The sequence below is a fragment of the Equus caballus genome, chromosome 1 (assembly GCF_041296265.1).
Source record: "Equus caballus isolate H_3958 breed thoroughbred chromosome 1, TB-T2T, whole genome shotgun sequence".
Classification (NCBI taxonomy): Eukaryota; Metazoa; Chordata; class Mammalia; order Perissodactyla; family Equidae; genus Equus; species Equus caballus.
Window position 1 is genome coordinate 41,516,644 of NC_091684.1, and position 265,101 is coordinate 41,781,744.

Genomic DNA, 265,101 nt, shown 5'->3' on the forward strand with positions numbered 1-265,101 from the left:
GAGAGAGAGAGAGAGTTCCCTCGTCACCTTTCCAACCTCCACCCAATGCCTTGTCCCAAGGCCAGTGCCACAAGTTTTAGATTTTTGTTATGCCAGCACCCAACTTTCAGACATCAATTTCTGTTATCTATTGTTCATAATAGATACCCCTAATTTCATTTTTAAATAAATGAGCATTTTTAAAAATGTAGCAGTTTAAAACAGCAACAACCATTTTCTTGCTTACCATTCTGCAATATGGACAGGATGCAGTGGTGGCAGCTTGTCTCTCCTTCATGTAGTGTTGATTGGAGTAACTTGACTTGGGCTGGAGAATCCAAGATGGCTTCAATCACATGTCTAGTGCCTCAGTTGGAATGGCTGGAATAGCTAGGGGCTGGCTGGACCTATGTCCCTCCTTAGTCTCTTATCCTCCAGAGGCACACTGCCTCCATTAGGCCTTTGTTTTCAGTAAGGTAGTCAGACTTCTTTACGTGGTGATTATTTTCCAAGAGAGCAAAAACTAAAGTTGCCAAGTCTAGGCCCAGAACTGTAATAGCATCATTTTGCCTCATTCCACTGACCAAAGCAAGTAACAGAGCCCATCAAGATTCAAGGGAGGGGAAACAGACTCCACCCTTTGGCAGCAAGCATGTAGAAAGATGGAGGAATTGTTGGTGGTCATCTACCACAATGACCCTAGCTCTCTCCCCCATAAATGACTCCTCAGAACAGTTTTCCATGGTCTATTCTGCCTAGACTCTCTAATATTCAAGAATCATCACTATCAGTTGACAATTTGATTAGCAACTGAATGTTTTCAGTTTATTTGTTTTATTCCTTAATCCTGTAATTTCTTCATTGGCTCACTCATCTATTTTATATGCAGAATTCTATTCTAGGATTAATATATTTCACAAAAACGTTCGTTAAAATCCAGTGAAATAAAACAGAAGTGATAATAAATATATACATATGTGTATTTGCATAAATACATGGAAAATATCTGGAAGAATAAACAAGAGAGAAGATAACACTGGTTATCTCTGAGGTTAGGATGGGGAGAAAGGGCTTCAGAGGGAGAGGAATTGCTCTTTTCATTTATTGCTTTCTGTATTGAAGATTTTTTACAATGATTATTTATTATTTTCATAAAGTAAAGAAGTGATTTCATCCAAAAGGATTAACACTAAAAATAAACAAATGCCTATTTTCAAAAGAACATCAAATAAATTAGGGAGAGAGCTCAACTCTAATTTCATTTTTAAATAAGTGAGCTCGCTAAGGAATTTCCAGCATGTAAGCCTGAAGGTCTGTTTGGTGTCTGCTGCACCATAGAAAGACACGATAATATCTGTAATAAGTGCTGCTCATAGAGATGCTGTGTAGTAGACAGGTTGTATCTTACCCTGAGCACCCTCTCTCCCTGGAACAATTGTCTCTACTAGATCTACTCTGCACTCTTTGTACAATTTAATGACTTTTGCTGCTCGAAGAAAATATCCTCCAGAAATAATCACTTCATTACACAGTACTACCAACATTCAAGGCAGTTATATTACTGTCCAAGAAATCTCAAAGATTCCTTAGATCACAATCCCATTTTACAAATGAAGAAACTGAAGCCTAACGGGTTTAGATGCCCAGTTTATAAACTGACTTGACGAAGGATCCTGGATTGGAGCCTGGGAAATTGCCTGATATCCCATCAGTGAATAAAGACGGAAAGAAAACCTCGCTTTTATAGAAAGCTAAATAAGTTAATTAGAGAGAAATTTGATTAGAGATGGCTTTGAATGGTATTTTCATGCCTTGGACAGGGGTGAATGAAGGGAACAAGAAGACTGCCTAGGACAATAAATAGGGTCTAGAATAGGGAAAGACAGGGATAGGTAAACAATACAATTACTGATGTTCACTCTCTGTCCTTAAGTGTCCTGAAATTAAACCATGCGAGTTAGGGTCTTAAAGATCAAACATGAAAACATGAATTGCTGCATGTTACAAATTTGCTTTTCCTCCTCAGTTCCTAAGATCATTGGGAGAATATCTTCCAAACAAGGATGGAAAGGAGGCAGCCGTCATATGTGGACAGAAAAAAAGAAAACGCACTATGCTCTTTTGAAAGGAAAGAAATGCCAAAAGCCTTGGGGAATAGAAGGGAACACTGCCACCTGCTGAAGAGTTGGAGTCAATGCAAATGGTGCCGCACATGGTTACAGGTAGCATCTTCGGCAGGGCTCAAAGTCAGTTGACTCTTCTATTTGTAGTCTAGCAGGTCAGGGCAGAGAGAAGGTTTAATTCTGGATTTCATCAGACCAATTTGTGCTGGAGAAAGGTCAGTTTGTCTCTGAAATGCAGGTGATAGAGGCTTGCATCCCTGCTTCCCCTTCTTCCATGAATATTTATACCTACTGGCTCTGAATTTTTTCCCCAAACCTAAATCTCACAATAATAAAATATACTTGGTTGAGACAAGCTAAGTGATATGAGAGGAAAAAGCAATACAAAGAAGTTTATTCATGTAGTACGTGCATGTGGTTAAAAATTCCAGGTGGCTCATCACTACCTTTGCCCAGATAAAGGTCTTTTTTTTCCCTTTTCCTTTTCCCATTTCTTCCTCTTGTATTCATATACAAATACATACACACACAGAAAAATTTCGAGAGACCGCTGGGAGAAAGTTTCTGATAATTTGTATAAAGCCTAGTCTTTCCCCTCTGCTATGGTCTGCATGTTTGTGTCCTACCCAAATTCTTATGTTGAAACCCAACTCCCAAGGTGACGGTATTAGGAGATGGGGGCTTTGGGAGGTGATTAGGTCATGAGGGCAGAGCCCTCACCAATGGGATTTGTACCCTTATCAAAGACGTCCTACAGCGCTCCCTTCCTCTTCTGCCATGCCACATGAGGCTACATCTAGAAGATAGCTATTTACGAACTGGGGAGCAGGCCCTCACTAGACACAGAACTTGATCATGCAAGCACCTTAATCTCGGACTTTCAGCCTCCAAACCGAGAAATAAATTTCCATTGTTTATAAGCCACCCAGTCTGAGTTATTTTGTTATAGCAACCTGAACAGACTAAGACATGCTCTTCCTCCCACCCTTCCACTCTCTTTTCTTGAAACATTCTCCTTATTCATATACAAGAAATGGATAAGCTAGGATACCAAGCGGGAAGGTGACATTTACAGGACTACCAAGTGACACAACTCCAAGGGCCACAATTCACATTGTTTGTGTTGCTGCTGTTTCGTGATTTTTTATTTTTCAACCACATGAATGTAGTATCTTTAATTTATATTTATTTTTTTTAAACCTAACCTTAGTGGCCCAATGGTGAGCCACTGTTTAATTCTATGGTTCCACTTAATAACAAAATTAAGCAGTTCTAGACCCTACCCAGTTATAAGTTTCTTATTAACAATGTCTTAAGATTAATAAAATAAGTTCAAAAGGTGATTTAGGTGATCTCATTGTGATTTAGGTTTCTCTATCTTACAGGAACATCAGAAAGAATACCATAAAAAAACCTAGCTGTTTTTCTAGGTTATCAGACCCAGTGTTGATGGGATATTTTATCTCTTCTTAATACAATAGATGAACAGTTCTTTTTTTGTGCATTTTTCCTACTTAATTGTAGTTAAATATGTTGCATTTCCTAAAATAAGTATAGGTTTTACATTTCAGGAAATCACAGAGGAAAAGGAGGTCTGTAGGCAACGATCATGGTACTTAAAAATTAATTTGGGCATATTTCAAATCTTTAACATAAATTGCATGAAGCCAGGAGACTGGGAAAAAGCTGTGGATAGAAAGTCTATTTTCTGAGGAAGAGAAAAAAAAACCCTCATTTATCTAGCACTGAGCTATACGTCTTATCTGAAATTTCTTTCCTCGACATAGTACGTTTGTCTTGGCTGCCTCCCAGAGTGTAGCCCCAGGCCACTGGCTACTAGAGCTCATGGGACCAACCTCTTCCTATATCACCTGTTGAAGCCTTAATTAAGATATGCCTTATTATTAATATGTTCTTCTGGACTTGCTAACTGTAAAATATTATATTTTATGAATGTCTTTATAATGATTTTTAAAAATAAGTTGTAACTATAAAATAGGATTATCTGCATGTCAAATCCTGCTTATTTTATAATGGTAAGGTGTATGTCCTATTAACTGGTCAACTTTTCCTTATGATTTGAATTTGGCACATTAAATCTTCTTAGTCTTTAAAGCCGAATTAAACTGGGTCCTGCCTGAAATAGTCATTATTCTGTTTTTGAAATGTACTGCCCTTTTCAACTACATCCAGAAATCTGCAAACAAGAAAGTTTTTGCCCTATGAATTGCCCTAAAATTGCCCTAATTTTTGTAAGCTATCTTGGTAGCACACCTACCTTGGTGGCTTACTTGGCTTGGGTTTGCTATCAGAAGACAGGTCAAGCAATCCTGACCTCTAGTTCTCCCAAACTGCACAAAATATTTCTAATAACCTTCTTCTTTAGATATCTGTTTATTTTGCAATTAACAGAGGGTAAAGGAGGGCTTAAAGGCATTTCTCCTTCAGGCCACAGAAGGTAAACCAAGTACGTGCTGTCTTTGTACCATCTTTGTTGATGTAGACTAAGGATGCCTTTTAAAGGAAAATCATGAATAAAAATGCTTCCAGAGGTTGTCACAAAGCAAATTATAGAAAGAAATTAAGTGTCTCATAGAACTCTGGTGGGTTACAACACATTGGTCACCAGTTATTTAAATAAAGTGACCATGGGATTTTCCCAAAGTTAGAAAATTCTTATGACTCACATATAGAGACCTTCAGAGGGACTTCTTCTAAGTCCTTAAGAGGCATAGCAATGTCCTTAGTGATGTGGGTTCCATGAAACAGTCATACAGCTTAGGAGATTCCAACACTAGCAATTCTAACTTTCTTTTGTTTCCCACTGAGGAAGATTCACCCTGAGCTAACATCTATAGCCAGTCTTCCTCCTTTTGCTTGAGGAAGATTCACCCTGAGCTGACATCTGTGTCAATCTTCCTCTGTTTTTGTATGTGGGTTGCCACCACAGCATGGCTGCCGACAGGTGGTGTAGGTCTGTGCCTGGGAACCAAACTCGGGCCACCATAGAGGAGCATGCTGAACTTAACCACTAGGCTGTGGGGCTGACTCTGCAATTCTACTTCTGAGTAAACCTCAGAGTATTGGTCTTCAAACTAGAGAACTGAGACACTCAGTGTAAAGGGATCAATTCCAGATCTTTAACTTCTGTATATATTCCTTCTTCAAGCCAATCTACCTGAGAATCAGTGTAGTCAAGTGGCCCTTGTGGTTCCCAGTCCCCACCTCCCCTTTCACGGGGTCCCTCTCTGCCAATTTAAAAGAGAAAGGTATACCTCTATCTGAACGCTAAAATGATGTACTGCCCCACAGTGTAAAAAGTTGCAAGGAGCTAAAGAGACAATCTGAAATAATGATATTGGTGTTAAGAAGCTGAATAATTTTACTGATGAACAAAGACTTTTGAAAGTCAGATTATTTAACATTACTTGTTTTCTAGTAAATTGATGAAGACCTATTCAAATTGTCCACTGATAAATCATTAAAAATAAGATCACTAAGTGATATGTGGCATGTAATTTGGAAAGCTTTCAAATAGATGAGTGATATCACTAAAACAATTTCCTCCAATTGCCGTCTACTTATTTATGTGAACAACATTCCTCAGTGTTTACAATATAAAAGCAAAAACTAGGGATAAACTGACGCTGAACCTGTCTCCTTCTAGAAATAAGTAAAATTCATTTATGATACACAAGCCAATTTTTTAAAAGTTCCATTGATTTCTTTTTTATGTTTAAGAATTATAACATTTAAAATATTTAATTGATCAATTATGAACTAAAAATAATTAAGGATAATTCAGAAGAATTTTTAACACTTAGGAATAGTATGCTCAAAGGAATTATTTAACATAATTTATTTAACATAAATTACTTAACATAATTTAAATTTACATATAAAATTTGTTGCAGAAAAATATGATAGAGTGATCAACAAAGGTATTCACATATAATGTATATTACATTCAGATGAAAATCTGTGGCAGAAGTGGAAACAAAATTCAAGTGCAAAGAGAAAAAGGAGTGATATAAAATTTCCCACTGTAAAAGAAGAGCTTGCTCGTTAATGTTTTGATGCATTATAGTAAATATCAATTCACTATGGTATTTATATTCTATTGGATACATTTAAGAATTCTACTTTTATATGTTAATGTTAGTATTACAAGGAAATTACTTCTTTTGCAACTACTTAAACTTACGATGAAAAGTTTAATTTCAATTCTAAAATGTGTAAGAAGGAAAAGATTTTCCAAATTGTTTGTGGGATAAGCTAACAAAAAAATTTAAAGACCTGTACTCTAGAGAAACCTTCATACATGTGCACAAGAAAACATACATAGGGATGTTCATGGCAATATTGTTTAAAATAGCAAAAAGAAAGAACCTAAATGTCCATCAATATGGATAAATAAAATGTAATATTTTCATGTGACAGAATATTATACATCAAGTTAAAAAGAATAACTTAGATCAATTTGTCAACATGGAAATATCTCAAGATTTACCAGACCCTAATTAAATCTGATCCTCAGAATTACAGTGGGTCGTCCTTCTCTCATTTCCTATTCTTCTCACAACAGAAACACCAGTCCAGGAAGCAGGAAGTCCACAGGCTGTGTGACATCACCCAAACCTTGGCCCTAAAGCAGGGGACTTTCAATGGGTGTGTAACATGATCATATCACAGTTATGATCATGAAGTCTCTGCAGCTGTCTGAAGCATTTTAATAATTACCCCCAGCTGGGAGAAGAGGTGAGATTAAAAGGCCAAAGAACCAATTAGAAGGAAAAGGATCTCCTCATCATCTTTTTTGAAATCTCTACTTGCCTGGAAACAGGAAGTAAAGTATTTATTTACTTATATAGGAAGGATAGACAGAAGAAATACTAGTGATCTAGCAAATATCCAATGGTGAGATAAGCAGAAAATGACTCAGCAAGAAATTAATTCTATGATAATAAAATCATAGTTTAGGAGTTCATTTCTGTAGGAAAGCAAAATCAACATGCTCAGCAGTGACAATTAAGTTCCTTGCCTATACATATGAATTTCATTCCTCTCTTTTTGTTTAGAGAGACTTACTTAATATTTGAATATTTTGAAAATTAAACCCTATTTTCTCAACAACCCTAATATAAGATTAGTGATACCATGAGGACATAATAAGAGCAAAAACGATGACTACCAACATTTATTATTACAGTTGTTGATAACATTTAGAAATGTATAGGGTCACTAAGGGCATACATAAGATCTGACATGTTTACCTTTGTTTTCCTAGGTCTCTGCAAATATGTTTCTATAAGGACATCCTGAGGTGAACACTGTGATACAACTAACAACGAAAATTTATTGATTACACACTGCTACTAAATGATCTACAGGTATCATCTACAGAAATGCCTCTCATGTTTTTCTTACAATTTGACCCCTCTACTGCTTCTCCACCACAAGGACTGAAATCATCCCTCTCTTATAACAGCTGAGGCTTTTTTTATCATTTCTACAATTTTCCACCTTCAGGAATTTTCTCCCTAAGGTTCCCACTATTCTGCAAGTACTCTCCCAACAGACCCATCCCATCAGTTCACCAGACATGCCCAGACAGGCCCAAACCTCCACAGTGAAGCAGCCTTCACACAATCACCTCTGTCAAAGGAGAGAGAAAGGGAGAAAAGAAATGTTATCGGATTGATTGTATTCATTAACCCTCGTAATGCATATGAGAAAGGAAGATGCAGGGTTGTACCCCTGAACATAAAATTAAACTGAATTGCCATCTGTTGGTAAATATTTCCAACTTTTTGCTGCATTTAATACTTTCCTGTTACTCCATTCTTCTCTTTGGAGTACAGACTGAAGCATTTCATGAGTTAGACACTCTTGGTGTTAGTTTACAGAAAACACTTAACCTGAGTCACTTTTTGCTCCCCTATACATCATTCCCCACGGCCTTACCCTGAAAGGATAATGATACTCAGATCACAAGTTCCTTGAGAAGCTAGTTAGCATAGAGGCTAAAAGCACCATTTCTGGAGCCTGATTGCTTTCAAAATTTGCCCTGCCACTTACCAGTTGTGAGATCTTTAGCAAGTTACTTAATCTTTCTGTTAACCTAGTGGCCTCACCTGTAAATGGGGATAATAATAGTATCTACCTCATAGGGTTGTTATGAGGATTAAGTGAGGAGATATATATATATATATATATATCTCCTAGAACAAGCCTGGCACATTGTAAACACTGTATAAGTGCTCACTGTTAGGTGTCATTATTCTTGAGTGCAGATAGTATATCTCATTCAATTGTATTCTCCTTGCTGCCATCTCTGACACCTTGCATATTGCTTGACATATGGTAAGCTTTCAGTAAATGCTGAATGAATGACAAACAACTATCAACAAGTGCAAAATGGGAAAAGATGAGAAAATAAGGATTCCCCAGTCCTTCAAGATGTCCCCAATAAACAGTAATTTTACACCTTCTATTGATATAATCTCATGTCATGTCAATGTTTCAGTTAAGAGTTTAAATAAGCTGCATTTGCCTCTGAGTCACTCTAGAGTCACAGCGTGGTAATGAAATAGTCTACTCACATTGACTTGCCACATGCTTCTCTTAAGTCACATGTCAAACATTGTGACATGAGCAAGAATGCACACAACCTCGTTTTTCCACCCAAAGTTTTCTGTAGGGGCCAAGTTCAGGAGACGTCACCTCCCCTATGGACTAGATAGCTTTCTGAATAATGTCTCCTACAAACTAAAAGGATGCTAGTCCCAGCTGAACTGTGCAAAGAGCAAACCAGCACAGGCTTCCCAAGAACCAGCCTCATTCACAGTTGTCAGAAGGTACAGTAATACTTGGAATCAAAAGTTCACCTAGACTCTCTAGCTTAAGGCCTGACAACTCCGAACTATATCTCAGTCTTCACTTCAGTGAAGCTATTCCCACTTCCCACTGAAGTTTCTTAGAGGTTAAAAAATTCTTGTGTAAACCTTTGTACTTCTCACAATGCCTAGCACGGTTTTTAACATATCAGATAGACACTCAGTTAAGTAGTTATAAACTCAATGACTAAAAGACTAAACAGTTGTTCAAATATATACCTAAACATACAAATACAACATCAGCTGGATATAATATAATCCTTAGACAATAATATCATCCATGTATTACATTATGCTACCACATCATTATATAAAATTTTTCTTTCTATACTTTGGTATGGGATCTTATCTGGAAAGACCTTAACAACTATTTTCATCTTTTGTTTCCCAAAGGAAACATCAACAGGCTTAGTTAGTCTGTGCCCTGAAGGGGGACCAAAGGTCTATGAGGCCTTTTTAATCATAAAGCAAACAGAGTAACGTAGGTTTTCCTCAGTTTCAGCAAAAATAACCAAAATTCCCCAGAATATGGACTAATTTTATTCAAGAAGCTAACTTCTCTCTTTCAAACAAGTTCCGATGAAATTATCATTTTCTAATATTCCTCTCTTAATTTTCTCTAAGATGGAAGTGGCCAAATCACAACTGAGGTTTGATTTCACGAATTACCTTTATTAACTCTGGAACAATGTAATGCTTTAATAAAAGCATTCCCCTCTAGTGTGTGTGGGGAAACTACAGTATTCTTAGTCCAGAATAAGTATTAACCTTTTTATTCTCAAGTGAGCCAAGCAGAGTTAAGCCGTGTCTTCTGGCCAACAATGGCAGAGCCAAAGCTTGGCCCTGGGGAGAAGGACAATCTGGAAAGCAGAATAGGAATGGAATGGAGCAAGCACGAAGGAAAAGATGGGAGATGGAAGTGGAAAGGAAAGGCACTCCTCTCAAGGCTCAGCAGCTTCTTTAAATTCTGCTCTACGATTAATGGAAGTTCATAGATGTAAAAATTGTGAAGAAAGGAAAAAGAAAAGGGAACAGATGAGATGGAAAGATTAGTTCGGGGAAAAAGAAAAGAAAGAAGGCCATCTGGTAGAGAGCAATAGAGCATAACATGAAATTGCCTTAGGTCCCAAAGCTCACTGATCTATTCTAGAGTCTTCAGGCTACTTGAGACAATAGCCTAGTTCTAGCCTAATTCCACTCCAATTATGAGGACTTGTCCTTCCTTTTCGATGGACATGAGTGTTTTATTTTCACATATGAATTTATTTCGTGTTTTGTTTATTTTCATGTATGAATTTCTTTAAAACTATTATCTGCAAAAGATAAGCAAACTCCTTTATCTTCCTTCTACTCAGTTATATTTATGCAATATTACTCTCATTTATTATAGTTTACCATGCTGCAAGTGAAATAAATTGACAGTGGGCTTCTAACCACATGTTCTTTGAAGTAAGCTTCTCAAAGACATAAAAAATAAAAAGAATTGGCCCAAACAGGACCTGGCCACTTAGCCTTGAGATTATATGCAGTAAAACATTAGGCAAATATAGTCAAGGGGACCAGAGGCCAAATAACCAAGTAGTAAGTTAATTCAAAAGATAGACATATCAACACATATATTTGAGGTGTTATAACTAAACAATAAAAAATTATTTGGATCACTGAAGCTACAATCTAGTTTTGGGGAATTGTCTCTTTTTCTGTCTGGATATTCAGCTAAGTATAAATTGTTAACAAATCTTGCACAAAATATGTTCAGGTAGAACTATGGGGAAAAGTGGTGGTTGAATTGGGAAGAGTAACACAATATGTTGTGCCATGAATTTTTTCATGAATATTTTCATAACTGTATTAGTCAGCTCAAGCTGCCGAAACAAAATACCATAGACTGGGTGGCTTAAACAACAGAAATTTATTTTCTCACAGTTCTGGAGTCTCTGAAGTCCAAGATCAATTCAGCCAATTCAATTCCTGGTGAGAGCTCTCTTACTGCCTTGTAGATGGCCACCTTCTCATTGTGTCCTCACAAGGCAGAGAGGGAGGGAAGAAAAGAAGGAAGGAGGAAGAAGAGAGAGAGAGAGCAAGCTCTGGTATCTCTTCTAATAAGTGTACTAATCCCATGATGAGGGCCCCATCTTTATGACCTCATCTAACCCTAATTACCTCCCTAATGCCCCATCTCCAAACACCATCATACTTGGGAGTTAGGGCTTCAATATGTGAATCTTGGAGGGACACTGCCATTCAGTCGATAATAGCAATTTTAATATGATATATTATTGCAGTTCTGGGTAAGCTGGAGTAAGCACACTCCATCTTGTTTTTCTCACTGAACGTAACTATAAAACCTGGATGGAACACATGAACAGCTATTTGAGGACTCTGGAAGGTAAATAGTAGCAGGTGAACTGGGGAAGAGCAGAATTCAAAGCACCACTGAATCAGCAGTGAGTTTTCTGTTTTGTTTTTCCCCCCACCAGAATCCCCTGGTCTAGACTTAAGGCAGCGTGAATCTCAGAATGGGCCCCAGGACACTGACAGAGAAAGGTCCAGGAGAAGCCTCCAGTTCTGGCTAAAGGAGTAGGAAACGCATCTCCTAATGCTCAGAGAGCATGAGGGAAATCTGGATGGTTTTTGTGCTCTTCTCTTGTTCTCTAGTGCCCCAGACCTCAGGAAATCCTGGTAGCCAAGCAGTGGTAATGACTGCAATAGCAGTGGGGACCCATTGGCACCAAAATCTCTAAGGGAAGGAAACTTTCCTCTATGGAGAAGCTGTGGTTCCAAGAGGGTGGGCACAATGCCAACTGTGTTCTTTCTCTCTGTCCTTCAACTGCTTGGCCTTGGACATGGCACAGTCCCAGAAAGTATGCAGCAGAGAAGGATAACTAAACACTAGCATTTTGGCTGTAGGCCCAAAAAAGGAAGTCCAGGGAACTAGAAAGTACCAGAGATCATGAAGAGGGGGACCTCAGGAAAGTAACAGATAAGTTGATTATAAACTCCTAGGCTCACCCTCAAGATACACAAGGATAGATCTTATCCTAAACAGCATACCAAAGACTTTGAGACTGAACTAAAGGACCACCATACATGTCCTAGACTGATCACTGAGTGGTGGCACACACAGGAGATAGATACAAATAGTACTGCAAATGCTCTGAAAACAGAACGGACATTGAAACCATAACATACAGGTCTGTTGGAATTTGTGGCCTGAACTCAACCAGCCCTATTGCCTGCGAAAAGAAAAATATCAATATCCTTCATAGGATTGAAACAAAACCTAGAGTCTTATAACATTTTAAATGGCTGGGATACAATTAAAAATTATTCAGCATACAAAGAACCAGGAAAATCACTTCTCACATGGGAAAAGACAGTAAACAGAGATCAATGATGAGATGACAAAAACACTGGAATTAGCTAATCAAGGCTTTAAAGCATTTATTATAAAAGTACACCAGGAAGTAAGGGAAAAATACTTTTAAAAAAGAATGTAATGAAAGAGAAGATATAAAGAACTAAATTGAAATTTTAGACATGAAAGATACAGTAACCAAAATAATGAACTCATTGAATGGGCTCAATCACAGAAGGGAGATGACACAGGAAAGAGTCAATGAACTTGAAAATAACTCAACAGAAATTACTCAATCTGAACAACAAAGAGAAAAAACATTGGGAAAAAAATGAATAGCACCTCACTGACTAGTGGGACATAACCAAAACATCTAATATTCATGTCAGCGGAGGTCCAGAAGAAGAAGAGAATGAATACAATGCACTAAAAAACATTTGAAAAAAAAATGACTGAAAATTTCCAAATTTGGTGAAAAACATACACTTACAGATTTAAGAAGCTCAGTGAATTATAAACAGGATAAACCCAAAGACATCCATGCCCAAACACATAATAATCAAACTGCTGAAAATCGAAGACAAAAAGAAATCTTGAAAGCAGGAAGAAAAAAACCCACAACACATTATTTATAAGGGAACAACAATTCAAATGATTGGAGATTTCTCCTAAGAAATCATAGAGGGTGGAATGAAGCAGAACAACTTGAAGTCCTGCAAAAAAAAGAAAAAAACCAAAAACCCTATCAATCCAGAGTTCTAAATCCAGCAAAAATATCCTTCATGCATGAAGTTGAAATAAACACATTCTCAAGGAAGGAAAACAAAGAGAATTCATTGCCAACAGACCTGCTCTAAAGAATTACTAAAGGAAGTTCTTTAGACAGAAGGAAATTATACCATAAGGAAACTTGGAACATCAGGAAAAAAGGAGGAACAACAAAAATGGTAAATATTTAGGTAAATATAATAGAGTATTCTCCTCTTGAATTCCTTAAAATATATTTCACATTTGAAAGCAAAAATGATAACATTGTCTGATGGGGTTTCCAGTGTATGTAAATGTAATACATAAGACAACTACAACATAAAGAGGATAGGATAACAGGATCTAAATGATGAGAAGATGTCTACATTCCACTTGAAATAGTTAGATATATTGATTCTAAGTAGATTTTGGAAAATTAAATATTTATATTTTAATCCCAAGAGCAACCAGTAAAAATTATTTTACAAAGATATATAGCCAAAAAGACAATAGATAAAATTGAAAACTAAAAAATGCTCAAATGTTCCAAAAGAAGGCAGGAAAAAGAAAATGGAAAAAGGACAGAAAAAAAGGAAACCAACAGAAAACAAATAAAGAGGTAGACCTATATCCAAATATATCGATAATTACATTAAATGGAAATAGTCTAAACATTCCAATCAAAACACAAGTATTGGCAGAATGGATACAAGGAACATGACCTAGTTATGCATTGTCTACAAAAAACTGATCTCAAATATATTGAAATATGTGTGTTAAAAACAAAAGGATGAAAGAATATATGTCATGTGAACACTAATCAAAACAAAGCAGAAATAGCTATATTAGTATCAGACAAAGTAGACTTCTGAGGAAAGAAAACTACCAGAGATTAAGAAAGACATCACAAAATGCAAGAATCCAAACCTAACGGAACTGAAAGGAGAAACAGACAAATCTATAATTATATTTGGAAACTTCAACACTCTCCTCTCAGCAACAGATAGAACCAGTAAACAGCAAGGATATAGAAGAACTGAACAATACCATCAACCCAACAGATATTTACAGATCCAGTAGATATTTAAAGATTACTCCACCCAAAAATAGCAGAACACACATTATTTTAAATGTACACGGAGCATTCATCAAGACAAACAATATACGGATCATAATACCAGCCTAAAATAAAGTGAAAGAATTGAAATCATAATGGAATTAAACTAGGATTAACAAAATTTTTTTTAAATCTCCAAACATTTGTAAACAGTACACTTCTAAATAATCCATGGATTATGGAGGAAGTCAAAAAGGAAATGTAAAAAAAAATTCTGAACTGAATAAAAATGAAAACACAACATATTAAAATTTGTGGGATTCAGTTAAAGCAGTGCTTAAAGGGAAATTTACAGCATTAAATGCTTACATCGAAAAAGAAGAAAGGTCTCAAATCACTGATCTTTAAAAAACTAAGGGAAAAAAAGGAGCAAAATAAAACCAAATCAAACAGAAGGAAGGAAATTTAAAAAATTAAGAGCAGAAATGAATGAAATTAGAATCAGAAAATTAATAGAGAAAAATCAATGAAATAAACTGGTTTTTTGAGATCAATGAAATTCATAAATCTTAACAAAGAAAAGATACAAATTATCAATATCAGGAATGAAAGAGAACATCACCATAGACCCTTTAGACACTAAAAGGATAATAAGGGAATACTATGAACAACTCTACATGCATAAATATGACACCTTCGGTGAAACGGACTAATTCCTTGGAAAAAAAAACTACCAAAACTCATCACAGAGAAAACAGATAACCTGATGGATCCTGTAACTATAAAGAAATTGAATTCATAGTTAAAATTCTTTTCAAAAAATTTTCCAGGCCTAGATGGTTACTCCGTAAAATTCTATTAAACATTTAAAGACGAAATGATACATTTCTACATAAACTCTTCCAGAAAATAGAGGAGGAGGGGATATTTCCCAACTCATTTTTATAAAACCAGCATTGCTCTGATACCAAAGCCAGACAAAGACAGTATAAGAAAAGAAAACTATAGGTTAATATCTCTCATAAACATTGATACAAAAATTTAAAAAATCTTAGGAAATTGAACCCAGAGGTATTTAAAAAAATATATATATATATACATCTCAACTAAGTGAGGCTTGTCCTGAAAAGGCAAGGCTGCTTGAATATTTGAAAAATCAATTAATGTAATCCACTATATTAATGGACTAAAGAAAAATTACATAATCATATCAATTGATGCAGAAATAGCATTTGAAAAAATTCAACATCCTTTCAAAAAAAAAATTCTCAGCTAACTAAGATGGGAATTTCCTCAACCTCATAAAGGTCATGTACAAAAAGCCAACATCTAATAACATACTTAGTGGTGAAAGACTAAATGCTTTCACCCTAATATCAGGAACAAGGAAAGGATGTCCTCTCTCTCCATTGCTATTTGGCGATATACTAGAATTCCTAGCCAGTATAAGAAGGCAAGAATAAGAGATAAAAGGCATACAGATTGGAAAGAAAGAAATACAAATGTCCCTACTTGCATTTGACATGATTGAAACCAAAAGTTGAAATCGATTGAAACCAAACACCTCCTAAAACTGAATTAAGTAAGGTCACAAGATATACAGTAAAAATACAAAAATAATTTCATATCTGTATACCAGCAATGAACAACTGAAACTGATATTTTAAAAACAATACCATTTACAATAGCTCCAAAAAATATTGAAATACTTAGAAATAAATTTAGCAAAACATGAATAGGGTCTATATGCTGAAAACTACAAAACACTAATGAAAGAAATCAAAGAAGAGAAATAAACAGGAAGACATACCGTGTTCTATACATCAACTCCCTAAATTGATGTATAGATTTAACTCAATTCCATTAAATATTCCAGCAGAATTTTTGTAGAAATAGGCAAGCTAATTCTAAAATTAATATAAAAATTGAAAGGAACTGGAAAAGTCAAAATAAGTTTGAAAAAGAAGAATAAATTTGGAAGAATCACATTACCAGATTTTATATTGCACTAGATTAACCAAGACTGTGGTATTGGTCAAGGGATAGTCACTTAGATCAGCAGAACAGAACAAACAGGCCAGAAGCAGATCCACGCAAATACGGCCAATTGATTTTTGACAAAGGTCCAAACGATAGACTTTTCAAAAAATGGTGTTGGACCAATTGGACATTCGTAAACATAAAAGTGAACCTCAGCCTAAAACTCACACCTTATACAAAAATTAATTCAAAATGTATCATAGATCTAAGTGTAAAATGTAAAACTATAACATTTTTAGGAAAAACTCAGAGAAAGTCTTCATAGTCTGGGATTAGGCAAACAGCTCTTACACACGACACCAAAAACACTATCCATGAAAGAAAAAAATTGACAAATTGGATTTGATCAAAATTTAAAACTTTACAAAAGACACTGATAAGAGAATAAAAAGGTAGGTTACAGACTAGAAGAAAATATTTCCAAATCACATACTGGTAAAGGCCTTATATCCAGAATATATAAAGAATTCTCAAACTCAACAGTATAAGAACAATGAACCCCATTTTAAAATGAGCAGAAGACTTGACCAGACACTTCACCACAGTGAATAAACAGATGGCAAATAGATGGCAAAGCTCATGAAAAGATGTTAATATCTTTACCATTAGGGAAATGCCAATTAAAACCACAATGAGACACCTATAAGAATAGCTAAAATTAAAAATATTGATAATATCAAGTTCTGGTGAGGATGCAGAACAAATGGAATGCTCATACATTCTCATGGAAATTAAAAAATGGTACAGCCATTGTGGAAAACAGTTTGGCAGTTTCTCATAAAGTTAAAAATATTCTTATTGTATGACCTAGCAATACCAATCCTGGGTGTTTACTCCAAGGAAATAAAAACTTTTGTTCCCACAAAAACCTACACACAAATGTTTATAGCAGTTCTACGCATAATTGCTAAAAACTAGAAACAACCTAAATGCCCTTCAATGAGTGAACAAACTGTGGTATCTCTCTACAACGGAATACTACTCAGCAATAAAAATGAATGAACTATTGACATATGCAACATCTGGGATGAATCTCACAGACATGCTAAGTAAAAGATGCCAGTCTCAAAAGGTTATATACTATATGCTTTAATTTATATGACATTTTCATAAAGACAAAGCTACAGCGATAGAGAACAGATCTGTGGTTACCAGGGGATGAGGAAGTAAATACAAAGGGGTAAAACTAGGGAGTTTTTAGGATAATGGAACTGTTATGTACCTTCATTTCGGTGGTGGTTATATGAATCTACTGTATGAGAACTCCTAGAACTGTACACACATGCATATACACACACAATTTTACCATATGTTAATTCAAAGATAAAACTCAAATATGATGTATTGCTGTTTTAATATTCAAAGACAATTTTTATCAGAATAAGTACATATTAGAAGATCAAAATTCAGGGGCATTCATCAATTCCTTCTCAATTATATAGTTGAAATATAAAATGAAACATTATTAGAAACCTAGTCTTGCTGAGAATGGAGCTAAATATCGCTTCCAGTCAACATTTTGTATTATCGTAAATCAAATCCAAAGCAACTCAAAAGATATTCTCTAATAGTGCTTTTATAAAGTTTAGAGGTTGTGGATCCAAGAGTACTAATTCATCATGCTTTTCTTGCTTTTAAGGAGCCCTAATAGCCCATGTAACAGAATTTTTTTTTTTATTTGGAGGAAGATTAGCCCTGAGCTAACTGCTGCCAATCCTCCTCTTTTTGCTGAGGAAGACTAGCCCTGAGCTAACATCTGTGCCCATCTTCCTCTACTTTATACATGGGATGCCTACCACAGCATGGCTTGTCAAGTGGTGCCGTGTCCGCACCCGGGATCCGAACTGGCAAACCCCGGGCTTCCAAAGCGGAATGTGCGCACTTAACCGCTGCGCCACTGGGCCAGCCCCCAGAATTTTTTTTAATTTTGACAAGTTTGAGAACAGGACATAATGAGTATGAACACAGGCTCTGGAACTAGACAGCTTGGTTCAAATCCTAGCTCTGCCACTTACTAGCCATTTTTTTTTTTTTTTTTTAAGATTTTATTTTTTCCTTTTTCTCCCCAAAGCCCCCCAGTACATAGTTGTGTATTCTTCGTTGTGGGTTCTTCTAGTTGTGGCATGTGGGACGCTGCCTCAGCGTGGTCTGATGAGCAGTGCTGTGTCCGCGCCCAGGATTCGAACTAAGGAAACACTGGGCCGCCTGCAGCAGAGCGCACGAACTTAACCACTCGGCCACGGGGCCAGCCCCCACTTACTAGCCATTTGACCTCAGACAAATTACTTACCCTCTCTGTGCCTCAGTTTCCTTATCTGAGGATAATAATAGTACTTCTACATAGGGTTATTATGAGTGAGAATTAAATGAGTTAATATATGTAAAGCAATTAGAACAGTGCCTGGCACATATTAAAAGCTATACAAGTGTTTGTTGAACAAAATGCAGTTAAGTTCTTGTCCATTTGTCAGTTACATTACCTTACAGGTATGCCACATGACATCATAGCTAATTAAATACTCAAATTGTATTTGCATGAATCAGATGGAATTTTATCAGTTTATTAACCAATATGATAAAGATTTAATTGTAAGTTTCTGTACCTGAGTCTCTCCCTCAAAACTATGACAGGCACAGCACGCGGGACTCAAGCTTTGGCTACAACTCTAGTGAAGAAGATGAACAGGCTTTAATTAACAGCAAATTCAATAGGTATCAAAAGGGTAGGTGCCAGGAAAAGGAAGTTATTTTGACCCTAAATTGTGTTGATAAATCTATAGTATCCACATTGGTCACACCACCCTTAAAGCGTATATTCCATTCTAGATTACACGCTTAATCAAGTTACACAGACTTAATCTGTGTAGTTCCACTGGCGAGAATGAGAACAGTGTATAAAAGTTATAGGGGAAAAGACTTAGGCTCAGTAAAAGGAAGAACTAACACTGAAGAGCTCTCCAAATGTGAGATGGGCTTCCTGAACAGTTACTAATTCCATGTCACTGGGAATGGTCACTTTAATGACCAGTTGGTAGGACAGTTATGATCACAACTACCACAATTATTTACTAAATACTTATGATGGCTGTTCCAGATCCTTTACATACATTATCTTCAATCCTCTCACCAACCCTATAATGGAGTCACTATCTCCACTGCATAGGTGAGGAAACTCAGGCCCAGAGAGGTTAAATAAATTGCCCAAGAGCCAGCCCCAGTAGCCTAGTAGTTAAGTTCGGGGCACTCCACTTCGGTGGCCTGGGTTCAGTTCCCAGGTGTGAACCTACACTGCTCTGTTAGTGACCATGCTGTGCTGGAGGCCCATATACTAAACAATAGAGGAAGACTGGCACGGATCTTAGCTCAGGGTGAATCTTCCTCAGAAATAAATAAATAAATAGCCCAAAACACACAGCTAGTAAGCAGCAAAGCTATGATTTGATCCAGGTCCTCTAATTCCATAGCACACATTCTTTCTACAATTCCACACTGCCTTTGGTTGAAGATTCAATGATATTTAATATTCCTTTCAATTCTGAAAGAGTGTGATTCCTTGAAATTAGATCTTCCTAGATATATATCTAGATCTTCCATAACCAATTCTCTAACACCGGAGCAGGTGTCTTTATCAAGGAAAAAGATGCATGTATCTTACCTTTCTTAATGTTGGTTTGTTACCTCTGTGAGACAGATGTGTTCCAAAATAACAAACCACCCAGTGTGTCAATAGACAATGAAATTAACAATAAATTGGACTATGCAGAACACGTATGGAGTTTCTGACTCCTGAATTTACTTCCTAGAGAGTGAGATTTAAAAAAAGAGGTAAAATGTTTTTTTCTCTTAATAAAAGTAGCTCTACATAAGTAGAGATAAATCTATGTCCCAACCTCGCCACTCTTCCTCTTTGGCTAACTCTCAATTAAAACATGATTCATGAGAATCTGTGTGAGCATTTTTAGAATTTGTTACAGTAATCTCTCACCAACTGGGGGTGGTGATGGTTATATTCCTGAAAAGTGCCACGTTAGATAAAACCTTCATTGGCAATTTCAAGGTTTCACAGAAAATAGGGAATTTACAAGAGAATAAAACAATAAAATTGATAATAAAGCAGAAAAGAATCTTTTCCCTCAGTTGTTCATGAGCTCACATTCTGAAAGCCATGATCTGCTCGAGAAGATGGGGTTTATTTTATATTAACCACACTTCTTTTTTTAAAGTTCTTGATGCACCCTTACTGAATTGATATTTAATGCTTTCTTGTATTTGCTTTCTCACTGCTATCATTTTTGCAAGCCTTCACAACATTCTCAGTGGCCATTTGGTCTTTCCAGAAAAGAAGGGCATGACTTTTCTAGGCCCAGTCTCCTACTGTCATCCTCCACTCATCATATATCCAGAGGGTAGAGAATAGCAGATCTCCTCTTTCTCCACCCTCTGACTACAAGGTTGGGAAAGGGGTGGAGAGGAGGGCAGAGATAACCGTAGGTAAGTTCTTTGATTTAAAGGAACTAAATTCAACCATACATACATACACAGAGATCACAGATTTTAAAATTTAGGCATACAAATATGAAACCACATTGTGACAAAACCATGACTGGCCAAGTAGCAGTTGAAGAGTACACCACAAATCTTAGAAATCTTCATAAGTTAATGTTTTAAGCTATACTACCAAACCTAGAGTTCAAATTTAGTATTCATTTGTTGGTTCCAAAGAGGGAGAAAATTCAAACAAAAGTTCTCCCACATTCAGGTCAGAATGAATCACAGAATCATCAAATTATAAAGTTGGTAGAACTATCCCAATTTCAGAGGAGGAAACTCAGAAAGGCTAACTGACATGTGACAGGTCACAGAGCCCGCCCTCTCATTTAGGTCTTTAATAATTTAGAATTTCTCAAATACTCAATAATCTGCATCTTGCATGCTTCAAACTATTTTGACAGAGGCTGTGTTTGTTCCTCACCTACCCAACACTTTGTACTTGGCAATAATTTCTTGTATTGGGTACAGAAACAGAATTTGGGGATGAACATTAAATTGGCGTGTCATGAACACCATCTTCCTATGGAATGAGGAGGAAATGTCCCCCCATAGAGGTTTTTTTTTTTAAGATTTTATTTTTTTACTTTTTCTCCCCAAAGCCCCTTGGTACATAGTTGTATATTCTTCATTGTGGGTCCTTCTAGTTGTGGCATGTGGGACGCTGCCTCAGCATGGCTTGATGAGCAGTGCCACGTCCGCACCCAGGATTCGAACCAACGAAACATTGGGCCGCCTGCAGTGGAGCGCCTGAACTTAACCACTTGGCCACGGGGCCAGCCCCATCCCTGCAGATGATTTTTAGTTATCTTCTGCTTTTGGCTTATGAGTGTGAGTTCGTGTGCTGGAAATCCTTGATTCACTCAAGTGAAGAAATATGATTATTCATTCTCCCTTCTCAAAAACCCCTCAAACACTTACTGTATTTCATGGCTTTAGACATCATTCACTTAAATTGTTTTCCTGTTTACTTCCAGGAGTCCCAAGGAAGGGATGGGGGAGGCTCCTTACTAGCCTACGAGGACAGCATGATAATAAACTATGGAAAGCCAGTTTATCTAGCATAAGAAGGACTGAATGAAAGATGGATCAGAATGTGGAAGGAACACTGTCCAGCCAGAGGTTCAAGAATAACTAGACAGAATTCTAATGCTTTCAGCTGGTTAAGAATCGTTATGGGCTCTGGCCCTGTGCCTGAGTGATTAAGTTTGCATGCTCTGCTTCAGTGGCCCTGGGTTTACCGGTTCGGATCTTGGGCACAAACCTCCACACTACTCACCAAGCCATGCTTTGGTGGCATCCCACATAGAAAAGTTAGAATGACCTACAACTAGGATATACAACTATGTACTGAGGCTTTGGGGAGAAAAAAAAAGAGGAAGATTGGCAACAGATGTTAGCCCAGGGCCAATCTTCCTCACCAAAAAAAGCATACTAAAAAAAAAGAATCTTTTCAGCTTTTTGCAAAACACCATGAAGAAGAAAACACTGTTGAGGAGTCAACCTCTTTGACTCCTTTCCTTTACTATCCCTTTTTCTGATCCCTTGTTTACCTGCGAACTCAGAAGACATAAAGAAATGGGTGTGTGGCATACCTCTGGCACTGGGCCTTATTCAGGCATTCAAAGCTCTTAGAATGTTCTAGTATTTAAACTTGATAAACAGAGACTAGAAAGTAGAAAGTAAAAGTAGAAAAGGTTTGTGAAACTATCAGGTATACTATTTTGAAGTTGAATGGGACTTTGAGCACTGATAGTATACTTGTTTCCTGCACTTTTGTAACTCAAGTTACAGACTTTGCTTTCTTTTTCTTACCCTTCTGTTTTTGTTTTTCTGGTTCCAAAACACTGACAATAAAAAGGCAGAGGGATCAATTTTTTTTTTTTTAGGAAGATTAGCCCTGAGCTAACATCTGCTGCCAATCTTTCTCTTTTTGCTGAGGAAGACTGGCCCTGAGCTAACATCCTCCTCCACCCCATATGTGGGATGCCTACTACAGCATGGCTTGCCAAGCGGCACCACGTCCACAGCTGGGATCCGAACTGGGGAACTCCGGGCTGGGCCGGCAAAGCAGAACGTGTGAACTTAACTGCTGCGCCACCAGGCCAGCCGCAGGGAGAGCAATTTTAACGTTAGCTTGCCAGGGCACTACTGTTGGGCCTCTCTGTAGTGAAAGAAGGTCTAGTAGATAGCCCACTCTTAACATCTAAAATCAGCAAGTTTTGCCTTTGGAAGCTATGCATTCAGTTTCTGAACAGAATATATCATTTCTTTTGCTCAGTAAAATTCCCTCAATTTCAGGAGCATTTCCGTGAGTTGCACATAGTAAATATTTTTAACAACATGATGTGCTCAACTGAATTAAATTTTATATGAAGAATAGCAGCTCTGATATTATGATAGTCCCCAGGGATAATAAGAAGGTTGTAGTTGGCAAAGAAAAGATAAGACAGGCAAAGTATCGACCTCTAAAATCTCTAATCTGTTTCAGCATCTCACTTTTATCCATTGAATTAATTTCTTTTCCTTGCAAAAAGCCCACTCAGCAATCTGAGTAAGGAAGTTTTCCCTACAAAAATAATGAATGCGGATGAAATATAGGATAAACCTCTAGCTTTAAAAAATATATATCAATAGCTCTATGAGGACGTGCATTTTTATAAGATGTGTTAGTCTTTAGAACTCCATGAGAGCAAGGACCATAGGCTCAATAAATGGCTCATATTAGACAGATGGGAACTACAGCCAATATTAATGATGGTCTTTAGTGAACTGAGAAATATCCAGAGAGTTATTTTCATGGATTGATCAATATTTTAAACTCAATTGTCTAGGGGTCACAAAGATGGAATCTTATAGGTTTTATAGAACTAACCTAAATGATTTATAGACTGCTAATCAGTAACACTCGGCCAGAGGTGCATATTAAGATTAAGAATGAAGGAACCAAGAGGTCAAAGAGACAAAGAGGCATGGCCTCTTCACAAGTCAGAGAAGATAAACATTCTCAGACAAGATGCCATGGTGGAAAACTTGAGAGGTGGAGTCTTCATGCAGACACTAAGGAGATATGAAGGAATCTTTGTCCTTACAGCCTTCTGTAAATGCGAGAAGATCACTTCATAGTATAATGAAACTATCATCCCAGGTAGTAGAAGAGCATGTTTATTGAGCACTTGCTAAGTGCCAGGCATAGAGCTCACCACTTTACTCACATTGTCTTATTTAATTCTCACTGCACCTCCACGGTATGTGTACTGTTATTGTGCCCACACTAAAGATAAGAAAATTGAGTCTAGGGAGCTTAATTACTTGCCCAAAGTCATAGAACTACTAAGTAACAGATCTCACATTCAAACCCAGGTCTGTTGGGCTACAATGTCCATGTTCTCAAACCTTATGGATAGCAAGACTCACTTTGATGGGACTGGTCTCTGGACACATCAGGAACAGACCTGTTAAGACAGGAGAATAATATAATTATGGTCAGTAAAATGGTTTGATTCCACGAGTCCTGTCTTTAAATCTTTTGTCTTTCCTTCCTCTCCCCCCACCCTCCCCACCCCAGTCAGGTTAAATCTACAGGAATGGAGCCTGAAGAGTCCCATTAGATATGTCAGATTTGGGGGGGAAAGTCAATTAATTAAAATATTTGTTGAGCTCCTCCTATGTCCTGGGCATTCTCTTTCCAAGAGAAGTTCACATCTGATAGGAGAACACAGAAACTTAAACTCCAATTCTAATTCTGTGAGATGAGTACTACACCATTGCTAAGCACAGTAAATTATGGGAGCTAACAGAACAGATTCAAATTTCAGTGCATTTGTGCTTAGAAAATAAAAGATCTCAAATTCTTGTCCATTTTAGTTTTACATATGCTTCAAGGTTACAAGTTATTCTGGGTAATAGAGAAACAGAGGGGGGAAAAGGGTTTATGTAATCTTAATTTTTAAAATATTAAGCACCAGCACACATTATTTTCCAAATACTTTCAAGGGCATTTTCCTAGAATCAGGTAAATGAGAGCAAGCAAGTGACCTACTTACAGCAAAAAATGCTCCAGGTTATAAAGGACGGGAAGCCAAGTGCATCCTGAAAACCACAGCATCTGGTCTGGTTTCATGCTTCATCTATCAATCTGCTGTCACAGGAATTGAGAATTAATGTTTTAACTACTGTTTCTCCTATTTTGGCTGATAATTCATATCTTTGTTATTCTTAGCTTATGCCTCCCATCTCCTTTCTCATTTAAAAAACCACACAGAAGAGCATTTAAGAAGCTCCCAAATGAATCCTAGGAAGATTACTCTTTCATCTATTCCTCAACACTTTTGATAATGAGGCTACAGTGTTAGACATCTTCCCAAACAATTCCTTGTTTTAACCAATCCTGGTTATTCACATATAGTATCACTTGAACAGTATATTTTCAGTACTATATTAAAGCTAAACAACAAAATAGCGTGGGTTTAAAATAAATTTCTAAGTTCTAGAAAACATTTGATAGCATAAACTGCAAAAAAAATGCACAGTTGGCAGTAGTGCTCGAGAAAAAGGATTATGTAGCAATTGAAGATTATTTGTGGATTAGTGCTACTCTGATAACATGAGGAAATTACATATACACTCAATTTTATATATACTCATTTTAAATAATGTGTAAAGTTTAAAAACATATAAACATGAAAATTAGATTTACAACAAAATGTTCTTTGAACTTCACAGTTGTGTATTTTAGCTCTCTGTGCTTTTTATAGAATGGAGCTATCAATTCATCTTTCCACTCCTCCAATCTGTTGAAATTTTAATTTTCCATTACTTTTGCCTTGGTTCCATCTTATCTTTCTATTGGAGCTTCAAGCACTTAATCTTGGTCTTTCTCAGTGCTTTCATGGCTTCAGGTACAACTTCATATTCTTGCTTTACTTTTCTTTCTCCACCCATTCTATTTAACTTAACTTGTCAAAATAATAATTAACGTTATTCTTTTCTGACGAAATATTTTAAAAAGAACCAAGGTTACTAAGTGACTATTATACTAGCATAATTACTGCTATATAATTTTATCTATTTGTTGGAGTTCTGCTCTTTAAATCACTGTCAAGTGAATCATTTCTAATAAGCAATGAATAGGATCAGGTTTATTGTGTTTACTTATCCAAAGATTTCAGATTTGTTTTTCCTTCCAAAGAGATTTTATTCTAAATTTCATCATGGGGCTTCCTTGCTTTGATTTCTTGATATATGCCAGCTGGCTTAATGGTTCAGCTGATCAGATCGGCTTTTTTGGACTGGGGCATTAGAGACTTTTGCAAAAATACATCTAAAATCATCACTGAGTGAAGCAGAGTTTCTCAAAGTGTGGCCCAAAACTGCCTATATCCGAATCATCTCAAAATGCAAATCCCTGGGCCAAAACCTAGAGCCATTAAGTGGGAGCTTCTAAGGCTGGGACTTGAGAATCTGCATTTTGCCAAGTTGTCCAACAGAATAGACGCACAACGAAATTTGAGAACCCTAATCTAAGGAATCCCTTCCCTTCAGGGTCTGGTGCATTGACTGACCTTGGCTGCAGAGGAAACTAACCACACCCCCCAACTCTAACAAAAACAAAACAAAATTCAGTTCCATGTGGGGAGAACTGCCATAAACTGTTTTATAAGGTATTGGTTAGAAAAAACCTTTCTATAATAAATACAATAAGTATTTTTAATATCTTGATTCTAACAATCACAGAGGGAAGGCCTAGAAAGTCTATTTTTAAAAATCTGTTATTATAATTTCCTGATTAATATTACACATAATGAATTATTTATTGAGCCCCTACTGTGGGCCAAATATGGTGTTTTGTGCTGCCAGGGATTATATAAAGCTATCCTGGGATGAAAAGCATATGTTCACTCGGCTCTATTCTGGAAGAACCTAGTTGATTTAGTGATTGCTGGAAATGAGCGAGCATGACATGTGGGAAGGCAGTAATTTGATGTCTTCAGGCCTGGACATAGGAGGCTTCCTAAGGATTTGCTAAATGAAAATTAGGTTCAAAAGGTATAAATATAGGCACTTGGTTTATAGTAAAACCATTCAAAAAAGGATGAGCAAGCCACATTTATTTGGGGGCATGTAGACTCTTTACGGTCAGTCTTGATTACCGTATCCAACAATTTCCTTTCCTGTGCAGTCATTCCTCAGGTATTAGGCAGACGAATTGAGACTAGATGCAACCATATGGAGAGCTCTACCTCATTCTAGAGTTCACTTAGAAGGTCCCTAGTAGAGTGACCTACTCCTCATGGTTTGCCTGAGACTTTCCCTCTTTTAGCATTGAAAATCCTATGTCCCCAATATCCCCTTAATGTCAGACAAACTGGGTCGGTTGGTCACCCTGGTACTTAGAGTAAGGCAGGTGAGGTTCTTAAGTGACCCAGTTTCACTCAGTGAATGATGGAAATCCATTGCCATCTTGCATTCCTCAGCTCATTTTCCATATCAGTAGATGTGATTACCCTAGTGGGCCCCAAAACCTAAAGTTCTTTCCTTCAGTAACCTCCACCTTTTACCTCTGCCAAGGTATGTTCCAATGAGCATCCTAAGCAATGACTCAGATTGAGGATCATCCTGAGGGACCCTGTGGAGAATCTTCTAAGACTGCTAAGACTTGTGTTTTTTTGTAAACATTGTCCTGGTCTCATAACCATCCTGTTCTTCTCAAAGTTTTATCTCTTTCTCTAAATAATCAGTCTAGTATTCCCAAAGCTAGCTTCATAACAACTTTTTTAAAAATTATATTATGAATGTACACATATACATAGCCAGAAAGACATGGATGTAAAACATGAGCCACTTACAGTATTAAATTCCATTTTGATTCTTGTCAATGAACCCAATCATAGTTTTTAAACATTCATGCATCTCGTCATCCCATCCTTACCCTTTAAAGCCTTATGATTTTGTCATTTCATGGCCTTACCTCCATCAAGTAGATTTTTAAATTTAACTGGAATGAAATTACTGTTTCAAAGAGAAAATGTAAAGTGCACGTTTTGAAGTAGATTTAGGTTCCAATGAAATTTTGCACTTATCAGGTATATGAATTTAGGAAAGTTTCTTTTTCTAGGCTTTAAGATTTGCTTATCTATAAAAAGGGAGAAAATAATGGCTATTTTAGAGAACTGGGGGGGGGTGGGGGGGTTTGAGGAATTTAGATTTTAAATTTGAACCACATAGAAACACATTGCTTGACACCTAGTAGACATTCAATTAACCATAGCTATTACCCTCACTACAATATCATAAGTTTCTAACAACGGTAGCATTCACTAAATCCAACAGTCAGGCTGCAAACTTTTACCCATCAAAGATGATGCCTAAAGCAGAAAGGCACAAACTGCCTTCCCAAGGACGGTGGGGAGAGGAACTGTCTCATTACTTCATAGTCTCACAGCCTCTATCTGAAGGAAGTGATGCTTCTTATATCTGGGGACAGTGTCTAATGTCATCTCGCCCCCTGGCAGTCTGTGTGCTCAGGAGGCACTGGCTTTCAAGTGTGGCCCCTTGGGACTTCTTGTGTCACGTCTCTCATTCTGGAAAGGGGAAGAGGTAAAAGAAAAAGGGAAGTCACCGAAATGCAAAACCTGTTACCAGATGTCCTATTCCGTCCTGACTACCGGGCCTGCCTGGGTGGGCTGCAGAGTCGTTTCGCTTAAGGATTTTCAGGCGCCACCCCCAGGTGTTTGTCAGAGCAGAGATGGGGGAGGAGGGTAAGCTCACCCCAGAAACTGAAAGGCAGATGGTGAAGGGTGGGGGGTGCCCATGCGCGTCAGCGCTTTGGCTAAAGGACAGACAGAACAGCAGCGTGCGGGTTCGCACCGGGAGCCTGAGGGGGTGAGAGGCGGGAGTAGAGATCAAGCAAAGAGTCAAGAGAGAACGTCTTTGCGGGGGACACAGAGCATTTCTTTGCGCTCTCAAAAAGGCTCCCCGACTTGTCAGTGTTGCACCCGGAGCCCGCAAGCACGGCAGGTACTTTATAGAGAGAGGCCTGCCCTATTTCCATCTCCGAGATTCAGTAGCTAAACTCAGAGCCCTGGCGAAAGCTGCGGGCAAACAGCGGCTTCGCGGAAAGCCTCAGTCCGGCACACAGCAGGTGAAGCATCCGGCGCGCAGCCTCGCTCCCGCCCACTCCCCGAATCTGTCCTAAGACCCGGAAATGCGCCCTCTGCGCGCCCACGGCCGCGGGCCGCGCACGCTGGCTGCGAGGGGGCGGGCCGCGGCTCCTCCGGAAGCGATCTCCCCAGGCAGCGTTTGCTTCCTGTGTGAGGCTGGCTAGGAGCTCCTGCTGCCGCTCTTTCTGCTCCCAGGTGAGTTGCAAGTTCTTGCTGGTCCCTGTGGCATGGTTGTCGGGTCCCGCTGAGCTTCTTTAGGGACCAGCTTGGATTTGGAAAGCTGAGCAGGAAAGGTCACCTCTCTTTCCTCCCACGCTCTGCCTCCGTGCTGCCCCTCAGCTTCCCGCAGCCCTTGCTATACAGCGGATTAATCTCCAAGGGCGTCCCGGGCCTCGCCTTGGCTTCCGGCCCGGCCCGGCCTAGTCCCTTCGGTCACCGTTGGCTCTGCCTTCATGAGTTATGCCGTTTCCGAGGGAATCTGTAGAGGCAGCCAGGTCACTGCGGGGGTTTGTGGTCGCCCCAGGCGACCCCAGAACCAGGGTCCTAGGCGAAGGGGTCTGTATTGAACCGGGTCTGACTGTCGCACAGGCCCTGCTACCGCTTAGTGCAAAAGCTGAGCTTGTTCTTCAGGCCTGGGCACGCTTTCGCAAGGATAGTGATGTTAATAATAACCTGTCCTTTATGTGAAGGTTGGGAGGCCTGTTATAGGCTGTGTTCATAGGGCCTTAATGTCTGCGAAACTGGGACTTTGGGATTGAGAAAAACTTTGCAAAACATTGCAGTGAATTAAGAGAGAAATACTATATATGAACACTGTACTCTCTGCGCTTAACCTGTCAGTAAATTGCTCATTGAGTAGTACGAGTTCAAAGTTTTCTACCCTGAAATGGACATCTCTTTAAAATGAAACTAGCTGGTATCATGTTTGCCTGACAGATAACGCTGAATTACAGTGTTTCGCGATATTTCTTAGTTGTACGTAGCACCATCTATGTTTATGTACATATGTATATTTATTTTGTTGATCCTAATGTTTATGCAGAATTAAAATACGTTCCCTACTATTGTATGCACATGCAGCCTTTATTGCATATTCTGCTCTAATGGTATTGTTACTCTAACGGCCTTACATGGTGGGTGTATCAATGTCAAATGAATGACAGATGAGTGTACAATAAAGTATATACAATTACAACCTACAAGTAGAAGTTTCAGTTTCATTTCAGGATTTTGAAGTCAATTTAAAAGATGGACTACTGTTTTAGAAGTGGCGACAGGTCTGGAGTACTGTATTACGGTTAATAATTTAAGTATAGAAAAATATATAGTCAACAGAGGTTTTGTGTCTTGGTATTTTTATAGGCTTAAAAATTATTGTCTTGTTTACTGGGATGTACAGATAGTTATCAGCCCTAGTTGTTCAGGTAGTTCAGTGAGCATCCAGTAGATGGCAGTTTTATCACTACTAACTCAAACTTTCAATCAATGAAAACGTTTTATTCGAATATCACTAGTTTTCACAGACTAAATAAGACCCTTATTTTGCTTATTGGTTTATTTTCATCTATGAATAATAGATACCACATGATAATACCACATATCCCAACTGCATTTCCAAATTCGCTCTGTTGGAATAAAGGCTAAAGTCAATTTTTAACTTCCTATAAGAGGTTCCAATATTGTTAACCCATCTTTAGGAATTCACGCTGATGGAAGAAAGCACACCTTGCTTTGTTGCATGAGGAGAGATTTTAATTAGGTGGCTTCTCCCTATATGTTAAAAATATAATTAGTATAATAACCAAACTGTGCATTCCTTGACTAAAGTAATTGTATCTTAGCCATTATTGTTTGCTTAGTATATGATAGACATTATATGCACATGTTCAGCAAGTGCTTTTTTGTATGAATTCGATCACTTAATGTCCCTAGGCCAAAGTTTCTGAAATGAAGTGAAGGCTTACTATTATTTAATTGTTAAGTTTAAGTTAAATAATGTACTGTTGTGAAGTGAATGGCCCCTAGCAGTGGAGAAGTGTGGAACCCTTGACTTTTCTTTTGGAAGTCATTCAGAAGTCTGCCATCAGTTCTGCTGGAATGATTGAATGGAAGGTTTTCTGCAGTTGCAGTTTATCTGTTGAACACCTCATTATTGAATAGCCTGTCTTTTGTATGACAGTTATAAAGATGGGTAAGATATAAATTCTGTTTATAAGGATTTAAACTCTAGTTGAGTAGAATTCATATCACATAAGTTCAATAATAGGGCCAAATGAATAATATAGAGGATTTGTATGATTTAAAGCCTTCATGGAGCAGGTAAAGTTGGTTTTTGAAGTTTGGGTAGAATTTGATTAATCCTAGATGAATGGGGAGAAATGGCCCATCCAGGGTACCACACAACTTTGCTGGAGGGGAAATACACATGGCATTTTCAGATGCCAGTGACTCCAGCTATTGAGAGTTCCTATTGAGAAGTTGTGAGAAGTAAAATGCTTAGAAGTTACTCTTTGGGGCTAGATTGGGATAGTCATTGCTTGGAAATTCTGTAAATAAAGGGAAAGCTTTGGGGTCTTTTTGTTAGGGAGGAGTATATACTCTTGAGTGGAGGGGAGATATCTAAGAGGAATTTAAAAATTGTTGGAGCTATTCCAGTGAGAGGAAATTGAAGAGGATCTCTGAGTAGTAGTAGTGAGAAGAGAAACGATTTTAGAGCTGGAAGGACCAGGGATGTTAATATGCAGAACCTGATTTTTACCTGTTACAGAGCTATCTGTACCAATTCTGATTTATTTCTTTTCACATGAGTGCAACATAGATACTCTCTTTTCTTCATATTGCGTAGCACTCAGCACAGTTCTGTGCTGAGAGTATAATGGCATTATTTGAAGCTGAGATCCTGTCTCCCAAAATGTGATAAGCACATCATCTCTCACAAGCTTATTCTTCTGGGTAGTTATTGTCTTTGACAGGGGTCTGCATGCCTCCTGCAAGCGTAGCTGTGATCAGTGTAGCTGCTCACAGATATATCTAAAATAGGCACTTTCCCTCCTTTTTTTCTTCTTTATCTTGGGTGAGTACTGTATTGTGGTTCAAAAATTTTTGAAGATTCTATTGCTTCATATTTAGCTGGGTTGGAAACAATAGGATGTTGTAAAAAAATTTTAATGTTACTTGTTAATTGGGAAAATGTTATGTTAAAATTTAAACAGGCCTTGAAAACCTTTAAAAGTAAGTATGAGGAAAAAGCAAGTCAGTTCACAGTTTGAATTTCACTCAAAAATTGCCTGGTATACATTACACTTAATAGAAGAAATTCTTACCATCACATTAGTAAAGTATTTCATTGTTGGGCTACCTTTCTTCCATTGGATTGGTGTTATTGTCATTGTTTTTCTAGATTCTCTGAAATAGTTACTTAAAAGCTGTTTAAATGAGTAAATACCTTAAGGTGTATACTGCGTTTTTCAAATAGAATTATTCTCTACTTAAATTATATGAGCTTTTAGAAAAGTTCATTAAGAATTCCCATAAATAAACGGTTTCTGATTTGTTTCTTCAGTTTCCAAGGGGAGCTTAAAATGTGTTTGTTTATTTAACATTTAAAAATCTATTTCTCCTTAGACTAAAGCACTTTTTTAAGGTAGGTCATGTTGAATTTGACTAGAAGTTAGTTTTTCGTGCTTAGTTTAAGCTAATTATCAATCTCTCAGTTTTAATGAATCTAGTTATTACCTTGTGACATTTCTGTTTGTTTTTTAAGGTTAACAATCAACATGGTACATGCTGAAGCCTTTTCTCGTCCCTTGAGTCGGAATGAAGTTGTTGGTTTGATTTTTCGTTTGACACTATTTGGTGCAGTAACATACTTTACAATCAAATGGATGGTAGATGCAATTGATCCAACCAGAAAGCAAAAAGTAGAAGCTCAGAAACAGGTATGGTTAAAATATTTGAGGATCATTTTTCTTGTAGCCAGCAAATATTTTTCTATAAAACTAAGGATATAGTAGAATTATAAATTAGTGAGAAGTTCTATAAGACCCACATGAAGATGTATTTTTGTCATATTTCATTATTCCTAAAAGAGTATTTGTTTCTCAAATCCTTTTTGACTATGTAAGCAACTTATCAGAAGAAAAAATGAAGAATAAAAATATTACAGTATTTTTTTGTAAACATCCTCATTAGAATATTTTTGTCAGCTTATAAATGAAGGAATCTAGGTAAAGTTTTTCGAGAGACTGTAAACCAAAAAATGTGTCTTCAGTAAAGGTATTTTGCTTTGTATGACATTTGAAATGTGGATAATACTGACAATCTGTCAGTTTTAGACTTGCAAACTACACTAATTTCTAATTAAAGAATTGCTAAAAGATGTTATTATTAATATAAGTTTTAGTTTTTATTTTTTCAGCTACTTCCCTTTGTGATCATTTCCTTATTAGGATGATGTATTTTTTTTGGTTTTTATTCTTTCTCAAAAAAATATAAGCCTTATAGGAATCCTTCAGATTTTTCTTGCTGTTTGAGGACAAGATGTTCATATTCATGGAATTTTGGATTTCTTCTGTGAGTTGTGACATTGATGCATTTAGTAAACATTTATTGAGCTCCTAGCAAATGCTTGGTGCTAAGGATGAAAGATGAATAAATTTTGTTCTTTCAGAATGCTGTAGGCTAGTTTGGGAAATTGGGATATAAATAAGTGACTGTTTTACAGTGTTATGCATAGCTCTTAAATCAGTGAAAACCACAGTTTCATAAATACTGCTTTCTGTATATATATGAAAAGCAATTTGGAATTGTGAGTTTGTTCTTTGATTTTGATTGTAAAATAGTTGACTCAAGGTCTAAATTATGTCATCATATCAATCAATTCATAATATCAAATCAGTTTACTCTCAGGAATTATGACTGGTTTGGTTTTTAAAAAATTAGAGTATATCCGTGTGTCCCCCGAAGTGCAGCTTTCCCCCCCACCTGAATCATGAGAGTCAGTCTGAGGTCAAAATATTGATAAGTAAGATTTTCAGAATTTTTAAAAGCAGAGATATGACTTTTAAACAGGGAATTTTTGTCATTTATTTTCTTGGCATTTACGAGCCCCTAGAACACACATACAGAAGACATGGAGAAAGCCAAATATAGATATTTAAGTAATGTTTTAATGGATTGTTATCATTAACCTTTTACTGAAAACTCTGTGTATTGTATTGTTCTAAATATCAGGTCTATGAAGTATTAGGCACCCTGTCTGTCCTCATAGTGCCCATGGTAGGGAGAAAAGACTTGTCCGTGATAATATAAATTATAATAGTAAGTACCATATCCTAATTGCCTAATGAGTTGTATAGATAGAAACTATGGCATTTAGGGGAAACATTCACTAATAATTGAGGCAGTTGAGGATGGCTTCATGAAAAAGCTTGGCCTCTAGAATAGGCAAGGACAATTTTAAGTAGAAAGAAAATCATAAACAGAGTCATGGTGGGTGTAGGAATAATAAGACCTGTTAAAGGAACCGTAAATAGACTAGTCATGTTGGGATAGAGAGTTTATGCAACTAACTAGGAGAACCTGGAAGGAGGGGAGGTAAAGGACTAAATGGACCCAGAGTATAAAGTTAAAGAACAGAGCTCTACTTTTTTCCTTACTCAGTCCTTTTAATGTTTTGGTCAGTGGATAGAGGCTGATAAGAAATGCTCAGCATTTGAGAAGTCCATCATCAACTGAGAAGGAGGCATGCTTTTTGCTTGGCCCCAGGGCTATAGCTTCTCTGTTTTTCTGCCTCTTTTCCTTCCTTGCTTCCCTGGCCAACTATTGAAATATGCTATTGGCCAGTTGACGTCTTCTGTATAGGGAGTGGTAAACCATTAAAGATTTTTAAGTAGGTGGGTGCTGTGCAAAGCAATGTTTTAAGGATAATTTCCCTACAGTAATATATAGCAGGAATTGCAGTCAGTTAGACTGAAAGCAAGATCCCTTGATTATCGACTGCTATAGTCCTGGCAAAGACCTAGAATAAGTCCTTTGACAAAAGGAGTGGAAAGGGGGAAATAGACTAATAAGAATGAATACTGGAAGGACTGTGTGATGAGATGGGAAAAGAAAAAGGACGTCTTACGAATGAATCCAAAATTTGTCTGGAGTCCTCAAAGACTCATAGTGTCTGTTATAGAGGTTTAGGAACTGGTAGATAGAGCAGGGTTATGGAAAAGATGACATTTGATTTGGGCATATTGAGTTTGTGTTGATGGTAGGAATCTAGAGGCAAATGTTCAACCAGCAGTTGAAATTGTGAATCTAAATCTCAGAAAAAAAGTCAGTCTTTAGAGGTTCTTCATCAGATGCTCATAAGTAGTTGGACTCATTAGAGTAGTGAGTCTCACTGGGCTGCCCCAGGGTTATTCCCGTGTAGATATGTATCATTTGTGGAGTTGTCTCCAAACCACTCCTCCACTTTCCTCTTACAACCATCAAGATATATACATTCAGATATTTACTGAGAGCTTCTTATGTAATTGTCACTTGATAGATGGACTGTGTTGACAGTAATGAGGTCTGTAAAGGAGATCTTACAAAACATCATAAATAGTAGGCTGAAGAGTAAGCCTTCATTTAGCGACTGGGAAGATGATGTGAAGCCAGTGGAGAATGTATAGGTCAGTATGGGTAATTAGTTACCCGGACTGACCTTCCTGCTGAAAACAACTAAACAATCTAGATAAAATATTTTTTCAAATCTTCTTAAAGGCATTCATGAGCGAGTAAGAAATTCAGATTAAAAACTTACAGCAAATATTCAGAAAGATGAGCTTGATGGCCAGCTTTCACATTGGGAGAATTTGCTGAACCTAAAGACCCAAAAGAGCTTAGGATACAAAGCACAGGACCAATCCAAGGTAGAAAGTTTCAGACTGTACTCCCATAAATCTTTGACCCCAAAAGAGTACGCCCTGTGTAAGTAATTCAGCTAAAGACAAAGCTATATGAATGGTTTAAAAAGAGAAATTTAAGCCATATACTAGTTGAAGTGACGCATATAAAGTGTAGATAACAGAAAGTTTGAAAATAAAAGGATGATAAATGCATATACAGTACAAATACAAAGAGAAAGCTGGTTGAACAAAAGTAAACTTTAAGGCAACAATATTATTAGAGGAAATGAGGTTCATTACAGAATGATTAAAGATTCAATTCACCAGGAAATACAACATTTCTGTATTTATGTGCATCTATTAATGTAGCCTCAAAAATATATAAAGCAAAAAATTGATAGAACTACAGGGAGAAATAACATATCCATCATGATGGTGGGAGATTTTTAACGTTTCTTTCAATAATTGGTAGATGAAACATTTTTTAAAAATCAGTAAGGATGTGGAAGATTTAAACAAATAACAAGCTTTATCTAGTGGCCTTGTATAGTATATTGTACCCAAAACAAATGCAGAGTACATATCTCAAGCACACATGTAAGATTTGTGAAATTGAATCAAATGCTAGATATAAAGCAAATCTCAAGTTTCACAGTACTGGCAGCATATTTATTACCTTCCCTGGCTATAGTGCAGTACAGAGGGGATCATTAGAAACATCCAGTAAGTTTGGAAAATAGGAAACGTTTCTAAATAACTCCTAGGTAAAAGAAAACACAATGGAAATTAGAAAATATTTGTAATTGAGTTAAAGCTAAAATATTAGGTAGTATTTCGAGAGAAATTGATAGTCTTAAGTCTACATTAGAAAAGAAGGTAGAAATTTAGTAAAATAAGTATCCAATTTAAGCTGGATGAAAGATTTTTAACAATAAACCCATAGATAATGAAAGAATGAACATAATAAAGATAAGATAAATTCATAGAAAACAATGTACAATAGAGAAGAGAAATATAGGAAATGAATACACAATAGAGAAAATCAGTAAAACTAAAAGTTGGGTATTTGAAAAAGCTAAGAAAATTGACACTTTTGTAAAACCAATCAAGAAAAAAATGAAGCTGCCAATAAATATTACCAGGAAAGATAAATGAGACGTTAAAAGTAAGGACAGTTAGGGCTGGCCCCGTGGCCAAGTGGTTACGTTCGCGCGCTCCACTGCAGGCGGCCCAGTGTTTCGTTAGTTCGAATCCTGGGCGCGGACATGACACTGCTCATCAGACCACGCTGAGGCAGCATCCCACAAGCCACAACTAGAAGAACCCACAACGAAGAATACACAACTATGTACCGGGGGGCTTTGGGGAGAAAAAGGAAAAAATAAAAGAAAAATCTTTAAAAAAAAAAAAAAGTAAGGACAATAATTATGTCAATAAATTTGAAAACCTAGATGATATGGACAAACTCTTAGAAAAATATGAATTAGTGTAGCTGATCTAAGAATTAGAATACATGCATAATTAGTCCCATACTATGAAATAAATTAATATTGGAAATATACTTCCATAAAGAAAATTTTAGGCCCATGGAATTTTACTGGCAAATTCTAGCAACATTAAGTCAGAGTGTAGAAAAAGAGGTAACACTCACCAAACCATTTTATGAGGGTAGCATAACAACAATTCCAAAATTTGTAATGGGCTGTAATTTATCTCATGTGTAAATGAATGTAAAATCTTAAACAAAATATTAGCAAGCTGAATTCAGCAGCGTATTAAAAAAATAAGATATGACCAGTTGGATTTATCCCGCGAATTAAAGACTGGCTTCATTTGCGGGTAAAAAATAAATATAATGTTCTGTATTGACAGATTAAAGGACAAAACTATGATTATCTCAATAAATGCGGAAAAAGCTTTTGTTAAAATTAAACATTCATTCTTGGTTTTTAGAAGAGCTCTTAGTAAAATAGGAATAGAAGATAATGTCTTTAACCTAGTAAAATGATTTTATTACAGGAAACATACTTCATGGTAAAAAATTGAAAGCATTTCATTTATGATTGGGAGCAAGTCAAAGGAGCCTGTTGTTGTCACTTCTTTTAACCTTTTTTTGTCCTTTAAAAATTTTTTTTTATTGTGGTAGCATATATATAACATAAAATTTGCCATTTTAAACATTTCAAGTGTACAATTCAGTGGCATTAATTACATTTACAGTGTTGTGCAACCATTACCATTATCTTTTTTATAAATTGAGATATAATTGATGTATAACATTCTATAAGTTTAACGTGTACAATGTGTTAGTTTGATACACTTAACATATTGTAGTGTGATTACTGCAGTACTATTAGCTAACACCATTATCATGTCACATATATATCATTTCTGGGGGGTTTTTTGAGTTCATAAAAGTTTACATCATTGTGAAATTTCAGTTGTACATTATTTCTTGATTGTCACCATATAAGTGCTCCTCTTCACCCTCTGTGCCCACCCCACTCCCCCTGGTAACCACTGAGCTGTTTTCTTTGTCCATGTGTGTGTTTATATTCCACATAGGAGTGAAATCACCTGGTGTTTGTCTTTCTCAGCCTGGCTAATTCCCTCCAGGTCCATCCATGTTGTTGCAAATGGGATGGTTTTGTCTTTTTTTATGGCTGAGTAGTATTCCATTGTATATATATACCACATCTTCTTTATCCACTCATCAGTAAATGGGCACTTGGATTGTTTCCATGTCTTGGCTATTGTGTATAGTGCTGCAATGAACACAGGGCTCCATATGTTACTTTGGATTGTTGATTTCAAGTTGTTTGGGTAGACACTCATTAGTGGGATAGCTGGGTCATATGGTAGTTCTATTTTTAGTCTTTTGAGGAATCTCCATACTGTTTTCCGTAGTGGCTGCACTAGTTTGCATTCCCACCAGCAGTGGGTGAGGGTTCCCTTTTCTCTACGCCCTCTCCAACATTTTTTTAACAGGGGTAAGGTGGTATCTTAGTGTAATTTTGATTTGCTTTTCCCTGATGCTTAGTGATGTTGAACATCTTTTCATATGTTTATTGGCCATCTGTATATCTTCTTTGGAAAAATGTTCATATCCTCTGCCCGTTTTTTGATCGGGCTGTTTGGTTTTTTATTGTTCAGTTGTGTGAGTTCCATATATATTATGGAGATTAACCCCATGTCACATAAATGATTTGCAAATATTTTCTCCCAGTTGGTGGGTTGTCTCTTTGTTTTGGTTCTGGTTTCTTTTGCCTTGCAGAAGCTCTTCAGTCTGATGAACTCCCACTTGTTTATTTTGTCTTTCGTTTCCCTTATCTGAGAAGACATGGTATTTGAAAAGATCCTTTTTAGTTTGATGTCAAAGAGTGTACTACCTATATTATCTTCCATGAGTTTTATGGTTTCAGGACTTATCTTCAAGTCTTTGATCCATTTTGAGTTTATTTTTGTGTATGTGTGAGATAATGGTCTACCTTCATTCTTTTGCATGGCTGTCCAGTTTTCCCAACACCGTTTATTGAAGAGATGGTCTTTTCTCCATTGTGTGTTCCTGGCACCTTTGTGGAAGATTAGCTGTCCGTAGATGTACAGTTTTATTTCTGGGCTTTCAGTTCTGTTCCATTGATCTGTGTGCCTGTTTTTGTACCAGTACCATGCCGTTTTGATCACTATGGCTTTGTAGTACCTTTTGAAGTCAGGGATTGTGATACCTCCAAGCTTTGTTCTTTTTTCTCAGGATTGCCTTAACAATTCGGGGTCTTTGGTTGCCCATATGAATTTTAGGATTGTTTGTTGTATTTCCTTGAAGAATGTCATTGGGATTCTGATTGGGATTGCATTCATTGAATCTGTAGATTGCTTTGGTAATACAGACATTTTAGCTGTGTTTCTTCTTCCAATCCATGTGCGTGGAATCTCTTTCCATCTCTCTATGTCATTGTCAATTTCTTTCAGTAATGTCTTACAGTATTCATTGTATAAGTCCTTCACCTCCTTGGTGAAATTTATTCCTAGGTACTTTATTCTTTTAGTTGCAATTGTAAATGGAATTTTATTCTTGAGTTCTCTTTCTGTAGGTTCGTCATTAGAGTATAGAAAAGCAACTGATTTTTGTAAGTTGATTTTGTACTCTGCAACTTTACTGTAGTTGTTAGTTATTTCTATTAGTTTTCCGATGGATTCTTTGGGGTTTTCTATATATAAGATCATGTCGTCTGCAAACAGCGAGAGTTCCACTTCTTCACTCGTTACTTGGATTCCTTTTATTCCTTTCTCTTGCCTAATTGCTCTGGCCAAAACCTCCAGTACTATGTTGAATAAGAGTGGTGATAGTGGGTATCCTTGTCTCGTTCCTGTTCTCAGGGGGATGGCATTCAGTTTTTCCCCATTGAGTATGATGTTGGCTGCAGGTTTGTCGTATATGGCCTTTATTATGTTGAGGTAATTTCCTTTTATCCCCGTTTTGTTGAGTTTTTATCATAAATGGCTGTTGGATCTTGTCAAATGCTTTTTCTGCATCTATTGCGATGATCGTGGTTTTTATTCCTCATTTTGTTAATGTGGTGTATCACATTGATTGATTTGCAGATGTTGAACCATCCCTGTCTCCCTGGTATAAATCCCACTTGATCATGATGTATGATCTTTTTGATGTATTGCTATACTCAGGTTGCCAATATTTTGTTGAGGATTTTTGTATCTTTGTTCATCAGTGATACTGGCCTGTAGTTTTCCCTTTTTGTGTTGTCCTTGTCAGGCTTTGGTATCAGTGATATTGGCTTTATAGAATGTATTAGGAAGCGTTCCATCGTCCCTAATTTTTTGAAATAGTTTGAGAGGGATAGATATTAAATCCTCTCTAAAAGTTTAGTGGAATTCCCCTTGGAAGCCATCTAGTCCTGGGATTTTATTCTTTGGGATGCTTTTGATTACTGTTTCAATCTCTTTCCTTGTGATTGATCTGTTGAGATTATTTGTTTCTTCTTGATTCAGCTTTCGGAGATTGTAAGAGTCTAAGAATTTATCTGTTTCCTCTAGAATATCCATTTTATTGGCATTTGGTTTTTCCTAGTATTCTCTTATAATGCATTATATTTCTGTGATGTCTATCGTTATTTCTCCTCTTTCATTTCTAATTTTCTTTATCTGAGCTGTCTCTCTTTTTTTGTCAGTCAGGCCAGGGGTTTGTCAATTTTATTTATCTTCTCAAAGAACTGGGTCTGTTTCATTGACCCTTTCTACTGCCTCTTTTGTTTCAACAGCATTTATTTCTGCTCTGATTTTTATTATTTCTCTCCTGCTGACTTTGGGCTTTGTTTGTTCTTTTTCTTATTCAGTTAGGTGTAATTTGAGATTGTTCATTTGGGATTTTTGTTGTTTGTTAAGGTATGCCTGTATTGCGATGAATTTCCCTCTTAACACAGCTTTTGCTGTATCCCATATGAGTTGGTATGGTATATTTTCATTTGTCTCCAGATACTTTTTGATTTCTCCTTTAATTTCTTCAGTGATCCCTAGCTTGTTCAATAGCATGTTGTTTAACCTCCGCATCTTAGTCCCTTTCTCAGCTTTTTTCTTGTAATTAATTTCTAGCTTCATAGTATTGTGATTGAAAAAGATGCTTGTTATTATTTCAGTCTTCTTAAATTCATTGAGGCTTGCCTTGTTTCCCAACATATGGTCTATCCTTGAGAATGTTCCGTGTGCACTTGAGAAGAATGTATATTCTGCTGTTTTTGGATGGAGTGTTCTATATATGTCTCTTAAGTCTAACTGGTTTAGCTTTTCATTTAATTCCACTGTTTCCTTGTTGATTTTCTGCCTGGATGAGCTATCCATTGATGTGAGTGGACTGTTGAGGTCCCCTACTATTATTGTGTTATTATTAATATCTTCTTTTAGTTTTGTTATTAGTTGCTTTATGAACTTTGCTGCTGCTGTGTTGGGTGCATAGATATTCATAAGTATTATTTCTTCTTGATGGAATGTCCTTTTGATCATTACATACTGCCCCTCTTTGTCTCTCTTTTAACTTTCTTATCTTGAAGTCTACTTTGTCTGATATAAGTATTGTGACACCTGCTTTCTTTTGTTTGCCGTTAGCTTGGAGTATCGTCTTCCATCCCTTCACTCTGAGCCTGTGTTTGTCATTGGAGCTGAGCTGTGTTTCCTGGAGGCAGCATATTGTTGGGTCTGGTTCTTTAATCCGTCTCACCACTGTGTCTTTTTATTGGAGAATTCAATCCATTTATGCTTAGGGTGATTATTGATGTATGAGAGCTTAATGCTGTCATTTTATCACTCATTTTCCAGTTTTCCTGCATTTCCTTTGTTTCTCGTCCTGTTTGTTTTGGTCTAGCCATTGAATTATGTAGTTTTTTATGATGTGTTTCTTTGTTTTCTCCTTATTTATTATTTGTGTCTCTGTTCTGCTTTTTTGTTTAGTGGTTACCCTGAGATTTGTATTCAGAATCTCGTGGATAAGACAGTCCATTTTCTGATGGCCTCTTATTTCCTTAGTCTAAACCAATTCAGTCCCTTTCCTCTTCCCCTCCTAATTTGTTTTTCTCACATCTGATTCCATCTTGTGTTTTGAATTTGTGGTTAAAATGACAGGATTATCTTCGTTTTTGCTGTTTTCCTTCCCTTTAGCTTAATGCTATACGTGAGTATTTATTTCCTATACTGATTCTGTTTACCTGTTTATCTCCTTACTCTGTGTTTTGTGACCCCTCTGTCCCTTTTTCTTTTTTCAGGTATGAGGGTCTTCTTGAGGATGTCTTGGGAGGAGTAAGAGGGTCTCGTGGCTCTGAACTCCCTTAGCTTATGCTTGTCTGGGGAAGTTTTTATTTCTCCCTCATATCTGAGGGATATTTTTGCTGGATAGAGTATTTTTGCTGGATAGAGTATTCTTGGCTGAAGATTTTTGTCTTTTAAAGATTTGAATATGTCATTCCATTCTCTCCTAGCTTGTAAGGTTTCTGCTGAGAACCCTTACACTGAAAGCCTGATAGGGGTTCCTTTGTAGGTTATTTTCTTCTGCCTTGCTGCCCTTAGTATTCTTTCTTTGTCATTCATTTTTGCCAGTTTTACTATTATATGCCTTGCAGTAGGTCTTTTTATGTTGACATATCTAGCAGATCTGGAAGCCTCTTCCACACAGATAGATTTCCCCTTCTTTCCCTAGGTTTGGGAAGTTCTCTGCTGTTATTTCTTTGAACAAGCTTTCTGCTCCATTCTTCTGTTCTCCTTGAATACCTATAATTCTTGTGTTGCATGTCCTCATTGAATTGGATAGTTTTCGGAGATTTTCTTCATTTCGTTTTAGTCTTAGTTCTCCCTCCCGCTCTATCTGAAGCATTTCTATATGTCTATTTTCGATGCTGATATGCTCCTCTGTGATGTCTGCTCAAGTGTTCAGTTTCACCGGCCTGGTGAAATGTGGGATAATAAATAATGAGAGAGAGGATGGTTTCAGCAGAGTGTTACACAGGGACAGGGATTTTCTAGGCACATGGTGATGCTTGGATTGTATTTTAGATGTAATAGAGGAGTTTTGATAGGTATATCTGTGATGAAAGGGTGGGTTGGCTTAACTGGGATGTAGAAAAACAGGGAATATCTAGGTTTACTCTTAAGAGCTTTCAAGTATGGGATGAATAGCAGTGCTTGACCTGTTCTGGGCATTTATGAATACAGTATTTTGTTTAGCATCTTAATTAAGCTATATAATATTCCTGAGATTGTAGTTTAGTTGTCAAAGACCAGAAAAGATTTACTACTGAGAATTCTTCATATACGTGAAGGTCATATACTGTGGCCTTAGTTGTTTAACTTAATGTCTTCCTATTTTTAGTCCTATCATTATGCTGTGGTCTTCAAAACTTCTTTTCAGTTATTTTGAGAGAAGTCATAGCTGAAATATTTTGTGAAGAGATGATACACTGAAACCTTAAAAATAATTGGAACTCTCACCTGCCAGGTATTTTTAAGAGCAGCCATCATAGAATGCCAGTTACCGTTTGGCAGAGCTAACGTTTGTTGATGCCAGGAAGGCATTGTGAACTGCATTATCAGTCAAGTGGGTTTTAAAACTATTGTTCACTGAACCTTCATCTTAGAAGAATGAGAAGTTGAAGTAAATAAGGAAATTTAAATAGGAAATCAGTAAGGAATAAGCAGTTGGTGTTGCTTCAGTGGCCAAGAGAAATGGTTGATGAGGAAAGAAAAGCAACAATGGAGGGAAACTCGAGGAGAAAAAGTCAGTGCAGTATTGTGTTTTCTACGCAAGTGTAGTAGAAGAGCACTGTAGTGGAAAGCCATCTTACCTAGTAACTTTCAGAATACGTGCAGTAAAATTGGAAAGAAGAAATTTAAGTGCACCAACCCTAAAAGAGAAGATGACCGTCTCTGCATGTCTAGAAAACAATGTTTTCTAGAATTTTAATGTAAATTTGTGATAAGGGCTTATACCCAGTATATAAAGATAATTACTCAAATTCTTTGCTGTTTCCTATTTAAATGCATTTTTAAAAGCTTTAAATCAGTGATTTCATCTGTGTACACTTAAATTGGAGTCCTTTAGCTACGACCTCAGTAAAAGGTTTTTGACTTAAGTTTAATTAGGTCTTCTGCATATTTTCACTCTTAACTTGTTAATTCCATCTCTAACTTTTCTAAAATTATTCTTCCAAAAGAACAATCAATTTTTTGAATCTTTTAGAATCTGCATGAAATGAGTGTTTCTTTTCTGCTGCTCCTTTTCTCCATTTCCTCCTTCCCCATTCTAGGTAAACATATTAGTTTACTATTTTCTACCTCACATGGCTAAAAAGTGAAATACCATGAAAGGATAAAAACTATTATGAAACAGTTCAAAAGATAGTTATACGGTAAAAAGTAAGTTTCCCTCCTACTTCTGACTCCCTTCTTCCTTCCACAGAGACAGCTACTACTTGAAGAAACCCACTTTAAATTAAAAACCAAGCAAATGTTGGTGACTAGAAAATATAATTGTCATTAAGCTGTAAATGATAAAGCAGTGCATGAATATAAGCCATTTTTGGAGTAGTCCAATCATAATTTTGTATTTCTAGATAAAACATTTTAGCAATAGGGGCTGAATTAAAGGTATCAAAGCTAGATAATTGGATAACTTATTCCTGGAAGACAGTTTGGTCTTGGTATAATGTGTTTTAGAGTGCTTTCTTTTCATTCATTTATTTGCTAACCATATTCTGCTCTCCCACATGAGGAATATTAGTGTTTCAACAGAACATGGGCTTTGAAATTAGGCAAATAAGGGTTTGAGCTCTGGTAATGCCAGTTCTAGCTGTGTAATCTTGGCAGTTCTTTTAATTTCTCTGACCCTTGAGTTCCTCATCTGAAAAATGAGAATAATTGTAGCAAGCTCTCAGAATGGTTTTGAGGGTTGACAATAAAGTAGCCAGCACAGTGCCAGGTATGTGGTAGGTGCTCAATAAATGTTCATTTCGTTTCTGTTAGTGTTATTTTTTTTCATTTTATTTATTTATTTATTTTTGAGGAAGATTAGCCCTGAGCTAACATCCACCGCCAATCCTCCTCCCTTTGCTGAGGAAGACTGGCCCTGAGCTAACCTCTGTGCCCATCTTCCTCTACTTTATATGTGGGACGCCTGCCACAGCGTGGCTTGACAAGCGGTGCATAGGTCTGTACCTGGGATCCAAACCAGCAAACCCCAGGCTGCTGAAGCAGAACGTGTAAACTTAACCATTGTGCCACCGGGCCAGCCCCTCTGTCAGTGTTATTAATGCCACCTGAAGACGTTGTTCAATGTCTGTTGTGGGGGAAAAGATTCTAGGTAAACTTGACTACAGCATTTTCTATCTCTATAAACGTAAACAACATAGTTGATAATTTTTATTTAGGAAATCCCAGATATAAAAAAAGGTTGTTGTTATTTAAAACAAGAGGCAGTTGTGGCCTAGATATTTTAAGGGGGACTAGTTAGTGGGGGATAAAGCAGGATTTCTCAGCTCAGGACTGTTGATATTTTGGGCTAGATAATTTGGGAGTGGAGACAGTAGGGGACAGGTTATCCTGTGCCTTCTAGAATGTTTAGCAGCATCCCTATCTCTGCTGACTAGATTCCAGTAGCAGCCTCCCCACTACCCAAGTTGTGACAACCAGAAGTATTTGCAGACATTGCCAAATGTCCCATGGGGAGCAAAATCACCCCTGGTTGAGAACTATTGTTTTAGATCATGGCCTAAAAAGAACACATGTGGGATGACTTCACATGTATAGAAGCATAATGAAAAAGAAGAGTAAATTAATGTTATTATAGATACTAAAATAGGATACCTTTCATAGCTGACATATAAAAAGATTTAAAGTCAGTGAAAGAGAACTTATTTACAAGAAAGGGATAAAAGAACGTGGAAAAGGCTACTTTATCCATTGATTCAGTAATTTTACGAGGAGGGTAGCTAAATAGGAAAAATGATGTGGTTTATAGCACATATGAAAAACTGCTATATTGCTAGGATATGATCAACACACATTTTTCCTAATCCTCTAACTAATCCATAATGCTGTGTGATGTAAATTTCCTTTCAGAGCAGCAGTACCCCTGATGAACAGCAAGATCTCATATAATCAAAAGTATTTTAGGAAAATGTAACAACAAAAATTTAGGTAAATATGATTTACCAGAACACCTTCATTCCTAAAAATGTTCACTTAATTGAAATTTGAATATGTTATCTATAGATTTTTAAAGACTCATTAGTGGTCACAAATTCCCATCTTATAATTGGGGAAACCAAAGTAATCTGTGTACCGGTGAGAGTATGGGCTGTAGAGTTGGGCTGCCTGGATTCGTATGTTGCCTCTTCCATTTGCTAACTTTTAACCTAAGGCAAATTATGTAATCCAAGGTGAACTTCAGTTTCTCTTACTGTCATGGGGAAAAATTGTACCTCCCTCATAGGATCACGCTGAAGATTCAATGAGTTGATTCATTTACAGTATTTTGGCATAATATTTGGCACACTCAGTGATTATTTATCATTATCATCATTATTTTAATCAAAAGCTTTGTTGCATTGCTGGAACTCATAGATTTAAGGCTAGTTTTGCTCTGCTCTAAAGTATATGGAAATGTACTTCTAATTCAGAATTATTTTTATTATCACTCATTGCCTAGCCCCAGGAATTGACTTTAACTAAAAGGGACAGCAATCTCAGAATAATTTGAAATTAGATAGATATGGACATTCATTCTAGATACCTGGGTAATTTGAAGGAAGTTTGGCACCTGTTTTCAGATACTCTGTTAATTTAAAGAAAGAAACTCCATTTGTCCATTTCTTAATATCCTTAACTCCTCAGTCTTTCATTTTGAAGTTTTATCTGCACCTGTCATGGTAGTCCTACTAGGAAAGAGGACTCAGGTTGGACCCTAGAGTCTTATTGGAGCAATTCAAGGCCTTATATATGTCTCTACCATCATGTACCCTATTTTCTTATTTCCCAAAAGCTGATTTAAATTGCCCTGGTTTCTGTGGAGTAGACCCTCAGATCTTTTCTTTACCCAGGAAAGGCTTACGATTGAGAAGGATAAGCTCAAGGAGCCTAGAATATCTCTGGATAACTCTATATATCCATTGCTTTTTAGACTTCACAGATATCTGTTTTGAAGTCCTAGTATCTAAATATCAAACTAAAAGAGGTTGCTTGTTTCTTCTTTCTAGGCAGAAAAATTGATGAAGCAAATTGGTGTGAAAAATGTGAAGCTTTCAGAATATGAAATGAGTATTGCTGCTCATCTGGTAGATCCTCTTAACATGCATGTATGTATCTTTAATCTTTTAAGATTTTTTTTGTCTGTCATTTTGTGTCGGGTCCCGAAGACCGTGACCAAGTGTGATGATTCTCTAGGAAGAATCACAGGATTCAGCGTAGTCATACGCAGGAATATGATTTATTACAGCAGAAGGATACAAGGCAAAATCAGCAGGGAAAGAGGGACATGAGATGAGGTCTGGAGGAAATCATGTACAAGCTTCCTAGAGTCTTCTCTCACTGAAGTCACCCAGGATGCACTTAATTGCTCCAACAGTGAGTTGTGAGAACACGTGTAAAATGCTATCCATCAGGGAAACTCTTCAGAGACTTAATGCCCAGGGTTTTAACTGGGACTGGTCATGTAGACTCCATCTTCCTAGCATCTACCAAAATTCTAGACTCCCAGAAGAAAAACAGGTATTCATCATAAACCATATTGTTTGCACAGTTTAGATACAGTGAGCTGTTTTTATAAGGGAATAGTGTGAACTCTCTCGAAATTGAAGTTCCCATACTGCAGCCAGAGGCCAGCCTTGCAAGCAGGTCTTTCTAAGGATAATAGTCTCAGGCTTGCTATGTTAACTTTTTACACGTTTGTTTAGTTAATCTTATACTTTTATATATTTACCTTTGTGGCATATAAAATGTACTGTTTTAAGTCATGTGGATATTTGATTTGGAGTTTAAATGTAGATTTTACTGATAAAATATGATAGACAACACAAGATTCTGAATCGCAGTTTTTCCATGCATGGCCTTGACAGATTATTTCCTCTTTGAGTTTTAGTTCCCTCCTGTATAATCCAGGGGCAGTGTAATACCTCCTCTACTTAGTTCAAAGGATTATTTTGAGGATCAGAGTAATGTAATTTATAAACTCTAAAGTCCTATGTGAATATTTTGTAACAGCAGATATAAATAAATTTTGTAACAATAGGTATAAATAAGTGAGTAGAATGAAATAAGATATCCTTTTCTCCAAATCTAGGAAATAAAAATCTACGTCTTTTAATATCTATGTGCACAGAGACATACATGCTCCCAGAATTAATCCTCTGAATTTGATTTATAAATTTACAATGGTACTTTCTTACCTATATTTCTGCCTACATTTGTGTCTGACTAAGGCTGTACCCAGTTTTTTTCATAGCTCTAGTGAAACTGTGTGATGATTTTTTTCAGATTCGGCTGTTGGTTTTCACCTTTTTTATTTTAGATGGTAAAGAAAGTAAATCTGTTGTAAATATTACTTCTGATGGCCCCACCTCCACCCCTTTTGCTCTATCAGATTAGAGCTAGATTGTCGAAGATTTTTTTTAGGTCGTTTTAGGTTAGTTTATTTCCAAAAAAATTTTTTTAACTTGAGTCAGAAGGCTTTAAAGTACACAAGCTGTGTCTGTTTTGGAAGTATGTAGTATCTCCTATTTACTGTTTATTAAGACATAAGTTTTGACACAATTTTGATTAATAAAATTCAGAAATCCAGTTTGATGGATATAGACCTTATTTCAAAAATTCATGACTGTTGTATTTGGCAGCATCGTATATGAATTAGGCACACTCCTGATGAGTTCTTCCCCCTCGGCCAGTGCTGAATTATCTGTCTGAGCTGGTTCTCAGTCTTCTTGGCAGAGTATTTCTCCCTCTTAAATGGAGTGAATTCAGTTATTAAATCCCTGTGGAATTTTGAGTGCTGGCCCTAGTACTTTTTTTTAATAGTAAGTTGTTGACTATTAAATTCCTTTTTACAGTTTCATAACAATTTAATAATCTCATTGTTGCTGTGAAAAGTCTTTACTCGCATTAATACAACATTTTAATCTTTTGTTATGTGTAATTATCAGATTAATGTTTGCCAGTTGAGGGGGATTTTTTAATTTCAGTGAGTATACATTACTTGTGAAACTCATGTTGATTTTACCTTTTACCAGGTTACATGGAGTGATATAGCAGGTTTAGATGATGTCATTACAGATCTGAAAGACACAGTCATCTTGCCTATCAAAAAGAAGCATTTGTTTGAAAATTCCAGGCTTCTGCAGCCTCCAAAAGGTATGGTAAAAGTTTATATTTGCTAAAGCATTAAAAACTTAGAAAACATTGGAACTTTCTGCCATTATAGAACTTGATGGATTTTCAAGAGAATGCTGAGATCGTGTGAACTGTTTTATAAATAATAGTTTTAACATAACTGCTCATTCTTTAGCTTCCCAAATTTAGATAAATTTTTTTCCCTGTAGTTACATGTCAAAATAATCCCTTTATTTTAAACTCATTTTTATTACTTCCAAGTAAATGAGATTTGGGAAATCAAAGTTAAAAAATAATCCAAAATCACAATATAAGTTTTTTTGTTTTCAAGATAAGACTTCTTTTTGGTGTTTCACAATTCTAGTGATTTTTTTTCTTTTTAGTAATCTTAATTATTTTTAGATTTCAGTGATTTTTTTGGGGAAATACTGAACTGCAAATGAACTAGAAGTTAAATACTACTTTTTTTTTTTTTGAGGAAGATTATCCCTGAGTTAACATCTGCTGCCAATCCTCCTCTTTTTGCTGGGGAAGACTGGCCCTGAGCTAACATCCATGCCCAACTTCCTCTACTTTATATGTGGGACGCCTGCCACAGCTTGTTTTGACAAGCCATGCCGTGTCCACACCTGGGATCCGAACCGGCGAACCTCGGGCCGCTGAAGTGGAATGTGCAAACCTAACTCCCGCACCACCGGGCTGGCCCCTAAATACTACTTATTTTTAATAAAGGGAAACTTCTCCTATTCCTGGATAGCCATCACTTTGAAAACCTTAGAACTCAAGAAGTGAGAGTACTTATGACTGCATCCTTAAATGTAGTACTTTTATTCTTGTTCATTCAAATATTAATCATATTTAAGGGTTAAAGGTGATTGAAATGGAGCTTACATGATAATTGACAGTGGGAGCTAAATAGAGGTGTGTTACCGTGGCTTTCAGATACAAATGCTATAGGGTAGCTTATTTTTTTCCATTTAGTGGAAGCTTCTCTTCCACTAACTAGACAGGTTTCCAAAACTAGACAGGTTTGATTTATGTTACTAGTCAAGACTGAACTCAAATTATTAGACACAAGGATTTTTCAAAAAAAGTGGGATTTTTAGAAATATCAAAATAGCGCTATGTGTAAGTTGTAGTTGCTTATAATCATACTGATTTTGAAGCTGTATCATAAGTGCATTAATTTATATTTCAAACGTAATTGAAGCCAATACCTGTACATTTTTATAAAGTAGATGATTTTTGTTTGTGAGAGAGAATGACAGTTATTACCAAAAGTGACATGTTCTTTTCGTTAACTAAAACAAAACTGTTTATTATGTATTTTTTTTATTTTCTGAAACAGCAGAGCTGCTTTTTTCTTTCTAACAAAAAGCATTTAGTTTATTTGGGTTTTTTCCCCCAAAGAAAATTTCTAATTATTTATTTGAGCCCAGATCAAAAAAGTAAGGTAAAAGTTGGATTATTTAATTATGTTCTTGACTAACCTCTTCCAGGTTGTTTGAGTCTGAACAAAAAAGAAATTTTGTGAATTTCATGTCTGGGTTTCACAATGTTAGTGAATTTAGGAAAGTAAAATGTTTTTTATATACTCTTAGAGAAAGCTCCTTTTCTCATCAGCGACGTCTCAGTCCAGGTAATTGGGTGACTCCACCAGTTAGACTTGGTTTAAAGCCCTGATTAGCATAAAAGATACAAAATTATGAGGAGATACTTGTTCTGGTTAAATCTGCTGCTTATTTGAAAGCATTATCCAAAACTGGAGGTGGCTCCTGTGTGTATTTAAAATTTTTCTAAGTTACGTGAGTATCTCCTGATACGTAATCTAAAGTTTTACTTTTTGAGCTTTTCCAGGTTTGCATTTTTGGAAAATTTTTTATCAAGAACAAAAGCTTGAAAAGTCATTGATTTACTTGTTGACACTCAACATAAATTGGATATTAGTGTACAGAAGCAGAGTATAAGATCAGTTGCATACCATCCTTGTTCCATTTTTGGACTGGAAGTAGGTTACCTAGGTTAGAGTCATTGCTTTACTTCAATTTTATGTTATCCCTGGGGAGTTGATTGCTTTCTAAGCTGAAAGTGACTGCCTCACAGTCTACAAAAAGAAAATTTGAGAATACCTTGTTATGTACTATCCATGCAACACGTGAAATCATACTTAACTAATAGGATCACATAGAGCTGTTATGCCTCTAATTGGTTATAAGAAGATGCCATAAAATATTGATGGTTGTATTAAAAAAGTAACCCTTTTTTTCCTCCAAACATTTAAAAATTTAAAACAGTTAAAAAATGCTATTTAAATACTCCATGGCTCTGTCTGTAAACTCTGAATTCAGTAATCATTTTGGTGCATAAGTTTTATGTGAATGTCATCATATTCCATGTGTTGATGCATTCTTAAAAATGTTAATCACCTAAGAAAAATATATTTTGAAAAATTGATTTTCTGAACCTATAAAGGCCTACATTCCCCTTCCTGAGTACTTTATATTAAAATAGATTTAATTTTTAAAGATATTTATTTTTCCAACATTTGGACAAAATTTTTATTGAAGTTTGAAAGTCACTAAACTAGTCCAAAAAAGAAAGAAAAATTGTTCGCTAATAAGGTAATATATTTGTTACTAATGAGGATTATCTCTAATTTGGATCTGTTTGCCCTAATACTTCTTTTCTTCATCCTAAATCTTTTATTTGCATGCAGTACTTATAAAGCAAAGCCCTTACCAAAAACATCCATCTTAAAAAGGGATTTAAATTTTTAAGCCTTACAAAGCTCCAGATAAACAGTTATTTTGTTGAAAACAGTTATAGAAGTATCAGACTAAACTCAAAAAAACTAATTAAAAGGTTTCAAAACTAATAAAGCCTAATGCCCCACATTCCTTTGTGGAACCACTCATTTACCACCCTTCATAAATATTAACAGTGTGGAGTCTACTTCAACAAAGGGTATCAAGAAGGTGCCACTTTCAAATGACATTATTGCTAGACTCACTGATAACATGTTAAATGAGACAATATGAATCTTAGTGAAACTTAACATGGAGAGAAATGGTGATAAAACAGTTGAATGAATAATTATAAAGCTGACACTAATGTAACTAGCACCTGGGTCAGGAAGTGAACTTTGCTCCTCATATGCATCTTATCTATCACGGCGCCATCCTCTAGAACACTATGAAATCCAGAAGCTTTCATTGCATGTTGAATCTTTAGACATTAGTAAATAACTGCTCGATTACCAACACTAATTATAATCCCTGAAGAGTAATATTGGGAAAACTTAATTCTGCTAAGAAGTACCAAAACTAAACTATTAGGAATGAAATAATCAAAGGGATAAGTGAATACTTCAAAACAATTATAACATTCTAAGCGTACTGCATAAGTTTATGAAGTGATGGTGTGGCTACAAAACCAACAAAATATGAAGACTTTTTGCATCAGTACTTCTAAAAATCCTGAGATTCAAGTAATATGTATATAAATGTTTGCTGGTGGATCTGCATTCCATATTAAATTATGCTCAGAATGATAAATGTAATAATAATTACAAGCTTCTGCAGTCATCCCATATGTTTTCAGCTTTATTTAAATTAAATTCTGTTAGACCAGTTTTATGTTGTTCACATGAGCCATCCAAAAGAAAAGTGTCAGTAGAAGATTTAAATTATAGCTGACTTAACTAAATTTGTAGCACTTACATGAACTTAATGAAAAATTGCAAAGACTGCTTGAAAATATTAACATGTACTGGCGAAGTTTATGGTTTTAAATTTTAAAATCAGCTTTAGAAAAGTTTAGTTTAAAATGATTAAACTTGGGTTAGTTTTGAGTCTTAAGAATTACTAAGCCCACTAGAAAAATCTGTGTATGCTTGAGGAAAAGTTTGAACATTAGTTTGAAGTGCTTGATGTGAAAAAAATTTATTAGGTTTATGGAATCAAGCTCAAGTTTCTTATTTTTTAAAAAAATGAAAATTTTTGTGAGGGAAATTTTATATAAAATATTTACAGTCATGCACTGCATAACAGCATTTCAGTCTCAATGACAGAGTGCATATACAACAGTGGTCCCATGAGATTAGTACCATGGAGCCTAGGTGTGTAGTAGGCTATACCGTTTCGGTTTGTGTAAGTACACTCTGTGATGTTCACACAATGACAAAATCGCCCAACAACACATTTCTCAGAATGTATCCCTGTTGTGAAGCAATGCATGACTATATTTTTCTTCCCTTATATTTTGTATTTTATTTATGTTACATAGTAATATTTTGGATACTTCCAAATCCTCTCCATTTTACCCAGCGTGCCTCCTATAGATATTGTTGTTCTTTAGGTGCTATATTACATGAGAAAAGTTGAGAAGCTCTGAATTAAGCAAATATTTAAAGAGGTCTACAGGTTACAGTTTTTGTCAGGCCTGTCTGTGGATGATCTATAGATAGAGCCATAATTTTAGTATTATATGAACTTAGAACTACTATAGGGAATGAACTATACCTCATTTTAGTTGAAAAACAGTTGGTGATGATTCCCAGAGTACTCAAGACCCAAACCTGTTTAGATCCCTTATATGTTAAAGAATTACCTTAAAACTTAAGTCTCCCAGCAACAGCAAAACAGTGTTTGCTGCATTCTGTTTTGAAGTTGTCAGTTTTCTCTGGGCTGTTGTCACTGTGCTATAGTGCTCCATTAGGTTGTGAAGGTAGAGGGTGTTAGATGAGTTTATTTGCCAACCATTGACTGAGTGATGTGAGTTTGGATGTCAAGATGATTGTCTTTAGTATCCTAAACTGAACCTTTTCATGAAGGGAGGAGGCACAAGGGTACTGTAATCCCAAGGACATGTCACCCCTGACACTGAGCTGAGAATATGGTGCCTTCCTTTTCTACTATAAAAAATGATTAGTAAACACAAGTGAATATTGGGAAAAATGTTAGTGTGGGCAGAATTATTATGTTGATTATCACTTAAACTGAAGCAAATGGCTCGTTCTCTTAAAGGAAATAATAAAATAACATGTTGCTTTCCAGGTGTTCTTCTCTATGGGCCTCCAGGCTGTGGCAAAACGTTGATTGCCAAGGCTACAGCCAAAGAAGCTGGCTGTCGATTTATTAACCTTCAGCCTTCTACACTGACAGATAAGTGGTATGGAGAATCTCAGAAATTGGCTGCCGCTGTTTTCTCTCTTGCCATAAAGCTACAGCCTTCCATCATCTTTATAGATGAAATAGGTATGCTATGTTTTCTATGTGAGCATTTTAAAACAGCATTTTTAAGGGTGATATTAAATGACCAGATAGAGTTTTTAACATTTATTAGGCCAAATTAATAGAACAAAAGAGATAACCAACATCTTAATATGCTATGTATAATTTTTGTGTTATGGAGTAAACCATAGTCTATTTATTCCCCTGCTTGATAAGTTTTTTCATTCTTTTCCCTATTTCAAACAGTATGCAGTGAACTTCCATGTACATGTTTCCTCAGGCACTTGTATTTCCAGGGTAGATACCTAGAAGTTGAACCGTTAGGTTGTATGATGTCTCCATCTTCAACCTCACTAGGATTCCACGTGTTGAAAATGGTTATACGTGTTTTCACTGTCTCCAGTGTATAGGTTGTTTCCCTTCATAACTCCCTAAAATTAATTTTTTCACACATTGTTAATTTTTGCCAATTTAAGAACATGAATTATCTCATCATTGTTTTAATTTGTATTTCCCTGCTTATTAGTAAATTTGGACATCTTTTAACATGTTGCTTAGTGATTTGGGTTTCCTTACTTGTAAATTACCACATTTCTTTGGAGTTATTTGCATTTTTCATGGTAATTCTTTGTTCATATTATCATTGCAAATATTTTCTAGACTGGCTTGTCTTTTCACTTTATGATGGTTTCTTATACAGAGACTTAAATTTAAATGTGTGTAGTTACATTTATCAGTCTTTTTTCTTTATGATTTATACTTTCTGTGTCTGGTTTACTTCATTATGCCCATATTCTCCTTATTTTTTAAATATATAGTTTGAAGTAGAAATCTAATTTTATTCTTTTTTCTTTTCTTTTTTTTTTTTGGTGAGGATGATTGTCCCTGAGTTAACATCTGTGCCAATCTTCCTCTATTTTGTGTGTGGGACACCACTACAGCATGGCTTAATGAGCACTGTGTAAGTCCACACCTGGGATCCAACCCTGTGAAGCCCAGGCTGCCAAAGCAGAGCACGAGAAATTAACCACTACATCACTGGGCTAGCTAATAATTTTATTCTTTTTCATATGGACTGCCAACTTATAAGATCATCTTTCTTTGTATGTCATGACTTTTTACGTTAGTGGACTTTTCTATATTTTATAGATCATCGATATTTTTGTTCTGTTCCTGGTACAGTAAGTTATGTATATATGATAAAGCTATAGTAATTAAAACTATAGCTTTGAATTAATTATGCTATTATAGTTATATGTAATATAGGCTACATAGAAATAGAGAGAAAGATAGGTTTAGATATATAGTACTTTGGTTACTTGTTGCCTTCTGCATCTTTCTTGTCAATGTACTCCAACTGTTTTAGATTTTTGTTGTCCATTTTGTACAAAAGAGCATATATCTGGATTTTTAAAAAGTTTGATCTAAGACTTTTAACCAGGTAGTGTGGTTAGTTTGCCTTCATTTTGATAGCTGATATATTTAGATTTATTTCTACCACATTACTGTGTGCTTTCTATTTACCAATCTAGTGGACTTTTTTGCTTTTTTTATTTCCTTTTCCCTGATACAAGTTTATAAGTTATATATTCTTTTTCTTTTAGTGAAATATTTAGCATACCTACTTGTCTTAAAAGTCTAGGCTAATCATTTCTGCTTTCCTTCCTCCCAAATAATACAGGGACCTTGGAACTCTTGAACAGTAATTGTTCCCTTCATCTCTTACGTGTTGTTGTTAATGTTTTCTCTTATTTTCTACCCTCCATATTTTTATTTTTATACTGGCAGTGCTTGTTTAGAGACCCACATTTGTCTTTTTTTTTTTTTTTGCTCACTGTTGCTTCTTGTACCTGCCTTTTCTGGATTTAATTACCTTCTTACTGAAATCTGTTGATGTTCTTTCAGCAAAGATCATGAATATAGTGAATTCTGTCTGTTTTGTGTGAAAAAGTGTTAATTCTACCTTTACTCTTAAATGATACAGAATTATTTTCCTTCAGCATTTTGAAACTACAAATCCATTGTCTTCCAGTCTTTCTTGTTGATTTTGAGAATTCTACTTATAAGCTAATATTTCTTTGTAAGTAGTCCATTTTTTCTCTCTAATTGCTGTTATATTTTTATATTGTTCTTCTATTTGATTATGGTTTTCTACGTCTGTATTTATTTTTATTTATCCTGCTAAGACTTACTGTGATTTTTAATCTGAGGATTCATGGCTTTCGTTAATTCTGGAAAATTTCTCAGCCACTATATATTTTTGAATGCTGCATGGCTTTCATTTTATTAAAAAACAAAACATATTCTTCAACTCTCTACTTAATTTTTAGTCATTTTCACAGTTTCATCATCTGTCTCTCTACCATACTTCATCAGTTCTAAAACATACTGTTGTACTTTTTTTTTTTTTTTTAACGTTTTAACATCCCTGGAATTGGGATAGCATGTTATAACTTAATTGGCAATGTTTTTTCTTCTAGTATTATAATTTAATTGGCAGCATTTTAAATTTTTTGTTGATACAAAATAGTGCAACTCAAAAATCAATCAGTAAGTTGTAAAAAGCAATTGTGTTGCTTGTCTGTCTAATCTCAACAATCATTGAGTTTGTATTTTGTTGATTCTATTTGAACTTTAGAAGTTTTATTTGGTTCTTTTTCAAATTTATCTTTTTTCACTGTACCTTGCTCTTTTGTTAGAATTTCAGCCCCTTTTATGTCTTCAGAATTTTAAACATACTGTTTTTATATAGTTTTTTTGGATTGTTCTATTGTCTGAAATTCTCCTTCTCTTTTATATTATGAAGTCTTTCATAGTAATTTGTTTCCTTATGTCATATCTAACATTAGTTGGCTTACGGTTTGTTTTTGTATCAGAATTCTGTGTTGCCTAAGAAGATCCAGAGTAGTTTTTCCATCTTCAACTTAGAACCTCTGGGGTCTGATCGCTGAGGACCAATTTCTATGATAATTTCTCAACTTGGACGTTCCTGGGTTGAATGGCAGTACAAGTTTAGACTTCAAGCCTGAGACAGAGCCCCTCTGGTCCTGGTTTTTTATTTTTCAGGATGGACATATTTCCCCCCAGAGCCCAGGCCAAGACAGACAAGCTTCCTTAACTGTCTATAGTGGTGAGCAGAATTTGTTTCTTGTCTGCACTTTCTGTGAGTGTACATCCTTTTGAGAATCTTGGCTTTAGCATGAATATTAACATCAAAGCAGAACCTTCTGATGCTACAGATGCATACCTGTTATGTACACAAACACACACACAAACAGCAGTGTAATCACTTCAAGTTCTTACCACTCTTATTTTCATTTCACTTTTATCCTGAACTCTCGGATTTGTTTCCTTGCTTTCTTGCAATCTCAGATATTCATTAACCTTTCTTTTTTTAATTACTAGACTTCTTTTGAACAGTTTCGAGGTTACAAAAAATCGAACAGAAAGTACAGAGTTCTCATATACTACTCCCCTCATACACAGTTTCCCCTATTGCCAATACTTTGCATTAGTGTGGTACATTTGTTACAGTTATGAACCAGTATTGGTACATTATTAATAACTAAAGTCCGTGTTTATATTAAGGTTCATTCTTGGTGTTGTGAAGTGCTGTGGCCTTTGACAAATCTACCATTATAGTATCATACAGAATAGTTTCACCACCCTAAAAATCCCCTGTGTTCCACCTATTCATCCTTCCTTCCCTCCCAAACTCCTGGCAGCCACGGATCTTTTTACTGTCTCTATGATTTTGCCTTTTACGGAATGTCATATGGTCTTCTGTAGCTTTTTCAGACTGGCTTCTGTCACTTAGCAATATGCATTTAAGGTTCTTCCATGCGTTTTGTGGCTCGGTAGCTCATTTTGTTTTATTACTGAATAAGTTCCATTGTATCTTTTTACCACAATTTGTTTATCAATTCTTCTATTGAAAGACCGTATTGGTTGTTTCCAGTTTTGGGTGATTATGACTAAAGCTGCTAACGACAGTGATATGCAAGATTTTGTGTGGACATGTTTTCACCTCAATTGGGTAAAAATCTAGCAGCACTATGCTGGATCGTGTGGTAAAACAATAATTAGCTTTTCAAGGAACTGCCAAAATGTCTTCCAAAGTGGCTGTACCATTTTGCAGTTCCACCAGAAATAAATGAGAGGTCCTGTTGCTCTGCATTCTCTCTAGCACTTGGTATTATCAGTTTTTTGGATTTTAGCTATTCTAATAAGTAAGTATGTGGTGGTATCTCATTATTGTTTTAATTTGCAGTTCCCTAACATATTATGGAGCGTTTATTTGCCATCTGTATATCTTCTTTGGTGAGGTGTCTGTTCAGATCTTTTGCCCATTTTTTAATTGGGTTCTTTCTTATTGTTCAATTCTAAGAGTTCTTTATATGTTTTGGATACAAGTTCTTTATGAGGTATGTGTTTTGTAAGTGTATTTTCCCAGTCTGTGGTTTGTCTTTTCTCTTAACACTGTCTTCCACAGGGTAGGATTTTTAATTTTAATAAAATCCAACTTAGCTGTTTTTTTCTGTGATGGATTATGCTTTTGGTGTTGTATGTAAAAACTCATTACCTAGCCCAAGGTCACCTAGATTTTTTCCTATATTATCTTCTAGAAGTTTTATAGTTTTGTCTTTTACATTTAGATCTGTAATCCATTTTGAGTTAATTTTTGTGAAAGGCATAAGGTATGTGTCTTGCTCTGTTTTTTTGCGTATGGATGTCCAGTTGTTCCAGCAGTATTTATCAGATGATGTGATTTATAAGAAATATACATTTGGTCGTTCACATGACCTGGGCTTGCTGCTGGGCTCTGAAGTGGAAGGCTGGGGATGGTGGGTAGTCTTGTAGGACTGAACCCTTAACCTGTTAGAATTTGATGCTGTCTCCAGGCAAATATTGTCAGAATTGCGTTGAATTCTCAGACAGCCTGTTGGTATCTGAGAATTGCTTGTTGGTATAGGAAACGCCCCCGTCCCCACATTGGAATTGCTCTCAGAACACCAGAGGAGATATACATTAACTTTTTAAAAAAAATGCTTTATCTAGCTTTTTTGTTAGTGTTTACATACGTCTTTTTCCATCCTTTTCAGCATTCTGAGCCCTTATTTTAAAAGTATGTCTCTTGTAAGCAGCACACAGTTGTTTTTTTTTTTTTCTTTTTACATCCAGTTTAGTATCTTAATTGTGTTCTCGGAGACTCTAGACCATTTACATTTAGTTAATTACTGATATAATTAGGGTATTTATACTTATTCAGCATTTTAAGTTTTTCATATTATTTTAAGCAGCCATCTTGTCAGAACCACTTCTTAGTAATGAAGATAATTTAGGAATAATTAATAGCAGAATTACAGTGGTTAAGTAGGCAGCTGAACTTAGACAATTTGTCTTTAAAAAAAATAAGCAATTTAAAAATGACTGGATTTTCTACATCTGTAATAGATGGGTTAGTTTGATGCATAGTCTGACAGTAGGACAGATTGTACAAAATTGGAACTATATAAGAAAATCGAAGGTATATGTTTGCCATCACAAGACTGTCATGTCATGGTAACATATTTTTGCTATAATTACTTTTTTAAAAAGGGTTTTTCTTGAAGCTTGGACCTAGCACATTACAAAGCATTTTTGTGCCGCTTACATGTATGACAGACAGAATTGAAGTTGCAGTTTTAATGCTGAAATATGAAAGCTACTCAGAAATGCCAGTGATTTGAAGGAATATAAGACAAAACATTTGAAACAGGATTGTACTAGAAAATCTAGGATTTATGTTTGCTGTCTTTTTTTCATTCTTAGGATGTGTACCACCTTTCACTCTTTTCATTCTAGAAGGAAAATGTTTTTCCCCCTTTTAAAAGCGTTTCATGTTCATTATAGATAATTTGGAAGACAAAGAATAATTCAAGAGAAAATTTAAATTGTCCTTAAGTCTGTCACTGAGAGAGAATCAAAGTTAATAGCATTTTGGTGTATTTCCTTAAAGGCTTTTTTATCCTGTATAACCTATGTACATGCATGCTAACATGTGTGTTTTAAACCATTTTCTGTCCTACATTTTCCCACTTAATAATGCTTTGACGTTTTCCAATGTCATCTTTATTTGTTACCAGGAAAAGTGTGTGAGGAAAAAGGATGTGACCCCATAATTAAGAATACATAGGATGCAGATAACCTGGAAAGTTAGAGCCAGAGCACACACACTTTCCTCCCAGATACTACTTGATCCTTTTCCAGCCTTTCAGTACCATATCCTTCACTTCTTTTATATATGTTGGCATGAATGTGTTTTTAGGAAAGAAATGAAGGTTGTGAATTGATTATGTATTAATTTGACCAATAATTTGCCAAAATTGTTATACCAGAACAGTGTGTAAAAAGGCATAGTTGAACCCTTTTCTTTGTAATCCTTTCATAAAGTTGTTGACTTTTGATTAATGCTTTGAAATTATATAAATAGTAAATAATTCATTATTAATTTCTAAGGTTAAGGATTTTTTCCTTCTAGACTCCTTTCTACGAAACCGCTCAAGTTCTGACCATGAAGCTACAGCCATGATGAAAGCTCAGTTTATGAGTCTCTGGGATGGATTGGATACTGATCACAGCTGCCAGGTATTTGAAGGAAATCTGCCTTAAACTTGTGGTGGTGGTAGTAGTGTTGATAGAAAATTTGTTGGGCTACTTGTTAGGCTTTTTTACAAAAGTCTTTTTAGTAATTATTTATACTTATCATTAAGTGATGGGGATCTGAAAGAATATGGTTTGTATACATTTTCATCAATTTTGAAGGCTTCATAATGAAGAAAATGTTATTAGATTGCTTAAATGCCTGAAACAAATGCAATAGAAGAGAGAAAAGAGGATAAAAGCCTCTCCTTGGAATTTTCAGAGCCATTATGCCAAAGAAGAGGAAATGACTAGTGGTTGTGGGTATTCTGTACGTGTTCTTTTAACTCTTCTCAGTTCTTATGTTACCTACCTCATTTCCATTTTACCATTTTTGTTAGTTGCTAAAACTTACACACTGCCCACTTCCTATCACATGTACCTTCCTTTCGAATCTCAATTTTATGCCAGACAGTCTTCTATCCTAGGCTTTGTCTCTTCCCCTGGCAAGGCTGTGAAACCAAAACTAAGGTCCCTTGGCATTGCACCCAAAGAGAAAGCCAGCTGTGGTGTTCAGTTTACCTCTTTGGGTTCCCATTTTCACTTAGTTTGTCTGCTCTGAAGAGGAGAAAGAAAAAAAAATTTATCCAGCATGTTTGTTTTTCTGCCGTATTACTGGAAATGGAAGTTCCGTAACCATTTTTCTGTTTTTTATTTTTTTCATGAATCACCTATTTATATCTCATGGAAGAATTTTGGAAAAGTTAACAGTGTTCTTTTGTTATTTTAACTTTAGTAGGTATTTTCTATTTTGTAATCTGTTTTTGCCTTTTTAAGAATATCGTATATTTAGTGTTACATCTTTTATCTCTTTAAAAAATTCAACCATTATTTCTTCAGTTGTTGTTTCTTCTCCATCCCCCCCATGTGATCTCCTTATGGATTGCCAGTTGGATGTACCTTATTTATATTCCATGTGTTTTAACTTCTCTTTCATATTTTCTCTCTTTGTGCTGCATTCTGAGTAATTTCTTTGCCTCTTTCTTTCAATTTGATAATTCTGGGTTCAGTTGAATCTCTTCTGCTATTTAACCCTTTCATTGAGCTTATTTTTTCAGTTATTATATTTTCAGTTCTGGAAATTGTTTTAAGTTCTTTTTCAAGTCTGCTAGGTCAATTTTGATGGGCTCTTGCCCATCAGCTCGTGTTTCCAGTTGGATTAGAAAACAAGAGCCTTGGCATCGACTAGCTGTGGGAACTTGGCCAAATTATATAACCGCTCTGTATCTGTATAGAGGGAGTAATATCTATAAAAAGTGAAGGATGGTGTCTACCTCGGAATTACCGTACAGTTTTAAAGAATTAATCTGAATAAAGTGCTTATATTAGTGCTTGGTATATGTTTACTACATAAGAATTTGCTGTATGATTTTTTTTATTATTTATTCCTTTAAATATGTTAACATACTAATTTTATGGTTTGTATTAAATAATTCTAACTTATGACTCTTTGTAATCTGGTTCTGTCATTTGTTTGAGTTTATGGTGGCTATTTTCCTCTGTGTTTTTTGATTTCATGGGAAAAATCATGTTTGGTAGCATTTTGTGAACTTTTGGAATCTATGTTGAAGATCTATTGCTCTAAGAAGATTTTCTGTTTATCTTCTGCCAGATTTTTTTTTCCCAACACAAATAGGTAAATTCAGGTCTAAGATCCGTGTTAGCTGGCTGTGAACAATGAAATCTGAGGGATTTCATGTGCGTTTATGAGTTTATATGTCTATCCAAGAACCAGTGCTTGCCTCTGCTGAATGGATTTTCTCATATTTCACCATGTTTCTCTGGCTGCAGTACTTAATGAGTGCTGGCTTTATGTAGGGTGGTTTCTCATCGGGCTTTCTGGCCTGTATGGTGTCCAGTGCACACCCTACTCTCTAAGACCTGTGTCTGTCCCTATGGTATGTGGGCAACTTCTACCCTTGCTTACCTCCTTTATGCATAAGCTTCACTGCTGGCTTCAGCTTAATTCATTTATCTTTTTTGCAGATTTGTCAATTATTTTAATTCTTTTATACTTCATTATTTTTATATGTTCTGTAGCCAGAGGGTTTAAGTATCATCTATGTCCACCACATTACTGTAAACCAAAAGTCTGAACTGCTTCATTCTCAAGAAGAAAATTAAGCCATGTCCTTCTACATCCCCTTTATGAAAGTATAATTTCATCATAAGGGAAAGTTGCCTTTAGTATTTGTTGGATGATTAGAGAAAAAAGCACAACATAGATGAATTTAGGTGACATTAATAGAAACAATTTTTATTAATAATTGGTTCTGATAAATCTATTCAATGGAAGTAGTTTACAGCTTTCCAAAAGCTAATTCTTGTCCTAAGCAATAATATTTTAAAGCACTTAGACAATTGAATAGTTAGCTCATGTAAGAGAAAATAGTTTAATATTATATTACATCCTGTTAGAGTATAACATTCAACTGTTTAAAGCCAAAGAGAGACAATTGGGTGAAGTATACTCCAGAGCCTCTTCATCCAGAGCCCCACAGCATAGCTCTGATACAGCATGGTTTAAAACTGAGTTTTCAGAACCATAGTTCCTTATTAGACTTATAGTATTTACAGTTTTCATTATGACAAGTTTTTATTTGAGGGAGCAAATAAAGGTGTTGCTTTTTTAGTAAACTCCATTAACAATTGTTTTAATGTTTTTTTGTGTTGAGCGGGTTACAATGGATATTACTAATTCGAATAAAAGTTTTAGATATATTCTTCTTTCATACGAACCAGTTAGCTTTTTTCTAAAGTTGTCTCTTCTATGTCTAGGGATGAAGCCCAGTATCCGGGCTAGCTTTCTTGTGTGTACGATACAGCTACAAAGGAAACAGAAATAGTTGAATGGCCCACTTAAACCCATTACCATTGCTGGAAATCCATATTCTTCACCTTGAGATGAAGACATGAGACATAAAAGCTAACACTGTTTTTAGGCTATTCATTGACATAGTTCAAGTTATGAGGCCTAAAATTAGATCTGATTATTTAAAATGTAACATGATAGTTTCCTCATATTTTGTTTAAAAAATTTAAAAGTCTTAACTAATACTTAAAAGGTGTGTTAATTTTGCTGCTTAAGTACTAAAAAATTACTGTTGCTTCCCATTTTGAATTTTAGCTCATTTGCACTAAATAGAATTAATGTATGTATAAAGGTTATCTGTTTTTACCTTAAATCACTCCTTAACATTTGCTTCTTTAAGTGAAACTGTAAGTGATTTCAATCACTCTTGCTTTTTTGTCAGGAATATCTGTTATTATCCTGTACGCATTTGTATTTGGATTCCTTGATCCTAATTTTTAGCATTCCATCTTCCATACTGGGTTTTTGTATTTTGTTTGTTTTGTTTTAGGCTGTTTGTTTACCTAGAATGTTTCTCAAAATGCAGCCTATTTTTCAGGTTTTTTCAGGTATTGCCTCAACTACAATGCCTTTTGTGATTCTCTGCAACCTAATATGGTCAGTCTGCAGCAAGCTTCATGTCGCTTAGAATCTCTCTTTTAGCAGTTAATATACTCTGTCTCAAAATATACTTATACTCATCCTTTGTCTTACACAATTCATTTGATCACTTTTAAGACTTTGTTTTACATTTGGTAGAAATTTTTCCTTTCTTATTAATTTTGTAGAGTTGTAGAAAGTAGAAAAAAAAAACAGGTAAGAGCATTTAATATTTTGATTTTAGGACCACTTAACCCAAATAAAAAATTGCATTATATTGTGGAACTAACATTTCTCAAATTTATATTTGTATTTATATTTGTTTCCTCTAGGTGGCAACCTCTCACAGTTAATCGAAAGTAATTTGGCTGTTGAATATAAAGAGTAGAAGCAGAATATAAGATTGAGTGGATCTTTCAAAATGTTCTGGAGTTAGATTTTAGATTATTTCAAAGATCTGAGACTTCTTAGGCTGAAATAAAATAATGTTAAAGAAATAAAAGTTTCCATAGAATACTGATACGTTTCATTATGGGTAGCATTATTATTACAGTAATGGTAACATTGAAGCCCTTCAGAAATTAACTTGTTTTGTATATCTTTGTCTTTGTTCATGTTGATTTTTCATCTCTGCGTCCTTTATAAATAAGTAACATAGACCCAGAAATTGGCAGGGCCACCAGCATTTTTTTTTTTAAAGATTAGCACCTGAGCTAACAACTGTTGCCAATCTTCTTCTTTTTTTTTTTTTCCTGCTTTATCTCCCCAAATCTCCCCAGTACATAGTTGTATATCTTAGTTGCAGGTCCTTCTAGTTGTGGCATTTGGGATGCTACCTCAACGTGGCCTGACAAGCAGTGCCATGTCCCTGCCCAGGATCTGAACCGGCGAAACCCTGGGCTGCTGCAGTGGAGGACGCAAACTTAACCACTCGGCTATGGGGCCAGCCCTTTCTTTTTTAATTCTACCCAGCATTTTGCTGTTTGTTTTTGTTCTCTTGCTCTTGTTTAGAGTTGGATTGCTTAAGTTTTTATTAGCATTGAGAAGATATCACCCACAGTGCTGATAGTGTCATGGGATGCTGATGGGAAATCTAGAGGAAAAAATACGTTATATCTATTCCTAGTACCAGAATCTTCAGCCTTAAGGGAAGTGTTTCCTTACTATTATTATTAAAGGACTTGAAGATTCCCGTCATATGTATTCCCAAGCTGTAACATAAACGACCATGTAGCCAATTAAACAACTGTATTTTGCAAAATATAGTAGTTTTAAAATTTTCTATAATTCTTCAGTAACTGAATAATAATTATTTTACTTACTAACCATTGCAATGCTTCAGTTTTACCAGCTTTGCTGTCATTTCATCTATTTACGATTAACTTCAATTTGTATCTATAAATATTTGAGTAATACTGGATTAAAATCAGATTTCTTATAGAAGATTTAAATGCCATTGCTTTTTTATACCTTCTAAGCCTTAGTAATAGCAACCTAAAAGGAGTATTATTGGTAGATTTAATGCCTTGTATTTTCTTTGTATATTTAGGTTATAGTGATGGGGGCTACTAATCGTCCTCAGGATCTTGACTCAGCTATAATGAGAAGAATGCCTACGAGATTTCATATCAACCAGCCTGTAGGTGTTTTTGAATGTTATTATAAAGTTAAATATTCACTTTTTTACAAGTCTTTACCTATGATTTTAAGAAGAGAATGATTTTTTTAACAGAACTTAATTATGACAAGTAGAGAAGGAATGGAGCAAGAATCTCCATGATTGTTTCTTTATCCTTTCCACTCTCTTCCTCACTTTTTTAATTTCTTTTTTTTCTAAGATCAATGCTGTTTGCTTCTCTTCAAAGTATATGATTACCTCGTTTGCCTAGCCACTTTAGTGCTTTTCTTTAGAATGTAGCAAGTTATCTATGGAAGCCACATAAGAAAATCTAAATTATAGCTCTGGTTTAGCATAGGACAAAATTAAGGAGATTGAGGTTAAAGAATTGTTGTGTTCAAAAGGCCTGACAGGAAGAACAACTGGGATTTATTTGATTAATTATTGATGGTTGTAATCAGTGTTTTCCTCTGACAGAATTAATGGTTAACCAGTAGCTAAAAGATTACACTTTAAGAACTCGAATGAGAGAGTGATATTAAACAAGTACTATTTTTTTCCTAAGTCTTTTTTATTACTTAAGAAAAATCCTCAAGTAGATGATTATAACTTATTAGTACTCTATAACTTTTGCACAAAACCCTTAAATCTTGAATTTTGTCTGCCTTTAGATTGGAGAAGAAAGGGAAATAAAACATGGTTGGTAGTAGAAGGTATGCTCCATACAATCAGCATGTTACATGTATAGCCACGTAGAGGAACTTTTAGTGTCATGCCTTTTAAATTTTGAAATAAAAATATGATCATGCCATTTATAATCTCTGGCTAAAAATCATTTGTCCCATTTTATATTCTACAATTTATCAGATTAGTTTGTGGCAGTAAACCTGGTTTTCTAAAATTGATGAGTGTGGCCTCTATAAAATTACTCTGATCACCTGTTTGCTACAGCTACAACATCTGGTTCATCTGAGGGGATGGATGCACATGCTTAACCACTCTCTTAGAAAATTTACCTGATAAATCAATGGGGAGATTTTTTAACTTGATGTAAGAGTGTGTAAAATTTATTTAGTATGACTAATATTTAGTAAGCATTAATATGTGTCAGACACACGCTAGGCTCTGGTGAATGGGATGTGGCCCCTGTCCTCAAAGAATTATGTTGCTGGGAGGCCAGACACATAAATAATGTAAAATGTACTTTACAAGGGCATTTTTAAAGAATTGTGAGAACCTGAGGTGATAATGAAAACTAATAGTTCTATCTGAGGAGGTAGTGAAATTTATAGAATCCAGGTAGGCCTTGAAGGATGGTGGGAATCTGATAGTCAAATGAGATAAGGAAGAGTTTTCCTGCCAGAATGAACAAAGATGTGGAAGCACACATTTATTTGTGATTTCTGGGGGTAGTTCAGTTAGGGCATCTGGAAAATAGATGGAGACGAGGCGTGGAAGGTGGACTGCTGCCAGGTTTAGATGAACTTTGTATGCTTTGCATAAGAATTGCCGTTTTGTTAGCAAGACATCTGAACATTTGTTTTTAAAATTAATTTACCTCAGTGGTTCTGAAGGTGGAGATTACCTTGATAGAATCTCTGCCTGTAGTCCAATAGGAAACAGATTTTTGATGTACAGTGGAATAGAACATAGGATACAACAGCATGGAAAGTAGCCTTTACTAAAGTTGTGAGTTTAATATGTTAATTGTGTGAGTTATCAAAATGGGTTGTAACAGATTTTATCAAATTTGTTATAAATTTGTATACTGTTAATGTGAAACTGAGATTTTTATCCCCTTTTCATTCTGTTTTGAGCAAATATAAATACACACGCACACACACTGGGCTATTATTTTTCTTGTTGCATAACTATGACATCAAAGTCTATGATTAACCTTACCTTAAAATGTCTCTCCAAGTTAGATGTTTATTACCAAAAAGTAGTTATTGGTGATCACATAACATACCAAATTAACTTTCATACGTAACACACTTGAATTACAGAAACAGCGGGGTTTGGTTTTGTTTTTCAGGTCCTTTGATTTGTAACCAGATCTGTTTTTTGAATAGTTGTGGGAAAAGAGATGCGTTCAGCCACAATAATTTTTAAAAGCATTTATATTTACTGTATATGTAAGGGATTCTATACAAGTTTCTATTCTCTGGTGTAATAATAAGGCATCACTGGGGGGAAGACCATACAAGCATATAAACAATATATTATCAGGGCTAAATTAAAGTTCACTAATGTAAATTAGTGAACATGGAAGTTACATGTTGAAATGGAGGAACTGAAGGGGTATCGTGGCCATCTCTTCCACTTACTGGTAAAATTTTATGGCAGTGGTGAGTTTTTAGAAGTTTCCTAAATGAAGAAAAGGAGATTTGCAGAGCTGCAGATGAAAGACCCTGGTAGTCACAGGTGTTCATTTACTCACTCAAGAAACATTTAAGGGCGTGTTATTTCCCAGACATTCCGCTAGGCACTGGGGATTCAGAATAAGATCGTTCAGTAGGACAGCCACAAATGATTACTGTAGAGTCTAGAATCTAGACCATACTTTAGCCAATAGTTTCCATGACGTCTGTCAGAGTTTCATTTCCTGTAGGTATTGTCAGGTAGCTAAGAGGAAAGGAAGAAATATTAGGAAAACTAGTTGAACTTGTTTTTTAAAAAATGCTAACTGGAAATTATCCTTTTTTAGGCTCTAAAACAAAGAGAAGCAATCCTGAAACTCATCTTGAAAAATGAAAATGTAAGTAGAAAAATGCAGTTTTTCCCTATCCTATAAATGTGATGTTTATGTTCATAAAATCATTTTAGAGAGACATGAAAAAGGAACCTGAGAATAATGTAGCTTTGAATCTGACGTAAATTATTGTAACACTCTTGGCTGCTCATGTAGCTCAATAACTGTGGTGTATTTGAACTAATTAAAGATAATCTGCTTTTTAAAAAGCCGTGTGTTTTATATCATCACAGTAAAATCTTCTTTAATATTTTTCAGACTGTTTTCCAGTTATGTAAGATATGCTTATTTTTGTACGGAGGTTGTGGGGGTTTTTTGGGTTTTATTTTTTTATTTTGTTTTAAGATTGGCACCTGGGCTAACGACTGTTGCCAATCTTCTTTTCTGCTTTTTCTTCCCAAGTCCCCCCAAAACATAGTTGTTTATTTTAGTTGTGGCTCCTTCTAGTTGTGGCATGTGGGACGTCGCCTCTGCATGGCCTGATGAGCAGTGCCATGTCCTCGCCCAGGATCTGAACCAGCAAAACCCTGGGCTACCCCAGTGGAGCACGTGAACTTAACCACTCAGCCACGGGACGGACCCTGGTTTTTATTTAATTGCACTATTTTTTGAAGTTGGAATTTAGATTTTAAAAAGTATGGCAATCAAAATCTTAAATAGCTTTTGTGTTTAAGTTTTTAAAAATATGTAATATAGTCATTTCAAAAATTTAAAAATATATATTAAATAGTATGCAGGAAAGAGTCTCATTCCTTCCCCTATATTTCTTCTGTGTCCTTTCGGATGGTGTTATGCCAATACAAGCAAATTAAAATAAACTGTTATTCATCTCCCCTTTTCTACATAAATCATATTAAACTGTGTACGGTGTTGGTGCATTGCTGTTTTCACTTATCTTTGAGATCTTTCCATATTAGCTTATAGTTTCCTTATTCTCTTCTCTCTCCTTTTTTTTTTTTTTTTTACAAGGCATAAGATTCCTTTGTGTGGATATACCCTAATTTATTTAATCAGTCCCATATTGAAGGACATCTGGGTTGATTCCAGTCTTTCACTATTATAAAATGCTGCAGTGAATAACCTTGTACATATGTCATTTCACACTTGTGCAGGAATATTAGTAGGGTGAATTTTGCAGAAGAGGGATTGCTAGATATTTATAATTTTGGTAGCTATTGCCAAATTGTGTCAGTTTACTCTTATACCAGCAGTATTAGTGTGCCTCTTTCCCTATAGCCTTGTCAACATGATGGGTAGAAAGTGGTATCTCATTGTAGTTTTAATTTGCATTCTTTAGGGATGAAGTGATCATTGTATGCTTAAGAACTTGAATTTTTTTCTGTGAAGTAACTGTTCGTAATCTTTGCCCATTTTTCTAATGCAATGTTCTTTTTCTTACACATTTTTAGGAACTCTGATGTATTAGGGAGATTTGCCCTTTGTCTATATGATTTGAAAATATTTTTCCGAGTTTGGCTTTTGATTTTACGAGGGTGTTTTTTTTTTCTTTATAGCTTCTGGGTTTTGAATCTAAGTTTAACAAGGCTTTTCCACTTCCACATTTATAAAGGAATTTTGCAACTCTTGGCTGTTCTTTTTCCCAAAACTCTATAACCAAGTATATTTTAATAACATGGTATTCATCACTTTCCTAAACTTCATACCTAAACTCACTATTTGAGCTTGCTCTCCAGACTGAGAAACCAAATGGATTCCCATGGTGAGGGATACTTGTAATTCAATGATTTTGCTCCTCCTCTGCATCACCATCAATCCCATGGCTAATTCTGCTCCATCCATACTCTATCTGCTTCACCACCTCCCGTGTTTTCCTATCATATCTCATCTGTAAATATTTTAGTTTTATCTCTAAAAGACAGAATTCTTTTCTTTTTTTAACCTAACCTCATTACCATTATTATACCTAACAAAAAATTGACAATATTTCATTATTATCATTGAATTTCTAGTCTGTTCAAATTTCCAGTTGACTCCTAAATGTCTTTTTTTAACCAAGTATTTGACTTGAGATCCATATAAAGTTCATAATTTGCAATTATTTGATAGTTTTTAAATCTCTTTTAATCTACAAGCTATAGATTCTTCCTTTATCTCTCTCTCTTCCTTCCTCCCACTCCCTTTCAATTTATTTGTTGAAAAAACCAGATTGAGTTTGTCCAGATTTTTCTATAGTCTGAATTTTGCTCATTGCACTTAAATTGTTCCTCTAAAATTGGTGGTTGGATCAAGAGATTGGATGAGATTCAAATTCACGTTGTCAGGGAGGGGAAACAGGACTACTACTTAAGTAAAATTATATTCTTCCATTAGGAGATACATACTATCTGGATGTCCTTTATGGTTTTATGTTATACATTTAAATCTTTGCTATATTTGGTATATATCCAGATACTCGTGTGAAATTAAATGAAACTTTGCTTTTGATTTTCCAGATGGATACCTAGTTTTCCCAATACCAATTGTTGAATAGTCGTTTTTCTCATTAGTGATGCCACCTTTATTGTATACTCAATTCTCATATGTACGGGCTGTTTCTGGACTTTGAATTCAGATGATTGGTCTTTTATGTCTTTATGCACCAGTACCACACTATTTTGATTATTGAGGCTTTATAAGTTTTAATAGCAAGTAGGGCTAGGCACTCCTTGTTGTCCCCAACACAAAGTTTCTTGGTGATTTTTGCTCATTTTTCTGTATGAATTTTAGAATTAACTTGTTTTATTCAAGAAAAAACAAACACTAGTGTTTTTGGTGGATCATAATTCAGGAGAATTAAGATCTTTTTGATGTTGAATCTTTCTACCCAAAAGCATTTATGTCTTTCTGGTTGTTCAGGTCTTCTCTTGTATCTTTCAGTAGTGTTCTGTTCATGTATTTCTTTAAAAAATATCAATATAACATATATGCTATTTTGCAGAAGTTTAAAGAACCTGGCAAATTACAGAGATTGATCATTGGCTACTAACCATTTTGGGGATCATAGAGCCCTTTAATAAAGAGATAAAAGCTGTGTAGTCCTTCCTCTAAAAACTGTATGTATACATGAAATGTTTTGTATAATTTCAGAGAAATTCCTAAAACCCTCCATGTAGTCTAGGCAAGGAACTCCTGTCTTAGATGAGTGAGAAATCAACAAATTATTTTTGGCCTTTTAATTGAATATTTGTTAACTGCTTTCAAAAAGATATGATTTATAGTACTGTTTACATAAAACACACTTAAAAAACATTGTTATATTTTCTAACACAAAAAACTCCACCTTTAATTGGTAAACCTTTAACAAAGATAGGCATTAGTGTACAGTTCAGAGAAGAAAACAAAGTGGATAAAATAATGTCACAAGTTCTTTTGAATTAGGGTGGCTATGATGAGGCTGGGAATTATTAGAAGGTAGTTGATGACGGTTTTGCAGAGACAAGTTAACTAGTACATTTATTTAATTAAAAAACTTTTAATGAAGGATGGTATTACATGACTGGAAGTTAACATTTTTGAACCACACATATGTGGTCTAATGAAGATCTAGATGATTTACATACAGATGATGAATATAAATGATGAGATTTAAGCTCTGTCTCATAGTAGCCTGTGTAAAGTATGGCTATCTTAAGTTTTCACATTTAAACTTAAGAAACTACTCATTATGTCTAGTTTAAACTTTGGTGTCAGTATTCTGCTTTTTTAAACAGTAGTATTTTTGGAAATTCTTTGAGAATTACATTTGTCATGGGTACAGGGAATTTTTAGCATTCTGTTTCTTGTTCATGAAAGCACAAAGGATTAGTCTCTAATCAGTTTTATGATGCAAAATATGAATGCTCTCTGGGTAATTGCTGACATGGGAACGGCTGATTTCCCACTATTTGTATTTGTACGCGCAAGACATATTGTTACTTCAATAGAATCTGAAAGAAATTAATGTAATTTGGTTAAAAGATGCCTTGAGTCAGTAGCACCACACATTAATTTAATGAATTGAGCACCGTCATGCTTATATATTGCTGATCAGAATTAGGGTTTTTGATGCAAATAGACTACCAGGCTTTTATATTTTATGAGTCTTTCTTCTCTGAAGAAAAGAATAAAGCTTTTGAAATGATACTGTTTTCCAGTCTTTCACAATTCTTTATTGATAGGTCCTTTACGCAGCTCGCTCATAGAAGACAGTATAGGGGTTTTGGCTTAAAGTTTCAAGTATAAAAAGAATTAGAACTAAAAAAATTTATACCTCATACAAGCATTATGTTTGACACTACAGTAAGGAAATAGGATTTTTTCCCTATACAAACTAACTTCAGTTTATGGATTTTCTGTAACATAGCAGGAATGGTTAATAAGTATGGCCTTTGGAGACAGACCTGAGGGTTCCACATTCTGGCTTGACCATTCCCTGCTGTATGACCTTGGGCGAATATTGTTTAGCATCTGTATTCCTCTTTTTTCTCACTTGGAAATTGGAGATAATGTCAACAATCTCATAGAATCATTTTGAGAATGTAAATTAAGTGATACATGAAAATACTTATAGTACCGTGCAAGTACAGAGTGTACATAAAATAACTGCACACAAGTAAATGTTCTTCTTTCAACAAGCTATTTTGTGTCTCTTAATTTAGTGCAGTATTGCTCCCAATACTCAAAACCTTTTTTAAGTTGCAAGTTGCCTAATGAAAATAATTCTCATTACTTCATGGTTTATCTAATAGCTATTATCGTATAAAAAGGGCTACTTTTAGAGTACTTGCTATGTCCCAAGCATTGTGGTGAGATATACATTATTTTATTTAATCATCAGTTCATCTAAAGAGTACATGTTAGTATGCTTTTACAGTTGAGGAAACTGAAGCCCGGAGAAGTTATGTACTAAGTTGTCCGAGCTCACATAGCAAAGTAGTGATGGAGCCTTTCTCTTAACCATTATGGTGTGCAAATATTATGGTGTGAGGTAATCTTGCTCCCCTAGTGACTGGAATCTTCTCCTTTTTCTCCTTTTCTCATACTTGTTTTATTCATCTTTGGAATTTTATCACCTGTCATGCACAAGATTTGTGAGTGGTTAGAACATGGTGTAGCCCAACAAAGGAGTGGTCACAGGATAGGGTGGAGGTGTTGGTTATTTTAGGGAGGAGAAGTGATTTTTAAATCTCCAAGTAGAATTTGGAAGGTCTTTTTAAGTAACTTTTTAAATTTATGAAATATTTGAAACATATACACAAATAACCTTATATCCACCACCCAGATTTAAGAGATGATCTTAATATATTTGTCTTCGTATCTCCCCCCTGGTTACCATCATTGGTAGCCTGCTGTCCTGAAGTTGGTAGTGTGATCAGTTCCATGAATACATGTGGATAGAAACATAATACACGTGTAGGTGTAGGTTATTTTTACTCTTTCATTATTACAAACAGTAGGAAAATTGGATCCTTGTATGTGTTTGATTTTTTATGTACATGTGTAAGAAGAGTTTCTCAGACACAAAAAATAAAGTACAAAGGAAAGAAAAGTCTGACTATAATCAGCCTTAAGGCTTCTAGAAGTATGGCAAGATAACATGAACAAAGTGAAAGAACAAGCCACTGGGAAAACATTTGCAACCCTGTAACCAACAAAGGACTAATATTCAAATTATACAAAATTCCTATAAGCAGTTAGTTAAGTTTTATGTGTGTACATTATTAATTAGATCATAGGTGCTAACTTTAACTAACCGTAGGAACTTATTTTCTGATGTATCAGTATATGAGACATAAGTTTAAAATCTCCCAGGGGCCAGCCCCGTGGCCGAGTGGTTAAGTTTGCATGCTCCACTTCAGTGGCATAGGGTTTCGCTGGTTCAGATCCTGGGCGCAGACATGGCACTGCTCATCAGGCCACAGTGAGGCAGCGTGAGGCACATAGCAGAATCAGAGGCACTCACAACTAGAATCTACAACTATGTACTTGGGGGACTTTGGGGAGAAGAATAAAAAGGCAAAAAAGAAAAAGAAAAGATTGGCAACAGTTGTTAGCTCAGGTGCCAATCTTTAAAAAAAGTAAGTAAATAAAATCTCCCAGTATTGTGGACTTCTCCATTTCTCTATGAATTTATGTTAATTTTTTCTGTTATATTTTGAGGCCGTGTTATTAGGGATATGCCAGTGCAGAATTGTTCAGTTTTTCTGATGAATTATTTTTTATCATTATGTAATGATTTCTATTCCAAGTTATGCATTTCAACTAAAAATCTGTTGATCTGATGTAAATAGAAGCTACATTCACTTTCTTTTGGTTAATATTTGCCTTGTGTACCTTTTTCAATCTTTTACTTGCAACTTTTGGGGTTTTTCCTTTCAAATGTCGCACCCAGCCTGTTTTATTTTCCCTTTCAACAGAGTGTGACTATTATAAATTTCAAATAACTACGTTTTGGTTTTTTATACAGTCTAATCTTGTCTTTCACCGGCCTAGTCTTTACATGGTTTTTCTACCCCAAATTAAATGATTATTTTACTGCTTACATATTAAAGCTTATTTCAGTTTATTTATTTGTTTATAATTGCTGCTTGTTCCACACCTACTTTATGGGTTCACTTCTCTTTTTATCGAAGAATATGATTTTTCTTTATTGAACTCCCATATTTAGGAATGAGAACACTATCATGTGAGGTCCCAGTTTCAAAGCTGACAGTAGACCCCATGTCTTCTCACCTCCCAGTTTTGTGTCCTTGTGCAGAGTTGCTGTTCTTACTTAAACACTGGGTTTCCACACTTCCACAAAAACAAATGGGAATTTAGTAACTAATAAAGTTGGTATTTTAAATCAATGGCATAAGGTAAATGTTAAAACAAGTGCTTAGCTATATGGGGGAAAAATACAGCTGGACCTCTACTGCATTGTATTCAAATCCTGGCTCTGGCAGTGGTGTGACCTTGGACAATTTATTTAACCTTTCCAGGTCTCACTATTATCTGAAAATGAAAATGAGAATACTTACCTGACAAGATTAAATGAGAATAATACATGTAAGGTGCTTAGCACAGTGAATGACATAAAGGAATCATTTAATAGATGGTAATTATTATAAGTACCTTTTTTTCTTACTCATTTTCTCTTAATCTACAGTAAGTTTAGTATGATGATATTATCCCAAGTTTGTTATGTGCCCAGGACAATCACTTAATTGGCTTGACTGTTATGCTTAGGTTGGGGAGCAAGACTATAGGTGCTGAATTAGTGTTGAGATGGTAAAATGTCAAAACTTTACAGCTAACTGAATGTTAGAATATTTCAGTGGAATATGTTTTCTGTTACAGATTTGGGACTTAATGATGTAGGCTATGTGCCAAGTACATTGAGCATATTGTAGAAAAGAGGACCTTCCTAAGAGGTACTGAAGTGAATCTAGCAGTGTTTAAATGCCTCTTCTTCCTCTTCACTCCATGAGATATGTAGTGAAACTTATTTAACTCTTTTGGTCATAACGACAATTAATGAAAATTAGATTTCAAATTTTAAGCTTTATGGCTAAAAAAAAAAACCCTCCCAGAAACTGAAAATACTTTTTAGTGATTCTCCACCCCTGCTAGTTCAATATGCTTAATGTTCTTTAATTCTAAAAAGAGTGTTTGGGGGCTGGCCCCGTGGCCGAGTGGTTAAGTTTGCGCGCTCCACTGCAGGTGGCCCAGTGTTTCGTTGGTTAGAATCCTGGGCGCGGACATGGCACTGCTCATCAAACCACGCTGAGGCAGCGTCCCACATGCCACAACTAGAGGACCCACAACGAAGAGTATACAACTGTGTACCGGGGGACTTTGGGGAGAAAAAGGAAAAAATAAAATCTTTTAAAAAGAGTGTTTGGATATACCATTTGCAGTATATTTTATTTTATTTTATTTTTTAAATTAACGTTGAACAGTAGTACTTTTTTTTTTTTTTTTTTTAAGATTGGCCCTGAGCTAACATCTGTTGCCAGTCTTTTTTTCTTTTTCTTCTTTCCCCAATAGCCCCCCAGAACATAGTTGTATATTCTAGTTGTAGTTCCTTCTACTTGCGTCACCTCAGCATGGCTTGATGAGCGGTGCTAGGTCCTTGCCCAGGATCCAAACCGGCAAAACTCTGGGCCACTGAAGCGGAGCACACGAACTTAACCACTTGGCCATGGGGCCTGCCCCTGCAGTATATTTTGTATTTGTTTTTTAAGCCTGTTTTCTATGTGTTTAAGGTGGATAGGCATGTGGACCTGCTAGAAGTTGCCCAGGAAACTGATGGGTTTTCAGGAAGTGACCTAAAAGAGATGTGTCGAGATGCTGCCCTCCTCTGTGTCAGGGAATATGTTAATTCTACATCAGAAGAAAGGTATGTGTATTTAGAGTTGATCTCTAATGTTAGTCAAACCCTTTTAGAGCTTTTAGGTTAGTTTCTTTTATTTTGCTTTACAATACCAGTTTTGCTTATGGAATGAAAGTTAAATTGGAATTAACACCCTGCCCCTCAACTTTATTTATTGCGTTTTTTCTAAAAGGAAGTTCTGAAAATGAATTAGGGTTAGGGGACTGTGGGGAGGGTCTGGAATGAAGAGGAAGAAATAAAAGCTGAATTTCTACTAGAAGTCCATGAGCTGGATCACAGAAACTGGCAGAAACGTAGGCTTGCCCATCTCTGCTAGGAAAACGGTTCTCGAGTACCCTAGGATTGCTTTTGTATATTAAATTCTTAAGTTTCATTTCTTATGGAAATGAGTACCTGGTCTTCCAGAAATTTCACACGTAAATGGGAGGACGTTGCTGGGGACTAAATTTCAATTTGTTAACAGTAATGTATTTACTAAACAAAGAAACCATTTGTCACTGCAAAAAAAGTTCACGTAAAACCAGTTTCAAAGTACCGTGAGCTTTCAAAACCAATTTTGGACCACCCTTATTCCAGCAAAGATACTAGTGAACTGGAGTAACTCAGCTCTGAGGAACCATGTCCCTTAAGGAAGTTTCCCAAAAGGCCACTTGCCCTGAACCCATGTACTACTGCATTTCTAAACCCCTGTTCAAAATACCGACCTGCCAATGAAGAATTTCTGACACAGCAAACCAGTGTAGTTTTGACGGCTTCTGTTGAATGAGTTTTCCACCTCTTGTCCCTTTGTTTCTAAGTCTCCCTTTCTCATCCCCCTGAGGCTTTCACTCCAAGTGACCTGGGTTTGCTTGTTTTATTCATATGTTTAGTTACAGTGCATCGCCATAGCAAGCTTCCCCAAAAGTTTCCTTTGGTATAGGAAGGTTTGCATGAAAGCTACCCTGTTAATTAGTAGCCATGTATGCACTAGTTCAGGACCTGTCTTGAGTGCTCCTTGGGCCTCTTCATGGAGAGGGTCACTCGATTTATTTGTTGCCAGATTGATCCAGCTACTCTAGCACTAAAGTTGGGAATACTTTTGATCTCTGTAGCCAAGAATCTGCCCTCCAAAGGTTTTTATTCTTTATGTAAGATTCAGAGGAGGGAAAAAACAACCTATGAATAAATTTTTCTTAAATAAATTACCTTAATAATGAAAGTACTGTTTTCTGCTGTCCCCAAAGTCCAGAAAATGTTGTATTTCAGTATGAAAGATTTGACTAATAGACTTAGGTTATCATAACTTTTTCCCTGAATGTTTTCTCCTGTTTGTAAATTGCAAGGGAGGTATACTCTATTTTGTTTTTCTCATTATTGGCTTGGGGAGGACTTAGCTTAGTTGTGTTTTAATACTAGCAAAGGATTTTATTTGCAGTTCATCAGAAGCTAAACATGTACATGAACGTATACCTAGGAATGCTGCTTTTTAATTCCAGTTTTCATGGAAATAACTTTAGAGTCTTTGACTTGAATTATATTCCCATTTAGGTAAACTGACACTCCTTTATATAACATTTTCACCTTATGATAATCTTTACTTATATTCTTATGTGATGTATTTGATTTTAGTTGCCATAGGTATAATGTTGATAGCCAGCCATTTTAGCTTCATACCTCTTAGTAGTCAGAGCTTTTTAAAAAGCTCTTAAGATTTGTATATGCATAGATCATTCCTGAAAGTCTTCACATGAGGCTCTTAATTCTGGTTGTCTTTGGGGTCTTGGATGGGAAAGAGATTTTTAATCTTAGTAAAATATTTTAGGGATGTGTATTCTAAAGCTATTTGAATATTTGGTGGTTTTGTTTGCATTTTAGCCATGATGAAGATGAAATTCGGCCTGTGCAACAACAAGATCTGCATCGGGCAATAGAAAAGATGAAGAAATCAAAGGATGCAGCATTTCAGAATGTGTTAACACATGTTTGTTTGGATTAAGAGTACAGATGGTTTGTACAGTTCAATGTGACCTAGTTTGGTGTGCTCTCTTACCGTTATTGGAAATAGAATGGAAGGAGGAGCGTTCTGTAAACAGTGAGAGTTAAATGTTTATGACACTGGTTTTATACTCTGAATTCTAAGTTATTAAGACATAGTTGTTATATAAACGGTATTACTACTTGTCAGAAATCATGAGGAGGAACAATTTAATCCAGCTTGAATGTGGGTGCTTGTGTTTGACCTCTTTAGCCATATGTTGCAGCCTTATAGCATCTAAGCTGGTCTGAAAGTAACAAATGATTCATTGAGTCATTAGTGAGAAATAGGGATGTGGTTAAGTGCTGGTTTCGTGAGTGTGTGCGTGTGTGTGTGTGTGTGTGTATTAAATGTATATATTCACACATTTTATATTGACATTCTGTAGATACGTTTGAATACAGCAACTTTTTTTTACCCCAACTACTGAATCCAAAAGTACCACATAGTATATAGCAAAACTGAGATTTAAGGTTGTGTCTAAAAGGTACAGTGATTCAGCCATTTCCAGTTGTTGCTTGTTTCACTTTTTTTTAAGTTGAGCGTTTCTCTGCAGTTGAATAGTTGGACAGGCACATCTGAATATTTAGATGTGGCTCAATTATTACAGTTGTCAGGATAATCAAATAAAAATACTTGTTCACTGATCAGCATTGAATGGTTGTCAGGCAGTTGTGTGATCAACAGTGATTTCACCTCTTTATGCAAACACACTGAGTAGAGACATTTGTTAAATTGATATATGTAAAGGTGGATTGAAAGCCTTTCAAAAGAATGGCTTTGAAAAACCTCAGTGCCATTCAATACATGTGTGTGACTTTCCTTTCTTCATTTAATGTAACATAGTTCTGTTGTAACTGTGGTTTTTTAAATGTTATTTTAAAGTTGTATGTTCTTTAATTATGGTCAAATATAATTTCATCATCAAAAATGAAATGATAGTTTAAAACAAGTAGCTATTACTAAATGTGCTAAAAATACTCATTTTATAATTTTAATTTTTACAGTTTTCTTAGCATATTATAAATTACGCCCTAGTTAGTGCAAATGTACACATCAAAATTCCCATATTGTAATTGTAGTCATTTGATGCTATGTGCAGTGCATATGAAACATTTTTTTGTTCAAAATTTCACTAACCAGAATTCTGTTAGAAGCACTTAAACACACAGCATGAGGAAAATGGCGCAATATGATCTTCAGGTGCCTTCTGAATAATCAGAAAGATTAAATTATGCTTCATATTGTTTAATTGTATTTCTTTGAAAACAGTCTTTATTCATGAGTTATTGGATTAATTTCTTTGATAATAAGTCTTTCACTAGAACCTGTTGGATAGTTTATTCAGTTGTGCTTTGAGTGGGGTAGAGGTTGCAGGAGAACACTTTGGATAACAAAAAGCAAGTTTTGAAAAATTGTGAAGATCGAAATATTGAATGCAAAACATGAGATAACCAAAAATAAAAAATTTCGTCTCCATTTTTAATAACTATATTATACTATTATTTTATAAATATGTAATAAAAAGGTCCCTCTTTATTGATTTTTCTCTACTTACTCCTTGGTCTTTTCAGTTATGTAAAGTTTTCTGGGGTTGTTTTGGTTTCTAAAACTTAGACTCTTTTTATCTTGCCATGCTGCTTTCACTCTTGCATACATTCTAGTATCTAATCATTATTTTGTTTTAGTATGAATTTTAGTAATCCTTTAATTTTAAGCTGAGGATTTATTGGTCAAAAATAAGGGGTGATATATTCCTCCTTATGTCCTTTCTTGTTATCTTCTCTTAAATTCAGAATATCTTACAGTAGAAGTTATTAAATTTATCATGATTTTAATCATCAATGAAGTTAGAGAAATACACTAATCCCAGCAATCATGACTCATCTAGGCATCTTAATGCCTTAAAGTAATTGAGGAAACTATTATATGATTTTAAAGAGCATTTAGTGTTAGATAATCTATTCTTCTGTTCCATGCATTTGACATATGTTGGATTCTAGGTTCTAAGGTATTTCACTGTGGGTAAGTTAAGAGTACTGGATCTAGAGTTAGACTGCCTGAGTTTAAATCCCGGCTCTCCATTAATTAACCATGTGTCCTTGGACTAGTTACTTAACTTCTTTAAGCCTCAGTTTCTCATTTATAAAATGGAGCGACAGTGGCACCCACCTTAGAGGGTTGTGTAATGAAATGATGCATGTAAGACACTCAGCACAGTGCCTGGCACAATTACTGCTCAAATATTAGCTACCATGTTATTTTATTACTTTTTCACACTGATGTACGTAGCTGTTGACCAGGCTCAATTTTAGAGAATTCTCTATACTCAAAGCATTTCCATGATCCCTAGGCCTGTACTCTAGGGATTGTGATTGAAATGATGACCTGTGTGATGTTTCTCTAAAAGCCTCATCATTGGGCAACTTCTGATAAGTTGATGTGTTTCAAACTATACCAGGCCCTTTTTAAAATAGAACTTAGTTGGGGCCGGTCCTGTGGTGTAGCGGTTAAGTTCGCACGTTCCGCTTCTCGGCGGGCCGGGGTTTGCCAGTTCGGATCCTGGGTGCGGACGTGGCACCGCTTGGTAAAAGCCATGCTGAGGCAGGCATCCCACGTATAAAGTAGAGGAAGATGGGCATGGATGTTAGCTCAGGGCCAGGCTTCCATAGCAAAAAGAGGAGGATTGGCAGCAGTTAGCTCAGGGCTAATCTTCCTCAAATAAATAAATAGATAAATAGAACTTAGTAGCTCAATATTTGAATCGATTCAGTATCTCTTTTACGATTTCTCTCCTTTCTATCTCATTCAAACCCCAACCTGTAGGGTGACCCAGAACTCACCATCTTATCAAAACTGGGTTGGGATAATCTAAATATTCTATATGGACCATAATAACCTAACGGTTAGTAGCTATAACTTACAGAGTCAGTGTTAGATGAGGCTGTCTCAAGCTTTGAGTACCTGTGTAAAAATGGCAGCATCCCTCCTTGGTAGGAATTTTTTATTTACTAGAATTGTGCTGTTTGTGGACAAATGTTACAACTTTCTTCTGGATAAAGAAAATAAATTGGATGATGTATATTTTTATAATTCTCTTTTTAGCTTCTCATAAAGTCAGTGTCAGAATATTGAATAGAATTCTGATATGCTGAGCATATATCCTGCATGACTAAAACCGCAGCACCGATTGGAAGCCTCAACTAAAGTCAGAATCATTCCATTTAGAGGTGACAGAAATCTTTAGAGAGCCTTCATTATTAGATTTATTGTAGATTTAGTCATCAAAGATGGAGTTCCCTAATCATCTCACAAGTTAAAGCTTTCTTTACAAGTATAGGTGAAAATTCTGTCCAAGTCATCATGTTCATGAAATTGCATTGAGGAGAAGACGTATAGCATAGATGCCAGATACAAATGAAATCAAACTTAAAAAACCAGTTAGTAATGTGAATAACAACAAAACATCCTCAGTAACACTGGTTAATACTAACAGTGCATAAGGGTCTTATTACTAAAACACTGAACTGGAAGTACATTTTTGTGATTGTCTAATATTTGCAGTTATCAATCAACTTAAAAACACTTTTAGATGTAAGCTTTTATGCTTTGAAATATAGTGCCAGTGAATGTTAATGCTGGTATGGAATGCGTCAAGAATACAGGTTTGATTCATGACAGCTCGGTTTTAAAACAAGAGCCAAACATTGAAATAATTACTGACATGAAAAACTTGGGACTGAGAACAGAACACAATGGTATATGCCCCACTGTTCTGAAGATGCATAGCTTCCAGAACTTCTAAGAATGGCAGAGATACTCAAATAGGGGATGGTACTGCATCCAGTAAAGTCCTCTGCAGACATGTCTGAGGGAGGTGAGCAGTATCTACTGGGCCGTAGTCATAGTCTTAGAAAGAGTGCCAGTTAGGGTTCTATTGCATGCAACCCACTCTAGCCGACCTAAGCAATAATATAGAAGTTACTTGAAGTGTATGGGGAGCTCATGAGATCAAAGGGAAGCCATAGAACTGGCCTTAAAGGATAGAAACTCAAAGCTCTAGAAGGTTTTTTAGTAGGAATTGCTTAAGAATCTTGCTTTTATTCCTCCAGTGGATTAAACAAACTCCAACTGTTTATCTTTAAATTGCCACATTCAGGATTCAAAGTCCTGGAAATCAGCGTGCAAACCCAGGTCAGAAATCAGCCCTGGCAGTCCGCAGCTTTGAAAGAATGGCCCTCCAGGAACTCCTTTGGTTTAAATGGTCTGAGAGCAAGTATCTGGATTTACTGACTCGTCAAGACTAAATGCAAAAGGAGAGCGGTATTTCATCCACAGGAACTTGAGTTTGTGAGGAAGGTGTCTGGACAAACAATGACAACCAGCTGGTCACATGAAGCCATAATGCTAAATGAAGGCAGTGTTATAACTCAAGTGGGCACGCTACAAGTATGAGCAACATACAGTACAGTTTGTGTGCAAGGCCTTCAGGGACTGCTTGGTCCAATCCCATAAGCTCTACTTCACTTGATGATGGAGTGCTTCCAGGCATGCCCAACTCTTTAGCGAGGTGACCACTTTTTAATTTGTAATTTGTTTTGTTCCAGATAATGGGTATGAAAAAACAGTGGAGACTGAAGTGTAACATTGATTTTTGTTTTATTTTCTGGGAGTGCAAGCCCTTTCCTCTTACAGGCAGTTAGGACCAAGGGTGATCATTCCCATTCCTCCTAGAGTTTAGTTAGGTTGGGTCTGGCCTGTAGCTTTTTTTTTTTTGGTGAGGAAGATTGGCCCCGAGCTAACATCTGTTGTCAGTTACCAATCTTCCTCTTTTTGCTTGAGGAAGATTGTCACTGAGCTAACATCTGTGCCAATCTTCCTCTATTTTGTACGTGGGATGTCGCCACAGCATGGCTTGATGAGCAGTGTGCAGGTCCACTCCCACGATCTGAATCCATGAACCCCAGGCTGCCAAAGCTGAGCACGCAAAGCCAACCACCATGCCACCAGCCAGGCCCCATGGCCTGTTGCTTTAATAAGATTGTGTTGACGGGGCTTAGCCCAGCCCCTGCTCTCCTGTGCAGCAGCCTTTTGATCTCAGCAGTATTTGACCTGGGAGGAGTTTGGGTTGCAGGTCAGATGTTTGTGATTCCTTGTATTCAGTTCTGACAGAGTTCTGGCCTCCAGTCACTGAGAGAATGCACAGGACTCCCAGCTCCTCTTCTGCCACTTTCTCTGCAGAATGCAGGGAAAGGGGATGGTCTAGTCTAGCAGTTTGTTTTTGAATATGTTTCCAGGTTGCAGTCACCGTTGTCTGAGGGTTGACTGAATTCTCATCCCTGCAAAGTCTCTCCATCTAAGGCAGGCCTGCCTGCTCTTCCATACCCTACATCCAGAATCAGGAGTCTGCCCCTGGAATAAACAAGTCCCAAGGCTCTGTGCTCACCTCTGAAGGGCTTATTTCTCCCCAGAAGTCAGTTCATGAAGAATTTTTTGCATCCACCATTCTTTGCCAGCCTCGTAGAAAGGTATTATTTTTTATTTTGTCTCGGTTTCTCGTTACTGTGGGAGTGAAGGTCTTTCACATCCTTGTACATTCTAGCAGAAGAAATTGTGCAGAGGCTTATTACAAGTCATTTTCAACTTTATAGGTTTCAATCCCACGTGTGGAACTTTTATAATATATATAATATAATATGTATATATGAAGCAAAGTTGCCTTAGGCAAATCTCTTTACTTCTGTTGGCATCTGTTCCCTTATCTGTAAATAGGAATCTTAACATGTATGTTCTGGGATTGTTCTAAGAAGCCTGTGAAAATGCTTTGGAAGTTGGGAAGTGAAATGGCTGTAGGTTATGTCCTTAGGCAAATCTCACATTTATGGGCCTCCGTTTCCTTATCTGTACAATAATGGAGATGCTGAAATAGATGCATTTTAAGTTCCCATCCCAGTTTTCACTAAACAGCACACTGTGGCAACAGTGGCCAAACTGACAGACATAGGGCCCTTCGCAATACTGACCTGATCATCAGGAATTCTAAACTGGGTGGCTTTCTTAGCGTCTGATTTGTGTCAGCCTTGGTAAATGGATTTGTTTTAATAGGCACAAATTCTGAGACATGCTGTGAGGTAGACAAGTCACAGACACTTCCATGTACCTGGTGTTTCTGTTTATTAAACTTACTTCCTTCACTCTGTTGGAGCTGTAAGCTTTTTCTTTGGTGGTTTACCTTGAATATCCAAAGACCTGGTACTTTATATAATTCTTTTTATGATCGGAGAATAGGATGGGGTAATACAACCTCTTTAGTGGTTGATGGAATTCATTTCTTCCATAACTAGGTTCTCCTTAGCAGATATATTTATAGGGGCAATCTTAACTAGTTTAAAATACCAGATCAGTATTGGAGTTCTTTACGTGAAAGCAGTCCATTATTATGAGAACCTGTGCTCAACTGAACTGTACCTCTGAGCTATTTATGGAAAGCAGGCTTATGCAATAAACATAAATCAAGATTTTTCTTTACCTGGAAGTTTGTGTAATATATTACACTTTATAAGAAATTTCACTTACATGATTTTAGTAAAATAGGTGCAGAGCAAGTTTAAGCTTCTGAAACAAACCAACTATATTTAGGAACTTTACCAAATGAAGTGTGTATTAGTGATGCCAGCAATTACAAACATATATTATGACATTAAAAGAGCTGTGCCCATCAGTTGTTGCTTATTTATTTGAAGGTGATAAAACTGTATTACTTTTTAAAACATTCTATAATTTAGATTTCTTACTCCTTTAGACAGGTGTTCCCTCCAATAAATCCAAATCAGAAGGTCTGTGAAAAGGGTAATAGGCTTGGGGGCTGGGGGGAAGCACCTCGATTACAAAAGATAAGCCATTGAAAACCTACCAGGGCTCACCTCTGAAAGGCTTCTTTCTGAGTTCAAGACTTCCTTGCACCCACCATTCTTTGCTAGCCCTATGGAAAAGTCTTATTTTTATTTTGTCTAGGTTTTTCTGTATCCAACTAAAATGTCCAAACTCTAGCCAGTGCCCCATTTGTTTTTAGTAATAATTTCAACAAAACTATAAGCAAAACAATTAGGCAGCCCTTTGGAGTGTATATTAGTGAATTGCTTGTATATCACATTTGATGAATGTGTATGATGAGTGGCCCAATAATAGTTAAAATTGACCAAAGAATTAAATGCATCCTGGGGGACGACAAAAATAAGTGGTTACTCTTTCGATAGCTATAGTCGATTCTTGATAATTTATGCAAGGGGATATTAGGGGATATGCCTGAATAATAGAAACCTGTATCATTCAACTTCATAGGCAAAAGCTGCACTATTGTTCCATCAATGCTTTAGACATGAGAACAGTTGATTGATCTGGTGCCCATCTAATTTCTGATAACCAATCGGGAAAGTCTATTGAAGATCAGTGCTAGACCTAAAAAGTCAGGTAATAGGAAGATGAGGAAAAAGCAAAAACCAACTTGCTGTTCTCAAGTAACCAAGATATGTTTCTTCTTGCAGGGAATAGGGGTTGGAAAGAAATCTTGTGGCTGACATAAGTGTTGATATATTTGTAAGTCTGCCGTTATCTGACCCAATGATTTACATATGCCTTTCCAGGATTCTCTCACACTGCCCCGTACAGTTTGGCATGCTCCCTCAGCACCACTTACGTCTTCATAGGACTTACACATTTCCTGCCCTTTTTTTGTCCTGCTAATTGTCACTAGGAGCCAGCAAGCCTCTGGGGAGAAAGAGGGAGGGGCAACAAGTGGTGGCTGTGAGTTGGCTATTATACAAGTTTTATTTGAAGTGAGGACCAATAGAAAAACTTCCATGAAGCCTTTAGGACAAAAAGGAGGCAGGCACTCACGGAGGAAAAAACCCAAAACTGCAGGCCTGCCTGAAAGCATGGGTGGAAACAGGTTAGATCCTTTCTGCATAGAAAAGTAGCAACTGCAGAGATTAGCGGAGGTACAGAAGTTGCTGTGGGGCAAAAAACACAACTGCTCCCAACGCTGCTGGTGCAACTCCTTGGGGGCACTGAGAAAAGGGGAACAAGTTAGAAAAAAGAAAAAACGACAGGTCAGATCCTCATGTAGTGAAATCCTGGGGTGAGGTCCTTGAGGACCCCCAGCAACTCTGAAAATATCACTGTAGTGCTTGGCTGAGGCCACGTGTCACACCTACAGCACAGTTTGAAAAATGACACAAACAAGGGCAACAGCCTCTTAATTACGGTCAAAGAAAGCTACTGCTGTTTCTTTCCAATTATACAAAGTCACAAAGCCCTCAACATTCATGTGGTCAACCCACACTCAGTGTGACAGGCAGAAACGACTCAGCCTTTGTTTTGAGAAATTTATTAAAATAAGAACAAGCATCGGTTGTACATAGAGATGATCATTTGTCATTAAGTGTGGTCCTAGAGCAGAACAGTTTTAAATATATTAAAAAATCACTAAATATATTGGTTAAGGCACTACATCTCATGTTTTCAATAAATACGCTGTTTTAAAAAAAGGCAGTAATGAGTACCTCTGATCAAATGAATACAGGCACTAAGCTATTAAAGACAGTTAGACTTTGCTGTGGCCATTGTATGTAATTTATTCTCAAAAGAACTTTCATTGGCTAAATTAGCGTTTTTTTAAAAAAACTGAGAATAAGAAAAAAATCACAGTTTTCTCTTTCCAGTTTGTCTCTTCCAGAGAGATCTATGTACAAAAGGTACTGTTTCTTCATATATTCCTTAGCAACAAGGAATTATGCATGAAGTACAAAAGATTGCCTCCCAGGAAGTAAAGTCATCAGAGGTTGGATGTTTCGGAACAGCATGAGTCTTTGGAACAATATTTTTTTCAACTGCAGTAAAATCAGCTGGGTTTAGAAAACTCGGGACCTTTCAGCATCCACTTACTGCTTTGTAAGTTCCATCTGTTCAAGGAGATTTGTTCAGCAGTTGAGGGGAATCAGACCCAGCTCCTGTATTGTACAGTGTAGACGGGGCACTGGACAGGGAGTCAAGTGGCCTGGATGCTCTTGTAGTGCCACCTGTACTTCCTAATAATGCCAGTTTTGTATTTTGTTATAGTGCTCAGCAGCTCACGAAGCACGTGCTTGTGCATCGTCTTAGTTTGGTCACCTGTAAGATGAAAGGGTTGGATTCCATGTTTTCTGCAGTCTTTTCCAGTTCCAGCAGCTCGCTAGTCTGCTAATGTGAATTGTTTTTGGTTACAGCAGACACTGCTGCAGTCAACAGGCACAGCCTCTCCATGGGACCCAATGACCACAGCAAAGAGGAGAAAAATCAACTTTCCACAACATTGCCAGATTGTCTAGCCCTGGGTGCAAATCTTTTCATCAAAACACTCTATGCTATTTAATTAAAAGTTGCCAATTAACTGGAGTTATCTTATTCACAGAAGGGCATTGACTTCTTTTCTTATCAGACAATATAACTTTCACGGCAGAACTAGGTTGCATAGATCTGAGATTAAATTCACATTTTCACACATTTGGTTTCTCCAGTCAAGTCATACTTCAGCACAAAAGAGATTGGCAGTAAGGCTGTATACAGGCATGGGGTGAAATGTTAGCAAGATTCTTGACGTGTGGGTCACACCTCATTTAGGGTGAGAAATTTTTTTTTTTTTTTTTGGTCAGATGTATAGAAAAGGCTCCTCATCTGACTTACTTTATTACTGGTGTACAACATTGGGTGAGTGCTGGTGGGCAAGCTTTTAGCTGGAAAATATGCTTTACTTTTTGGCAAGTAAACTAGACACAAGGTCAAAGCTTTAAGAAATCTGGGACCTTCCTGCTCAGATGCAGTAGAGAATGCAACTAATTTCATCCTGAAATGATGATAATATTGCTTTTATCTGCTAAGATTTGGTCTTCAGTTTGATTTTATATATACATATATATATATATATATATATATATATATATATATATTTTGAAGTTGACTTTAAATTGTAAACACAATTTTTCCCTCATTATAAAACACTAAAATCAGTCATTGAGAAGCAATTGGATACAAAGCATCTAATCACGAAAATAGAGAAAGGAATCAAAGAGCACTTCAGAAAGAAACTCTGGAGCCGAAGGGCATTTAGTTGTCCTTCTCCAGGGACCTGTAATAATCTGTCAGGACCTTCCAGGCTTTGGGGGCCATGAAGCCATCAGGGGGATTTTCTCCTTCCCGGGCCAGCTTCCTCATACGAGTTCCTGAGATGAAGTCAAACTCGTTGTGCCTGTCACAGGGTAGCAACAAAGAACTCAGTGCAGGTAAATAACATCTACCCCAAAGATTTCTGGAATGCATTTATGGATTCTTAGAGCACATTTTTTCTTTCTGTAAAATGTAGCATCTTCTAGAATTGGGCAGTTTGCTAACTCTTCAGTAAAGGAACTTCCAGAAGAAAAGGGAAATAACGGCAGCTATCCATTCAATATTTACCATGTACCTACTCTGTTCATGGGAAGTGTCTTTCATTGCTCTGCCTACTTCTGTGAGCTCCTACCATGGTGAATGTGCCATAAAGACTCATCGAAATCTTTTCCTGCATTGACTTCCTTTCACTAAATGTGCCAGGCACTCAGTGCACGCTCAAGCAATGTAGGTTGAAAGAGAAATATTTATGGACCATCTACTATATGCAAGGGGCTGTGCTACAACTTTAGGGACACAAAACATGTAAGACCAGGTCTTGGCCTTCAAGGGACTCTCATTCCAATTAGGAGTATGTGGAGATGCACTGGAGAATTTTCCAAAGAGCCAAAATTTTGCCTTATTATTCCAGTTGTATAGATGTTGATTAAAGAATTTTCTTCTGAAAAACCTACCTTGCTGGATCATAGAAGTCCATGATTTTTTTGGCTTTGTTGTAGGCAGCCACTCGAAATGGAATGATTTCCACAGAGGTGAGGCCAGGGGCCATGCTCAGGACCTTGCCCCCATGAGTGGGTTCATACAGGTCTTTCTTGGTCTCAGGGTGGGGCATTCCTGCAGGGTCCCGGCCCACAATGTAGAAATTGGCCCCTGCAATCATCCGGGACCTGCAGTGCCACTGGACCTAGGAAACATTACATAAGGGACATGCTGGTCATCACCGACCAATTCTGTTGGGTCCCTGTTTACAGAGATGCCTTTATTCTGCTTTAAAAGTAATTCAGTGATGTGGATCAACTAATAATTGCAAGAAAGTCAGTGAGGTGTCTGAGACTCCATGCTCTCTTCTTCAGCCTTTGTTACATTGGGTAGGAGAGGAGTTTTAAGATAAGAATCACGCCCCCTCCCCCAAACCTGCGGTTGTATTTCCCAATATCCTCTCCAAACAAGTTAGTGAACCAGAAATGTTCCGATCTTACTGTTCTACAGAACTATGTGAATTTTACTGTCCACTTCATCCCTCCAGAATAAATCAGAGTTTAAAGCAAATTACCAACTCCAACATCTCTTATTATCTGACTGCCAATAATGAGCTAATTATATGCAGACATTGATTCTAGTTCAACACAACACTGGGATTTCAAAATGAATTGCCCTCTTCAAGCTCAGATAGAAGTACAGAGGATGGAGAGGAGAGCTAAGGGCCTGGAACTTGGATCTAGTTGAAGAGAATTAATTTATTAAACTCAGTTTGGGGCATTCCAAAGGGTTGAGACCTTTTCAATTCATTATACTCCCCGAAAACTTGTTCAAATCTACTCCACTGGTGGTGCAGGGGGACAAAGAAAGTCTCTGTGTGAAAGGCTCACTGTGTTATGATGAAAAGGAGTCATTAAGCTTTTAAACACATACTTTCCTCTCTAATATAGCTCACAGCGCATGATGAATCACTTAAGAGTAACTGGAACTTTGGAAATTGAATATTAGGTTAGATACAACCTGCCCTATAATCCAGTTAAGCTGCACTGTTCACCTCATTCACGTGCCAACCTCCATATTCTCAAAGGCAATGTATAACAAGTTTGATTTGAGGTTTCTAGCATTCTTACAAATACTAAATGGAAAGATAATTAAGTTGGATGAAGAAGAGAGACCAGAAGATTCCAGAATCGGCTCATGAGCAAGAAGGATCCCAGAGACTCATTTGCTCTTCTAAGTTTGAGCCTGAACTTCTGAGTCCCATAGCCCAGCTCAGGGAACTGCTCACCTCTGTGGGGCCAGCATATAACATGGGAGATGGGAAGATGGCAATGATGGTTGACTTGGGATCCAGAACCCCTTCCTCAAGCACAGCTGCATGCTGCTTCATCCTCCAGTCCAAGGGCACATCATCATCCTTGGTCCAGCCACCCAGAGGATGGAGCAGGAGAACTGGGTTCTTGTAGCCTCTATCCAGGAGCCGGCGGCGGGTGTCCTGCATCAACAGAGCATGGCCATTGTGGACAGGATTGCGCAGCTGGAATGCAAACACTGCATCTGGGAAAGGAACACATAAAAGCCAAGATCAAAGAAATGCACAGTGTCACTTGTCCGCAAGAATAGAAAGGAAAGACACAGCTATGTTTCTTGTTCAGTGCACTTATCATATTCTCTTGCTTTTGATAATCAGCTGGAAAATCCACCTGGTCTTTAGAGGTGTTCTTCTAAAGGTACCAACCAATGCCAGACTGCTTGGACAGGGACAGGACACAGAGGCAGGAAGCCCTAAAGGGAGCACCTGACTCAGAAATGAAAACGTTTGTTGTGAGGACCTTTCCTGCAAACCAAGGCTCAGGCAGGGGCTGGCATTAATCAGTCCTCTTGCACTCGGCTCCAGTCTCTCTTCCCCGGGGCAGATAATGACAAGGAACATTTTCTGGGGCCTGTGCAAGACTTTAACAATCTAAAGACGTAAAAAGTATTTCACCCTCACTTTAAAGAAATCTTCCAAACTACTCTGCTGAGTGATGGACTCCTGAGAGGCTTAATTTTTCCTTGTGGTTATGAAATAAATTAATATATATCCATTATGGAAAACTTGGGAAATACAGAAAAGCCAAAAATAGAATATAAAAATCACCTGTAATCCTATCGTTACTTTTTCTATTTTTCAAAATATATAAAGTGAAAATCTTCCCCTCCCCTTGGTCCAAATCATCCCCAAGAAGTAGCCACTGTCATCTGCAGCGTGGTGCACATGCTGCCAGAGACTTCTGCTTCTATACACCGAAGTAGGTTAGGGTTTTTAAAATACATATTTTATTTTGTTTTCTAAAATTATGCTATATATACTGTTCTGAAATTTACATTTTGCGTAATAAGTACACTTTGGGCATCTTTCTATGTCAGTGCATATTTTTAACTGCTGTATAGTATTCCAACAAATGGATATACTTCAACTTTATAAATTATTTCTAGTTCATATCAATAGACATATTGATAGGTGTTTCCAGCTTTTTAAAACTATAAACATACTGATTCCTGATATCCTCAATTCTGTATTCAGAGGATGGTAAGGAGTATTAACAAAAGCATAGAGCTAGCCTACATACCAGCATTCATTTCTTTACATTTCTGTTTGAGCTCCAGAGGTGTCAGGCGGTATTGGTCCAACCCATCATTCCACTTTATTCTCTCCAGCACCTGAAGGTCTCCACCAACCAGCCAATCCCCACTTTCCATCACCATCTACAAAGACCATTATTAAAGTTGTTAGTGATTAATATCGATTTCTATTTTATCTGGAAAAAATTTTCTCATTCTGGACCAATCTTGAGTTACTGTTTAAGAACAGCCTTCAGTTCTTCAGCATTTCTAGCATAGTATTCCTCAAACTTTTTGTTCTCTCAACCCCTTTATACTCTGAAGGATTATTGAGGCCTCCCCAAAGGGCTCTTGTTTATGTGGGTTATATCTATCATCATTTTCCATATTAGAGAAATTAAAACTGAGAAACTTTAAAAGTATTTATTAGTTTGCTTAAAACTAACAATAATAAACCTATTAAATATTAACATAAATAACATTTTGTTTTCTAGTAAAAAATAAATATTTTCAAAAAAAGATTAAAAAGGCATTGTTTTACATGTTTGAAAAATCTCTTTAATGTCTGACTTAATAGAAAGCCGCTGGATTCTCATATTTACTTCTGCATTTATTCCGTGGCAATATGTTATTCTGGCTGAAATATATAAAGAAAATCCAACTACATGTGTAGGTAGTTGGAAAAAGGAAGCATATGTGAATAACCTCTTTACATAATTCTGGATATTCTTTAATATTACACCAAAACTCAACAATTGCTAGTTTCTTAAGGGTAAATTCCACCAGAATAGGAAACCATATCAACACACTTTTCATACTCATTTATGTTTAAATCTATTGTACTTTGAATTAATCTTTTACTCATGAATGATTTTGTGACATTATATATTGCTTAATTAGAAAGTATTGGTTCACTGAGTTTGTAAATCTCCCAGTGGTTGACAATATTTCATTTTAGGATATTAAAAAAACCCTCATTTGTTAATATCACTACTGGTCTCATCTGAAAATATTTTAAGTATTGGGCAGCTGCCAAACTCACTGTGGTAAATAAAAGCTTTCCAAAATTTTTTTGCTTGAAAGCTCAGAGTTTATCATTGGCAACCAGTACTCTCAGTTGTTTGCCTTGAAGTGACAGGTTCACTTTGTTCATTTTGAAAAATATCTGTCAAATGCCCAAGTCTGAATAACCATAGTTTATCAGTCATGCTTTCAGGTAAAAATAGTGTTCCATGAAAAAATGTGGCTGGTTTTTCCTGTAGCTCAGTCGCACAAGTACTCTTCCTTGAGACAACCATCGTACATTGTTGTGTGTGGCAGAAGTTGTTTAAAGTGTACTTCCCATTTTGCCACACAAACTATTAAAAAGACATGGTCTCTAGGGTCAGGATTTAATAATCCTTTTTACAGCTTCATCAAGAATATTCTTAAGTGAAGCTGGCACTCTTTCTACTGCAAGCGCATGGTGGCGAGGGGCACAATACGAGCACAGCCAGTTGTCACTGTCTCGAGTCTGAAGTGCCAGCAGTTTTACCCACCAATGTTTTTTGCACCAGCAGTGCCAGTGTCAGCACACTGAAAAAGGCACATAATGTCTTAGTATTATGAACATAGTTCTGAGCTTGGGGATTCTGTGGAAAGGTCTTGGGGACCCCCAGTGTTTTGTCAATCACTCTTTGGGAACCACTGCAGCATATTCAGAATACAGCCTGAGGTATCTTAGACTACTTTCAATAAGGACCCAAAATAGAGGCTCTGGAAAAAAAATCAGACAAATTTTTTTCTGCCAGTTAATTACCACTAAGCACAATTTCTATGAAAACTCCCAAAAGAAGCGTCCTTCTTAGTTATCTCTACTTTAAAAACAAATGGAAATGTCCAAAGAGTGGAAAAATGTTGCCAAATCTACATCCAAGGCTAAGCACAGACTGATTAGCTAAAACCCCATTTTTCTCAAATAATCTTTGAGCATGCCAAGGCCACTCAATGGGGAAAGGAGTCTCTTCAACAAACAGTGTTGAGAAAACTGGATTTCCACATACAAAGGAATAAAGTCAAAGCCTTATTTTATTTTATATTATACCATATGCAAAAGTTAAGTCAAAATGGATTAAAGACCTAAATGTAAGACCTAAAGCTATAAAACTCCTAGGAGAAAACATAGAAGAAAATCTTCAGGACATTGGACTTGACAATGATTTCTTGAATGTGACACCAAAAGCACACAGGCAACAAAACAAAAAATAGACAAATGGGACTACTTCAAACTTGAAAACTTTTGTCAATCAAAGAATACAGTCAACAGAGTGAAAAGGCAACCTATGGAATGGGAGAAAATATTTGAAAATCATATCTGATAGGTGGTTAATATCCAGAATATATAAAAACTCCTGCAACTCAACAACAAAAGATTAAATAACCTGATTTTAAAAATGGGCAAAAGACTTGAATAGACATTTCTCCAAAGATGGTATACAAATGGGCAATCGGGATATGAAAAGATACTCAACATCACTAATCATCAGAGAAATACAAACCTCACACCTGTTAGGATGGCTACTATCAAAAACAGAAAATAATAAGTGTTAACAAGGATGTAGAGAAATTAGAACACTTGTGCACCGTTGGGATTGTAAAGTGGTGCAACTGCTATGGAAAACAGTATGGAATTTCTTCAAAAAATTGAAAATACAAATACCATATGATCCAGCAATCCCACTTCTGGGTATATATCCAAAGGAATTGAAAGCAAGGTCTCAAAGAGATTTGCACACCCGTGTTCATAGCAGCACTATTCACATTAGCCAAGAGATGGAAGCAACCCAAATGTTCATCAACAGAGGAATGGATAAACAATGGAAGTTGTATATATATATATACAACAGAATATTATTCAGCCTTAAAAACAGAGGAAATTCTGTCACAGGCTACAACATGGATGAACCTTGAAGATATTATGCTAAGTGAGATAAGCCAGTCACAAAAAGACAAATACTGTATCATACCACTTATATAAGGTATCTAAAATAGTCAAATTCATAGAAATGGAAAATAGAATGGTTGTTATCAGGGGCTTGGGAAGAGGAAGGGGAGTTGTTTAATTGGTATAGAGTTTCAGATTTGCAAGATGAAAAAGTTCTAGAGATCTGTTTCACAATAATATGAATATACTAAAGACTACCGAACAGTACACTTAAAAATGATTAAGATGGTAGATTTTAGATTACAAGTTTTTTGCCTAGATAGATTGATAGATAAGACCTATTTTTCACTCACTGAGCATTTCACTGAGGTTAATATTAATACCCTCACTTTTCAATACCCAGTCTCAGTTGAACAAGTGACTTCAGGAAAAAGGTAAGTGAGGAACAAAACATGGAGACCTTTAGAAAGAACCATCGGCACAGTGTCCCACACTTCATTTGGCCCAACTCTGGCCCCCTTGGGTTGTGCTCCTCCTGTCAGGGCAAGGAAACCCTTTGCAGGCAGGCCTACCCAGAATCGGCATCTACTCTCTTGACCATGATCTGTGAAACCAGGACTTTGGAATTCCCTGCCCAGTCAGCCCTGAGCTGGCTGATGGGGTGGGAAAACCTCATCTCCCCACAGTGGACCACATGCCCAGGGTGGTCCTAATTCTTAGGACTGGTCAAGCGAGTGGCATCTGCAGGGGCTGTGGGTAGAGTTCATACATCCAGCCTGGGGTGCCCACAGATGATCCAGAGGACCCTCATGGCATGGGACAAGGCCAAGCATGGAAAGAGAAGGAGAGCTTGGCTGCAGGTCAAGACCAACTGTTGACACACTACCATATTCTGGTGCAGAGCCAAGAAGTCTAAATTTGAACCTGGCCTTCCAGATAATTATCAAAGCATAGTTGTCAAAGTAGAAGGATAAGACATATTTTATTTAACAGTTTGTTAGTTAGGTATGTAACTTTTAAATATGGTATGTGGGCTTACGTTTGTATTCTTGCCCTGGGCCCCACAAATGTTAGAGGTGAGCCTGGTGTGAAGAATGGTCAAAGTAATAAAAAAAGAAAAACATGACAGTTGGATGAAAGGAGAGAAGGTTAGCCCTCCCCTTGACAAGGATGGAAGAGGCCCTTGGGCCTGACAACACACATATGGTTAAGGTATTGCCACCTCCTTTGTGGCATCTAATCAGGGTTTCCACGTTGTACACCTTAAACTTATACAATGTTATATGTTAATTATATCTCAATAAACTTGGGGGAAAAAAGGAAACATGACAACCTTTGTTTTTCTCTAAACTTAGATACATTCCATATGATATTGCAGTGCAATCAATTACAACTTATCTCACAGCCAGTGTCTCCCCTCAACCCTTGAGACAAACATTGCAGAAAGTCTTTGCCTCAGTCAAATAACAGTTCACAATCCTTCCCCTCATCTAATTCCATAACCCTGCCTTTTACATTGTCCAAGAACAATGTGGCCATGGGAAACATCATCAGAAGAGAGGGAGGCAAGAGCAGGGGAGAGAAAGCTGACTGATGAAGGGGTTGATGGCAAACCCCTGGTTCACATTCCCTGTCATGGCCAGATATTGGGGTTTACAATGACTTGCATTCCATAGGGGTTCAAGGAATGAGCCATGGTTCTCAACAGAGGGCAATTTTGACTCTCCTGGTGACATTTGACAATATCTGAAGACAATTTTAATTGTCAAGACTGGAGCAGGGATGGATGTTCTATTGGCATCTAGTGTATAGAGGTCAGGAAGGCTACAAAATATCCTACATTGCATGAGACAGCCCCCATAGCAAAGAATCATCCAGCCCAAAGGTCAATAATACTATGGTTGGGAAACCCTGGGTAGAGAGAGGGTGATTGTGCAAGGAATTTGGTTATGTTTTCATGGCCCCCTTTGTACACTCTGTGCTCAGGAAAATCACTCACCAAGAACGTTGTCAAATACCCATACCTATACATTTACTTTCTCCTCCTTGTTTAGAGTTAGACCACAGATAAATTTTGAAAGACTTAAGACCCCAAATCCCTGGGAGTGCAGTAACTCATTCTGGATGCTAGGGGTCCACCCTCTATTGTTCTATGGGTGAAGGCAACAGTGAACCAATTTCCTTCACTACCCAGCCTAAAAATGTGTCTGTTTGAAGACAAATGCTGAAACGATGCTTTTGGCCTTTCTGGGATGGCAAGAGACAAAAGGCATCTCTCTCCCCAAGATGGTCCAACTGTCCCCAGAACTGTGGTCCAGCTATCAGGAAGGGAGGTCCAGTGGCTCTGCCTAATTTCCCAGGGCTTTGTGGCCTAGAAGTCCCAACCTCCTTCCAAGCCTCCTGCCAAAGGCAGGCAAGAGAGCTTGCACAGCTAGAGAGTTTGCAGAACTGGACGCACAGAGGGGAGTGAGGACAAGGCTCTAAGGGAGGCTAGTGAAGTAGTGAAAGGGGAGTTGGGCCCGGAATCACAGACAACAGGAATGCAAAAAGAAGGGAAGGATGAGCTTAAACACAAGGATGAAGACTAAGGAAGCTATGGTAAATCAGCTCAAAGAGGGCAAGGAGAGGAAGACTGGAAAGAAACAATGTGGAGAGGAGCACGGAATGTGCAAATTGGAAAGAAAGGAGCAGCTAAGGGTGGGAAGGTGCAGAGGTGGGAATGAAAAGGGGAGAAGAGAGAAGGGAAAGAAACAAGAAAGAAGGTAAGCAATGGTGGGCTCAGCAATACAAGGTCATGCTGAAAGGGTTCAGAGAATAGAATCGAGGAGAAGAATAACACGTGACACAGGTGGAGAATATATACGCATTTCTGTGATATCTATCATAGTCACGGAATTCTGGAGCTGTAAGGAACCTGTAGGTCACGTGCACGTAATGCCCCCATTTTCAGATGAGAAGGCAGTTTTACAGAGAGGAAGTGGCTGAGTTCAAGTGCACATAGCTGCCTTAAGAAAGCCAGGAGCCAAATCTAGGACTCCTCCAAACCAGAGTCTTCTTCCCACTGCCCCCACTCCCTCTCATCAGTGGTCTCCATGCTGATATTTCAGCAGTGCCTTCAGGAGAATCTTCCATTCCTCCTCCATCCGGTCAGCACTCATGCACTAGGCGCCGGGCTTGCTGCTGGGAGCTTGATGGTAAACAAGATGGATCTAGATGTGGTCCTGGATCTGTTGGTTTGGCAGTCTGAGTGGATTGACAGAAGAGTAAATGGGGAACAATATCATGGGACAGGTGTGCACAGGACAAGGCAAAGCACTCTGGGAGGACAAAGACGGGGTACCCAGTCAGGCTTATGGGTCATAGGAGTAAGGCCAACTGCTAAAAGAAGGAAAGGAGTAACAGAGAAGGTGAGGAGGCAGGGGTAGAAGGTACAGTGCCCTAGAGTAGAGGGACTACCATGTGCAAAATTAAGAGAGAGGATGATAAAATGACCTGCTGAGAATGACTGGAGGAGAGAATATGTTGATAGTGGTGGCGAAAGGTGATAATATGAAGTCATATCTTTATAAAGGAGTTCCAAAATAAAGCTTGAACAGTTTTCTCTAGCTGAATAATGGTGAAAGGATCAGAAGGGAGTAAGACAAAGGACAAGGAAGAAATGAAATGTCCCGGCCCAAGCTGGAACAGAAGAGAAGTGAACACATTCAAGCAATACCTGGGAGACAGACTCATCAGGACTTGGTGATTGAATGAACAAGGGAGAAGAAAGAAGCAAGAATGAGATCCAGGTTCTAGACATGGGCCACCATTTGGATGGTGGAGCTGTTCACTGCGCTAGGGGTCACGGGACGGGAAACAGGTTGGGGAGAGGTTGCACACGTTGAGCGGGAGGTGTTTGCAGGATCTATTCAAGCAGAGCCATAGAAGGAACGACTTCAGACAATTATCTAATGCTGTGGTTCTCAACCTTCAGGGTACATCAGAGTCACAGGGAGTTTTAAAAGCCCCAACCCCCAGAACTGACCTCACTCCAATTAAATCAGAATTGTAAGGGTAGGATCCAGTTATGGGTAATTTTTTTTTTTTTTTGGAAGGAAGATCGGCCCTGAGCTAATGTCTGCTGCCAATCTTCCTCTTTTCACTGAGGAAGATTATTACTCAGTGAACATCTGTGCCAGTCTTCCTCCACTTTGTATGAGGGACGCCGCCACAGCATGGCTTCATGAGCAGTGTGTAGGTCCATGCCCATGATCCAAACCCGTGAACCCCGAGCTGTCGAAGTGGAGTGCACAAACTCAACCACTAGACCACGAGGCCAGCCCCCAGTCATGAGTAACTTTTAAAGCTCCCCAAGTGTTTCTGTTGATCTAATTGATCATAGCGTCTTCATTGCAGAGCTAAATATAAATGCATATATACTCTCCACTCTGTTCTTTTGGTTTCTACATCTGTAAAATGGGAGTAATGATTCTTAGCTACTTCACAAGAGCATTGTGAAAAATAATTACTGTTTGGAATAGCTTTGAAAGCCATGAATGAAAAGCAACAGGACCCGCTAAGCATTGTTTTTACAAGTTTCACCTGCTCCCCATCATGATTTCATCTGCGATCATATCACATGATTCCACATTAGTGACTCAAGAGAAAGGGTTGGGATGACCTAAATGGGAGGTCAAGGTGACTTCAGTGAGGAGCTATGCAACAGAGGCAGACGATTTCCTTGGTGACTTTTAACAATTTTCCATGCAAATATTTCTCCCAGTGCCACATGGAAATACAAGAAGGCCCATGATTACTTTCGGAAGGAATTACTTTTGGAAGGTTTGAGGTTCTAAAAAACCCTCATAATGAAATATTACTGTGAATTTCAAGGTGCTAAAAAAAAGTGCAATGAAGAGTTCTTTTCCCAATAAAACCTGTGTCGTGTGTCTGGTAGACACAACCTTCAACTCTCCAAGTGTAGTGTACATAGGGTGAGTGACTTTCTCTCTCTGGTTATCTACAGCCCATTTCTCAACATTGGCTCACTGGGGATGTTGATAGAGTCCCTCTAATGACCTATCGGTATAGAGTCACTGACTGCATCGTCAAGGCCCCAAGTTATACCACCAGTCTTCCTGGATTCTAAAAAAATTCTGAGCTCCAACTGCCAACACATGTTGCAAGACAAGATGAAAAGAAATAATTGCTTAAGAGCTTCCTTAGGTTTTTTTTTCTGTTAGTGATAATCATGTGTACGTGGATGTTAGGCCCAAAAAGCAGAAATATCTGAGCTGTCATGATGAAAAGCCACTATTCTTTAAGTCACTGAGTGAAGATAAAATCCCAAACCTATATGATTACGATCAGTAAAGGAGTGAATCAGAGGCATAATTAAGGCCCAGAACACAATTCCTCAAGTAGCTCTCAGTCAGTGTCAAGCAATTTCAAGGACTGTCTGCCAGCCTCTGGGAGAGAAATTGCTCAGATGGCCCTGAGCCGGATGTGCATTAAGATTAAAGATGCTTATCTGAAGGATGGGGAGTTGTGTCCAATAAATGAAAAGCTGCTTTGCTTGCCCATTGACTTCTTGTGTTCAGAGGCCACCACCAGGGACCTTAAAAACCCCTTCCTACATTGCAACATTCCACAACTGAAAAAAACAAAACAAAAAATAATTTTGCCTGACAGGTTCAGACAGGTTTATTCAAACATCCGTTTTACAGGGTCACAGGCCTGGAAGAGATCTCGGAGTTATTTTGAGTCTGGCCCCTTCCATTTATTTATTTATTATTATTTTTTAAAGATTTTGTTTTTTCCTTTTTCTCCCCAAAGCCCCCTAGTACATAGTTGTGTAGTTTTTTAGTTGTGGGTCCTTCTAGTTGTGGCATGTGGGATGCCACCTCAGCATGGCTTGATGAGCGGTGCCATGTCCACACCCAGGATCTGAACTGGCAAAACCTTGGGCCACCGAAGTGGAGAGCGCAAACCCAACCACTCGGGCACGGGGCTGGCCCCCGGCCCCTTCCTTTTATAAATGAAGAAAGTGAGCCCAGAGAGAGGATGTGTTTTCTAGAGTCTCCAGGGCTTTCAACTGTTCTCTAATCCTGTGAACTTTCTGAAAGTTAGTTATTCTGACTAGGGAATGTGACAAGTCAAATTAGCAGTACATATCTTTAAATTTCAACCCTAATGCTCTAATCTTGAATGAATGTTTTTGCATTCAATTTCACATATTTTTCTTTATGGGAAATGAACCGCTACCAGCAATTCCGTTAATACCCTCCAGTCCCACACCGTCACCAAAAGCAATTAGAAGCTGTGAAGGAATCTGAGGAGTTTTAGTCTATTCTGCCTTCAGGGAGGATAGCCTCAAAATAATCCTAATCAGGTAAACACACTTTTCAATCTTAAAAATCTCCACTGATGAAAATGTGGTATCTTCCCTCTGGAAACTCAGCCACTATCTGTGCTGATGTTTGTTTACCCAAAGGATGTCAATGACCGACACCCACCCCCACCCCCCCCCACCCCCCGCCAACACTGGCCACAGAGAATAAACTCTGTGTCTCTTTCCAGTGGTTGGTTGGACCCACGCTGTATGAAGAAATTGACTTTCCCTGTGAATTTTCAAGATAAGCAAGGCTGCAAGCTCTGGCTATAGTTTTGTGCATAGCTATGACTATGATTTTGGTCCTCTATTCATAATGCTTGACTAAATTCTCCACCCAGTCCAGCTGTTTCCCATTGAGCTGAGGGCAACAGCCATCACAAGAGCCCAGGACTGAAGATATCATCTAGATCAGGCCTCGAACACAAAGACATTTCTTTGCCTCTTTCTAAAAAGATCTCCAAGGCAAGGCCTGCAAAACCTCCCTTAGAAATGCATTCTTCCATGTAACCTCGGTTTTCCTAAGTCATTGGTGAAGGAATTAAAAGGAATTATTTTTGTCCTAAGTTGAAAGGGATCAAGAAAGCCTTTCCAAAGATTTTGCAACTTACTTTGATATGGGGGTGTTTTGCACATGTTGTCCCCCACACACGGGAGCAATACTCCTCTTTTCTATTTTCATAGAATTCAGGGTCTTGTAAGATAGCCACCCTCCGTCCACCATGTGTCAAGACGATCTCGCTGCACCCTTCCAGCCGCTTCTTATCATCCTCAGAGACAGGCAGTACAATGGGAATGCTCATGTTGATCACGCCATCTGTAGAAAGAGCCATGTGATGTGTGAATATGGGATAAAGGTGTGCTGTCCTTTAAGCATGACTCAGATGTACACAATGTCCCTTCCAAACATTTCCTGCAAAAGGCATTAAGACCTAAATCCAACGTGGTGCATTGGCTGCACCGGTTTCTCTAGCGTCTATGATGAGAAGTCCTTAGGGGTCTTCTCAAAGCAGGAGATGGGGCATTTGTGAAAAATGGGCTGAGTTTCAAATTGCAGAGGTGGCTTCAGTAAGCGATCTAATTTGCGGGACCAGGATGGGGGGGCCGGGTGTCTCCCTTCTGAATTCCTTTTTTAAAAATGATCCTGACCTCAATGCATTTGGGAGCTTAGTGTTTAAAAACCCAAGTAACAAAATAAAAGTAGGCAAAACAAACCAAAACAAAAGCCTCTAGTCTTTCTTGGAAATGAAACTTGTAACAAGGTTGGCAAGTCTCTTACTATCTGTTTAGGCTCTAATTTCACCACCAACACATTGAATTGAAAAAGAAAAAAAATCAGACAACTAACATTAACCAACAGAACCCTAAACAAGTGGTCCCCGTGGTGTTGTTTGTTTACTGGGCTCCAGGCACAGCCTCACCTTGAAATATTTTTGAAAAGGGAATCACAAGTCTTGCTAACTCAACTACAATGGGGAACCATCAGTTGAAAAACCCAGAGTGAAAAACAACATAAAGTTTATTTACTAAAGCTCAGGCACTTTCTTTGGAGAGTGAGTGCCTCTCACCTTCATGCTGAGTCTCTTACTTTAAAAGGAATTTAAATCAACTGGGTGTTCTGGTCTCTCCGTATTCAAGGCAACAAATGAGAAGGAGTGGAGTGGAGTGTTCAGAAAAGTTACATTTTCAGCCTCAAGAAATGTCAAGTGACAGCTGGACAATAAAGGAAGGGACAGGAAGACTGTTTAAAAACACACATTAGAAATGGAGATGGTTAATTTTATGTGTCAACTTGGCTAGGCTGCAGTACCCAGATATTTGGTCTAACATTATTCTAGATGTTTCTCTGAAGGCATTTTTAGATATGATGAACATTTAAGTCAGTAGACTTTGAGTCAAGCAGATTACCCTCCATGATGTGGTGGGCCTCAGGCAATCAGTTGGAGGCCTTAATAGAAAAAGAAGAGGGAATTATGCTAGCAGGTCACCTCTGGACTTGAACTGTAACTCTGCCAGTCTACCCTGCAGATTTTGGATTTGCCAAGCCTCCATAATTGCATGAGCCAATTCCTTAAAAATCTCCTCTCTTGTGCACGTGCACACACACAAACGGTTCTGTTTCTCTGGTAACCCTAATTAATACAGAAACTAAAAATACAAAGTCAGGGGGGTCCTCTAGAATGGGGCCAACAATCCCACAGCTCCCCAATTCTCAGGGTATTAGTACATTAGAGCTCAGCTTAATAACTGGCATAACTAGTGACGATGGAGTCATTTTTTAAAGTTTCCATATGTTTAAAACATTCTTTTTTTTTTTTTTTAAGTGAATAAGAAGTTGTTGTTTGGGTATTTTTAGAGGTAAGAATATTTTTTAAATGTTTCTAGATAAAATGGTTAAAAGGTTTAGTTGTTTTTTAGTTTGGAGCTTAAAAGGATACAATTTGGTTCCCTGGAAACATGTAATTTCTTAATGAAGCCAGATAATGTAAAAGAAATTACACACCTGTTTTCCTTCTTTTGTAATGGTGCCCTAACATTCTAACAAATATGTTAGTCTCTTAATTGTACTTACAGGTGAGCAAATGGGGGCACATAGTTAAGTGTATAACACTAACGAATATTAGGGAGATTTTGGGGGAGTTCTCAAGTTCAAGCCTCAGAAGGGAATGAAAGGAAGTTGAATAAAGAAAACATTCAACTCCAGAGGAAACAAATGCTGTGATTTATGGATTTCAGGAAATGTACCATGGATTAATGAAGTCTTCCAAAGCTAACTTTCAAAATCCAACATTTAGAGCACCTCTATAGAGGTAAAGATCTGAGATCTGAGTTCTATTCCTTTGGAGCAGGGCCAGCCTGATGGCACAGAAGTTAAGTTCACACGTCCCACTTTGGCGGCCCGGGGTTGGCTGGTTCGGATCCTGGGTGTGGACCTACACAATGTTTGTCAAGCCATGCTGTGGTAGGCATCCCACACATAAAGTAGAGGAAGATGGGCATGGATGTTAGCTCAGGGTCAGTTTTCCTCAGCAAAAAGAGGAGGATTGGCAACAGATGTTAGCTCAGGGCTAATATTCCTCAAAAAGAAAAAAAAAATATATATATATATATATATATATATATTCCTTTGGACATAACACTCTCCTTAGTAGCTATGAAACCAAAGTCTCCAGGTATATCACTTCACACCTTTCAAATACTTTCCAAAAGTTACTAGGACCTAAAGAATGTCACAGGATATGGACAGCAACCGCCAGCAATAAAGAATGCCTGCCTCTCATGAAATCTTGCAACCTGCTCTGGAACCCTTTATAAACCACAAGTAAGATACTATGCACAGAGTGCATGGGTTTTGCCATTCAAGTAACTCCTTTGTTTTAAAGTTCGTGGGCAACAAGAGCAGTCCAAGCCCTGTGCAGAGAACACCAAACTCAAAGTCAAGTGCTCTCACATGTACTACCTGTGTTGCTCACCTTCTCTGTGCTCAGTTTCCTCACTTGAAGAAAAGGATAATAAATAATATGTAAATCCCTTGGTTGCTGGGAGGAGGCAGACCGTAAAGCTCTAGATCAACGGAGGTTTATGATAAAAGATCATTAAACCCACCACATAGTCTAGTTGAGAAAAAGGAGGAGAAGCTAACAAAGAATAACATGTTGATGATCTCACTAGAAATCATGCATTCTGTGGATTACTGACCACCCTGCTTATAAGGAGTGACTTTATCAAAACAAAGTAAAAACAAAATCAAAGCAAAAGGTGGGCAGGACGCTGGAGGAAGCCTAGCTCTGCCCGCAACATGCTTGCAGTGCTGTTTCCCATCCATTATTCTGGGTTGAAATGCAAGGGATACTCCACTTTCCTGCTGCAATCGCCTCCTTCGGTCCACTAGGACCCTGCCCAGTGTAGCGTCTGATCCACCTTCATCTCAGCCTTGAGTGAAAATCTGAACTGAGGAAACGGCACTCCCTGACAGGATGTCAGGATAAGAGAGCTAATCTGTGGGATGTTATGGAAAGGAGTTCTACTGAGCAGTAATGCCAACTGATCTCAGACACCTATAGGTACAACTCCCTATGAGTGTAAGCAGATTTCCTGTGGTTTTGTCATCTTTAGTAACTTCCTAAAACATAAACTTATCCAGCAATTTAACTCTGTGCTGAAACATTCTCCATGGCTTTAAACATCGATTAGGGCTGTCAGTCTTTTTCCATTGTTGCTTCAGCTCTGGTGGGAACGGCCCTGATGATCTGATTGTGGTATATTTCACTTTGGCAAAGAGTAGTGTAGTGTTTTAGCCCTGGTTAGTCCAAGACATAACTCCATGTTCAACTGAATAATTTTGCTTTTGCTTTAAATAATTTTCAAGCCTGTCGTTTTAACCTTGTAGATCTGCTCCTCAGTTGTTTGGGACTGTTTCCACACAAAAACTAAATTAGTTTTTATTGCTTAACTAGACTTTTTTCAGGAAAACAACAATGATAAAAACAATACCAAAGATAAATGATATTTTCAGAATTTTACCTTTTCATTCTGGCACAGTGCAGATGTTTACAGTCAAGGCAACTGTGTATTTATTCCAAGTTCTCTAACTATCAATCATCATAGCTTGAAATTAAATTCATGCATAATCACACATCACAAACAAATGAAGGACAATCATCCACAATCCAACCAGGTGCATCTACTTTAAATTGCATCTAAAATTGACCTATCCATCATCCATTGAAAACATTTTATAAATGCAATAGGAAAAAAAGGTCCAGATTTGTGTAACTAAATGAGGACCAACATTCAGTAGAAGTAATTAGCAGAAAGGATCATAAATTTTTAAAATCTCGGGAACAAAATGTGCAACAATAATTTAGAAACCAGTTTACTTTTGTCAGCTAAAGACAACACTAAAAACAACAGCTGTGTCTGATCCAGAAATTTTCTGTTTTTTGGACTCCATCAACAGAAAGATATAGCATTATTCTATTCTAACTGGTTGGATCATGAATTGTTAGCAATTCCAACTGGTTCATTTGGATCTTTTTTTTTAGTTATGTTCTTAACCACTTCTAATTAATGTAACATATTGAATTACAATAATTTAACTACTTGGAAAGTTAAAGTACATACCAGGAATGACCACGCCTAGAGAAATACAAGCACAAGTAAGAAACGTTTTCAGCTATCCACCAAAATAATCTTAAAGCAACAATGTCAAAGAACAAATTCCTATTATGAAAATTCACACATACAGCAAACGAATATACTAAGATATTTGCACCTGCTATTTTTAAAAATAGAGAACATCTGACAGGCAAAAGCTGGTGAAACCAGAATTTGTATTGAATATTGTTTAATGCAACCCAAAAGCATCATTCAGATAATTACTTGTTTTATAATAATTGTAACACATGTCAGTAGCCACCCCCCCGCAACTTCAGCAAGAAGCTGTCTCTTACAAATATGTGTTATTATAACTACTGTCAAATGGTTCCAGACCAGACTTTAAGAGATGTAGAAGCAAACTACTCTCGAACATCCTAGAATCCCAGATGTTTAGAGGACGTGAAACTATGCCCAGTAGAAGAAGTACAGATACTAGACCCGGGATAACCTGGATTTGAATCCAGGCTTCTTTGAGTGAGTTACTTATACTTTCCAGTACTTGTTTCCTCATATGGACAAAATATCTTCACAGTGTGTTATCCAGATTCAATGTGATATCCCATGTCAAACGCCAGGGTCGGAATACATTATGTGCTGAATAAATGCTGGCAGTATATATGGAAAGCCCTCAAGTCCTGCCTTAGAAAGCCGTTTATTCTTTTAAACTTTCACCATCTGAATGAGATGGGTATGGTTATTAAATCCCCATTTTACAGATGAGGGAACTGAGGCCCAGTGGGTTTAAGGCCTTTGCCCCAGGTTCATAGCTCATCACTGGCTGTGAACCCAGACCGTCTGGCTCCACAGCTCACTCTTACCCTCTCTGATTTCCTGCCTCTGCTCAGGTGAAGAGGGGCAGCATACTATATCCCTGGTACCTATTTTTATTAATTGATTTACTTGGGAGTTGAGGAGGCTTCTGGAGGGTGTTGGAACTTTTGAATCCTAACTACAACTGGGGTTGCATAGACATGTCTAGTGGACTCTGGTTTCAGGGGTAGATGCACAGCACAGCCAGCACAGAAGCCCTGCAGGGAAAGAAGGAGTCTTGCAGAGAGTCCCAGAAACAGGCCTGAAGGTGGAGTGGGGTGAGGGTTATAGAAACAGCATGACCTCTGGTCTTAACCTCCCCTCACATAGCCACACCAGCAACCACAGGAGAATAAAGGCCTGTGTACAGATTACAGTTGTTTCACTCAATTCTCTAACTCTGTGGGACTTAAGCAACCTGCAAGAGGGTCCTCTACCGGGGTTAGCACAGAGGAAAGGAGCATCCTCCTCCCACTTGAGAAAGAGTCGGTGAACTGCCACAGCCCTGTGGGTACAAGGACTTCAGTGGCTGGAGTGAATGGGCAGGATCTGCACCTCTGTGGGTGCAGAGAGCCACACAGATCCACATGGCAAGTGGTATACGGCTGTGGGCCTGACTCGACAGCACAGGAAACATACTCCTTGAGAACTCCCACAAACACGTGGGTGTAGGCTTTGTTAAGAACTAGGATTTCTGTATGAGCAGGTAGGGGCTGGGAACGAGTGGGATTCAAGTATTAATGGGAAAGTGACCTCATTCATATCCCCAGACTGGTGGGCTTAGGGGAATAGACACCAGATTATGTGGGAAGTGGGAGCAATAATAAGTGTTTCATCCACCTTATGGTAGTGAGGGTCAAATAAGAAAAAGAAAAGCAATATGTTTTGCAAATTGAAGAACACCATAAAATGACATTGGAATGGTGTGAGAGGGAGGCCAAGAGATTTTGCCTAAATTATCCAAATAGAATATCTGCATTAGCTGTTCTTCTTTTTGGATCAAAGACTCCTTTAAAAATCTATCAAAAGCTATGAACTCTTAGCCCAGGAAAATTCCCCTTCTCCCCTTCTTAACACACAGACTATTCTTGCCTAGTCTAGGATGTTTTCTGTCCCTTCACTCTGAAGTCCTAGAGCCCAGGTTAAGGACCCTGATTTCCATCAACACTTACTTCTGCAACCACAACCACTGCCCTGGTGTTTTTCTTTATGGAACAAATACTCGTCAAAGGTGACAGTACTGTGTCTGTAATAAGGTCCTCACTTTCAATGTGGTTCACTTTGTCTTTTTCACAGCTCTGGCCTGAATGCTCATGGTCAACTCAACCTCTTGTTTGTGGCTGGTTGCTGAGTCCAGCGACATTTACTTGATCCAGCTTGTGTTCAGCATGTGTCAAAATTAACACATCAAGGTAAATGTCAGCCTTTCTTGTACACACATCCTGGCTTTCTAGCTTTTATTGGAAAGGACATCAGGAGAGCAGCCTGGTATGGAGGGAGCACCAGGCCAGAAGTCAGGAGATTCTCAACTCTGGTCTTGGACCCCTCACTTATCAATGGTATGAACTTGAGAAAAGGACTTAACCTTAGGTCAGTTTCCTCATCTGTAAAGCAGTATAATAATAGTTGCCTCTCTTCTAGGGCTTTCATAAGGATCAAATAAAATAATGCCTGAGAGAATGCTCTGAAAACAGAGAAATGCTGTACAGATATGCATTATTATTGTTAAGGCAAGCTATAAGTAAATCAGGTGTCTTTTGGAATGTTATTTAATCCAAGAAATGAAGGTCTCAGGTTGTGGGACATTATCAGCCACAGCAGAGGAATAAGGAGAGAGACCTCATTTTGACCAGAGTTCTTGAGTTCTGATTCTGGCTTTACACCCCATTCCCCAGGCAGAGGCACAGGCCCAGAACATGAACACCTTTCCCAAGAAAGAACATCTGATTTGATTTTTCTTCCTAAAGGGTTTGGAGCCCTGCTCAGTATTACAAATTTAGCACAACTCTACCACCACCCGTTCCCCACTAATCAGTCATTCCCCAAGGTCTTGACATAGACAAGCTCCATTTGATAAGCTGAGGTAGTTCTAGGAAGAAAATGATCATAGAAAGTCCCAGAAGTTTTCTGAATAACACATGCTTCCGACCTGGACCAGATCAGTTCTCTAAAAGCCATTCAGCTTGTGCACAGGAAGCTGCCCTAACAACCCTTGTTGGAGTTTACTGGGTGAAGCCATCCTAATATACTTCATGCGTGGACATGAATATCAACACTTCACTATCCACCAAGGAGAGCAGTTGCTGCAATAACAGACCAACTTGGAGGGTGGGAGGCACCCCGCCAGTCAGCAGTGTGCACTGAGTGCATCCTGGCTGCCCCAGGATGGTCCCAGCAGCTGGCAACAGTGCTTCTGACTGTCTACTGCCTTCTGAATACCAGGGCCAGCAAAGGGCAGGTGGAGGTGAAGCAGACTTAACCTTCTCTCAGCTTTGTGTGCAAGTTAAACCTTCATTTTTCAGTTCTTTAGTTTTAAATAACCAATAATCCTTTGAGGATAACCAAAAAAATGCTAAAAATGGAGGCTGATACACAATAGAATTGGACGCACTGTAAATGATCTAGATATTTTCACAATGAGATTTACAAACCAAGGCATAACATTTCTTGTTCTTGTGAAGACTTCTGAGAAATATTTTTTTTCTTTAATAATGAAGAGTAAGAAACAAAAAACTCATACCATCTAGCAGGGTGCCAAAGTGCAAAACCTGCAAGTACTCCTTCTCTCGCATAAAACCTTTGAGGGGAGTGGCCCAGCCTTCACTCAAAACTTGGACCCACTGAAGATCCAGCTGCAAAACAGGAAAGCAGGTGAACATTTCCATAAGCTCTGTTTTCCAGCCATCTGGCGCCAGCGGAGTCCTTTCTTACACAGTTAACAGGAGAATGAGGGCAGAACCTTTTATGTTTTAAGTATTCCTGTATGTTATGCTGACTCATGATCTAGGGGCCAGATGAGTTTGAGTCTACAGGAGAGTGGTGAAAAGATTTCAAATTGAGATGATCTATTGGAACACTTGAGGCTCTTTCAACCCATATGATGTGCAAGTGTGTTGAAAATTCACTGTTCATTCTTTCTTTTTTTCCGCAAAAATTCCAGTTTGGCTACACTTTTTCACTGAATGTACAAGTTATTTGAGTGAATTGGGCAAATCATTGACTCTAACATAAAAGTCCAAATTCTCAGCATGATATTGGAAGCCCTTCAAGCTCTGGTCCTTTGGGGCTTGCGTAGGGATTTCTACCCACTCTAACTCCCCACTTGGGGGCCTATTCACCAAAAATGCCAGACAATGTGTAGTCTAAACATACATGTGGTTTCAGGCCTATCCTCCTCTCCACCTAAAAACTCCTATTCATCCTTTAAATTGCAGCTCATGCGTTACTGCTATGAAGCCTTTCCTGTCATCTCTAGGATCAAAAACATTAATCCTTAAATTATTTGAAGTTCTTCTGTACCTGGCAGCCCATTTTGTTATCGGAACTACCCTTCTACACTGTAATCATAACTAAGTGTTTCTCATCTTCCCGGAGCATTGGAGAACTTAGAATTTATTTTTTAGATTCAGGGGGCTCTGTATATAAATTTGTCATGACTTCTTAGAGTATGGAGACTTCCTGAGCTGAAGCAAGTTCCCAACTTACTCTGTCTCTCATTAAGGTGTCCAAGGTTTTAATGGATAATGAAAAGTTACCAGCGAAGACTTGATCACCTTGTGTGGACCAATTAACACTGACCCATAAAAAGGTCAAGGCATCTGCAGGACAGTGTGTTGGGGTTGCATCTTATATCTTTGGGGTAGTAAATCAATGCAACCAAAGCTGCCTCCCTCTCTCCTCAGACTGGACCCTCCCCGATGAGGGAAGAGCGGAACTTGCAGAGCAGCCAAAGATCAAGGCATTCATATCATTTTAGGACCGGGTTGTTCTTTGTTTTCTTCAAATTCCATTTAGATTGCCAAGAAGCACTTGTATTCTGGACAAACTGTTTTCTTAGCAGCTGCCAACAAATAATTTCTGCCTATTACTGAAGGCATAATGACAACTCTGTAAAATTGTCCTAGGGAAATACAGAAGTTACCTTCCTGGTCTGCATCTACATGGCATTGATCAGCTGCCTTCTGGCAACTCTTGGTGACAAATTTGTTTGCAGAAGAGATAAAAAAAAAATTGGCAAAATGAAGTGGTTTTCTTCCTGGACATTGCATTTCCCTTATGCATACATTCCCTATTGTTCAGGCCAGTCTGCACCCTCTTACCTTGGTAATTGATAACGAAGGGAGAGCTTCAGCCTCAGCTTGCACTTGGTCGAGGTTGTTTTCCGGCACAAAGAGTTCATGGATACCTTTGATTACAGTGTGGGGTACAATGTTCTGAAATGAAGTGGAATTGGTAACAATTGGAAATAAAGACAGTAAAAAGAATGCTTCAGTGAATAGATGATCTCTCACGACTTCATTAAATTAGAAAGAATAAGACAACCAGTCCACCCACCTGCTCTTGCAGAAGTTCCACTACCTGCTGGACACAGTCATCCACTGAGGACAAGTTGGTTTTAAGCACAAGCTCAGGAGTTTCAGGTTTCTCATAATCAGAATCAATACCCGTAAACCCTGCAAGACAGATGATGAACGTCACACCTGCACCTACAGAACAATCTTTTTAATCAATAAGACATAACATATGTGAGAATAATTTATTAAAGTAAGAATTCAGATTATAACAGAAAAGGTCAAACGGCCATCCTTGACCTCTGGCCATAGGAAGAAAATATACAACTATATTGTTGAGGCCCCAATTTTCAACAAAATCTGGCTAAGTCCAAGCCCTCTGCAGCTGATTAGAATCAAAAAGGAAGACAAGGAGAAGGAAAAAGTCTGAAACACTCCTTCTACACACTCACAAATCCATAACCATTGGAGTGCTCTGAACTTTATTGCTTGTGGCTGAGGTGACAGTTCATGAAAATTACGAGCCCACCTTTTAATAAGCCCATGAACAAAATGAATATATTATGGTTTGATAAAAACTTGCGTATGTTGTATGCAATTTTGGAAAGCAGTCTTTGAAACTTCAGAGGGATTTCTGGGGACAGACTGAGAGGGACTGGCAGCTAAGTAACTGGCAAGGGTGCCGCTCGCTGAGCTGGTTCTCCTACCTTTGATCTCCCCAGCTCGGGCCCGTTTGTAGAGGCCTTTGACATCTCTGCTTTCACAAATGTTTAGAGGCGCATCCACAAATATTTCAAAGAACGGCAGTCCCGCTGATTCATGGATTTCGCGGGCTTTCTCACGATCCTGAAAGAAAATACGAGTAAGAATGTAAGAAGAGGTTTCACAATGAAATTCATCACAAAACATCGTGTGCTCTGGAATTTCATAGCCTTAAGATAACACTGAGGTTTCTGCAGAGGTGGTGGGACACTTGTCCTTAAGTCCAGAAATTTTGCTCTAGTTGGTAATGAACTGCTGTTTTCTTTAGCAGGCTAAGCATTCTGACTTTTTAAAGAAATGAAATTACAGTTTAAAGTTTTTCTTCCTTTCTCCTCTGGCCAGATGTCCCTTACAATTGTGAACGTGGAAGGGTTTATGCCAGCTGGTGCCCTGACATCTGGAAATGAAAGAACTCTCTTCATGTAACCAATATTAAATAGAGGAAATGAGGGAGCAGGGGAGGGAAGGAAGAAACAAGTGAGGGAAATTGAAAGTATAACATTCTTTTTCACCCTCCTCTCCCCCTCCTCATTTTCCTCGCAGTTTGAGAGCACTGGCGCTGTGTGTGGGAGTTACGTGCAGCCAAATCATGTTACCTTTGTGAAAGGAGAAATGAAGCTGGTAATGCAGATCAGACCAGCATCAGCAAACAGCTTGGCCACCTCGGCAATCCGCCGGATATTTTCTTCTCTGTCCCCAGGAGAGAATCCAAGGTTCTTGTTGAGGCCCTGACGGATGTTGTCCCCATCGAGGGAGTAGCAAGGGATGGCGTGGGAGACAAGGTACTCTTCCAGAGCAAAACTTATCGTTGTTTTTCCAGCACCGGAGAGACCTGTTCAGAATAGGCAAGACAAGACTGGCATTGTCCCCGATTGTTTAAGACGATAGATTGTGACTTGGTCCAGTAATTTGTGTAATTACACCCTCATTGCAATCATTTGATTGACCTCAAATTAAAATCTAGAAAAGGCATAGTTTTCTACAACTTAAGTACTTGTATTTCTTTCAAATCTTAAAATAACAATTTGTTCATTATTAGGATTATAGGTTTTCAAAGCTAGCGGGTTCAAAAATAGGGAGACCTGGGAGGCTGCGTATGGTCCTTGATGAGTTCTACTTTGCCTACAGAGTATTTTAAAGATTAGAGAGTTGTGCATACAAATCCAGACTCTGGCTTCTCTTGAAAAAATCAGATCTGTCAACAGTGTTCTCCTATCTCCCTCTGACAGCAGTCGGCCCCAGGAGACTGGCAGGCCCACCGCCCACATGAAGACAGAGAACCATCCTGTAGATAAATTTGAGTTGCCATTTACTGTTAGGTGTTTAGAGTCTTGACATGAGAACAGAGTTACCTGGTGCCTTTTACCATGGTTTCACAGCACAATGATTGGAACAGACTTTATAATTTGTGTACGAGAGAAACCATAAGGAGAAAGAAATACAACTTGCCAAAATTACTTAAGAGCTCAAAATCTGAACTACCTAGGAAAAGCAGCACTCTAAAAATTCAGTTGTCCTAAAGATCTCTGAACCTGAAGAATATTCCATCATGCCAAGCCACTGTCAGACAGTACCCAGGCACGGAAGAGGAAAAGTTAGGGGGGAAGAAAAGAAAGTCAAGAAGTTAATACAAAGAAGACAGCAGGAAGAAAGAGGAAAAAGATGGAAAAAGTAAAAGAAGAGCAGGGATGAAGGACAGAGAGGAAAGACAGAAAGGAGACTTGGAAAGAAAGGCAAGATACGAGGCGTAAACCACTAGTTGCCATATTTTTAGCTAGGTTTTAAAGTCATCCCCTTGGCTTTGACAAGGATCATTAGAAGAAATGGCTACACGAAGAATATGTTGGCAATCTTTGTACATCATTATTGAAGACATTGTCTATTATATTACGATGTAACTAAATATCATTTGAATGAAGACAAATGTGATAAATTCCTCTTAAAATTTATGTCTGGTTGTGGGGTAGGAGAAATGGATCTCCTGAATCTCTGGTATGTTCTCTCACATCACAAAATGAGAGAAATCATAGAAATTTCCTCCAATTTCGCTTCAGCTCTCTGGAAAGTAAGCGCTAAATCACAGTGATGGTATTAAACTAGATTGTTGGCCATGGTTATTTTAATACATTGAGGAAACACTAATTAGATTTCCTGAGAGTTTTCCTACGGGCCAGGCGCTGTGCTAAGTGCACGTGTGCATTTAATTCTACCTACACCTCTAGGAGGCAGGTACTATCTTTATTCTCACTTTAAAAATAGGGAAACCGAGGTTTAGAGAAGTTAGTTGGCTTGTCCAAAGTCACACACTTAATGTAGGTGGAGCTGGGGCTCAAATCCAAGTCCCTGGATTTGAAGGATTTGGTTTCTTCTGGTCTGCCTGGTCAATATCCTACCTCTGTAACAAAAGAATACAAAATAAATTGGGAAAAGATGATTTTTTTTTAACAGGTAGAAAAAGGGTAAGTATATCCTTCAGATTCCTTTTTTTTCTTTTCTACCATTTCTCTTTTCTTCTCAAGGGTGTTCCACATTAAGAAAAAATGGACTCTGTGTTTATGTCCCAATTCAAAAGTTGGGCAAACATGTGAAGGCAAACATATGAATCAAATACATAACAAGAGGGAAACGTCTGGAACACAGCTGTGATATATCTACCAGAAAACACCACGCCTCTCAGAGGGAGCCAGGGGAAACATTTCAGGAATCACGACAGGTGAATACCACCTATTGGAATATAGCAGCTCCTTGGCCACTGTCTAACCTCACCCTGGAAACTGTAAAAACTTGTTTTACCAGGAATGAATGGAATCAGGAAACCAAAGCAAGTGCCGTAGGCACTAGGAACAAACTTGAAAAAGAAGAATGAGGCTGATTTAGACAGGAATGGGAAACACTCAGAAGAGCAATGAAAGATGCAAAGCAGGTCCCTCCCTGCAATATTCTTTAGAATTATCTTCAGATAAGTCAGCATTTGTGAGCAGATCATAACACATGAGTTGATTTCATAACCTAGATAAACCTATCTTTGCATCTGAACTCATCTCTATTTGAAATACCATGTTCATGCAATGAACACGGTTTTTCCTTTTAGGTCCAGGCTATGTCAGACTTACAGTCCCAAGAAACAACTTCCTCTACCTTGTACTCAGAGTATAACATAACAGCCCAGGACTAACTCCAGTTCTGTCACTAACTCTTAGCTTTGACATTCTGTACTATAATAACACAAGAGAGGCTGGCCCAGTGGTGTACCGGTTAAGTTTGCGTGCTCAGCTTTGGTGGCCCCAGATTCGCAAGTTTGGATCCTGGGTGCAGACCTACACACTGCTCATTAAGCCATGCTGTGGAGGTGTCCTACATACAAAATAGAGGAAGACCGGCACAGATGTTAGCTCAGGGCCAATCTTCCTCACCAAAAAAAAAATTGGGGGGGGGCAATCCTCAGCCAAATAGAAATCACTTGTTTTCCTTCTTGTGCAGATTCTTATGTGTTTTTTTTACCCTGAGTGAAACAGTTCCCTAGAATGTTAAAACATCAGAAAATGATAAAGAATAGCTCTAAACATTCAAAACTTTATGGACAGTCAAATGCTTGAGGTCCAATTAGGAAAACTCCATTCATAACTGCTAGTAAATGTGTTTAGCCATGAACACGAGAATTACGGAATTCCTTAGCGCTGAAAAGGAATGTCGTAATCAACTTGTCCCATCCTTTCCTGCCAAAGAGGAGAAAACAGAACTAGAGATGTTCCATAACTTGATCAAAGTCCTATTTCTCGCTGATGATAGAGTTAGGACTTACATCCAGGCTTTCTACTACAGCTCTTAGGCCCCTTCTTTTTTTTTCCCTTGGTGAGGAAGATTGACCCTGAGCTAACATCTGTGCCAGTCTTCCTCCACTTTTTGTATGTGGGATGCCACCACAGCATGACTTGATGAGCAATGTGTAGGTCTGCACCCAGGACCCAAACCCGCAAACTCTAGACCACCAAGAGGAGCACACAAACTCAACCACTCCACCACTGGGCCAGCCCCTCAGCCTCCTTCTAACATTAAAATAAATACATAATACATATAATATGTTATACTAAGTTCCTCAAAACTGTGTGTCACATGTCAATTTTCAATTAAAAAAAATGTACACATAGCAACATGGCATACCTGTCAGCCACACGGTACATCCTCGGAATCCGCCCCTTGTTCCAACCACCTGCCCTCTCTTGTTCCTGCTCACGTGGTGGGCCTGATAGATGACATTGGTGGATTTCTGCTCGGTCCCCTACAAAACAAGCCAAAATCAAGCACAATATTTGATTAATAAAATAATAAATATATAGAAATAAAATAACAAATTATGTTAATAGTCTTCCTTAACTGAAATGGCTCTTTTATAATTGGCATACAGAGTATCATTTACCAATTCCACTACTTTAGAAACAGACTACCTTTCGAATACTCTTCATGACCCTTTGAAAGTATAATTTGAATGAGACAATTATTGCTACAATGTAAAAGTTCTGGTTTGATGACATATAAAACTGTGCACCTTAAGGTAACGGTTGGGTGAATGTCTTTGTTTCTATAAACGCCTGTTCTCCCCAAGTCCTATGGGCATGAACTGAAAAGAACCCAAATATTCCAACCACTGAGGAAATACTAGAGTAAGGCTGGTTGAGACCCACTCTCTAGGGAGCCAGGGAGAGGCCCAGATCACAGAGTAAAGGGATAAAGTCGGTAATACGTGTCTTAGTCCCACCCAGATATGAGACATCAGGGACTTATAAGAGTTTAGTTCTCGAGTGGAGGTCGATGCCCTGGGGCTACTTTTTCACAAGCACTGAACTCTGCTTCTACTTTCCGAAGAATCAGAGTATGAACATTTTAATCCTTCAAAAAGCCCTGCAGAAATGGATGTACCAGTTATCAGTCTTGGAGGCTAATTCAAATCTCAAATGTCTTTATTTTGGCTGTGATAAAACCAGCCCAGCGAGGGCACAAATTATCTGATCCTGATCCTAAACTGGATCCAGTCATATGACCAGAAGGCATATGTCTGATGAATAAAGAAGATAAAATGAATGAATAAATACAGTTTTTGGTGGACACACTCTTAAATAACATGTGATCCAAGGAGGGTAAGGCAGGGGAACCCATAAGAGTGGTTAAATTAAAAGGTTGAGGGGCTGGCCCCATGGCCGAGTGGTTAAGTCTGTGCACTCTGCTTTGGCGGCCCAGGTTTTCACCTGTTTGGATCCTGGGAGAGGACATGGCACTGCTCATCAGGCCATGCTGAGGCAGTGTCCCACATGCCACAACTAGAAGGACCCACAACTAAAATATACAACTAAGTACTGGGGGGATTTGGGGAGAAAAAGCAGGAAAAAAAAAAAGATTGGCAACAGTTGTTAGCTCAGGTGCCAATCTTTAAAAAAAAAAAAACAGTTGGGAACTACCCATATATGTCTTTCATGTGATAATTAAAATTCTAATGACAGATGTAATCCACGTCTCTGAACTGTAAAAAGTCTCTGGAACCTTTTAAACACCACCTGTGTACACCCACCAGAGTTAAGAAAGTACTCATATTCTTTGTTCAAGACCCAGCGAGGCTTAGAAAACTCCAGGCCACGTGAGGGCAACTTTTATATTCTGGAGCAAATCAGTTCAACTCTTTATCTGCCTCCTTTGGGGGAAAAAAAAAAAAAAAAAAAGGAATGCAACTAGGACAGTCTAGAGGCTTAAATGAGATAACGGATGTGAAAATGCTCCATAAATAGCGAAGTTCTCTACCATCGTGGATGCTACTGCTGATTATTCAGTGTGTACTCCAAGCAGGAAAAGCTGGAGCCAGCTTGATTAGGATCAGGAAAATGGCTTCGAGACCAAGGGAGAAGGGCCTGCTAGTGAGGCACAGAGCTCAGCAAAGGGGCAGTCAGACAGGGGATGGACATCAGTGTCAGAGAGATCCAAGAGGAAGGCGCTGAAGGCACAGCAGGATTGGCTGGGTTAAGCCATATAAAACCCTCCAAAGCTAGATGTTCTGATCATCCATCAAGCAAACCTGGTCCGAACCCAAGACTTGGAAGGGGTTGGGATAGAGTCCAGAATGTGGCAGGTTAGACAGCAGTGGTGGCTTCACCAGAAGGTTCATAAACAGGGACAAATCAGGCTACTCCATGAGATAATCCAGCAGTATTTCTCCTACATGACTAAGTCCCCTGAAGGTATCCTGAGTCCTTTGTGCCAAGTGTACTTTATAACTCAAGGGTGACATTAAAATTTTCTTTTTTCTATTTCCTTGTTCACCACTGCCATTAAATTCAAGAACATAATGTGTGGATGCACAAAAGGGCCTCAAAGTCAGTTAGTCTATTCGTTTGTTGATTCTTTCAGTAAATAAGATCCTACTATGTACCAGAGCCATCCTAGACACTGAAAATACAGTACTAAACAAGGCAGAATGCCTGGCATCGTTTCCAGGGGAACTACAGACAAAAAGATCAAGTGCCTGGGGCCCCACTCCCCAGAGAAAGGGAGGGTCTCGTACATACATCTGTATACCATATGAAGATATACAAAGAACACCGACAACTCAGTAAGAAAAAGACAACCCAATTTTTAAAAATGGGCAAAAGATTTGAACAGTCACTTCACGAAAGAAGATATATAAATGGTCAGTAAGCACATGCAGAAGTGCTCAATGTCCTTAGTCATAAGAGAAATGCAATTTAAAACTGAATGAAATGCTACTGAGAACATCTAATGACAGCAAGGACCTACTTTCTTACGTTGATAGCGGAGGTGTAAAGTAGTGCAACCATCTGGGGAAAAAACCTGGCACTTTCTAATAAAACTAAACATTTACCTTCTCTACAACTCAGCAATTGCATTCCCAACATCTGCTCAAGAGAAAATATGTACAGGCATATCACAGAGATAGTGCGGGTTTGGTTCCAGACCACTGCAATGAAGTGAATGTCGCAATAAAATGAGTCTCATGAATTTTTTGGCTTTCCAGTAAATATAAAAGTTATGTTTACACTATACTGTAATAGTAAGTGTGCAATAGCATTATCTCTAAAAAAACGTACAAACCTTAATTAAAAAATATTTTATTGCTTAAAAAAGCTAACCATGAGCCTTCAGGCAATTGTAGTCTTTTTGCTGGTGGAGGGTCTTGCAAAAAATCAATATCTGTGAAGTGCAATAAAGCAAAATGCAGTAAAATGAGGTATGCCTGTATCCACAAAAGAATACAAGAATATGCTTAGCAACTTAATTGGACAAAAACTGGAAATAGCCAAAAGTCCATCAATAAGAAAACAGATAAAAAATAAAACAAAACAAAAAACTCCGAAAAACATAAACCCAAAACTGTAGAATACTTATATAATGGACTACTACCCAGCAACAAAAGGGATGAACTACCAGTACATGCAACATTGATGAAATTGAATGAAAACACTACACTGAGTCAAAGTCTTACATAGAAGAAACTACATACAATTCCACTTAAATGAAAACCTCAAATAGTGAAAACTAATTTGCTAAGTCAAAACAGCCATTGCCTCTGGGGTAACGGCAATGTTGGATGTTTTGTTTTTTTGGTGAGGAAGATTGGCCCTGAGCTAACATCTGCTTCCAATCTTCCTCTTTTTGCTTGAGGAAAATTGTCCTTGAGCTAACATCTGTACCAATCTTCCTCTACTTTATATGTGGGACCATATAAAGCTGCCACAATGTGGCTTGACGAGTGGTGTGTAGGTCCACATCTGGGTTCCAAACCCACAAACCTGGGCAGCTGAAGCAGAGTGCACAGACTTAACCACTGTGCCACCAGGTCAGCCCCTGTTGGATGTTTTGATAAGGGTTTGAGGTATATAGGTGTTTGCGTTTGTTGGAAGTCACTGAATGTATAGTTAGGATAGGTATCTCATTATACACAAATTTCATTCACCACAGGCAAAAAAGAGCCAATAAGAAAAGTAAGCAAACAAGAAAATACATAAGATTCAGATGGTAGAATTATATTGTTCCACACTGCTGCATTTATGGAAGAGGGCTCTGATCCCAATCATAGCATATTTGACTTAAGGGGCTGCTGCGACCTGTGGGCACGAACACCCACCAGAGCTTAATCTGTCCACAGAAATGTTTTTCTCTCTCTTTTGGCTGTTTGTTCTCCCTTCAGGCAGAGATCCAGAATAAACTCCAGGCTTTGTTAGTCCTCTGTGGAAACTTTGTTATGATCTTACTAATTGCCTCCAAACAAGTGCTTGGTTTTCAAAAACAGTTCAAAATCAGCCAGAAGGAACTACTTTAATAGAGAACAGTATTTAATAATCTCTGAACCTTTGGTTTTTATTAGCTGCATTTTAATTATGGGTGTTTGTACAGATTTTCTATCACTCCAGCAATAAACAAACAAACCAAATCTTTCCAGATGGCCAGGTACTGGGTTTTTTCGGTTCAGGAGGATATTTTGCTTCTTATTTATCTTGAAATCACCCTTCATTCTCTCCAAAAGACAAACAATTAAAATAGAAACAGATGTTTTGAATGGCATTTGAACCGTAAAGGGGCAGGGATTCCGAACAATTTTCTCTTCCTTGCTGAAAGCTTTCCGTCCTTCTACAGGGCATGTGGTGTTTTCTATGTGTCCGGTATTTTCACCATAACCATCTTTGCTGTAGACATGTTTGCCACAAGCACTTTCGCCCCAAATATTTTCACCACATAACTAATTGGCAGTAAGGCAATTTTGCCGTAAAAGATAAAATAACAGAAAATAAAATTAAAAAAGGACATTAAAAAGGACATAATGAAACATGGAGTACATATCTGGACTACACTTAAATGTTCCATCATGTGCCCAGTCCTGACATTTCACCAAATTGTCTCAGCCAGATTCTGTGCCCAAACCCCAAATCCCCAAATTCTGTCCACATCATGTTCTCCAGGATCAAATAGCAAAAAATTTTCACCGTTTTCAAGAAACTTATACTCATCAGGAATCATGTAACCATTTCTTTTATGGGGGGGGAGAGAGGGGTACGAAGAAGAGCTCGATTCTTCTTTTGCTTCTAATTTCTAATATTGCAGGACAAATTTGCTAAAGATGGCATTGGAGAATAAGCTGTTGTATGTAAATTAGCTAAAGTATCAATAATTAATGCTGGAAGACCATTGTGAACGACCAGCCACCCCTTTTATAGTTGTCATAGCTGGGTCAACTTTTGCTTTTGACGGGTGGGAGAAATGACTGTCCTCACCGAAGGATGTGCAAACTGATATGCTATCATTTTCTAGCATAGTATGCAATCTGGCTTTATATTATCTTATTTCATACTTTCAGTAAGTTTTATCTCCATGTTTTCTAGTTGAAACCAAACTGTCAACCAGTTATTCTATCTTTTACAACAATATTGCCTTACGGCCACTTTGTTACACAGGGAAAATGTGGCAAACATGCTTGTGCCAAAGAAGCTTGTAACAAAAGTACCTAGAACCAGTGTTCTAAGCTTCGGAAAGAAAGTGGCTGTCAGGAAAAGGGTTCTCTCTATGGAAAATAAATAACACACGCATTAAAGAAAAAAATGCTTGCCTCCTTGTGTGTAGGCACAGAGCACACAGACAGCCTTGGCACTTTGTCTAACACTGCCACTTAGCAGGAAGTGGCCCAGAAACCACACAGTTGGTGGCATACTTCTATTCTGGGTCCCTAAGGAAAATTTTGCAAAAATTCCTACCTTCTTCCAGGTCACTGGCCCAGAAAAACTCCCTCCGGAATGCACAGAAGTAGCATGCGTATGGGTTTTGGATTCAAGCCCACACCTGGATTTGAAACCTGTTTTGAAGCCTACTTGCTTTGCGACACTGGGCAAGTTACTAACATCGAGGAACCTCCATTTCCTGCTCTGTAAAATGGGGCTAAGAATAGTTTCCTCAAAGCATTGCCAAAAGGGTTAAATATAATGATTTCCTATACAAAGTATCAAAGAAAATACGGGACACACAGGAAGATGTTGAATTTGATGAGGCCCAAGTGGCATTTAATCCAGTCTGGAGAAATCGTGGTAGTTTGTCTAAATCACCCAAATTAAGAAATGGTCTAGGGATTTGGGTCCACTCAGAGATAAGTGTGGGGAGGTGGGGTTCATAATCAAATCAGACAATGGCTAGCACAGCACTTTCTATGGGGTGAAGAGTGAAACACACACAGAATGTACACACACACACACAGACAAGATGTTGTAGTTGTTGTTGCTCTGATTATTGCTATCTTTGACCCAAAGCCCAGTCAGTAAGTCCACCACTCTGAGGTGCACCGGTTTGAAGCCTCCTCATCCTACCCCAGACTCACAGCTCTCTTGCTGGCTGTCTCAGTCATGAACCCCCGCTTACCAGCACAGGGATGACCTTTGCCCCAGGTCAGCCTCATGAGCTATTAGAGTTGGGACCTTGTCATGCAACCTGGGGCTGCAGCATGCATCTCTGCCAAATCCACCCCTCTCTCCCATTGGTGATGCAGACAGGGGAGTGCCAAAGGAGCTTCTAGAACTCCAGGTCGGGTAGGCTGGGTCATGGCAGACAGCCTCAGCCTTGATTTTGCGTGACTAGAAGAAAAGAAACGACATGGGGGAAGGATGTGGGGCGGGGCATCCCCCGGAGCCAAATGTGAGCCATATGTCACAGTGAGTAGTGTTATGAAAGGCAGGACGATGGAGGAATGAGGAAGCTAGAAGCCAAACCAGTGTCAGGTTATGAGTTTCCTAGGGCTCAAAGGTTTTTTGTTGTCTGCATAATATCTTCAATAAAAAAATGAGCAAGTGGATTTGAATTCCCTCTACATTCTGCTCCCTCCCACGCAGTGCAAACAAACCCACTTTACTTCTCTAATTACACCTCCACTCTGTCCCCTTTGAACTCGGCCCTCACTGTTGCTGGGCATTGGTTTCACTGGTCCTTTTCTGATTAAAAGCGTTCCAAACCTACCTGCTCCTCAGAGTGCAGTTTGAAGATTCATTTGCCAAAAGCAGCCACCTTAATTATTGCCCTCTCAGGCTTATAGTCATACAGGAATGGGCCTAAGGAGACAGGTTCATCTGCAAGGCCCCTGGCCTAACAAGATAAGGCAAGCTAGGAGAAGCACACAGAGGCCACCCAGATGCACATGCCGCAGCCTCCGGACGCTCCCAGGTTTACGCATGCGCCCTAGCACCCGGGAGTCCACAGACGGTGACTTTAGCCCCAACACCATAGTAAAATCACACCCACGGATGGAAGGCTGGCAGGCTAATGATAATGGAATGCATGTGGTGGCACGTCGAACAGCGCAAGCGCAAGGAAAACCCCGCCTCTCAATGCATGACAAGGCCCTCCTCCCCAGCCTTTGCCTAATCAAAGCCCCACAGACTAAGTCCCTAATGAGCTGGTCACCTGCCCCTTTCCTTTCCGCACCGGCTCCCTTGTGCCTCCCCTGTGCACAAGCTAATAAACTTTTACTTTTCTACTCCCTTTTGATGTTTCTCTTGATTTCTATCCTGGGGGACAAGAAGCCAGCGTGCCAGCAACAATAGTAGAAGCTCCACTTTCACATGTATTATCTCATTTGTTACTCAAAACCTGGGAGCTAAGGAGGCTGGGCGTGTGATCCAATATTTATAGCTCTGAAAACTACTGGCCAAAGTCCCACACCTGGAAGATGCAGGACACGGAGCCAGGCTTCCCGACTCTGAATTTCCAGTCCTATCTGCACCACAGCTTACTCATTGAGGACTAAATGAGATAAGTATGTTAAGGCTTCTGACACTACATAAAAATGTAAACAATTTAAAAAATCATTCTCACTTCATTTTCATTACTTAACCTGAGTAGCTTCGAATGTTTTACAATTATAAATGTTTATTTTTATTTCTTCCTTTTAGATTATTTCCATGGGCTGTATAACCTAAAGGGAAATGATTGAGTATTAAAAGTTATGAACAATTTCATAGGTCTCATTATGTATCATCAGTTCCCTTTCCAGAAAGACAAAGCCAAGTTATCAGGCTACCAAAACATACCTGTTTCTAAATATTCTAACTAATTTGTCATGTTTGCAATTTTACTGTTTTTTTCGCTGAGATTACTTTGTACTTATTTAGTTACTAGTAAGAATATGCACTTTTCCGTGTAATAGGCGACTTATGATATTTCTGTGTTTGTCCCTTTTGATATTAATTAATTACACTCTAGACAATGACCTCATCCACTTTTTAAAAATATATCTTGGTTCTTTTTTGTATAGTAAAATTTTTATTAATTATATACTTTTTGTTCGCTTTCTTTCCTTTTGATATGTACTTTATTGTACATCATATATATTACATATTATATCATATTATAGGGTATTTTAAGAATATATTAAAGTATTCCTGTTGTCTTTGATGGCTTCCATGTGATCATTAATTATAGCTGGCCAAATATGCTCTTCAGACTTCTATATATTTTTATATGATTAAGATGTATTAATTTTTTGATACACCTGACATTTTTATAATGTGACATGTGCTTATATGGATCAATTTTATTTCTTTTCCATCATTATATCCAGTGACCTCAAAATACGTTAAATCATAATTCATTTCCCTGTTATTTTGAAAATTAATAGCTTGAATCTTTTTCTAGAATTCTTATGTATTTATAATTCTTCTGTAATTATACTTTATGTGTTCTTATGTATTTCTGCAGGAGTTTTCTACTTTTAGTGTAGTCACCTATGTGTTTTGTACAGTAGTCCCCCCCTTATCCGCGGTTTCAATTTCCACGGTTTCAGTTACCTGTAGTCAACCTCGGTCCAAAAATATTAAATGGCAAATGCCAGAAATAAACAATTTGTAAGTTTTAAATTGCACTGCCATTCTGAGAAGCGTGATGAAATTTTGTGCCATCCTGCTCCGTCCTGCCCAGGACGTGATTCATCCCTTTGTCTAGTGGTAGCTATGTTGTACGTGCTACTGCCCATGAGCCACTTAGCAGCTATCTTCGTTTTCAGATCGACTGTTATGATACTGCAATCCTCATGTTCAAGTAGCCTTTATATTACTTAATAAAGGCCCCAAAGTTCAAGACTACTGATGTTGGCAATTTATTACAGTATATTGTTATAATTGTTCCATTTTATTATTAGCTATTGTTATTAATCTCTTAGTGTGCCTAATTTATAAATTAACTTTATCATAGGTATGTATATATAGGAAAAAATACTATATATAGGGTTCAGTACTATCTGCAATTTCAGGCATCCCCTGGAGGTCTTGGACCCCCGCAGACAAGGGGGACTACTGCAATACGTTTTCAAATTTTAAAGATAAAAATCTCTTTCTTTAAATTTTTTTTCAATTTTAGTTTATTCTAAAACATATTCTTCTATGGAAATAAAATTACTCAAGTTTTGTTGAGAATATGCAATGTCTAACTATGATTTTCCCTGCTAGTCTTGCTAATCCTCAAAGAAACTCATATTCAGAAAAAGGAATCATTACCCAAAGATGTTCATAGTAAATTACTTTAAATAGTGAGATCAGGGGCTGGCCCCGTGGCCGAGTGGTTAAGTTCACACGCTCTGCTTCGGCGGCCCAGGGTTTCACCAGTTCAGATCTTGGGCGCGGACATGGCACCGCTCATCAGGCCATGCTGAGGCAGCATCCCACATGCCACAACTAGAAGGACCCACAACTAAAAACATACAGCTGTGGGGGGATTGGGAGGATTTGGGGAGAAAAAGCAGGAAACAAATAAAAAGATTGGCAAATCAGAAACAATCGAAATGTCCATCAGTTAAATAGATTACGGTACATCCATATGATGAATATACATATCTATATTTACTGACCTAAAAATACATCATGTTATGTCCAAATGAAAAAGCAGGTCACAGAGTAAATTAACATTAATCCCTTTTTTTTTTTTGAGGAAGATTAGCCCTGAGCTAACATCTGCTGTCAATCCTCCTCTTTTTGCTGAGGAAGACTGGCCCTGAGCTAACATCCATGCCCATCTTCCTCTACTTTATATGTGGGATGCCTACCACAGCATGACATGTCAAACGGTGCCATGCCTGCACCCGGGATCTGAACCAGTGAACCTCAGGCCACTGATGCACTTTTAACTGCTGGACCACCAGGCCAGCCTGCATTAATCCTATTTTTAAAAGAGATGTATTTATTTGTATAAGTCTACAGAGAAAAAAATCTGGAAAACAGAAGACAAAATGCTAATCACCTTGAAGGTCAGGTGATTCTAGGTAATTCTTTTTTTTCTTGTCTCTAATTCTGATTTTTCTATATTAAATTTGGAAATAAATATATTTTTAAAATACAAAGGATATCTCAACCAGAAAATGGTGAAGCCAAATGGTTTGATGCTCAAAGGGGTAACAGATGTGAGCACATAAGCAAGTCTGGAGGTAGATTACAACCAAAAGAACAATAACCAGACCCAGCCAACAAATTTTAAAAACATTAGCCCTGATATCTTAAGAACAAATCTTTAACTAGTCCCTCTGAAATATACAAGGAAGTACAGTAAACCCTAATAGACAACCTTGAAAGTACAGTCCATTCCACTAGATTGCAGTGGTGGTTGTTTTCGGCGTGTAGTTATTCCATTTAGAGAAAAAATGCCTGTGGAGAAGATATTGGGGCTTTTGGAAGTTGATATCACAAATGGAAACTGCTGCTGCCTCTTCCATACATTCTATTTAGTACAGCAGAGTCTGAGTCGGCTGCAGTCACCCGTTGGGACCTCCCAGAGAAAGGCACCCTAAGGATATTGGTAAAGTCTGTAAACAGCTGAACAGCAAGAAGGACATCTTACTCAACTTTGATGCAATCACCACCCACCGGACATGTAAGGTTCAATGCCAGTCTCGTGGTTACTGGGAAGGAGAGAAGTTTTAACTGAAGAAGTATCACTAAAATCAACACTGATACTATGGGGCCAGCTCGGTGGCTGAGTGGTTAAGTTCACATGCTCCGCTTCGGTGGCCCAGGGTTTTGCACCGGTTTGGATCCTGGGCGCCGACACGGCACCTCTCATCAGGCCATGCTGAGGTGGCGTCCCACACTCAACAACCAGAAGCACTCACAACTAGAATATACAACTATGTACTAGGGGGCTTTGGGGAGAAGAAGGAGAAAAGAAGATTGGCAAGAGATGTTAGCTCAGGTGCCAATGTTTAAAAGAACTTATAATATGTCTTAAAAAGTAGTTTATATTGAGGAAAATACGGTTCTAAGGTATTCTGTGGAAAGGGAGATTATGGATAAAGGGAGTTGACATCTGAACACACGAAATCCAAGTCCGTGCATACAGTTTTCACGACGAGATGTATTTACTTCTTATCATGCTAACAATACCTCCCTAAAAATCACTGACTCCATAGGGTTATACTTCGTGTTCAACTACTCTGTCCAGGGGGCTGGCCCGGTGGCACAGTGGTTAAGTTCGCATGTTCCACTTCGGCAGCCGGGGTTCGCTGGTTTGGATCCTGGGTGCAGACATGGTACCGCTTGGCACGCCATGCTGTGGTAGGCGTCCCACATATAAAGTAGAGGAAGATGGGCATGGATGTTAGCCAGTCTTCCTCAGTAAAAAGAGGAGGATTAGCAGTAGTTAGATCAGGGCTAATCTTCCTCAAAAAAAAAAAAAAAAAGAAAAAAGAAACTACTCTTTCTAAGAGAAATAACCATACCAGGTAGCCAGTGACAAAATACCAGCTGTGAAAATTGAGAAAAGTGAGTTGACGAATTCCTGAAAAGGGCAAATTAAATCATTTGTCAAAAACAGTTTACTGGACAACACAGAAGTGGCCCAAATCTAGAATTTATAAATTAAAATTGTGATCCTATGAAAGAAGTTTTAGGATAGATGTAAAATTTCTTTAAGATCAAAGATGATCATTTTTTACCAATTCCTACCACAGAAGGATTTATTAAATAAGTTAATGCTGTGAATTTAAGGGGAAAATACACCCACAACTAAGTTGATTTGCCTTTGAGCAGCCACTGCTATAAATAAACCACAGACTGATGTCGAACGGGCAAGAATTTAAATGCTTGTGAAACAATGATAACAAAAAAGCACACGAGGAGGGCCTAGTTAAGACATCTTTTAAAAAATTCCACGACTTTGCTTACTAAAATATTTTACAGTGTTTCATTTTTTTTCAAAAACATTCATCTGAAAAGCATGCAAATTAATAGGAAACTCTAGATGGCAAATTCAGACAGTTTGCAAGGATCATCCAGATGTTTGCCAAGGAAAAGAAAGGACTCCCTCCTCATGGGCTGTACGTGGTGTTAGAGGTCCCCTAGATTCGGTGCATTTTACGCTAGAGGGCAACCTAGAGACTGTGCAGCAGTTACAAACCCGGCGTCATCTCGAAGGGAAGGGGAGGGGCCGTGGAGTTGCCAGTCGCTGGGGAACAACCCAGCTTTGGCTTTTCCAGATACTATGCAGACAGGTCTATGACACTGGAGAACTTTGCATCTTCTACTTTGAACCATTCTCTCTTCCTTTCCATATTCACAGAATCTTCCCACTCTTCTAAGACATCAGTGATTGTAAGAACATAAAATGTTCTGTGCTTTCGGTCTGGGTTTTACTCATCTGCCCCGGCGTCTGCCCGATTTTCCTTTGACTGCAGCTTCCTGGTGAACTCACTTGCTGGACCATCAGGCTCTTCCTCTGGCTCCAGTCTCCAGCTGGTACCATCCACCGGATCGACCCACCGATACACCCAGTCCCTGGCCGCTCCCAGAGCTCCCGAAGCACAGGCGCGCAGTCGCTCCTGGGCGCCCCGGGAGGAGGTCTGCGTCTGGCTCGGCTGGGACTCCATCGCTCGGAGTGGGAGAGGGGCCCGTGCCGGGGCGCAGGAGGCGGCGAGGGGAGCTGACCACGCGTCCACTGCGGGGCAACGCAGGACCGAGGGAGCCCGGGTGCAAGCGCCGCCCCCTCGTCGCCGCGGTGGCAGACCGAGGTCCGGGCCACCGGGGCACAACTGTTAGGAGTCGCCAATAGAGCCGGGCGCGCACTGGGCGGGCCAAGCAGGAGCCCTGTGGTAGCCTGACATTCATATTGGACATAACCGTGTCGTGTCGTTTCCCGTTCACCAAGAGAAAAACGCCAGTGGAGGGGCATTCTTCAAGATACCTGATCAGTATTCTTCAAAAGCGTTAAGATCAACAAAAACAAGGACATCTGAGAAACTGTCATTGCCAAAGTCGGGACTTAAGGAGACATGACAACTAAATGTAACGTGGGATGGGATCCCAGAACAGAAAAATAATATTACGTAAAAATTAAGGAATTCGGAAAACAGTATGGACCTCAGTTAATGATACCTTATTTCTGGTTCGTTAATTGTAACAAATGTATCACACTGATGTCAAAGTTAATAATAGAGTAAACTAGGTGCAGGGTATATGGAATGCTGTACCATCTTCTCAATTTTTCTGTAAATCGAAAACTGTTCTACAAAATATCGTCTATTTTTTAAAGAGTGCTTTTTACTAAGACTTAGCAATAAACAAAATCATGAAAGCCTAAACATTTCATAATCACTTTAGCTTCTGCACTGATGGATTCTTTATCCTTCCTGATCATATTTCTTAAAATAGGTGACTCCGGGGCGGGCCCAGCGGCAGCAGTAAAGTTCAGATGTTCCACTTTGGTGGCCCCCGGTTCGCTGGTTTGGATCCCAGGTGCAGACATGGCACCGCTTGGCACGCCATGCTGTGGTAGGCGTCCCACATATAAAGTAGAGGAAGATGGGCATGGATGTTAGCTCAGGGCCAGTCTTCCTCAGCAAAAAGAGGAGGATTGGCAGCAGATGTTAGCTCAGGGCTAATCTTCCTCAAAAAAAAAAAAGACAAAGAAAGGAAAGCTGACTCCATTATTTTACTTCTATTTTAAGGATTAAAATTACTTGGAGTTATTTGAGAAATCCTTTTATAAGCACACCATGGGGTAAAGAAGGGACAGAAAAATGAATGGACAAGACATTGATAACAGTTAAGTACATAGATAACAAGTGTAGACATATCCACATTGTTTATGGACATTTAAAAATATTACGACTGAGATTTTCATTTGAGAGGAAACTGATGAGACCTGGCAGTGCCCTCTTCTGAGTCCCTTTCGTCCCTCCAAAATGGAGATTAATTCTCTTTCAGCCTTCTTTATGTCCCCAAACCTCCTCTTACGACATATGTAGCCCTTAATTTTCCATATAGAGGGATCTGAGTAAATAAAGAGAAAGGAGGAGAAAAAAGGAGATCTGAAACTCCCTTGGGGGGAAAAACTCAAAAGGGCTATGTTTTTTGCTTCAGAAACAGGAAAGTGGAAGAGAAGCTATTAGATGAAGTTTATCGAAGGGTGAGAGAGTACATATTTTTGGATCAAATAATCCTGAAATTGCATACTGCCCTAGAGTGGACCCAGGATGGAGAAGCACGGGGCCAGAAGTTGGCCAGAAGTTGTGAATAAATACCTCCCTTGGCCTGGCCTGGTGTTTTGGACCTTATTCCTGGGCACAGGCACCCAGGAACCATGCTCCTTCTGGGTTTCTTCAAAGCTGTAAAGCATCCATTATATGTCATCTTCCCCGTGGCTCAGAACCCCTTTAATGATCTCCAGTTCTATCACTTCCTCTTCCAATTGACAATCAGATTAATTTTCTAAAACACTCTTTAATCATGTTACTTTTATATTAAAAACTTTCAATGGCTTCCTATTAACCACAGAATAAAGTCTTAACTCTTAGCTTGGAATTTAAAGCCCTCCATTAGCCAGCTCTATCAACCTTTTCACCCACATTTTCTACTCTCATCTGCAGAACTTCTGTTCCAAGCAGGGTGTCTACTCAAGGTTTCCTGAACACAGCTTGCGCATTCTGGCTTTGTACCTTTTCTCATTCAGCTCATCGTACCCGGAAGAATCTCTCCACACCCTCCACCTATCCGCATATTGCCTGGTCTTCAAGCCACACATACCCCAAAGGCTCAAGTTGCCTTCCTTGATGCCTCTCCCCAAAACTCCTGCAGCCATTAGATCCTGTGGCACTTACCTCGATGTTTTCGATTTATGTCTAATGTTTTATAGTTATATTTTAGACTCCATTGTAAATCCTCCATGGTGGGGGCCATAGCTTATATAGCTTTGATTTCCTGGCAGAGACTGGCTAAGAAGAAATGATACAGATTTTAAGGTTGCACAGTTTACAGTCAGTTCAAATTTTGGCTCCACTAGAACCTTGAATGAGTTAAGCCTGATCTCTCTAAATCTTGCAAAATTGTGGGACTATAATTCCTTCTGTTGCAAGGATTAAAAAGAACTAGCAAATATAGAGTACTTGGATTTTATTAAGTGTTCAGTAAATACTTGATGAATAAATAATAAAAGTTTAATAAATATTCCATTGGCTGATTGACTGATTTGGATATTCTTAAACAACCTCTGGTCCTCATCAGCACATCTGCTTTAATATCAGTACTCAGTGAAATGGCATATTTCCAACTTTGGTTACAAGCACTTTTATGTTATGTGCTAACATCTTCTTAAAGAGAGATCTGCTTAAAGAGAGACCTCCTAAGTCTTCTCACAGATGTCACTACAGAACACAGCCGAAGCAGCCCAAACATGAAAATAACAGAGCTCCCATTCACAAATGCATTTGTAAAATGTTCTTTGAAATCTACATCAAGGAACCATATATAGCAATTTGTGATTATAGTTCTGGTGAGTTTCCCATATTCTTTGAGAATCAATTAAGCTGATGTGACCCGATGCATTTCAGTTGGTGCTGAAATCCAAGTCATCACCTAAATCCAATAAAATATTAAACTGGACACATTTCATGCAGTGCTTCAATAAGTTAAATGAGCCACATGCTCTCTGAACATATCCTCACATGGATTATTCCATTGTGTTCCCCCCCCCCCAAATATAACATAAACAATCCAAAGAGAGCCACGTAAAATGTATATTATTGTGAACTAAAAGAGTCCTTCAGCTTGACATGGCCTGAAATCACCATTCTGAAAAGTTTACATCAAAAAGCTGGCACATGCAAACATTGCTTGCTCTCTGCTCAAGCACAATTAAATTAAAAATTCATCTGCTACACTGCCTATACTGTGCACACAGGGCGGCGGATTCCCCAGGATAAGAAAGGTCGCTAAACCCATCATGCTCTGGGATAAACAGAATCACAGAAGTTTAGTGCTGTCATTCCTGCCCAGTTCAAAGACCTTTTGTGTGTAATACTTTGATGATTCAATTAAGAGAACTCAGGAAAAGGAAATGAGATCAGAAGGACAGTCTCCCACTCAATCATCAAGAGTGGACCCAGAAAGGCTTCTGCCTCTGTAAGGAAGAGCAAAGCAAAGGGCATTTGTGAAAGAGCCAGATTAATGCCTTTCTGGAGACTCATCGTCACTATTATTAGAAGCAGAGGAATCTAATTCACTGCAATATGACTTCTACGCCCACTGGTAGTTCAAACAGATTAAATGAATTACTGCATGTGAAGTGTTTAAAACAGTACCTTTAGATGTCAGGGTTCTTCTAGTTCTCTCTCTAGCACCCTCTGCTTTTCCCCTGCAGCCCCTTTAGTGACCCACATCTGTTCCCAAGGTTTTGTCTACCATTGATACGCTGTGGGCCGCCAAGTCTCTATCTTCAGATATCCAAATGCCTAGCACATCTGGTCCTCCAGAGCCACTGAAACTCAGCATAACAAGACAGACTTCATCTCCCTGTCATCACCCCTTGCTCCTCTTCCCATATTCCTCACCACTTGCAATGGCCCACACTTCTCTCTATTATCTAAGCTATGAGTCATCCTACTGCTCCTTCCCTCATTAAAAAAATAAATCACTCTATCTATCACCAAGTCCTGTCAATTTTAGCTAAGAAATACCTCTCAAACCATCCCACTGTTGATAGTCAGCTAATCGCTCATAAGCACCTTCCTGACAGCCTTTCATCTGGACTCCCTGTCTCTCCCATCAGGCCGTTCTCCTCTTTGCCACCAGAGTAAAATTCTCTTGCTTAAAATCCCTGTGACTTCTGTGAAGTCCACAGACCTCACATTGGGGCCATGACCTCCTTTTCAGCTTTATCAACTGCCCTCCTTGGCCTTTAACTCCATTGGTCAGTCGCAGAAACCCATGCATGAGTCCAGAACAAGCCATTCTTTTTCATGCTGCTAGGCTTTCACTCACATGCTGCTTGCTTGGAATGTCCCTCTCTCTACGTGACTGCTTACACTCACTCTTGGAGGTGTGGCTTATACATTCTGTGAGGCTTTGACTAATCTTTCTAGCCACAGACAGACTTAGCTTCTTCCTCTGCCCCCACAGTATCCTGTTCCTACTGATAGCTGGTTTCCCAAACATACTTAATAATAAGACTCTCAAGGGGTATTTGTTAAAAATACGATTCCCAGGACCCTCCCCAAGAGATTCTGATTCAGTTGGTCCAGGGGAGGGCCCAAGAAACTGTAGTTTGTTCGTTTTTAAAATGCCTCAGGTGATTTTAATGCTTAGGCAAATCTCGAGAACACTAACCCATACTAGAGAAGTTACGTCAATTATGATTATCTGCTTCGCCAGATCAGGAGCTCTGGAGAGGCTGCTCTACCCACATTTGTCTTGGAATCCATGTGCCTGGAATATTGTAGCGTTTAAAATTTTCTGAATGACCGTTAAATATTTTCACTAGAACTAATTTGTCATGATCATGATAGTTCATAAAATTTGATTAGTTATTCAAGTGTCTTTTATGGGCGAAGGTGGAGAGAGCCAGGTGCTGAAACAGTTTTGGAAGAACATAGCGGACAAGGTAGGAGGCTCAGGTGATAAGAATGGTAAAAGTTTTTTCCAAATCTTGGCTGAGTTACAGATTTTGGAGGCAGCCATATCTGTTTGTAGCCAGCCCTGGGGGTCTAGTGGTTAATATTTGGCCCTCTCACCACTGCGGCCCGGGTCCATTCAGCCAGGGACCCACACCACCCATCTGTTGGTTGTCATACTGTGGCAGCTGCATGTTGCTGTGATGCTGAAACTTATGCCACCGGTATTTCAAATACCAGCAGGGTCACCCACGGTGGACAGGTTTTAGCAGAGCTTCCAGACTAAGACAGAATAGGAAGCAGGACCCGGCCACCCACTTCTAAAAAATTGGCCACAAAACCCTTATTAAATGGCAGTGGAGTATTGTCTAATGTAGCACTGGAAGGTGAGAGGATGGCGCAAAAAGACCAGCAGGGTTCCTAGGAGTCAGAATTGACCCGATGGCACTAACAACAAAATATCTGTTAGTACTGTCAGATGAATTCAACGATATTAATTAAAAATCAGCCTGCATGGGGCCGGCCCTGTAATCAAGTGGTTAAGCTCTCGTGCTGCGCTGCGGCAGCCCAGGGTTTTGCCAGTTCGGATCCTGGGCACAGACATGGCACTGCTCATCAAGCCATGCTGAGGTGGCATCCCACATGCCACAACCAGAAGGACCCACAACTAAGAATATACAACTATGTACTGGGTGGCTTTGGGGAGAAAAAGGAAATAAATAAAATCTTAAAAAAAATCAGGCTTCGGAAAAACAGACGCTCTTGCCCCCTACCCTACCTCTCTTGATTAGCTGTATGTTCCCTTGAAGAAGCAGAATGGGATAATGGTTAAGAGCATGGCACCATAGTCAGAGCGGCTGGCTGTGCATCCGGGTTCTTCCAGCTGCTGGCTGCATGCCCTTGAGCGAATTACTTAACCTATCACTTCCTTCATTTGTAAAATGGTTTTCACAGCAGTCACTGCCTTACTGTACTCTTAGGAGGATTAAATGACAAAACATACATGAAACAGCACAGGGCCTAGCCAATAGTTAAGCCCTCACTAAATGTTAGCTAGAATAAGAACACTAGTTGTTATTAATAATTGAAATAGCTATTATTACTAATAAAATAATTACAACAATAATTAAGTGAACGATAATAGTTAAAATTATTGACAGCCCTAGGGCTTCCCGCTGCTCAGTCTTCTGCTGCCATGAAACATGTGGTGTAGAAAGAAATCTAATGATTTCTCTTAAAATTCAGAGGCATTCTCCTTTGTTTACCAGCTGTGAAAGCTCCTCATGGCCTGCTATTTCTAACTCAGCACAGAGCAATCAGCCAATGGCCCTCTCACTCACGTGCAGAATGCACGAGTGCGTCCATCTAACGAAGCATATGCAAAAATAGCGGCAGTGGTCAGTCCTTTACCTGCCACAGAAACTAAGTTTTTAAAGCTATGCCTGAGCCTCACAAAGCACAGAGGAGTAAGCACATCTCATCTCGTCCTTTTCACAGATGGCAAAACTGAGGTCAACGACGTTAAGTGTTTTGTGCAAGGTCACACAGCTGGTCACTCAGGGTCTCAAATCCAAGTCTTCTTATTCCAAATCAAGCAATCTTTAGGGATCTTAAAAGCTGAGTTTAGAAATAAGACCATAGAGAACAAAGAAGTTGGCAGAAGCTACTATGGCTTACTTATAAAGATGTGCTTGGGGCTGCCTGGCAAAGGATAAGATTGCATAAATGTTGCCTTAAGGAAGCTGGGGGTATTTTTTGTTTTCTTTCGGTTTTCAGAAGACACAGTCTAGACTCTAGAAAACTCGTGTCTTGTTTATCTGATGACATTTATTCCTGACCACTACTCCTGTCTACTTAGATCTGGCTTCTGGAAATCACCTGGGCATTTCCACCCTAGATCCACTCCTGGGCTGCATGTGGCCCAGTCTCCTCTCCCTCTGCAGGGAGTCTCTGGTACCAGCTGTTCATTTTATGACTTCCTAGAAAGCACCTTTGCTCACCTGGTTGGACTCTTTCTCAAGAACCAGCTCTGACACAATTCAGTGGTTGGCCCTCTGCCATGGTATCTCCTGCATCTTTTCATCTCATCTCTCACACTCTCTACCTTCATATTCTACATACTTGTCAGTCAGAACCCCTGAAGTTCCCCCAAAAGTCCAAGCTGTCTCTTGCTTCTGTGTCCACACACATGCCCTTCTTCTTTTTTATTATTTAATTGCTGAATGAGTAACATCCACATGATACAAACTTCATATACACAAAAAGGTACACAGAAGAGTCTTGCTTTCACCCCCATGCCCTAACTCTCCCATCTCCACCCTCCCCAGCTCTGAAAATAGGTAACCACTTCTATTAGTTTCTTGTATATCCTGTCAGTTTCTTTATGCAAGTAAAATTTAAAATATGTAGATATTAGTTTAATCCTCCTTTCCACACTGTTACACGCCTTGCTTTTTCAGATCTAGCTTGGTGAATCTTTCTACATCGATACTGAGTGTTTTCTTATTCATTATGATTATGCCCCAGCATAATCTTCCGTTGAATGGACATACCACGATATATTTAACTAGTTCCCTTTTGATAGACATTTGGATGGTTTCCAATTTTTTCCAGTTCAAACAATGCAGCAATGAATTACCTTATACTTGATTCTCACATGTGAAAATATGTCTGTGGAATGAATTCTTAGAAGCGGGAGTACCAGGTCAATCAGTGTGAGCATTTGTAATATTGATACATATAATCAAATTGCCCTCCACAGAAGATTTATGCTTCTGGAAAGTATACCAATCTATACTTTCACCAGGAATACATGGGAGCTCCAGGTTCCTGACAGCATTGCCACAGAGTGTTAGCAAGACTTCTGGATTTCTTTCAATCTGATGGATGAAAAATGGTATTTCAATATGATTTTAATTTGAATTTCTATTAAGCATGACATTGCATGTCTTTTATTATGTTTAGGATTGTTTGTATTTCCTTTATTTATTTATTATGAACTCTCATTCATAGTTTCTCCATTTTTTTATTGCATTTTTGGCCTTTTTAAAATTGATTTACAGGAGCTCTTTATACATTAGGTAATCTTCCCATTGGCTCTTGGTCCTTTGACTTTGTGAGTGGTGTTATCTATGACTTTGTTTATGGTGTTGCTTGATGTTTTTTAATGTGGTTAAACCTATCAATCTTTTCTTTCAACTGGGACTCCAATTTTTCTGGTTATACTACTGCTTGGACGCAGTATTGGGATTGAACGTGAGGACCACTTCAAGCAAGAAAAGGAAGCAAGAAAAGAAAGAAAAATAGAGGGCTGTTTTGATCAGTCTTACAAAGAAGTCTGAATAAAAAAGAGTGGGTTGGGGCCGGCCTGGTGGCATAGTGCTAAGTTTGCGTGTGCTGCTCTGGCAGCCCAGGGTTCATGAGTTCAAATCCTGGGTGTGGACATACACATTACTCATCAAGCCATGCTATGGTGGTGTCCCACAAATAAAATAGAAGAATATTGGCTCAGATGTCAGCTCACGGACAATCTTCCTCACCAAAAAAAAAAAAGAAGAAGAAGAAGAAGAAAGAAAGAAAAAGAGTGGTTGGCTTTTGTTCCTTAGAAATTTCTGGAATTCTTCAGGTTTTTCCTCTGAAGAAGAGAGAGATTGTAACTGTATTTACAAATATTATATTTAAGGTCTTTACAATCCTGAGATTAGATAAATTTATGCTTATATTAAATTTACAGGTATGTTTTATCATCATATTTTAAAAAATAATAAACTCTAACAAAGAACAATGAGAAGTTCCATATGCCTAATTTTTATGCTAGAAAAATACGTTAGTTTTTTATTTAGTGCTATTATAAATGAAAGCCTTATAATGTGTTATAAATTCCCTAGAACAATATAGATCAAACCTACAATGATTTTTACTTTAGAGTAAGGCTGTAGGTTGTACCTGGCTAGTTAACACACATCCGTTTTCCTCTTGACCAAATTCAACCCTGTCAGAAATAAGGGTATTAAAGATATACGGCTTATTTGATTAGAACATTAGGACAAAAGTGTATATGAAGGAAGGTGGAGATGTTATGTCCAGTAGGGCAATTTTAAATCAGATAATTTTAAAGATTGCATCAAATTCAGATACGACCATGCTCAATTTCCTGTTTAATCATCAGGTTTTTTCAAAGTGGGAGTAAACTTTCAAGTATTTCAAAATCTGCTTCCTTTTCCTAAGTGGGCTAGCCTAGTAAGTAAATTAACCAGTTAAAATCTAAAACAAAATCGTATTAGTCACATTATCTTTTTATATATGTGAGCTTGTTTTCCTACCTAGGTTATAAGCATCATAAATTCATCATATTCCATACTTCTTTTATTCCTTTGATTAATTTTTTCAAAAAATATTCATTAAGCACCAACTATCTGCCAAAGAGTGTGTTAGGAGCTGTGGGTACAATGGTGAAAGAGCCAGCTCCTATGGCTCCTGAGACCACCTCTGAGCCTAATCAGCATGCAGAAAGTACTCAGAAAATAGTCATTGATTAAAATTGTGCTGAAAATATATGAAAACCTTATTAGAGTTACCAGATTTAAAAAATGAAAATAGGGGCTGGCCCCGTGGCCGAGTGGTTAAGTTCGTGTGCTCTGCTGGAGGCGGCCCAGTGTTTCATTGGTTCGAATTCTGGGCGCGGACATGGCACTGCTCGTCAAACCACGCTGAGGCAGCGTCCCACATGCCACAACTAGAAGGACCCACAACGAAGAATATACAACTATGTACTGGGGCACTTTGGGGAGAAAAAGGAAAAAAAAAATAAAATCTTTAAAAAAATAAAAAATAAAAATATAGTTTGTCCCATGCAATATTTGGGACATGCTTGTACTAAAAAATTATTTATTTATCTGAAATTCAAATGTAACAGGACATGTCGTATTTTATCTGGCACCCTACAAGGGGTTGAAAACAAGGTCTAGCTTTGCATTTATTACATACATAAGCCATTTGAACACTGAAGATGTTTACTTCTGCACCTCACTCCTTTTTATACTCCATTTATAGAATTCTCTTTTTAGAAATTCTTTTTGAAGGAATGCCCTGCTTCTCTGGTGTCAATCAGTGGGAAAGGAGGGTTCACAGGTCTTGGTTCCAAACTGTTAGTTGCTGAAAACAACTACATTATAGGAGAATAGAATGTGTCGTCGGCAGTTTTACAACAAGTACTGAAGTTTCAGACATAATAAGTTTTCAAAGTTGAGATAGTTTTTCCAGCAAGACCTAATGCCCTATATTAAGAACTTAACAGCATTCACACATTACCTTGAAATCAGTGGTGAGCAGGGTCATTGGCCAGGGGCTGACTGAGATGGATTACAGAATTGGGGGGAAGGGCAGGGGGTGTGCAGTGGGCCACAAGGAGGACTGCATGAAGACACTGGGAGGAACAGAAGGCAATTTCAGAATCAAGAAAGACTGAACTCAGACATTCCTAAATTGCTGCATCCTCCTCCTCTATCAACCAAGGAGTAAAATGGGCTTTTTTGGGAAAACTGCCAATCTCCTTGACTGGCAAGGCTCACAAATTCCACAGTGGAAAGGAGAGCCTGGAAAAAAAGGATGAAGTTCTACAGAGAGCAGCCTGTACATTTAACTTTTATAAAATGCCTTTTGAAAAAAAATTTTTTAACCTATTTGTACATACATACACAACCAACTTTGTCATTAAAGAAGAAAATCTTCCATCCAGATTTGTAGGTAGTCAAAATCTCTTCTTATTTTCCAAGGAAGGAAACAAAGTGCAGGATCTGCCTTCCTGGGCTGGGAATATCTGGGCTCTGAGAGAAGGAGGGGTGGGCTTCCCCAGTACTCTCTCTCATGATCACACCAAAGATTCCACAAACTTTTGCACTTAAGATCGTCAGGGAAACATGCAGGAGCAGAACCTCTCATTTTCTACTGACAATGGAATTTGGAAGTGGGTGGCCCTATTTATGTCCTTCCATTTCCATCCAGAGAGAGGACAAGAACTGACCTCCCATCAACTTCCTGGCACAGAGGTCCAGACACAAGGCTACGAAACTGATCTTTCTTGTCAATGTTAGTCTGCATTCATGAAAATTCCCTAAAAAACATAAAATGTGAATTGACATTTCTTTTCCAACAAATAGCTAGAGAAGGCTCAGTACAGGAAAAAGAATTGCTCAATACAGGGGGAAAAAAAAAAAGCCCCACCAAACAGTTCTCAGGTTTCTTCATATTCCATGTGACAAAAGCGGAGCCTAAACAGTAAAAGCCAAAGATACACTAACCAAATAGCCATGCTAAATTCTCCTCTCAAGAGTCAATTCAGCTTTTAAATAGACTTTTGAAGTCGGGGGCCCAGCTTGAGCATACACAGAATTTACCAGGTATTCAGACATGTCAGATGAACTAACAGGACCACCTGGGAAAGCCCGTCCTCCGAGCACAGTAAACTTGACCTAGGAGCAAAGCTTTAATCTCAGGGGAAGGGATGAGTCTGTGTGTAGCCTAGTGACAGAGATTTGTCTCCTGGTCCAGCTTGCATGGCCTCATAATTGAATCCTTTATAAGGACAGAAGACAGACAGAAACAGATCAAGGAACTGCTTCACTGAAGAGCTCGTCAGGCATGGTGACATAGTAGCGTGAGGGTGGACAGCATGGGCTCTCAAGTCAGGCTGCCTGGGCTCAAGGCCTGGCTAGATCCCAAAGACCTGTGTGACTTGAGCTAAATGAATACTGAGCTTGCTCAAAGGCTTTGTTTCTCCATCTGTGGACTGGATGAAATAACAGCACCTACCTCACAGGGTTGTTATAAATATTGAAAGACACCCAACTGCCATTCAACGATAGTCTGGTAAATAAATCATGGCGTCTTTACACAATGGAACACTACACAGGAATGAGAACAAATGACGACAACACACAATCAGAAGAATGGGTCTTACAAATACAATGTTGAAAGAAGTCAGACATGAAAGGAGCACACCCCCTATGATCCCATTTATCTAAAGTTCAAAAAGAGACAAAGCAAATAATCCATAGTGTTCAAAGCCAGGGCGGACATCCTGAGAGAGTGACTGTGCATTTGACACGTTACACGGTGAACTGGACCTGTCACGAGCACAGTGAGCTGCTCCCTGAGGACTTACACAAAGCATTAGTAAGCTGGGAGGAGAGCCTGAGAAACGCGGTGTACCTTTGCCACTACAACTGGAATGACAAAACGGTCTACATTTAATCAGCTACCCCATGGCTGCTTTCACACAGGCAGATGCAAAGAGACTCCCACAACCATTATCCAACTAGTCAAGTCAAAAACTGAGATCCTGAGGGGAAAGAGTAGGATTTTTTTAGTTTTTTTTTAAACAAGATTAACTTGATGGGCTAGCTTCAAAGCTGGCTTCACTCTTCATCGATCATGTACTAAAATTATTATGTAACTCTTTATTTTGCAGACATGTATTGATACAATGTAACTGTAAATGGATTCAAAATGGCTGTGCAGGCTGCATATCAACTCTAATTTTTTGCTATGTAGTATATGCAAGATATTTCATCTGAATAAGCAGAAGCAGCTTAAAATAGGTAATCGTGAGCCTGATTCTCTGACCATGTGTTTAAATCTTCAGGAATCCACATGAAGACAAAGGTTTCTGACCACAGTTATGCAGGATCATCATGCACATCCTTACACACTGATGCAAATTTACACCATAGAGCTCTGTTTGGTTCCTGTCACTTGGTGGAAACAGGGTGAATTTTAAGGCATATTCCCTCCTATGTACACAAGGCGTACTTTATTCAACTAACGTGGTTCTGGGCCTGCTTTGCATATGCAAGGCTACCCAGTTTGGAATACTCTGCACTGCCCTCTGAATCTGTGGGGAAAGCACAAGCTGCATCTCAGGACTTAAAACCAGAGGCTTCCAGATGCTTCACCTTTACTCTCAGCAGTCAGCTGGCTCAGCTCTACCTCTGAACCTCTCAATCTGACATGTTTTCCTCAGGTCTCTTCCTTCTGACTACACCCAGTCACCTCCACTTATCTGTGTAGAGGAAGCCAAAGGGGAGCATTGCAGCCACCCCTCTTTAGTGTTCTGCATATCCTCTAACATCTGCACTGTCAGCCATAGTTTCCTTTGATGCAGATGGCTTGACACTGATGGTGGGACTATTCTTTATCATTTCATGCTTGTTTTTAGTGAATATTTTCATTCTTTTTTGAATATCTTTTTAGATGCCATGCTTCTTGAACATGCTTTCTTGCCACGCTTCTTCCCATGTTTTCTTGAACACAAATATTCTGTGTGACTGTCAAACATGCACTTCCTTAAGGACTTCATCTTAGAGCTCCAACTCTAGCATGGAGAGCAAGCCCCAGGGAATTAAGGTAGTTTTACAGCCCTAGGAAATCCTCTTGGAGTGTACATTATAAAGATGTCTTGTTTGAATGTTAGCTATTACAGCTACCAAAAAAACAGGGGTCTTCTTGGTTTAACTGGAAAAATTAGCCTCAAGGCTGTGCTGACTGGATTCTGTGGACCTGCCTCACAAGATGTCCCTTTGTGCAAGCAAGACCAGGGGAGGCGGGGTGTTATGCCTTGCAGACCCACAAGAACGCGCTGATCGAGCCAACCTTGAGCAAACAGAGATCTTTTATGGACATAACCATCATAATGGAAACCTGGTGATGTGAGCAAAAGCTTTCATTTCTTGTGTTTCCTTTTCTCTCGCTTTCCCTCCCCTCCCCTCCCTCCCTCCCTTCCTTCCTTTCTTTTTTTCATGTATAGGGCATTTGGCAAACTTGGATAGAAATGTAAATTTGAATTTCTTTGAATTGACATGATAAAAACATGATTTGAAAAGCATGGATATTGTTAATTTCCCAATACAGGTCCCCTCGCTATCCGAAAGTTCACTTTTAGGAAAGACCTAGCTTAGTAGCTGTTTGCACTGAAAGAAAGAAATCTCAAGAGGACTTTTGCTTTTACGAAAAAAGGTAAAAAATGAAAATAGTGTTCAGTGTTCATGTTGCAGTGAGCCATTATAGAGGCCAGGCAGTCGAGCACACTGCTGTATTTCAAGCCTTCCACATCGGCACAGCAGACGACGAACCTTGACCTTGGACACAGAGGCAGGCAGACACAGAAGATGTAGATGGTAGCGACCTGCTGCCCCGATGGATTCAGACAACGATGAGATGTTAATAGAGGCCCCTCTTCCTCTCTCTCCTCCACCCCAGTCTCCTGTACGTCCTACCCCAGCCTCCAGCGACTCAGCCTCACACCCCACCATCACCATCACCACTTCTCAGCCCTCCAGGGTGTTTGCTGTCTTCTTGATTCTGGTAAGTGAACCCACATGGTACAGACATTACTCCTACTTTACATAGGCTGTGTATTTATCGTATCATTCCTGCTTTTACTATATGTTAGTGTTATTTTAGGTTTTATGTGTTATTTGGTATGATTTTTTAGGTTATATTTTGGGTCTGAGAATGCTCAAAAATTTTTCCCATATAAATTAATGGTAACTGCTTCTTTTCTTTAGGCCATTTCAGCTTATGAAAGGTTATACAGGAACGCTCTACTTTTGGATGGTGGGGGGGGGGGGGGGGGGACATGTATTACACTTTAATTTTGTTTTCTCTGTTACTTAAAGATTTCACATTTTCCAGCAGCCAGAGTGACAGATTAAGCCTGAATATATATACACTAAAGACGACAAATATTTATTCAACTAAGATTGCGGAATTAAAATTTGAGAATAAGATTTCAAGACAAATAATTCATTTGGGTGTAGCAATGCAGTTGGCTAATGAGTTGTACCAGATGTCCTATTATTACGATCAGTAATTGTACAGCCAACCCACCTCATCGGAGGCACTGTAAAAACCTGACAGTTTATTGAATGAGAATGAAGTGCCACTCAATTTCTCATCTAAAATAAACAATTTGATTCATATGAGAGTTCAATCTATAATGTGAATAAAAAGCCAACCACAAATGAGGAGGTTTGGCCATACCCACATTTTGTAAACCATGTTCTTCAGATTGTCTCTTGAGATATTATGGTTTTCTGTGAAAAAAATTAAAAAGCGGTCATAGGCCACATCAGCTTGGGAAACACTAATAGCATTGCCAACAACATGGGTTTGACCTTCTGGTATACCAGTTTAACTTCCTTTCTAGTAAAATGAGAAAAAAAAACTTAGGATGGAAAAATTTATTATGACTTACTTTATCTTAACTTTTTTCAATAGTTCAGTTTCATTTTGCCCTATTGAGTATATAATGTTGTATATGTAATGCTGTATAAACAAATCCTTGAGAAGGAACTACTAAAAGGCATTGACATCTTTTCGTAATGTGAAAAGTCCCTTATCTTGTTTATTTTATTGCAAAGGAGAGGTTTAGTTGCTATGTTAAGAATTTTTGTTTAGTTATATAAAGTGTTCTCCCTTGGAGGAGGGAGCGAGCAGACGGGGAGGAAAGAGAAAGCAGTAGTCAGGATGAAGTGTTCTGACCCTCTCCATTCTCCCCAACCTCTCCCACTCACAGCTACAGAATCATTACTGTGGTCTAATAAAATGAACAGCTTTCATTCCATGAAGCCACGTGATCCCACACAGTTAAATAGATTCCCATTGTTTGAACATCTTCAGTGAAAGGTGAAGGGGCTTGGGTCAGGGGTTCACTACTTTGGAGGCATCCCATTCTACTGGTATTTGGCACAAATTCACCTCCTATGGATGCAATCCTGCCTCTAGGTAACTCCTTTGGCTCCCAACATCCAATTTCCATATGAGTGGCTTCAGGACCTTACTTTGTTTAGTTACAGTAAATCCTCACACCTGTATAGAATGCCTTATGATTTAAAAAGAACTTTCAGGCAACTCCTATATGTCATCTTCACAATCCTATGAGGTACAAGCCCTGACTTCAACCTGAGTTCTCCTTTCTCTACAGCATCTTTTAATAATGAATACTCTGGCCCCATAGGTATCTGTCCTTGCAACGATCTGTCCTTTTGAATTATGACTTATTTTACCATGAGATTACTAAAATGAGTCATCTTTATGACTTCTTTTATTGCAACCAAACAATTATGTATTATCCTTCCCTTTAAGGCAGAGCTTTGCTGAGCCTACTTGTTTATAAAATGTCTTCAAAAGTGCTATAGTCTGTATGGGTAAAAATCAGAGGTCTCTTTTCCCTGTAAAGTCTTAATACTCCTTGTGTCATTCTCTAGTCTTTTCTCCTTCTTATTCTATTTTTTTAAGTGCTCAAAAAATTATCCTTGAAAACGATATAGATCATCTCCTGCAGAATCATGTCCCTTTTTCAAAAGCCTATTTGTATTAGCCATTTACCTAGCTGTGCTTCAGAATCCTCCATGTCCATTTTTCATAACAGCCCCAAACTAGAAACAACCCAATGTCCATCAACTTGTGAATGGATAAACAAACTGTCATATATTCATACAATGGAATACTATTCTACCATAAAAAAGAATGAAGTAATAATACTTGCTACAACATGGATGAACCTTGAACACATTATGCTAAGTGAAAGAAGCCAGACACAAAAGACCACATATTTTGTGATTCCATTTGTGGGAAACATTCAGAAAAGCAAAATATTGGGAGACAGAAAGTAAACTGCTGGTTTCTTAGGACTCAGGATAGGAACAGGAGTGACTGCAAATGGGCACAAAGAATCTTTTTGGTGTGATGAATGTTCTAAAATTAGATTGTGGTGATGGTTGCACAACTCTGTAATTTACTAGGAGTCTTTGAATAGTACACTTAAATTGGGTGAATTTTATGATATGCAAATTATACTTCAATAAAGCTGTTTTTAAGAACCATCCCTCATGTCTTCGTTCTTTGATGAAAACCTTGAGTTAGCCCAATTCATGCTCTTACTCTGGGAATCTCTTTAAATTCTTGGAGTAGTTCCAAAATATACAATTTTTTTCTATGACCAAGACTATACATAATTCATTTTGACTGTAATACTTATCTTAAATGTAAAAACATCTCCTGTTTGGTATTTCTTTATTTTGAGGAGACTGTGGTAGGGCATGGTTTCAAGAATTTCAAAGCCAGGGCTGAGCTGTGTAATGCTCGTGAATGCTAAAGTTGAGGCTCTAAATACTACGTATTTCTTAAATTGTGGTATAGTCACATGATGGAATACTATATAGCAGGGTTTCTCAACCTCAGCACTATTGATATTTTGGGCCTTGTCGTAGGGGGCTGTCCGGTGCATTGTAGGATGGTTAGCAGCAGCCTTCCCCCCGCCCCAAGTTGTGACAACCAGAAAATATCTGCAGACATTGTCAAATGTCCCCTGAGGGGCAGAATCACCCCTGGTTGAGAATCACTGCTACGCAGAAATGAGAATGAACAAATTCCAACCACACACGAACAATATGGACAATATGCCTGACTCTCACAAATATAACTTGGATGCAAAAGAAGCCATACACACGAGAGTATATGATGCACAATTCCGCTTAAATAAAGTTCAAAACTAGGCAAGACTAATTGGATGGTTACCTTGGGAGAGAGACTTAGTGATTGGAAACAGCTCCTGGGATTCAGATAGTATTCTGTTTCTTAATCTGGATGCTGGTTACACAGTGTGTCCACTTTATGAAAATTCACTGGGCAGTACACTTAAGATTTATATCTTTTTCTATATGTATATTACATCTTATACTTAAAGTTTAAAAATATGGATCATTGCCCCTGCAAAAAAAGGGAGCATTCAAGGTGACTCAGGAGGGACTCAACACCTTGTTTACAGGATGCTAATTCATCCCTCCAAAGATCCACAGTGACTCCTTCTGGCCCACTCAGAACTGTAAGACAGAAATCCAGTGTGTCCCGTGGATGAATGAAAGCTTGTTTCTGGAGTACTTTGTCATCCAGGTGCCAAAGCCAAGAAAGCCACCCCCACCCCCTGCCCGTTTTCAATTCATACTTGCACAGCACAGGCCTAAAATTGATTTCAGTGTGAAACCAAGCTAAATGAAGCCAAACAAAGGAAGGTTCACTCCAGTGAAAAGAAAATAATGGGTCTAGTTCTCAAATCTGAGAGTACCACGAGTGCCCAAAGTAGCAACTACTGTTGTTTGTTACAGTAGCAGAGAATGAGTTGTGCTAATTAATTCATGTTCTCATTCTCAGCTGGGGCCCCTCTTGACCAATAACTTGTCCTTGCAGATAGTGGATCAGGTGCAAGAGTGGAGTTTGTGACCACAGCGTCCCTTGATCTAGGCAGAGTTAGGTGACACCAGACCCAGGCCTAATAATCTGACCAATGACCAACAAGTTCACACTCCACACAAATTATCTGAAAGTCTCAAAGTATCAGGAGTTACAATCAGCCTTCAAACCTCGTCTATGTATATGCATGCACACATTTACAAGTAAATAAATAAGAGACAGACGATTCTCCATGGGTCTCTTGTGTCTCCATATCTTTTGAGTGGGGTGCTAACTCCATTTATGCTAGACTATCTTTTCAAGGATGTCTGTATAGTGAACAGCTTTGTACAACAGAGATAATATCTCCCTCCAGAGCAAAGGGCCAGGCTGCCTATTGTTCATTGTAAAAGAGTCAGGTTCCCTGCACTTACAGTTCCTCTCTTGTAATGCAACTCACTGCCTGTGTGGATATCCATCTAGAAGCATTCATGCCACCTCCATGGGAGATGGGGGAAGAGAAACCAACACACACGCTGATGTTCATACTGCTCGCTGTGCCATAAATAATAAAGTGTTTTGTCTCTGACCCAGGAGTCTCATGTTTTCTGCCAGCATGCATAAAACTATGGCAAGCTAACTATTAGATTGCAAGTGGGATAAAATCGCAGACCCTTCATAGTTCTTGACTATACCTATACATTAGATAAATAGATATAGTTTTCTGTTTTTGAAAAGTAAATCTCCTAACTAGCCACTCAGTTCTCTTTGCTGGAGGCAACAATACTATTAGCTTACTATGCGTCTTTCCAGAAATATTCTACGCATTTTTATATATATGTATCCTTTTTTCTTTTTTCTCCTAAATGGTCCCAGACTATAGACACTGTTTTGTACTATGCCATTTTTTACTTAACAAAATGCTTGGAGATCCTTTCATACTGGTGCATTTAGGGGGTCCTTCATTCTTTTTTAACTGTTGCAAATTAGTCTCTACTATGGATATTATAATAACAAAATAGTACAGACAATATACTTTAACAAGCCTATTGATTGATACTTAGTTTGCAACCCTTTGTTACAAAATGCTGCCAAGAATATCCATTTGCAAGATCTCTATAGAAAAAAGTTCTAGAATTTAAATTGCTAACTCAAAGAACATGCTCATTTTAATTTTTAATTTTGATAGATATTTCCAAACATCTCTCTGAAGATCGTACTGTCGCACAGCTCCACAAGCAACATATGTGATGCTTGTTCCTTCACACCCTTACCAATATAACATGTTGGCTTAAGTTTTTACCTATGTCAATCTGACCAGCAAAAAAATTAAATCTCATACTTTTAATTTGCATTTCTTATAAAGAATGAGATTGAGCATCTTTTCATATGTGTAAGAGCCATTTATATATTTTTTGTGAACTTCCATATTCTTTCCTCACATTTTTTCTACTGGATGGCTGACTTTTTAAATATTGATTTGTAAGAGTTTTATATATTTTGGAAAGCAGCCTTCTGTCTTCTATGAGTCACAAACTTTCCCCCAGTTTACTGTTGGTCTTTTGACTTAGTTTTAATTTTAAAAAATTGGGGGCATGTAATTTTTAAAATGTTTTTATATTCACCTATTTTTTGTGTGTATATGTGTGTGGTATCTGAGTTTGTGTGTCACACTTAGGTCTTCCTGCTTCTGAAATAGTAAAAGATTCTTATTTTTTCTTGCCATTTTACGGGGTTTTTTTAATGCTTAAATCTTTGCTCCATGAAATCTTTTATTTTCAAAATCAATTCTTAAAATATACATTTAAATGCTTATCTCTATTCATAAGGCTAAATATAGCTTTAAAAAAAAGTTTGTTTTCTCGACTCTGTGATCACATTTTTTTAACCTCCATACTTTGGCAGGTGCACGCCTATATGGCCTTGGATATAGAATGGTTTAAAGTACAATCCACATGCATGCATGTGACATAAATTTTATATAGTTAATGTGTTATCCTATAAAGACATAGTGGATGGCTCTCCAGTAGTAACTTGAGAAAGGGATTCTACTCTACAAAATTTCAAAATTATATTGCCTAGGAAAATGAAGACAGTCCAGAAGAGGTACACAACAAGGTAAAATGTTAATTTCTTTTAGATTTAACATATATGGACACATAGTTTTCAAAATAATTATAACCAAATTCACTTCAAAATAACAAAGAAGGAAAAAGAAAGTAAAAGAAAGCTTCTGTCCTAAAGAAACTAACTGTAAATCAGAAAACCTGCAGTTAATTTAAGCATCATTTTAAGAATTTAAGCTTGATGCGTCTAATCTTTTTAAGCCTAAATATCGGCATTAAATGTCTGCTTTTTCTTTTATTTATTGCATTAATAATGAATAATCTCTGTGAAGATAAGTGCTTTTTAAGTCAATGTATTATTAATTTTTTGAACCTAATGAGACAAAGTTGATCAAAACCCATGATCATTAAAGGCAAGAAATCAGCTTGGGTGGAAAAGGCACAAAGATTATAAATTAATTTGATTCACTCTATGTAATTTTAGATGATAGGTTTGAAATACATAAATGGACCGCATTTCTGCCCCTAAGGTATTTATATATCGTTCCCAGAAATGCAATAGTTACACTGACAACTCAGAAAGGAAAGGCACTCATTTTTGGAGGGTTTTTCCAATGTGAGTTCTTAATACTCAAGTCCAGCAAATGTGACAAGGGAATCTATTTTGATTTCTTCCCATTGCAACATATCAGGTTCAACAGTGAGGTCTGGAAACTTATCAGGAATCACAAGCTATTTAAAAAAATGGGCCACTCTCTTAATTGTGATATGGGAATGGGGTAAATTTCCCATAAACAGGGACAAATAGTCACCATAGCCAAGAACAGCTGACTAAGGAAGAATGGTCTTCAGGTTTTTCCAGGAAGCTCTCTGCTCACTGGGTAATGGCAAAACAGGACATGGATGGCAAGCTTTTAAACACTCCAGCTGGAATATTTAATCTTAAATACTCCATGAGGAATGCAGCAATCACAGAAGTCTGCCTTAACTGGTAAACGGCCTAACGTTTTTGAAAAAAATCTGAAAAGGGCAAATAGCATTCTGAAGTAGAGAAAACCAAGCTGTTACTACCTAGCTAGTGGTCCTCGGGCATGTCACAAGGCTCCACGTTTGTAAGCGAGAGGAACTAGGCTAGGCTGTGGTTCTCAAGCCAGGCTGAACCGAGGGCCTCCCAGGCAGCTTTTAAAGAACCCAACACAGAGTAATTCAATCAGATTTTCTGGGAGTGGGGTCCAGGCATCAATATTTTGTAAAGCATAGGAGGGCTGAGAAACACCGGATGAGATCATCAATAAGGTCCCATTCAGATCTTAATAAATTACGGAAGCATTCAGAATACCAGCATTATGAAAGGAACACAAGAGAGCATAACACTTGTGCAGGTGTAAAGCGAATCCTAACCAGGGACTTACAACACACAAGCATTAGCAGAGAACGATATTCTCAAATGAAACTTGGCTTCCCTATACAGGAACAGTAAATACTCTTGATTAATCAAAACAACTACAAAACTACTCAAGGCATAGAACAATATGAACTATGTCACTATGACATAGAAGTATGTCACTAACCTCTGGTGGCATTTGTACTTTGTAGCTACTTTCAAACTTTTGAAATACATACATGCCAAGCTCTGAAAAGTCAAAGACTAAAATCTTTTTCTAATACAAACTACAAATCAAAGAGTATTAAGCAGTAGATTTTTAATTTCTCACTGAAAAACATCAAGAGATGATATGGAAAAAGCCAAGAGAATTATTTTATGAGGACATATACCATCCTTGTGTTATGGAAGAAAGAGATAATACTAAATGATGACAGCCAGAATCAATACCATGACGAAGTGGGTATTGTAGATCGATTGCCATAAGTGATTCATTTGAATGGGGCCTCAAAAAATAAAAGAAGATAAAAACCCTTCCTCATGTGGCCTGCTATCTTGAATTTTAGCCAATAGGGCATGGGTTCTTAAACTGCAGATAGCAGACATGGGCTTTGTACGGGGTCTGTGGACCCTCATACACTGCACATAAAAATTATGTGCATGTGCCCGCGTGGGTATACCACGCACGGAGGTGTCTTATCCTTTTTTGAGTCAAGAAGCCTGTTGGTAGCCTATGGACCCCTTCTTAGAAAAACATTTTTAAACATATAAAATAAAACACAAAAGATTACAAAGAAAAAAACTAACTACAGTTATCAAAATGGTTTTTAAAAATTACAGCACAGTAATAAATATGCTTCTTTATCAACACATTAAATAACAAGATCTAGCTGTTTAGATAGCTGTGACAACTATCTTAATCGTGTAGTAGCAAAGAGCACAGATATTTTTGTGACATAAGCAACAACATAATGTGATAAGAAAATATCTGTCATTTCTATTGATGACACAATCACAACTTACTGCTAACACTACTGTGGTTTGTTGTCTGTGTTCATCATGAAAGGAAGCAAGAAATTTCTGTGATAGGTCATAAAATATAATTTCCCCACCCATATTCACAACCTCCCTGAATTCTCTGTACTCAAGATGAAGAATCTCTGATCTCCGTCTTTATCCATCTTGAAGGGATTTGTTTATAAGCCTCCGGGAAAGGTAGAACATTAGATCAGAAAGCACTCAATGAACTGGTTTCAATAAGGCCCTGCGGACACAGAGCCCTGGACAGTCTTAAAATAATAGGGAGAAGGTGAAGGGCTCTCTGAGGAGGGACCATAAGGAGAGCTCTATGAATTTCTAGAACAAACCTCAGAAAAGTATAACCCTCCTGGTACTAAAACAAGATAGAAATTTCTTCCATGGCTCTTTACAGGGAGACTAACGTGTCATAACTAAGGAAGAATAACCTCAATAACATCATTAAAGGAAGCACAACGAGTTCCACAGAACCTTTTTAAAAATAATATGTTTTTAAAACAAAACAATAGCAACACACCAAACACAACTCAATGGGGACTCATGAAGGAAAGCCAGGTACTCAGCTTTCTGAATTCAGATGTGAGTGACATCCTGACAGGCCACTGACCTGGGTCAGTCAGTCAGAACTGAACACTGGCCCCACGGTCAACAGCAAGAGGTGGCAAACTTTTCTTAAAGGGTCAGACAGTAAATATTTCCAGCTTTACAGACCATATGGTCTATTGCAAATACTTATCTCTTGTGAAAGCCCCCACAGACAATGTGTAAATGAATGGGCGCCACCGTGTTCCAATCATCTTTATTTATAGACACTGAAATCTGAATTTCATATACTTTTCACATGTCATAAAATATAATTCTTCCTTTGAGATTTTTACCCAACCATTTAAAAAATGTAAAAACCATTCTTAGCTCACAGGTCAGACCAAAACAGGCAGGGGACCGAATGCAGCCCACAGGATATAATTTCCTAACTCCTGGTCCACAGGATCGAGGTCCCCCAGACAGCTCCTTGACTCTTGTATCCTTCTCTTTCCTCGAGCCGCTGCCTACATCAAATTTTCAGGTAATTACTAGGTCCACATTTTATATACAACTATACACAAAGACAACCAGCATGATACAACGAAGACAGACGCGGCTTCAGAATTTTTACGCTCCATGGAAATAAGAAGGCAATCTAGGATGAACTAGCAGCAAAGAATGGTTTAGTTTCCAGTCTCTTCATTAAAATAAACACACACAGAAACATACAAAAAAGGGCAGAAAAATTTGAATGTACAACTTTCTCTAGTTCCAGGATCATATGTTAGTTTTTTAGAAGCCTATAAAAATATGTATAATCAGCTGAATCACTTACTTTGTGTGTTGTAGCCTTTCCAGAACTAGAGCTCCCAGTGAAAACGAGGCCGTATCATGTTTCACAGCACACAATTAACTCAGTACAATGCCAGTAAGAAACCCTTCATTCCAAATGTCATTCAGATGTCCCTGAGCTTCTATCTACTCTGAAACAAAACAAAGTACTAGGCCACTGAACTTGGTAAACTTGGGTTGTCTCTATTATTATATTGGCAGACGAGAATGCCCCGGGGAATTTACCGCTGCTCCCTATTTTAGTGTCCTCATCTATGATTTATAATACTTATAACTACCCATTCTGGGGAGCTGCTAGGATAATTAATAAGAATTTGTGAATAAGCCTTACTGAGCATGACGAAAGAAAGGTATTATGCATACCCAGAGGAATCCCGTTATAATTCAGGGAGGTGGCAATTACCCTCATGGAAACACAATGCACATCAAATCAAGTCTCCTAGAAATGTGTAACTGCGCTCAGAAGATGCTCTAAACTACATGAGCCTAGTGTTCAACACAGGTCCTAGGAGCCCTTCCAAATGCTGGCTCTGTAAGTGTTCCACCGTAGGGTAGGTTTCGTTACCTCTCTGTGTTTTCTTATACTTTCACAATTGGTTCTGGTAATGAGGCTGTGTATATGACACGGGCTCCTTCAACCATGAAAGATTAAATTCTGTGCTGAGCTGTGGAAATGCCAATGAAACCTCTAGCACATCCAGAGAACAGGCCCGTAGCTTGTGGGGCTTTGGGAACTTGTAACTCATGAATGCTCGACTGTGCAGAGCTCACATAACGAACAAGGCAAGGTCTAGAGTTACATGTAAGTCACTGCAATTATTTCCAGGGACACTCATTCTTGAGTATATGCATTCACCCACTAGAACACTGAAGCTTTGTATTATTAAGGTGAAATTTTGGGTTCAATTCCAAACACTACTGTTCCTATAACTGGCCGCGGAGCCTCAGGCAAACTAACATTTATTGCCTTTTAATAGCATTTGCTAAAATCCACATCTTCTAAAAATTATACAACATTCCAAAAAAAACCCTGAGGAAAATCACTTTCAAAGAAACCACATCGTCTTTTTAGTTTCTTCGCTGCATTAATCTGCATCCACAAAGACAAAATTAAAATCTATGCTTAAATAATCAGAATAATCTTCTTCATTATGACAGTCATAGTATCCGTTACATCTGTAACATTAAACGAAGGAAAAAAAATGATTGAAAACATGGTATTGATGGTTAGGAGGCAGTCATTTCCACTTACAGTTGTTTGTCCTCAGGCAAGTTATTTAAGCTCAATAAGCCTTACAGTTCTCAACTATAAAATGTGGATAAGAACATCAACTACTTCATAGGCCATTATGAAGATGAGATGAAATACTGTATGGAAAGTCCCTAAATAAATGCCTGTTTCCTTCCCCTATTTAGGGAACTGCAAAATTGTCATTTATAAGAATTATATATATTTGGTCATTCAGATGGCTGAAATATATTTCTCAGATAAATTTGGTCTTCATCCACAAGTCCTGGCTCACAGCTCCCCAAATCCTTGGAATTTCCTGAGCGATAAACACAACAGGAGCATCTTTTGTAATAACATTTGGTCTATTGTCCTCAGCTCCTGAAAATGGCCCAGGGCCATAAAAGTGAAATGGATGGCTTGTTTATGTCAGCGAAGGTGATCTGTGGACCCCACCCAAGGGTGAGGGCTGGTTGCCAGGAGAACCGGCCATGTGATCAAAGGATTGGAGCTTTCAGAACATCCCCCCCACCCCCCCCCAACCGAGTTCCGGGAGGGATGGGAGGCTTGAGGTTGAATCCAGGCTCCAAGTTCCATGAAGACAGGAGCTCTTTTGTTCAGGACCTCACCCTATGTATCTCTTCATCTGGCTGTTTATTCGTATCCTTTAATATCCTTTGTAATAAATCAATAATCTAGTGGGTAAATGGGTTCTCTTGAGTTCTGTGAGCTGTTGTAGCAAATTAAACCAGAGGAGGGTGTCGTGGTTCCTGGGAACTTATGATCTATAGCCAGTCAGTCAGGAGCACAGGTAACAAACTGGACTTTAGACAGGTTCTGAAGTGGACAGCGGTCTTGTAGGACTGAGTTCTTTACCTGTGGAATCTGATTGTGTCTCTGGGTAGGTAGTGTCAGAATAATTCTCAGATACTGCTGGCATCCGAGAACACTTGTTGGTGTGGGGAAGCCTATACACACACACACACACACACACACACACTTTGGAACTGGGTCCAGGAACCTAAAAAGAAGAACCCAGTTGGATCAACAAGGTACCTTCCTGAACCCTGACGGAGACTTATAATGTCATCAAGAATTAATATCATAGTGCGATGTTTAAAAGGCTTATTAAATCACAGCCTCAACACTGAGAAGAAAATGGAAGAAACCAGGTATTTATGATGACTCAGATTTTTCCATTCACTAAATGTGGCTACTGTGCAGAGACAATATGTCCTTTTGACAGAATTTTGTATCCAAGGTGTCTCACCCTGGGAAGGCATGGTTCCCGTGATTTAATTTCTATACTATCACCACTACTCTCTTCACTTAAATAGCATAACTCCTCTCCAGTAAAGGAGTCCCATCTCACCTCCTACAATTACACCCAGCCAATGCCACTCTCCTCCACATGAGCAACGGGTCCAGCCTCTCACAAAATGATCTCCTCAGAATCAGAATCCAGGCCTTTCTAGTGGCCATCACTGAGACTATGGCCCAGGATTGCTAAAAACTTGGACGTTCCAGACCTATAATTGTAGAATGAGACAATTCCCCAAAATGTTTCATCCAATCATGGAAGGTGCCTTTTACAATCTCCCTATTTCTAGTCACTCCTTATTGGTCCCCAGTGAAATAGAAGCATTATCTGGTTGCCAACATCCTTAAGCCTTGACTTCAAGTTGGGTCAAATGTGAAAAACACATTGGTGGCCCGCTTTCCTTTTATCATCTACAAAGCACAGTTATCACTTGGCGCAAGCATTAGCAGCTGTGGCAGAAACAAGTCATTCTGTTCACATTTGCTGAATACTGACATGGTGGTAAGGCTAAGCAAGAAAAACTATTACCCACACTTGTTGAGTCTGAGCACAAAGAAAATTTATTTTCCAATTATTCACTTTATGTCACAATAAGGAAAGAAACGTTATGTGATGACAAAGGTAACATGCATTTGCTAGTGGGAGCCAGTCGGTCTTTTTTAAAAAGTGCTGGGGAACGTCTCTAAATAGAATTCATTATTATTATCTTGAGATATTAGCAGTAGGCAGCTGCCAAAATATTTTACAAATGAAGTAGTAAAACATTGCTGTTACCTACCCAGCTGTGTTGGCTACTTGGCCTGAAGTCTCATTGCCTCTGTGAAATAAACAACTTACTAACCACAGAAGAGCTAATAAGATTTTAGCTTCTCCTAAGGGTAACTCTCTAAAGATTTCCTTCACTTAAATGAGTTCCTGTCTGACTATTTGTTCACAAACTCGCTTCATGAGATGGTGAGGACTCAATGAGTTAATACGCAGGAAACCTCTGGAACTGTGACAGCCACAAAAGAAGCGCTCAATGCCGGTGATAAGCAAGTCAAAACAGAGGAGTAACTTTCTAACAAAACATGCTCTAAAAATCACAACTCCTGAGAAACATGCAAATCCCACAGTTGAAATTTTAATGTCTAGGTTTTATTAGATCTCTTCTTATTCATATGGCTAATTTAAACACAATGAATGAATGCAAAAATTTTTCCTCAAAACTTTGTTGTCTTAGTGCCCAGGGGTCCAAGAGCTGTAATTACTCATATAATTTAAGAAAAGACTCTCTATTGGGACTCAGCAACTTAGGTAGATATATGTGGCAGGACCACACAATTACTGTAATCAACTTTGTGGTACTTCACAAATTTATGAAACAATGGAAATGGAAGGGTTAAGAGACAAAATGGGAAATTCTGAGACCTACAACAACTAAGGCTTTAGTGTGGAACTGAACTTGGCCCAACTCTCGCCTAATATAGTTTTATCTGTATGGCACATTATGCAATCATTGGCATCTTTTTTTTTTTTTTTCATAAAATGATTAAACCTTTTGAGAAGGCTTAAGGAAGTGAGCAAGGTTAGGGGAGTGGGCTGAATTTTCTAAAGAGAAACAGGCTGGCCGACTAAAACTATTTCAAAATGGTAAAGGTACATTTTTCAAAGACTGCTCTTTAGTCTGTATTTTCTATCTCTAGAGTGTCAAAACAAAATGCTAAGGCTAAATCAGGGTGTAACTATGACTCACCGATAATCGACTTGGGAGCGTTTTTTTTTTTTTTTCTTTTTTTTTAATTTAAGGAAAATATTTCCCAGTAAATAAAAGAAGAAACAAAGCTGTAGAAAATGGGTAGGGCCTCTTTCAAAGAGCATGTGATAAAGAGAAAAGTGCTAAGTGTGCAATTAGGAGGTCAGAGTTCCAGCTTAGGGCCAGTATTGAGAACAGCCGGCTGGGAAGATGGCCCTGGGCTGTAGCAAAGCTCTTAAATACTGTGTGTCAACTGTAATATAAAGGGCTTGAAGGCAGCTCTTAATTTTCCTTCCAGAAGTAAAATGCTAGGGTTCTTTAAAAAACATATTTTTAAAGTAGGAACAGCCTGAATAAAAAGTAAATAATTTAAAATTTTAACCTAGTAGAAAAAGGAATTTAAAAAATATATACAAAGTCAGTTGGTATTTTTATTGCTTTTGGCTGAAGGCCACGGTAAGACCGACTGGGCAAAAGGTTGAAAGAATATAAAGGCTGTGGGTAGGGTGTTGCAATTAGAAAAAGTAAAGGCTATGTTTAGAATATACTTTAAAACAGAGTTTGAATGGGCTAAAAATCTATAATTAAAGACTATAAGGCTTTGTAGCTATAGCTAATTATGGCAGGCGCAGTTCCTGATTGGGTCATTCAATAAATATTTAGTGAATGAAGTGAACAAATACATAAGTGAGGAATTGACAGGAACTAAAAAGGGAAGGGATTTTAGAGACCATACGGAAAACAGAATAATACACAACAGGACCAGCAGTGGAGGACCAAAAAGTTCATTCAGGGTTTTTATGCTTTTTGGGTTTTTTTGTAAGGAAGAGTGGCCCTGAGTGAACATCTGTGCCAATCTTCCTCTATTTTTGTATGTAGGTTGCTGCCACAGCATGGCTGCTGAGGAGTGGTGTAGGTCTGTGCCCAGGATCTGAACCTGTGAACCCTGGGCTGCTGAAGTGGAGCACATGAATTTAACCACTATGCTACTGGGCAGGCCACTCATTCAGATTTTTAATAGTAGGAAAATTATGAAAATAAAAATCATCACCAATATCTTGAGTTGACGATTTTGCTAGAAACTGGGAAGGTATGAATTATCCATAAATAAATAATGATTGGGGAAGGGTATAGGTGAATGAGGTAATAGGGATAAATCAGACTTTATTGTAGGAAGTTTAAGTCACTGAGTAAGGTCTCCAAATGATTTTTAAGGCACACAGCAGCATAAATTAAAAAGAAAAGGTAACTGTGGTATTATTAGACTGGACGTAGATGTTTAGTGGATAAAAATTAATACATTTTTATAGCAAAACATATAAAGGAGTTGTTAACTAGGTATTTAAAGCAAATATTAACCTGGCATAGAAATAATCATCTTTAATGATGTAGCCTTTAATATAATGTAGTCATGTAACTCTTTTAGAAAAGCTTTATAACAGGTCACAGGCCATATACTTTTATTGCCAAAAATTAGTATTTGGTGCTCACAGACTGAGCTTGTCATGTTTATGACGCAGTCATGCTTCCACAATACCAGTTACAGCAAAATCAACTTCAGCAGTAAATTCGAAATGCAGAAACAATTGCTGATAAGATTTTAAAGGAAGTCACACCAGCGAACTGATGGAAGTCTTTTTATACACTTTGTGTTATCAGAAGCAAGCTATATTTCAAGTTTTAATACAGTGGCTCTCTTGCAGAGAGAAAAAATATTTCCATCTGGTGAACCAATTTATTCTAAATTGAAAAAATTATTTGGCGATCGAAAATGCCAAAAAGAGGAACAAGACCAAATTTGCAACAAATCCAGTGTTGTTGATTAACCAATGAACCTCCTGAAAAGCTGTATTTAATCTTTATTAGAAGCAAAGGGAGCTTAGATGCCAGTGTGAGTCTGAAAAGGAGTGGTGTCCTGTGCCTGGTGCCAGGCTTCCGGAGAGAGGGGACAAAAAGCTTTGGGGGCTCTGAAAGCAGGGGGCACTCAGTGTGCTTCTGATCCCAGAGAGACCCCAGGGGAGAGGAGGCATGGACAGATTCCAGCAGCCCCTGGAGCTCCTCAAAGTCCCAGAATGGTCACATCAGAGAAGAAGCCCAGTTCTCACACTTGTGGGAGCACTGGGGAAGTGTCAAGGATCTTAGCCAGCCTCACTGAGTTTCCCCCAGAGTTGTGCCAGAGCAGCACAGTGACCTTAGAGTACCCAAGGGGAGCACAGAAGAAGTAAGGAGGATGTTGAAACTGAAGGGTGCTTTCATACAGGAATGCACTTGAACTGGACCAACACTAAGGATGAGACAGGACAACGCTCATCTCTAAGGATGCTTGCACAGGCAGAGGCCACCAAGGCATGGTGAGCACTCACCACCCCAGGCCTTAGTGCTTTGTAGGGAAAAAGGATTAAATTAAATATTTCTGTCTAGCGATTTGACTTAAGTTTACTTGTTCCTAAAGTGCTCCCTTTATAAGAATGATACAGGTATGGTAAGGTGTAGGTACGATATGAAACGTTAACGGTACACAGGAATCGAGAAGAGGCAGAGATTAATAAAAAAAATGCTGGTTATAATATAAAATAATCCAATTAAAAATATCAAAGAGCTCACAAAACAGTAAGAAACTGCCAGACCAAAATCTTTGAGAAGACAGGAGCCCAAGAGGTAGGCAAGCAAGGAGACACTTGGATCCTGATGGGGGCAGATTTGAACTGAGTTTGACAGCCTCACAGGGGAGGTGAAACAGAAATCAAAGGCAGAACCCACCCAAGTCGGGAGAATAAAAAGGCCTTCCTTACATTAAGCTGAGGCTCCTAAGAGTCACACCCTCAAAATAAGAGGGAACCAGAATAAACCCACTTCCCACCCGAGAGACTGCAAGGACAGCTGCCTTGGCATTGAAAGTACATGTAGGGGGGTGGGGTCCCTGAGAAGGTGTATTCACAAGCTGGCCCTTGTGTGCAAAATCGCAGCTCCAATTCACATGACCTGGGTCGTCTAAAACACGTTCAGAGGTAAATTTAGTTTGAAGTGGTCCCAGACTAGCAGTGCCACCACACACCTGGCAGAAACAAAAGCAAATCCTCTGGAAAAAAAAAAAGGCCATTCATCCTAAGCCTCAAAGAATCTCTACAAGTAATTTTTCAGTGGTCATGACAAATATCCAGGCAAAAATAAGCGAGCATCCAAAAGCACAGATAAGAGAGGAGAGGAGGAAACCTAAGAAAAATATAGATCCCAAAAGCAAATTCATTCTCTAACATATTCGGCAGCCATTTATGCAACAATGTTTATTGAGCAGCTACTCTGTGCCAGGCTGCAGGGTGCACATGCCATTTCAGCCGTCATCTGAACAAATCACCCAGGAGATGAGAGGTTAGTTGAACTACCATTATGTTTATTTACCTTTAGTTTCTGTATTTTCCTAAGGCTTCAAACGCAAGGACAAATGAGTGCCCATTATTATTTAGTGATAGATTGTGAAATAAATAGTAATCTCCTAGGACTGAGATTGACATCGTTCATTCCTTTCCCAGACTCTCATTCCCTAAAGGTTCCACGTTCAAGTTAAGTCTAATCCCCTAAAAAACCACAGAGCCACGTGCATTAACAGAAATGTGATGGAAGACAAAGACTATCTCAGAGACCTAAAACGCAGGTTAACATTTATCTTCAATTGTAAATGTTCAAACAGATGATCTTGGAATAACAGCACGAACTAGGACAACATTCTTTCAGGTAGATCTGGAAACAGCTGAAAGCACAGGAAGGGTGGAGAGAAGTTAGTCCAATACTGACTTATATAGGGATTGTCTTTCCTGGGCAACATCTTGACAAAATCTTACTGACATTTGGGTTACTCTGCTGCGTCCACACCAATTATCAACCTTTGTCTTCTCTCCAGCTTTTCACAATAAGCATCCAAACTGTCAGCTCTAGACTTCTGCATTTGTTCGCTCTTATTAGATATTCTGGTAGTTGCCATTTTCTGAATCTTCAGAATGGTATGACCTGCGCTTGCTTTCTTCTCCTTGCTTGCCAAATCACGACAGTGATTTGGTGTAATCAAATACACCAAATGTGGTGTAATAATAATGATTACAACAGCGACTGCATAGAGGGGACTTCCTCTGCACCTGGAACTGTATAAGCCACTTATTAGGAGTTATTTACTCCTCACAACGATTTTAAGGGGTAAGTCATTATTACCACCATCTTACAGAGGAGCAAACTATTGGCCAGAGAGGGTACATCCTGAAGCAGAGATATAGGGGGAGCAAAAGCATGAGCTCAAAGTTGGACAGATCTGAACTTAAATCCTGCCCTGCCCCTGGCATTTCTCTTCCCCTAGAAGGAGACTCAGTTTTCTGGGGTGAAGGCTGCCACAGAAAGGAAATGAAATACAGTGTGTCTGAGGGCCTGGCCTCTGGGAACTGCTTGTTTCTCCTTCCTTCCAATGGTTACTTATCTGGAAATTCACGTCTGGCATTTGGCAGCATCTTCAAATAGTTTTAAGAGTAGTTACTTCCAGGAAAATAAGGTAGTATTGCCCAGAATTTTTAAAATGATAAAAAGGTAGATAATCTCTTACATTTATGGAGAGCTTTAAGTTCTCAATAGCCTTTCACTCCTTCTCAACCATTGGCTTGTTTGATCCTTTGGAAAATATTTAATATCTCAGTTGACTTTTTAGACTGGTTATCTACAGGACATAATAACATCGTCTGTGGGCCTTGAAAAATGCTAATCCAGGGAACAATGCAAGAAGAAAGGATCAGGTCTCTGCCTTTCTTTCCAGTCGTTGAGGCGATCTGCCCCTTTCCTTCTCCTGGGTACCTATATGTGTGTGGGGGTGGGAGGTGGCCAGAGCTGGAGGTAAGTCAAGGGTCGGAGGGAGGAATGCAACATGTAGCTGTCAGGTTGCCATGGTCAGGAGGCCTAGCACAGAAGGAATATGCTCCCTTCCCTTATAAAAGAACATTGCATTTTTTCTCAAGTTTGTGATAAAATTATCCTACATTCTCTCATTTAAACCAAAACTATTTACTCTTCTTAGAGTGGTCTGAACTTAAAGGTTATATTCATCCACATACTGTGGCAAAAACCCCTGGGAAAGGTGTATTCAGCCAGGTAGACTGCCTGGCACACAGTAGGGCTCAGCAAAGATCTGAAGTGACTGCAGTGACTGAGACGTGTCCTCTGTTGACAATGGCAGAAAATAACGCGACAATTCTCCGTGAGGCCCTGAAAAGGTCAGCCCAACCTTGTTTCTAAGAGAGCTTCCTAGATTGGCAAAACTCACTTCTCAAACAATTGGTTAGTTCGGAGCTTACACGTCTGGACAGATTTTGTTTTGGCCTACAAGATTTCAAAATACATTTTGAGTTAACATTTAATGGTTGAGAAATTTCATATGCATTTACAGCTGGCTTGCTTTACCCCATAGTATCTTTCTGGACCATTTGGGAACTCGTGGTGGTGCCTGGATTATAATCATGTTGGCTAAATAAAAGTTCAGGAGTCCTGTTGGCTGTTTCAGGTGTTAATTTAATCCTATACAGAACACACATACACCCCAAACAAACAACAGAACGTTCAAAATGTACCAGTGCCAAAACGAACCCTCTGGGCCTCAAATTTCTCACTCTCTGAGAACTGACTGTGCGGTTCCCGCAATCATTTTGTAAAGTCCTGTTCTCAAACCCTCCATTTCACAGGCTCTTGCTGACTAGAGGCATGAAGCGGAAAGAGCACCAGCCCCTTTATTACTAATGCTTGAAAAAGCTCCCCCACCCCACCAGAACTGGAAAGGAATTCTTGATGCAAGCAGGGAAAAATAATTGAAACTCCACCGATACAAAAAGCCACTAAGTGCCACAGCAGCTTGTCATTTAGAAGACATCATTTAGAATTTTACTGAAATTAAATGAAATAGGAATGTAACACAAGTGATTTTCACTTGACTATATTTTGAAATATATTACAATACTGAGAGTCTCCCACTCTCAAATCCCTCCTATAGAAGGCAGCTGGACCCCTACCATTCTCCCTTTTCAAATTGATGTTGCCTTCCTCCCGGCCCCTCCTGCTGGTCCAGTGTGGTCCCCTGAAACCACAGAGCCCTCACTCCCTTTCCCTTGTGCTCAAGCCCACACTGCTAGTCCCCGAGGATACCGCCACTCTCCTTCCCAATTCTTATTTTTTTTCATCTCTCCTCTGGCCCACCACAAATACACTTCAAAGATATTTTAGTGCTAAACATTATAAGATAATAGTGATAATACTATTACACACACTACAAATGCATTACATTACTAATACATTACTCATAATAATAGGTGCTCAATAAATGTTTATTACTATGTGCCAAGCACAACTATTTGAGAGAGGTCAGCCGATTCCATAATCACCATAATCTTCTGAGGCTTGCAGGGTGGTGTTAAAGAGGAGTGCTCAGCAGTTAGACTGCTGGTTGGGATCTTAACAAGGCTTGCAGAGCGTCTCTGGTGTGGCCCAAATGCTGCCTACAGGGCGCCTTCCAGCTCTAAGAGTCTGTGATTACTGCTTCCATTGTTAAGGATGCAAAATTTATAGGAGCCCCGATTGCTAAGTAGGAAAGGAACTTTTCTTTTTGGCAAGCCCTCTATTTTCCATAAAGGGGATGGCTCAAATTCATTCCGAATAGAACAGAGCCCTCTCCAAACAGTCCCCTCATCTCACTCCCCCAAGCCGAGTCGTCCCCCGGGACTGAACTTGAAGTGCCACCCGGTGCCAATAGGGAGCTGAACGAAGCTAGAAGGTTAAATCCTGCCAGAGTAGAAATTCAATTTCCTCCTGTAAGTCTAGATAATTGCCGTTTCCTCTATGAATGTCTGTCATTAACGTCCACTCCAAGGAGGTTCCGTGGACAAAACCCCAATGACTGTCGCTGACGTGTGCCCAGCGACCAGACCTGGCAGATCCTTAGTCAGCTCAACCCACCACCCGCTCGACCTGCGAGGAGATCATACAGGAGAAAAGGCGGGTCTGGAAGAGCTCTTGGGGAAGAAAGGAAATTTCCTATCTCTGGTCCTTTCTCTTTATCGGGACCCACTTTGCAAGCTCTGGGGGGTCTAACCCGGCGTGACGACTCAGGAGCGCAGGTTCCCAGAGGCGCGGGGTGGAGAGGGACTGCCAGGAGAGGGCTTCCCGGGGAGTCCCGGCCGAGCCTCGCCCTCCTGCTCTCCCTCCGCCGCGCCCTCCTCTACCTCCCGCTCCTCCTCCCGGCGCCCGAGCCTCCGCGCCGCGGCTGCTCGCCTCCTCCCGGGGAGGGTGGGATCCAAGTGCCCCGGCGGGGTCGCCGCCGTACGGTTGGAGGGGAGGAGGAAGGCAGGCGACTCGAAGCCTACCGTCTTCTGCTTCTTGAGCCCCGACATACTGGCTGGCTGCGGCTGTACCCGGCGAGCTGGAACTCGGAGCCCGGCTCCTGGGAGCAGAGACGCGAGGACGCGCAGATGGCGGTGGCGGCGGCAGCGGCTGCTACCGAACTCCGGGGAAGGAGGTATAAAAAGGCTCCGCAGACACGTCGCACTTCCCTTGACCAGCCCCCTCCTCCTACTCCTCCTCCCGCCGCGCTCCTCTCCGCCCCGTCGGCTCCGCCAGCAGCGCCCAGCCCAGGGGACCCGGCCGCCGTCTGGGCGGGGTCCCCGGCGCGGCTCCCTACTCGCGGGAGCTGCTCCGCCAGCCCAGGTCCGAGGTAGGACGGGTTGGCCCGAGGGGCGGATTGGCCTGCCCCGAGCACACCCCCGGGTCAAGTTCACCCTCACCCTTCCCACGCCCGGCGGGTCACAGCGTCCCCTTCCTCCCACCACCCCCGCCCCCCCACCCCCGCCTCTTCAAGGAGGCCTTCCTGCCTCTGGGACTTAAGGGCTTAGTTGGTTAAGAGCAAGGATGCTTGAAACTGCCAGGCTTGTTGGCATGATCCTCAGCGAGTACCGACGCCCAGCTCGTCTTCATTCGCGGTAGTAACAGCGACTGTTAGTGAACATTTATTGATCCTCACTCTGCGCCCTTAAGCCTCATGCGCCCCCCGTTCCAGGCATCAAGTCCTACTTTCTCCCCATTTTACAAATGAAGCAAGTGAGGCTTTCAAACTTTCTCAAGGTTATATTCCACCTGAGGGGATTCAAACCCGGGCTGTCAGCCTCCACAGGACGGGCTTTCTGCACCAGTGTCATCATACATGATGAAGATAAAATCACGAGGGTAGTGCTTGCCTGCGCCGTATGAATCCGGCACAGTGCTCAGGGGTTACATGAATTCACTCCTTTGGAGCTCACAATATTTTCCTTATGTTACAGATGGGCCAGCTGAGGCACTGCCCCTCCTCACGAAGTCAATTAAGCAAGGCCAGCCCCAGAAAATGACCGAGGGCAGCCCAGCGACTTTTCAGTCCATCCCCCAAGTACTCTTGTAGTACGTCTGTGTGTTCAGTAACTAGGATGGGCGCTGTGGGGAAAGGAAAAAGGAGGCCCAAGTTGAGGTTCACAGCCTAGACCATGGGGCTGCAAGGTTTTATCAGAGGACAGCATGAGGCAACTCTCTTAAAGAACCCAAATGTCTGGGACAAGCAGAGGTAAGGAGGAGAGAGCCTATGCTTAGTGACAAGCACCTTGAGGGCAGTTACTGGGGTCTCACACCACTTTGTACCTTAACTCCTTGCATAATGTCACAAACAGATCAATAGGCCAGTACAGGCAAAAGGTCCATGAAGATGCACAAGGGCCACGCTGCTCGTTCCAGTTTGGTCTTCCTTCTGTGAAAGGGCTAGAAAAGTTATATGCTAAGGAGGTGAGGGATGAAACATTTCTTTCTACCTAATTGTATTTCTGGAAGACTGCCAGCTTTCCAGACAGCACCTGAAGATCTGAGTATTTGCTGACCACCCTTCTCCATGGGAAGGTGGGAAAGGGAAATAACCAGGAGTCAAAAAACTTAAAAGGCAGCCTGCCTGTTTGTACAGTCTTGGAATGTGAGTATATTTATTTTCCTACTCATTTCGAATAAGGTGACGCCACTCCCTTCTACTGTGAGCAGCTAGGGGGCAAATACTGGGTTTGAGTTGCTGTTCTGCACACAAACTAGCACACTCTGAATTTATATGATGTTTCAACAGTAACATCCTATTGTAATTTCATTGGAAAAATCCTTTTGTGTCGATTCCAACCATATCTTGGATCCTGCCAGATCCTGCCAGATCCTGCCCTAAGAGGGAAGGTAAATTAAGTGTGGATAGAGACATAGCAATTTACGTGACTTTTTTTAACAGTGTCTCTAAAAACGCTGTGTTCTTGAAACAGTAGGAAGTTATGGGCAAATCCCCAACGGCTACTTCCTGGAAAAGAAATATATGATTGTTTAGACCTGGGAGAGGTTTTGAGATAGTTTGTCCAATTTCCCTACCCCTTTATTTTACATATGGGCAATGTAAGACTGGGCTGAGAGGAGGGAGGTAATCTGACCCTGGTCACTAGTTAGGGGCAGAGTTGAGACTCAAACCCGGGTCAGCCAACTCCCCAAATGCTCTCTGTCCACAAAATCAGCCTCCAGGTCAACTATTTCAAGACCCCAGGATTCTTGTAAGCTGGGCTGTTTATCTTGCTTTAGATTTAATTAATCCTCAAATAGTGCTTCAGAACAGATATCCGTTTACGACTTCCAAAGGCTTGTGAAATAGGAGGCCTCAGCTCCCCTGAACCCAAGCTGGATTGCTTAAGACCCTTAACATCATAGATCATCAGTTTAGTTGTAATTCAGCAGGGCAACACTCTGAAAAGTAAGATAATCATTCTTTTTGTATTTTCCCAGGGTCTTTCTTTTAAAGGCAATGTCTTGAATTCTTTTTCAGCTCATTACCCTCTCGCTCCTAGGAGGGGACATTCCTTCTGAAAAGACAGGAGCAACTAGCAGCTTAATTTTGGGAGTCTGATGCAAGCACATCACAAGTGGGAGAAGATTCACTCAGGGGAAGGGAGGAAGGATTGAGGTCTGTCCACTCTGCACACACTCTCTGTAACTTTCTCCGCGGTGTTTCCTCCAAGACTCCACTGTAAAGCACTGTGGCCGACATTGTACCAATTTATAATCCTTGAGACTACTCACAAAATTTGCATGAGGGTTCTTTCTTCTTCCTATTTTCTTCCTTCCAGGAACTGGCTGGGCTTTAATAATTAGCTTAATGAGGTGGTGATTACTACTTGGTCCTTTTATTGTTTAGATAAGATAGAATCAGATAAACAAGAGAAACACAAATACAAAGAATGCCAGTGTTGGTGAGATGTTTATGCCACAGGATCTTCAACACAGTTTGGGAGGCTTATCAGATGGTCCTTCCCAAGGAATGCAGCTACATTGCCCCCTAGTGGCTGTAATGCCTAAAAGAGACCTAATTGTTGAAGCCCCTCAGTACAAAAAAAATGCAGCATTTCCCTTGGGTCAACAAGCCCTTAGTGAAAGTCCTGTAAGATCCAAATACTCTTCCCAGGCACAGGTACTACCAAGATGAGCAAGATGTGGTCCCTGTCATCAAGAAACTCACAACTGGGTTGGCCAGTGGCGCAGCGGTTAAGTTCACATGTTCCGCTTCAGCAGCCTGGGGTTCACTGGTTTGGATCCCGGGTGCGCACATGGCACCCCTTGGCAAGCCATGCTGTGGTAGGCGTCCCACATATAAAGTAGAGGAAGATGGGCACGGATGTTAGCTCAGGACTAGTCTTCCCCAGCAAAAAGAGGAGGATTGGCAGCAGTCAGCTCAGGGCTAATCTTCCTCAAAAAAAAAAAAGACAGACAGAAACTTACAATCTAGTGAAGCAGACAGACTGCCCCTCGCTCCCACCCCAATCATTTCAATGCAACACATGGCTTCGACAGTTAAAAACAATACATGCGTGCCTTAGACATTTTATTTTGACTTAAAAAACATGCACTTCAATAATCTTTGATGTAGGGCTAAAAGCTTCTATTGTGCTATAAGTATGCTGATGGAGTTCCAAAAACCACTCTCATAAGGCCTCCTGAACAATTTCCAGTATGGGGTTTTATTTTAAATTTTTTTTCCTGAGAAAGATTCGCCCTGAGCTTACACCTATGCCAATCTTCCTCTATTTTGTATGTCGGTTGCTGCTGCAACACGGCTTGATGAGTGGTGTAGGTCCGCACCTGGGGTCTGAACCCATGAACCCGGGGCGCCAAGGCAGAACACACAGAACTTTAAGCACTCCACCACTGGGCCAGGCCCCAGTATGGGATTTTAAAGTGGAGTTAAAAATTAAAGGCACTTAAACAATCTGAGAGGAGATTCCTTCAAGATTTCGACATACTCCTCCCCCATCTTTGTTCTCTTGCCTACACCTAATGCAACAGTACAGTTTTTAGCAGCTTATCTTTCCAAAACATCCATCCGTTTTCATAGAAAACACAACTCTAAACACAACTCTTTCTTTTCACTCATATGCTATTCTGTAAGTTACATCTAACTAAATTACTTTATTACACTAATGGGTACAACTAGCAAAAATAGGTTTGGGAACAAACACATTGGATCTCAGTAAGCATCCAACTTAAGGAGTGGGGGTACAGAAGCGTGTGGGCATTCCAGTGCGTCCTCCTGTTGAAGAACATTCATTTTGCTGTGGGCATCGGTCATTATCTTTTCCGGAAGAAATGGAGAACGTGGATTAAAGTGGCCCATCAGTTAAAAGAAAGGATCTTGTGGTAGCAGAGAGGAGGGACATCCTGTTCAACTTTGGGAGGAGGGAGAATGGAGACAGATGGCAGAGTTTCTTGGGGAAGAAGATGCTGTGAACTGAGAATTAAGAGAAGGGTAGGGTTTTGCCAGCCCTCCCCTCCCCAAAGTGGGTGTGTGTATAAATTTGAAAATTTAAAGGCAGAGAGCTGCATGAAATAACACGGTATGTTCAGAAAATTATAAGTATCTGTATTGCTGAGTTTAGCAGATATATAGAAGAGGGGGAGAAGGTTGTAATAGAGGACATGTCATGTACAATCAGGCAGCAACGTGATTTTGCGTGTCCTTCATGCTCATCAGAGTACTTAGCAATGTGGCTGGCCTTCCATTTGTTCACTAGTCATCACGGGACACTTCCATATCTGAAGATGAGAAGTCACTGTCCTGAGGGGTCCATAGTTTGATGAGGGAGATGGAAACATACACAAATAATTCCAAGAGAATGTGATAAATGTTGGGATCAAGGGATATTTGAAATAATAGGGAAAATGCACAAAAAAGAAGCAACGACCATAGGACTATGAAGAGATTCCAAAGGGTGGTGACAATTTAACCTGAATTTCAAGGATAAAAGAAAGCTAGATAAGAGGTTGACCTGTCACCCTACTGATGGCCCAGGCTGCCTGGGCTGATATTACTTACTGCATAAAACATTCACCTCCTACCCTGCCATTCCTGAAGTGCCCCAGCCTGTCACTAAAGTCCCAGGTAGACCAGAGAAAAGCTGCAGACAGCCAGACTGCACCAGCAACACCGACCTGATCACCAAAAGGCTGCCCACAGGGTCCGACCCATGGCCGAGTGGTTAAGTTCACGTGCTCTGCTTCAGCGGCCCAGGGTTCCTTGGTTTGAATACTGGGCGCGGACATGGCACCACTCATCAAGCCATGCTGAGGCGGCATCCCACATGCCACAACTAGAAGGACCCACAACTAAAAATACATAACTATGTACCAGGGGGATTGGGGAGAAAAAGGAAAAATAAAAAAATCTAAAATAAAGGCAGAGTTTAGGCAGCCAGAGGAAAAGCCCACACAGCCAGGCAAAAGTAGTGCTCTTCTGCTATTTCTTGGGTGGAATCCAGACTAAAGTTTTTGTCTACTCTTTGTATTAGTTTAAAGAGAAGTACATTTATTAGTATATGTGCACATTATGCAAAATAGAAACAATGAGGATATTTAGGGAAATTCACTCCAAAATTCAACAAACCTCAGTGCAAACAAATTCCATTTGTTTAATGTCAGGCAAATCAATTACTTCAGTCAATTAATTGGCTGAATTTCCAGCCTTCAGTAGGTTCTTTTAAAAGATGTTTAGCAATGACTGACAAACATTAATGTACAATTGAAATTTCACAAGATTGTAACCTATCAATAACTCAATAAAAAAAAATTAAAAAAAAAAAGATGTTTAGCGAGATAGAAGATAATCCATATCACTTAGAAGTTTTTAACAGTTAGAAAAATATCCAACTAAACTTAACTATTAACCAATTAAATTATTTAGCTTAAACTTTAAATTATTTAGAAAATATGCAACTAAGCTAGATTTTAAGACATTTTAAAGGAAGGAAGGAGACAGGAAGAAAAAAGAAAAGAAAGAAATGGAAATTGTGATATTTGGCCTAAAATTGAGCAAATATCACAAAACATGACATATTCAGAGGAATTAGTTATAATTAGAGAAATTTGTCTTTAATTATGGAAGGATAGAAATATCCCATTTAGAAATAACTTATATGGGATTACATAGTAAGTGCTCTGTTTTCCAGTATAACTGAGAAATGCAGTGATATAAGAAATCTAACATTATAATTATTAGGTAATATCATAGACACCACAAATGGGTGGTTAATTTGCAAACAATTGGAATATAATATGTTGAGCGTAATTTAATGTATTAGTGGTTCCTACTTCCTGGAAGGATTTTATAAATTTGGGCAGTCACATCACGGAAAGATAAGTAGTGAAAAATCAATATAATCTCTATCTCTTGAAGACAAAAGTATAAAAATTCTTAATAGTCCCCAACTTACGGACCTGAGGCCTCCTGAAAGTATTATAAGAGATTTTATATGGCTACTAAGCATTTTCTGAAAAAGTAATAGTTCTCCATATACATTACTATTTTTCAAATGTATTTAGGTCTCACAGTGAAAAATAAAAGGTATATTCACTTAAAATGTTATCAAATTCATTTCCTGATCTTTATATATTTCCAATCATCAAATTTAAAAACATAACTGCAATCATAGGGGTAATCTGAGTCTCCTAAAGATAAATGGGGTGATGGCCCCATTATAATAAAATCATAAATATTGGCTAAAACTGTTGTATGCACTGCTAAAACAAATTTATGCTCGCACCTTGAAATCCCCCAATTTGTAAAATCCTGTCTTTTCTTTGTTAACCTTCTCCCCCACCCCAACCAACAATTGTTTTCCTTTTCTTCACTTTCAGGTTAGAAAGACAGTTCTGCTCTGAACAGGGGAAGCTCTTCTTCCGAAGCCCCAGAGGTTCTCAAACCTCGTTGTATATTATAACCATCGGGAGAACCACCAACCTGACTAATTAAATCAAAACCTGGGGGTGGGTCCCAGGCATCTTTCTCAAAAGTCAGGGTGCATCAAAATTACCCGGAGGGCTTATCACCTTACAGACTGCTCCCCTCCCCCCCATGCAGAGTTTCTCATGCCAGAGGTTTAGGGTGAGACACAGAGTTTGCGTTTCTAATCAGTTCCCAGGTGATGCTGATGGCGCTGGTCCAGGGACCCCGTTCTGCAGATCATTGCCTTAGATACAGGTCTTCCAACACCTGTACAGCACCTACACGTTTTAATGTTTTTATAAGAAATTTAAAAAAATAAGTAAAGTAGAAAGTGAAGAAATAGGTGTGCTGGGGAGACAATCTTGGGTAATATTCTTAACCATCATCCTACTACAGTGGATAAAGTGTCTAAGCCACAGGGTGGATGGGGAAGGCAGTAAACTTTACCAGGAGTTCCCAGCTCTGACTAATCGTAAAAATCACCTTGGAAGCTTTAACAACAGCAAAAAATTCAGCTGCCTGGGCTTGCCCCCTCCCCTCAATCTACACATCTCTGGGATGGGGCCTGCGGCAGAACAGGTTACACCCTTGGGGTGATTCTACTCTGCAGCCAGGTGAGGAACCACTCATCTAGCCCACAGGTTCTCCAATTCCAGCGTGCTTATCCCCAGGGGTGCTTGTGAAAATACGCATTCCTGAATCTCACCCTTGGAATTCCTCCGTGAGATCGTTTAGCTCTGACTCCAGTTGAGGGTTTTTCATTAGGCCTTGGTGCTTTTTCTCCCAAATGCTTTGATTATTCCAAGTTCTTTCTTTTTCTCTAAGGGCTTTAGGCTTTACAACACCAAATCCAGGAGAAAACTCCAGTTATCTTTTCTATTTTTCACCTGGAGCCCAGAGGAGTTTTGCTTGACTGGTGGAGGGCCAGGATGGGGAAATATTAGGTGTAAAAATCAGTTCACACTGTTGACGAAAATAATCCTTAACCAATCTATAAATGAAAATTTGGGTGAGTTTATTCTGAGCTTAAATCTGAGGATTATAACCCGGGAGAGTCTTTCCACAAAGGAACAGAGCACTCCAAAGAAGTGGGGGTAGACAGGGTGGTTATATACCCTCAAAGAGTATGTTTCACATATGATTGAAATGTCCCTTTTACAATAGTCACGAGGCTGCTCTGTCGGCACAACAATTGATGGAAACAGCAGTTAGGCCTGCTGTCTCAGTGAACCCCACAAGCTGGTAGGTCTGTTGCCTCGAGCTGGGCGGTCACAGATGAGCGCTGCAATCAGTTCCCAGCCTAAAGAAAGATGCTTAATCTTTAAGGAGATGCCAACGTTGGGAGGGGAAGGGAAGTTGCACCTTTATCTCAAAATGTCTAAGCAGATATACAGTGCATGCTCAAGGGCCACAGTCAGGCCCTTTTGGAAAAAAGAAAGTCAGGCCGAATTAGGTTTATACCAAATGGCTTCCTCATATACTCCAATATATCCTATTGCTTGCCATTTCAATTTGTCAACACTTTAAAAATGTTGTCCCATGGTACCATTTTTTTCTAACATTGTTTACTGAATAATTTATCCATTCTCCCATTGGTTTGTGGTACTTCCTCTATGATGTCAGTTGGCAGGGGTCTCCCCTAGTAATAGTTGAGTAATAAATAAATCTTTATGACTCCCCACCACAGAGCCCCTATGAGAAGCAGCTCAATTACAAGTTATAACTTTGAACTTTTTTGCCCTTCCAGACTAATTACTGAATTATTTTATTAAGCTCCCTGCCCCCTAAAATTGTATAGGGCTTCTGTTAAATTGTTAGTAAACAAATTATACATTAATTTGGGAAGAATTGATTTAATGGTCAAGTTTCCTCTCTTGCACGTGGTATCTCTATCTAGTCAGCTTTCTTGAATCTCATACATGCAGTAAAGTATTTTCCATGGCATTTAAATGAAATTCCTCACCCTGCCCTCCTTCTATCATTCTTGTTTTGAAGGAATGCTATGGATTACTATCTTTAGTTACTTTTTAACTTAGTTATTTACTTAAAATAATAAAACCACATACCCTTTTTTTCCCCTCACAAACATAGTTCAGACCATACTTGGAGAAGCTGTGACCTGAAGAGTGGAACCAGAGGCGAGTGGAAGGGTCCTTCTAGGGGGTGTCAGTTCCTTCTGAGAGCCATCAGCCTGAACAGGGCTTTTACCTGCAAATGGTCTTTCTGAGCTATGACACAAGGGTGGGCCAGCTCCATGAAAGAGTTGTGTACAGGACACACCAAAAGAATCCTAGGCTTGGAGTCAGAAGACCTGGATTTTTGTCTAGCAGTTTCATTCTTCTGTACCTTAAGGGTAGGCCTGGGACCTAGGCTGTGTGTATTAGGTCTGAACAAATAGGTAAATATATTGCAGGTAATGAGAGCCAACTTTCTTGCTGTCAGTGAAAAAAATTACGAATGAGGAGGGGAAAGTTAGAATGAACCTGATGGTGTTGGGTTGGAAACAGAGATATCACTATGAACTCCTTGGCTTTTACTATGCATACATATAGGTAGATACAGAAATATAGATGTGTGTGTGAATATATTAGTGTGCATGCTTATATCTCCTAGCTCTGTCCACTGAGAGAGTCTGAAAGCAGTGACATCACAGTAGCAGTGAGCACACCTCATGCCCAGATCTTGCTTTCTAAATATCATTCTCCAATAAGAGGAACCTGGGCTCCTTGGAGAAGTGACTGAATCCAGAGCTGATGCAGGAAGAATACAAAAATGAGGCTTGAGCATAATGTGGTGCCAGAAAGTAAGCTAGTGCTCAAAAAATAAAAAAGAAAGAGTGAGGGCATGTCAAAAGTGCATAGGAGCCCACTTGAAAGAACTCTCAAGGGCCAAACTGAAACAATTTGAGCCAAAATATCTGTACTGATAATATTGGATTATAAGCCATAAAAATATATATCTAAGAGCCCATACTAATATAAATAAATTATTGAATAAATAAATAAATGGAAGATAAAGGAAAAATATTTCTTTCAGAGAAATTCCAATTAATAAATGTAGGAAGAATAAAGGAAATAGTAAATCACCATTGCAACATCACAACAATATTTGTTGCAGACAAGATCCACCAATGAGTGCTTAAATTAGTGGGTGGAAGTTCAAGAACAAAACAGGATATTTGTATAGTCTCAAAGTTTCTCTTCCAAGATACTTATTAATTACAAAGGGAGAAAAATTAGTAACTTTACAGTGGACAAACCCAGCAGACACTACCTTAACCGTATGATCTAGGTTAACATAAGTTATAAAACACCAACATCATGTACCTTGTGATCTGATGCAGTGAGAAGGGCACATTGTTTCTGTGGTATTCTTGCCAAAAATGCATAACCTCAGTATAATAGTGAGGAGACATCAGACACAATTGAGAACATTCTACAAAATAACTGATCAGTACCCTTCAAAAGGGTCAAGTCATGAGAGACAAGAACAAGCTGAGGAACCTTCACAGACTGAAGGAGACTGAGGAGATGTGGTGGACAGGCTTTGGGTGGCCCCCATAAATCCCGCTTCTGATATTCACACCTTTGTGTAATTCCCTCCGGTGTGAGTGTGGGCAGGACCTGTGACTTGTTTCTAACCAATGGAATGTGGTAAAAGTGATGGGAAGTATGTGATTCTGATTATGTCCATGTGGTTACATAAGATTGCAGCATCTGTCGTGCCTTAGAGTCTCACTCTCTTCTGGCTTTGAAGAAGCGAGCTGCCAGTTATCCTACAACCACAAAAAGACGAATTCTGCTATCAACCTGAGGGAGCTTAGAAGGGGATCCTTTCCCAATTGAACCTCCAGATGAGAACCCAGGCCCATGGGACACTCAGGCCATCAGCAAGCACAGTCAATCTTCCTTTTGTTTTTTATTCTTCTCCCAAAGCCCCCCAGTACATAGTTGTATATTCTAGTAGTGAGTGCCTCTGGTTGTGCTGTGTGGGACGTGGCCTCAGCATGGCTTGATGAGCAGTGCCATGTCCGCGCCCAGGATCCCAACCAGCAAAACCCCGGGCTGCCGAAGCAGAGCGCACGAACTTAACCACTCAGCCACAGGGCCGGCCCCAATTTCCTAGTTTTGATTATTGTATTATGGTTATGTAAGATGGTAACATTACAGGAAGGTGGATAAGGAGTACAGAGGTTCCCAAACTTAAAATGGTTTGACATGATTTTTCATCTTTACAATGGTGTGGAAGTGATTGCATTCAGTAGAAACTGTACTTCAAACTTTGAAGTTTGGTCTTTTCCCAGACTAGCGATATATAGTACAATACTCTCTCATGATGCTGGGCAGCACAGCTCCCAGTCAGCCACGCGATCATGAGGATAAACAACTGATACCTTTACAACCATTCTGTACCCATACAACCATTCTGTTTTTCACTTTCAGTACAATATTCAATAAATTGCATGAGACAGTCAACACTTTATTATAAAATAGTCTTTGCGTTAGATGATTTTGCTCAACTATAGGTTAGTGTAAGTCTGATCACGTTTGAGGTAGGTTAGGCTAAGCTATGATGTGCTGTAGGTTAGGTCTATTGACCTAAATGCATTTTTGACCTAGGATATTTTCAACTCATGATCGATTTATTGGAACTTAACCCTATCATAAGTAGAAGAAAATCTGTATTCAGGAAATATCTGTACTACTTTTGCGATCTTTCTGTACGTCTAAATTTATTTCAAAATAAAAAATTAATAAAAGTATATCACTAGTAGTATTCCTTGCTATAACCACCTTGGTAAGGGTCATATTTTATTTTGTTATTTGGAGTCTAAAAGGGAAAGAAGAGAGAGAAAGAGACAAAGAAAGAGAAAGAAAGGAATGATTAAAAAGCATGTTTCCATTTTCTAATGAAAAGGAGAGATTATGAGTTGGAATTAATTGTGCTGTGAGTGGTGATGGAGCATAAGGACTGTGCTTAGCTCTGTCCACTCTCACCCTGAGTGCAGAGGAAAGGACTTAGTGGAAGTTTGAGGTCCGACGTGTCTGCACCCTCAGAACTACATTTTTCCACCAGCCCAGGGCAGATTGCTACGAAGAGGGCTAGGCAACTGCTACAAATTTGGAGAAGGCGGAAATTTAAATGTGAGACAGAGAGGAACTTAGTATTGGCAGCAGAAGCTGAAAGACAACAAATGAAGAAAAGCCAGTCAGCAGATGCCATGAGGCAATGGAATCCAAGAGACGCACAGACACAACAGAAGTAGAGACCCAGAAAAACCGTTGCGGGAATGTTGGATTCCCTGGAGCAGGGAACAAAGGACACCTGATGCTGGGCTACTAGAGCTGCTGGGATCCAAAGCCCTGCCAGTCTGCATCTCAAAAGAATCCATGTAGGGGCCGGCCCGGTGGTGCAGCAGTTAAGTGCACACGCGCTTCGGCGACCCAAGCTTAGCCTGTTCGGATCCTGGGTGAGACATGGCACTGCTTAGCATGCCATGCTGTGGTAGGCGTCCCATGTATAAAGTAGACGAAGATGGGCATGGATGATAGCTCAGGGCCAGTCTTCCTCAGCAAAAAGACGAGGATTGGCAGCAGTTAGCTCAGGCTAATCTTCCTAAAAAAGAAAAAGAGAATCTAAGTAGACTTTTCCGTCACGCAGCAGCCTCCTCAGATCAGAAGCTCTGGTATGTCAGCAAGATGTCCTTTCACCTGAGCCCCACGAGACATCAATCAGCTCCTTCCAAATGTAGGCTCCATACACCTTGGGAAGCTGTCTACCCAGAGTGTCATTGTCATTTCTGCGACGCTGCACCAGGTTACTTCGCCTAGCTCAGGCTTTCCTCAGGCTTCAGGCTGGGGCATCTTCTGAAATAGGTCTTTGAGTGTGGAACTCATCAAACTCCACTTGAAGACATGTGAGGGAGTTGGTGCAATGGTTTCCCTCTCTGAGGGCTATGCTTGCTGATGGCCTGAGTGTCCCAGAACCTCTCTGCCCACATCATTCAGCACTGCCAAAACTCTGGAACTTTCCTCATCAGTGCTCAGGAGTTTCCACCAATTATTGTTGCCTTTAGCTTCCTGCCGTGCCCCATGCAGACTTGGGAAGGAATGGGGTTAAACTGAGGCCTATGCCTTCCATCGGGAGGTCACAATTTACAAGTAATATCAAATACTCATACTCTCTATTGTAAATTCCACAGAGTCAATTGATTCTCATAGAATGTTTTCTTGATTTTTGCCAAATTCTTTAGTTCATAGCCAACCTTTGGGTATAATTCAAGCATAATTTGATAAATGGGATTACATCCTAATCTGCTAGCTCTTTTCCCAAAATGTTTATGTTCATTAGATCCGATATGTGATCCACTGTTAAGCTATTTCTCACCCTCATACAAATTATATTCATTAAAGTGAAGCCTCTTTCAGCTTCAGCACTACATATGCCAGAATCCTTTACTTGTTCATCCACGACATGAGCATCTTCTTTGCTGAATAAAAGTTTTCGAATAGCGGAAAAAGTATTTCCTCAATTTTTTGCGTGTTTTTCACATCGTAACAGCCACAGACCTGACTCATTTTTAGGTTTCATTTTCATGATTAACATTTTCACTGTTACTATCTTAACTCTAGAGCAGAGATTAGCAAAATATGGCCTGCATATTTTTGTATGGCCCAAGCTAAGAATGGTTTTTACATTTTTAGATGGTCGAAAATAATCAAAAGAAGAAGACTATTTCGTGACATGTGAAAATTATATGAGAGTCAAATTTTGGTATATATGCAGTTTTATTGGAACCAAGCCATGGTCATTCATTTATGCATTGTCTAGGTCTGCTTTTGACAGCAATGGCAGAGTTGAATAATCGCAATAAATACTGTATGGCCTGCAAAGCCTAAAATGTTCATTCTCTGGCACTTTCCAGAAAAAGTTTCCTGACTTCTGGTCTGGGCAATCAACAAAACAATAAAGTGAGCCTTGATTTGTAGCATTTGCCAATTTCTATAATGCAAATGCACCCACCAGCGTCAACTGGGACTCCAGTCCTGGCCTGTGCTCCCATCTTCACTCCATCTGCCACTTTTGAGTGGCCTGAAACAATATCATATTGTTGTAATTGTTCTAATTGTTCATTTCTAATCATAGGTTCCTGACGTGGCCCCTTCTACTCTCCTCAGGACATTTTAGTAGCCATTAGCAATGCATCAGATTAAGCACCTTGGATCCATGAAATTATGAGACAAATTACTCCCCTTTGCCTCTTGGGCAAACTATTAACTCAGTTTCTATCTACACCTGCATTCCTTGCAATTTCATTTGCATGGTTCTTTCAGAAGAACAACCAGGTTTCAACCAGGTGAGGATTAGGACGTTGAATTGTTTTTTTTCTAGAAGAAATCCATCACTCACATATTCTGAGTTATGAGCCAAAGATGTTTCCAGATTTTTAAGTGGTTGAAAAAAATATTATTTCAAACTTGCAGCCTAACCAACTGGCTCACCCCATATTCAGTGTGAGTAAACCTTATAGAATAAACAGAAGAGTGAGAGCACTTGTAGGAATTGTGATGCCACCAATATTCATTCCATCCTGAAATGTTACTGCATTCTGGAGTGCAAAGAGGGCTTTCAGAAGATGCCATCCTGGGACTGCTATCTAAATCAATTATTAAATGCTTTCTATCCATACTCGCTACGAACTTCTCTTTTCATGTCAGTATGTGAAATTTTTGTCTCTATTAAAATGTCAGCCAAGTTGCGAATGTTTTTTGAGCAGAATTAAAAATAAAACGCTAATAAGTTGAACATGTGTGTACTTTCATCATAGAAAAAGCACTTGTGTCTCATAGGAGTTGTGAAATGATTACCCTCAAAACCTTAAAAAGTTATTCTAATAGGAAGCAATTACTTTAACTCATTTGTCACATTACAAGCCTGGCAATGTTGACTTAGCTAGTAGATTCACACAGGATACAAACATTCCAGAAAATGATGGACACATGAGCTCTCTCAAAATAATTCGTGGTGTTCTTTTCAAGTAAGTTTGGGGGTAAAAAAATCATCTGTGGGATTCTGTAACTCTTCCCTGCCTAAAAAAGTATTCTCAAACATAGTCCTAATTATCCATTCCATTCCTTCATCCACTTGGCCATGGATACCTTTCTTCATATTAGAATTCTGCTGAGAAAGCATTAGCTTAACCCATCCATGGTCTAATGATTGGACTGTTTTACAAATATAAATTCCCAAGGTGGTGCAAAAAGGTGAGGCTGTTGTTAAGTTTAATTTGTTGCTTTAGGCCCAATGCCTAGTCGGCTAAGTCATGACAATGCAGCTAACGCACATAGCACTTGAAGTTCTTCTAAGTGCTTTACGTATATTAACTTACTTAACCTTCGTGACAACCTAGGAAGCAGGTGATACTGCTATGCTCATTTTATAGAAAAGGAAATGAGGCACAAAGAAGTTAAGACCTAGGTCACTAGCAAAGCCAGGATTCAAACCCAGACAGTCTGGCACCACAGTCCATGCTTGTAACAACTATGCATGCAACCTCTCCCGTGCCTGTGCATGCAATATTTTTTTTGTCTTTTTGAGGAAGATTAGCCCTGAGCTAACTGCTGCCAATCCTCCTCTTTTTGCTGAGAAAGACTGGCCCTGAGCTAACATCCGTGCCCACCTTCCTCTACTTTATACGTGGGACGTCTACCACAGCATGGGCTTCTGAGCAGTGCCATGTCTACACCCGGGATCTGAACCGGCGAACCCTGAGCCGCCGAAGTGGAACGTGCACACTTAACCACTGCGCCACTGGGCCGGCCCTGCAGTATTTTTTTAAAACCATATTAAACAGAATAATGTTCATTAACTTGGAGTTATTAGTAGAAAAATCATTCTGCATAAGTGAAAAGAGGTGCTTAAATGGTTTTAGAGACATAACATTTTTTTCATTTTAATGCTTTGAAAGAAATTGTTTTACAACTTTTTTCAAATACCTCCAACAACAAAAACTAGCTCCCAGCTCCTGAACTATGTTTCCAGACAGAGACCTTGCTAGGGAAGGGGCATTTGTGTTTACTAGCTTTGCTCACACATCTTCATCTGGTGAACTTTAAAAACAACTTGTTCTCTTAAGTAGGTTTAATGAGTCCATGAAAATGTGTCCATAATGTCAATTTGCTTAGCAAACCCTTCACTGGAGATGGCATGGCTTGATGAGTGGTATGTAGGTCCGCGCCCAGGATCCAAACCCCGGAACCCTGCAGCACCGAAGAGGAGTGCGGGAACTTAACCACTACACCCTCCGGTTACGAACTTTTACTCCATAGTAAAAGAGCTTTAAAATCCCTGGAACTTCTCTAGGTGAGCTGGAGGGAGGAGCTGACGAGGTGGGGACTTGCTGAGCTTGAGTTTGATGTAACCTTGCTGAATCAAGAGGTTTGCAGTGTGGTCTTGGCTGTGCCATGAGACAGAAGCAAGGCTCAGAGCAATCTCTTCTTTTTTTTTTATAAACAGCTTTATTGAAATATAATTCACATACCATAAAATTCACCCATTCAAAGTGTATAATTCGAAGGGTTTTACTATATGCACAGAGTTGTGCTGTGCATCCATGACCAAAACCAAATTTAGGCTATTTTCATTACCCAAAAAGAAACCCCAGACTCCTCGGCCATCCCCTCCATAGTTCCCCCATTCTCTAGCCCCCGGCAAACACTAATCTACTTCCTGTCTCTACAGGTTTGCCTATTCTGGAGATTTCACACAAATAGAGTCATAGCACATGTGGCCTTTGTGTCTGGCTTCTTTCACTTAGCATAGTATTTCAAGGTTCATCCGTGTTGTTGCATGTATCAGTACTTCATTTCTTTTTATCACTGATAATAGTCCATTGTATGGAAATATCACATTTTCTTTATCCATTACTAATGGACATTTGAGTTGTTTTCACCTTTTAGCTGTTGTGAATAGTGCTGCTGTGAATACTCATGTGTGAGTTTTTGTGTAGACATGTGTTTTCATTTCTCTTGTATGTATATCTAGGAGTGGAATTACCGGGTCACAAGCTAACTCTTCTAACTATTTGAGGAAGTGTCAGACTGCTTTCTGAAGTGGCTGCATTGTATTACATTCCCATCACCAATGTATGAGTGTTCCAATCTTTTCACATCCTCATCAACACTTGCGATTGTCCATCTTTTTTATTATAGCCATCCTAGTAGGTGTGAAGTGGTGTCTCATTGTGGTTTTGCTTTGCATTTCCCTGATGGCTAATGATGTTGAACATCTTTTCATGTGTTTATTGGCCATTTGTATAACTTCTTTGGAGAACTTTCTATCCATCACATATTTTATATCTGTTTCAGTTTCCACTCTAATGGGGAAAAGTATTGCAACACAACACTTCATCACTGGCTCTGTTCATCTTGGTACAATACACAACGCCTAGCAAATCATGAAAACGGATTTGTAAAGCACATGAATCAGTCCATGATTGCTTGCATTCTCAAAGTATTGATTTTAATGGAGCTTAAGACTTCAATAAAAACTCAAATAGAGAGCTCAAAGTCCATTGCAAGTGGACTTCTCTTAGTTCTAATAGACTTATCTTATCCGAAGGCTCCATTTTTAACCTTCAGGCATTACTTTTGAGCCTATCACTCAGAACAAGGTGGGGTCACAGACTATACTATCAGAGGAAGTATTCTAAATAGAAAGATCAGTGAAATAGGATGGTCTCATCATGACTCAGAGCCTTTCAACCCAAATAGGGTCAATGGCAACTACCATTTGCCTGAGATTGTCCTAATTTTATTTTATTTTTATTTTATTATTTCTTTTCTTCTCCCCAAAGCACCGCCCAGTACACAGTTGCATATTCTAGTTGTGGGTCCTTCTGGTTTTGCTATGTGGGACACTGCCTCAGCACAGCTTGCTGAGTGGTGCCATGTCTGGACCTGGGATCCAAACCCCGGGATCCAAACTGGCAAAACCCTGGGCCGCCAACGTGGAGCACGAGAACTTAACCACTTGGCCACAGGGCTGGCATGGATTGTCCAATTTTAAAAGTGAAAGTCTCAGGAAACCCTTTAGTCCTGGGTAAGCCCAGTTGGTTAGTCACCCCAGATCCATCCTCATCCTCTCAGTTATGTAGGCAATAGAATTATAAATGAGGACCCAGTAAAGAGCAGAGGCTACGTATTTAGGCCTTGCTGCCAGCGTAGGTTTGAATTGTGTCCCTTCCCCTTATTTATTGGCTTGTGAATTTTGGCATGCTACTTTACATCTGTGAGCCTCAGGGCAGTTCAGATGAGATACAGTGAGGTCTTATCTAACATGGTTTAAGTTCAACTATGATAAGGGTGCAATTCATATTTAGTCAACAGTAACCTTGAAAATCATTCAAATACAAAACCAAGTACAGTTCCAATACATGGTTTGGTGTGGTCAATGTTGAAGATAATCTTGCTGATTTTCTAATTCTTCATTAATTCCTCTCAAAGAATTCCTCACTTTCTTCCATCACCACTCTTATACCTACCACCAGGAACAATGATTTCCATTTTCGAATCAAACCCTTACAGTCACCCACATGGTCTTTCCAGTTTTCAGCCAACAACTGTTGCTGGTTTCAGGCACAACTGTGCTGACGTCTGAGTGCATGTTCATCGGGTAGACTAACAGGACCGCACACCACATTATTTGAATTCTTTTTCTCTTTTTGCTAAGGACACATAATAGAACTTTTGCAAAATAAATGTGTGTACAGTGTGACTCCCCTGTGAAGTATTTAAACCACTTAGAAGAGGGCAGAGTATGCCCTCAGACATGTCCAAGGAAAGGTCAAAGCCCCCAAAATCTTTCTGTGATTGAGGTGGCAGCTCCCCAGTTTCCTCTGCCGAGAGAAGAGTAGCGTGTCTAGAGTTCATACCCCAGTTCACATCTCTGGACGTCGTCCCATTTTGATGACTCCACAGTAGCAACTTCTGAAAGTCCAATCACGTGTGCCCCACCTGGCCTATTATGTTACACACAAATCACGGTTGGCATTCCAAAGGTCAGCCGGGTGCCCAGGAGAGCAATTCAGTTTAACCTAGTTGGATCTAGAGTGTCAAGGTCTGCTCTGGGGGAGTAGCAGGGTTCCAGAATTCAAGGTTGGTAATGACCTAAGGCAAGAATATAACACCCCTCCCCTTACCATCCAACAGGAGTAGGTGAGAACAGAGTGTGAGGACAGAGGTACCATTTGCCAGGAAAACTAAGGCATTCAGAACTTTACCTGGCACTACCAAGTGTTACTTTGCCAGTGCCATGGCATTATGTTTTTTTGTTATTTTTATTTATTCGTTGGGACATTCCCCAGTGATGCCTTTTCATAAAAGGCAAAAACTTTGTGTCAGCTGAAGCAGATGACCCTTATTGGTGAGGTGGCAAAAGACCGTAACAACTTAAATGCCCATCAGTAGAGGAGTAGTTAAGAAAATTATAGTATATTCTCATATTAGAATACCAGGAAGTCATTAAAAACAATAAGGTGGAGCTATCTGTTCTAATATGGAACTCTCTTTGAGACATCTTAAGCGAAAAAAACAAAAAGCATAAGAGGCACATTGATCCTGCTATTTGTGTAAAAAGTGAAAGGGGAGCTATGGAGACGCACACATATAGATATGCTTATATTTATAGTATTGCATATCTCTGGAAAGATACGTAGAAAACTATTAGCAGTGGTTGTCTCTGGGAAGGGGAATTGGGGATAGAAGGAAGACTTGCTTTTCATTGTATGTTCTTTTGTACTGGGTAAATTTTTTAATATGTGTTTGTATTAAACTTAAAAAAAGTAATAACATAGAAGTCCAATCATTAGGAAACTAAAAACCCCTGCCTCTCGTCTGTATTAAAGCAGAGTGGTGAGCAATAGAATTCCTGCTGCTCTTTGTTTTTCTTTTCTGGCAAAAGAGTTTTGCAATCATTAAGTAAAATACTAGTCCATTTTTGAGTTAGACTGTTCCCATATATAGTCATGCATGGCATAACGATGCTTGGTCAACGACAGACTGCATACATGACAGTGGTCCCACAAGATTAGTACCATATAGCCTACGTGTGTAGCAGGCTATACCATCTAGGTTTGTGTACGTACACTCTATGATGTTCACACAACGACAAAATTGCTTAACACGCATGTCTCAGAATATATCCCCATTGGTAAGCAATTCATGAGTGTATTATTGAAAGAAATGTTCCAACAGTCTTTCAAAGATACGGTGTAAATCAGTTGGTTCCTTCAGGAGAGACTGGCCTTGAACCCTTTTTCCCCATAACCTCCCCCAAGCACAGGTACAGGAAGGGTACCTGGCATATTCTAAGCCCCTGGCCACAGTGCTGTTCATGGGACTAAAAGATAAGCAATCTAGGACTCTTGTGGAGCTACCAGGAAGATGAGGGTCTCCCTCCAATAGAGGCTGAAGCTGTGAGAATGTGAGGCTGCCAGTAGCCTGACAAAAAGGCCAACAAAAACAAAAGTAGACTTGAGAGAGAAAGACTCTGGGGACCATCATTTGAATATTAGATCCAGCTACACCTGAAATGGATCTATCTCTGAACTTTCTAGTGCTAGGAACTGATAATAATTCGGTTTTTTTGCTTGTCAATGTGAGTAACATATTTATCACTTGAAACCAGAATGCTCCTAACAAATAGAGGAACTACAAGACTATTCCTTCTTTTAAGGTGTTCCAGTCCTTTGGGGAGAGGCAGACACATAACTGAGAATGAGTTATCTCATGATGGGTGCTGTGACAGGTATGTACCTGGTGCTGTGGAAACACAGAAAGGGACAGATGATGTGGTAAGACATCTTAGAGTTGTAAAGGATCTTAGAGTTTATCTGAACTAATCCTCTCATTCAAATAGAGACTCTGAAGCCGAGACTTACCCAAGAAAGCAAAGTGGCTAAGAATGGTTCTGAACTATGTTCCACCCCTCTAGTGAGAAAGCAATTTTTAAATAGCACTTTTTCCTGATAACCAAAAATTATGCATTTTCATTGAAGAAAATTTAGAAAATATAAGACAGGCCAAAGAATAAAATAAAAATCACCCATGATACTCACTAACCAAAGGTATCCACTGTTACAGTTTTGGTCAATACCCTTCCAATCTTTCTCTATGAATTCTTTAATTTTTTTTTACAAAAATAGAATTACACTGTTTTGTAAGCTGCTTCTTAAATTCAATACTACATTATAACATTTACCTGTATTATTAGATATTCAAAAAATATTTAATTGGTTGCATAACGTATTTACCTTATCTCCTCTTGGATGCTTAGGTTGTTTCCAATTTTTTTTATTATATGCAATACAAAGATGCATGTCCTTACAGATAAATCTTTGTGGCCATTCCAATTATTTCCTTAGGATAAATTCCCATCCATGGAATTGCTAGATTAACGAGTTCAATTTTTCTTTTTCTTTTTTTTTTTTTTTTTTTGCTGAGGAAGAATCATCCTACGCTAACATCCATGCCAATCTTCCTCTATTTTGTATGTGGGCAGCTGCCACAACATGGCCACTGACTGGTGGTATAGGTCCTACGCTCTGGAACCAAACCTGGGCTGCTGAAGCAGAGCACACCAAACTTAACCATTAGGCCATGTGGCCAGCCCCAAGAGTTCATATATTTTAAAATAAAAACTCACACTTCAATTTTAAGCCAAATAAGTAAATATTTTACAGCACACACCTAACCTTAACTAGAAGGGGCAAAAAACTCAAGTCAGTTGTACACAAGAAGCTACATGTATTACAATTGTAGGTATTATCTTTCTAATGAGAGAGGGAGGGAACAATTTCACCGAGTCAGGAAGCCTGTCTTCTGAGAAAGGAAGAAGGGCGTGGATATACAACTTGTACCTGTTAATGTGTAACGCGCTATCAAGTCTAAGCAGTAAGGTATTAAGAACAAAAGTTATAATCATAAAGAGTGCTTTCCAACTTTTCCCTCTTTAAATCTGTCCATTACACTGCCTGCCCTAGAGTCACTGACCCAAAGCACAAATCAGAACCTGACATGTCCTTGCCGAAATTTTTTCGTGGCTCCCTACTGCCTCCTGACTATGGGTCTTTTTTATTTTTTTTTTGGCTGAGGAAGATTGACCTGAGCTAACAACTGGAGCTAATCTTCCTCTGTTTTCTATGGGGGTCACAACCCCAGCATGGCCATGAGTGGTGTAGGTCTGCTCCCAGGAAGCAAACCTGGACCGCCAAAGCAGAGTGTGCCGAACTTAACAACCATGCCACTGGGGCTGGCCCCTCTTGACTACCATTCTTTATGGAAGCATTGAAGTCCCTTAAGATATGACTCTCAGGCCATGTTTCAAAACTTATCACCCCACAGTCACCTATCCCAATGCATCTAATCCCGTAGACATGGCCACCATTCACTGAGGGGACCCTACCCTATATGCCTTGGCGTATGCTGTACCCATTTCCTAGAACGACCTTCTCCCTCATCTCTACCAGTTGAAACCCTACCATTTTTCAAGACTTAACTGCCACCTTTCTGCGCTTAACCCAGTAAATCTCTCCTTCTTTTAGCTTAAGTTATAGTTGACTGTGAGGCACCACATGCCCCTGTGCCCTGTGGGCCCCTTGAAGGCAGGAACATGTCTCACTGAGCTTCTTCTCATCAACCAGCTCTGTGCTTTGCACATACGCATCACTGATTAAATGTTTGTGGAATAGTATTTTTCAGGCATTAAACATACATGAAATGGCACAAGGTTTACTAATCTAGCAGGATTGCATTTAATTGAGTTTTCTCCTTTCACTATGTTATTATATTAGCCATTCTGTTCTTGATCCCAGCCTTCCTAAGCAATCAAAAAGAGGCTCATTCTTGGTGGGTGGGGTGGTGTTTGCAATGAACTTCAGCTAAAATACAGACTTTCAGCTATTTACTGCAGTGCAGAATTCTGTGTTATGCTTAGAGAGATTCTGGAAACTGATTTGAAATTAGACATTATAGTTTATTTCAGGGAAACATGAATAAGGGTTGTATTAAAAAAACTGGACTAAATAGACATGTTTATGTCTCCCCCTCCTGCTCTCCCAACACACACAGAAATCTGTGTGTGAAGTGCCATCCTTCCCTTAACAGAACCCCAGGAAATGAATCTCTAGTATACGACTTGATGAAACAATTTTGAAAAGCGCTTTAGAACAGCTTGACTTGGTGCTGAGACCTCAGGACAAGATGAACCAAGAGAGCCTTGTCCAACCGTTGAATTGCTTTTTATGCACTTCACTCTGCCAGAAGCAGCTGAAGAATGTAGCTCAGTGTGTTTCATTACACACTGTGGGTAGTTGGTATGAGAGAGGTTGACATCGGATACTTGCCAATAAATAAACCTCCAGTACATTCCCTAGGCTGACTCAAAATGTGTGATGTGCAGAAATGCAGGTACATTCAGAATATATGGGTTTTAAAAAGCTAAAGTTGTCATTTGAAACAGTCCCCCAAAAAAGTGGTCCATCTGTATCTCAATGAGAAGACCAGGAAGCTCTTTCACAGGTCACTTGTGCTCACCACCTCTTGTGGTTCAGGCTTTGAGCTGGATGCTGGGACGTGGAGAGCGATCACACACATCACTGTCCTCATGGTGCTGACAGTGCAGCAGGGAAGGCAGACATCTACGTAGACAACTGAATTCTGTGTAATCAGTGAATCCTGTGTACACACGGAGGTAACAGAGGAAAGCTGGGGGACTCTGGGACAAAGCAAATAGAAAAGACTTCACAGGCTTCACAAGACACATGACACATGAGCTGGATTTGGCAGGATAAGCAAAATGTTGCAAGTAGACAGCAGGGCAAAGGGCAGCCCAGGCAGATGGAGCAGTGTGTACAGAGAGGCACAGCAGCATGAAAAAACCTGCTTGGTGTGGGGAATTACAAGGGTTTCAGGGAATTACCATGGAAACATAAAGTGGAAAATAGGGGAGAGGCAGGAGGCAAGGCTGGTGAGAAGGAAATGGCTGAGGTCACAAAAGATGTGGCCGTGTGGGCCAGGAGCTTTGCTCTATTGGTGATGGGGAGCCGGTGGAAGGTCTTAAGCCATTAGTAACAGCCAGATTTTTACTTTGACAATGTCTCTCGGTGGAAAAGTACCCTTTGGTGCCGGATCATCTTGATTCACCCCTCCAGAACTACTCTCTCCTCCCTACTCTCTGCCCCAGGAGACCGACCTCTACAGAAAGCATCCATGGGCTCCCTTCCCCCCAGCTTGGTTGCATTTGGCAGGCACTGGCAAGAAACCAAAGGGTAGGAGGAGAAAGAGGTTAGGTAGTATATGATTCAAGGTTCTCCAGAGAGACAGAACAAATAGGATGTGTGTGTAAATGTAGTTACATACTTATATATGTGTGTATATGTAGTTCTAGATATATGTACATATGCGTGTGTGTATATAAATGTATGTATATATATTTATGAAAGATTTTAAGGAACTGCCTCACACAATTGTGAGGGGCTGGCAAGTCAAAAATCTGCAGGGCAGGCCAATGACTGGAGACCCAGGGAAGACTTGTTGTAATCTTGAGTCCAAAGGCAGTCTGGAGGCAGAATCTCGTCATCCTTGGATGACCTCAGTCTTTTTCCTTCAAATGACTGGAAGACGCCCACTCATATTATGGAGAGCAATCTGCTTTACTCAAAGTCTTCTGATTTAAATGTCAATCATATCTAAAAAAATCCTTCATAGCAACATCAAGATTGCTGTTTGACCAAAAACTGGGTACCATGGCCTAGACAAGTGGACACATAAAAGTAACCATCACAGGTGCTTATTTGCCTTTGCTCCCTCCAGACCGGGCTGTGACTTGGTACTGGCCGCCATCATTCCTGTCGGATGGCCCTGACCTTCAGCTACAGCTCCATCCTTGGCCTTCAGACAGTGGTAACAGTGTCCTGTTGTTGCTAGTCCTGGCATTCTCTTAACCCTGTCCACAACTTTGTAAACAGTCCCTTCATTAGATTCTCCTCAACTATGCCACTTCAGTATTCTATTTATTTCCTGTCAAGATCCTGACAGTGACTCTATGTATCCTCAGGGTTTATAATGTTTGAAAAAAATTAAGCAGCATGCATAACCCAATCAGACACAAATCTTACCTTCACTGGACTGTCAGCTCCACAAGGGTGTGGATTATTGTTTTGTTCAGGGATCTATGTGCCTGTTACATAGGAGATGCTCAATAAATATTAATTGAATTAATGAACAAATATATCTCCAACTTTAGGAAAACAAATGTTAAAAGTTCATAGAGAAGACTGATATGAACCCGTGGCTAGAAACTCCCAAAGAGAATAATATGTTCAACAGGGATGGAAGGTTCTAAAAACTAAAATACTAAAAATAAAACTGCAAGTGAGTTCAATGAGAATAAACACAATTTTCTTGACAGTTCTAAAGAAAAAAACGTGGCCATATAGGTAGCTTTCTGATGAGGGGATACTTTTGAAAGAACATGCACAAGAGAAACCTAGAAGAGGCAAAATGTATTGCTTAATTAAGGACAAATCCCAGAAACTCACATAGCCTTATCTCAAAAACATAGGGGAGACTATAACCCAAATAGAGTGGAAATAGTAAAACAGAAAGATTGTTTCAGCATGATGCTGGAACAAGAGAGAACAAGGAAGGTTAAAGTGGTCAACAGAATCGCTCAAGTACCCTTTTGCAGTTTTCTTTCCAACAGTAGTCTTCAAATGATGTGTGAAGAAGGGAATTGATGCTCCAGGTGGTCAAGATAAAATGAGGACACTGGTCATTTTAAAGGAACTCATTCTCTAGTCTCCAGACAAAATATAGACCAAAGGCTGAAAGAAATGGCGGCTGTGATTTCAGAGATGTTACTGGTCATCTCTTTCATCTTAGTGCTCTTCAAATCCTGTCCAACTGCCTGGAAGAGTATGCAGCCTTCTCACCTATCTAATCTAATCTTACTGGTCCCAAAGGTCACATCTCCCTTAGGAAGTCTTTATGGGCCCTCAGGACTGCTAAGTGCCTTACCATCTGCCCTCCTATTGTGGTTCTGCTCTGAAAATGGCCCTCGAGGTAGGTATCAAGCCATTCATCACCACCATCCAGGCACAACTCCAGGCTATAATCTTTCTGAGGGGAGAGACTGGGTTTTGTTCACCACAGTCTCCCCAGTGCACAGCCTAGTGCCAGCATTTGATAATAATAATGGTAACAACCATAACTATACCTAAGATACTGTATTAGTTTCCTAGGGCTGCCATAACAAAGTGTCGCAAACTATGTGGGTTAACACAACAGAAACGTATTGTCTCACAGTTCTAGAGGCTAGAAGTCTGAACTCATGGCATTGGTAGGGCCATGTTCCCACTGAAACCTCTAGGAGAATCCTTCCTTGCCTCTTCCTCGCTTCTGGTGGTGGTTTGGAATCCTTGGTGTTCTTTGGCTTCCAGCTACCTCACTCCAATCTCTGCCTCTGTCATCACATGGCATTCTCCTTGTGTATCTTCACATGGCATTTTCCTGTTCTTACAAGGACACTGGTCATATTGGACTAGGGCCCACTTTAATGATCTCATATTAGCTTGACAACATCTGCAAAGACCCTACTTCCAAATAAGGTCATATCCACAGATACCAAGGGTTAAGACTATCAATATCTTTGGGGGGTCGTAGGGGGACACAATTCAACCCAGAGCAGATACACTGAGCGCTTAGTGTGGGCAGGGACTGTGCTCAGTGTTTCAGGTGTATTAACTCATTTAATCCTTACAGTACCCTTGTGAGGTAGGCATGATTACCACCCCATTTGATAGACAAAGGAGTTGAGGCTAAAGAGAGGTAAAATAATTTCCCTAAACCCAAATTTCAAATAAACGGAGGAGGCAGGACTTCTCTTTTTCTTCCTCCCTCTCTCTCTTTCCTTCTCCTTCTCGTCCTTGTCTTCCTCCTTCTTCTTGAGCAATTAGAGAGTTAACTTGGAATGAACTAGATAGTGCTCTTCAAACTTCAATGTGCCTACAACCCACCTGGTGATCTGTTCAAGCGTAGATTCCGATTCAGTAGGTCTGAGCTGGGAGAGGAGATTCTGCTTCTCCAACCAGCTCCCAGGGGCTGCTGCTGATCTGCAGACTATGTTTTGATTAGCAAGAGCACCTGGTTCCCACATACTAGTCACAGCAGAATGATTGGAATGCTTTTCAAAATTACCAGTTCTCATCACTCACTTAGAACCTATCGACTCAGAATCTCTGAGATGGGGCCTAGGATACTGTATTTTAAGGGAGGCGATTCTGAAGGGGAACTGGGTTTGCAAACTACTGGCCTGGACAAACTAAACGTTGATTTGAATTGGCCTGTTAAAAAGTCTTTCCTGCTCACACGGTAATTAAGATCAAGACATCTGAGCTAAATGATGGTAATTAGGACATGCAAACTGGTTGGGCAACTTTATCCAAAAAGTATGTTAACCCAGAGGCAGTCCCTTAGATGAGTGGTCTGATCTTGCCCTAGGCAAGATATACGTGAGCAACTTTGATGAAATCAGAAAAAGTATGCTTATCAAGTTTTCAGATTGTAAAAGGCTAGGTGGGAAAACTAATGTGATTGCCAAAAGAAACCCAATATTTAATAAAATAAGACACTGAGCTAAAAACAGTAAGACTTGAAGTATTAATTATAAGGTAAAGTCCTACATTCAGGTTTATAAAATGAATTGTAGAATTAAAGGATGGAGTACACTGGCTTGATAATTTCTGGTATGAAAAGGACCTAGAGAGTTTAGTTGATCGCTAATTTAATATAAACCAATAGTATAATGCAACTACCAAAACATCTCAAACAATCTCAATCCTTATTTCTATTAATATAGAAAGGTATCCAGAACAAAGAAGGTGACACTTAGGGCTCCCTGCCTGGTCAGAGCAGAGCTGGGGTACCATGTTCACATTGGGGAGCCAAGTATCATTAGATTAGATTAGATAGATTGGAGTGTCATTAGATTGCGCCTGTGGGGAAAGGTCAGGTTGGTGAAGAGTGTAAATCACAGCCCCTAGAGCATGGAGGGAAAAATATGTACTACCTTGTAATACGGAAGACAGAAAAATACTTGATCTCCATCTGAAAATACTTGGGAGCTTGTCTAAAAAAGAACGACCTTGTTCTCTTAGCAGTATCTCTTTGAATACCATGTTTCCTCAGGCAAGGGAAACAAAAGAAAAAATGAACAAATGGGACTATATCAAACTAACAACCTTCTGCACAGCAAAGGAAACCATCAACAAAACAAAAAGACAAACCATCAGCTGGGAGAAAATATTTGCAAATCGTATATCCAACAAGGGGTTAATTTCTGAAATACATAAAGAACTCATACAACTCAACAACAAAAAAACAAACAACCCGTTCAAAAAATGGGCAGAGGGTATAAACAGACATTTTTCCAAAGAAGATATACAGATGGCCAACAGGCACATGAAAAGATGTTCAACATCACTAATTATTTGGTAAATGTAAATCAAAACTATAATGAGATATCACCTCATACTTGTCAGAATGGCTATTATTAAAAAGACAAGAAATAATGAGTGTTGGAGAGGATATTGAGAAAAGGGAACCCTCAGAAACTGATGGTGGGAATGCAAACTGGTGCAGCCACTATGGAAAACAGTATGGAGATTTCTCAAAAAATTAAAAACAGAACAACCATACAATCCAGCTATTCCACTTCTGGGTATTTGTCCAAAGAACAGGAAAACACTAATTCAAAAATATATATGCACCCCTATGTTCATTGCAGCATTATACACAGTAACCAAGACTTGGAAGCAATACCAGTGCCCATCAACACATGAATAGATAAAGAAGATGTGGTGTGTGTATATATATATATAATGGAATACTACTTAGTTATAAAAAGACAAAATTGTGCCATTTGTGATAACATGGATGGACTTTGAGGGTATTATGCTAAGCGAAACAAGTCAGACAGAGAAAGACAAATACAGTATGATTTCACTCATATGTGGAAGATAAACAAGCAAAAGGATGAGAACAGATTGGTGGTTACCAGAGAGGTAAAGGGTGGAGGGAGGGTGAAAGGGGTAAAGGAGCACATATGTATGGTGATGGATAAAAACTAGACTATTAGTGGTGAACATGATGCAGTCTATACAGAAGCTGAAATATAATAATGTACACCTGAAATTTAGACAATGTTATAAACCAATGTGACCTCAATAAAATAATTTAAAATTTAAAAAGAAAGGGGCTGGTCCAGTGGCACAGCAGTTAAGTTTGCATGTTCTCCTTCAGTGGCCTGGGGTTCACTGGTTCAGATCCTGGGTGCGGACCTATGCACCACTTATTAAGCCATGCCTCTACATATAAAGTAGAGGAAGATGGGCACGGATGTTAGCTCAGGGCCAGTCTTCCTCAGCAAAAAAGAGGAGGATTGGTGGCAGATGTTAGCTCAGGGCTAATCTTCCTAAAAAAAAAAAAATTAAAAAAGAATCACTTTCTTCTAAACAGCTTCAAGGAAGCAGAAGCAGGATCAATGGATGGAAGTTGCAGGGAGGCAATATTTTAGTCAGCGTATACGGAAGAACATTCTTAGACTTGATATGATTAATGACAGAAGAGACGCTTGATGAAAGATTCAACTCCATGTTCCTGAAAGTGTTTAAGGAGCTATGTTATAAAAATGATTCTTTTCACTGTTTGAAAGGCTGGGCTGAATGGCTTCTTAAATGCTTCCAGCTGAAAAAGGTTTGTGATTTTGATAATGTGTAGAAAAAGATACAGTCACATATTACCAAGAGTTTGCCTCATCTCCCAGAGGGTTTTGTTTTCTTTTCCTCTTCTCAAAAGTAGAAATACTTATGTCCAGATTTTAAATCCTTCTTTTAGGGTGGTTTGATGTTGGTGAAAATAATGTCTTGACATAAGAAGAATATTCATTGTTTCATTCTATATATATATATATATTGATTAAGCATCTAATATTGGCAATAATTAATAATAATAACTAACACATATAATGCTATGTGTCAGGGGCCGGCCCTGTGGCCGGGTGGTTGAGTTCATGTGCTCTGCTTCAGTCGCCCAGGATTTCGCAGGTTCGTATCCTGGGCGTGGACATTGTACCACTCATCAAGCCATGCTCAGGCGGCATCCCACATGCCACAACTAGAAGGACCCACAACTGAAAATATACAACTATGTACCAGGGGGCTTTAGGGAGAAAAAGGAAAAATAAAATCTTAAAAAAATAATAGTGCTATGTGTCAGTCTTTGGTTTTAGCACATATTAGCCCATTTCCACAACCCAATAACTAGGTGATACTATTATCCCTTGTTATACAGATGAGGAAACTGAGTCACAAAGACATTAAATAACTCCCCTGAGGTGACACAGCTAGAAAGGGGCAGAGACAGGATTCAAACCCAAATAGCCTGGCTCCAGGATTACTACTGTTAACCGCTATACGAAACTACCACTTTTATGCTACATTGTAAGATATAGTCTCAGGGCTGACTGTCCATTAGGTATAATTCCTACAACCCCACAATACTTTTAGAGGCCAAACTATTTTCTTTTAAAGTCAGAAGAAAAAAATGAATTTAGGGTCAAAGAAAATATTTCTTTTTTTCTCATCCCCCCAAAAAGGAAATTTTAGGGCTCATGAAAATCCATTATGGTGGGAGAGGCCCATGCTTAGGGTCCATGAAAGTCGATATGGGGCCTTGACAGTTCTCCCTGCAGGAATTTTCAAAACACATTTCTTGGAAAAGGTGGTATTTTATCTGTTTGCCCCCTTTGTCCCCACATCCTTCTACGTAAAATTTGTGCCCTTCTTTTTGAATGGCCTGCTACCAAGTTCAGCTGGTGACTGGGTACAAAGTTGCGCCCCTTTCAACTTCTATCTGCCAGCCTGGAGCACGTGTACTGGTTAAAGCTGGACATGTGGAGTAACTTTGTGTTGCTTTTCTTATACTCTTATGAAAGGCAAATGGCCACAATCACGCTTTCAAAAGGGTAGTACTTTAACTCGACCTTGTGATTAAATTGGTGCTCCTCTTTCTTTGAGGTGACATGAGGGGAAGGGGTGTGACGGAGAGGGAATTCCAGGTGCAGGCAGGCACACGATCAAAGGCACGGGAGCAGGAAGACAGGGGAAATACTAATCCGTCATGGTTGTGGGAGAAGGTGAGTGTTGCAGGTCAGAGATAGTTTATTCACTCTCCTTGCTGCAAGAATTGGACCTGTAGATTTGTAGTGGGAGAAGGCAATTTGAGTTAGGGTAAAAGAGTGCGAAACCCATTTTGTACTGGAGAAGACAATCTTCTCTGGAAAGGGAAAGGATTTCCATAGAGACTGACTCACAGAGCCTCAGGAGGTGGAAGACATCCAAACTGCTAGGAAAGGAACGTTTACCGGGGGCTGGTAAGTGAGAAGGAGGCAGGACTGCTATTTTGCAACACAGATATAAAACACTTCCTGGAAATGGCAATAACACAGGCAAGGAAACATATCTTCCAGGGCAATTTAATCTGTTAATATATAAAAGATTCTAGAAGAGTATTTGCAAGTATGAAAGATCTTAGGGCATACGATTGAAAGTCTGAAAGCTGTCTAGAGGTTAACAACTCAAAGGATTAGAAAAGGTGAAGATATTATAGCACAGACTTTAAACATCTCTTCCTCTTTTTGCTGTACTCAGGTTTCTAATTTAATGAGCTTATAGTAACAGAAATCCCAAGGGGAAGGAATGATGCGTTTAGAATTCAACAGTAAAGGCAAGCATTTTTGAAAGAAACTTTTTTTGATAGTGGTACCTTGGCAAAAGCCAGCCCTGCCCCTTAAGGCCCCCACACTTTCAGTGCCTTTCTTTTGTTTTTTGGTGAGAAGATTGGCCCTGAGCTAACATCTGTTGCCAATCTTCCTCTTTTTGCTTGAGGAAGATTGTTGCTGAGCTAACATCTGTGCCATTCTTTCTCTATTTTTTGTATTTGGGATGCTGCCACAGAATGGCTTGATGAGTGGTGTCCAGGTCTATGCCTGGGATCTGCACCCATGAACTCTGGGCCACCAAAGCTGAGCGTGAGAACTTAACCACTACACCACTGGGCTGGTCCTCTTTAGTGCTTTTCTTGAAATTTTCTAAGTCCCTTTTGGTCTGGGACCCAGACTGGAAGCCATTTGGCCATATATCTATTTTTTCCTCTGTGGAGTGTTCTCTGGCCTTCCATGCCTGCAGGATCAACCAGATGCCCCTAGGCTGTGGGATTCACACCTACGAGGTCCTCACAGGGCCTTAGGGCCTAGCTCCAGTCCCAGAAGGGAGGGCTGAATTGTTCCTGCCTGGGTTCTTTCATGGGATCACGCCAGATTGGACCTGGGACTGCCAGAAGAGTGATGGGCGACTTAAAAAATTTTTTTTAATGGTTTATTGAGATATAACTCACAGACCATATATTTACCCACTTAAAGTGTACAACAAATAGTTTGCATAAAAAATATTTGCCCTAGCCCTACATATTCCGGGGATGTTCTTGCTTATAGCCCAGGAATATTGAAATGAATTTGCAAATGGAGGCAAAACTGCTTATTCTAAAAAGATGGAGCAGGAAGTCAATTAAACTCCCAAAAGACAAGACTGAATTTGTGTATCTATAGACAAAAATTATGTTGCCTTGTGATCAGTTATCTACAAATTATAGAGTTTTTAAAATTGCTCCAATAGATTCATAATCAGATAACGCAGACGGGTGTCCTCTACAGTACAGGATACACTCTCAGCACGCTTCGATTCTTTGTCAGCACTTCCTTGTAATACTGATAATGATGATGATGATGATGATGATGATAGCTGAATGTCCACTAAGTGCAGTCACTATACTAAATGCTTTAAAAACATATTTCATTTAATTCTTACTATAACTCTGTGAGGTAGTTATTATTATCTTCATTTAACAAATGATAAAACAGAGAGAAGGCAAAATAGACAAGATTGAAAATCCAGCAAGTGGCACAGGAGTCAAAGCTAGACCTGATTCCCGAGCCCTTGCTTTGTTTGCTTCTGCTGAAAAACCACTGCCTAATCCGAGATTGTGAGCTTTACACCTGTGTTTTATAGTTTTAGCTCTTATGTTTAGGTCTTTGATCCATTTGAGTTAATTTTCGTACATGGCACGTGAGAGGGGTTCAACTTCATTCTTTGAATGTGGATAGCCCGTTGTCCCAGCACACTTCTTGAAAATACTGTTCTTGCCTCTGTTGAACTATCATGGTACCCTTGGCAAAGGTCAACTGACCATAAAGGCGTGGGTTTACTTTTGGACTCTCAGTTCTATTCTGCTGATCTATATGTCTCAATACTTGGTTTTTAATGTATGGCACAGCTGAAAAAATAACTCACAAAGATTCTTGATCAAATGGGAAAAAAATTCATCATTGGCTTCTTTTGCTGATCATTTTCTATCACATGCCACAATTATGCAAATGTTTGGCTAAAGATCTGCCTTGTGAGTTTCCATCTTTTCAGATGTCTGTGAGTTGTTCTTGCAAACTAGTAGTAAGGTATTGCTATCTTTTTCTTTTTAACACATAGATACAAAACTCATTAAAATTCTTCATTTAGAAGATTTTAAAAACAAGTTAGCAAATTCCTTTTTCAAGTTTTCAAAAGTGCAACTATGAGAGTTTTTAAAAGGTATTATTACACCTTTGTAATTTTAGCAGCAAAAACTGTGGGATGATGAAAACATTTTTTAAGGTTCATTTATAAAATGATCTTTCCGCAGTTCAAGTTTGTTAGCTTGTTTAAAGAGGACTTAATTTCTTTCTGAAAAAATTTCTACTAGGAAGTGTGAGAAATGTCAGCTCTTCCATTTTATTGTTATTCACTTGTGTTTACTTTATTAATAAAGTATCCTCTTCCATCTACGGGGTTTTTGCAGTAAATATTTTTAAGCTACATGTCTATGTTAGTTAAAACAACATAGTAGAATCTGTTGAGTTTTTTTCTTTTTATCTCATTAGTTACTTCATCTACTTTAATTTTATAATTATTTAATTTTATAATAATTTTATAATAATTTAATTATTTCCTTGTTTCTACACTTTTAGGGGTAATTCTGATATTTTTTCTTGAACCTCTTACGTTGGATGTTGTTAATTTTTTACCCTTTCTTTTTTTTTCTAATGTGTTTAATTTTTCCTCTAAGAGCTGCTTTAGTTGCATCTACAAGTTTTGATAATATTGTTATTATCCTTCACTTTCAAGTATTTTTTAATTTCCGTATAATATCTACATTGATATATGAGCTATTTAATGGTGCGATTTAAAAATTCTCATTTGCGAGAGGTCTTTATTTTTTGTTTTTATTGATTTTTAAGTCAGATGCATTGTTGTCAGAAAAAATGATCTGCATACTACTGATCCTCAAACTTTGTTGAGACATATTCTGTAGCTTAACACCTGGTAGATTTTTGTAAATGTTTGCCCAGACATAGCCACACTGCAAAGGTTGAGGGCACAGTCTCCACACAAGACTGCCCTCACTTTGGACACCAACTATACGGATTTTCAGCCAACTACAAAGTTAAAAGGAAGAGTGCCTAAGATTGTCCTCACTTCTGACATCAACTGCAACTTCAGGGGGTTCCCCAAACCACCCTCAGGCTCAATAACATGCCAGAAGCACTCACATCACTCACTGAAGGCTGAGTTATGGTTTATTACCTGATGGTTATGGTTTATTACCATATGATTTATTACCTGATGGTTATGGTTTATTACCATAAACCAGGGAAAGGATACCGATTAAAATCAGCCAACGGAAGAGCCGCATAGGACAGAATTCGAGGGGTACCAAATGCAAGGCTTTGCACTGTCCTCTCCCATGGAGTCAGGATGCATTACCCTCCTGGCATCAATGGGTGTCAGTGCACATGGAGTATTGCCCACCAGAGAAGCTCATCTGAGCCTCATTGTTAAGGGTTTACACTGGGGCTCCATTATGCAGATATGATTGATTGATTGATTGCCCACACGGTTGAATTCAGTCTCATGTCAACCTGTACTGTGTGACCCATGGCCCCCCACTCTACATCACATGGGCAGTCTTTGCAGCATGGCTAGCCCCGGCCTGAAAACTATTGGCTGTGGCCAGCTACATCCACCCTAAACAAAGACATTCCTATGAGGTATGGCACAGGGAAAATCAAGGGGAAAGGCCAGATCTCTCTTTGGGAAGGCCAAATTCTTTAGTACACAGTGTTCCTTATGTTCATGAAAAGAATGTGTTTCCTCCAGTTGTTAAGTAAATGGTTCTATATAGGTCTATTAGATAAAGCTTGCTAAGTGTGTTGTGCAACTCTTTGATATCCTTAGTAATTTTCATCTGATCTAGCAATTATTGAGAAAGGTAGGCATTAAGATCTCTCACAATAATGGTATATATAGCTATTTCTCCTTTCAATTTTGCCAACTTTTACTTAATATATTTCGAAGCTAAATTTATGTCATCAGGTACGATGCATTTAGAATTATTGTATTTTTCTGGTAAATAAGACTTCCATCATTAAATAATTATTTACCAGCAACATTTTAAAATTTTATCCTGTTTTGACTGCTATTTATATAGCCACACCAGCTCCCTCTTGGTTAGTATTTGCTAGGCTATTTTTTATCCATTCTTTTACTTTCTACTTTTCTCTATTCTGCTGATTTTGTTATGTCTGTTGAAAACAGCACATATCTGGATTTCATTTCTTATAGAGACTCTTAGACTCTTTAGTCTAAGAATCCATGACATTTAACTGAAAAGTTCATGCCACTGACCTTTTTTGTGATTATGATTTACTTGGATTTATTTTTCCCCCTTATTATTTGAATATATTAAATGCTTTCTATTTGCCTTGCTTTTTATTTTTTCATGTTTTCTTTTTCTTTTCTTGTCTTCTTTTGGAACAATTAAAGTTTTTTCTCGTTTTATTTTTCTGTCCTTTATCAGTTTGAAGTATACACATTTAATTTCTATTATGTTGGTGGTCACCTTTAGAGTTTTAACATACATACTTTGAGTATAAATTTAATCAGTATATTTCTCTTTAAAAAGTACCGTAGGAGGCCTGCCTCAAAACAGCCAGCTCCACGTTACATACTCTTGTTGTCCAGCCTTTTATTTCTCTTACTATTTTTATTCCTAAAAGGATACATTAATTTATATTTACTATAAGCAGTGTTTATTTATATTTATTCTCATGTATTTCTGCTGCTTAGAATTTAGTGAACATTGTAAATCAGAGTTATTCATGACTCCTGACAGAGTTTCAAGCTTTATTTCTTTGCATATTTCCTGTCCTCCATTCTCTCCATTATTTCATTCTAGAAATCTGATAAGACATAAATTGGCCTTCCATGCTCCCCTCCACATCTCAACCTTTCTTTTCTATGTGTTATCTTTGTCTCTCTGGGCTGCATTCTGAGTATTTTTTCAGATCAGCCTTCTAGTTCATCAGTTCTCACAAGAAAGGGACTGAATACACAAAGGACAATGGCCAAACCATTCATCATAACAGAACTCTGACCCATATGAGAATCCCAGGAAGCCAAACCACAACCTCTGCAACTATCCATCCAGAAGAGTCAAGACTTGGTTGCTAACTGCCAACTTTCCTATTTTTCGCTCTGGCTTCCAACTCAGGACCAACCCAAGAAAGCCAAATATGCTCCCCAAAATAGTCACATAAAAAAGTCACGTCTAGTTAGCCTACTTCTGGGTTCCCTGTGCCAACAGCCTCCAATCAGAGGATACCTGAAGCCTTCCCTGTTGTCACTATAGAGCTTTTCCACTTCCTGTCTGCCTTTGAATCTCTGCCAGGCTCAATCAGCAATGGCTGACTCCCTTGCTATAGCAAGATCTGAAGACATGGCTTGTTTTCATTTGGGTGGCCTTTGTTTCAGCACCCATTAAGGCTACTCAGCAGTTTGATGCTTCCACTTGGTTTTTTATTTCAATTTTTATATTTTTCAGTTTTAGAAATTCCATTTGATTTTTTTTCAAAGCCCCCCAGTACATAGTTGGATATTCTAGTTGTAGGTCCTTCTGGTTGTGCTACATGGGATGCTGCCTCAACATGGCTTGATGAGCGGTGCTAGGTCCGTGCCCAGGATCTGAACTGGCAAAACCCGGGGCCGTGGAAGCAGAGTGTGTGAACTTAACCACTTGGCCACAGGGCTGGCCCCAACATAGCTTATTTTCTTGAATGTTCTTGATTTTTTTTTTATTATTATGAGCCCAAATCTGTTGTGCTTTCTGTGAGAGTTGCCTGAGGTCTGACATGAGGGCACACTCTCTAGGAAAACATTTGTATTTGCTTCTTCTGGGCACCTGGAAACCTCCAAAGTTACTTAAAATGAAGTTGTTGTGTTGGTCTCAGCCTACCGATAGTGATTCTCTGGCCTAGGAATGCCTGAGGCACTCGCCTGGGCCCTATTTACTTGGCGCGCTCTATAGACACCCACTTCTCAGGGCCAGTGGTGTAGCTGGACAGGCCCTTCTGGTTCTTACTATGATTGCAGGGTGCACCTCAACGAAACCATCAGGGAAGTTTGAAGAACGATATTTATTACTCACGGGTCTTATATGGTACATGGCACAACCGAGAGCCACACAGCGAGGTTGCAGGTAGAGAGAGAGGGAGGAAGCACAGACCTGGGGCTCTGTCTCTATCAGAGTTCGAGTGTGGGGTGCCTAGGGTTTCACAGGTTCATTCTTTATTAGCAAATTTAAAGCATAAAAGCATAAGGGAGTGGGAAGGGACAAATAGGATTGCTTAAGCGGTGAGTAATCTAGGTTACTTAGGGCTTTCTAAAAGGAAAACTTCATGGGTGGGGTGACCTGGTTCCCTATCCACTTGTTTTCCTAGTGACTGTCATAAAGTTGGCAATATGTTTATTCGAGATACAAGTCTCTGAAATAGATGCCTCGGTAATCCAAAGCTTAATGTCAGGCCTTACACTACAGAAGTTCTTCTTGGAGTTTTTCTATCCACATTGTGGCATATGTGCCTACTCCCTTGGAGGAGCATGACATGTGAGTAAAATACTGTCACCGTCTTTGTACAAATTTGTACAAATTTAAGAATCAAATGGGTTAGTAATAATACGTTCAAACTGAGGAAGCAGTCAGACATTGACTATTTCATCAGCATCTTCTAAATTCCTAAACAAAACCTAAAAGAAATTACCCTCTAATATACAAGAACTGATTATAATACAAGGAAAGTATGTTTTAACAAACATAACAGAACTTATTGTCCCCTTTTGTAGAATCGAAAGCAAGTTTAAATGAGTCTGTATTTTTTCTAGCTCTGAAAACATTTTTTTAGGGCCGGCCCCATGGCCGAGTGGTTAAGTTCGCACGCTCCCCTTCAGCACCTCAGGGTTTCGCCGGTTTGGATCCTGGGCGTGGACACAGCACCACTTGTCAGGCCATGCTGAGGTAGCATCCCACATAGCACAACCAGAAGGACCCACAACTAAAAGTACACAACTATGTACCGGGGGCTTTGGGGAGAAAAAGGAAAAATAAAATCTCTTTTTTAGGAAGATTAGCCCTGAGCTAACATCTGCTGCCAATCCTCCTCTTTTTGCTGAGGAAGACTGGCCCTGAGTGAACATCCGGGCCCACCTTCCTCTACTTTATATGTGGGACGCCTACCACAGCATGGCGTGCCAAGCAGTGCCATGTCCGCACCGGGATTCAAACTGGCGAACCCTGGGCCACCAAAGTGGAACAGGTGCACTTAACCACTGCGCCACCAGGCCAGCCCCAAAAATAAAATATTTAAAAAAAAATTTAAAAAACAAAAAACAAAGAAAACCTCAAAAAACATTTTTTTAAAAAAGAGACATGGATTGCAGAAATTATGAGCTAAGCCAGAAGAATTTGCACAATCTATTCCCTGCTTCTTCCAAAATATATCTTTAAATTGTGTCACACATTTAAAGATAATTTCCCTGTTTTATCCTAGAGTTCAAATTCTTATAGAAACCCCAGTGACTGAGTATAAATTAAATTTGTACTGACAGTGTCTTTTTCTTGTTCCTGCCAGGCTTCTGTATTTCAAAGCTCCAGTTCACTCAATACAGTAGTTATTGCTCTGGATTAGGCTGTACAGGGGATGCAAAGATGAATAAGGTAGGAGCTCACAGTCTAGTGAAGAATAAATAAAAAGCCCCAAAAGAAAAACAGACTTTGATAAGTGCTCTAACCCAGAAACAGAGTTTTATGAAACATAAAAGGAGGAGGGAATCGTTCAAACTGAGGATCAGAGAAAGAGCCACAGGAGAAAGTATCATTTCAGGTTTGCTGGAAAGCTAAAAAGAATTTGACACAGGCTGCCTTTCCTGACAAAGATCCAGTTTCTTTATTGATCAGGCCTACAAAAGAGAGATCTGCCCTCAAACTGAGAGTAGTTAAGAATTCAAGAGACTTTTCACCCTCTGGGGAGAATGGGACCTGAGCCAGGAAAACTTGGGCTGGATTCAATTGGCTAAACAGAAGTTTCCAGAAATGAGAAAATTCCAAGACTTAACACCTAAGTTTTACTCTTATCATTTCACAGAACCTGTAGTGAGAGGGCTTGAGGTCACACAGTATAGATTCACCTGGAGACTGAGTTCAATTATGTCTACATGAACATGCCCCAATAAAAACTCTGAACACTTGTTAACTCAATACATTGCACACCTTAAACTTAAAGAAAAGTTAAATAAAAAGAAAAAACCTCTGAATACTGAGGCTCAGATGAGCTTCTCTGGTGGGCAGTACTCCATGTGCACTGATACCCATTGATGCCAGGAGGGTAATGCATCCTGACTCCATGGGAGAGGACAGTGCAAAGCCTTGCATTTGGTACCCCTCGAATTCTGTCCTATGCGGCTCTTCCGTTGGCTGATTTTAATCGGTATCCTTTCCCTGGTTTATGGTAATAAACCATAACCGTCAGGTAATAAATCATATGGTAATAAACCATAACCATCAGGTAATAAACCATAACTCAGCCTTCAGTGAGTGCTGTGAGTGCTTCTGGCATGTTATTGAGCCTGAGGGTGGTTTGGGGAACCCCCTGAAGTTGCAGTTGATGTCAGAAGTGAGGACAATCTTAGGCACTCTTCCTTTTAACTTTGTAGTTGGCTGAAAATCCTTATAGTTGGTGTCCAAAGTGAGGGCAGTCTTGTGTGGAGACTGTGCCCTCAACCTTTGCAGTGTGGCTATTTCTGGGCAAATATTTACAAAAATCTACCAGGTATTAAGCTACAGAATATGTCTCAACAAAGTTTGAGGATCAGTAGTATGCAGATCACTTTTTCTGACAACAATGCATCTGACTTAAAAATCAATAAAAACAAAAAATAAAGACCTCCTGCAAATTGAGCATTTTTAAATCACACCATTAAATAGCTCATGTATCAATGTAGATATTATATGGAAATTAAAAAATACTTGAAAGTGAAGGATAATAATATTATCAAAACTTGATACAACTACAGCAGCTTTTAGAGGAAAAATTAAACACATTAGAAAAAAAAGGCTAAAAAATTAATAACATCCAACTTAGGAGGTTCAAGAAAGAATACTAAAATTACCCCTAAAAATTTAGAAACAAGGAAATAATAAGGGTAGATGAAGAAACAAATGAAATAAAAAGAAAAACTTGGGGCCGGCCCAGAAGCATAATGGTTAAGTTTGGTGCTCCGCTACAGCGGCCTTGGGTTCACTGGGTCGGGACCTGGGCGCAGACTTACCAACTGCTTATCAAGCCATGCTGCGGCAGGCCTCCCACATATAAAATAGAGGAAGATGGGCATGGATGTTAGCTCAGGGCCAGTCTTCCTCAAAAAATAAATAAATAAAAAGCAAAACTTAATAGATTATATTATGCAGGTTTAACTAACATACTCTCCAAAGAGACATGAAGCTTAAAAATATTTCCTGCAAAAACCCCATAGATGGAAGAGGATACTAACAATGTAAACACAAGTGGATAACAATAAAATGGAAGAGCTGACATTTCTCACACTTCCTGGTAGAAGTTTTTTCACAAAGAAATTAAGTCCTCTTTAAACAAGCTAACAAACTTGAACTGCGGAAAGACCGTTTTGTAAATGAACCTTCAAAAATGTTTTCATCATCCCACAGTTTTTGCTGCAAAATTACGAAAGTCTAATAATACCTTTCAAAAACTCTCATAGCTGCACTTTTGAAAACATGGAAAAAGAATTTGCTAACTTGTTTTAAAAATCTTCTAAATGAAGAATTTTAATGAGTTTTGTACTATGTGTTAAAAAGAAAAAGATAGCAATACCTTACCACTAGTTTGCAAGAACAACTCACAGACATCTGAAAAGATGGAAACTCATGAGGCAGATCCTTAGCCAAACATTTGCATAATTGTGGCATGTGATAGAAAATGATTAGCAAAAGAAGCCAATGATGAATTTTTTTCCCATTTGATCAAGAATCTTTGTGAGTTATTTTTTCAGTTGTGCCATACATTAAAAATCAAGTATTGAGACATATAGATCAGTGGAATAGAACTGAGAGTCCAAAAGTAAACCCACGCCTTTATGGACAGTTGATTTTTGCCAAGGGTACCATGATAGTTCAACAGAGGCAAGGACAGTATTTTCAAGAAGTGTGCTGGGACAATGGGCTATCCACATTCAAAGAATGAAGTTGAACCCCTATCACGTGCCATGTCCAAAAACTAACTCAAATGGATCAAAGACCTAAACATAAGAGCTAAAACTATAAAACACAGGTGTAAAGCTCACAACCTTGGATTTGGCAGTGGTTTTTTAGATATGACACCAAAGAAACAAGCAACCAAAGAAAAATAAGATAAATTGACTCTCTCAAAACAAAATCTTTTGTGTTTCCAAGGCCACTATTAGAAAGTGAAAAGATAACCCACAGGATTGAGAAAAAAAATGTGTAATTATATATCTGATAATGATCTAAGGTCTAAAATATATAAAGAACTCATTACTCAACAATAAAAAGATAAATAACTCTATTTAAAAATGGACACAGGATTTGAATAGATGTTTCTCCAAAGAAGATTTGCAAATTATCAATAAGCACGTGAAAAGATGCTCAAGAACATTAGTGATTAAGGAACGTAAATCAAAACTACAATGAGACGCCACTCATACTCATGAAGATGGCTATAATATAAAAACGGACAATAACAGGAGTTGGTGAGAGTATGGAGAAATTGGGACCTTCATAACACTGCTGGCAGGAATGTAAAATGGTGCAGCCACTTTGGAAAACAGTTTGACATTTCCTCAAATTGTTCAACAGAGAATTAGACCTGGCAATTTTAGGTATATATCTAAGAGAAATGAAAACAAATGTCCACACAAAAGCTTGCACACAAACATTCATAGGAGAGTTATTCACAACAGCCAAAAAGTGGAAAGAGCCCAAATGTCCATAACTGATGAAGAGATAAAGAAAATATGGTATATCCATATAATAGAATATTATTTGGCCATCAAAAGGCATGAAGTACTGATACATGCTACAACACAGATAAACCTTAAAAACATCATGCTAAGTGAAAGAAGCTAGGCACAAAAAGCCACATATTGTATGATTCCATTTATGTGAAATGTCCCCAATAGGCAAATCCATAGAGACAGAACATAGATTAGTGGATCCTAGGGCCTTGGGGAAAGAGAGTATGAGGAGTGATTGTTAATAAGTATGGGATTTCATTTAGAGGTGACGAAAATGTTCTTAAATTAGATAGTGGTGAAGGTTGCACAACTTTGTGAATATACTAAAACTCACTGAATTGTATACTTTAAAGAGGTGAACTTTATAGTATGTGAATTATATTTCAATTAAAAAAAGATTAAAAGAAGACAAGTATTGTAATAAAATAAACTAATCCTAAATTTTTTTTTTAAAGATTTTATTTTGTTTCCTTTTTCTCCCCAAAGACCCCGAGTACATAGTTGTATATTCTTCATTGTGGGTCCTTCTAGTTGTGGCATGTGGGATGCTGCCTCAGCGTGGTTTGATGAGCAGTGCCATGTCCACGCCCAGGATTCGAACCAACGAAACACTGGCCCGCTTGCAGTGGAGCACGCGAACTTAACCACTCGGCCACGGGGCCAGCCCCAGTCCTAAATTTTGAATCCAGTATCACGGAGTCACAAATCATGCTTTTTTTAAAAAAAGAAAGAAATATATTTATTTATTTTTTTAAGGAAGATTAGCCCTGAGCTAACTGCTGCCAATCCTCCTCTTTTTGCTGAGGAAGCTGGCCCTGAGCTAACATCCATGCCCATATTCCTCTACTTTACGTGTGGACGCCTACCACAGTATGATGTGCCAAGCGGTGCTATGTCCGCACCCGGGATCCGAACCAGCGAACCTTGGGCCGCCAAAGCAGAACGTGTGCACTTAACTGCTGCGCCACCAGGCTGGCCCCAAAAGAAATATATTTAATCATATTGTTTTCATGAGCAAAAGCAGTGGTTTTTGTACTATACTAAATAAAACATCATTTAAAAGTACTTTTAAGATAGTGCAATCTTTATTTTACCCTTTAAAATTTTATTCTGGTCTATTTTATATTGTACATTAAATATTAATGCAGCATCCAAGGATATAATTTCTAAATACGTAAGTATACATATATTGGAGATTAATGCACAAGAGTTTTTAGTGAGGGGAGGACAGAATCAACAAAAGTTAGAGACCATTGCTTTGATGTCTTATTAGATGACACTCAGAAAAATCGTTGAGGAAATTGATATAGGAAAATCAACAAGAGGTACTGACATCAAATTTTAGCTTATATTACGAATACGGATGGTTACGTTTTATAGACTACAGTAAAGCCTTTGACTGCGTGGATCATAAAAAGCTATGGGCTGCTCCAAAATAAATGGGTGTGCCTCAGCACTTGATTGTCCTAACGTGCAACATGTATTGTGGTCAAGAAGCAACTGTCAGGACAGAATATGGCAAACAGAACGGTTTCTTCTGGGCAAAGGTGTCAGACAAGGGTGCATTTTATCTCACTCATCTGTTTAATTTGTATGCAGATCATATCATAGGAAGAACTAGGCTGACTCAGATGAAGGAGGAGTGTAAAACTGGTAGAAGACATGCAGATACCAGATAAGATATACAGGTGACACCATCTTACTGGCAGAAAGCAGTGATCACTTGAAGTGAGTTCATTGGAACTCAATGTAGACAACGAAGACACTGAAGTTGTTAAAGGTTTGGTTTCACTTCATTCAGTCATCAATTTAAAAGGAGACTGCAGGGCCAGCCCTGGTGGCCTAGAGGTTAAGTTCGGTGTTTTCCACTTTGGTGGCCCAAGTTCGGTTCCAGGGCGAGGACTTAACCCCACTCGTCAGTGGCCCTGCTGTGATGGTGGCTCATATACAAAAAGAGGAAGATCGGCAACAGATGTTAGCTCAGGTTGAATCTTCCTCAGCAAAATAAATAAAGAAAGAAAAATAAAAGGAGACTGCAGCCAAGAAATCAAGAGGAGATTGACACTTGGAAGTGCAGCAATGAAAGAATTAGGACAGCTCATCAAGGAACTGTCATTAGAGACAAAGGCCGAGATTATCCACACTTTTGTATTCTCAATTACACTGTACAGGTGCAAAAGCTGGACAGTGAAGAAAGCTGACAGAAAAAACAATTGATTCATTTGAAATATGGTGTTGAAGGAGAGCTTTACAGGTACTTGTTTGCCAGAAAGACAAACAAGTGGGTCCTGGAGCGAATTAAGCCTGAACTATAGCTGGAGGCAAAAAAGATGAAACTTAGGCTGACCTTCTTTGGGTACATCATGAGAAGGCAGGATTCTTTGGAAAAGACAATAATGCTGGGAAAAGTAGAAGGCAGCAGGAAAAGAGAAAGACCAAATGTGAGATGGATTGACTTCATGAAGGGAGCCATAGACAAGAGTCTACAAAAGCTGAGTAGGGCTGTTGAGGACGGGACGTTGCAGTCATCACTCATTCATAGGGTCGCCAGGAGCTGGAGCTGACTTGCTGGCATGTAACAACAAAGAACACCAGGCAATTTGTGTAAGTGATTAAAACAACGACAAATCTGAGGGTCTCTACGGAAAATTCTCTGAAGTTATGTACACGACTTATGAATTTTAACTCACTTTAATTCTTCGTCGTGTGGTGGCAACTTGGTACTAAGCAAATTTCCATTCTGTGTTGCTCCACAGAAGAGGGACACGCCTTAGATACTGCATACTAAAAATACATCCTTCAAGAATAATAACAGTACAGTTCTTTCTTCCATCATGTCCTGGACTGCTAGCCAGGCATTGGAATGTTTTACCAATTCAGCTGGTACCGCAGACGTTGTCTGGTCCAGCGTCCAATTTCTTTTCCCAGTTTGCCCTGGAAAAAGACAGTAGTATCCCTGTAGTCTGTGATCTGTCTCTTCAAATGTTTGCCTGACCTCACTATCGAGAACACTATGTAAATGTAGTCTGTGACACAGCACTGAGTCTGCGAAGGAACAGGATACTCCCTTGAAAGTAACAAAGCAAAATAGAATGATCTGTCTAGCCAGGCTTGGAAAATACAGTTACCAGGTTGCTATTGGTTTAAAGAAAACTCATGAGCAATTTGCTGGCCCAACCCTCTGTTCCTGAAACCCTGCTGTGAACACTTTGGTAGAAGAACCAAAAACTAAGAGGAAAGCCCGCCCCTTTGCTGGCACACCTGCCCACTAGCTGCTCCTCAGGAAGTGCTTTACACTTTATGAGTGGTCACAAGGCTGCACCGACCTCCCCCCAGTGCCAGCTAGCTGGCATATAGAGCAAATGTCCTTCCTTCCAGCAGGGTGACAGTGTGGGAAGAATTCCCAGAAAACTTGTGTTTGAATTTCAGGTCTCCCACTTACTGGCCTTGGGGAAGTCGCTCAACTTCTCTGATCCTTGGTATTCTCATCTGTAAAATGGAGATATGATAACTACTGCATTTGCCTGTTGTGCAGCTGAAATAAGAGAACACATCTAAAAACAGCACAGCATCTGGCTCACAAGTAGATACTCAACAAATGTTAGATTTCTTTTTTGCAAGTCAAGGATACAGGATCTGGGCTGGTTTCTCTTTATTATCCCACAAGCATTATGGCTGACACTGTTCGTGTTGCTTAACCGAAAGACAAACAGCCATATGCCCTTCTTCTTGGTAGGAAACCCTGATTTTATTTGGATGGTGTTTGAGCTTGGAGTCTCCTGAAGGCAGAGTCTGAGGCAAGACTAGCATGTAGGTGTTCATTTAGAAGGTGATCCCAGGAACCAGGAATGAGGGACTTCAGGGAGTAGAACAGAGAAGGAAGAAAAGCCAATAGAAGTGGATGTTATCAAGGTCTCTGCTGCGGGCAATGGAGTTGGGTTTCACCAGGACCTTCTAAGAACCATGCAGGATGCTCCTTGAAGGATGAGACACATGAGGAACGTTTCTCCATTGGGTCCTTCCTGAACTGATTAAAGGTTGGGGACGTCAGCCACCCCAACCTTCCAAGCTATTAATGTCTGCTAGCTAATTGAATGCACCTACTGGTGCCTACAGTTTTGGAGAAGCCTAGGAGAGAAAGAAAGTTTGTGTTTGAAGCAAGAGGCTATTAGGGAGAATTGATTCAAGGCCTTTGTGGAACTGTCTGCCTCAGCCAGGACTGGCTAGATAATTTGTGAGACCCAGTGCAAAATGAAAAGGCAGGGTCTTTGCTTAAAAATTACTAAGAATTTAAAGACAGCAACAGAAGAGCATTAAACCAAGCACATAGCCCTTCTAAATGAGGGGCCCTGTACAACTACACAGGTCTCACACCCACAAAGCCAGCCCTGAGCCCAGCTGTGGCTGGAATTAGAGACTAGGCCAAGAAAATGTGAGTACGGGCACCATAGATGTCAGATACAGGTGGCTCTGTGCCCAACCTGAGAGACTGAACTCAAGTTGGTCTAAGCCCACTATGGCGATCTCATTCCCCTTCTACAGTAATTGGTTTAAGATGGCCAATAAAATGTTAAAGGATAACACTGAAGGGTGTTGGGCAAAGGGAGGCAAGCAAAGTGAAAGCTTGTTTGCTCTCTCCTCTCTCCTTTCTACTAAAGATTCTGTCCTGTGAGGACATAATTCTGGGAGCTGCTGCAGCCATCTTGTAGTTATGAGGAGGAGACACTGCTGCCACACTGAGGATGGGGTCCTTGAGGACTTTGGTGAGCTTCTGGCCCCACCCTGGGCACATTCTTTGGGACTTCCTGCTCAGTAACAACAAGTGTCCTATGGGTGGATTCACCAGCAGCCAGAAGCATTCCTAACTTATACAACCCCTAAGAAATGTGTCTTGTCTCTTTGGCCCTCCATTTCCCATGTTCTTTGAAGCAGAGCAAAGGCTGCTCTCTGTAGACTATGCTTTGATCAGGCCAGGACAGACAAAGAATTAGATTAAGGAAGTAGTGCTTGCCATTGACGGGGTAGAGGAAAGCCACCTCTAATCTACCCTCCCTCTCTGTGCCATCTGTACCCTTTGCCTCTGGCTACTCTAATTTTCACTCACTGGGAGAGGTGGTAAGAGGGAAAGTGACACTTGGCTCCTCCATGCCCACACCAGTGGGGAGTTAAGCCTTACCAGATCTTCTGTTTTAGGATTAAGCTGTTTGCACTGTGTGGAGGTCATCATTGTGTTTGCCTGCCTGGATTCCCTTCATCCGGTGGATTCCACTTTACTTTGGAGAACAGTCCAGCCTCTTTGCTTGCAGTCTTGGTGAGGCTTTAAAGTCAAGGTGCCTGGCCCTCCCTTGGCCAAGGTCTGTGCACCTAACCCAGAGGCCAATTTGGCTCTGTCTCCAGGAAACTTGAATCCCAATGGCAATGCCCTGAATGGATTAATTCTTGCTGTCTAGATTGTAGGTGTTCTGGGTTCCTGTCCTTGCTGAAGCTCATCCTTAGATTCTGTGAGCCATCCCATATTCTTTATGGATATATTTTGCCTCTTAGCCACAATTTCTACTGCATGCCACCAAAGAATCAAAAAACCCAGACTTCAAACCTAAAATTTAAAGGACATGGAAATCCTAAATACAAACATCATTATTCAGCTTATAAATGAACTCCCTTACTTTCACATATTTTCTCACATTAATTGAGGGCCTATGTAGCAGCCTGATTGCAAAACTGGTTGCAATTATCAACCCTTCCAGCTATCCATGCATTTTGCCATGTGACTTTATAGCTCCTCCCACCATGAGGTGGAGCCTCTTTCCCTTGAATATGGGTTGGTCTTGTGATTTGCTCTGGACAACAGAATGTGGTAAAAGCGATGATGCATTTGCTCCAAGCCTAGGTCTCAAGAGGCTTTTCCTGCTTTTGGTCTATCTCCCAGAACCCTGCGACTGCCAGGTGAACAAGCCCAGGCTAGCTTGCTGAAGGATGAGAGACTACATGGAGCAGAGCTGTTTCATTCCAGCTAGGTCCATCCTAGACCAGCACAATACCTATGAATAAGCCCAGCCAAAGATCAGAATAGCTGCCTACAAAGGTACCAGGGCCGACTGCAAATAGAGCAGTGAGTCCAGCCACTACCACAAGAACCATTTAGACAATTAATAGACTTTGAGCAATAACAAATGGTCATTGTTTTAATACACTGAGTTTTGGGATAGTTTGTTATACAACAATAGCTAGTTGATATAGCCTATAATGCATAAGGCACTGGACTGATATTCAACCAATTATTGTTATATGCTTAATAAATGCCTAGCACTATGCTCACACAGGATGGCTTATTGAGATTTTTACGGTAAACCCATACGTTTTTTATCTGTTTGTTTGTTTCAAAAATAATGTGGTCCCTCTGTCCCTACATATTTTAGAAAGGCAGAGCTTCATATGACTATACTGTCTAAATGGTAATTGGGAAATTTACCTAATACCAGGATATTTGTTTTTTACCTAGCACTAGCCCAGTCCATCATGTTGCCAAAACCAATAGGAGACTGTTTTAAGGTGTTATGAGAGGTTACTATGGACTCTAGGCAGGCACTGTTTTCCTTCCATCTCTCTCCCCTCTTCCTGTAGCACAGTGTCTGGTACATGTTTGAAAAATGGAATTGAATATTGAAATCTGACAGGGCAAGCATGGTGGCTCCAGTGAAGACCAGAGTAACCGCAGGTTTGTGAGCCAAACCACAAAACACCTCTAGTCCAATGTACTCAGAAAGCTTGAGTCAGTGCTGTGATCACTTTTGGAAAATTTTAAAGCTGACTAACCGTTTGGAGCCAATGTAGAACGAGGGGATTTGTTAGAAACAATGAAGTTTTAGTGAAACAATTCACTCATGGACTGGAAGGAGAGATTTGGGTGATGGGCATATTTGATTTTCTTAGGCTTCAAAATAAATTTTTGGAAAGCTGTGTTCTCACCTGGTGCACAAGGCCAGTGTTTGGTGTAGCACAGTGGTTCACTGAAGTAGAGGAAAAGTTTAAATATGTTTAAAATATAGCCATCATTTTTACTGTACAAGGAATTTTCTAACAAAATGTAATTTTGAAATATCATTAGTAACTTTAATTTGTAGTTCCAAGGGATCTAGAAAATGTTTTTGCTGATTCATTTGGCACAAAAATTCTCCCCCAAACACAATGAAAATCCTCTGGTCAAACAGGTTTTCCAGTGAACAAACATATTTTGATAGTGGCTCTGGTTATAATGGAAAGCAAGCTTCTGGATTCTTGATAAATTTGCTTTTTCTACCATGATGTCTTGACAGAATAATTCTTGCAAGAGACACATAGGAAAACAAAAACAAAAACTACTTAAGGCTGTCATTTAACACTGTCAATTTCTTATTAGCAAAATGCATTACTCTTTGAAAGTGATGCAGGAGGTAAATTACCCAAACAATACACAATCTAAGAAACTCCTGGGCTGGCCGCATGGCCTAGTGGTTAAGTTTTGCGTGCTCCACTTCAGCAGTCCAGGTTTGGTTCCTGGGCATGGACCTATACCCCTCGTCAGCAGCCATGCTGTGGTGTTGGCTCTCACACAGAATAGAGGAAGGTTGGCACAGACGTTACCTTAGGGAGACTCTTCCTCAAGCAAAAAGAGGAAGATTGGCAACAGATGTTAGCTCAGGGTGAATCTTCCTTAGCAAAAAAAGAAAGAAAGGAAGACAGAAAGAGAGAGAGAGAGAGAGAGAGGGGCTGAGGAAGGAAGAGAGAGAGGGAGAGAGAGACAGAGAGAAAAGAAGAAAGAAAGAAACTCCTAGTGATCTAAACAGTTCAGTGGTTTTCCATCTTGCTCCATGGTATTTTCAAGTTGTCAGACAACATTCTAATTTATCAATGATTATTTCAAAATGTCCTATCTCTGACAGAAGGAATAAATCAAACCATAACTAAAACAAACTTTACAAAGTCAAATACCATTTGGGGGCATAAGGAGAAATGGGAAATATAATTAGCAATGATGAAATTATCAAAGCAACAGTTCATTTTATTTTTGTGAAATTGACCTGTAATAGGATGCTTCCACATCAGCAAGGCTAAATATTCATTCCACCTCGTCAGAACCATTTGTTTTGCGTTTTGTTTTGCTCCATTTTGAGCAATGATCAAGCAAATCTCAAGGCTTCTCAGTCTAGCCTTAAGAAACTCAAATTACTTAGCCCTCCCAGCAAAGTTCAGGTTTCAAACTATAATTACAAAGGGGGAAAAGCTCTCTTCCAAATCCAGATTACAACTTTACCTGATTACTGATCTCAGATTTCCAGTGTTAAAGGCAAACTTCACTCTCCCTTCTTGTAACTGGCTTGGTGTCACTGTTAAAGCTTCAGATTGTAAACTCGTGGATACCAAGAGTCTTGGCTGTTGTGATTTTCTGTTTGCTGTGTTAGTCTGCCTTGTCATGATATTTCATCTGCAAACTTTTGATCCTGACAAGCAGTCTGAGTTTATGAGTCCTTTGGACTTTTTATCCAGGTTTGAAGGGGAGAAAAAGGAAAATAATTTCCTACTTCTTCTCTGGAGGAATGTAATTTCTGGTAACTATTTCTAAGTGTGTCAAATGCATTTTAGAAAACTTTCTATTTCATGCCCACATGCTATCGTTTGAGAAGATGGGAAACAGAAAGAGAGGAGAGGAGAGTGTTCTTGGTTCTCCCTCTCTCAGAAACTTTTATCTCTTGGGACATTTATCTCAATTTAATGCATCCATAAACTTTTATTGTTCAGTGCCTATGAATACAGGGGTGGAGGGTGAGCTCTCCAGCGGGATATTCTCAAAATCCTCAAAGAAATAAATGTAGGTGGGAATAAAAGCCAAAAAAACAAGAGAAAGTTTGAAACCAGAACTAGAATCAATTAGAAATGTTAAAACAAAAAACTCAATTATTGAAATAAAAACTCTGGGGCTGGCCCCATGGCTGAGTGGTTAAGTTCGCGCGCTCCGCTGCAGGCGGCCCAGTGTTTCGTTGGTTCGAATCCTGGGCGCGGACATGGCGCTGCTCATCAAACCACGCTGAGGCAGCGTCCCACATGCCACAACTGGAAGAACCCACAACGAAGAATATACAGCTATGTACCCAGGGGCTTTGGGGAGAAAAAGGAAAAAATAAAATCTTTAAAAAAAAAAGAAATAAATACAGTAATAGATAAGCTTCTTAGCAGCTTGTTTACTGCTGAAGAGTGAATGAGTAAACTGGAAGGTCAAACAAAGTTTATCTACCAAAAAGCAGCTCAAAGAGATAAAGAGAATGAAAATATTAAAGAGAAGTTCAAAGAAAAGAGGACAGATGCAGACCCTCCGATGTATATTTAATAGAACGTCAGAAGCAGAGAACTGAAGGAATAGTAAAGAAGTAATAGTGAAGAGATACTAGCAAGAATATCCCAAAACTGAAGGGAAAAACAATGAGTCCTTAAATGGAAAATTCCCATTAAGTATATTGCAGAATAATTAAGGACACACTCTTAGATCTATCTTGTAAAATTCCAGAGCATCAGAGGTAAAGTGATCATTCTACAAGCTATCAGAGGGAAAAGACAAAATCTACAGGGAATGAGAATGAGATTATCAGCAACATTGGAGGCAGAAGGCAATATGCTAAAATAAAGTAATTTTGGACCCAGAATTCTATATCTAGCCAACTTATCATCCAAGCGTAAAGGCGAAATAAAGACAATTTCAGATATACAAATATTTAGAAAGTTAACTATCCAAAGATTTTCTCTGAAAGAACTACACTAGGGTATACTCCAGCAAGAAAAAAAGTGAGTTTAAGGCAGGATGCAAAAAGCCAAGTGAGCAAATAAATCGTTAAAAACGTAATTGTAAATTAAAATGAATAATAAAGTTTTAAAAATATGTGTTTAAAAACAAGCTGGAACCAACATTTCAGACAGTAGTAACATTGGAGTTGAGAGGAAAAGTGTGCAGAGAAGTAAAAAGCTTAAGTATCTTATCTTTTTTGTTTGGAGAATAGAGATACTGTTTAAATTTAGACTTTAAAGTTTAAATTTAATTATGTGTTTAAATATTTAAAAGTAGCCACTTATACACATAGATGCACATATAAAACAGTAGAAGGTGGAAATGTGGAAAAAAGAAAATTGTAATCAATACAATAAAAGGTAGGACCAGAGAAGAAGGAAGTCAAGAGGAAAAAAAAAAATACATAGCTCTAGTGACTTGTCTGAGCCCTGGATTCAGCCTTGCCTGAAGCTAGATGCACTCCTGGACTTCTTATCTACTTGAGGAAATAAATCACTCTTTTGGCTAATGTTAGATTAGATGAGTTTGTACCACATGCATCCCAAAGCATCATGACAAATTGAGCCTTCATACTTATCACTCATATTTTTGCTTCACTTGCCTTCCCTTTCATGCTGACTTAAATGCTCACACATTTCCATAATGTGTTAAAATTTATTTTTGTAAACTTCCAAGAGAAAAAAAGAACCAAAAAAAAAAAAAAAAAAAACCATTCACTGCCTTGCTAGATCCCTCACTCCCCTGACCTTTCAACACCCTGACTTTGCCATTCATTCCCCAGCCCTGCATAAAGATGCTGTTTATTTTTCCACTTCAGTTTCTCGCCCACAAGATCCTTATTGGAAAACATATCACTTGCTTCCACTACAGATTCACACAATTCAAACTTCTTGATCCTATTTTCTACTAGAGTCACACACAGCATAAATGTGTGAAGTCTAGTGGTTTAACATCTGTGAGCTTTGGTTTCACAAGTTGCTGAACATCTGTGAACCTTAGATTCACATCTATAGAATGATGTAATGCTTGGCCCCTCTCATTAACGCAGAATGCTCCGTGTCCTGGACAGACCCTCCCCACAGTTGTTTCGGCCTGTCAGGACTTCTTGCAGATCCATTCACCTGTTTGCCAGGTTTATTAGTTATCTATCGCTGCATAACATATGACTCCAAACTTTAGCAACTTAAAACAAAAACCTTTTGTTTTCTCATAACTTCTGTGTGTCAGGAGTCGGGGCATAGCTGAGCTGGATGCCTTTGGCTCAGGGTCTCTTACAGGCTACAGTCAGGGCGTATACTGGAGCTGCAGTTATTTTAATGCTCCACTGAGGGAAGCTCTATTTCTAAGCTCACTTATGTGCTTGATAGCAAATCTCAGGTTCTTGTTGGCTGTTGGCTGGAGATGTTAGTTCCTTGCCATGTGGGCCTCTTCACAGGGATGCACACAACATGGCAGCTGGCTTCCCCCAGAGTGAGAAACCCAAGGGGGGAGGGAGAGTCCAAGACTGGAGTCACAGTCTTTTTATAACCTAATCTCAGAAGTGACATCCTATTATTTCTGCCATATTCTTTGCAGAGGCAAGTTCCAGGTCTAGTGCGTACTCAAGGGGAGGTGATTACACAAAGGCATGAGAACAAGGAGTACAGTCGGGTGTACTCCAACAAACCTCTTTATTACTGAAGAGTGATTGAGTAAACTGGTGCCATCTTAGGGGCTGCCTAACAGGCCAGGCAAACCTATACATGTCTGGATCCCAGTGATGAGCTCAGCTTAGAGCCCCCTGCTACAGGGTGGCTGGCAGATTAAATAAGAAAACTTGTGTATAACACTCTATCTTTATGTCGTTACTAATACTCTCCCCTGTCCTTGGAGCACTAATCCTGTATCCTCTCATCGTCTGTCAAAAACGTATCCATCTTACTCTTTCAGCTGCTCCCTTTTCCTGAGGCCTTTTTTGAATGCCTTAACCATACGTAAATGTTTCCTTCTACAAACTTGTAGCATTTTGCTTGTGTAATTTTCATAGTATTAATTATTTTCTGCCTTGTATTTTAATTTTTGCATATTTGCTTCTCATTCATATCTGAATTCCATAAACACCGCCTAGCCCTTTGAGGCGCAATGCCTTCATTTTCATTAAGAGATGAATCCTAATGGTAACAGAGCAAAGTACACAGGACATCCACTCTTTTCAGTTCTTCAGGAAATCTGGGAAAAGGTAACAGAAAAAAGCCAGCCAACAGATTCTTCCACAAAACCCCATGTCCCCCTGAAAATAATGACCAGGACATAGAGGGGCGCTGGGATATGAAAATACATGTGGGTGCTTTAAAGGTCAGGACTGAAGTTCCAACCTGACCAGGTGAGTGAGGGAAACCACCAACAGGGAAGGGAAGGTTGAAGGGAGCTGCCCTGCAGGCAGGTGAACTGTAGACTTCTAGGTTACATGGAACCAATAATGGAAGAGAGCTAAGAGGGTGCCAGAAAGACTCAGCGCCGGGCATTTACGTAGCACAATAACGGTATTCACAGCTACTCTTTATTGAGTCCTTACTGTAAGCCAGGTACACTAAATGCTTTCTCTACATTGTCTCATTTAATCATCACAAGTTAAAGAAATTGAAGCTCAGACAGACTAAACACTTCATTCCAGGTCGACAGCCAGTAAGCGGCTGAACTGGTATTTGAGCATAGGTCTGTATGACTCTCAACATCTGTGCTCTAGGCCTCTGCTATCATTCATTTTCAGCAAACCAGATAAAATGAAATAGAGACTGTTTCAAACCCTCCTACACTGTGGCTCTAGGAAAGGTGATTTTTTTTATGTATGTATGTATGCACTTATTTTACCTTCCATTTTGTTTTTCTGCCTTATTCCCATGATCTCTTTCTTGCCTTTTTCTTTGCTCCCATATAGGACTTTCTCCTTCCACGTAAGAATTGGAGATACTGCTTTAAAAACAGACTACACTATCAGGAGAGTGAAAAGACAAGCCACAGGATGGAAGAAAATATTTGGAAATCATATATCTGATAAGGATATAATATCCAGAATATATAAAGTGTCCTACAACTCAATGAAAGACAAACAACCCAATTAAAAAATGGGCAAAGAGGGGCTGGCCGCAAGGCCGAGTGGTTAAAGTTCTGCATGCTCCAATTCAGTGGCCCGGGTTCATGGGTTTGGATCCTGGGCGCAGACCTACACTACTTGTTAGTCATGCTGTGGTAGCAACCCACATACATAATAGAGGAAGATTGGCACAGATGTTAGCTCAGGGCAACTCTTTATCAGAAAAAAAAAAAAAAAGGGCAAAGGACTTAAATGGACATTTCTCCAAAGAAGATAAACAAATGACCAATAAGCACAAGAAAAGATGATCACCATCATTAGTCATTAATCTAATTATGGTAGTAATTTGAAATATAAGTAGGTTCATTTCTTTTATTCTACTTTGCTTTATTCTTCACCCTCTTCTGTTTATTTTTTAGTAGGTAAAAGATAACATAGTCGAAACTATATAAATAAAATACTCATCTCCCCATCTTTTCTACCCCATTCCCACATATTTCCCGTAATTAAGCAATCTCATTAGTTTCTGATTTATTCTCCTTGTGTTTCTTTTTGCTCCAATGCAAATCAAAACCACAATGAGAAAATGTTTCACAACAAATGGGATATAATCCAAACAAAAAATAAGTTTTGGTAAGGGTATGGAGAAATTGGAACTTTTGTACATTGCTGGTGGGAATACAAAATGGTTCAGCCATTGTAGAAAAACAGTTTGGTGGTTCCTGAAAAAGTTAAACATAGAATTACCATACGATCTATTAATTCCACTCCTAGGTATACACCCCAAAGAATTGAAAACAGGTACTAAAACAGATAGTTGTATGCCAATGTTCACAGCAGCCCTATTCACAATAGTCAAAAGTTGGAAACAACCCAAGTGTCCATCAACAGATGAACAGATAAACAAAATGCAGTATATACATACAATGGAATATTATTTAGCCATAAAAAGGAAGGAAGTTCTCATACACACTACAACATGAATGAACCTTGAAAACATTATGCTAAGTGAAATAAGCCAGACATAAAAGGGAAAATATTGTGTAATACCACTTATATGAAATATCCAGAATAGGCAAATTCATAGAGATAGAAAGTAGATTAGAGGTTACCAGGTGCTGGGGGAAGGAGTGAATGAGGAATTATTGCTTAATGGGTGCAGAGTTTCTCTTTGGGTTGATAAAAAATCTTGCAAATAGTGGTGACAGCTGCACAATATAGTGAATGTAATTAATGCCACTGAACTGTACACTTAAAAATGATTATAATGGCAAATTTTATGGTACATATAAATATATATATATATATATATATATATATAGGTGTATGTATATATATTTTTCTTTACCACAATAAAAAAATAGTTTAAAAAAAACCCCGAGACTATATTCTTATAAAACAAAGACTAGATTAATAGCCTACCTTTAGCAAAACAGCCTTGAGTCTATTGGAGAAGATAGTCTGGTTTCATTGGTTAAAAATCTCTGTGGGAAACAAGAGGGCTGACTCCTTCCCTTCTTGTGGTCCTGGCAATTTCAGGCCCTTCCGTTTCAGCCTCTCCCATTTCCCATGAGAAGAGAACCAAGTAACACTAGGGCCTCCAGCCTTCTACAAACAACGTACTTGACAACGCCACGTGTTCCTTCGGATTAGTTCCCTTCTCTCTCCCGTGATATTCTCACCCTCATAATAATATGAAGCAGGTACTTCAAGCTGGACTGAAAGCTTCTTGGTCATCTGTAGAAAAAACTTTGAGACGTAAGGTAAAACCTAGAGCTGGATGAAATTGGTTTGGAAAACTAACCTTTTGGCCTCCTCAAGTATACGTTGCCTGATCATTTTTAGCGTGGGTGGCATTCGTGATTTTGAACTGGGTCCCAGTAAATATTTGGTTGATTCGAATCCTGAAGCCATTAAATTACTACTATCAAATGTTACAAAGCACTTTTTCCAGAAAAAGTTAGTATAGATCCAAGCCGGTAATGCACTCGCTGCTTCATATTTGAAGAGGAAGACCCACAATTAATGGCCTCTGAGCAGCCACCTCTCCACACGTCTCCACCTTGAAATTGTACTGAAGTTTCACTAATTTCTCCTCCTCACTAGGTCACTAATGAGTGTCCAAGAATGAATGAGTCCCATGTAGCTGCTCTGTACCTGTGAGTGCGAAATCAGCTGTCCCCTGTTGTCTTTCACTGGAATAACGAGATGAAATTCTCTGACATTTCACTCTAAGGATGCAAAATTAAAGCAAAAATCAAACATGGGATATGCCATTTATACAGTGTTTTCATATCCAGTTTGAGCTGAGACAATGGCTTGGGGACAATTAAATAGACATAAAATAAATCAGCCTCAAAGAGTCTATTTTCCAGGTCTAACATCCGTAAGATTTCCAAGTGGAGAATTTCCTAATCTGTTTTATTTACACTGGAAAACACTTCCAGTAAAACTTTTCCCTGCTGCCCTTACCAGCCAGGATTATCTCCTCATCATACGGAGAAGGAAAAATACCCCTGCGTGAGTCACTCTTTCTGTTTGGAGAGAACTAGAGGCTTTTAAACATTCCACCCCCAGCATTTATCTCACTGTGGTGTGACTGTTGGTTTCCCTCTCCTGTTAGATTTTTGGCCCTTTTGGCCAGAGGCTGTGTCTTCATGATGTTAGTCCCAGTGCTTCGCTCAGGCCAGGTCCCCAAAGGTTGCTCAGTATACATTTGCTAAGTGGAAGGACCGGACCACATGCTTTTCCCTAAACGAGCCCTTGTGCATTCCAGCTTCTTGCAGAGGGCACCTCTGTGCAGATCAGAAAAGCTGCCCTCTCTGGACAGATGTACGCTGAGGTGCACCAGTGCCCATGGCTCTGCGGGCAGAGAACAGCCTAATCTCTGCCCTTATTCACCCTGTTGACTGCATCCCCTTGCGCAGTGAACCACCTGCATAGCCCGACAAGGGGGCCCTGACACAGAGCCTCCTTCCTGAAGCAGACCACACGTGGGGCAGGGACTTTGTTTAAACTCCCCCACTTTTAAATCTTTTTTTTTTTTTTTTTGAGGAAGATTAGCCCTGAGCTAACTACTACCAGTCCTCCTCTTTTTTGGTGAGGAAGCCTCGCCCCCTGAGCTAACATCCGTGCCCATCTTCCTCTACTTTATATGTGGGTTGCCTACCACAGCATGGCTTTTACCAAGCAGTGCCATGTCCACACCCCGGATCTGAACCGGCGAACCCCAGGCCGCTGAGAAGCAGAATGTGCCAACTTAACCGCTGCGCCACCGGGCCTGCCCCTAAATCTTTTTTGTTTCATTTTAAGTCCCCCTTTATATTCCCAGCCTTTATCTACCATATTCTCCATTCTATGTGATAATTAGCTGTCGTAGCTGCTGATGGTTATTATATTAATTATATTAATTTGCTCATTTTGCTAGTTATTAGGTTTCTGATGAAATAGGATGATGGAATGAAATACTGATATTATCTGAAAAACAGAGACAAAATTATTGTGAAGCAAGTACACCTAATTGCTTTTTCTAACAGCTTTATTAAGATATAATTTGCATAATATAAAATTCACCCTTTTAAAGTTTACAATTCAGTGGTTTTCAGTATATTCATAGAGTAACGGAGCCATCGGCACCATACAACTTTGGAATATTTTCCACCCAAAAAGAAACTCCATATCCATTAACATTCACTCTGTTTTCTCCCCTCCTTCCAGCCTCTGGCAACCACTAGTCTTCCTGGATCTTTGTCTATTCTGGACATTTCACACAAATGCAGTCACACAACATGTGGTCTTTTGTGATTGACTCCTTTCACTCAGCATAATGATTTCAAGGTTAATAAACATTGGAGCATGTTTAAGTACTTCGTTTCTTTTAAGGCTGAAAAATTGATGTCTGAACTTGTGTTTGAATTTACCACATTTCATCTGTCCCTTCGCCAGTTGATAGATATTTGGGTTGTTTCCATTTTGCAGCTATTATGAATAATGCCACTGTCAACATTCATGTACAAGTTTTGTGTGAACATGTTTCCAGTTTTCTTGGGTATGCACCTAGGAGTGGAATCCTGGGGCACACGGTAACTCTATGCTTAACTTTTTGAGTAACTTCCAAACTGTTTTCCGAAGTGGCTGCCACCATTTTACAATCCCACCAGTCATGAGGGTTCTGATTTCTGCACACCCTCACAGGCACTTGCTATTGTCTGTCTTTTGGATTATGATCATCTTAGTGTTTGTGAAGGGGTATTTCACTGTGGTTTTGATTTGCAAACCTAATGACTTTTGAGCATCTTTTCATGAACAATCAGACTGAAGGTAGTATAGGGATGCAGTGAGGCTCAGAAACAACTAGAGGCAGGGTCACAAATGTAGCCAAGACTTCTTCTCTCACTTTCCATCACTCGCTCTGCTTCTCTCTGCAGGTGAGCTAAGCTTCCTTCCTTCTCACTGCAGACCAACTTCTTCCACAGGGCTGCTGCCAGCTCCTGCCACCAGGGAGGGCCCGATTCCCTTTCTTGGGAGTTCTTATTTATCTGCCTTGAGTCAGGCACTCAGGAAAGACTGATCAATAGTGAGCAGGAAATCAAGGTAAGATAAAAACACGGCAGGGGCCGACCTCTGGGCATAGTGGTTAAGTTCGCATGCTCCACCTCAGCAGCCTGGGGTTCACAGGTTTGGATCCTGGTGCTGACGAAGCACCACTTGTCAAGCCATGCTGTGGCAGCATCCCACATAAAATAGAGGAAGATTGGCACAGATGTTAGCTTAGGGACAATGTTCCTGACAAAACAAACAACATAGCAGCTCCCAATGGAACCACAGGATTGGAATGGGGAAGAGGAGAGTAATTCCTAAGAACAAGGATGTGTCATTCCCAGTAGAAAGAGTAGATACTAGTAATATGAACTAGTATGTGTCCACATCACTACTGAGTTTGAAGAGCAAATGGCATTAGATTTCTGGTCTCCAAAAGTTTTATAATGATATTTGGTCAAAAGCCTTAAAGTTTTTTACTGACCTGGACTATTGCCAAATATAAAGGAATATTTAGTTATGATCTTAATAATGCATATTAGTAATATTCTTGGTGTTGGCTGTCTATTTAAACAATAATACCCTGGGGCCAATTTAAAGTTATAATGAAGTTTTTGAAGGAAACGCTATTGCAATAATCTACAGCATCATTCTGTTTATAGAGTAACTCTCATTAACCTCACCAAAAAGGATTCTGATGAAAGACTTAACGCAGAGGTCACAATCTGGCAGCCCATAGACCTGATTTCACCTTTTAATATTCATTTTTTGGCTTACACAGTGTTTTTTTTAAAGTTTGATTTTCCCATACTAAAAAACCTGGAAATTTCAAATAGAAATATGGATTTCTAGCTTGTCTTGAAAAATGAAACTATTTGGTGGCATTGGGCCCAAGTTCCCTCACAGAGACAGTGAGGAGCTGATGCTGAGGAAGGATTACTACCTTATTTTGTTTTATTTTATTTTGAGGAAGATTAGCCGTGAGCTAACATCTGCTTCCAATCCTCCTCTTTTCGCTGAGGAAGATTGGCCCTGAGCTAACATCCATGCCCATCTTCCTCTACTTTATATATGGGACACCTGCCATATGGTCTGACAAGCAGTTCGTAGGTCCGCACCCGGGATCCAAACCGGCGAACCCTGGGCCACCGAAGCTGAACATGCGAACTTAACCACTGTGCCACTAGGCCAGCCCCAGCGATTACTACCTTAATCAGAGTGTTCATGCTTCAGTTCACAGGCACTGCCATTTGGCTCCCGTTCCTTTGCAGGCATGTGACTTTGTAACCCTGATTTGAATTATTTCAATCACTAGTCATTAATTGTCTCTGAAGAAGCATATGCCAACTCATAGTTTCCATCCATGTGGCCTTGCTGACCTATAAGGTGACAGGACTTAAATGGGGTATTCACTTCACAGTTGAATGAAACAAAATCTCTTCCACAGGTGCTTAAAGTTTGTGATCATTTTACTTCTAGACTCTTGTATAACACGCAAGGAGAGTATAGAGACAACATAAACTCTCTTTGCAGCTGCAGGAGGCCCTGTATTCATTCTCCTTGTCACCTTTTCTCAAAGTAGGCAACTCCTTTTTAACCACTTACTGCTGGAAGATTATGTTTATCTAATGGTGTTCTGTAGTATCCTCACCAGTTGTCATGAACAGTGTTTCTTAGGGGCCGGCCCCATGGCCGAGTGGTTAAGTTCCCACTCTGCTTTGGTGGCCTAGGGTTTTGCAGATTCAGATCCTGGGTGCGGACATGGCACTGCTCATCAGGCCGTGCTGAGGTGGTGTCCCACATGCCACAACTAGTAGGACCTACAACTAGAATATACAACTATGTACCAGGGGGCTTTGGGGAGAAGAAGAAGAACCGATTGAAGATGCTTACTTTAAAAAAAAAAATGTTTTTTAGTTAATAAAATAAATATACATAGTTATAACAATATAAAGAAAATATTTTTCGGTGATGACAACTTTAAAGTTCACTCTCTTAGCAAATAATACTGTATTAATAATACTGTATTTGATCAAATATGCAATACAGTATTATTAACTATATTTATTTATAACTACAGAACAGCATTAGATAAATATAATCTTCCAGTAGTAAGTGGTTCCAAGAACCAGATGGACTTAGATTAGAACCAGAATTGTTTAAAGTACTTCAAGCTAAAAACTTCTTTTAAATTTATTTTTTTATTGCAGTAGAATTGACAGACAACATTATATTAGATTCAGGTGTACAACATAACGTTTCCATATTTGTATATATTGCAAAACAATCAGCACAGTAAAGTCCAGTTAACATCTGTCACCTTACGTAGTTATCCGGTTCTTATCTTACTCTAATTAATTGCAAGAAATTTACAATCTTGTCCTTGTACCTTAATGGACCCGATGAAAGACAGCACACTGTGTTACTTCAACTCAGTTCCTTAAGACTTGAGGGGCCAAAGTATTGGGCTGTCTTATTCAAGGACTGCCCAAGGTAGCCACTGTGGACGTCACACAGACTCCCCTTCAGGCATGAGGAATTTATTCCCTCAAATGCTGGGAGTGCTGCTGGAAGCTGGTCTTCAGCCGTTAACTCTATTTAAACTCCCTCTCTCAAGGTCATGCCTCCTCTGAGGGCAGCCCACATTCAAAGGATGATCATTTGAGGATATAAGATCCTGCCCCCCTTGCCCTAAGGTGGGATGTCTAAAGGGGCCTGCCTAGCCCCAGAGCCCCTCATGGGGTTGCCAGAGGCGTCACTGGGACTGCGTCTCAGTTCAACTTCTGCCTACTACTGCTTCCCTGCATCCTTCCACAGGTTGACCTCAAGCTCTTCCTAGTAACCCCCTGCACCCTAATCTCCATCTTGGAGTCAGCTTTGCAGGAGCCAAACTTGTGAAACTACTCTAAAGAGGGTGGCTATGGGATGAGAGTGGTATTTCAGAGAGGAGGGGAAGAAACCAGGATGGCTGTAGCACAGAGTTCATATTGCAGGGTAAAGGCAAATTAGGAAGTGGGGAAGGTTTCTTAAAACTCAGTGGAAAAGTCTCCGTTGATTCTCCATCAGAGCTTCTAGAGGGCAGAAACCAAGCAGCACTGATTATGCTTCTCCTACTTTGTATTAATATCCTCAGGGCTGGCCCCATGGCCTGGTGGTTAAGTTCAGAATGATCCGCTTCGGCAGCCCAGGTTCACAGGTTCGGATCTCAGGTGCAGACCTACACCACTCATAAGTCATGCTGTGGTGGCGACCCACACACAAAACAGAGGAAGATTAACACCAATGTTAGCTCAGGGCTGATCTTCCTCACCAAAAAAAATTCTCATGAACCCAAAGAAAGGAGATGAAAAAGTGACAGTGGCATTAGAAACTAGAAATGCTGCTCAGCCGTCTACCAGATGTCAGGAAGAATGTCTATGTACCAAAGCCTTGAAGGAAAAGCCCACAGACATAACAGAGGGGCACTAAGTGGGGAAAGGTGGGAGAGCTGAAGATGGACAGAACTATAGACTGCTAGAGAATATTCTCCCCTGGGAGCAGAGAGGGCTAGGAGAAATTTTTGAAGATCAGAAGCCCTACCTTGTAAGAGCCAGGGGATCTATCCCTTAGAGGGAATAGATTCAGAATAAAAATAAAGCAGCAAGCTAACAGAAAGATGGGCAAAGTGGTTTACATATCCAGTCCTCCAGTTGAAGATGCAGATGAAGGATTCTAACACTGACCATTTCCCCATGATCACAGGCATTCTCCAGAGCCGAATACAGCTCTCCTTTTCCAAGAAGATGCAATATTTAAAAAGTGGTTGGGTTGGGGGCTGGCCCAGTAGAGTAGTGGTTAAGTCCAAACACTCTGCTTTGGTGGCCTGGGGCTTGTGAGTTTGGATCCCGGGTGTGGACCTACGCACGGCTCATTAAGCAATGCTGTGGTGGCATCCCACGTACAGAATAGAGGAAGATTGGCACGGATGTTAGCTCTAGGACAATCTTCTTCAAGCAAAAAGAGGAATATTTGCAACAGGTGTTAGCCCAGGGCCAATCTTCCTCATCCAAAAAAAAAAAAAGTGCTGGCAGAAGCCTAAAAAATATTATATAACAACAATAGACAATCTGGTACTTGAGAAGAGCACATGTTTGGAAAATACTTCTACAGGAAACCTAATTAATTTTACTCCAGGTTTGCACTCTCAATAAGACTTAGAAAGATGTAGAGCTTATGAAATAAAAAGTGAAATATGGATAAGGCAACAAACACAGGCATAGAATAAAATGTATCCTGTCTCTCTTTATCTCTCGTGTAGAGATTAAGGTCTAAGACAGGAAGGAGGGCTGTAGAAAGAAGAACAAAGGTGTCAAAGTTTTTGAGCCGTTACAGGAATTCCTTGTCAAAGCAGGTCCTGGTTCTAGGACTCAAGTTACACCCTATATCCCTAATAACTTCATAGACTCGTTTGATCTGTTCACCTCTTCCCTGGGCCCCTGCAAAGAATGGCATCCCACCAATGCTACTGTCAGCTAGCAGTACACCACGACATCTTCACAACATTTTGGGTTCAGGAACAACCCAAGCCACTGTCAGATTGACTGCTCTGAATTCCACTGTCATCAAACCTTTGAGGTCCCCAATCTGCTGGATCATCTATGTAGAGTCATTTTTTTTGGTCTGTGACCATAAACAGGTGTATTGGTTTGCTATTGCTGCCATAACCAATTAGCACAAATTTGCTGGCTTAAAACAACTAAAATTTATTATCTTACAGTTCTAGAGGGCGGAAGTCTGAAATGGGTCTCACTGGGCTAAATCAAGGTGTCACCAGGGTTGCACTCCCCTCTGGGGGCTATAGGGGAGAATCTGTTTTCCTGGTCTTTCGAGCTTCTAGAGGTCACCCACATTCCTTAGAATATGGCCTGACTTCCGTCTTCAAAGCTAGCAACAGCTGGCCAAGTTCTTATCATCTTTTATCGCTCTGACTTTCTTGTCTGCCTCTTCCACATTTAAAGACTCTTGTGAATATATTGGGCCCACCTGGATAATCCAGGATAATCTACCTCTCTTAAAGTCAGTTGATTAGCAACCTTAATTCTATCTGCTACCTTATTTCCCCTTTGCCCTGTAATCTAACAGGGTTCAGGGATTTGAACAAAGCCATCTTTGGAGTTCCGTTATTCTGACTACCACAACAGGCTTCTCTGGTTTTGCTTCTGGCTACTTTAACTTTTCATTAGCATCTCCAGAGAAGAGTGGTGATAATAAAGGTAAAATGTCAACACTCATTTATAATTGATAAAAGTTTGATGAAGGAAGGGGAAACAAATGGCTAAAACAGAGACGTGAGATTAAATCAGTAATGATTAAATCAGATAATGTCTGTGAAATCCTCTAGCCCAAAGCTTGGCCCAGAGCACCCTTGATTAAATATTCGCGGAATCTGCAGTTGTCCAGGTCCTTTCAGAGCATGGCTACTAGGGTCTGATTTTTCATCTGCTTTTGCACAAAACTCAATACATCACAAAATTCCCACTATCATCTTTCTCTTCTCCTCCTCCTCCTCCTCTTTAAAATATTTTTTATTTCTCCCCTGGACACCTTCAGCCTGGAAAGGCTGCCAGGGACATCGTATTTGTCTTATCATTGTGAACCAAGAGTCTGTCCAGTTCCTCTTCTGAGCTGAAATTATGAATCCCTGATTTTAATTATATTTCAATGAAGAGGTTATTAATTATTATTATTATTTCAATGAAGAGGTTAACAGACAAAACTGTACAGTGAGCAAAGATTGAAGGAGTTGTAGCTATTTGGGAAGAAAGCAACCTCATCAGTCAAGAAAATGTAGGGTTTCATTTATAAATGCTGCATCAATTACAACTAAGTTTGGTTGTAAAGAACAGAAACCCCAACAAAGGGGGTTAAACACACAAGGGTTTCTCTTGCATGTAAAAGAATTCCAAAAATGGGCAGTTCCAGGCTGTGTGGCAACTCTGCAAATAAGACTCCAGTTTGTACAAGGCAAAGACAATTTTTAATTCTTTCCTTTTAATGACCATTTTCAAAGTACGGTGTTAGTGTGCTAGCTACTTTCAATGGTGCATGGTTTGTTTCATTTTTTGGATTTTTTTTTTAAGTATCATTATGAATTCAGACTTTTCTATAATCAATGTGTTTCAATCAATTGCAGTTATTCTTTTTGATGCTCAAATTGTCTCATCTCTGGCCAGTTAGAATCCCCTGCAGGTTGGCTCCAGTCTTTTTGACATGATCCCATCACTCCTTCAGCACTTCCTTGCTTTGGGTGCAAAAGATATGCTTCATCTTGTGCGTACATTCCCGCCCCAGACCAGGAATCAGCCACTTCCCCAAGGCACCCTGGTTCCTACTAGTGGAGGATGGTATTTGGAGCCATGATCTGGTCTTTGCTACTGGGTTGTCATTGTTCTTTGGCCTCAGTGGACAGAGCTATTAAATATGTGTTTTTTAGAGAGAGAAAGTAGATCATGAGTTCATATTGATAATTTAAATTTAAGATTGCAAAGATTTTACTTAATATCTTTGATTTTACATTTGTAGCTCTCTTAGGCTGAAAAATACAATTCCTAACAACACGATAAATCATATAAATAAATAAATAATTAGTATCAAAAACTTAAAAACCCATATAAGTGCTAACAATATGACTACTGAATTTGTTTCTTTAAAGGTCTTTTTGCCCTTAGAATATTTCCTAAAATATTGTGTTTTAAGTTAACGTGAAATAATTCTTCTCAGTGTAGATATGTCACTACCTTGATACCCACTTAGGTTTTGTTTTGTTTGTGTTTGTTTTTGAATTTTAGAGATCTGGTATTTTTATTTCTGACCTAATTTTATTTTTTAATTATAACATTTACCTTGTCACAAATAAAATTTCAAATGAGGTACATTTAGAGAAGTCTAGTTTCCCTTCCTCCTAGTTAGTTATTTTTATCAGTTTTGGTTTGTCCTTCCATTATTTTTAAAAACATAAACAAATGCTTACAGATATTCATATTTCCCTCCCTTTTTACACAAAAAGTATTTCTATAAAAACTATACTGCACTGTGCTTTTTTTCACTTAAAAAAATACCCTGGAGATTACTCCATACCAGGACATAAATGGCTTCCCCTTGCTTTTGTTTTTTTTATTTTTATGGCTGCATAGACTGTCATATGTATGTACCATAGTTTATCCAACCAATCCCTTACTGATAGACGTTCGTGTTACTTCTTCTCTTTCGCTATTATAAATAATGTTGCAATGAAAATCCTAAGTGTATGTCACTATATTTTGCCAGTGTACCTTTGGGATAGATTCCTAAAGGTGGCATTACTGGGACAAAGGCTCTACGCATATGTAATATTGCAGATATTGACAAACTTCCCTCCACTGGGTTATTTTGCATTCCACCAACGATATAGCAGAGTGGCTGTCTCCCTGTAGCCTTGCCAATAAAATATGTGGTCACACTTTTGCATTTTTGCCATCTGATAGATGAGACGTGATATCAGCATAGTTATAATTTCCATGTCTCTTATTTTGTATGAGGTTGAGCATCTCATCTTTAAGGGTCATGGAAAATAAATTTTAATTCAAATATATTTGTTGCTTATGCTGGTATTTTCTCACTTTTAAAGTTGGGGAGAACAGGATGAGTATGATTAGGTACGAAACAAGTTTGTATTGAGGCAAAGGTCATGGCTAATGTGTTTCTTAAAGTATAGAAATTTCTGTGAAGCTTTATTTGAAAGATTGCATGGAGGAAATTTTCTCCATCAGATTTTAACATGGATCCATATAGTTTCCTTACAGTGGCATGCCTTCACTGAAGTTCTCATCTTCAGCTGTGCATCAGATTTACATACAGAATTTTTTTAAAGAAAAAAAGATGCCTGGGCCCAATACCGGATATTTGGACCTGGACACTCTGGGGTGAGTCCTTGTCAGCTACGTTTTTTAGGGTTTTTTTTTCTTTAAACTGAGGAGATGATTCTGTGCAGACAAATGTACTTCTTCAATAGGTATTTATTGGGTGTCTACTAAGTTCCAGGGAAGGAGTTGGCTGGTGGGTACCGGGAACACAGCAGTGAAGAAACAGACACAGACCCTGTCCTCACGGACTGTAGAGAGACAGACAAAAAATATTGAACAAATTCACACTAAGTTGTCATAAGTACTATGAAAGAACAGGGGACTGGGATAGAGAGTGAAAGGAAGGAATGCTTTTTGATAGGACGGTTAGGGAAGGTCTCCCTGAGGAGGTAATATTCAAACTGATTTGCAGAAGAAAAATGGGCTTTTGGGCCAGGTGGATCTAAACTTTTAGGGGCTATTGGAAACATACAAGCAGAGTTTACATAAAGTACTTTGCTCAGTGCCTGGTTCATAGTAAATGGCAGCTGCTATGGTGATGGTGTACAGAGAAAGACCTGGCCACCCATTTCCGAAAAAATCGGCCACGAAAACCCAATGAATAGCAGCAGAGCATTGTCTGATACAGCACCTGAAGATGAAAGGATGGTGTAAAAAGCCCAGGTAGGGCTCTGCTCTGCTGTACACAGGGCTGCTAGGAGTCAGAATCCACTCAACGGCGCTAAAAACAACAAATGATGATGATGAAGACAATTTTCTGCTCAGTCAGATCTTCTTCCTTTAAGGCTCTTTCGGAGTAAGCTACCCCATTAAACTTTCCTTAGTGAACCCAGCCCACACCAATTCATTTTTTCACCAAATATTAACTGGGCCTCTACCGTGTGCCAGATATTGTCGTGGGTTCTGGGGATACATTGATATTACTGACTTGGCCTTCACGGAACATACGTTAGAGGAAGCAACTCAATTTCACAATTATCTATCTTTTCTTTTCTAGACTCAATAGGATTATAAACTTTTGGAGGGCAGGGGACCTATCTTATCCTTTTTTGAATCCCTCCCCAAAGTTCTTGGCATAAACTAAGTGTTCTGTAAAGCGCTAGACTCAGTGGCCTTTGGGTTGGTCCAAGGTGCACCATCCACCCACTAGCCCAGGACTCAGACCTGGCTGTCCTATTAAGAGAGAGAAGAGAACAAATGTAGATTCTGACACATTAAGGACACAAAAGCTATCCTTATGCCTTGACAAAAGGCCAACAACTATACCATTCTAGTCTGTTGAAAAGTTCAAGTTGTAAAGTGCCAAAATTCAGATCCTGTTGTTATGGCCTTTAAACAAATGGTTCTCATAAACTTGTTGATTTGTTGTTGTTAACCAACTTGAAAATAAAATTCTTCTTAAGAGAATATGTCCATCAATTGTGGAGAAGCCTTTGGATTTCTAACATTAACTAATTAATACCCTTCACTTTCCCACTATTCCCCCCCAAACCCCACACACATAGGCACATCCACACCCACATACTGTGTAGAGTCTATACTTTTGTTTCAAAACTCCTGTTTCCTCCAAGTCGGTGCTTCCTAGCATAAAAAACACCTATGATGCCAATAACTTGTTGAGTTAACAGTTTGCTTATTAGTGTCTACTATTAGATAAAATAATATAGGATGCTCAGTTAAGTTTGAATTTCAGATAAACAAGTAATTCTTTAGTGTAAGTGTGTCTCATTCAATATTTGGGACATGCTTGTATAAAAAATTATTTGTCGTTTTATGAAATTCTAATTTAACTGAGTGTCTTGTATTTTTATTTGCCAAATCTAGCAATCCTATTTGTTATAGGTCCTTATATATGCTATCTCTTGTAACCCCTGAAAAACCACACATTATAAGTATTATGTTAACTTTGGAAACTGAGGCTCAGAGAGAAATAGTAATATCCTCAAGATTACAGCTGGTGCATGGTACAATCAGGATTTGAAACTAGATCTGTCCAAAGACAAAGGCCCTGTTTTCATACTTCTCAAGAAAACCAGTAATTCCTACAATTGTTTTGTTGAGAGCTAGATCAAGAGTATTAGAGTTTTATAATTGTGAGATTAATAGACATACTTTTGCAGTTCCCTAAACACAGCTCTTCACCATATTGACACCTGGCACCATCTTCCCTTCCTACCATGTGAGTGCTACTCAGCTTTTATGACTCAGCTCAGAGGTTACCTTATTGAGGAAGCTTCTCTGACCATCCCAGGAAGAGCCGATCATTCTATGCCTCTGTTTCAGCACTTGCATAGAGTCTGTCTCCCTCAGAAGACCACGAGTTTCCTGAGATAGGGACCATGTCACTTTTCCAGTGTGTAGCATGGAAGTGGAGCCTCAGTAAATACCTAAAGGAAGAAGCCCAAATTCTGGGCATCAGATTTAGATGAACTCTGCTAAAACATATATGGGATTACTGACTGGAGACAATGGATCTCCTGGCTCTCTTTGAAAAATGTCATCAGGGAATGGGTATTAGAAACTAACCTCTATCTAGAGATGGGCAAGAAAAGCATAATCCTTTACTATTTAACTTGGGAACAACCTTACCAATTACTTTTTTTTTTAATGATCTTATTTTGCTTCAACCTTTGACATAGTCATAACTTGTGTTATTGCGCAATTACCTTGAATCTAGCATCTGAGAATGAATCAGCTTTAGTTAACATTCATAAACATCTGGAAGAAAAGGAGTGAGAAGTAAAGAAAATTTGAGCTTCACCTTTCTAATTCAGAAAAGTTCAAACCAGTCATTTTAAAAAGCTAATTTTGTGTGAAACATGAAGTTATTTTATATGCTAAAGATACGCGTGCTTGGCACATAAGGATGTTATTCCTGAAAGTATTTCCTCAAATATATTCCAGAGGCTTTTTTTAATCATCTAAAAGTGAATTATAATTCTAGTGAATACACGGCTTCTCTTATGTCTTTCCTCCTTCATGAACGGACTTAGTGATTTCCAAGGGCACCCAATTAGATTATTGCAGAGAAATTTAGTACTCTTACCCCCTGGCTGACCTGCTTGTCATCCTGAACTGAAACTCATTTTTAGTGCCAACAAAGCACTATTTCTCTGAGAACAGAAATACATCCATTCCCTCTGGTATTGAGTCATCCTACCACTTCCAGGTTCTTTAGCTCTTTTGCCAAAATATTCCAGATAAGAATAAATATGGGTCAATGCCCTTTCCAAAATGACATGTAAATGTTACAAAAGGTAGCTATTTATATTAGTCAATAAACGTTTTAGGAGTGATTGACAAACTCAGATTTAGATAACTTCTCTTAAGACAAATAAGGATTAGACCCAAATGGCAACTCTTCTTTGGTGGAAGCACAAATATATAAACAATCCACTAAGGAAAACATCTAATTTATTCTTTCACGCTGAGGAAATGACTGATGCAATTTGCTGTGTCACTTAGTGTATTGGACCGACCTTTAAGTCAAAAGGAAGTCTGTCTGCTGGTGGAATCGCAGACATCAATGATGCAGTGTGGGTGGTGTTCTGGGAGGCAGAGGAACTTCCCTCCACCCTCATAAGCAAACTCTTTTTGTGTATCAGCTAGGCTGGGCCATGATAAGCACACTGTTGGTTGTTCCTCAATACACGTGGGCAGAGGAGGGAGACACACATAGTCGGTAAGAACGTGGCTCTGGAGTCAGACTGCTAGAATTTGTTTCTAGACCTAACGCTTCCTGACCTTGGACAAGGTATGTCTTTCTGAGCCTCATTTTCCTCATCTATAAAATGGAAATAATAACGGTTATCCACCACATGGGTTATGATGAGGATCAGTGAGCCTGTAGGTGAATGATTTAGTCTAGCGCCTAGCACAGTAAGCACATGATCTGCCGGCTCCTCTTGCTATTCTTTCTTGCCTTTCAGATGACTGAAATCACTGGAATAGTAAGTTGGCATGTAGATGGACAAGGTTTCAGTTTCTGACCACAGTTTCCTGAAGACAGATTTTTTTTTTTATGCTTGTCTTTTTTTATTATTATTTTTTTTTATTGAGTTATTGATAGGTTACAATCTTGTGAAATTTCAATTGTACATTAATGTTTGTCAGTCATGTTGTAGGTGCACCACTTCACCCTTTGTGCCCACCCCCCACCCCACCTTTCCCCTGGTATCCACTAAACTGTTCTTGGTCCATAGTTTTAAATTCCTCATATGAGTGGAGTCATACACAGATTATCTTTCTCTCGCTGGCTTATTTCACTTAACATAATTCTCTCAAGGTCCATCCATGTTATTGCAAATGGAATGATTTTGTTCTGTTTTGCAGCTGAGTAGTATTGCATTGTATATATGTACCACATCTTCTTTATCCATTCGTCTGTTGATGGGCACTTAGGTTGCTTCCACATCTTGGCTATTGTAAACAGTGCTGCAGTAAACATTGGGGTGCACAGGACTTTTGGGATTGCTGACTTCAGGCTCTTTGGATAAATACCGAGTAGTGGGATGGCTGGATTGTGTGGTAGTTCTATTTTTAGTTTTTTGAGGAATCTCCATACTGTTTTTCATAGTGGCTGCACCAGTTTGCATTCCCACCAGCAGTGTATGAGGGTTCCTTTTTCTCCGCAACCTCTCCAACATTTGTTGCTATTAGTTTTAGATATTTTTGTCATTCTAACGGGTGTAAGGTGATATCTTAGTGTAGTTTTGATTTGCATTTCCCTGATGATCAGCGATGATGAGCATCTTTTCATGTGCCTATTGGCCATCAGTATATCTTCTTTGGAGAAGTGTCTGTTCATGTCTCCAGCCCATTTTTTGATTGGGTTGTTTGATGTTTTGTGGTTGAGTTGCGAGAGTTCTTTATATACTGAGGATATTAAGCCTTTGTCAGATATATGACTTGCAAATATTTTTTCCCAGTTAGTGGGTTGTTTTTTTGTTTCAATCCTGTTTTCATTTGCCTTGAAGAAGCTCTTTAATCTGATGAAGTCCCATTTGTTTATTCTTTCTATTGTTTCCCTTCTCTGAGAAGGCATGGTGTCCGAAAAGATCCTTTAAATACTGATGTCAAAGAGTGTACTGCCTACGTTTTCTTCCAGAAGCCTTATGGTTTCAGGTCTCACCTTTAGGTCTTTAATCCATTTTGAGTTTATTTTGGTGAATGGTGAAAAAGAATGGTCAATTTTCATTCTTTTACATGTGGCTTTCCAGTTTTCCCAGCACCATTTGTTGAAAAGACTTTCTTTTCTCCATTGTATGCCCTTCCTGAAGACAGATTTATATGAATAATGGGAGTCATATTAAAAGTGAGCAGAGACTTACACAGAGAAGGGGGGATGGCAGGGACTCAGGATTTCAAATGCCTCTCTCTTTCCCTTTCTCTCCCCTTGGCTCTCTGCCCACCTTAGGTTCTTGAGAGAAACAAAAACAAAAGCACAAAAGACATGGCCAACCAAATGCATGTTATGAGACTTTGGCCCAAATCCCTGTACAGACTGTAGTACTGGGCTGGCCCTTGTGGAAGACCCCTTTCACATGGCTAAAGGCAGGCCTAGGACCTAAGAGCAAAGGATCTTCTGCAGCCCTTTCCTCCCAAAGCCCATACCCAGGTTTCTCTAGATCTGACTATTGTAACAGCACAGAAAAGGGAGTATGGGAAGAACTAGCAGGTCAGCAAAGAAGCAACACGTCCAAGAGAGTGTGTGCCCTTCACCTTGTGCTCAGCTGGTCCAGGCTTTCTCAGGAGGCCAGTGTGAGCCCCAGGACTCCCGGCCTAAATAAAGTCTGTCAGAGTGAGAGAAAAAGTCAGAAGACAGAGTTATGTTAACCTAAAACAAATAAACACCCAGTTATTTTACCAGCAGAATGGGTTTATTTGGGAACAACAAAGAATTGCAATTCTCAGGGCCAGCCCAGTGGCATAGTGGTTAAATTCACGTGCTCCACTTCGGCAGCCCAGGGTTTGCAGGTTCAGATCCTGGGTATGGACCTACACATCACTCATCAAACCATGCTGTGGCAGCATCCCACATACAAAATAGAGGACGATTGGCACAGATATTAGCTCAGTGACAATCTCCCTCAAGCAAAAAGAGGAAGATTGGTAACAGATGTTAGCTCAGGGTCAATCTTCTTTACCATAAACAATTACAGTAAAGAATTTGCTTTCAGGGTTGAATATTAGCAGCCTATGTGGGTTAGGAACAACAGGGTATCGAGGAATAACAATGTTGTTGATTGCTTGAAGGTCCTGGACAAACCTCCACCCTTGGCCCTTGGGTTTTCTCACACGTAAAATAAGAGTATTACCGGGACTAGTGCAAGGGATAATGAGGCCCTGAGCCTTGTAATCTTCTATTACGGGCTTTATACCTTGAAGAGAGAGGTTTACACCTTCTGGGGAGAGGTTTTGAGGGATCTATGTGAATCTTGATGGGAGGCATACTGTGAATTAGAGCCATACATACAGCCAACATCAGCTGGAGATTTTGCCCATAAGGAGGTGGTAGCTGATTCAGGGGGGACAAATGATCAGTGTCTCCAGAATCAGCTCTAGAACTGTCAGAGACAGAGCAAATAAAAGACGTCTAAGGGTCATTTAATTTACTTGGTTGGCTATTTTGATGGTTACTGTCAAATTCTAGAATTATTCCCCCTTTTTGGAGAAAGAGATACCAGCATGATACTTGTCTAAGAAGTCTCAACCTAATAAATGAGTAGGGCTGAAGGAGCTAAGGAGAAAAGGGTAGGCACCTCATGGGACCTAAACAACAGGGAATAGGTTCAGAGAGAGGAACCTTTTGAGGTTTATTAGGAACCCCCTCCATTTGAACTGTTTTAGTGCTCCAAGGCAGGGGCTACATTATAGTAGTGGGGCTGAGCACCAAGACTGTGGCTCTGGTGTCAATAAGGACAAAGAGAGATTCATCCCCAAGCTGGGGAGTCGTTTCTCCGAGCTGATTAAGAGGGAGGATTGGAAAGAGTCCCTGTAGCTCCTTTGAGCCCTGTCATCGGGAATCAGGAGGACACTGGAAAGGCTGGTTAGAGGGCTGAAGGTGAGAGAAATGCTTAAGTTTGTAACAATCTCTTTTCCAATGTCCTGGCTCTCTGCAATAATCGCAGAAACTAGGAGGCTTTCAGTCTCGTGTAGGGACCTTCATGTGCCAGAACTGAAGATTAAGAACTTCTGCAGTCTTTCCTATAGGTGGCTCATCTAGGGTGCGAGCAAGCTGTCTTGCCAACTTAACTAAATCTGGAGCAGACATAGTGTCCCATTCCACCCCAGTCCTTTTAACAAAAGGGGAGATGTCCTGGTTCAGCCATTATTCAACACAGAGTTAAAAGCTACTCCAGAGGATTTAACATCTGAAGGAAGACCAGAATTTTCTTTGAAAACAACCTGAAGTTGATTATAATAGTCATGAACAGGTTCATCAGATTTTTGTATGCGAGACTGAATTTTGTCCCAATCAATAGACTTAGGAAAAGCTACTGTAATTGCTTGTTGGAGTTTCCCAGCGAGTGATCTAGCCTCTTCCCCAAAGTTCAGGGGTTTGTTTTTCTAAATTCCTTTCAGGAGTTTCCCACTGGACAAGCTTCATCCAGTGTTTGGCTTAACCCTCACCAACAAGCATGTGGAATAATTGATATGGGTCTGAAAAACCAGGTGGGTAAGTTTGAATAACTATGTCCAATTCTTCAGCAAACCTATGGGGGTTCTCTTAGTTACTTTAGGAAATTCTTTAACTATGGCTTGTAATTCTGCCTTAGTCCAGGGAATATAACAATTTGAGGTTTATTTAGATCCTCAGAAGATTTAACTTTAAAGAGGCAAGTTCTAATAAGTTTAGAGGAGGAGAGAGTGGGGAGAAACTTAGGAAGAAAGGGAAGCTGGGCAAGAAAATTCGAATGGGGAAACTGAGGGTATAAAAGAGGTATAAATGGTGTGGAAGGGAAGGAAGTAACAGTAACATTCGGAAGGCTCAAAATACCAATCAAAATAGGTGTTCCATTCAGTTTTGGCAATTTCAGAGCCATGGCTGTCCAATCCAGTTTTAAGAAAAGAAAGTTCGGGGAGTTCAGAAGTTTCCCCATAATGGCCATTGGTATTTTAAATTACTTTTGGTTAAGTTGGTCCATTTAGTTAGAAATGTGCATGCAGAGGAACCATGGTTTTTAAACATAAAACTGGCCGAGGTCTCTGAAGGACACATTTAGATGGCTGGGATCCCATTTCTCTGAAGTTTTTCTCTAGAGCAAAAGAAAAATTCCCAAACAACCTGCAGGCCACATACCAGCACAGTTCCAACAGAACAGCCTTAGTGTGAAGAAGTCAGGCCAAAGGCTGAGAAGTTCCAATAGAACAGTCCAGTTCCAAAAGGAATGAGACCAAAGACCAAATGAGTACTCACAGAAGTGGGAAAGCCTTAAACAGAAAGGACAGGTCCCAAATAAGGCCTGGAGAGCTTCAATATGTAAAGAGAGCGAAGCTCAATACCCAGGAGAAAACTTACCTCCAAACTCCAGTGTCAGCAAGAAAGCAGTGAGCTCAATGGGCTTGCTCTGTGGGTCCCACACCTGTTTGCCCACCAGCCTCCACCAGTTTCAGGGGTCTTCTCTGGATCCATGTACAAGCCACCAAATAATGTTGACCTAAACCAGATAAACAGCCAGATATTTTATCCGCAGAATGGGTTTATTTGGGAACAATAAAGAATTGCAATTCAAGTCATGTGGTCTATGGCAAACCATGTCAAGTCCAGAGAAACAAAGGAAAGAAACGTTCTTTTATGAAGTTGAGAGGGACTGTTGTAAAGGAAGAGTCCATTGGAGGAGATTGGGAGTTCAAAGTGCAATGACTTTTCCTTGGCTGAGTTATGACCATCTCTTATTGGCTGAGCTGTTGCTGGACAAGGAGGAATTTCTTCCTTCCTTCTGCTGGGGTTGTAAGTACTATTACTTCCTGTCAGGGATGCAAAGTATATCTCTTCCTGCTGGCGTCCATAGTGTGCATTGAATGGCATATGCCTGAGAGTTCTGTCTTCTGGCCTCCTGTCTCCATCTAAATGAGTTTTCTGTTTATTAATTTTCACAGTCAGGAGCGATCACCATACTTGATTCAGAACTTTAACTTGTTCAATTCGTTCAACATTGATTTTATTGAGCCCCTATTATGTGCTAGACCCTTGTTCCAGGTGCTAAAACCCCACCCACCCCAGTTTAGGAGTCAGTTAGTTACAACCACAAAGAAGATTCAAACCCTTGACCCCAGACACCTCAAACCTGCCCTCTACTCTCTCAAAGCTTAACTCCTTCCCTTCATGTTAATGGCTTTGCCCTTTACCCGGACCCACCCGTGGGGCAGGGTGTGAAAGAGGTGAGGAAAGGGAGCAGAAGGGAAGTTTCAGCTTCTAGACCTAGCAAACAACAGAGGGCATCCAGAAAGGAGATGTTTTTGGTTGTTCTCCTTGGTTTCACTTTGTTCAGCGCTGGGGTCAGAAAGCAATGGTCTTGCTGACCTCAGTGGGAATCGCCCTCACAAAGCCTATTTAGATTTTAACTCAAGGCACAAAAGCCTCAGTCCTCTCCCTCAGTTCCAAGTTACTATAAAACTCATATTTCTGGGGACAGCCCCATGGCCAAGTGGTTAAGTTCATGTGCTCAGCTTCGATGGCCCAGGGTTTATAGCGGGTTCGGATCCTGGGTGTGGACATGGCACTGCTCATCAAGCCATGCTGAGGCGGCATCCCACATGCCACAACTAGAAGGACCCACAAGTAAAAATATACACTTACGTAATGGGGGGCTTTGGGGCGAAAAAGGAAAAATAAAAATTAAAAAAAAAAAACCTCATATTTCTGTCACTGGACTGTCATTAGCCCAAAATAGAAAGTTAGCATTTGACCTGGATTGGGGAAAAAGTGGCTTGCACAAGACAGAAGAATTTCAGGTAGATGGCCTGTGCTTGTTTGCTTTAGGAAATGATTTGCCTGCCTTACGTCACAAGCAGGAAGATTTTAGCATAGGGTTAGCCAAGAGCAGTAATAATCCGCACAAGTCTCATGAGCTTAGGTGAGGCCAAATGCTAGAGTCAGTAAAATGATGCACCCCCAGACACTTCCTCTCCTGGCCAATCCAGGTCATTGGTTATGCCAACACAGGTCCCCAAATGGAGCTGAAGGCGCACTGGGGAGAGAGCTCAGCATGGGCTCCTGTAAATCATAGTAGGACTTGATTTTTCAAGCTGTTCCTTTAAATTCCCACTCACCTATCCCATGATCTTCAAAAATTAAATCAACCTACATTAACATGCTTATATTTTTACCTTGGGGTTTTGAAATTGAACTAATTCAATCGTTTGTGTTTAAAAACAAAGGATGGTGGGGCTGGCCCCATGACCGAGTGGTTAAGTTTGTGCTCTCCGCTTTGATGGCCCAGGGTTTCGCAGGTTCGGATCCTGGGCGCGGACATGGCACTGCTCATCAGGCCATGTTGAGGTGGCGTCCCACATGCCACAACTAGAAGGACCTACAACTAAAAGTATACAACTATCTACTGGGGGGGATTTGGGGAGGGAAAAAAAAGGATTGGCAAGTTGTTAGGTCAGGTGCCAATCTTTAAAAAAAAAATTAAAAAATAAAATAAAATTAAAAAAAGGATGGACTTCAACGAGGGAAAAATCCTCCAGATCTCATGATACAAGTGTTTTCCTGCTTGTTCTACCACTAACATCTTCTCTCTGGGACTCTCTTCATTTTCCAGATGAGAATAAAAAGGTGAGATGTGAAGAAGGTAAGTCACCCTCCTCAAGTCACACTGCTAGTTAGCTGCAGAGGTCACACTAGACCCCAGGGCTGGACTTCAGTCTAGTGCTTTGTTTTACTCTCAAACACAATACAACCTTCCTGTTATCCATGGACTGCTGTCTTAAGCTACTCTATAAATAGCTGTTGTTATGTCAGAACAAGAGCCTGGATTTCTTTAATTGGCTCAAAAAATGTTACCAGTTTTCTGAAAGTTTCAGGTTTTGTGGCTTTTAAAAACTCTCTCCTTAATTGGTTTGGTTAGTAAGTAAAAAGCAACAGGTATTTTTTTTGCCAGGCTCTATTTCTTTATTTTTATGATCTAAGACCATTCCTTAATCACCTTCTCTTCCAGTTCTGCGTCAGGCATGTTGCTTACACTGATTATTGCTTCCAGGTTTCTGAGATCATAATAACCATGCTAAAAAACTTCTTTCTCAATTGTTGCCCTTTGCTCTTTGCAGAAGAACCAACTTCTGCGTCAGAGAGGTTCTACTTTTGAAACCTTATCCAATCTTCTGTTTGGAATTCCAGAAAGTTGTATAAGAACCAGCTCTGTCTGGAAAAAAAACTGGGAAAATACCCAACTTTCTAGTTAGAAAATTGTATCAGGTGCATGTAGCATGCTATGGATTTGATTTCTTGATTCTCTGCTCTTTACAAGGATAGCTGTGAGCTATGGCAGAAACAATTCTTGAGTCAGAAAGAAAAAACACGAGTTCCAAGTCCCCTACACTCCAAATTAGCTGAGTGAATATGGGCACCATCATAGGTTGTAGGTTACATAAACTACAGAATATAGAATTAGAATGGACTTTAAGGACCTTGGATGTATAGCCTTGTTTTACAATGAATAAACAGGTTCAGAGAAATTCAATAATTTCCCCCAAACTTGGAAGTAGCTACCAATATTAAAAATACGTAATTGGATTTCTGGTCAAGATGACTCAGTAAGTCCACACTTTGACATACCTCTTTTGCTCAAATAGTAATAAATAAAATATAAAAGTCAAAATAAAGACAAGACATGAGGGGCCTCAAAAACAGGCTACACATTCCATGAACCAGAAACAGAAGAGTGACACGGAACAGTGAGCGGGGCTGATGCTTCTGGCATGGAAGCAGGCAGAGGTGGCTGAACCTATAACTTCTAATGAGCCCTTTAGTTTAATGGGGACTAAAGTTTAACAGGGACTAAAAATGTTCCAAATTAGATGGGAAATTAATGATTTACTGCTTGAAACCAAGGTTTGGTGTTTCAAAGGATGAAAACACTGCTGCATAACCACTGCCAGGAGACATGGCCTGTGAGGAAGCAGTAGGCCTCGGCAGGCAGGAGAACAGGGAGTAACGGGCGTCGAGAATCAGGAAGACAATGCTTATGACTAGGAAAGTCTTGGCAATACAGGAGACCCCTCCACCCCCCAAAAACATTGTAAGACATGGTTTAGCACTGGGCATCTAAGTTGCAGCAACTGCAAAACCACTACACGGGTAGAGGTGAGGACAGGAAGAGTGAAAAGAGGAGAAAGAGGAAACGGAGAAAGACATAAACACAACTTCTATGCTAAATAAGTGTGCCAAAGGCATTCCAAACAAAAAGAAATCTAATGCTTAGAAAAGAAAAAAAAATCAATAAAATCAACAATGAGAACATGAATTCATTCAGGATGAAATTAAAATCAATTTTCTGTTACAGGCTGTCAAAGACCTTCAGAATGGCCAAAGAGATAAACTGAAGATTAGCTTTCATTTTAAAAGAATAAAAGATAAAAACATACAGAAATAAAACAGGTGGGTACGAAAAAAAACCAATTAGAAGTGTTGGAAATTATTTTTAAGAGGTCACTGAAGTTTTTAAAAAGTAGTAATAAAATTAAAAATAAAAAAACAACAGATTGGATAAACTCTAGACTGGACAATAGTAGTAAGGAAATTACTCAGAAAGCAGAATTGAGAGACAAAGGGTTACAAAAATATAGAAAAGCACTGAAGAGGCTCGGAGGATCAATTTACAGGTGTACAGATAGAAAGGATCCAACATACATCTAACAGGAAATTCCAGGAGAGGAGAATGCAGGAAGTGGCAGAGAAATACTTATTTATTTATTTTGGTAACTTGGTTTATAACATAAATTTTGGATATACATCATTATATTTTTATTTCTGTGTAGATTACATAATGTTTACCAACCAAAGACTAGTTACAATCCATCACCACACACATGTGCCTAATTACCCCTTTCACCCTCCCCTCTGGTAACCTCTTCCTTCCCCGCTTCCTCTCTGGTAACCACCACTCCAGTCTCTGTCTCTATGCGTTTGTTTATTGTTATTTTTATCTTCTTTTAATGAGTGAGATCATATGGTATTTGACTTTCTCCCTTTGACTTATTTTGCTTAGCATAATACCCTCAGGGTCCATCTATGTTGTCACAAATGGCCCGATTTCATCGATTTTTATGGCTGAGTAGTATTCCATTGTGCATGTATACCACATCTTTTTTATCCATTCGTCCCTTGATGGCACCTAGGTTGCTTCCAAGTCTTAATTATTGTGAATAATGCTGCAATGAACATAGGGGTGCATATATCTTTTCGCATTCGTGTTTTCATGTTCTTTGGATAAATATCCAGCAGTGGAATAGCTGGATCATATGGTAGTTCTATTCTTAATTTTTTTTTTTTTAAAGATTTTTTATTTTTTCCTTTTTCTCCCCAAAGCCCCCCGGTACATAGTTGTATATTCTTTGTTGTGGGTCCTTCTAGTTGTGGCATGTGGGACGCTGCCTCAGCGTGGTTTGATGAGCAGTGTCATGTCCGCGCCCAGGATTCGAACCAACGAAACACTGGGCCGCCTGCAGCGGAGCGCGCGAACTTAACTACTCGGCCACGGGGCCAGCCCCCTATTCTTAATTTTTTGAGGAATCTCCATACTTTTTTTCATAGTGGCTGCACCAGTTTGCCCTCCCAACAGCAGTGCATGAGAATTCCCTTTTCTCCATATCCTCTCCAATAGTTGTTATTTCCTGTCTTATTAATTATAGCCATTCTGACAGGAGTGAGGTGATATATCATTATAGTTTTGATTTGCGTTTCCCTGATAGTTAGTGATGTTGAACATCTTTTCATGTGCCTCTTGGCCATTTGTATATCTTCTTTGGAGAAAAATGTGTGTTCAGATCTTTGCCCATTTTTTAATTGGCTTGTTAGTTTTTTGTGGTTGAGATGTATGAGTTCTTTACATACTTTGGATATTAACCCCTTATCAGATATATGGTTTGCAAATATCTTCTCCCAATTGTTAGATTGTCTTTTAATTTTGTTGATGGTTTCCTTTGCTGTGCAGAAGCTTTTTAGTTTGGTGTAGTCCAATTTGTTTATTTTTTCTATTGTTTCCCTTGCCCAGTCAGACATGGTACTTCAAAATATGCTGCTAAGACCGATGTTGAAGAGCATTCCACGTATGTTTTCTTCTAGAAGTTTCACGGTTTCAGATCTTACATTCAAGTCATTAATCCATTTTGAGTTAATTTTTGTGTATGGTGTAAGATAATGGTCTACTTTCATTCTTTTGCATGTGGCTGTCCAGTTTTCCCAACACCATTTATTAAAGCGACTTTCCTTTCTCCATTGTATGTTCTTGTCTCCCTTGTTGAAAATTAGCTGTTCATAAATGTGTGGGTTTATTTCTGGGCTCTCAAATCTGTTCCATTGATCTATGTGTCTGTCTTTGTGTTAGTACCATGCTGTTTTGGTTACTATAGCTTTGTAGTATATTTTGAAATCAGGGAGTATAATACCTCCAGCTTTGTTCATTTTTCTTAGGATTCCTTTGGCTATCCAGGGTCGTTGGTTGTTTCATATAAATGTTAGGATTCTTTGTTCTATTTCTGTGAAAAATGTCTTTGAAACTTTGATAGGGATTGCACTGAATCTGTAGATTGCTTTAGGAACTATGGACATTTTAACTATGTTAATTCTTCCAATCCAAGAGCACAGAGTATCTTTCCATTTCTTTGTGTCTTCTTCAACTTCTTTCAACAATGTTTTATAGTTTTTAGTGTACAGATCTTTCATCTCTTTGGTTAAGTTTATTCCTAGGTATTTTAGAAAAATAATATTTAAAGAAAGAAAAACTGAGAAGTTTCCAGAACTGGAAAAAGACTTGAGCTTTCAGGTCTACCTTCTCATTCTAAACAAAAACAATTCCACATTACATTTCAGAATATCAATATAAAGAGAAAAATCTCAAAGCTAACAGAGCTCAGTCCAAGAAAAGAGAGACAATCCAGCATAAAAATGGGCAAAAGACTCAAATAGGCACTACACAAAAGAAGTTATGTAATAGCCATTTGAAAAGGTGCTCAATTTCATCAATCATCAAAGAGATGCAAATTGAAACCACAATAAGATAACTCAACACATTGCAAAAATGATTAAAATGAAAAAGATAGATAATACCAAGTGTTGGTAGAATGCCAGCCAAATGGCATTTTCACAAACTGTTGTTGAAAGTGTAAATCGGTACAACTTCTCTGGGAAAAAGTTTAGCAGTGTCGGGGAAGTGGGAGAATTCCCCCTTGCTTTTCCTTAAGGTTCGTATGGCTGGTCAAATAATCAAAGAGGCAGGTTAGCAGGAGAAAATCAAACAAAGTTTAACAGCATGTCTACATGGGAGAAACCCAGAAGAAAGTGAGTAACTCAGCCATCTGGCCAAGGCTGCCTGTTTAAGTATCTTCAGCTACAGACAAGGAGGACGTTGGGGATAGTGATTTGGGGCTTCAAAGGGGAGGAAGACAATTTACATAGGGATAGAATGCAAATGTTTGTTAAACAAGTTTTACTAGGCCAAAAAATGGGTTTGTAGGTGTCCTTGTATCGCACCTATTTTATATCATACTACAGCTATCATATGGTATAAGCGCCTTCCTGGAACAGGTGTTCTATGTTAAATTCTTTTAGGTAGTTTGTTGAAGGAAGGTCAGATGCTCTTCCTGAGTCATCTGAGCCTCTTTTGTCTTCAGCTTGAAATAATCTGCATACCAGAGTGGTGCACCTTGGGGCAGCCTGCCCTGAACGCCATCAGTTCCCGCCTCTGAAACTTCCCTGGAAGTTTCACATATTAAAAGACGAGCTGTTGACTTTGCAGAGAAAAATCAAGTTAGCAGCCAAGTGGTAAGAAATCTGCAAAGTGAGAAAAGAACATAGGTCAGAATGAGGATAAACAAGCAGAAAAAAACAAATCGCAGCACATTTCCCCACACTCCATTAAACCAGTTTCCCAATCCTGGAAATAAGTCAGTCCAATAAAATGTGTGTTCATCATTTATCTGATGGAAAATGTCAATCTTTTCTTTTAATAGATGTATGTTAGATACTACTTGCCCAGTTTCACTCACATAAAAGCAACATTTTTCGCTGATGATTACACAAGCTCCTCCTTGCCGGGCAGGCAACGTATCCAGAGCACGTCGATTTTGGAGTACCACAGAGGCTAGGCTGTTAATCTCTGACTGGAGTATTTTCAAAGTTTGTATGGTAGTGTTGAACTCTTGTTCCATTTCCATGGAGAGATTTAAGATCGCCTTTTCCAACTCGTAATCTCCAAAGCTGGGGAATAAGACTCTCACTGCTGAAAAGTCATTTGAGTTTCCGTTGGAGTTGTGATACACAAGTGGATTCTCCATGATTTCCCGACTGGCACGTTTATGTTGCACAATCTTATGAACAAAGGAACCCAGGTTTGTAATTTGGCTGGCGTTTAGGGTGGAGTATTTAGTGACAGAAGGGGCCAGGTATCTGAGTCCACAGCGTCCTGACCGATTAGGTGGGAATCCTTCATATACTTTATTGCCACATAAAATAAAAAGACCAGTGTGGTTTATAGACAAGGTTAGAATTGAATCTGTAGTTCCCATGGTCTGGAGTATTCCACGACCTATGCCACCGGTACTGTTGGTGCCTAAACATCTCCATTTTCCATGCACTCCTGTCAATCTGTGAGAACAGAACAGATTGCGGAATAGCTGGTACAGGAGGCCTGCAGTCTATAAAGCCTGGTCTCATCACCTAACTGAATGAATCCAGATTTTTGATCCACCCATATATAGTTTGTGGTATTGGGCAGCTTAACCATGTGGGCAGCTGCAATACTCCAAGTTGTACACTGGTAGCTTGTAAGCCATCCAGAGCATTTGGTGATTTGGCAGATGTTTGTGCCAAAGGGAGTAGTGTTAGAGCCACTTATAACTCCCTTTAGAGGCCTGAAGATGCCATCTGTGGAATTAAACCACAGGGTTTGATTATAATATTGTCCTGGTATGTCATCCAGGAAAGGTCCAGTGTCATGTTTACTTTCAATGCAGAGGGAAGAACTTTCACATATTGTCTTTACCTGGGTAAGGGAGAGTCCTGGAGCTTCTATAGAGTCTTTCTGGGCCCAAATGACTCAGCAGGAGAAGAGGCAGAGTGAAGTTTTCCTTGTTGTGGATACCATACCCTGTCGTTCGTCCATCTTCCGTCCTTAGTCCACCAGGTGTTCACTTCAGCAGGAACAAAGACCAGTTCAGGTTCTTTTGTGCTATCTAGCTGTTGACATAACCAACAGTCAGCCTGATCAGTTAGCGTGGCCAAGACTTGGTAAACTGGCATAAACTCAACCTGTTGAAAAAGAGAGGGTTAGTAAAAGCAAGAGTCAGGTTGGAAAATAAACCATAGTGGAAACTTAGAGAGGGGAAGTGGACAGATAGAGGCCAGTGCTCTCCAGTCAGCTTTTTCATAAATGATTAAAGGAATATATATATATATTTGCTAATAGTGTGTGTGTGTGTGTGAGTGTGTGTGTGTATGGGTGTGTGTGCAGGGAGAAATGCAAGGGGGACAAAATAGGTGAAAGCAAGGTTTCTTGAGCCGTGATCTTGGGAAAAGCTGTCTACTTCGTGATGTCGGCTACTTTTGGGGCCTGGAAATTGGCCCTGGAAATCCTTAGTTTAAGGTTGCCCATGAGGACTAACTCCCAGTAGTCTTGAGAGCGATGTTCTGGGCCTATTTTGGTGTGGCTTGCATGGATCCAGGATGATTTTTCCTTTATTTTGATGGCAGTTTAGGTAGTCAGTAGGACTTCATAAGGTCCTTCCCAGTGAGGTGACCGTGCCATTTTTTTCTTCTAAAGACCTTGATGTACACCCAATCTCCTGGTCGAAAGGGATGGCAAGGCTTGTCAGAAGGTGGAGGCCACACCTCTTTTACCTGTTGATGATATGCTTCAAATATACTATTTAATTTCTGTATATAGCTAGTCATGGCATCAAATTGTTCATTTAAGTTCCCATAATATTCACTTAATCCAGGAATGGAAGGTTTAGAGACTCCAGTAGGCATCAGGCGTCCAAACACTATTTCAAAAGGAGTCAATCCATGTCTCCTATTTGGAGTGTTTTGAATCTTTATAAGGGCCAAAGGCAGAGCTTCTGGCCATTTAAGTCCTGTTTCTTGACAGACATTTCCTAAAGTCCTTTTTATGTCTAGATTTTTATGTTCCACTTGCCCTGATGACTGAGGGTGATATAGGGTATGAAATTTTAATGAGTACCCTAGAGTTTTTGCAACAAGTGGTTTATCTCTGCTGTAAAACGAGTTCCTCGGTCTGATTCCATCCATAAAGGAATGCCCAAATGAGGGATAACTTCAGTTATTAATTTCTTTACCACTGCTGTGGCGTCTGCAGGTCTAGTTGGATAGCATTCAGTCCATCCACTAAACATGCAGATGATGACCAAACAGTGAGAGTAGTCTAAAGATGGGGGCAAGTCTATAAAGTCCATTTGGAGTACCACAAAGGGCAGTGTGGGCCTGGGAGGGCTTCCTGGGGTATGCTGGTTTCTCCCAGAAGCTTGGTAAGATTTGCAAGTAGTGCACTGGGAAATAATTTGGTCAGAAATTTTATGAATGCCAGGGCAAAACCAATTGTCTTTTAGTTCCTTAACTACCCCCTGTTTGCACATATGTCCCATTTGGTGGGAGATAAGTGCAAGCCAAAAAGTCAAAGGAAAGGGAGCCACAGCAAGTCCATTTGGCCCAATATATAATCCATCTGACAATTGTTTGGCACCCTTTTGTATCCAATTGTCTTTTTCAGATTGTGGGGCATTTGCCTGATAGTAAATAATATCAGTCAGGGATAAAGGCAGGTTTAAAAATTGGGTGGAAAAAGGAGTCAGTCCTGTCATTTCCTAGAGATATGACATCACTCTCCTTAGTATGGGCTGAAAAACGAACAATGGCAATTTTAGAAGGGAGGTGAATAGCCTGTAATAAGGCTGCAATTAAATGTCCATTAGCAATAGGAGTTCCTGCAGAAGTTATGAATCCACAGGATTTCCAAATTGTGCCAACAGCATGGCAGACTCCAAAAGCATATCTGGAGTCTGTGTAAAGAGTGGCAGTTTTTCCTTTTGCTAATGTGCAAGCTCTAGTAAGAGCAATGAGTTCAGCAGCTTGGGCTGATTTTACAGTGGGCAAAGAATAAGCTTCAAGCTTTTCATGTGGGGAAACTATGGCATAACTAGTTATTATGTTTCCCCGGAAATTTCGCTTACAGGAGCCATCGCAAAACAGAAGTAAGGCTGGATTGTTTAAAGGAATGTCTGAAAGATCCTCTTGTGGCTTTGAAACCATTTCTATAGTGAGATGGAGTGGGGCTCTCCATCCTCAGGCAGGGGCAGTAAAGTAGCTGGATTTAGAGTGTCCCAAAGATGTAAGATGATGGAAGGGCTGGTTAAAAGAACCTGCTCATAGGTGGTCTGTCGCCTGTAAAGAGGTGTTGGGTCCTATGTACTTGCAAAATAGCGGACACAGCATGGGGAACATAGAGATGAATGGGAGAGCCTAATGTTACCTGATGCCACAGGGTCTAGTTGGCCTGAGAAATATGTTCTAGGGCGTATTTGAGAGGCAAAAGATTGTCCTAGAATGCCTGTGGCAATTCCATTATTTTCATGACCTTATAGGTGAAAAGGTTTGTCAAAATTACGTAAGCTGAGAGCCGGAGGCATGGACAGAGCTAATTTTAAGGGTTCAAAGAGTTTAATGCCTTTGAGGGCCTGGAAACAGACTCAATCTGGAGTGCTATCGGGGAGAAGAGCATATAGGGGTTTAGCAAGGGCTGCAAAATTAGGAATCCATTGGCGGCAGTAACCAGCTGCTCCTAGAAATTTACATAACTGTTTTTTCGTTTTGGGGAGAGGGATGGACAAAATTGACTCAAGGTGTTTGGGGGTGAAATTTTGAATGCCTTGAGATATCTCATGCCCTAAGTAGGTAACAGGCGTTTGCACCCACTGAAGTTTAGATCTGGAGGCTGTATGGCCTCGTTCAACTAGTGCCTTCAAGAGAATGAGGGAGTCTGTAAGGGCTCCCTGCTCAGTTTGATTAGAGTTGAAGGTCATCCACATATTGAACAAGAGTGGAGCCTTGAGTAAAGGCTACAGAATTGCAGTCAGCTTTAAGGCCTTGGGAAAATATTGAGGGGGACTCACAATATCCCTGAGGTATGCGAGTCCATGTTAGTTGTCTCCCTTTAAATGTAAATGCAAAAAGAAACTGTGAGTCAGGGTGCGATGGGACTGAAAAGAAAGCAGGGCAGAGGTCAACTCCTGTAAACAGGCTGCATCAGCAGGCATTGAGGTAAGGATGACAGCTGGACTGGGGACCCCAGAATGCTGAGGAGTTACAAAAGAGTTTATGGCCCTGAGGTCTTATACAAATCTATAGATTTGGTTCCCATTTGAGTCAAATTTGCCTTCTTTTTTTACTGGCAAGATTGGAGTGTTGTTACAGGGCGAGGAAGTAAAAACTAGTACACCCTGTTGCAAAAAAATGGGTTCAATTCCTCGCTCTGCCTCTCTGGAGAGTGGGTATTGGGCTACTGATGGAAACGGTTTATTCATTTTCCAAGTAATGTGCACAGGTTCTGCACTAAGCAACAATCCTACCTCATCTGCATGTGTAGCCCAGAGACTAATTGGGACACCTTTTAAAGACTCATCCTCTTCAGAAGAATTTAAATCAGGACGAGTTTCTAGCAAGGAAAGTAGGAGACTTGAGGTTTGGTCAGAGGGCAAGGAGATAAAAACACCTTTTTCATTACAATTTATAGTGGCATTAAATTTACATAACAAATCTGCCAAAGAGGTTTGCTGGTGAACAGTCAGAGACCAGAAAGGCATGGTGAGTGTTAAGGGGGCCTAAAGATAGTGGATTGGGCTGAGATATGGGCAAGGAAATAGGCTGCCCAGAGACTCCAACAGGTTGAATAGAACCAGAGGTGACAGGTAGAGATAAATCCTTCGAATGGATAGTAGAGAAAGTCGCACCAGTATCAACTAAAAAATCCAGTTCCTAATCCTCTAAGTCTAATGGTAGGCTCAGGGGTGTGACTGATGATTGACTGACCCCATCATTTTAGGGAGAAATGCCCCTCAGGAGAACGAAAACGAGCTTTCTTGGGGTTCTGGGGCCAAGCGGGGATACTTTTTAAACTTTCCCTTCTCTTAAGAGAAGGACATTCTCTTTCCCAATGCCCCGGTTTCTTACAACACCTGCAATTGTCTGGGGGCCAATTGGGACGCCTCTGAGCGGGCTTCAGTTGACTTTCAGAGTTGCCTTTTTGCTTCTCAAAACATTCAACTTGTAAAGTAAGAAGAGTTGTCTTTAATTCTCTTTTTCTTTTACTTTCCTGCTGACTATTTTCAAAGAATTGTGTAGCAGCCTCCATTGTTACACTTAGTGATCGCCCTGACCAACCAACCACGCTATTTTGAATTTGTTTTTTTATATCAGGAAGGAAGTTTCCAACTAAAGCAGAAATTAGGAGATTCCTGCGTTCTGGGGCTCCTGGGTCTAACGCAGTGTGCCTTTGAAAAGTTTCTATAAAATGTTCAAGAAAGGCTTTTGGATGTTCCCTTCATTCTGAGTGCATAATTCAATTTTTGACCAATTAACTCAGGGAGGAAACGCCTCTAAAATCGCTATTAAACCTTGACTATCAGCCTCTAGTTGCGCCACTGCCTGGTCGTTTGTAGGAGGACCTGGGAGAGGGTCTGGCCATCTATTTCCCTGTGAGGGGGGTTTCCTCCAGGGGGTCGTCTGGCCTGTCTGATAACTACAGTGTAATCAGGGGCTGGAAGAACGGCCCTTAGTAGCCAGTCAAGGTCTCTGTGGGTGGGGTTATGAATAGCCACTAATCTTTCTAATTCCTCTCTAAACTTAGTAGGATCTTCTGACAATGGAGGCAGGAGTTTTATAATTCAATAGATCGGCTGCTGTCCAGGGGACAAGAATTCTCTGTAGCGGAGGTCCAGGATACATCCGCAATGGACACTGCATAGAAACCCCTGAAGCTGGCAGAGCCTGATTATAGAGGCCTGGAAAGTAGGAGGAGTTGTAAGGGACAGCAAAACAAACCTTTCTGCTTTTCCTAGTGGCTTATACTAAATTCACTTCCTGGCTTTCAGCATTTACACAAGTAACCTGTATGTCTCTCCTTGGAGGTCAGGCCTGAGTGCCCCCTATAAGTCTTCTAAAGAGAGAGAAGTTAAAATAGGCAGCTGAATGCCCTTTGGAGAAGGTGGGGTTCTAGGATCTAAGGGAGCTGGCTGGGGAGCTAAGTCCTGAGGGACAGGGTCTGAGCCAGGTGCCCAGAGATCCAAGAAGTCTTCTGGGGAATCAGCGACAGGGAGCTGGGGATATAGGGAGCACAGGAGGGAGGAGAAGGAGAGTTTTCATTAAATTTGCTTTTTAATCTTTGCTCTAAGTCTGACTTCTGTTCTTTCAACTTATTAAGAGATTCCTTAAGGCTAGCCATTATACTTTTTTGGGCTTTCTTTTCAATTTGATCTTCCCATAAATACCAATATGGCAGCTGCTTGTTATGAGAGCTCTCTAAAATATTTTTCAAATATGTAAGTTTTTCCAATTCAAAAGATCTGTCATCTGGCTGTTGACGAGTAGGATCTCCATTTGTATATTTATTCCAATAGTGACTCAACCCAATAAGCCTTTTTAAGGAAAGACCCAGAGGTAACTTTCCAGGCTTGGAATAAATCTTTACCATGGACACAAGAGGTGTCCCTGGAGAGGGCACAGATGATGTAGCCCCCACGATCCAAAAGTTCACTTCCAGAACTAGTCAGAGAAAGGAAAGACCTTCGTTGCACAGGTGGTAAGGATGGTGTAGTGAAAATGGTGTCTCCAATCTCCCACGAGAGCGTGGACGACTCCAGTCACAGACTGACTAATCTGTGACACCAGGCAGGTGCTACTGCAATGGGATTTTCCCAGCACTATCAAGCAACGAAGGTTGAGATGACAAAAGGCCCTTATGGACTGGACCCTTTATGACAAACTCCCCTGAGAGCTTGGCACAGCCAGACAGAGAGAGAGCTCGGAGCCCTACTCTATTTGACTGGCCACCAAGGTGCATCCTGGTAAATGCACCTTCCGCATGGTGGAGACCAAGGAGAATGTTCTCACTGGTCAAGAAGCCAAATTCTCAGGACACAGAACAAGATGGAAGGAAAAACCTCATCTGGTTTTTTTCTTATATGCACAATGATAGCTTCAGCTAAGCCTTGGGTCTCTTGGAGCCAGGATAATACCTAGGAGGGAGGTGTCGTGGGGTTGGGGATCGTGTGTGCTTCACAGAGTACCTCATCGTTGCACAGACATTTCTTAAAGTTGGCGGGGGACCTCTGTCATCCACCCCATTCCGTGATCAACTTATCCTTCCATGGGAGACTTCTTGACGTGGTGAGCACCCTAATGGCTCTCAACTGCTCGACCCGTGCTCACCAAAGTTGCGGCCTTTTTGGCTTCCAAGATGCCCTTAGCAACAGCTTCCACTTCATGTGCATATTAACAGCAAAGTTTGTCTAGTTAGATGCTGGTCTGGTGAGACCGCAAACTCACCAGCCTGTCAGCCTGTGGGGCCTGCCCGGACAACAGGCTTATAGGGCCTATGCCTATGTCTTACCCTATAGTATTTCCTTCTTATGACACATGACACAAAAGACAAGAGACGGAAGAGAAACACAGTGGCTATCTCTGGGAGGAAGAAGGATCAATAAAGCCAAGAGTACTCTACCAAATTTACCAGAATCACACAAGAAACTATTTTCCCAAATATTTTCTCCTGCCAATCTAAATTTAAGAAGAGAAAAAAATTCTCACCACTGGCTTCCACCAGACCCCACAGATAGAGATTCCAGGAGGGCTGAGGTGGTTTGTTTTTTTTTTTAAGATTTTATTTTTTCCTTTTTCTCCCTAAAGCCCCCCAGTACATAGTTGTATATTCTTCATTGTGGGTCCTTCTAGTTGTGGCATGTGGGACGCTGCCTCAGCGTGGTCTGATGAGCAGTGCCATGTCCGTGCCCAGGATTCGAACCAACGAAACACTGGGCCGCTTGCAGCGGAGTGCGCGAACTTAACCACTGGGCCACGGGGCCAGCCCCAAGGCTGAGGTGGTTTCACCTTTTGCCGGCTTTCGTCAGGTGACCCAGGATCTCCTCATCTGTGGTGGTCCCAGAGAGGAAGCAGTTCTTCCAGCCAGAGAAGGCAAACTTGCCAGCCAATGAGGATCCTGCCGACCGCACCAAAACTGTTGGGGAGGTGGGAGAATCCCCCCCTCCGACCCCCCGCTTTTCCTTAAGGTTCCTATGGCTGGTCAAATAATCAAAGAGGCAGGTTAGCAGGAGAAAATCAGACAAAATTTAATAGCATGTACACATGGGAGAAACCCAGAAGAAACTGAGGAACTCAGCCATCTGGCCAAGGCTGCCTGTTTCAGTATCTTCAGCTACAGACAAGGAGGACGTTGGGGATAGTGATTCAGGGCTTCAAAGGGGAGAAGGACAATTTACACAGGGATGGAATGCAAATGTTTGTTAAACCGGTTTTGTTAGGCCAAAAAATGGGTTTGTAGGTGTCCTTCTATCACACCTATTTTACATCATACTGTAGCTATCGTATGGTAAGAGCTCCTTCCTGAACAGGCCTTCTATGTTAAATTCTTTCAGGCAGTTTGTGACGGGAAGGTTGGATGCTTTTCCTGAGCCTTCAGCTCTTAATAATCCGCATACCAGAGTGGCACATCTTGGGGCAGCCTGCCCTGAATCCCATCAGCAGTAACTACCAAAACTGAACATATGCTTACCCTATGACCTAGCAATTCCACCCCCTAATGGAACTGTCTCACATAGATTCAGAAATGCATATATATGTTCACCAAAAGATACAAGAATGTTAATAACAGCACTATGCTAGCAGCCAAAAACTTTAAACTACCTTAATGTCTATCAAGAGATGAATGGATAAATTAATTATGTTATATTCATATAATACAACGAGAGTGAAGGAACTACTCATGAAACAACTCATGAATGAACACTGATGAAATAACATGAATAAAGCTTATTAACATAATGTTGATCAACAGAAGCCACAGACTGGAAGAAAATATTTGCAAAACATGTATCTGATAAAAGATTTGTATCCAGAATATATAAAGAACCCTTATACATCTCAGTAAACAGAAGACAAACAACCTACTTTTAAAAAGGGGCAAAATACTTGAACAGACATTTTACCAAAGAATACACATGAATGGTGATGATCCTCTAAAAGATTTAAAAAGGACAGGGGGCCGGCTCCGCGGCCGAGTGGTTAAGTTCGCGCGCTCCACTGCAGCGGCCCAGGGTTCGGGTCCTGGGCGCGGACATGGCACCGCTCATCAGGCCACGTTGAGGCGGTGTCCCACATCCCACAACTAGAAGGACATGCAACTAAGATATACAACTGTGTACAGGCAGGGTTTGGGGAGATAAAGCAGAAAAAAAAAAAAAAGATTGGCAACAGTTGTTAGCCCAGGTGCCAATCCTTAAAAAAAAAAAAAAAAAAGACTTAAAAAGGAGAATCTGAGATGACAACAGCGACGGCATGATTTTTTAACTTTCCGTAACCCATCACCTCCCATAAAAATGGAGCAAGAAAAATATAAAACCAAAAATCATAGACAACATCTACAACACAAGTTGATGAAGTATTCCCCAATTTCCCCAGACTGAGAGGGTGAGGACAAACCACGGATAGCTACAAGGCCCATACCATAAATATCATCTTTGTGGGAAGAAGCAGAGGAAAGGAATAGGGTGACTGATGGAATGGAGGAACCCCAAGTCATCCACAGGTACTCAGTGGAAAAACAGAGGGCCAATACACAACAGCAGCCAAAACGTTGTTGTGCAAGGAGTTACCTTAAGCTCTGAAAGGACTTGAGGGGGCCCTATGAACTCTCAAACCTCACCAGCTGAAGCTCCCTTCTAGAACATAGCCCCACTTTGAGGAGACTCTCCTAGGAATGAAAATCTATATTAAATAGACAGGGACAAAAAAGGGTAAAGAAAAGAGAAGGTCCAGACAAAAAGCTACAGGAACTGAATCAGGAAATCTCAGAAAGGGCAAGGAACAGCCCTCTGACCAATTCCCATCTCCCATGCCCCACCACCCCAAGCGAGATTCAGGAAAATGAATCAGCAGTAGATATACAGGAAAATCCCACATATCAGTGCACAAGCTCCCAGGTTATGCTAATGCTGCTGGTCTGCAGGCCATAGTTTAAGTGGTAAAGTCATCACTGGGAGATCAAGTTTTATCTTCATGTCCCCAGACTGGGAAATATTTTCTAGCAATGTCTGTAACAAGATTCTACTGACTTAAAACAATTGGGTGGTCATGTGGTGTTTGATGTAACACCCATTGTTGTTGCAGTGAGGATTAAAGTGACACACTCAATTTATACGATGGAGTGGGGTAGAGATTGTTGACATGGTGTAATATATGCAACTTGCATCAAATTCTTGTTATTTTCATCCCCCTTAGAATTTTGCATCATGGATATCTGGTAAAGCATCTGCCAGGTGCCATTGCCCCTGTGTGCTCAGCGAGCCTGCTTTATGGACTTGACAGGTGAGTTACGGGAGTGAGGCTATGAGGGCTGACATAGTAGCTGCTTCACTGAATGAAACAATGGAAGGGACACTAAGTACACAATGTAACTATAGTTCCCATTATTCTGGGAATTCAAACAATCTAGAACCTCCAACAAAGTCTGAATTATACTTTGCTTTGAAATACTACAAAGAGAATTCTAAGATATGGTTTCTAATACAATAATCCATTAACCTGTCCCACCCTCCTGGTTAACGCAGAAAGCCTTCTACACCAGGTGCAGTCAGCTGAGCCTGAGAAGATAGAAGGAACTGATTTGGCTTGGAGAAGGTCATATCCGAGGCTCTGATTACATTTTTCTCCCCCTTCCATTCCCTGTTAAGTGTACAACTTTTTGGCCCCAGGACTTAGTCAATGGCTACAGGGAAGGACAAAGGGTGGCAGCATCTTGAAAAGCATTTGTATTGCAGTGGTGAGCAGAATCAAGAGATTTCAGTAGTTTACGACCAGTGTGCATTACTCAATCAATCTGTACACCAAAGTGCACCAAATGAACTAGGTCCAAATTCCACTTTTATCACTGATAAAACTGTAACAAATTTGAATACAGTTTAAAGGGTAAAAAAAATGCATTTGCATTCTCAACTTCAATTTCTTCATCTGCAAAATGAGTTTCATACTACCAACTTCATAGTCTATAAAGAAGATTAAGTGGAATAACAGGTAAAGTACTTTCTACAGTACTTGCCAGGTGTAGATATTTCCCTTACTCAATGGCAACTACTATTTCACACACGATTTATTTTATAGATGACCTAGTTAATATCAGGTACATTGCTGAGAACCGAGAATTATAAAACATTTTGTTATATTATGGCTCTCTTGCATGAGATGATTTTTCTCTTAAGACTAGACTTTACACATTTGTGTTTGGGCCAACATTAACAAATACATGTACCCATATCTACAACGTTTATAAAATACTTAGTAACCAGAGTTTTTAGGGGCTGGCACTGTTGTGGAGTGGTTAGGTTTGCGAATTCTGCTTCAGCAGCCCAGGGTTCACGGGTTCGGCTGCCAGGTGCGGACCGATACACCACTTGTCAAGCCACACTGTGGCGGCATCCCACATACAAAAAATAGAGGAAGATTGCCACAGATGTCAGCTCGGCAACAATCTTCCTCACCAAGAAAACCCACAGAGTTTTTAGACCTGCTAAAACAGTTCTTTGAAGCTTATATAGGCCCATGGATTGGAGGAAAGTCTTCTAGCCATGCTTCTATTTTTCCAAGAGCTAGGCTGTAGCAGCTAGACTCGAAAAGCAAGTATTACTTAACCTTCTACTTCCAGCAGATGACTGAGGCAAAAATTAGGAACACCTGTTTGATAAAATGCCATACTGCTGGCTGCTCTACCCCATTTCACTAACTAGGAAGATCTGAAATCTTGTAACTAGACTAAAATGGACGTAGAACCCCAGCTACTTCTGATTCCCTGTCTACATCTGGGAGTTTCATGTATTGTTTCTCTCTCAGCAAGGAAAAGGCAGAGGATTGTTTCCATCTCATTTTTTCAACCTTCTGCCCCAAGATCTCAATCTCTCTCCTCAGACTCTTCAGTTTTTTCCTTCCATGGATAACACTTGGTGGATTAAGGAGACTATAAAACGAACTACCTAAGAGTCAAATTAGAAAACCAGGCTCTTATCCTATCTCCATAATGCAAAGCGTGACAAAAGTTTCAGGGTGCCGCGCTGCAGACAGAAGAAGAAAAGCACTAACTCATCTCACCAAGACTAGTCTCCTCACTCTCTCAGGAAGGCACGGAAAGAGAAAAAAACTGTAAGGAAAAGAAACTAACGGTCTCTCAAAGGAAGAGCAACTATGGCTAGAGCAAAATTAGTGTTCTTCTTATCTCCAGTTAAGAACACTTCTTATCAATTAAATGGAATTTTCTCATCTGTAGGTATCCAAAGATATACTTCACCAGTATATATTTATATAATTTACATTAAAACTGGATTTTTTTTCCAGAATGACAATATTTGTTGAAAACCTTTCCGAAAGCACCCAAATTGTTAAAGTTCTGTCAAAAAGTAATCAGAACCAAGGTTGGTAGGATGGACTCTAATGAAAAAAGCAGACAGAATCTACAGATTTTCATCCCAACTTAATTTTGCATATTAGCTATTTCAGAAATAATGTAAAATAAATATTCTAATGAAACTTTCTCATTATACTAGGAGGATTACTCAGTTTGGAGAGCTATCATTAAAAGAACAAATATTTGTTCTTCCAGTACAACAAACAAAAGTGTGAACATGAACCGCTTGGGTCTAAATAATGGTTTAAAATCTAGGAATAGTACATGGAAGACGTTGAATTATTTCTGAAGTTGCAGAAATAATAAAATTAAGAAATCTTCTATCTTAAAATGTATTACTTCAGTAATGATAACGTAGTTAAAGTTTTAAAAGTTAACCTCCCAAGTTGCCAGGTATAAAGCTCAAACTACGTATCTTTTTACTGGAAGAACACAACATCTTTCCTCTTGCTGTAGAATTTTCTCAAAAATACTACTACACACACACGTCACTAAAAAAATAGCTCAATAGATGGGTGTGAAGGTGCTCAAGAGTGGATTGAGCTGCAGGTGAGTGGAAGCAAATGCCTGAGAGCAAAAGAATGGTTAGGATAGAACTGAGTGATCTGTGAAATGAGTTCAGGAGAAGAGCTAGATACAGGCAAAGTATATGGTAATGCAAATATTTATTTTCAGCTTACATTTGGTAGAAGACAGTCCGAATTCCAAGGATCATTAATGAACTACACGGAATAGCATCTTGGAGAATATTCCAAAAATTTACACTTATCTATTCTGGTTTGGTTGTGTGTAACTCAAATACTTAAGCATGCATCAGTTCTGCAGTTTACAAAAGGAAAGCACTCAAGTAAAGATATCATAAAAGTTGACTATGCCTAGAAAAAATGAAGCTCCTTTTTCTTTACAGGTTGAGTTTTGCTTTCAGTGTTAAAATTAAGATAAAAATTATACACAAAAACAGTATCAAATGAATGATTAAGTGTTTGAGAGCAGAAACTTCAAAATGATAACATGACTATAAAAAACAGTACAATGCACTGTACACATCAAGTTGCAGATTAGACAGAAAAATGGCTAATGTTCATAGGCTATTTATTAATCAACCAAAATGTTAGAAGCAATAGTGATTAAATTTTGGCTTAACTGAGTAATCTGGTCACCTACTATGAATGAACTCTTGTTAGCCAAAGATTATTTTTTGATGTTCAACTTTTTATATATTCTATTCCTATAAAGACCTTTAGTTTTTCATCATGAGATTCTTCAATTTTTGGCATTTCCTAAATAAGAATAATAGCACCAAAATAATATCACAACCTCTGTAACATTAACAAAAATGGACCACACTTGTCTTCCAGCCTGAAATATTTTACATACCAAAGACTACAAAGATGACTATATCGTTCTATTTAACAATGAAATTAAAGAATTCCTATAAAACTTTCATAGTCTATTAAAAGCTTATGAATCAAAAATTATTTAATGTGTCATACACCAAGTAAATTTGTTTCAAGGTCTTTTAAGATAACTTCTTGAAAGAAATAGGTTCATTCAAATTTATATGCTCATAGACTGAGTCTAGTGTTTGTACATAAAAAGTACTCAATAGGTATTAATGAATTCACGGTAGTAATTTGAGACAAATGATCAGGACCAGAAAAAGTCTTGAAAAACAAATGCAGCCGTTAAAATAAATCACTCATTCAAAAATGATATGCACAGTATAAGTCTTTTTATAGAAAATTTTAAAATTCCCACAACACTACTACAAGTTTCCAGAGTCAAGCATGCAATGGAATGGAGAATACTGAATTTTATGCTGGTGGTTACCTCCAGGCAGGGAGTGAGGGCAATAGCATCAGGGAGGCATACGAAAGTCCCCAA

The 265,101-nt window shown here is 39.2% G+C and overlaps 3 protein-coding genes, 2 long non-coding RNA genes, 1 other non-coding gene and 1 pseudogene across 7 annotated transcripts; 4 read left to right on the forward strand and 3 right to left on the reverse strand.

Moving 5' to 3' along the window:
* Nucleotides 1-6,749: 6,749 nt before the first annotated feature.
* On the forward strand, nucleotides 6,750-7,508 carry LOC138915946 (uncharacterized). Its single transcript, XR_011422460.1, has 2 exons — nucleotides 6,750-6,860; nucleotides 7,390-7,508. It is a non-coding gene; the product is annotated as an uncharacterized lncRNA (long non-coding RNA).
* A 21,073-nt stretch (nucleotides 7,509-28,581) lies between these two features.
* On the forward strand, nucleotides 28,582-81,309 carry ATAD1 (ATPase family AAA domain containing 1). The gene is made up of 10 exons (XM_001503193.6): nucleotides 28,582-29,105; nucleotides 32,674-32,848; nucleotides 47,542-47,640; nucleotides 49,567-49,687; nucleotides 54,721-54,921; nucleotides 61,418-61,524; nucleotides 66,579-66,668; nucleotides 69,355-69,405; nucleotides 77,625-77,758; nucleotides 79,607-81,309. The coding sequence occupies exons 2-10, from the start codon at nucleotides 32,687-32,689 to the stop codon at nucleotides 79,725-79,727; spliced, it is 1,086 nt and encodes a 361-aa protein (XP_001503243.3). The 5' UTR covers nucleotides 28,582-29,105; nucleotides 32,674-32,686; the 3' UTR covers nucleotides 79,728-81,309.
* A 6,827-nt stretch (nucleotides 81,310-88,136) lies between these two features.
* Nucleotides 88,137-166,882, reverse strand: PAPSS2 (3'-phosphoadenosine 5'-phosphosulfate synthase 2). 2 transcript variants are annotated; one of them, XM_005602385.4, is made up of 13 exons: nucleotides 166,462-166,882; nucleotides 117,967-118,084; nucleotides 114,402-114,637; nucleotides 113,751-113,889; nucleotides 113,087-113,205; nucleotides 112,852-112,965; nucleotides 111,273-111,384; nucleotides 107,687-107,701; nucleotides 103,174-103,379; nucleotides 93,278-93,413; nucleotides 91,954-92,222; nucleotides 90,641-90,870; nucleotides 88,137-90,048 (listed from the first exon to the last, which is right to left on the reverse strand). In XM_005602385.4, exons 1-13 carry the CDS (start codon nucleotides 166,486-166,488, stop codon nucleotides 89,907-89,909), a joined length of 1,863 nt encoding a protein of 620 aa, XP_005602442.1. In that variant the 5' UTR covers nucleotides 166,489-166,882; the 3' UTR covers nucleotides 88,137-89,906. The 2 variants fall into 2 exon arrangements, with proteins under 2 accessions (XP_005602442.1, XP_005602441.1); XM_005602384.4 differs by lacking the exon at nucleotides 107,687-107,701 and having other exon boundaries at nucleotides 166,462-166,780.
* Nucleotides 97,319-97,444, forward strand: LOC111769763 (U6atac minor spliceosomal RNA). The gene has a single exon (XR_002802579.1). It is a non-coding gene; the product is annotated as a U6atac minor spliceosomal RNA (small nuclear RNA).
* Nucleotides 130,042-130,847, reverse strand: LOC106782048 (diphosphoinositol polyphosphate phosphohydrolase NUDT4B-like; annotated as a pseudogene).
* Nucleotides 166,567-167,298, forward strand: LOC111774599 (uncharacterized). The gene is made up of 2 exons (XM_023646843.1): nucleotides 166,567-166,808; nucleotides 167,151-167,298. The coding sequence occupies exons 1-2, from the start codon at nucleotides 166,567-166,569 to the stop codon at nucleotides 167,296-167,298; spliced, it is 390 nt and encodes a 129-aa protein (XP_023502611.1).
* A 72,153-nt stretch (nucleotides 167,299-239,451) lies between these two features.
* Nucleotides 239,452-242,958, reverse strand: LOC138915949 (uncharacterized). The gene is made up of 3 exons (XR_011422498.1): nucleotides 242,820-242,958; nucleotides 240,020-240,090; nucleotides 239,452-239,571 (listed from the first exon to the last, which is right to left on the reverse strand). It is a non-coding gene; the product is annotated as an uncharacterized lncRNA (long non-coding RNA).
* Between the last annotated feature and the right edge of the window lie 22,143 nt (nucleotides 242,959-265,101).

Coding starts and splice junctions, on each gene's coding strand:
- ATAD1 (XM_001503193.6), top strand. CDS start 32,687: ATGGTACATGCTGAAGCCTTTTCTCGTCCCTTGAGTCGGAATGAAGTT. Junction 49,688..54,720: donor GCTTCTGCAGCCTCCAAAAG/GTATGGTAAAAG, acceptor GTTGCTTTCCAG/GTGTTCTTCTCTATGGGCCT. Junction 69,406..77,624: donor TCATCTTGAAAAATGAAAAT/GTAAGTAGAAAA, acceptor TATGTGTTTAAG/GTGGATAGGCATGTGGACCT.
- PAPSS2 (XM_005602385.4), bottom strand. CDS start 166,488: ATGTCGGGGCTCAAGAAGCAGAAGACG. Junction 118,085..166,461: donor GGCTCAAGAAGCAGAAGACG/GTAGGCTTCGAG, acceptor CTTGTTTTGTAG/GGGACCGAGCAGAAATCCAC. Junction 92,223..93,277: donor ATGTAAAGAAATGAATGCTG/GTATGTAGGCTA, acceptor TTCCTTTCCCAG/ATGCAGTGTTTGCATTCCAG.
- LOC111774599 (XM_023646843.1), top strand. CDS start 166,567: ATGGCGGTGGCGGCGGCAGCGGCTGCTACCGAACTCCGGGGAAGGAGG. Junction 166,809..167,150: donor TCCGCCAGCCCAGGTCCGAG/GTAGGACGGGTT, acceptor CCCCCGTTCCAG/GCATCAAGTCCTACTTTCTC.